At 52.5% G+C, this 277,877-nt stretch overlaps 28 protein-coding genes across 29 annotated transcripts in view; 15 read left to right on the top strand and 13 right to left on the bottom strand.

The window, feature by feature from the left end:
• Positions 1–1,703, bottom strand: part of LOC128271074 (protein turtle) — a 7,830-nt gene extending 6,127 nt beyond the window's left edge. Inside the window, exons 1-3 of the mRNA XM_053008509.1 lie at positions 1,247–1,703; positions 1,050–1,174; positions 1–3 (exon numbers count right to left, since the gene is read on the bottom strand). The exon at positions 1–3 is cut by the window's left edge and continues 280 nt beyond it. Coding sequence (XP_052864469.1) covers positions 1–3; positions 1,050–1,174; positions 1,247–1,703 — 585 coding nt within the window. The remainder of the gene's footprint in view (positions 4–1,049; positions 1,175–1,246) is intronic.
• Positions 1,704–7,461: 5,758 nt separating this feature from the next.
• On the bottom strand, positions 7,462–8,351 carry LOC128273969 (ubiquitin-60S ribosomal protein L40). Its single transcript, XM_053012043.1, has 3 exons — positions 8,313–8,351; positions 7,833–8,062; positions 7,462–7,757 (listed from the first exon to the last, which is right to left on the bottom strand). Exons 2-3 carry the CDS (start codon positions 8,056–8,058, stop codon positions 7,597–7,599), a joined length of 387 nt encoding a protein of 128 aa, XP_052868003.1. The 5' UTR covers positions 8,059–8,062; positions 8,313–8,351; the 3' UTR covers positions 7,462–7,596.
• A 367-nt stretch (positions 8,352–8,718) lies between these two features.
• Positions 8,719–11,536, top strand: LOC128271832 (putative lipid scramblase CLPTM1). The gene is made up of 3 exons (XM_053009486.1): positions 8,719–8,998; positions 9,064–10,705; positions 10,777–11,536. Exons 1-3 carry the CDS (start codon positions 8,918–8,920, stop codon positions 11,076–11,078), a joined length of 2,025 nt encoding a protein of 674 aa, XP_052865446.1. The 5' UTR covers positions 8,719–8,917; the 3' UTR covers positions 11,079–11,536.
• Positions 11,537–11,823: 287 nt separating this feature from the next.
• On the top strand, positions 11,824–18,842 carry LOC128275590 (ral GTPase-activating protein subunit beta). Its single transcript, XM_053014146.1, has 11 exons — positions 11,824–12,015; positions 12,102–12,321; positions 12,706–13,104; positions 13,164–13,424; positions 14,639–14,779; positions 14,845–15,382; positions 15,457–15,680; positions 16,231–16,371; positions 16,436–18,000; positions 18,049–18,500; positions 18,566–18,842. The coding sequence occupies exons 1-11, from the start codon at positions 11,824–11,826 to the stop codon at positions 18,678–18,680; spliced, it is 4,248 nt and encodes a 1,415-aa protein (XP_052870106.1). The 3' UTR covers positions 18,681–18,842.
• Positions 18,843–27,212: 8,370 nt separating this feature from the next.
• On the top strand, positions 27,213–58,405 carry LOC128274600 (cadherin-related tumor suppressor). Its single transcript, XM_053012838.1, has 9 exons — positions 27,213–32,570; positions 38,833–39,141; positions 42,058–42,291; positions 42,370–42,571; positions 45,267–45,454; positions 45,516–45,965; positions 46,618–47,134; positions 48,732–54,156; positions 55,327–58,405. Exons 1-9 carry the CDS (start codon positions 27,213–27,215, stop codon positions 58,403–58,405), a joined length of 15,762 nt encoding a protein of 5,253 aa, XP_052868798.1.
• Positions 58,406–59,789: 1,384 nt separating this feature from the next.
• Positions 59,790–72,161, top strand: LOC128271075 (uncharacterized). The gene is made up of 10 exons (XM_053008510.1): positions 59,790–62,801; positions 65,690–66,037; positions 66,104–66,232; positions 66,323–66,684; positions 66,761–66,860; positions 66,925–66,964; positions 67,042–67,231; positions 67,317–67,450; positions 67,892–68,012; positions 70,400–72,161. The coding sequence occupies exons 1-10, from the start codon at positions 59,790–59,792 to the stop codon at positions 72,159–72,161; spliced, it is 6,198 nt and encodes a 2,065-aa protein (XP_052864470.1).
• Positions 72,162–72,481: 320 nt separating this feature from the next.
• LOC128272818 (COX assembly mitochondrial protein homolog) lies at positions 72,482–73,233 on the top strand. Its single transcript, XM_053010699.1, has 2 exons — positions 72,482–72,635; positions 72,701–73,233. Exons 1-2 carry the CDS (start codon positions 72,548–72,550, stop codon positions 73,000–73,002), a joined length of 390 nt encoding a protein of 129 aa, XP_052866659.1. The 5' UTR covers positions 72,482–72,547; the 3' UTR covers positions 73,003–73,233.
• Positions 73,068–83,440, bottom strand: LOC128272817 (UDP-glycosyltransferase UGT5-like). The gene is made up of 4 exons (XM_053010698.1): positions 83,372–83,440; positions 74,506–74,775; positions 73,423–74,441; positions 73,068–73,357 (listed from the first exon to the last, which is right to left on the bottom strand). The coding sequence occupies exons 2-4, from the start codon at positions 74,773–74,775 to the stop codon at positions 73,099–73,101; spliced, it is 1,548 nt and encodes a 515-aa protein (XP_052866658.1). The 5' UTR covers positions 83,372–83,440; the 3' UTR covers positions 73,068–73,098.
• On the top strand, positions 75,516–82,468 carry LOC128271076 (uncharacterized). Its single transcript, XM_053008511.1, has 7 exons — positions 75,516–76,191; positions 77,268–77,336; positions 77,387–79,125; positions 79,191–79,331; positions 79,400–79,536; positions 79,609–79,748; positions 79,810–82,468. Exons 1-7 carry the CDS (start codon positions 75,516–75,518, stop codon positions 81,903–81,905), a joined length of 4,998 nt encoding a protein of 1,665 aa, XP_052864471.1. The 3' UTR covers positions 81,906–82,468.
• On the top strand, positions 83,036–86,173 carry LOC128272815 (sterol carrier protein 2). Its single transcript, XM_053010695.1, has 4 exons — positions 83,036–83,196; positions 84,256–84,770; positions 84,843–85,059; positions 85,140–86,173. Exons 1-4 carry the CDS (start codon positions 83,152–83,154, stop codon positions 85,995–85,997), a joined length of 1,635 nt encoding a protein of 544 aa, XP_052866655.1. The 5' UTR covers positions 83,036–83,151; the 3' UTR covers positions 85,998–86,173.
• LOC128272816 (UDP-glycosyltransferase UGT5-like) lies at positions 86,113–91,765 on the bottom strand. The gene is made up of 4 exons (XM_053010697.1): positions 91,695–91,765; positions 89,601–89,905; positions 88,053–88,848; positions 86,113–86,782 (listed from the first exon to the last, which is right to left on the bottom strand). The coding sequence occupies exons 2-4, from the start codon at positions 89,898–89,900 to the stop codon at positions 86,277–86,279; spliced, it is 1,602 nt and encodes a 533-aa protein (XP_052866657.1). The 5' UTR covers positions 89,901–89,905; positions 91,695–91,765; the 3' UTR covers positions 86,113–86,276.
• An 861-nt stretch (positions 91,766–92,626) lies between these two features.
• On the top strand, positions 92,627–99,068 carry LOC128275705 (transport and Golgi organization protein 1). Its single transcript, XM_053014295.1, has 8 exons — positions 92,627–92,750; positions 93,056–94,648; positions 95,123–96,306; positions 96,374–96,534; positions 96,607–96,708; positions 96,794–96,993; positions 97,075–97,701; positions 98,723–99,068. Exons 1-8 carry the CDS (start codon positions 92,645–92,647, stop codon positions 98,806–98,808), a joined length of 4,059 nt encoding a protein of 1,352 aa, XP_052870255.1. The 5' UTR covers positions 92,627–92,644; the 3' UTR covers positions 98,809–99,068.
• A 1,396-nt stretch (positions 99,069–100,464) lies between these two features.
• Positions 100,465–105,209, bottom strand: LOC128274700 (xanthine dehydrogenase). The gene is made up of 2 exons (XM_053012983.1): positions 105,013–105,209; positions 100,465–104,583 (listed from the first exon to the last, which is right to left on the bottom strand). The coding sequence occupies exons 1-2, from the start codon at positions 105,103–105,105 to the stop codon at positions 100,615–100,617; spliced, it is 4,062 nt and encodes a 1,353-aa protein (XP_052868943.1). The 5' UTR covers positions 105,106–105,209; the 3' UTR covers positions 100,465–100,614.
• A 916-nt stretch (positions 105,210–106,125) lies between these two features.
• On the top strand, positions 106,126–108,597 carry LOC128271077 (ribosome-releasing factor 2, mitochondrial). The gene is made up of 4 exons (XM_053008512.1): positions 106,126–106,753; positions 106,835–107,082; positions 107,147–107,268; positions 107,337–108,597. The coding sequence occupies exons 1-4, from the start codon at positions 106,126–106,128 to the stop codon at positions 108,595–108,597; spliced, it is 2,259 nt and encodes a 752-aa protein (XP_052864472.1).
• Positions 108,598–108,645: 48 nt separating this feature from the next.
• On the bottom strand, positions 108,646–109,307 carry LOC128273394 (cytochrome c oxidase assembly protein COX20, mitochondrial). The gene is made up of 2 exons (XM_053011340.1): positions 109,051–109,307; positions 108,646–108,984 (listed from the first exon to the last, which is right to left on the bottom strand). Exons 1-2 carry the CDS (start codon positions 109,108–109,110, stop codon positions 108,676–108,678), a joined length of 369 nt encoding a protein of 122 aa, XP_052867300.1. The 5' UTR covers positions 109,111–109,307; the 3' UTR covers positions 108,646–108,675.
• A 4,950-nt stretch (positions 109,308–114,257) lies between these two features.
• Positions 114,258–126,748, top strand: LOC128275509 (uncharacterized). The gene is made up of 10 exons (XM_053014034.1): positions 114,258–114,528; positions 114,623–117,963; positions 118,048–118,206; positions 118,464–118,710; positions 118,775–119,373; positions 119,457–119,786; positions 119,897–120,097; positions 120,166–120,510; positions 124,756–125,520; positions 125,603–126,748. The coding sequence occupies exons 1-10, from the start codon at positions 114,258–114,260 to the stop codon at positions 125,861–125,863; spliced, it is 6,519 nt and encodes a 2,172-aa protein (XP_052869994.1). The 3' UTR covers positions 125,864–126,748.
• Positions 126,749–127,040: 292 nt separating this feature from the next.
• LOC128275518 (UDP-N-acetylhexosamine pyrophosphorylase-like protein 1) lies at positions 127,041–129,246 on the bottom strand. The gene has a single exon (XM_053014051.1). The coding sequence runs from the start codon at positions 129,107–129,109 to the stop codon at positions 127,637–127,639; it is 1,473 nt and encodes a 490-aa protein (XP_052870011.1). The 5' UTR covers positions 129,110–129,246; the 3' UTR covers positions 127,041–127,636.
• A 563-nt stretch (positions 129,247–129,809) lies between these two features.
• On the bottom strand, positions 129,810–133,078 carry LOC128271434 (methionine--tRNA ligase, cytoplasmic). Its single transcript, XM_053008969.1, has 4 exons — positions 132,928–133,078; positions 130,724–132,862; positions 130,568–130,661; positions 129,810–130,507 (listed from the first exon to the last, which is right to left on the bottom strand). The coding sequence occupies exons 1-4, from the start codon at positions 133,028–133,030 to the stop codon at positions 129,886–129,888; spliced, it is 2,958 nt and encodes a 985-aa protein (XP_052864929.1). The 5' UTR covers positions 133,031–133,078; the 3' UTR covers positions 129,810–129,885.
• Positions 133,079–133,351: 273 nt separating this feature from the next.
• On the top strand, positions 133,352–134,540 carry LOC128271078 (coiled-coil domain-containing protein 130 homolog). The gene is made up of 2 exons (XM_053008513.1): positions 133,352–133,942; positions 134,016–134,540. Exons 1-2 carry the CDS (start codon positions 133,370–133,372, stop codon positions 134,538–134,540), a joined length of 1,098 nt encoding a protein of 365 aa, XP_052864473.1. The 5' UTR covers positions 133,352–133,369.
• A 1,111-nt stretch (positions 134,541–135,651) lies between these two features.
• Positions 135,652–144,096, top strand: LOC128271079 (uncharacterized). Its single transcript, XM_053008514.1, has 7 exons — positions 135,652–135,976; positions 137,639–138,853; positions 138,917–139,161; positions 139,546–141,116; positions 141,177–141,680; positions 141,744–142,066; positions 142,132–144,096. Exons 1-7 carry the CDS (start codon positions 135,652–135,654, stop codon positions 142,446–142,448), a joined length of 4,500 nt encoding a protein of 1,499 aa, XP_052864474.1. The 3' UTR covers positions 142,449–144,096.
• A 4,513-nt stretch (positions 144,097–148,609) lies between these two features.
• LOC128271568 (calmodulin-lysine N-methyltransferase) lies at positions 148,610–158,938 on the top strand. 2 transcript variants are annotated; one of them, XM_053009149.1, is made up of 2 exons: positions 148,610–149,154; positions 156,225–158,938. In XM_053009149.1, exon 2 carries the CDS (start codon positions 156,422–156,424, stop codon positions 157,730–157,732), a length of 1,311 nt encoding a protein of 436 aa, XP_052865109.1. In that variant the 5' UTR covers positions 148,610–149,154; positions 156,225–156,421; the 3' UTR covers positions 157,733–158,938. The 2 variants fall into 2 exon arrangements, with proteins under 2 accessions (XP_052865109.1, XP_052865110.1); XM_053009150.1 differs by having other exon boundaries at positions 156,230–158,938.
• Positions 158,939–159,020: 82 nt separating this feature from the next.
• LOC128273384 (zinc finger protein 583) lies at positions 159,021–160,443 on the bottom strand. Its single transcript, XM_053011330.1, has 4 exons — positions 160,275–160,443; positions 159,978–160,210; positions 159,772–159,918; positions 159,021–159,693 (listed from the first exon to the last, which is right to left on the bottom strand). The coding sequence occupies exons 1-4, from the start codon at positions 160,398–160,400 to the stop codon at positions 159,021–159,023; spliced, it is 1,179 nt and encodes a 392-aa protein (XP_052867290.1). The 5' UTR covers positions 160,401–160,443.
• A 279-nt stretch (positions 160,444–160,722) lies between these two features.
• Positions 160,723–163,588, top strand: LOC128273839 (coiled-coil domain-containing protein 40). The gene is made up of 4 exons (XM_053011895.1): positions 160,723–162,063; positions 162,147–162,459; positions 162,521–163,137; positions 163,208–163,588. Exons 1-4 carry the CDS (start codon positions 160,723–160,725, stop codon positions 163,586–163,588), a joined length of 2,652 nt encoding a protein of 883 aa, XP_052867855.1.
• A 70-nt stretch (positions 163,589–163,658) lies between these two features.
• Positions 163,659–167,195, bottom strand: LOC128271949 (mitochondrial basic amino acids transporter). The gene is made up of 4 exons (XM_053009640.1): positions 166,688–167,195; positions 165,484–165,711; positions 164,549–165,013; positions 163,659–164,475 (listed from the first exon to the last, which is right to left on the bottom strand). The coding sequence occupies exons 2-4, from the start codon at positions 165,515–165,517 to the stop codon at positions 163,778–163,780; spliced, it is 1,197 nt and encodes a 398-aa protein (XP_052865600.1). The 5' UTR covers positions 165,518–165,711; positions 166,688–167,195; the 3' UTR covers positions 163,659–163,777.
• A 2,415-nt stretch (positions 167,196–169,610) lies between these two features.
• Positions 169,611–172,312, top strand: LOC128274394 (neutral and basic amino acid transport protein rBAT-like). The gene is made up of 2 exons (XM_053012589.1): positions 169,611–170,182; positions 170,254–172,312. The coding sequence occupies exons 1-2, from the start codon at positions 169,635–169,637 to the stop codon at positions 171,629–171,631; spliced, it is 1,926 nt and encodes a 641-aa protein (XP_052868549.1). The 5' UTR covers positions 169,611–169,634; the 3' UTR covers positions 171,632–172,312.
• LOC128274393 (protein expanded) lies at positions 171,775–183,905 on the bottom strand. The gene is made up of 5 exons (XM_053012588.1): positions 183,814–183,905; positions 182,873–183,018; positions 177,595–177,674; positions 173,787–177,525; positions 171,775–173,712 (listed from the first exon to the last, which is right to left on the bottom strand). The coding sequence occupies exons 1-5, from the start codon at positions 183,903–183,905 to the stop codon at positions 173,111–173,113; spliced, it is 4,659 nt and encodes a 1,552-aa protein (XP_052868548.1). The 3' UTR covers positions 171,775–173,110.
• Positions 183,906–221,630: 37,725 nt separating this feature from the next.
• On the bottom strand, positions 221,631–225,236 carry LOC128274099 (tetratricopeptide repeat protein 8). The gene is made up of 4 exons (XM_053012185.1): positions 225,056–225,236; positions 222,874–223,025; positions 221,912–222,802; positions 221,631–221,843 (listed from the first exon to the last, which is right to left on the bottom strand). Exons 1-4 carry the CDS (start codon positions 225,234–225,236, stop codon positions 221,631–221,633), a joined length of 1,437 nt encoding a protein of 478 aa, XP_052868145.1.
• Positions 225,237–252,028: 26,792 nt separating this feature from the next.
• LOC128271271 (neuroserpin-like) lies at positions 252,029–253,551 on the bottom strand. Its single transcript, XM_053008728.1, has 2 exons — positions 253,260–253,551; positions 252,029–253,185 (listed from the first exon to the last, which is right to left on the bottom strand). The coding sequence occupies exons 1-2, from the start codon at positions 253,392–253,394 to the stop codon at positions 252,109–252,111; spliced, it is 1,212 nt and encodes a 403-aa protein (XP_052864688.1). The 5' UTR covers positions 253,395–253,551; the 3' UTR covers positions 252,029–252,108.
• Between the last annotated feature and the right edge of the window lie 24,326 nt (positions 253,552–277,877).

The following is a 277,877-nucleotide window of genomic DNA, read 5'->3' on the forward strand; positions in this document are numbered from 1 at the left end:
GCCCTAAGACAGACGCGGCATGGGATGGGAAAAGGGAAACGGCGGAACAAAGAAGGGAGAAAGAGGTTAGAGTTTGCGACATAATTTGCGTAACCATTTCTTAGACCCTTCAACACTGTGGATAACCGCGCAATTTACACAACAGCTGCGCTGCTGTTGCTGGTAAGTAATAGTTTGATTGATACTAAACAAATATCATGCAATCCGTGCAAAAGGCCCGGAATACTACTGTGGCCAAAAGATGCAATTTGACGACCACGACATTCGAAGAACTGGTTCCCGTTGCTGTTTGGCCACAGTAGTAAGCCGTAAGGGCGCCTGAAATATGCTCCTAATCCTTGGTTAAACGGTTAAACATCTTTCTGATCTCCTTGATAGCGCTTAACAAATACGACATTATCCGTTACAAACATTACTTTCATGCATCCCCAGGCATGCAAAAATGAGCAACGTAAAATGGACGAAAGCAATCAAAGTAACGCATGCCTAGTTCGGTGAAGCAACAATACACAGCCAGAGTGTACTGCTGTTGTTTCGTTAAGAACACTTTCACAGTTGCAAAGTTTGAACGTTGCGGTTTTGCCGATAACGATAACCACGTTCACTAGTTGCAACTAGAAAGTCGTTCCTTTAGTTGCCTTCATATGGTAGGTAAAAATATAATACTGTAAATGACATGCTTGCGAATAAATTAAAAACACGAACGATCAATAATTTAATTAAAGAAGTGTCAAACAAAGTTGCTACGCTCAAAGAAAGCACCTTCTAAATGGGTGGTTAATAAATGTTTGGCAATTTTTCACAGCCTTCGCCATATTGGTTATTATAGCAACAGAGCTTACTTCGGTACGGGAAAGCAATATGCAACGTTTGGTGTCTAGTATATACTTATGTGTTCGAGACCGTGTCGAAGAAGGAACCGCCGGCCCGGGGGGTTCCTTTTCGCGATCTACTTGGCTTTATCTTGGGTCTTTGCCTAGCTCTTTGTGGTTGTGATTGAAAAACTGAACAACAAGGATTAGAAGTTCCGGGATCGCTTGATGACGTACTTTTTCGCTCACCTTCTTTTCCCATTGCAAGACATAGGGAACGGGGTGGTCACCGGGGAAGTCAACATGGCAGTTAAACACGACACTTTCACCGAGAATGGCCGTAATGTGAACCGCATCTTGAGCTACGGATGTGCAAACGGGAGGAAGACGTTAAATCGAGTACACACCAAATGTTCCGCAATTCCGCAACTTACGGGGATTAATCGTGCAGCAGCCGAACGCAAAACATTGCACTAGCAGTAACAAACGCACGAAGCAGTGTCCAAACGATGGTGTGTAGTAGCCGCTACTACCGATGATCACGGTGCAATCGTCGATCGCTGTGGTTCGCCGTCTTACTCTAAAACCCACACCGGCGATGCCGGCAGCTAACAGCGATAATAACCACGACGATAATTGCGGACTGCGGCGTGGTTTGGCGGCGTGTTTCGTCTGTAGATCGCTTGCGCTAGCCGGGATTTGTTTAGAATTTGTTGCATTTATTGTATAGTTCTGGTTCCGACAGCGCTGGTGCTTCCTGTCGCGTGCGACGCTAGAGCGGTAGCCTGAATAGCCTTGCCGGGTTGACTCGGGTGTGGTTGTGGCACACGATCGCGACCGGCTTAATGCCTGACACCACCGGAAAACCCCAGGGTCCACGCACATGCCCATGCCTCTGATCCCATAGTCACTGCTAACGTACCGTCTTCATGGTGCTGGTCTCACCTGAAAAGAAAACAAAAACGCATGATAAAATCCTCTCGCCACGTAGCTACGGTTTATGCAACTCCGAAAATGCCCAGTTCAACTCTAATCATGAAACACGTCCATCGAAGGACCTGCTAGGTGGTCTCTCGCTGCTAAAATGCAACGCAATGCTGAATATTTAAACAGCAGAGCGCGACCGCGACATGCATGCCGCGGGTGTGGCCGAATTGAAATAAAAATCAACCCGAGGACCTCGAACGGACACACCACATTATCCTTGAATGCTTCCCCAGGTTTCAACAGTCCGTACACGGTGGTCAGTCAAACAGTCATTGGGCGTTCGGTACGGGCACGCCAAATTCGTACCGTACCATGGCACAAAACAATTGGCGAGCACAGAAAAGATATTGATTTTTGGCCATCGTGATTTGATTGATCAATTGATCGACAATTCAACCCGCGGTGCTGCTGTTCAGAGGGTTTTCTGTTAGTTTCGCGGTCTGAGGTGCTACCAATTTGGGCCCATTTCATAATTTCCGTCCCTCAAACTGAAACTGCACACCGTGTGGGGTTGTCGATGGCGAGTCGTTCGCTCTCCTCCAAGCCAAAGGTTACTGTGTGGTACTGCATCTGGTCCGCGGCAGCGTGACCAGCAGCAGTAATGAACCTGATCACATTATTACAACTTTTGTTCCAAGCATCCCCTGATTGCTACCTGATTCGTTGCTCACTGCTGTTGCCACCAGTCAATGTGACACTCCTTCTCATCCGCATCTAGTTTGCCAAGTTACTTGCTACTGAGCAAACACGCCAAACATTAACTACACACTGCGCAACATTTTACAATGAAAATTTCGATAGAACTGCGAATGTTTGTCGAGCCTGGGTGGAACTCGGGAAAAACTGGCCAGTGTATAGAATTTCACTCTCATCTGAGCCCTCTCTCTCTCTTCACAAGTCACACTCTCTTTCTCTCTCGTGTCTCTCAGCTGCTGTTTTTTGCTTTAATTTTTCCACCCATTCTCAGGACTCATTGTTTATCTGCTGAGGCTCGTTCCGCCTCTAGCACTCTCTGAGCATGTGGGTTGAACACTGTGTCAGAAAGTAAAATGTAGTTGTCCGTTCTCCGAGTCTGCCGCTCTCCGGGTCACGCAAATTCACTCCCCGGATTTTCCTAGTTACCTGCTCCGGACGGTGATCGGCAACGTCAGGGAAAGCGAACCTCGGGCGTGCTAATAATTTTAGCAATAACTTCAACATTAGGCCCCATTTAGACCTGCGAAAGCTGGACCGTGAGCTGATGGTATGAAAAAAACATAAGCTCATTATGGAAGAAAAAACACCTTCGCTGTTGTTGGATGCTTTTTGGGCAGTATCGTTCCCGTTCTCTGCCATCGGGCCCACATTCTGACACTAGAACACAACCTTTTCGAGCGGCAATCATGCGCTCTGGAGTCGTTCTCGTGTGTAAACTCATTTGTATCGCGCTGCGTTTCTCCCGAGCGCACCAGCATGCCCTGCGATTCTCTGACACATTTTGCGTGTGGACCACCCTCGTGTCTTGATATGCACCCTTAAAATTACCATTCCCAACTCAAGGTACTTTCCCAGTCATCTTGGCCGACGACGTCCCACCCGGCATTTGAGGAGATGACGACAACACAGTAACCCGAGAGCATTGTTGGTGAATAAATTCAATTGGGCGAAGCTGAAAATCACTCAAAACCACGACCACTGCAAAGCCTACCCAGATTGGTTTCACTTAACAAACCAGTTGACATTGCATCGGCAGTTGGCGGTGGTGGTGGGCAGTATTGATGGCCACGAGACGCCCCGTGGGCGAGGCATACATGGTCCAACATTAGACAAGCGCCCCGTAGGAAGGTACCGAAGGTACCTAGGTTTTGTGACATTTCGGCATTTAAAACTAGTTCTAATTTGATTGCCCATATTTGACCAAAGGAAGGACATCCTTGCGTGTACGTCGGTGTGTGTAGCTTTGCTGGATAGGATCCAAAGTACGCCTCGAAATAAGTCACAATCGTAGCCGATGCTTTTCATCTCCAAAAGCGCTTCGCTGTTCATTCTTCCCATTGCGGACCACCATCTGCGGTCGATCTTCCTGCTGCGGCTTTGAACTTTGACCGCTTCCTGTCCGCAATCTCCGGGATCGGTCAAAAATTAATAGTGGGTTCAGAGGAAATCGAATGAAAAAAGGCAGAACACCGATACCGTGGAGAACACAACGCCTCCTGGGTAGGCAGACAGGTTGTTGGTGCTGTATCGAATGGCTTCTCTTCTCGTAAACGTAAATTCCCACCCTATGCGGGCATACCACGGGCATCGGAATGGAAGCATACACAACACACGGCCGAAAAGAAATTCATTGAAAACATCCGGATTTTTCCCCTTGTTCCACACCACACACGGACAACAAATCCGATCATGGGTTCGATATCTGAAGAAAGGCCCCTTAAATTTTTTACGTTAAGTGCTGCTCACTCCGTCTTTCCTCTCGCTTTATCTCCCGGAGACTCGGCCACAACGGACTCAACGGAAAATGCGCTCCTGTGTGCCAAAGGGTCGCTTCTCGGGCCCCCGGGGAACGAAGGAGCGTGGAACACTACCGCAGCGGCGGCGGTGTGTACATAACGACGCAACGAAGAAAGGCAGACGAAACGAAAAACGATCGTTTCCTCCCGCCGCCGCTGTCCACCTTGGCCGCCTTCTGACGATCCCCCACGAACTCTTCGGCGTGGCATCTTGTTATTTTTCTTCGCCCTACACACCGATCGCGCGCGCGGCGTCTTCGAACTTCGGCGTGCGGTTGGGCGCGACCTGCTTTGCCTTCTTTCTTTTGACCACGTTTACGCGAGAGATTCTTCTCGAGGAGGAAACCCGCTTCTATGCTGCGTTACAGCAGAGGGCGTCGCGTGAACATTTCTTCTGCTGGTGTGTATTTGGGGTCCGGAAAACATTTAACCGTTCCAGCGTTCGATGGCGCGACCGGCGAACGCGCACTTGCTTATGCCCCTGTTTCCTTATTGATTTGACTTTGGGCAGCCATCTAGAACGCGCCGGCGACGAAAATGAGCGTAAATTGAGGGCGCGCAGAAAATGGATTCCTTTTTACGGCAGTTTTTTTGGCGATTCGATTCGCAGCTGGAGCTAGCGCCGAAGAAGCCCTCGAAGTTCTGCCCCAATATTGTGTAGCAGAGGTAGCAGTTACAACACACAGTAGGCGGCGTGCGTGTGACGCTTGTTTCGACACTGCATTAAGGAAGCGCGGGGATGCTTCTGCTATGTACAGGAAGCAGCATAATTTTCGATTGTGCTCACTGACGCACGATGACATTAAACATATTTACCTAGCGCCCCACTTGGTGGTTGGTTTTTGGCATGCAAAAACCCGCACGCTCAAGTTTACATATGGACGACCGCTTCGGCAGCCTGCTATGCTACGGAGCGAATCATCAGGACATGCCACCGCAAAGCGGGTCAGGGTTCGGTTGCGGTTCGAGCGAACCCACCGACAACAGGACGCAGGCAAATTGGGTAGATCATTTTTTATTAACTCACCGTTATAAAACATGGTTCATCAACTATCGCTTCGATCAATAATCCATCTTTTTTCCGTACTACTAGATTCGGTTATTCCAGGTGCCGAGGTGTGCAGCGTGACACATAAAATATGGAATCCTCTCACTCGTACTACTACTTTTTGACGTTGGGACGGCGGCAGTTGGGTAGCACTCACAGAGCTAGTGATTTCTTCAACAATATTTTTCGCACAATCGATCAACACCACATATGCTTCGGACCGATTGAATGAACCTAGCAACCATCGACCACCATCATTATCACGTCACCTTTGACATTTCAATCGGGCGCCGCAAGCTCCCGTTTTTCACGCACCCAAAACACTACTCGCTTGCATTGCAGGACACACCGCGCGTTCTTGGGTTTTTTTTCTTTTGCAACCGTTTATCTAGCAAACACAAACATATTCACACACACGCGCGCATCCGTGGACACGTGGATTACGGGGAATGCAGATATCGAGTTACACAGCACCAAGTATAGTGTCCCGAATGAACTCACAAAACCTTTTCCCAAGCCGCGCCGACTCCGCGTATTTGTCACCTGAAATAAAAAGGCGAAAAGTGTGAAAATTCCACGCTGGTCAAGCGGCGCGCTCGGTGCACACTCAGTCACACCTTGTTTTCCTCTTTGCACAATCGCCTTTTTTCGGGGTCCGACCACCTCCGCCACCGCTAAGCAGCGCAAAATTCCAGCTCCCTCACCGTGTGGCTTTTCCGCCAGTTTTTCCCAACCAGCGCAATGTCTCTGAGCGCAAACAGCAGGCGCCAAAGAGTGTGTGAGAATAACTGTGTGAGCATGGAATACACCGAAAAGCTGGTCTGGTCTGGCGGCCACACCACAAAGTAAGGACCACTAACACGCGTTACAAGAGTACTGCGGGATTATGTAAAAAAGAGAGCTTCGGAGAACCTCTTACAAACAATCACATCACAAACGCCAGAACCACCGTCTTATTAACTGCACGGCCTACTGCTTTGCCGCCGCCTTTTTGACGTTAGAAAAAGTTCTCTCCATGCCACTAACTTGTAGGTAATTTGACCACCTGCACACAGTACGCGTAGCACGGACACTCCACCGGAAACCCTTGCGCCACTGCAATATTCTCGGATGATGCGTGCTGCAGCAAACGTTCGCCCAGCGTTCCACAGCAACGCTCAAATGTATGTGCTGAAGTCACACGCCAGTGTATCGATTTTTTGTTCTCGCAACTCGAAGCGATTCAGTGAAAAGAGAGCATTCTGCGCGCGAGAGAGACACAGAGCGGGCCAAGAACCGAGAGTAACAGGCCGCAAAAATTCGGAACCATCCCCGGGGGCGCTCGACCACCTAGCGGGAGCGTGGCCAAACCTGCGAGAGTTCGAAAACACTGACCAACTGATGGCCACCACCACCAGAACGGTTTCTATGCTGCGCCTTGCTGTTTATGCTGGACCGCTCTCATTCTCCGCATCTCAAACGAGATGCGCACCTTTGCTCACACACACGCACACAGACACGCAGAGTAACAACCATCCGACGGTTCTCCGCTGGAATATGCACTTTCGAAAAGGACGATACACAGAGTTTGTGAACGTTGCATCCTCCGATGAATTAATTAACTTGATTCACACACCTAACGTACTTCCACCACCGGTGTCCGGATTATGTTCCAGGAATCCAGGCAGAATATGACCCCGCACACGAGAACACAGGTTCCCACAAACGCACTGGTCACAGCGACGACAACGATCGAATGCGATGCGAGCAGCATCGAAGAAAAACCAGAACTCGTACCAATGCTGCGGACGGGCCTATGCTGTAATTGCGGGGACAAGGAGCACGCACTCCAGCATACCACGCAGCACGCGTCTCGCTCTCGCATTCGCAGAGCGAGACAGGATTACTCGTTCTTTGCGCTCTCTGTCTCTGTCGCTTTTCTAATGCTTCTCCTGCTTGCACAAACACCATCGCAAGAAAGCAACATAGTTCATTGAAAGGGGTTTCTAGTGAACACTACGCTGATTGTGGAATTTTAACGAAATTCTTATAAAAAAAACTACCTTTCCGGAGACCGTTAGTTGAGCAAAACTTGTTTCTGTTATCTGCCTTCCCAATTAATCGCCCATTAAAGAAACACACATTATCTGAGCCCGTTATGTTACCAGTAATTTATTAAACGACTGACAACTCACAAGATTTGCAAGCATCCACAGATAAACGAGAACTGCGCGACTTCCGCCACACGGACCGGAGGTGAACCAGGCAAACGTACCGCTTACTTCAGCTTCTTCTTCGGGCGCAGGTTGTTGGTGTGGCCGCACTTCTTCTTACGGCAGTTGGTTGCCCTCGGGTGCAAACGAGCATAGCACTTGCGGCAAATCATCTTGTCGCAGTTGTACTTTTGTGCCAAAATGCGCAGAGATGGCTCAATAATACCTAAAAGTAGAAAAATATTTAGTTAAAACAGGCGCACCCGGGGCGTCGTTCCACTGGCCGAGGCTGAATACTAACCACCGCGAAGACGCAGCACAAGGTGAAGGGTCGACTCCTTCTGGATGTTGTAGTCCGACAGAGTACGGCCATCCTCGAGCTGCTTGCCGGCAAAGATCAGACGCTGTTGATCCGGAGGGATTCCTTCCTTGTCCTGGATCTTCGCCTTCACATTCTCGATCGTGTCCGAGGGCTCGACCTCGAGCGTGATGGTCTTGCCCGTGAGTGTTTTCACGAAGATTTGCATTTTGCTGCAAAAAGGAGACAACGAGGAAAATGGTCAAACAACTGCTTGAGATTGTAGGCCTGCCATCCAAAACAGAGGTTATGTTGCGTTCTGCAGTGGTTTTGTGCGGAATAAATTCGTATTTAATCATTGCTTAAAGTTATAAACTAACACAAGAACGGCACAAACAATAGTTCGAAGAAGCGAGAGGAACTAAAAGCATACTTTAAGCCCGCAGAACTACAGATATTTTTGGAAATTTTAACTAAACTCACCCAACGTGTCCGATGAGTCCAACTTCTCGATGAGAAAGGCCTGTTTGGATTGCGAATGTCAAATCAATGTTCAATGGCTCGATTTTAAACATCAAAATAACGAAGACGTTACGTGCGTTACGTGCGTTACGCATGCCTACAAACCTCAGATACCTATTTATTTTACCTGTGCAAATAATTCAGGAGTAGACACGCAAAAAGAAAACGATTTTCGTGAACCCTCCGCTTGATAGTCTTGATAATGGTTCTTTAAAATCCCACTTTCGAACAACTTTAAATTTTTGGCTCACTCACACGCACGCACTGCTCAAACGAAAGACACGTAATTCTGCTGTCAAGAGAGTGTGACAGCTGAGGTTTTTTTGGTCACACGAGCGGTTCTCTTGGTTTTCAACAGGCCATAGTTAAGCAGGTTAATATTTTTATATCCTAGCCTGGCTTCGTCTAAAAATCGTGCGGTGTCCGGTGTTCCGGGTCCAAGGCCGTCCTGCTTCTAAGAAATCGTCCCACCGTTATGCAAGCTTCGACGTTTCAGTGATTTTTTTTCTCCAAAATCGAGTGCTAGTGAAGTCAACCAAAGCCAGAGATCTGAGAGCGGAGCTAGAATGTCGGAAGAAGAAAATAATTCCACCGTAGCTGCCGACGAAGGCCAGCCCCTGGTGGACGGTGCAGCAGATAATGAAGAGGTACTGTTGTTCTATCTATTGGTCTGCAAGAAATTGACCCCATGTCGTTTTCTTTGCACATTTAGGGCACCGTACAGGCGGCGGCTCAACCGCAACAGCAACCATCGCGGACGGAATCATTTTTCGCCATCACCAAGTCGCTAATTATTCGCGCGCTCATCATTTACTTCATTTCATCGTTCTTCCGTCGACCGGCGCCGGATACCGGTGCGGCAAATCAAGCATCAAGTGCCCCCGGCAAGTCGAAGATAACGGCCTGGAACCTGTTCGAGAACGGGACCGTCTTTGATCTGCACGTGTACATCTCGGAAGACCTGTATGATGTAGATTTCAACGATCCGAACAGTTTAATCTGGCTACAAGAAGGCCTAGTGTACGGTGATTGGTATAGTGGCCGCGATGCGGATGGGATTTACACGATACGCACCCACATTAAGGCTTCGGAGCGACTGATGAACAATGGCTCCATTTACCTGCACACGTACGTCACGAAGACGGGCCTCAGTCCGAACCCGGCGGCGGGCGCAGAGTTTGCGGGCAAAAACGTGGGTCACGCGAAGGGCATGCTGAGCAAGTTCAAGCGGATCAAGCGCACCAAAACGCACAACTTGCTGGCGGGCGAAAAGGAAAAGTTTGAAAAGGAGCTCGAAGACGCCCTGGTCGATGACAAAATAATGGCTCACTGGCACCCGAACTTGACCATCAATCTGGTGACGGACCAGACCAACTGGGTGAAGGGATCCGTTCCGCCGCCGCTGGATGAGTACGTTAAATTCCTCCCCAGTGGCCAGACGTATCTTCCGATCGTCTTCTACAACGATTACTGGAACATGATGCGGGACTATCAGCCGATCAACAGCACTACGCCACTGCTGGAGCTGAATCTGTCCTACCAACCGCTGTCGCTGTTCAAGTGGCAACTGTATGCGGCGCAAACGATGCGCAACAAATGGGCCAACAATATGTTCACGGAGGCCCTGTCTGGAGGCAGCGAAACGGACGAGGATCAGGACTCCCTAAAGGAAGCGCTGCTGGACACTAACCCGTACCTTCTGGGCATCACGATCGCGGTCACGATCTTGCACAGCGTGTTTGAGCTGCTGGCGTTCAAGAATGATATACAGTTCTGGAACAACCGCAAATCGCTGGAGGGCCTATCGGTCCGGTCGGTGTTTTTCAGCGTGTTCCAGTCGATCATCGTGCTGCTGTACGTGCTGGACAACGAGACCAACTTCATGATCAAGGTGAGCTGCTTCATCGGGCTCGGGATCGAAGTGTGGAAGATCCAGAAAGTGGTCAACATCAACTTGAGCAAAGAGAATCGGCTCTTTGGGTTCTTGCCGCGGATCCAATTCTCCGATAAGGGCTCATACGTAGAGTCGAGCACGAAGCAGTACGATAAGCTGGCCTTCAAGTACCTAGGGTGGGTGTGCTTCCCGCTGCTCGTTGCGTACAGCGTGTACAGTGTGCTGTACCAGGAGCACAAGGGTTGGTACTCGTTCGTACTTAACATGCTGTACGGTTACCTGCTTACCTTCGGGTTCATCATGATGACACCGCAACTGTTCATCAACTATAAGCTGAAGTCGGTCGCCCATTTACCGTGGAGGATGCTGACCTACAAATTCCTAAACACCTTCATCGACGACATATTCGCATTCGTCATCAAAATGCCGATGATGTACCGCATCGGGTGCTTCCGTGATGGTAAGTTCCGCGATGCCAATCCGCATCAAAAGTGTCTGTCTCTAACGGCCTTCTTTTTCCCCTTTTCGCAGACATTGTGTTCTTCATTTTCCTCTACCAGCGTTGGATTTATAAGGTCGATTCGAAGCGTGTGAACGAGTTTGGCTTTTCGGCAGAAATGTTACAACCAACCGAGGGCACCGAAGGCACGGCAGGGGCGATAACTGCGCCCGCAGGAGATGCGATCGCTGGTGGTGCTGGTGACAAGCATTCACCAGATTCGTCTATGAACGGGTCGGCTCCGGCGTCGCCTAATGCACACAAGAAGAACAAAAAATCTTCCCCAAAACGTAAGGGCGCTAATAAGTCGGCCACCGAAAAGAAGGTAGACTAAAAGTATTGACCCGCGCGTGCGTGCATCCACTGAGAACTGTAGGACCTTACGATTCGCTTCCATTGCTTGGGGGCAACCAAACATAGTTATTCAATGAGACACACCGAGGGCTGCGCGCGCTGTGCTTTAGGCCGCTGTGTGTACACGGTGGTGGGTGTCGTGTGTCGCGTTGACTCCGGCACACTATCGAACTTTCGTTAACTATGCTTTAATTTAATATTGTTATCAACATTATGCTAAATGCTCATACACCAGCCATTATTTAACCAGTAAAGGCATACCGAGAAATAGAGAAACTGTTCCCTTACTGTAGCAATATCGCCTAATAATCCCCAATCCAAATAAATGAAGGCAGCTTTACCTAGGTTCCACTTATCGACAGAAAATAACTCATTGGAAAAAGAAGCTAGAAGGCGGAATGAAGGAAATGTGAATTATACTAAGTTTTACATTACGGAAGTACGTGTAAGTGTGAAAACTCAGAAACTGACGATTAAAAGACATGTTAAGAAGCTAGTGGGCATTCTATTTCAATCCGTTCTGATGACAAAATGAATTCCCGTTTTACGGTCAGTGGTTGCTGAGATCGGTGACGTCATCACGAAAATGCATCGAATACAAACGATCTGTCAAACGTCAAAACATACAAAAGCAGAGCAAGAGAAAGTTTCATGGCAAGGTGATGGTGTTTTGACTCGTAATTTCTTGCACGGAATCAATGGTAAAGTAGGCTAAGGGCTAAGAAATGTATTCCGAATGGGCTTCGCTCGTTCCGATTATATCGGACAACATCAACAATGCCCAAACGCAGAGCGTTTTGGGCAAGTTTAGCATCGTCGGTGGGCGTGATGTGGCAGCCGTGGTGATCAAGCAGCTGGCCAGCACGCTCGGCATCACCGCCAGTGCGGAACCGAGCAATCTTAAGACGGACCAGGAGGTAATCAGGGCGTCAGCGCTCTGCAAAATCTGTGACCGCCCCCCCCCCCGGACAAGTACAATATTTTGCTGTCCCTCTCTCGGCAGGTCCAATGGTGTATGGATGTGATTTGTCACGGGCTCTCGTTGCCGTTGACGGAACACGACATCATCAAGGACGGTGTGAATATCTACTGCGAGTGGATCAGTGCCGTGCTGCCGCAGTGCAAGATTAGCGTTCCCAAGCCCATCCTGGACGATCCGAACACGTATGTGCGGAAAATTATCAAACACCTGTACAACCTGTTCGTGCCCCGCCCGGGAGAAGGTACGATTGGCACAGCTGAGGGCCAACAAGGCTGACGCCAGTTTGTCCGTATCCGAGAGCTTGCACTGCACTTACCATTAATCTTTGCACCTCATCCTAGAAGGCTGCGGCTAATGCGTGCGTGCGTGTGTGTCGATTCTTGTCGGCTTCCCGGCTTCCTTTACCACCTTAATTGGCACCCTAACTAACCTTTCGCACCGATTTTTCAATCTTTCTTCGTTTCAAGTCTGGCCTTTCATTTACCAAGAGGAACTAGGTGAACGCTTTATTCTATTTTGATTCTTAGAAATCTTTACTTTTTCTGCCCCCGAATCCCGACCCGAATGCTTAATCGGAATGTTCTGTTTGCTTCCCCTTCTCCCAACCGGTTCCGGTTCCGCCCAGGCACGGATACGATCAACCGGCAAGCGGTGCTATGCCATCGCGTGCTCCGAACCCTGCAAGACACGGCTCAAAACTCACAAATTCTCACGGTCGAAACCTGGGAAGCGTTGCTACTGTTTCTGTTGGCCATCAACGAAATCCTGCTCGCACCACCGATTGTGAAGGATGACGTCGGAGATCAGCTGTGCGAGCGAGTACTGAGCGTGCTGTTTGAAGTGTGGCTACTGTCCTGCAGTCGCTGCTTTCCGTCCCCTTCGCTGTGGAAAACGTTCCAGGAGTCGTGCGCAGCCTGGCGGCACCGTATTGCACTGGTGGAGCAGTGGAACCGTGTGAACCTGGTGCTCACTGCCAAACTGCTCGAGTTCACCTACGGACCAGCGTTTCCCGAGATGAAGATAGGTAATCGAAGCGTTCCTTTTCCATATCATCGCTACAGCCACTTCGTGTTTAACCAACAGCCGACGAGGACGCGCACCTCGTGCCGGACGGTATGACCAACGATGGCATCGCCCAGGCATGGATTCGGTTTCTGAAGATACTGGGACCACCGATGGATCTGTGCTGCCCGCAGGTCATCAGCCGGACGCCCCAGTTCATCCAGGCGGTGCTGGTCAACGCGGACGGCATCGAGCCGCAGCATCATCCGTGTTTGCTGAATTTGCCACAAATCTTTCTCAAAACGATGAAAGGAATCGCCGGCCTGGTGGATGCTTTTCTCGGTAGGTGGTGCTCCGAACCGAAGAGGAAGTTGAGCTTGACATTGTCCCCCGTTTCATTATTGCCCCCAAAAAGGAATAGCCCAGTACCGATCGGTAGAGGGCACGCTGCTTGAGAATATCAATCAGCTGTACTTTCCCGTCAATGGGTCCGTCATAAATTTCAGGCACTCCGGAGGCGAACTTAGGCCCACAAACCTGGTCCGAGCCAGCGGTGGGCTGGGTGGGCTCGGTCTCGGTGCCGCACTCGGTGTGGTGGGCGGAACCGGAGCGACCGCCGGCGGTGGAAATGGAATGAATAACGGTGGCGGCGTTGGTAGTACTGGTAGTGGTGCTGGTGGTGGTCCTAATGTTTCTAACAGTCTGTCAAGCGGAAGCGGAAATGTCAGTGCAGGAAGCACCGGTTACGGGTTCTCGTTCGAGAACCACGGCTCCACGGCTCAGGGTAATTTGTCTTTCAGTGTCTTTCACTCATCTTCGTTAACTCTAACCACCATTGGCGCTTCACTCGCTCCCATTAAACGCATTCGCATACGCAACAACAACAGCGGCGGCGGCAGCTGATATCGCGGCTGTCTGTGGCAATGGGAGGGCATTGGCTCACCTCGTTCAGGATGGGTCAAGCGCGAACTCTCCTACGCCACCGTTGCAACGACGGTTAGCCAAGAGCTTCAGTGTCGCACCATCTCTGTCAGCGCATGCCGTCATATCAATGGCGCAGGCCAAGGGTGGGTTATTTGTGTACTCCCTACGGAACGGATTGCGCCCCGTCCCACCCCTTTTGTGATCCGCTTGTAGTTTGTAGTCGTTGTAGTCACTCTATCATTTTGTAGCTCATGTAGATCAGCGCCCCGATCACGTTTTGGTTCATTCATCTGACCACACAATAACACATACACACGTAACACAGGACGTAACAATTTCGCTCTTTGCAGTTAGGATTCGTTCGTTTTTTAGTGTAAATCCCATAAAATAACCGTTCGCATTGCATCGGAATTGCAACGAATTAGCTCTCTTTTTTTCTACCGACCCATTGCAGGATTTACAAAAAGCTCATTCAGCGGACTTACGAACAGTCGTAACACAGCCGGTGGCAGCTTCCAGACCCCCCAGTCACCATCCTTGGGATCGACGGGGCTATCGTGTAAGTGGACTGCGAGCTGTGTCGGCCACAGGATGGTGGCAGGATAATAACGTTTCGTTCGTTTCTTCACCAGCCATGCTCTCGCTGTGTCAGGAGAATCGATACGCGCTGGCCGCCAACCGGCCACGGTGTAACAGCATACTGCACCTTTTTGGCGAGTGGCTCTTCGATGCGGCCCACATCGGTGGCGAGACCTGGATCCACAACACCAAAAGTACCAATGCCAACAGTGTGTTTCAGACGTACGCACCATTTCTAATGCACGCGACCCCGTTTCAGAGCGTGCGGCCGAAGCGAAACGGCGCCCATCGTCGATGATCATGGACAACCGGAAGGGTAGCCTTTCGCAGCCCCCGTCACTGTCGGAGGTGAACGACGTGGCGCCGGGTCTTACGATCGATCGGTACGAGTCCGGCAAAGCGGAAGCCCTCGGGGCGCTGTGTCGGATATTTTGTGCGAAAAAAACGGGCGAAGAAATACTGCCCGTGTACCTGGCACGCTTCTACATGGCGCTGCACCAGGGCCTGAAGACGAACGAGAGTCGCGAATGCATGGAAACGCTGGCCAGCATACTGTACAACTCGTCCGACCTGTTCCGGATCGATCTGGAAGGCATACAGGTGCTGCTGCCGGCGTTCATCGCCGCCCTGGAGCTGATACTGCCCGAAAAGGAGCTAAAGCTTCGATCGCAGAACGTGATCATCAACAAGACCGAACTGAGGCGGGCCGGTGTCAACATTCTGCTATCTATTCTGGCCCTACCGTTGCACTTTCAAACACTCCCGATCCGTGACATCGGCGGTGGACCCAACGATCGGTAGGTCCCGAGCAGTTTGAATCCAGTGATCCGTGCAGCCTAATGTGCAGCCGCTTTCTTCTCCCCCCGGGTAGGACCGTGACCTTCATCCAGCTTAAGCCGAGACTGATGAACATTCTCATGAACGCACTGCAAGTCGAAACGGACCCACACAACACTCACATGCTGCTGGGCGGCTTGCACCTGTGCGTCCAGGACTCGGTCACGTTCGAAGCCTTCGAAGCCAATCCGGGCGCCATCGGCTCGATGCACCCGACGGCCCATGCCGGCGAAGCTCAGCCCAATTTGCTCAGCTCAGGTGCGTTGTTCGGGGTTCGGGCACCCTTTTCGCGAGTTCGCCGAGTGGCCGAGTAACTTCATTTCGTTGACTATCGTTTCGTTTTCGTTTCCATTTATTTTTCCTTTTGTCGCTTCTGTCGCCGCACCTGAACTGAACCGAATCATTTGCCCATCGAATCACCCCATGTTGCCTTGCTTCACGTCACACGCGTCATGCTATGCGCACCACAATCGCGCCACCCGCCGCTGGCCGCTATAGCCTGCTCCGAGAAGAGTGCGTACTCCATGAACAGCGCCAATTCCAGCATCGGTGGACACAGCACGGCCACGTTGAGCAATGAGCCTTCTAGTTTGCCAGCTTTCGATGATTTCCCATCCGATATTATTCATGAGTTAGAATTGAGTTCATCTGCAATTTATGGTAACTTTTGTGCTTTATTTGCTTGTCGATAAGAGCGTTGTAGTAGTGAGTCGCTAGAAAGTAAAGTAGATTGTAGTCATATCAACGTCTTCCATCACCGCGGCGATTATATGGCCCCTATTGTATTCGCCTGTTTCCCGTTCCTCAGACAGTGCGCATGCACTCTTCGTGCGAGCTACCTATCTGGTGTGTCACCGTCTGATATCGTCGTGGAAAACGGATTTAAATGTTTCGCTGGCTGCACTGGAGCTGCTGTCGGGTTTGGCCGCAATGCATGTTAAAGATTCGGGTAAATATTACATTTAACGTAGCATTTGTATGATTGTCTAACGAATTCCTTTCCATTGCACTAGACGCTCTGGAATGCAAACGTGCGGTGAAGTGGATTTGCGACTACATCTGCTACCAGTGCTCCCGGCCACCGCCCGCACACGTAAAGGATTTGCACAGCACCATCGTGGCCGCGTTCCAGTGTACGTCCGCGTGGCTGATGAATCACCCGTACCTGCTGCACGACAAAGAGTGCCTAACGATCGTGCTCGAGGTGGTAGAGTTGGGCATCTCGGGCTCGAAGAGTGTCGGTAAACCGGGCGAACCGGTTCGGTACAAGGATGAGAAAGAACTGAAGCCAGCCAGTATGCGAGTGCGGGATGCCGCCGAAAATATGCTCACCATGATACTGGAGCAGATCGACTACTTCCCGAACGAGTGCGGCAAACAGTCGCTTTCGTCGCTCCTGGATGAGGTCGTTCTGGCGAAGCACTCGAACAACGGCGCCGGGGAGACCACGGGCGGCGGCGTAGGAGAGTTGCCACCGGAGTTGGCCATTAAAAAATTTAAATATTTCGTTACCGAAAACTCGACCGTGCTGGCCCTGTTCGAGGAACCCCTAGGGAACGATCAGGATCCGCAGCCAACGGTTACGACACTGATCCGGGGACCGTTTGGACGGCACGCTTGGACGATGCAGCTGCGGCATCTGTCGCGGAGTAAGTCAGGCACCAAATACCACGCCCCGAACCCGGGCCGGCCCGTGCCGATGAACGACATTCTGATACGGCAGGAGATGGAGTACAAACACTTTCCCGATTCCGTCGAGCGGATCCCACCGTGCATCGTGGACCACTCCATTCCAACGTTGGACTCGGCGGAGCAGAAAATCGGTAACCAGTGCACCAAACAGTTGGCCCGTCTGCTGGAGGATCAGCTGGGGTACGAAAAATTGTCTTGGGCCGAAACGGAATGTTCCGTCGATGGCCTTGGGCATGCTCAGGAAGCTTCGCCACCGAACGTGTGCCACGAGTTTCAGGCCGCACGCCTCTTTTTGTCGCACTTTGGATTCCTTACCATCGGCCAGAGCAACACCGGTGGTGGCCAGAAGCTGGACGGTAGTACACCGCTGCTCACGACGCTCGACTCGTCGAAGCCGGAGTTTGGTCAGGATTTGAAAATGCTCGATAAAATGAGCCCTCGGTCGTGTGACACCATTCACGTGTTCTACGTGAAGGCAAGCCAAACGACGGAGGCCGAAATCATCGGCAACATGGACCCCGAGAATGTGCCGTCGATTGATGGACACTTTTGGCAGATGCTCTACATGATCGGGTGGCCAGTGAAGGTACAGGAGCACGCCGGGTGGACCGGTTTCATTGGCACCAGCTGGAAGATCCCGCGGGACTATAAAACCGTTGCGTCGAACCGCAACGAACCGCTCTCGGAGGCTGCCCAGTGGCAGCTGAACGGAGAACAGAAAGTGCTGTACTGGGCCGATGTGTCCTCGGAAATGGCAATCGTGGTGCCGAATCGGAACAATAAATTCGACGCAACAGGTTCCAGTGGTGGTGCCGCAGACGACGCGGTCGATGGGAACTGCTGTCCTACGACGACGGCCACGACGGCGACGATGTACGAGCGCAGTGTAAGCGAAATACAGCCCCGATCTGCTTCGGTTTCCACTTCGAATCAGCAACCGCGCCAGTTTTCGCTGGACAGCGAATCGACGCGCTTCGGATCGATGAGCAAATCCGCGGATCCCATTCCGCCCGTGCGCCGCCGGACGGGAGCATCCAAACCGAGCAGCCACTACACGGCACCGTCGGCGAAGATACTGCTCGTTTGGCTGGAAAGTTTCGAGGACTATCTGACGTTCCCGATCGAGGACTTGTTGCCGTACACCAGCGCCGGTCAGCCCGTTCCCGGCGGAGGTGTGTCCGGGGTGAACGCCAGCGAGTGTTTCATTATCTACCTGCACGCCCTATCGTCCGGATTGCTGAGAGTAAAGTTGCAGGGCCCGGTCGGGCGTATGAATTTCGCCATCCCGCTGGTCGACGGTATGGTGGTCAGCAAGCGTGTGATTGGATCGCTCATTCGGCAGACGGCGTGTAATATGGCCAAACGGAAACGATTAGACAATGATTCGTACGTGCACTGCCTGTGTTTGCCTCCATCCAAATAGTTTTATCACATTTCTTTTGGTTTTTTAGGTATCAACCGCCTCACGTTCGTCGGCGTATTAAAATCCAAGAGATAATGCAAAAGTACAAGAGAGATCTGACCGAGCCGGAGATGTTGGCCGAGCTGTTCAAGCAAGCTCTTTAAAACCCGAGTATTACAATGAATTACGCACCTGGCGACACAACAAATAATTCTTTCCACTCTTCTCTAGTGATTGTTTGGTTTAGTCTAATATTTTAATGATAAATTATCGTCCAATGCACCTGACCTATAACACTAGCAGTGTTGTTTTCACGAGTCCCGGCTTATCTGACCATTTGATACTAAATCTTTTAAACAATATATTGAATGATCCTGAAACATTGGGACATACCATTGCAGTTGATCGTTGATCATCTTTTCCTTCAATTCTTTTAATGACCAACAAATCCGAAATCTACGACGACCGCACAGTTTTGCACAATTTTAATCCTCGATCGCTGAGTTCAACGGAACAATCAAATGGTCAGTTTCGGGCGCTCCCGTTTGGGACCGGGACAGGTGTGTACCAATACTCACGCACTGCTCGATCGATCGATCGCGCGTTAAAGCTTTCGTGAAAGCTTTTATGCTCGACGTAAGTGTGTGCGTTCGCAGGACCATCGATCGCATCGCGACGCGATCGCTAGTTTGGTGCTTCAGTGTTGATTCGTTCGCGGAATAGTGCGGTTGGGTTCCACGACGACACCGGATCGTCCGTGCGGGAGGCTGATACTCGAGAAGAAGAGAGCTCTTAACGCGGAGGACCGGATGAGAGAAAGCATATCTGGGTTTGTGGCTGGCCGCTAGTGTGCTGAGAAAATTCCTTCTCTCTCAGCTATAAAAAAGGTGTGTTTGTGTTGAGAGCTGCCCGTAGCCTGTCCATTGTTACTACCGACACTTCAAATCTCGTGCCAATACCCCTCAACCATCCTACAGAGTGTACCTATTATCTCCAGTGTGCAGTGCGCAGTGATTACTACGATTTCAACCATCAGGATCAGGAAGCATGCTCCGATGCGGGGCATCGAAAGCTCGAAAGCATCAAAGTGTCGCAACGGGTACCTAAAACGAGAAGAAAAGCAAAAAATGCCATACTTTGCCTCTGCTGCACCGTCGTCTAAACTGCGCTGCCCAAGCACATCCTTACCGAAAAGGAATCTTTCTCGGTATCTGTTACTGGTGGCATTTTAAATCCCTGTCTCGCTCTCGCTGCAGCTCGCGCTCGCTCGCTCTCTCCCAGCTTTAAAAATTCCGTCTGACAGAATAACCCTTGCCACGAGTCGGGCGCGTCTTGCGTTTGTCCCACACGCTCAGTTCTCCCCCAACGCGGGAAGGTGGTACATAAATTCCGTTCCATGCCTGGGGAGGATGATGATGATGGTCGTCGCTGCTAGTGTGTGCTCTGTGCCCATGTACAAAAGCTTCGTGCGAAGAAGTGGCTGCTAGTGTGTGCGTGTGTGTGTGTGTGCATATGTGTGCGTGCTGTGCCGTGTGTTCGGGGAGCATAGAGGAATGAAAAGAAAGAAAGGAGAATAAAGCTTGTGGAGGAGAGAATTACAATACGGAAGAATTCGGTAAAATATTTTCACAACTTTGCCCGGTCAACCAAAGCTCAGCAGCAACAGCAGCAGCGGTGGCGGTGGGCCTCGAAACCGCGGCCAGACAACGCACGGAGCGCGCACGTGAATCGACGAATTAGACTGTGGCTGCGGCTTAGCATGCCCTGCCGCCTGTCTTAGGTAACGAAGACAAAACAAAAGACATTTAACTGTTGCTCTTTTACGTGACAATCTGTGGTACGCCGCGTCCCAGAAGGCGATCGAGATCACTGATCGATCCACAAGGGTCACGGGAACGGGCTTAGAACACAAAACACAACAATTGGTTAAGTTTAGCTATTTGCAATTGTCGTACAAGCAATGGCTACTGTGTGCGAAAAGGAATTCGACGTAGCAACAGAATGGGCTGCTGTGCTTGGTCGATGGGCTGCCGCGTTCATCGGCCATCCTATATACATAAAAGTTGTTAGTGGCCCCCTCACGCATGCGTGTGTCCGTGTACGTTTTCCTCTTGCGTTGGCCACGCTCACAGGAGGTTGAAGGAGTGAAGAAAAACGTTCAAAATTCGCTCAAACAACGCTCGACCTGGAGGTGGTACCGGAGTGTGGAGATGCTATGACAAACTTGATTCCTTGCCGGACCTGTTTTCCCCGGTGCGCTGTCCCCGGCGTCGGCCGTGGAGCGTACATAGAGCCAATGCTGTGTGCTTCACTTGCGTGCGTAACAATTCTATCCGAATTCTGCTTGCGGCCACGTTGCGTGCCATCGGATAGCGCGAAACCGAGAGCGCAACCGCAAGTTAATTGGGATGCTGCAAATCCGATCCGCATAGGTTCGATGCGCATCGGTTCTGATTATTCCGTACGGCAGTGCGGCAAATTCGGTAGCATTTTTCGGTTTTGCTCATATTTACTGCCTGCTGGACACTGGACCATTGCCGCCCGCTTGCCCGGTGTGGTCGGTCTGGTTGCCGCCGGCTCTCCCGCCGGATGATAATGATGTTGAAAACTTGAAACCTAATCCCAATTAACATCCTTCAACACAGTCCGGAGTAGTTATTTATGGAAAATTATATATAATTGTATAATTGAATTCTTGGGCTGCAAACAACCAGCCCGGTGCCAGGGCCAGCATGGGCTGTGTGTGTGTTTGTCTTCGGAGAGGAGAGAAAACTGAAAAATACCTCCGACCGGCAGCGGCGCAGTGATTGTATGGTTTCTTTTATGATTATTTCTGATCGTTACCCGTTTTCTGTGCTCGGCCCGAAATTGCCCGCGGGGAGAGCGGTGGGAGCGGAGAGTACTAGCTTCCCGCTTGGGCCATCCTTCATTCTTGTGCTTTGATCCAGCACACAATTGCTGATTGCTACCGAATTTTCTGTTTTTCCTAATCATGCTCGGCCGCCGCGCTTTTTTCCGGTTTGCTGTTTTGCCGGACCCTCGCTTTCGATCGGGACGATTTCTGGTCATTCTGTCTGGAGCCGAGTGGGCGATCGTCATTACAAGCCAAAATGGAGAACCATGTCCACGAGGTGGTGATCGCGTAGATCAAAACAGTGCTGAGCGTTTCGTTCGTGAATCCAAATTAATTTCCATCATTGCTTTTGGGCGGACGAGCGAGAATTGTGCACGCTTGAACTAAACGCGACACGCAACTGGGACACGGTGCTATTTCCGGACTTTTGTTAACCAGTCACAAACCCCCGTGTGTTATTTGCTTGCCGATCTTCCCACGTTTTGTTGTGTCCTATGTCGGGAGCCTGCCCAAAAAGAGGTCCAACATTTTCCAACCATGACTCACGATCACATGCCAGCAGCAGCGGAAACGGAACCCTCATCAAGCGTGGCGAATTTTTTTTGGACACGTCCCGCTAAAGGACAAGCACTTGACGAAAATAGCAAAAGCTGCGCCTGGGTAAAGGGGAGTCGAGAACCCAGATGTCCGACCACCATGGGAACACGCGGTCCAATCAGAAGAGGAAGAGAGAAAAAAAACAATCAATTGGTTCAGTTCATTGAGTTATTCTAAAATTGTAATTTCACGAAGTACCACCATCCGTTCCGTGCCTCCGGGAGTCAAAAACAGAAAAGCTTGAGTCATGCTACGGTGGCGCGCGCACTAACGAACATCGTTCTTTTGGACTCCTTTTTTTCGGGGTTTTGGAAGTGGCAAACGCCAAATTCTTTCCTTCGCAAGAAGAGAGTCTTTAGCCCACAGTCATCGAACAAAACGAACACACGATGGATGGTGGCGGCAGTATATATGTATCCAATTTGTTCCACATTAGACTAGCTTTCTAGCCACGCTGCCGGACGGTGTCTCGTCCGACTCGGGGACCAGTGAAAATTACCATTTTTGTTCTTGCAATGGGGCAGCCAAATGGGAGTGTGTTTGGTGATTGGGGTTTGGGTTCGGTCATTAAATCATCGCGGACAATCATCGTTCACTTGTGCCGCGTTCACATAAATACAGTGTTTCGATTGATAATTTTTAGTTATCCCGCAAAATTCCCGCACTTTCCATAGGCCACGACGGACGGAGAACACAAACTAAAATACCTGCCAAATGACCATTGTTTAATCAATAATTACGTGCTATTAACAAAAAAAACTATTTTTATGATGTTTTTTAACTAGGCGATGATTCTCCTCGGTCTTGAGCTAACCCCAAACAGGTCTAATATCGAACGTTTAGAAATGAAAAGAAATGATTGTAAAAAATAAGAAATGATATTGAAGGAAATATTCGAGTAATTAAAACGAATACTGTACAGGTGCAAGATCCTTTCCTTCAGGTGATACTATTTGCGGTCAAAGCCATGGTTTTTGAACCACAATCGAATCATTAACGGGCGTCCAATTCTGAGACAAAAGACTTCAACGCCAGGTGAATGCATTTGAAGCGACGAACCCGACGTCACTTCCATTTGTGATAGAATTAAATTGCTAAACTAACTGGGTAATGGAACATTTTTGACTTGCCAATCGCTTGCTCAAAATCGAAAATCAATAGTCAGTGAACCGCCGGACCCCATTGGTTCCACGAGAGAGAGAACGAGCTGCCTAAGCGCATATTTTGGCGCTTGCCGCGCGCTGGATTTGTCCGCTCACGACGACATTATGTACGCGGCGTGGCGTGGCGCGGCGCGGCGCGGCGCGGCGCGGCGCTGCTGGTCACTCTGGCGGGCGATGGAACTCGCGGTAGAAAGCAAAATAGAGACGATGTCGAGACCTAAACGGCGCGAGGGAAAGAATTTCGTATGAGGCCAACATACCTTCGTCTCGCAACGAGACAAGATTAGTGTCAGAGCTTCAGCAGCCGGCGGCGGCCCCCGGGAAAGATGGAACGGCGGAGCATAATGATAAAGAGAGGAGGAATGTCCGAAGGAAAAACCGAGAGGGACAACAGAACCCCCCGGACCCCTGGGCCCATCATGTGCGCCGATCACGCATGTGCGGCCGATGCGATGCTGCGGATCGCCGAGACAGAGGGAGAGAGTGAGAACGAAGCAGAGAAGAGCGCGAAACACTTGCCCGCCAGAAAGCGAAACAATGATTCCTCCGTGTGTGTGCCCAGCTTCGGTGTGCGTAGTGGTGAAAGGAAACAGTGGATAGGTGGCCACTACAGCATTCGGTTGGTGTGTAGTTGTGCCCGTTTGTTTAGCCCGTGGGTTTGTGAGGTTGGTCCCGAAAAGAGGGACCTATGTACAAACGAACGGGTCAAACTGCAACTGTTGAAAAACTCCAAACACTCCGACCGTCGCGATTTGATCGTCGATCTTCAAAGGTTGTCCTTTTTTCCACCATTTGTTAAGGATGATCTTGTTCACGAAAATTGGTTGCTATGACAACAGGGCCGCTCCGTGAAGGAAGCGCAAGCGAAACATTCCGAATGGTATGAATAATTAAGCTTAGGATGGAAAATGACGGCCCCGAGCAGTGTGTGGCCAGCGCACGTACGCGTGTGTGAGTGTGAACGATCCTCGCCGACCGATCACCGATCGGGAGAAAGAGACGACAAAGAAAGTGTTAGAATGAAAGGCGGCTAGAAGGGGATGAAAATACAGCTCAACAGAAACAATCACAGGAAGACGCACACATCGAAGAGTGCCAGGGCAAGAGAAAATCCCAAACCTGAAACCTGAAAGAATGATCTCCGCAGTGCAGAGCGCGCAGACCCAAGAATGTACCCACCACATTATGTGACCGACCAGCCTCTCTCTGTCGCCTCAGCCTCTCTTTCTCTGTCCATCCCTCTCTCTGTTGCGAAAGAGAGAGAGAGAGAGAGAGAGAGAGAGAGGCAGAGAGAGCTTACGCAAAGTAATGCGCCCTCCTTAATAGGCGCAAGCAAGATAGAGGCGCGCGCGCACCCTTGGGAGAGACATTGGCAAGAAAGAGGAAACGAAGATAATGTGCATCATAAAATCGAGTTTCGTGTTCCCGGGTTCCCTCCACGGGATGGATGGGGAGCGGGACGGAACCCTGGACACCTTCAGACGGGCGCGGGGCGCGCGCGCGCTCGCGGGATGCTGTGGCGTTAAAAAGTATTTATATATTAAAATATGATGATGAAGTAAATACCTGCATCTCTTAATATAGAAATTCTGGTCACCACCGGCATCATCACCCGTACCCGGAGTTTGGGCCCGGATCGGAACGGTCGGTCGGTCGGCCGCTCCAGGAGGGCGCGCGCGCGCGCAGGACGACTTAAAAGGCAAAAACGGGTTGGAACGAAACAAAACAAAACGAGCGCAGCGAAAACCGATCGCTACGCTGGATCGCTGTTCGGGGATCGTGCTCAAATTCGTTATGCTGTTTGTGTGTTGGCTCGCACGCAGTGTGATCACTGTATTTGTGCTTTGCGGTGATGGCGACAAACACCACGGCCGCGCCACAACCAGAGCGGACCAGAGGGGATGGCCAGGAGCCGGGCCCTCGCTTTCACGCGCTCCTTTCTGGCCCCCCCTCACAAAGAAGCACAACCCTCTAAAACCGAACCGAACCGAGCAGAGCAGCGACAAACTCTTTTCTGCGCCTATGCTGCGGGCTTTTTTGGGGATGCTGAAGCGGGGCCGCTCCACTTGTGGGGCATCCAAGAGGGACAGAGTGCGATGCACGAGAGAGAGAAAGAGGGGGACACAGAGAGAGAGTGAGCGAGAGGGAGAATAAAATTTCAGAAAAAAACCGATTCTCCTTTCTAGATATAATCATTCTTCTCGCTTCGCGCGTTGTTCGCGCTTCGGCCGGCCAACGATGGGGCGACCAACACGACCACGACGACGAAGGCGACGGCTTTTTGCTGCTGCTCCTGCTCCTGCCAGGGCTTGTGCTTGTCTAGCCGCAAGCGAAACAAGTTCCAGCGAGAGCTATTTCGAAATTATAATGCCTCCACCGGCGGCAGGGCAGAGCAGAGGGCTTCGCATAGGTCCGTGCATACCGCCGTTTCGCTGCGGCCGCCATCGCGGCCGTCCGATGTCTTTGGCCCGCCCGGTACCCCTCGCCGATGCCGAAGTGCTAGCCCAGCTTTTCACGAGCGCTACGGTTGGGCTTTGTATGACTTCGAACTTATGCACGGACGGGGTCCGTACTCTAATAATGAGAGTTAACTTTCATTGCCTTTCAATTTATGCACAAAAATCCTTTTTCTGCCGCCATCCGTACAGCTTTGTGACCAAAACCGAACGGGGGAAAAGGTTTTCTTTGATTATCATGGCGGGGCCCATCATGAATTCCTTCCAAACTGGTCAAACTGTCAAACAAAAAATATCATTTTGGGTGTTGGGAAAACAATCATTCATCATTTCGGATCATTTCGCAATCATATTAGGTGTTTGAATTAATTCATTCGGTTTTTATTCAATTTTTTCCCCATTCTGGTCCTTTTTTCACAAAGCTTGCTTCAAACGCATTAATTGTTGTCGATGGGATCGTCCATAAATAATTTCATTAGGTTTTAAAAGCTCACACTACACCACACCTTTCGTATCCCACCATATGCACAGCATAACCGTTGCACAATGAATATTTTGCTTTGGTTGCGGTGGATATGGTTCACCAGGCTGTACCCTGACGTTTTTGCGTTTAGGATTCTTGTAATAACTCTTCTTTTCATCACCATTGACGATTCGGTACAAGAACCTCTTTTTTCTACCGTGCAAGCAGTAATGAAGAAGTACTATTGTTTAACGACAAGAATTATGTGAAACACCTAATAGGTGGGATAGCAGCCGAAGGCCTAGTTCCTAAAAAGAACTTTTCGAACCGTTTCGAATATTGGAACAAATGTAGACATAGATGTATTGCATACCCTATGGACTATCTGCATGGTGATGACAAAGATTTAGAGGAATAAAGTAAAACTTTTCGACCTATAAGCGAATTTCAGATATTTTTTGGCCACAGTAGTAATGACAAAGTTCAAACGACATCGAACGCACTGTAAGGAGGCTTTGAAAAAATTCTTCTGAAGGAGACTCAGATCCCGTACTCGCGCGTCACATCATAGTACACTTTGCTTCAATGCCACACATCCGATTCAGTTGACAATCGCCTTCGCTTAGTCACTTCTCCAATCCATCTAATCTAATTTCTGTTTTCCGTTCTATTTCCAGATCCGGCAAATTGGTGAATGCAGCCGGCGTCCAAAAGTGTACATTTTGTGACGTAAATTTGTGAGTGAACGTCGGCGGAGTCCTCGGAGGAACTCGGATGGTGAATGCTGGAGCCGGTGCAGTTTCGAGGAGGCTAGCAGACACGCGCCACGTGTGTGTCACTATGAAATGTGTTTAATGTCGCCGATGTCGACGAGCGGCGTTTGTCGAGTTCGAAGTGGCACGTCCGCGACGGTTGCGATCACCCGGTGCCTGACGATATTATGACGCATCGGGTCGGCGGAGTGGCGTTAGTGTTCGTGGTGCAGCAGCAAGACGGGAAGCTTGCGCGGGCAGGGCCCCAGTATCTGTGAACCAGTGTTTTTTCGTTTCGTTTGTTTATTTCCGGTTTGGTTTCGAGCAAAATTGGGCAAAATTTTGAAAACACAAGAAGAGAGCGAGGGGGCCCCCAGAAGAAGAAGGAGAAGGAAAGGCCTATCGGGAAAAATGCGGTGCGTTAGTGTGGAAACAAATCTTCGCTGCTGGCTGCTGCTGGTGCTCGTCACGGTGGCGGCCAGCGGGATCGAGCAGATCGGAGCGCACAGTCCGGGCCCTGGGCCGGGGCCCGGATTCGGTGGCCCCGCCGGCGTAGTGATGATTGCTCGGCGCCGTTCGTCCAGCGGCGACGGGGCAATGCAATCGCGGGCGGTCGAGACGCGCGTCCAGTTTAACGTATTCGAGAACGAACCGAAGGGCACGGTGGTGGGCTACATTCCGACGAAGCCCGGTTTCACGTATCGTTTCAACGAGCCACCGCGCGAGTTCGTCCTGGACGCCAGCACGGGCGAAATCCGAACGAATGCCATCCTGGATCGGGAGGCGACCCGCAACGATCGGTACGATCTGGTGATCCTTTCCAGCCAGCCGACGTACCCGATCGAGGTGCGCATCACGGTGATCGACGTGAACGACAATGCGCCCGAGTTCCCGGAGCCGACGATCGCGGTGTCCTTCTCGGAGAGTGCCATCACCGGCACCCGGTTGCTGCTGGATGCGGCCACCGATCGGGATACGGGCGAGAACGATGTGACCGACGATTACCAGATCGTCGGAGGGAACCACGACGACAAGTTCCGGTTGGCCGTAACGACCAGTCCGAACGGGGACGTGTACTATCTGCACCTGGAGACGACGGGCAAGCTCGATCGGGAAACGCGCGGGTTCTACGCGCTCAACATCTCGGCCAAGGACGGTGGGGAACCGTCGCGCTACGGTTATCTGCAGGTCAACGTGACGATCCTGGACGTGAACGACAATCCTCCGATCTTCGACCACAGCGACTACATCGTGTCGCTGAACGAGAGTGTCCTGCCGGGGACGCCGGTCCTGCAGGTGATGGCCTCGGACAACGATCTGGGCGATAACAGCAAGATCACGTACTACCTCGCCGACAGCCAGACGCAGTTCACGGTCGATCCGGAAACGGGTGTGATCGCCACGACGGAGCAGCTCACCTGTCCGCACCAGAACTGTCAGTCGTTGTCTCGGCCGGACGGGACCTGCCCGAAGAGCTGCGTGTTTACGGTGTTTGCGCGCGATCACGGCACCCCGCGGCAAGACGGCCGGACGTACGTGACGGTGAACCTGGTGGACACGAACGATCACGATCCGGTGATCCGGTTCCAGTACTTCCCACCGACCGGGAGCTTTGCCACTGTCGATGAAAACGCCGCCAACAGCAGCGTAGTGGCGGCCGTGTCCGTGGTCGACATGGACGAGGGTGCGAACGGGGACACAAGCCTGAAGATCATTGCGGGGAACGATTTGCAGCACTTCCGGTTGGAGAAGTCACCCAGCTTCTACATTGTGCGCGTGAACGGGGTGCTCGATCGGGAGGAGATCGGCAAGTACAACCTGACGGTGGTGGCGATCGATCGGGGGACTCCGCCGCGAAGTGCCACGGCACACCTGATTATCCACGTGAACGATGTGAACGATCACGAGCCGGTGTTTGAGAAATCGGAGTACTCGGCGGTCCTGAGTGAGTTGGCGCCGGTCGGAACGTACGTCGCCAGTATCACGGCCAGCGACGAGGATACGGGCGTGAATGCGCAGATCTTCTACGACTTTGTGTCCGGCAACCAGGAGCAGTGGTTTCGGATTGACCCAACGTCGGGGTTGATCACAACGCAGGCCGCCCTAGACCGGGAGGTGCACGGTCACATCGAGCTGAGCATTTCGGCCCGAGATGGTGGCCCCAATCCGAAGTGGGCTCACACGCAGCTGAAGGTGACGATCCTGGACGAGAACGATGAAGCGCCCCGGTTCGTTCAGCCCCAGATCAACGTGACGCTGAACGAGAGCGCCAAGGCGGGCACGGTCGTCGTTTCGTTGACTGCGATCGACCACGATCAGGGCACGAACGGGAGCATAACGTACGCGCTGCACGCCAGCGTCGAGAAGAGCTACCCGGGAACGTTCACGATCGATCCGGTGTCCGGACAGATCAGCACCCGTGTGGCGCTGGATCGCGAAAGGGTCGCTTCCTACGACGTGCAGGTGGTGGCCCGGGACCACGGATCCCCTCCACAGTCCTCGACCGCTATCGTGCACCTCACGGTGGAGGATGCGAACGACAACAGTCCGGAACTGTACCCGAGGCACTACTTCGTCCCGATCGCCGACAGTACCCCGGTTGGGAGCGTGATCGCTCGGGTGACGGCAACCGATCGGGACGAGGGGGACAACGCGCGCGTTACGTACGACATCCTGGCCGGCACGGATCCCGATGGGTTGGTGGCGATCGATGCCGCCACCGGGACGATCACTCTACGGGGAAGTCTTCAGAAATCGCCCAAACCGATCCACAAAATCACGATCGGCTGCATGGACCGCGGAGGGCGCCGAGCTGAACGGACGGCGCTCGTGGAAATCATCAAGGAGTCGATCGTGGAGGAGATTGCGTTTGATGCGCCGGGCTATGAGTTCCGGTTGCTCGAAGACAATGGGTTCGAACGGCGTCAAACGAATCGGGAAGTGGGCCATGTGCGCACGAAAGGCGGTGGTGCTGGCCGGACGGTCGAATACTCGATCGTCCGGGGGGATCCGACGGATGCGTTCCGGATCCACGAGCGGACGGGGGTCCTGTCGACGGCACGGCACATCGACCGGGAACAGCGGGCGGCGTACAGTCTCGTGGTGGCGGGGCGAAACGGGTTCGCTTATGGGGAGGTGGTGGCCAACGTGACGATCGGCGATCTGAACGACAACGCACCGGTGTTCCTGTACGATCACGATGAGATCGCGTTGCTCGAAAACACGGCCGTCGGGCAGGAGATTTACGTGGCGCGGGCGAAGGATGCGGACACCGGCCCCAACAGCAACGTGGTGTTTGGGTTGGCCACCAACCCGGAGGGTCTGTTCCGGATTTCCGAGTCGACGGGTGTGCTGTACCTGAACCGGTCGATCTTCGTCGATCCGGGCACGGTGCTCTCGCTGGAGGTGAGTGCACGGGATGGCGGGAAGCCCCCGCTGACGACGCGCAGTACCGTGCAGATTGTGGTGGAGGATGTGAACGACCACACGCCCGTGTTTGACCACACCTCGTACGAAACGTCGCTCCTGGAGTCGATGCCGGTGAACTTCCGGTTTTTTGCGCTGGCCGCTTCGGACGCGGATACGGGCGCCAATGGGCGCATCACGTACGCCATCGTCGAGGGCAACGTGGATGGGAAGTTTGGGATCTTCCCGGATGGGTATCTGTTCGTGCGGAGTGCCCTCGATCGGGAGGAGCGTGACTACTACTCGCTCACGGTGAGCTGCGCCGACGAGGGTCAGCCGGTGCCACGGAGCTCGTCCGTGCCCGTGATCGTGCACGTGATCGACGAGAACGACAATGCGCCCCAGTTCACGAACAGCACGTTCGTGTTCAGTGTGGCCGAGAACGAACCACCGGAAACGTTCGTCGGTAAGCTGACGGCGCACGATCGGGATATCGGACGGAACGCGGAGCTCATCTACACGCTGGTGTACGGCGGTGGTGGCAGTCCGGGTGGGGTCAAGGCGCAAGATCACGAGGATTTCAGTATCGATTCGCGGAACGGGTTCATCAGGACGCGCCGACCTTTCGACCGGGAAGCGTTGGTGCAGGCGACCGGCCAGGACTTTCTGACGCTGGAGGCGACCGTCTCGGACAACGGGATGGTGCGGTTGCGTGATCGCGTCAAGATCAAGGTGACCATCACGGACGTGAACGACAACGCACCGCACTTTATCCGCGCTCCGTACCGCGTGCAGATATCGGAGGGTTCCACAATCGGCACGCAGTTGGTGCGCGTCTACACGAACGATGCCGACGTGGGGTTGAACGGGGACGTGTTCTACTACATCCAGGACGGGAACCAGGACGAGCGGTTCTCGATCGATGACTCGACCGGTCAGATCATGCTGACGCAGGCACTGGACCGCGAAACGACTCCGTTCTACAGGTTGACGGTGGTGGCGCACGATGCCTCGATGCAGAACCGACTGAGCGCTTCGACGACCGTTACGATCGAGGTGCTGGACGAGAACGATGATGCGCCGGAGTTTACGCAAACCCTCAGCCGGATCGCGATCATCGAAACGACCCCGGTCGGCACGGAGCTCATCCGGTTCCGGGCCACGGACAACGATCTGGGGGCGAATGCGCAGATTACGTTCTCGATTGCGGCCGGCAATCGGCGCGATACGTTTGCGATTGACCCACTGTCGGGTTTCCTGTACCTACACAAGCTGCTCGACTACGAGGACACGCAAAGCTACTCGCTCAACATCTCAGCGGCCGACGGTGGGAATCCGCGACTGGCCACCACCATCCTGTTCGTGGTGAACGTGATCGACTCGAACGATAATCCGCCCAGCTTTCCGAACACCGCGATCGTACGGCAGATCCGCGAGGGTATCCCACTGCACACGCCCATCGTAACGGTGTCCGCCGAGGATCCGGATTCGGGCGACAACGGCAAGGTGACGTACGAGATCGCTCACCAGGATCCGGACAATCGGGTGCGCCACTTTGGCATCAACCCGACGACCGGCGTGATCCACACGCTGCACGCGATCGACCGGGAAGCCATCGATACGTACCGGCTGACGGTGCTGGCCACCGACCAGCATCCGGTGCCGGCGCAGCGTCTCTCGGCCGAGAAGCTCGTAACCGTGATCGTGGAGGACGTGAACGACAATGCGCCTGTGTTTGTGTCGATGAACGCCGCCATCCTGTCGCTCAAGGACGTGCGGCTGGGGATCAGCGAGAGTGGCCCGGCGGCCACCATCATGCACGTGAACGCCGAGGACGCCGATTCGAGCTCGAACGGGCTCGTGACGTACGAAATGATCGGTGGCAACACGGGACTGTTTCAGCTGCATAGGACGACGGGCGCCATTACGCTCCGACGGCCGATCGCTAAACCGGATATCCGGTACCAGTTGTCGGTGCGTGCCACCGACGAGGCCGTGCAGAGTGAGCGGAAAAGCAGCGACGCGTATCTGACGATCCTCACGACCAGTGCGGTCGTCGGGGCACCCGGCAATGGCCCTGCGTTTGCCAAGAAGGATCTCTCGGGGAGCGTTTCAGAGAATGAACCGATCGGGACGAGCATTCTGACCGTGTCGGCGTACCTGAACTCGGTCAGTGACATCGAGTACTACGTGACCAATGTGACAGGCGGCGGGCGGCAGGTGAACCGACTGTTCGACATCGACACCAAGCTCGGCATCCTGTCGACGGCGGCCGAGCTGGACCGCGAGTCGGGCATCGAGCACTACGACGTGGAAGTGTACGCGATCGCTATCGGTGGCGTCCCGCGGACTACGAGCACGCGGGTGAGTAGCACGAAGGGAGGAAACACCGAAAACACGGCTCAAATGTGCCATAATTTAGGGGCGTAAAGTTGAAATGGCTCTGTCTGGAGCGGCTGCGTTTAGTAATTCAATGGCGAGGAGATTATGTTCTAATTAAATCCGCGATCCGTGATACATCCATCCCCGGACGTTTTACGATCTGGTGCATAAATTTTGGTCTTTGAAGGCACAACTTCCTCGTGGAGGTGTTCATTCCCACATCCATTGTTTTCAAGAAAAACCGATAAGCTCTCATTCGCGGGAAAAAAATGTGTTGCCCAATGAAGGCAGATAATGGAGAGGGATGAAGTTACCTAACCACAGGAAGGCCGGGAAACAGAATGTTCGGAACGATCATTCTCCAGAGGTTGACTCAACAAATTGCCACACAAATCGTGAGATCGCGCGACTCAGGACACCTTTTAAGCCCTTTAACTCTAGATAAGCCATGTATGATACACTTTTTTATTTGGTTATATAAAAACCGAACGGCTTAATATTTTTCGATGCTTGAACTTTTATTTGAAAGGTGCATTTAAGACATTTATGTATAACCTTTCAAATAAAAGTTCAAGCATCGAAAAATATTAAGCCGAAACGGTCAAAATGACCGCTGTTCTAGTGTTAAAGTAAACACGAGTCTAGTAATGAAAAAGCTACCAAATGCCTGTACGAACACGAGTTCCATCCATCCTTCCATCATCCAGGGTGGGTGAAAATCCGTTTGCCTTCTCCTAGCGAGCCGGAATCGGAAGAAAGCGTGTGCTTCCCACTCCGACCACCGCTTCGGCGTTGCCAATTATCCGATATTCGTTCGCTCAACTATCCGGTATGTTCAGTCCGGTACATAGATAGATTGGGCACCAATATGGGGCTTACCAGACAAAAGTTTGGTTCATCTCAAATCATTTCATGGCGCGCGCAAGACAGAGAGAAACGGAGGCCGAAAGAAAAAGAAGCGCCTTATCAAACGATCTCAATGCGTGTGCAAACAACGAACCCGTTTCGTGAGCCCATCGGCACACAACAACAGCCAGGTCCGGTGGAATCGGCCACGCACATGACGACGATGTTGGTCCTCGGCATGTTGGTCAATGCCAGCGCGTTGCTTGCTTCCCCACCGTGTGTGATAAATAATCGCAAACGGAACGAGCAGCAACCGCGGCAGCTCCGGCAGCAGCATAACTTGTTCAATCGCTTCTAGGCAAGTATTATGATACCAGATTATAGGTGTTTTGAGAAAAAGAGGAACGGGCGTATGCATTTTCCTTCGCGTTCGGGTTCAACGCCGCGTTTTCTGGCATGGCCGCCCGGCCGCCGCCGCCGCCGTCGGGCACAGAGTACTATTATAGCGCGCCTGTTCCTTCATCTTCTGCTTCGGCGGCCTTTCACGCATACGTGCGCACACGCATGACAGCGACGGGATCCGGTCCACTCCGTGGCCGGCGGTGGGACCGGTGGGACGTCACCACCACCACCACCGAGAGCGGGCCAAATCGCGGGCTGTACGACGAGAATGTGCTCCGGGCTGCTGCTCCGGCCACGACGAGCAGAGCGCGGCCGTTGGTGGTCGTTGTCGTCGTGTTGTGCCGACGGTTGTTATGCTGCTGCTGCTGATGCTGCGTCGGGAGAGTATTAAATTTGAGTCCATTTTCGAGGTTCGCGGGCGAAAGGAAGACAGACAGAGCACGCGCCCCGGGACCGAAGCAAATATGTATATCGCGCATGGGAAACGCACGCTTACGGGCCACAGTTTGGACAACAGTTTCTTTTTTTTGTAGGGAACGAAAAAGGGCTTTTGGCGCTTTCGAACGGGTCATGTTGGGTTACACTTTTCTCATTCAACTTTACTGGAAAGCAACGCATTGCTAATTTTCTAATGCCAGCCAGACTGAAAACAATTGGACTGAGAAACATTCGATTCCTGGTTGGAACCGAGTCTGCATCTGCTCGATTCGAGAACTAATTACGATCTTACGAGAAACAAAACAGAAACTAAGTCTAGCTCATAGAACTTCCCGCGGCCCCGAACGATGTTGGCCGTGTGGTCGACCGTTTCGTGGTTCGGGAGTCAGTCACCCTCCACACAAATTTTGCCCTCCTTCGGAATTGGGCATTTCTGTGAACCAATTGAGAACAGAATCGGCAGTAATTACGGTGTTGTATTTGTAAACGATTGTAAATTTGGATAATTGAACCACATTGGCTGTGCCTCATCGAAAGGAATGCGGAAGGTCCAGGGTGATTGAACGTAATGTGGTCCCTTCTCTGCAAGATTCTCTATTGCAAGACAGCACTTAGACAGAGCTTGAAAATGCTTAGGAAAGGACAATCGTGCCGTTCTCCGTTCTGTTCTTATATTTTATTCATCTTCATGAGATTTTCCCAAACAAAATGCGATAAATTTAAGCAGAACTCACGACAACAAACGCGTATACACGTACCATAAAATCGACCAATTGCTGCCGTTCGATTGGAATCTTCCGACGGTCTGGGACCGCCGCAAGCCGAGCCTTTTTCCGGCTCAACCGTCTTCGGCTTCGCCACATTGTTTTCCATCGGCTTTGGTTTTTAATGATAAAATAGTCCACTTAAATGATTTATGAGTCCTGAATACTAAGCAGGGCGATCTTGTCCCAACACGGGGCCACTTCTCACTGTCCCGGCCCGGACTGTGACGACACACACACACAGGCGCACACTTAATTAGACTGCATTTATCACGTTTGGGATTTTTTTCCTCGGCCGTAGATGGCTGGCCGCCGCCGTCGTGCGTCTGTCCCGTTTTGGCTTTTTTCGGACGCGGAATGCATGTTTTCAATGTAATTTTTGCCGTCTGCAGACTGATTCGGCGATCCTCTACGAAATTTTATCAGTCCAAGCGATGCGTTCTGGGTAGAGATAATCGAAAAAGGGAACTAGAGAGAGAAAGAGAGAGAGGGAGAGAACAGTAAGGCAGTTACAGCATAAACATGACAGCATAGAAGCGAAACAAAGTAAAATACCCACGACACGGAGGATAATAAATGGATTGCGTCATGTTGCAAAAGTGAGCCCACAGCCAGCCCAGCGCGCGGCCCGAATTCCGCGGCTTGATGACTGTATATTGGACTTACTTTCGTTCACTTCCGTTTCCGTTTTTCTGCCGCCGTCGCCGACGCCGCTTGATGAAAGTACCGGCAAATTAAATTACCTCCGAGTCCGCGGCCCTGTTTGCGCTCGATACCTCGGTGACGAGCGCTGTGGCCCTCGCCGCCTCCAATGCCGCCTACCTGCGCATTAGCGGGGGTTCGTTAAAACTTGCCAAATGTTTAATTTGGTGAATTGAGCATCAGATTAGAGACAAAATAGTAGTAGCAGAGGGCCGCGGTCTCTTTCTGCGGGCCTCGGCGACTGTCATTACTCTCGCTGAGGCCTCATGGCGTTATGGTGTAATTAGAGAAAAAGCGAAGCGAAGGAAGCTGATCCGACGGCTCCACTCCGACGGGGTGGACCGGCATGATTTCCCCCCCGGTTTTTCGATCGGCGACGGCGCGTTGTACGTTGGCTTAAAATTGAAAGTGTGTACCTTTAATTGAAATGTATGTATTTTCAAACGGACGTACCGGAGGAGTGGGGGCCACGAATCGATGAGTGAAAGTATCGGGCCCCGGACTTGGCGGTTCACGATCGGTCACGGCTATCATACCCCGGGCCTGGGCCCGGCCTGATACCGGCTTTCTTAGAGCTCCTTCCTATCTGCTTCGTTTCTCTTTTGGTTGCTAAAGCTTTTCAGTCACCCCGTTACGTGACGAGGTGGTCTCGCTCCTTTCGGAATTCCACGACCGCAGAAATGGTTTAGTTCAACGCTGATTTATGCGTTATAATATTTGGTGATTGAGTTACTCTATGAATAACTCGTCATCAGCTCTTGTCCAAATAAGATGAGCGTCCTAAACATAGAGTCTAACATCCGAGTCTGAGTCTGAACTGATCACGAGCTCAAAGACTTAAAATATCGGCAACCTTGTTTAAGAAGTGGCTGCATAAAACAAGCTTTAATTGTACCTTTTTCCGTCTTTCCGTGACTCTTCTTATCAACGTGCCTTCTCTCGCGAACTGCGAATCGCTGGTCTGCTCTTTCTGGCGCGCTGCGAAATTCCTTCTTGCACAATTCAAGCCATCCCGCGAGGTATTCTCTAAACGCGCGCGACAGCATTAACGACGATGAGTGATAGAGCCATGTCGACGGCTAGCGCTGGACACGACCCGGCCCGCCTTCCGCCCGCAGGCGCGTCATTGTGTGTTGAGCGAACTGCAAAACTCCCAGACTGGCCACTTGTCGGGACCGTCGAGAGTGTCCGTCGTCGTTTTAATTCCGAGAAAAAATAAACCACACAACGTGTGTGATAGCCATTTCTGATTCTGCAGCCAAAGTAGCACTTACGAATTCTTCTAAATTCCCTGTAAGTGTGTGCGTGTGTGCTGTTAAGATTTTATGCCGTCCCTTTTTGCGAACGTTTGCCGCGGCTAAGAATGGAGCGCTTTGCAAATCCTTTTTTTTCGTTTCATCGGTCCTGCGCATTCGAGCTGGCGCAGGTGACAGCTGAGAGGCATCGGGGCCTGTCATAAATGGCGTTCACTTTCTCACCACCTCACGTCGGAGAGGTCCCGGTCGGAAACGTTTTTCCATCATCCCCTTGTCTTGCTGTCCACCGTCGTCGTCGTCGTCGAGCAACGTTAGCCAAAACCTGCCGCTGCCGCTTTTTGTGCACGGTTCTAGAAACACTGGACACCGGTAGTAAAATTTGTCCGCTGCGTATTCATGCGTCCGCTCCGCAAGCAAGCGCAAATATAATGGGACTCGGCATCATCTTTCAGGCGAATCTTTGCGATCTTGGGAATTGCACACAACGCACCACAGCATAATTCGCCCCCAAGGATGCGGCACTCCGTCGGTCGCTCCGTCCGTCCGTCCGTTCGCCGGCCTTTTTAATGGTCCACAGCCGCCACCATTCGTTCGTCTGCTTTTCGCGCAGGCTCCGCGTGTCCATCATTCGCACACACACACGGGGATCAGCCCAACAACTCACGGACCGATCGCTTCCTTACGCGCCCGGCACACTTGAGCAAGGCTGTCTCGCGGGCACAGCTCCTTTTGTCCTCCTTCTCTAGACGCGCAGGCAAGTTGCGTCGTTTCGAGTGCCGGCTTTTCCGTGGTGTTCTCGGGTAGTTTGCTGTATCCTGCGCGTGACTCCTGCGTGCGCGTCGACGGCGGCAATGGATTTCAATTTTTCGTCTTTCGTCTTCTCGCGCACCCGGGCGCAGAAATAAATGATCCAGACTGCGCACGGCGCAGGTTGTCCTGCGTCCTGCTCAGACGCACACACGATCCGCCGGTGCGCCGGGTTATTGCGTTTCCCGCCCCGCTTTCGGCTTCCGTAATTCCAGAAGTTCTTATAATTTGTTTTTAATTTTCCCATTTTAACCTCACGATCATCACGGATCTGGCGGGGGCCAGCACCGGGCGAAGGGCCAACACATGAATGAAACATAGCGCAGGCGGGTTTTTTGTAATCGTTTTCCCAACACCACCGCCGTGTCCGATCACAGACAATTGACACATTCCACAGTATTCATATTAATACTATTTAGTGTAAACTTTTTACCTTTATTTTAGTTAAAGTGTTGGAAGAGTGTAAGAATCTTCGGTTTCCGTTTCCGTGCACGATCGCACGACATATCCGAAGCAAAGCAAAGCAACAGCATGGCCACACTCTCCACTCGCCGTGGCACTGATTGTTTCAGTATTAAAGTGGGGAGTTTTAAGTGTTACTTAATCGCTGCAGCAGCAACATTTACGAGCCCCCGCCACCTGAGCTCTGCCCTTCTTTCGCCCGGCCCGGCAGATCCTGGTCTTGGTGCATGAGATGAGCGAGTAATTTTAATTACCTTATCCCATCAACCGACATCACCGACGACGTTGACAGTCGTCGTACCGAACTGCGGAGAAGAGTGGAACCGGGTGGATGCCGGGCGTTCCCTTTTTTGTGTTTCTTTTCGTTCTTCGGAGTCACGCGTACATTGTAGCGAACGTCGGGGTCTCTGCGCAAAACTAACGCAAATCCGGGCTGGAGAATTGTTGTATCAACACGAGTGTGTGTGGAGTCAATCAAGAAATGATTATTGTTTCACTTTAGTGGAGCGTCTAAAACTGTAACTGCTGTGTTTACCTTTACCACCTCTCCTCTCCACCCCACCATAGATTCGAGTGAACGTGCTGGACAAAAACGACAGCCCGCCCAAGTTCCACAATCTGCCGATGGTGTTTAGCGTGTCGGAGGACCTGGCCATCGGGCAGACGGTGGCGCGAATCACCGCCACCGACCCGGACACGATCGGGAAACTGGAGTACACGCTGCTGAAGGGGGACACCGCCAAGTTCGCGCTGGAACGGGAAACCGGTTTGCTGAAGCTCCGCGACACGCTGGACCGCGAGACGGTCAGCTCCTACCGGCTGACCGTTAGTGTGACGGACGGTATTCAAAGTACCGAAACCACCATCACCGTGCAGGTAAGAAGACAGAGGGGGGCGCAGGAAAGACAATCTTTCCGCAAATTCCTCGCGGGCAACAAAAATGCGGGAGGCGCGCGCTCCGGCGCACTGACTTTCCTTCCTTCCTTCCTTCCTTTTTTCGGCCAGAATCCAGAATCTTGACACACGACGGACCCTTGAGTTTGATTGATTACTGAAAAATCATAAAAGCTTTTCCGGCCAATTCGCTCGATCGTTCGCACACAGCCGAATTGCCTTCCCGAATCCCTGATCCGTCATTTAAACGATCCTCTCGCCGGAGAGGATCATGGGGTTGTTAGCGAAACCTCGAATCTCGGTCACCTTTGTTACAGAGAACTTAAGTTGGGGAACCGTTTACTCAACCCGACCAACATATTTCCCGGCCCCGGTTTCCATATTGCGTCGGATCTGCGTACGCGCCCTGCTTGGTGTTCGACGATCACAAATTACTTTCAAATCGTCCAGCTTAACCCCGGGCCCCGGGACTGATTGGGCGGGTTCGGTCGAGAGAGTAGTGAGATTTCGATCTTTTCGGCAGGCTTTACGCGGATCCAATTTAACGTTCGTTTTGAAGCTCTTTCGACGCGCCATTTCTTGAATTCCAGTACCCCAGTACCTTGGGCCAGTCCGCAATTGTTGCTATTTATATTGTTCTCCCCTTATGCTCCTTCTGCTCCGTGTGTATGTTATCTTTTATTATTAAAGTTTGATTGACATCACGCAGCAGCAGCCGCCGCCCAGAGCGTATGTGAAGCATTCATTTGTAAATTTTGCCCTCCGCCATCCTCTGGAAAGCTCGGTGGGTCCCTCACGAGAACCGTTCAATCATCCCGGCGGCGGCGTTGCGGGCCGCCATCATTTCGGTTCCCGGTTGGGTTCGCCTTTCCTTCACTCCCAATCGGCTCCATCAGCGCTCCAGCGGCTTTAATGAAAAAGGCCAACATTTGAACGCGCGTTCCACGCGTTTTATCCGCTCTTTGGGGGAGCGAGCGATTTGTGTAGCCGTCCGGACCCTGCCCTATGACTCACTGCGGGGCCGCGGCCGCCCTTATTGGCGCTCGCGCGCGTACACATTTCTTCGGGTTTGGGCTCATTCCTAGCCATACCCGACCGTGATTTCATTCCAATTCCCCGAGTTCGTTTTGTCCACCGGGGCGAGCGCGCGATCAAGATCCAGAATAGATGGGAACCGTACGATTGCGGCCGCCGCCCTCGTGGCTCTGAGAGAGACCCCCATTCGTGGTGAGAACGACCGGGCCGGGCCGGGCGTTGGAAATGGAAGAAAGACAAAAGCATGACGGCGGAAGGACGGCGCGGTGGAGGACGGCGTGCGGCGTAAATTGTGGGAGTGAAAGCTTGAATTAAAAATTAAACAACATTCATACGCCCAACGTTCATCATAATCTCCGGTGCCACGATCTGACTGGAACGCATGTAAACACGTTTATTTGTAAACGGCAACATAAACGCCCACTTGTGCGCCATCGGTCTTCCTTCGGAGTTATTGTGCACTAATAATTTGACACGTCGTTGCGCCATTTGGCGAAGAAGCGGCGAAGATAAACAGGACACACTTCAGGGTTTCGCTTGTAAATAAGGATTAGTGAAGTATTTCGCTTCATCTAACATAAATTCGTTAAAATATCAAACGAAAATAGGAGATTCGGTCCATTTAAAGTCGAGAAAATCTTCATAATAATCGACGCTTTCCATAATTCCCGAGTGAACTTTCGTGTGCCACAACTCGATCCTTCCTTACGCTTCATAAAAAGTACTTTTTAGCACATTTATGACAGTATGGTCATTTGATAAACGGACGGAAAATCTGGTGTCCCCCACTCGAATGGATGAAATGAATATTCAAACCTTTTTTTTCGTTCATTTCACTAACGCTTCGTTGACAGTAATTCCTCCATCTTGTCAGGGTTCGGGTAGGCCGACAGCGTACCGGCGATCGTCTAGCGATCAAATCGAATCGAAACACCAATTCCAATGGCTACCCCGAGGCCTCATCAACGATTCTATCCACCATTTAGAAGAATAATCAAATCAAATGAATCATTTACCGCGCGCGCCCGATCGACGTTTTCTTTTCGCGGTTCCCTCGATTCTTCGGCAACGTTTGGATTTTTTTCCTGCACCGCAATTCCCTCGGTGGCCGCACCTCGCACATACGGGACCCTCACACACTGGACCTCACGAATGAAGGGGGAATGATTTAATAAAAATAATCATAATCATAAATAAACAGATGGAGATCAAAAGTGCTCAACTCAACCTATCTATCCGTGTGCCTTCAAATGGCTGTGTTCTGTCCCTGAGGCACACCCCTCGGGACGACGGGTTCGCCGTCGCCGTCGTGTGTTGAAACGACTCTGTCTCTCGAGAGGCATACCAGGCGATTCCATCCGTTGCTCCGATCCGTTCCATCACGCACAGGCACAGGCCATAATAGCGCTTAGCGCTATTAAGCCATTACAACGAGCCACGGCCACGATCCATACCCATCCATGCCGTTCGAATAAATGTGAAACATACTTTTCGGAACACGCTTCGGTGACGCCTCGGAGCGCTCTCGACTCTTCTCCAAAAAAGCCCCGAAAGAAAACATTCAGATTTGACACGACAGATAGAGAGTGGGCCGCAGCGCTTCGGCCCGGCTCCGGCTCGGCGCCACACGTTCGTGTCTCGTCCGCTGTCGAAAATGTCATAGAATGTTGCCTTCGCCATGCCCAAAGGGGCCCAGTGAAAGTTGACGGGAGGCCCATGAACTCACGCAGCCGACGAAACACTAGACTCTTGGGATCGCTGGCCAAGCGACGAACCCTTTTTTTGTGAAATCAAGTTCACTATTTTCGGTCCGCGAAAGTATTATTCGTTCTCTAAACCTTTTCTTTCATTACCATCCTTCAGGTTACCGATACCAACGACAACCCACCGGTGTTTGCCGAACCGGCGTACTCGTTCGATATTCCGGAGAACGCACAGCGTGGCTACCACGTCGGGGTCATCCAGGCAACGGATCCCGATATCGGCACCAACGCGGCCGTCACGTACACCGTCATCTCGGACTGGGCGAACGATGTGTTCTCGCTGAACCCCCAGACGGGTATTTTCACCCTCACGGCGCGGCTCGACTTCGAAGAGGTAATTCCTCGGTGACCTCGCGGACGTGCAAGGAGTCGCGACTCATAACTTATCTTTCTGGTTTGGCCCAAAACACAGGTGCAACACTACATTCTGGTGGTGCAGGCGCAGGACAACGGATACCCGAGCCTGTCGAGCACGCTGACCGTCTACTGCAACGTGGTCGACCTGAACGACAACGCGCCCATCTTCGATCCGATGAGCTACTCGAACGAAATCTTCGAAAATGCTCCCATCAACTCGGACGTCGTCACGGTCAGCGCAACGGACATCGATTCAGGCAAGTTCCTCGCAGTGTGCTGTGTCCCACTTTTTTAACATCTCGGCCACTGATAACACAGGGGTCGCGGAACCCTTGGCGTTAATCGCCAAGATCACCGCCGCCGCCGACGCCGCACGTCTTACGCCTTTGGGGTTGTAAAATTGTGTATAATCTCGATTAAAAGTGTCCCCCAAAGGGAGACGGGCGCGACTGTGAGGATTAAGCTGCCTCTTAATCCCACGGTAAACATATTTTTCCTTCACGGGGCGCGCGCTATTTTATGACGGCCACCGCAACTGGGGAAGGACCAAATGTTTTTGTGTCTCGTCTCGTCCCGTGCCCGTGAAATCTGATCAACTGATCGCAGAAGACGGCCGGAAGAAACTAAGACGGAGACGGTTCGAAGAGAAAATTCCAACCTCTATTACGTGTGTGTGTGTGTGTGTGTGTGTGTGTGTGTGTGTGTAGGCCGTGGCCGGGTTGATGGCACAGCACCAGCACCAAGGGGCCGGTTCAGGGACGGGACGCGAGAAGCAGAGTGTATTTTATTGACTTCAAAATTTATAGATATCGATAGAATATACATTTTTACTGTGCCGCCTCTGCGCGCCCTGCCCGTCCCGCCGGCTCTCCTGTCCCCCCCGGTGCCCCCAGTTCTCGATTTGGAAATCAAAGCCCCAGAAAGGCCGCGGAGCGCGAGGCACACCGCGGGCGGGCGGGCATCATTGTACGCGGGATTTTTGTATCTGTCATTTCGGTTTCTTGTTCGCTTTTTGACGGGCCACGGGATCGCTCTCTGTGGGACTGTCTGTTGTCTTTCGTCGTCTACATACTTGAGCGCCCAACTAGACTTTTGGTACGCGAACCTTGGCAACCTCACATATGACCCCTTGTGCTAACTACAAAGCAATGGCAAGATGGAGTTGAAATCTATATATATAAAAGAGTACCGCGTTATTGTTATTCCCTTTATAACTCAAGAACGGCTGAACCGATTTGGCTGAAAATTGGTGTGGAGGTAGCTTAGATCCAAGGGCCCCAGATAGGATACTTTTTATAATCCGATCGCGTCACAATGAAGCCACAATACGCACAATGTGTTTTTTTTTTCATATACTGCAAAGGGACAGACTGAGCGAGCAACAGAAAACAATTGTTGGCTTCTCTTTCTCACTAATGCAGCGTTCACTAGCTCACTAATGACGTATATAATCGAGATGTTTGGCGCATGTTGCGAGATGTTTTGGAGGGGCAATGATTTTACTGTCCTGAAATTTCCGCCAAACACTGCCAGTAATTCCAAGATCAGCTGACGAAATGAAGTTCTTCTCTTCTTATTGGACAATAACCGTTGAGCGGTCTTAGCCTGCACCAGAGACAATGTTAATCTCCGATACTCTTTCTAAACGTTCGTTTTTACGGGCCGAGTTGTTAGTCCCGCGCCAACCCCCCTGGAACGCCGGAATCGGGAATCGAACCCATGGCCAGCTGCGATACAGGGACGAGCGTTACCGACTGCTCCTATCACCGGGGGCCCATTGCCTCTGGGGCGAAACAGAGTTCGCCGGGCCTGCTAGTTATTACTAAATAATGTGTATCATCTGACGGAGAAAAGGAACTACAATTCACCACGCACACACGGCACACACACAAGTTTATGGTTTAGTATAACCGGTTTGAAGCGAACACGGCTCAAACCGGGCGCTCGCGGCCGCGCGCGCGCCCCCTGTTCTATACAATCCGGGACAATATTATTAATCAAATTGATGAAAACCGCGCTCCGCCGCGGCCTGGTCTGGCCTCGCCTCGGAAGGGTTGTTGTCCCGAAGTCACTGTGTGTTTGTGTTTGTTCCGCTTTTTTTTCCTTCCCTGCTCATTTCGGGGAAGGTGCCAGATAACATCATACATCGACGTTTTGACATACATTAGACCAGGGAGCAAAGGAACACACGGAACAAAGAAACGGTCGTGCGTAGGCCCAGGACAGTCGCAGTCCATCAACAATCCTCGATGGTTAATCCTCGCCGGACATGAATTTCTGTGTCCCGCGTCCCGCGATCTGACAGACCATTTGGATCTCCGGAACGCGGGACCACGAGACAGGCCACGAGACAGATCAGGCGACAAATAATTTTGTCGAACATCGATTGACACAATCGCTCTGGCATCTTGTCGCACTTTTTAACGATTTTGTCCCCCCCCGATCGTGTCGCAGGAGCAGCGACGACCGGGGTGGGTAACACCGGGGGCTGTGTTGGTTACCACCGATCCTTGCCGGGGGATGCCGGGAATCATTTGCCCAAAAAAGAGGTCAACCGTTTCATTCAATGCACACGATCGTCAAGAGGGACATGCAAATTAATAAACCTCCTTGTTGTCCGCGAGATCATTCGTAAATTGGGGAATCCGTATTTAACGAGACAGACAGAGGGAGAGACAGATTTCGAAGCACTTAATGAGCACGTTCCTAAATACAGGTTGCCACGCGTAATAAGATGCTTTCCCCCCCGAATGGTGTATTGATCCAAGCCCAATTCCAATTCTTAACGATTCTCGATCTCGACCTCGACCGGTTAAACACTTTGCTTTCCACCCCCGGAGCACCTTGGATTGGGCTCGTTATGGCTCGTCACGTCATTAGCGCGGTGGATTAATTGTTCCGCATTTCTGTGCCTTTCTGTGTTCTCTTCGTCCGAACCGCCCAAAAACGCAGGACCGAACGGGCGCATAGAGTACTCGATATCGGCGGGTGACGAGCAAGAAGACTTCCAGATCATGGCCAACGGGACCATCCGGACGCGCCGATCGCTCGACCGGGAAACGAAGAGTGTCTACAATCTGGTCATCACCGCGCAGGACTGTGCGCAGGAGCCCGAGAAGCGCCTTTCGTCGACCGTTCAGGTAAGGAACGCACGTAATTCCGTAATTGTAACGCGACGTAACGCGACGTTCTTTCTTACAGGTTTCGATCCTGCTAAAGGATATCAACGATCTGGCCCCGGAATTTGTCAGCCCGAACGAGACGAGCGTGGCGGAAAACATCCCGATCAACACGGTGATCATGGCCATCAAGGCGGTCGATCGGGACGAGGGCCGCAACGGGTACGTCGAGTACCAGCTGGACGACCACAAGCCGGATTCACCCGGATCGTCGGCGTCGTCCGGACCGGGGCCGTTTACCGTTGGGCAGGCCGACGGGTTGCTGCGCGTTTCCGGTCCGCTCGATCGCGAGGTCAAGTCGAGCTACGAGCTGCGGGTGATCGCCAAAGATCGGGGCGACCCGTCGCGGTCGACGCCGGCGCGCATCCGCATCAACGTGCTCGACGAGAACGACAACAGTCCCATCTTTGACCCCAAACAGTACAGTGCGGCGATCGCGGAAAATGCCAGCATCGGGGCCAGCGTCCTGCAGGTGAGTCACGCTGCGCTGCGCCGAGTGTGTTTGTTCCGTTTCTCTCTGCCGTCGCCGTCGCCGCGAAGCATTAAAAAGTTTTTGATCTTAAATCATCCCCGCGGTGATGGTGGTGTGTTTAAATATTTGCACGCAGCCGTGCAGAGGGTGGCCACCGCCAGTGGGTTTTGCATTTGCATGCGCTGCGCGCTGCGCTCTTCGCTGCAGCATCCGCTCGGCTTAAAACGTTTTTGCTGTTTATTTGAAAGCGTCACGAAATGCGCTTTATTCATAACATCATTTCTCTTTCGCCGCCGACGACGACGACGACGACAGCGAGCCGTGATCTTATCCTGGCCGCCCGCCGGCGGCCAGAAGGTTGCATTAAAAAGCAGCCCGGAGTGAGCCGCTCTCTTTCGCTCGCGCACTCGCGTCGCTCTGCGGTCTGCTCGCTGCGGGAGCGTTCGTCGTGATGTGACACAATCCGTGCGCTCCCTTCCTTCCGGGGGAGCCCGGATTTTTAATTACGCAAGACCATTCATTCAGAGGTGCAGCTTTTCCTGTGGCAACAATGGGGGATAAATTCGAGTCCTAGAGTCTAGGGAATTCGAAGGGACACATTTTGGTCCGTTCTTTAATTCGGTTCGCGTTGCACTTTTCATACCCGGTCCAGGTCTCTGCCACCGATATCGACGAGGGCGCTAATGGACGCGTCCGCTTCTCGATAGCGGCCGGCGACGACAACCGGGACTTTAGCATCAGCGAGGACAGCGGCGTGGTGCGGGTGGCGAAGAACCTCAACTTTGAGCGCAAAGCGCTCTACACCATCACGGTGCGGGCCGAGGACTGCGCCGGCGACATCGACGGGGGCGCGGAGGTGCGCTTCGACACGGCCCGCCTATCGATCACCATCACGGACATCAACGACAACCCGCCAACCTTTCTCGACTCGCCCTATCTCGCCTACATCATGGAGAACGTGATCCCACCGAACGGGGGCTACGTAATTACCGTGCGGGCGTACGACGCGGACACGCCGCCGTTCAACTCGCAGGTCCGGTACTTCCTGAAGGAGGGCGACACGGACTACTTCAAGATCAATGCTTCGACGGGCGAGATTTCGCTGCTCCGGGCGCTGGACCGAGAGCTGCAGGCCGAGTACATCCTGACGCTCGTGGCGATGGACACCGGTAAGTCTCGAGGGGGAACTGGGTGCGGAAAATACTGTCAAAATGTGCGGCCATTTGAAGATGAGCCCGTGAGTTTCCGGGGAAACCTTGAGGGTATCTCCTCAATTATCCCGCGCGCAGAGCAAGGCGCGGAACGGGAAAGCAAAAGGCGCACTTGATTGCCTCCCATTCCCCGGATCGAAGGCAAGGGGAAGGCAAGGCAAACGATAATCGGCGAACGGCCGCGCGGGTATTGATTCTTCGTGAAGTCGTGACGTCAAGTCCGCGTCCAGGCCCCGCAGGCTGATAAACTACCTCCAATAAATATTCAGCCAATTTCCTATAATTCGCGAGTCCGAGGGGTTTGCCTTCCCGGGTTTGCCCCTTCCCCAGAGCGCCCGGAATCGCCTGGCTCACTCTGACCCCACGCGATCCTGCGGTGAGAATCTGCGTTTGCGACAAAATAGGGTTGCGCCACATCAAAAACAAATCGTCTGCTAGTTCCTTTGCGACGAGAAACAATAACGTGGCCGCCTGGGACACACTCGCTCGCTGTTGGGCAACGTGGCGTCCAGAAGACGCGATCCAGCGCCAGGCCGGTGGAACACTTACACACGACCGCCGACCCGAGGGGGGCCCGGCCGCCCATACGCACACGCATGCGGCGGCGGCGAGGAAGATCGCCGTGCTGAAGGAGGCAGATGCTGGCTGGCCGAGGGTTGCCGCCGTGGAGGGTGCCGCGTCGGCCGCGGCCACGCCACAGTTATATGTGTATATAACTGGAAACATTTTATTACCTCGGGCTATAAATACTTCATCTGCATAAAGCTTAAAATTTGTAAAAAAGAAAGAAAAATTATATCAGCCCTCCGAGGTCTCTCTCCTTCTCTCCTGGGTCGCTTTCTGTTCGTACTCGGCTCAGAGAGCGTAGGGAGGGAGAAAGAGAAACAGGGAGAGATGCACATATATGTGTCGCACGCAAAATACCCGACCACCACCGAGAAGATATACAAGTGTTTATCACGCCGCTGCCACGGCCTGGCCGCGGATTGGCCGCGAAGCTCCGTTTGTGGTCCCCTTATTCATCTCTTCGTTCTCTCGCTCTCTCTCCCTCTATTTATTTCCCTCTTGCTCCCACACTTCTATTGCTCTCCACATACTTTGCCTTCCTTCAGGCTAACGAGCGCAGGCCACTCCAGCAGCTTGGCCCTCGCATTGGGGGCCAAGCGACGCATTTAATGTTTCAACGGGCAACGTTCGTCCCGGACCCGCCGAGCCGATGTTGCCGGAGAATGAAGAGAAAGATTAAGATAATCTCAATCACCGTAAGATCACCAATTGCGGTTCCCCGTTCCGTCCCCGACGGGGTCTGTGTGCGCGTGTGTTGGGATCGGTTTTGTATCGGGCCTCGCTCGGTGCTCGAAAATGTGAATATTGAACCGTGTGTGTCGTGACCAATGTGGGACGCTCTTTGGCCCGGGGCTCGAAAAACGGAGAACCTAACCGACTAACGACCGGCCAATGCTACTTCCGAATGAGTCCTGCTGGGAGTTTTAGGGAAGAATGTCAGGGAGGATTTTTGAACCAACTTGTGACGCTTTCGGTCTTTTCTTCACAGGCTCGCCACCGCTGACCGGGACCGGCACCGTGCGGGTGATCGTGCAGGACATAAACGACCACAGCCCGGAGTTCGAGCGGCAATCGTACGCGGCGACGGTGGCCGAGAACCAGCCGATCGGCACGAAGGTGCTGTGGCCGCGGGCCACCGATAAAGATGCGGGCCCGAACGCACGCATCGTGTACACACTGCTCGGCGAGCACTCGGACCGGTTCCGGCTGGACGCGGGCAGCGGCGAGATCGCCACCGGCGCCCTGCTCGACCGCGAGGACGTGCCCGTCTATCACTTCACGCTGATGGCCCAGGACAGTTCATCGACTGAGCCGCGGGCCAGCGTCGTTAATCTGACGATCGCGGTGCAGGACGTGAACGATAATAGCCCCAGCTTCAGTGCGCCCAGCTTCGCCGTCACGATCCCGGACCGCATCAAGCCGGGCCAGTTTGTGTTCGGCGCGAACGCGATCGACCGGGACGAGGGCGCCAACTCGCGCATCCTCTACGCGATCGTCGCCGGGCCCGACGCCGGCCGGTTCCGCGTCAACGAGCACACGGGCGTAATCGAAGCGGCCGTCGAGCTGTCGTCGCCGTCGGCGGTCGGTGGCCCGAATGCGGCCGACCTCGTCTACCGGCTGACGATCGTGGCGAAGGACCACGGTGCCGAGCCGCGCTCGGCAAGCTGCGAGCTGGTGATCTCGCTCAAGTCGGCCCACCTTTTCCCCGTGTTTTCCTACCCCTCCGAGACGCAGTTTGTGCTGCCAGAGGACATTGCGGACGGCAAAATGGTGACCCGGCTGGCGGCCACCTCGCCGAAGAAGGGAGCGCTCGGTAACATTCGGTACGCCATCGCCGGAGGAAACATCGGGGACGCGCTCCGGATCGATCCGAACACGGGCGAAGTGGCCGTAAACCGGGGAGGGCTAGACTACGAGCGGAACCGGCAGTACGAGGTGTGGATCGAGGCGGCCGATTCGGATCGGCCGAGCCTTCGGAGTGTGCTGCAGCTTACGGTAAACGTCACGGATGCGAACGACAATGCCCCTCTGATGGACCGCCAGGTGTACGTGGCGGAGGTGATGGAGGAGGAACCACCGTCGCAGCTGATCGCCAAAGTGTCCGCCACCGATGCCGACTCGGAGGAGAACGGCCAAATCACGTACCACCTGCGGGCCGACTACGAAGCGTTCGAAATCAACACCGATACGGGCGAAATCTTCACGACGATGCGGCTCGATCGGGAGGACACGGCCCACTACACGCTGATCGTGGATGCCGTCGACCAGGGTGTGCCCCAGCTGACGGGCAGTGCGGCCGTGCTGGTGAACGTGCTGGACAAGAACGACAATCCGCCCAAATTCACGCGCCTCTTCTCGGTGAACGTGACGGAGAACGCGGAAATCGGTCAGTTTGTGATCAAGATCACCTCGTCCGACTCGGACGTTGGGGTGAACGCGAACGCAAGCTACATCTTCACGGAAAACATTGGCCACAAGTTCTCGATCGATTCGACCACCGGCAACGTGACGGTTGCGGGGCACCTCGACCGGGAACTACAGGACGAGTACATTCTGAAGGTGGCCGCCGTCGATGGTGCGTGGCGTACGGAGACCCCGCTCACGATCACCATCCAGGATCAGAACGATAATGCGCCCGAGTTTGAGCACAGCTACTACAGCTTCAACTTTCCCGAGCTCCAGAAGCCGATCATGTTCGTGGGCCAGGTGATCGCGACCGATCGCGACAAGCAGGGCCCGAATTCGGTCATCTCATACTCGCTCCAGCAACCGTCCGACCTGTTCTCGATCGATCCGGCCACCGGGGAGCTGTTTAGCAAGCGCAAGATCCACTACAAACACACGCAGATCGAACCGTCGCCGGAGAACATGTTCAGCCTGACGGTGCTGGCCACCGACAACGGGAAGCCCCCGATGTACACCGAGTGTCTGGTGAACGTGAACATTGTTGACGCCAACAACAATCCGCCCGTGTTTGGGCAACCGTCGTACATGGCACCGGCACCGGAGGGTGCGACCGCTGGCCAGCGGATCGTGCAGCTTGCGGCAAAGGACGATCTGGACTACGGTGTGAACGCGGAGATTGAATACGCGGTGACCGGTGGCAATGGATCGGCTCGGTTCGCGATCAACAAACTGGATGGGTGGATCATCGTAAGCGGCGGCGCTTCTCTTAGCGATCCACCCGGCACGGTCTATTCGCTAACGGTGCGAGCCATCGATCGTGGTGTACCGCCGCAGCAGGACGAAGTAGCGGTGACGATCATCGTGACGGGCGTGAACAAGTTTTCACCCGTCTTCCAGAGCCCATCCTATCAGGTGATCGTGCCCGAAAACGAACCGGTCGGCTCGACCATCCTGACCGTGAGCGCTCCGGACAACGATGACGGCCCGAACGGGATGGTGCGCTACTCGATACTGGCCGGCAACGAGCGGAACGACTTCTCGGTGCACGCCGTCAGCGGAGCCGTGGTCATCCGGCAGCCACTCGACTACGATCTGGTGCAGGTCTATCAGTTGAACATAACGGCCGAAGATCTGGGCTATCGGTCGCGCCGATCCGTGGCCATGATCACGATCACACTGACCGACATCAACGACAACGCACCGTACTTCAACCAGTCCGTGTACGGTGCGTACGTGGCGGAGAATTCACCGCCCAACTCGTTCGTGTACCGCGCCGTTGCCCACGATCGGGACTCACCGAAGAACGCGGTCATCGTGTACGCCATCGTCGGCGGAACGGGTCGCGATCTGTTTGCGATCGAACCCGGCACCGGGGTGATAACTTCAACGGCCACGTTCGACTACGAGGAGCAGGATCGGTACGTGCTGCGGGTCGTGGGCTCCAACCCGGACTCGGCGATGCGCAACGAGACGAAGATCGTGGTGCACGTGACGGGAGTGAACGAGTACTACCCGAAGTTTGTCCAGCCGGTGTTCCACTTCGATGTGTCGGAATCGGCCGAAGTGGGATCGAGCGTAGGGATCATTCAGGCGACGGATAAGGACGCCGGTGAGGACGGCAAAGTGTACTACCTGTTGGTGGGGTCGAGCAATGACAAAGGCTTCAGCATTCACCCGGAGTCGGGTGTGATCGTGGTATCGCGCAATCTGGACCGTGAAACGCAGTCCCGGGTCGTGCTGACGGTGCTGGCGAAGAACTACGGAGGGATTCGGGGCAACGACACGGACGAAGCGCAGGTGATCATCTCCATCCAGGACGGGAACGATCCGCCCGAGTTTCTGCTCGACCTGTACGAGACCACCATCTCGGAGGGTGATCCGCTCGGCACGAAGGTGCCGGTGGCGGTGAAAGCGGTCGATAAGGACGTGCGCCCCCAGAACAACCAGTTCAGCTACTCGATCATCGGCGGTAACAATGATCACTCGTTCAAGATCGACCCCCAGTCGGGGCAGATCGAAACGACCCGGCTGCTGGACCGCGAGTCCGTCCCCGTCCACAAGCTGATCGTTGGGGCCATCGATGGGGGAGTTCCACCGCAAACGGGGACCACCGTCGTGCAGATAACGCTCTCGGACATCAACGACAATGGGCCGGTTTTTGACGCAAAGGACACGGTCGGTACGGTGCTCGAGAACGAACCACCCAACACGGTGGTCATGACACTGGCGGCTACCGATCCGGACCTTCCCCCCAACGGGGGCCCGTTCACGTACTACCTCGTCGGTGGGCGGCACAAGTCGTTCTTTACGCTCGAAAAACACTCCGGTGTCCTGCGGACGGTCCGGAGTATCGATCGGGAGACCACCGCCCAGCTGGAGCTGCTTGTGGAGGTGGAGGACAATGGGTCGCCAAGGATGCGGACCCAGCAAACGATCACGGTGAACGTGATCGACCAGAATGACAGTCCGTCGACGCCCCGGATCGTGCACGTGCTCGTGTACGTGTTCAACGGGGTCGTCCACGGAGATGTGGCCAACGTGCACCCGAACGACGCAGATCTGACCGGTGACTACCGGTGCAAGCTGCTGAGCGACCTCAACAAGCAACCGGTGACCGCGTTCTTCATCAGCAGCGGCTGTCTATTGCGCCCGACGGAACTGCCGCAAGGTGGCCATACCGGCTTCCTGGTGTCGGGCAACGATGGCAAACACCCGGACGTCATTTCGACGGTGTCGGTTGAGTTCCTGCACTTTGACAATGCCACGGTGGAGAACTCGATCACGGTCCGGTTGGCCAACGTGAGCAGCGGTACCTTCCTGGCCAACTACTACCGCAACTTTATGGACATTGCCAAGGGTGCGGTGGAGGGCGCGGACGAGCTGATCCTGTACAGCCTGCGGGATGTCGAGAAGTCGCTCCACCTGACCGTGGCCATCCGGAGTGGGGTCGCCACGAAGGGGTACCGCTCGGCGAAGTACGTCATCGAGCGGTTATCACGGAAACTGGAAGCCATCAATCAGCTACTGCCGGCGGCGTCAGCGACACGGTCTTCGACGGCCCTCATCGGGTACGCACCGTGTTTGGCCAGTACCTGCGACAATGGCGGAGTGTGCTCTGCCCACATCCAGGTGCACGATCAGAACTCGATCACCGACAGTCAGTCGCTCATCTTCACTTCGCCCCTCGTACGGCACGATTTCGCTTGCCGCTGTCCCGAGGGTTTCACGGGGCCGCGCTGCGAACGGCGGCAGGATCCGTGTTCACCGAATCCGTGCCATGCCGGAGGGCAGTGTCGGCGACAGGGTTACGATTTTCAGTGCAGTTGCCCACCGAACCGGGAGGGTAAGTACTGTCAGCTGGAACGCGGTGATATCTGCTCGAGTGGCCCCTGCCAGAATGGTGGTTCGTGTCGCGAGAGTTCGGACGGATCGAGCTTCTTCTGCCTGTGCCGACCCGGCTACCGGGGTAACCAGTGTGAGGCGGTGGCCGACTCGTGCCGCCCCAATCCGTGTCTGTACGGGGGGCTGTGCGTCAGCCTGAAGCCCGGCTACCGGTGCAGCTGCGTGGACGGGCGGTACGGGCGGTACTGCGAGAAGACCACGTTCGGGTTCCGGGAGCTCTCGTACATGGCATTTCCGGCGCTCGATTCGGCCACCAATGACATCTCGGTGATCTTCGCCACCACCAAGCCGGATGCGCTGCTCGTGTACAACTACGGCATCCAGAGCGGCGGCCGGTCGGACTTTGTGGCGATGGAGGTGGTCAATGGGCGGGCCGTGTTCTCGTTCGGGGGTGCCCGTACGGCCATAACGTCGCTCGTCGTGGGCCAGCCGGCCGCCGGTGACAGTGGGTCGATCTCGAACGGCGAGTGGCACAAGATCACGGCCACGCGCAACGGTCGCGTGATGTCGCTGAGCGTGAGCAAATGCACGGAGAACGGAGACTTTTGCGATGACTGCCGACCCGGTGATTCCGCCTGCTACGCCGACGACACCGGACCAACGGGGTGAGTAGGGGAGAAAAGGAGCAGCGGTCAAACAATTGCTTTTAAAGCCTGTCCTACTTAGAATCAAGGGAACAATTGAATTAGCTCGGGGTTGGTTTGACTTAGGGAACATGTCAAGGTGTCGAAATGAAGGTATTTTGATGTACTTTGAGAGAAGAATTTCAGAAAATTATTCTGTCTGCAGCATCCCGCATCATCTTTCCAGTCTTCTTCAACCTTGATATCCTTTCCGATGAAATCCACCTTATTGTCACGGTACCACTCTGAACTTCCTCCCTGCTGTAGCTTGCCAAATCAGGCCAAAAACCTAACCGAACCTTTGTGTGACTTAATAAATGATAGAACTTGCTTTTTGAGATACTCTTCCTTGTACTGTGTTGAGTTCATCGTCGTATTTGTTATGAAAATCTTGGTTTTCACAGTCCACAGGTGCAAATTTCTTGCCAGATCATTAGTTTCCGTGCAAATTTATTGGCGAATAAATATTTGAACTTGGAGAGGACATTTCCCCGTGCCGTGACGAGCTCAAATTTTGTTCCAGGAAGCTGTCCAAAGTCCATTTTCACGTATGTTTCGTCGTCCATAAGAAAGCATCGTCAGAACCTTCTCGTGCAACTTTCCAGCGGGTGTTTTAGCGGCCAAGTTTTGCTTAAGTGTCCTGTTTGGATGCTTACATGTGAGGAAACAACAGTAACCTCTTCGTAGACAGATCCTCTGGACAGTACTTCTGCTGGGACCATATTTTTTTGCAAGACCCCGAACCGAAAATCCAGTATTTGCCTTGATTGATCTCAAAACCTTCCAGTTCAGCTGCCGGTTGTATGTTCCACTCTGAATCTTTCGGTCTACGGTATTGCGCTCCCGGAAGCAGACCACGTGGTGTTTTCGACGGGAGTGTGCAGAATTATTTTTCTTATTTCGAGTTCCATTAAGCATAACTTTCTATAAACTCCGCGTAGCAAGATGAAACTTTCAGCACACTGAAAGACGAATGTTTACTAAAGACATAGCTGTCAAAACATTTGAAATCCGACCACCAGAGGCGCTGCTAGAAGACATACAACTTTTCACGATTCTAAGTGGGCCAGGCTTTAATAAAGTGAGGTGCCTGATAAAAACCATCCCATAACCCGCCTAACGTCGGCCTTTCTTCTCTCTCCCCGCGAACAGAACGCTCAACTTCAACAAGCACTACCTGCTGGTAGGCGGTCTGATAGCGGCCGATCCGGTCCTGGAGCGCCCAGGGCAGGTCCACTCGGACGATCTGGTGGGCTGTGTGCACAGCGTGTCGATCAACGGGCGGGCGCTGAACCTGAGCAACCCGATCAAGTCATTCGGCATCGAACGGACGTGCCAACGGCGCACCAATGGCCCTGGCGGTGGGCCGTGTAGCCTCGGACTGCCGGACGATCCGGCCCAACCGCTGTGCGGCCCGTTCGGGCAGTGTATGGACCGGTGGAACACGGCCCTTTGTCGCTGTGGTGGCTCGATCCTTTCGCCCGACTGTTACGGATCGCTCGAACCGTACTCGTTGCAGGAGGGCGCCTTCATCGAGTACGAGATTTCGGAGAAACACAAGCGGATGCAGCTGCTGGAGAACCTGTACAGCGGGCGCGGCAACATCTGGAGCTACGACGTGGCGCGCAACAAGCGGTACGGCGAGCCGGCGGCAGGGAGCGCCCGGACCGAGAACATGTCCACGCTAACGATCGGCGAGGATCCGCCCAAGTACATGAGCATCCTGTTCAAGACGAACAAGGAAACGGGGCTGCTGATCTACGCGGCCACCAACAAGCACTTTACGTCGCTGGAACTGAAGGGTGGCCGGCTGTACTACACCTCGCACCAGACGTCCTACGTGAACGTGTCATCCGGCGCGCCAGGAGCAGGAGCGTCTTCGGATGCCACCCCCGGAGGCAGTCTGGCCGATGGCCGGTGGCACAACGTAACGATTCACTCGCACAACCGCATCCTACAGGTGCTGGTGGACGGGCGGAACGTAGTGTCGGACCTGGATGCGACCGGAGTGCACGATTTCCTTGACCCGTACCTGACGGTGCTCTCGATCGGGAGCGTGCGGCGGGAGCACTTTGTGAACGAGGTGATGCCGGCCGGGTTTCAGGGATGCCTGGCGAACTTTACGATCAACGGCGAGGTGCAACCGTTCAACGGGTCCGGCAGCATCTTCCGGCACGTGGTGCACCGCGGGGCGGTGCTCCAGGGATGCGCCTGGGATGTGCTGGGGACGGCGCAGGTCACGAACCCGCTCAACATCGGCATCACGCTGGTGATCGTGTTCTTCGTGATGTTGCTCGTCGGGATCTTCATCTCGTTCCTGGTCGTGCGCTGCCGGAAGCAGCACAAGGAGAAGAGCGGCGCCCTGGTCGGCCACTCGGGCGCGACGGGGCCCGGGGGGTTGCACTCCGCAAAGCAGCACAACGGTGGCTCGACGATGCTTGGGCCCGGGGGGCTCGGGTCGGGCGGTGGCGTTGGTGGCCCCGGCGGCGGCGGACTGCACGGTGACGGTAATGGGCGCGGTCTGCACGTGGGTGACCTGTCGCTCGGTGTCGGTTATCACTCGGAAAACGGAGCGGATATGTTGCGCGGTGTCGGTGGCCACCATCTGGTGGGTCCGGAGCTGATCTCGAAGAAGTACAAGGAGCGGGACCTCGGGTCGGGCGAACCGCAGCGACCGCAGCGGCCGGACATTATCGAGCGGGAGGTGGTGAGCAAGAGTCCTCCGTTGCGCGAGGATCACCACCCGCCGTTACCGCCGCCAAGCCACGGCCACGACCACACAAACCCGTCGATGGACCTGGGCAGCGAGTATCCGGAGCACTACGATCTGGAGAACGCCAGTTCGATCGCGCCGTCCGACATCGACATCGTATACCACTACAAGGGCTACCGGGAGGCGGGCGGGGTGCGCAAGTACAAGGCGACGCCGCCGCCGGTGGCCACGTACAACACGCACCACAAGCACCAGACGTCGGCGGCGCAACAGCAGCAGCACCGCCACTCGCCGCACCACGCCGTCACGGGCGGTGGTCCGTACGGACCGCACCGTGGCGTCCCTCCGCAAGCTAGTCAACCGCCGCCATCGAACCCGGCACCCCGCCAGCACCAGTCCACGCCGCTCGCTCGGCTTTCCCCTAGCTCGGAACTAAGCTCACAGCAGCCTCGGATCCTCACGCTGCACGACATCTCGGGCAAGCCGCTACAGAGTGCACTGCTGGCCACGACGTCCAGTTCGGGCGGTGTCGGCAAGGACGCGCTCCACAGTAACAGCGAGCGGAGCCTAAACAGCCCGGTCATGAGCCAGCTGTCCGGGCAGAGTTCGAGCGCGAGTCGCAAGAACCCGGGCGGTGGCGGTGGCGTCGGCGGAGGCCCCTGCCCGTCCGGCCAGCCGGGGCCCAACGGGGTCGTCGTCGTGAGCTCCGGCGTCGTCGTCGTGCCGTCCGTCGTGGGCGGCGGTCCGATGGGCCTGACGGCCGAGGAGATCGAGCGGCTGAACGCGCGGCCCCGCACCTCGAGCCTCGTGTCCACGCTGGATGCCGTGTCGAGCAGCAGCGAAGCGCCCCGCGGGCCTGCCCCTCATCTCACGCACATGCATCACTCGCCGGCGGTCGATGCGCACAGTTCTACCTCAACCGATGAGAGCGGCAACGACAGCTTCACCTGCTCCGAGATCGAGTACGACAACAACAGCCTCGGTGGCGGTGTCGGTGGTGGTGGTGGCCAGGACACCGGTGCCAGCGCGGGCAACAGCCACCACAACAACAACAACAACGGCAGCAGCAGCAGCAAGTACGGCAAGGGCCTGCGGGATCGTGACCGCGACCGCGACGACCCGGTGAGCGGTGGAAAGTCTACCGCCGGCGGTGGTGTCCCCGGTGGTAAGGGTGGTCCACCGCACCTGCCGCCACCGGCTTCGTCGTACGATGGGTTCGACTCGTCGTTCCGCGGGTCACTCAGCACGCTCGTCGCCTCGGACGATGATCTGTCGAGCCACATGGTCGGCATGTACCGTGGTGGGCCCACCGGAGGGGGTGGCGTCGGCGGCACTACCTCACCGCAGTCGGCCACCGGTTGGGATTACCTGCTCAACTGGGGCCCCAACTTTGAGAGTCTGATGGGCGTGTTCAAGGACATCGCCGAGCTGCCGGACACCGTCGTGAACCATGGCCGGGTGCCGAGCGCACTCCGCATCCCGACGGGGGTTCAAAAACCGTCCGAAGAGTACGTGTAGACGTGTAGAAGGGCCAGCAGCATACCATCGGACCTAAATAGCTAAATGAAGCGAGCTGCCAGGGCGTGTAAATAAGTGCGAAGAGCGTCTAGAGCGGGACGCCTTGTATCAAGGAGCTCCCGATCCCCGCCGTCCCGAGATTCGAACGCTCTCTCTGTACCGGACATCCTGTCCGGTGACCGGACTTTCACTCTCAGCTGCCGCGGATCCGCGGGAACTAGTTAGCTAGCTAGATAAGATTATCCAATGAAGCCGGCGGTGGACGGCCGGTGGACTCCGGGGCGGATGTAAATATTGGTTCTAGAGACCCGTCAACCCGCTGATGCTAATCCCCGCCCCCCGAGCGTGTGTGCGTGATCAGCGTCACCCTCAATGTAAACTATTCTTGCCATATGCTTTTAAAAGAAACGATAGGATAATAGGATAACCGAGTGAGAGACAGAGAGAAAAAGAGGAGTAGTATCAGCCCAACCGGGGAGACCATGCCACAGCCTGCCAACCGCGAGCGGGCACTTTTAATAGAAAAAAACAACGTTATGAGACTGGTTTTATTTTTAATTCCGACCGACCGACGACCGTTTTAACACTCCGCGGCTCGTGCGGCGCTGAGGTCAACTCGCGCGCACCGTATTTTTAGTGAATAGCAACCGCGGCCGGCCCTACGGCCTTTTTAAATTCTGCGCATTTCAAACTTTTAAATAGACACAGGCAGCGGCAGCGGCCTTTTACGAGATTCCGACGACCGATAGGGCGACCGATAGGCCATAGGACATCATCGGGGAGAAAACCCGCCTCGATTCGATTGGCGCGACAGCCGGAACTGCTTTGTGTGAGCGCGAAGTGAGATAAAGCGAATAAAACAAACATTCTGTAGTAGACCCCTTAGACACGAGCGTTGTCCTGGCATCCGAAATTCCGATCCCAAGCTGGGCTGTCGTTAAAACGGCCACCAGATGGAGCTCCACGGAGCTCTCGTGCATCCGAAAACTCGCATCCTAGTAAACATGGCAGCTTCAAGCGCATCGAAGTAACCATCGCTGTGGCTCATTAGCGTGCTGCAACTGCACTGAACCGTGTACCGTGGCCATCGAAACGGCCACGCGACCGTCCCGAATGTAGGTCGCGCGCGCCCCGTTTCTATGGCGGCCGCAGTCGGTGGCGGTGACCAAAACAAACCCGGTCTCCCGGTGTAGCGCATGCCTTTGTGTGTCGGCACAGGACGCCCGAAACTCCGAGAGAACGGATCCGGTCGTTTAGTACCGAGTGACCGATGGAACCGTGCGGAACAAAGCGTCCGTTGTCGTGCCGTGTCCGCGTAACACGTGAGTGAACGCCTTGGCACGCCATATGTGCGTGTATCTGGCAAAAGGTTGCGACCGGAAAAATGTTCTTTCGACGCGTGTTTTCGAAGAATGGGTCGAGTTCGTCGTCGAGTGCCGGTGAAGGTGCTGGTGGTGGTGCGGGTGCCGGCCACGGGCACGGGCACGGAATGTCGGTGAGCGTCCCGACCGAGTCCCCGGCCCGGTACCGTCGGGCACTGAACGTGGAGAACAACCACCGGGTGCTGTCGGTGCTGCAGTTGACCCCGCTTTGGGAGTACATTATCCGCAACAACGAGCTTCCGGTGGGCCTCAACATGAACGAGCTGTTCCGGGAGTTCCTGGAGCGACTGCACGACCCCGAGTTCCAGGTACGCCAGCACGCGCTTCGCGTCCTGATCGACGTGATCATCGTGCTGCGCGATGAAACGGACGTGTACTTTGGGCCGCTCCTGCCACCGATCATCGACAATCTGGGCCACCCGTCACCGGCCGTCCGGAAGGGGGCGCTGGACGTGCTGAAGGTGTACATCGCTCAGACGAAGCTCCCCGAGACGGTCATGCTGGAGATCATGAACTACGGGATGGACCGCAATCCGAAGGATCCGCTCGCCAGCCGGTACATCGTCGGCGTGATGCTGGCCCTGCCGTCGCTCATCCAGCCGGCCATCCTGACGGCAAAACGCACGTTCATCCTGCGCGCCGTCATCAACGCACTTGGCGGCAAGATGGTGCAGATCACGTACCAGGAGATTGCGCTCAAGATCCTTCTGAAGATCAAGAACGCGATCGGATCGCGCGAGTTCTACGAGTGCATCTCCGTGGCGTACCGACGTGACTTTGACCTACTCTGCAACGTGTACGGCCTACCGAATCCACCCAAAAGCCCCCGGCGGGACGTAACGGCGGGAGTGCCGGATAGTGGCGGCCGGGAACTGGCCGCGGGTGGCAAAAGTTGGAAACCGCACCAGGTTCCGCTGTCCCCGAAAGCACAACGCTGGAAGTCCGGCAGCCAGGGAGACCTTCCGCGGGCCACCGGGTACGATCCGGCGAGGACACACGCGGACTACGCCCTGACCAGGAGCCCCAGCGGACAGGCGCTGCTGAGGCGCGTCAGCTTGGACCAGCTCGACGACTCGTCGAAGGTGATCCTGGAGACGGAGATTAAAATCAACAAGGAGTCGGTCACGATGCGCATCCTGGAGGCGGGTCGGGGGGACGGAACGACGGGGCCGGGAGGCCACTCGAGCGAGGAGAGTGACGAAGACAACGTCACGGGCAGCAAGCGGTTCGGGGTGGTCCGAGTGCTGACCGACAGCGAGCTCGAGGACAGTGTGACGGTGAAGTCGATCGCGGCCGCGGGAACCCCGTCGTCCTCGTCGTACTACCAGCCACAGGACCCGCTGTCGGCCTCCACCGACACGGACTACGTACGGCGGACGCCACGCCGGGTGCGCTTCGGTGGGGAGATCGTGAAAATGCGAACCCCGGACAGTGACACGTTCGATCAGAGCGATCAGGACCCGGGGTCGTCGATGGGCGGCTCACAATCGTCCACCAACAGCTCGAGCTTCCTCACCGCAAACCTCCCCTCGGAGAGCATCTCTTCTCCGGCACGGTCCACGTCTTCGATGCCTTCCCGGTCTTCCCTCAAATCCGCCTCGTCCGCTACGGACCGCAGTGCCGGTGCCGGAGCCCTGATGCGAAGGCAGTTCTCGCAGTCGGCCGACACGGAACGGTCGAGTGCCTCGATGGGCGCGATGACCTTCGAAAACGACACATCCTACGTGAGTTCCATACTCACGGCGGACGGTGGAACGTCCACCACCGAGCCGCCCGATACCGGACGACGGACGGAACCGGAAATGGGAAACGAGCATTCGGCACCAGCAAGTCGACCCAAATCATCCCTGGCCAGCCGGCCCAAGTCTGCCAGAACTCCGCCACCACATCCGGACCCGACCCCGGCTCCGGAAACGCCCGACAATCAGAGCCATCAGGTGAGCGAACCACCAGAACCACCGGCAACGGCCAACTCCGTGCTGGCCGATAAGATCGAGGAGGTCAAGCAGGCCATCCAGGGCATCGAGGATAAGATTAACAATGTGGTGTGCCTGAAAAAGGCGGACTCGGCCGACGCGGCCCAGCAGCCGGTGGCTGCGCCCAGGACCCCGAAGCTGGAACCGACGCTATCCCTGGAGGTGTTGCTGAAAACGACCGACCCACCGACGGACAATGCCGACAACTTCGAGCTGAGTCCCTCGCAGACGGACCCGGACCGGAAGGATTACACCAAGGAACTCAACATTGACATCCCGAGCGAGGAGAAGCTTCAGAACACACCGCCACCCGCCAAGACGGACCCACCGACGACGCCGCCCAGACTGGCCGTCCGGTCCGGGATTCCCCGGCTACACACGATGCCGTCACCGAAAACGATGCGCAAAGCACAGGAAGGTGCCACGGCGACGCCCAAGTTGCTAACCCCGGACGAGCCACGGGGTCGCTCTCGACTCCGGACCCGCTCGGCCACATCCACGGCCCTCAAGCCACCGCGCAGCGTCTACATCAGTCCGTCCTCGCTCAGCCCAGCCCCTCACAGTGGCATCGAGATTATGCACAACCTGCTCCGAAGCCCGTCCACCTCGCCGCACCGGACACGCCGGAAGAGCTCCGGCGGTGGCAAGTCGATCGATGCGCTCACGCTGAGTGATAACAACAACAACCAGCTCGCCCTCGAACTTGGCCCCGAAGGTCGGAACGACAAGTGCATCAGCGTGAACGAGGATGACATTTTCGATGTCTTCGGCAAAACCATTGCGACGCAAACGTCCGATGCCGATGAGCTGCCGCCGACCTTCGTGCCCTTTAGCCGGGCCCCGTCCTGGATGACGCTGAAGGCGGACGGGACTGGAGGAACCACGGAATCGCTGGACGTCCGCAACGGCAACCTAGGAAGCCCGGCCAGGAATGTGTCGTCGCCAAAGGGTTCCGCTGCCGAAAAGCAGCGGATCGTCAGTTCCTGGGAGGATCTGGAGATCGTCGACCGACTGTCGCTGTTTCAGCTGAAAAGTACCGTAAGTGCCGCCGCCGTTCAGGGAGAACTTGGCACCCTTTTTTTCGTTTGCCCCACTTACAATACTCCACTCTGGGTAGTAAAATCTAGATCAGGTCAGTGTAAATGGCAGTAGCAGCCGCAGCGCGGGAACCTATTAGGAAATCCAATTTTCTTGACACTCACTCACCCGCTTCGCTGATGACCCCCTTTTGGCAAATTACACCAAAATTTAAAAGCGGCCAGAAAGAGACCTCGGTGGACGTCGGCGCGCAGGGCCCCGGAGGGAAAAACAAAGCCGGAACACCCCGGAGAGCGAGCGAGAGAGAACCCCGGGAAAACACCTCCCGTGAGGAACGTACTCGCCTCTCTGCCAAACTGGACACTTCACGCCTTTCTTTCACAAAGGAAAACGTTCGTCGGCAGGGGGCACCAGTACTCGCCTCGCGGGTCTTGCAAACGTTGACAACTCCACTCCGAGAAAGGGCCTCTAGGGACCCGCTAGTAATGGGATTACAACCGGTACTTTCGATTTCGCTACACACTGGTTTTTCAACTGGTTCCGTGGCCGCAACCTTCTTTTTACAGAAGCTCAGGTCCTGGCCTGCAAAAGAAGCGAAATTATGATTAGATTGCTTAGATTATCTAAAATGTGTCTCAGGTTAACTGCTCGGTTCATGGCCTACTTTGTCCGCTGTTTTTTGAGTAAACCCATAACATGGTGGTTCAATAAATAGAGAAGCAAAGTGCTTCACTTTCGGGTTACGTATTATTTTGACGGTCGCCATTTTTTGCCAATTGTATTGTGTGGTCCATGCATTTTGATACATTGGTTTGATACACAAACTAAATTTGAAAAACAAATCAACAACATAAAAATCGGCAACAATTCGCTAGAACGAGACCTACATACGGCACCCAGCTTAACACCATGACATTAGCATTTACATTGTACGATTTTGTGTGCTTTCGGTGACTTACTACTGTGAGCCAAAAATGCCGAGAATATGTCGTTTCATACCTCCTCAAAGGGTTACGTCAAAGTAACCCCTTTGTGCCTATTGCCTTTCGAAATGTACTGCATCTTACTATGCATTGCATTTGCGCTCTTTAAACGAAAGTTGTCGAACAAAAGGAGCTTATAACAATTACTACTGCGGGCAAAAACTATCGGGAATTTGGTTATAAATCGAAAAATCTTTGCTTATTCTTGTGAATTCATTTCAAGACATGCCACAGTCTGCTTCTGGTATAGCTTTCAAATCCTTTTCCTGCTTCGGTTTCCATCTCTTCTATAGATTCGAAACGGTGTCGACTCGACGGAGCGTCCTCTTAAGATTACCAAATTACCAGAAGTCACATCACAATAATCCAAGAAAACTGTCAACATGACCTTGATTTTTGACTTAAGTTTTAACATGGTTTTAACAAGGCTTCGGTTTGAACCTTGAACACGGTATTCACGCGATTGATCGGCTTTTTCCGGGTCGTAGATCCCACTTTCATCTCCAGTTATGATTCCTCTTGTAGCTCTAGAGTTTGCTCACCGAAGACCCGTCTAACAGAATAATTTGAAACAGATGTTGGTGACAGTATTGTCAACTAAGAAATAAAAACTTTTATCCCGCCATTTGTTGACCACAGTTGCAGAATGCAATTTACATTAACCATTATTTGGCAAGCGAACGAACGAACGAACGAACGAACGAACACGTCGTCGAAACCTCATTTCACACCCAACCCAACGAAGAAAAAAATCGGGTCGACCGACCGGCCGCCAGGTCGAGCGGCCAGTGTCCTGATAAATTTTACAAGAAACTAATATATGTTCAGCATCTCTCCGGCAAGCAAAGGCGGCCCGCGTTGCGTGCGTTCCATTTGCGCCCTCTGGACGGGGCTGGCGGGGTCTGCCGGTCTGCCCCACTGCTGCCGGTTACCTACATCCATTTAATTTTCCTACTTTCCGTGTGACATTCTGTGTGCGGCACCACGCTCTTATATGATGGCTTATCAACAACGTCCGGCTTTCCCTTTACTACATATTACCGGCCGATCTACTTTCGGGCCAGTCGATTTTTGTGTGATATTTTTCTTGCGCCCTGCGCTCCTTAGAAGAGTCTGCGCACAGAGCGCAGCAGCATGAGGGGCACAGAAAAATGGGTGTTAAAAAAACCCGGACCACCTTATCTCCGCCGCCACAAGACCCACCCGCCCGGAGCCGAATGGTGTCAACGTACTAAATCAATTCCACAGCAACGTGCTGGTGACCGCACGAAAAACGGTGACCACAGCGCCGCGCCAGGACTTTCGTTTTCGTTCCTTCGGACGAGAATTCTTAATGACGAAGTTTCGTGCAAATGCGAGTTCCACCACCGCCCCGGGGGGGTGGGACTGTGATTACTGTGTGGCCCGTTACCATTTTCCGTTTGCCTTGCTTCGCTCGCTCGGGTGGTCAACTTCTTGCCCGTCCGGCGAGGAAGGTGCGTGTGGACCGTTTTCTAGGTTAGCGCAGGATCCCGACGACGACGACGACCCCCTCAAGGCAAGCAAGCAAGGGACGGCGGCCAAACTTTCGGCGATGGCTTTCGGCGGTCAGCCGGAGAACGTTTGCGAATCGAAGGTTCAGTAGCTCTCCTTGAACCGGCCGGATAAGGTTGCCGGCGGCGGATTGTGGTCTTGAGTCTCGAGTCTCAGTGCACTGAGTATTCCCAGAGTTTTTGTTTAGATTATTGCCACGCCTTCCTGAGTGCCACGTTTCAAGGATTTCGAGATAGGAAATGCGCAATGTAAGCCGCCTTCGGTCGAGAGCTCGGTGGAACTCGGTGAAACTTTAGTGACACTGCCGACAAACGTCTCGTCCTGATTCGAGCATTAATTCTCTCTGTTTGTGTGTGTGTTTGTGCATTGCAGGACTGGCGATTGCGGTCCCAAGGTTTCTGTCGGCTCGAGGAAGCTCTTAAATCTTCGGATAATCTAGCGAAAGTGCAACCATACCTGGAGTCGCTGCTTCGGACGCTGTTATCATCGGAACGGAATCACGATGTCATTGACGATAGGGTACGAATGCTGGTCAACCTGGTGTCACGGCTCCCGCTGGAGAACCTGGAGGATCGCGTAGGACAAATCATGACGGGCCTGTGCCGGACGGGTGGCGCCGGTAGCAATACCGTGGCCAAAGCGCTGATGCAACGGCTACCGACGGCCGCCATCGTGCAGCGGTTACTATCGGACGACTTCCTGCATGCCAAAAACTCCAAGGTTAGTGCGGCCGTGTTGTGTTCCCCCGGTGTTCCCGGCTCAAATCGGCTTTCGTTTCTTTTGCAGTTCCGCGAAAATGCATTGCAAATGGTGCTGTTTGCTCTAATGACATTTCCCAGTACGTACTTTGACATCAAAAGCCTCATCGGCCGGGCCACCGAAGCGGCGTTGGACAGGAAGAAGCGCGTTCGACATGTAAGTTGTAGCACCCGTGGGTTCGGCCACATCCCGTTCTCGGGTTCTTACTTTGAACGCCTTTTCTTCCGCCTTTTTCTGCCCACCCAGGCTGCCTTGGATGTGTTGGCCGTGCTGGGACAAATTAGCTCGCCTAAATTGGTCCTAGACGTTGTCTGCACCGCGGTCGGCATTCGCCCGGAAGGTAACCATCTGATCACGGCTGTCAAGGCAAGGCTGGCCCGGAAACAGCTTCCCTTTATCGGCCCGGACGGCAGCGTCGAATACGCCCTGAAGGTGCCGTCCAATCGGACAAACGCGGTCATCATGTTCGGTGCGGACGTGGACTGGATAGAGGCCGGCAGTGGGTCCGCTTCGCCGACCTTCGACCACCGGGCCCTTACGTCCGGTAGCAGGAGCAAGCAGTATCCTAGCTTTCAAATCGAAAACAGTTCCTCGGAAGAAATGAGGCCGTAAGACGAAGCCGCGCGTAACGCTCTTGCCGGGGTGGTCCGCGAATTTAACGGATGTTCGTCCTCTATTCGACAGGAAACCTAGCTTTCAAGTGTGCGATGAGATCAAGCAACCGATTGCGTCTTCGAAGGTGATCAGTTCCGGGTGGACGTCCAAAATACCGGTTTCATACTCGGTAAGATCGAATCGACCCGAAAAGAATCGGCGACCATTACTTCTGTTGCTTTCTCCATTTGCAGGACAATTTCCCCAGTGGGGCGCAGCCACCATCATCCAATGGTAAGCCAATGGAACCTCCCCAAAAAGGTGTCAAGATTCAGGCGCAACTAAATCGATTTACTTTCTTCTTTCCTCAGTTCCTCGTGCAATGATGTACGGCAACGGCAAATCTTCCCGCTCGTATCCGGAACTTCTCGATGCAGCGAACGATCGAAAGTACGGTGGCGCGGGCGGTGGACTCCGAAAGCCGGATTTTAGTCTATCCGGCATACCGCAATTTCCCCTGGGCGGAAAACCGGCTCGACACTCGACCATCGCACCATCAAAGTAGGCACTCGCATTTTGCTACTTTATACATTGCCCACTCAAATAAGCCCTTCGCTTGTACTTTCTTTTGCCCGGTTGAGTGTAGACTTCCTGAAATGGACCACCAAAGGATGGGTGTTAAAATCGGCAAACCCAGCAACCCGTACGAAGTGAGGACACCGCGAATGCGCGGCAAGCTGTACTCTCGCAATAGTGACGGCTTCATGAGCGACACTATCGGTAAGCAAGAGTTAGCATTTGTGCGCCTTATACTACTGTGGCCAAAAATAGCGGGAAACTCGAAAAATTACCTTTAAAGTAATCCCTAGTTGCAATGCTATCGAAATGGTCCGAAGAGTTCTTTTTAGGAAAAGCCTTCAACGCATTCTTCGTTTCGGTTCCTATCTCAACTGTAGAAGGTGTCCACGGAGTGGCGTCTGAAGTTAAGCGAATAGCCAGAATAGTGCAAACGACGCACAACACCCAACACGGCACTCTTTGTTAACATTTTGACCAGCTTGGAAGAAATTTATGATGCATCAATCCACAATAATCAATCCACAATAATCAAAGAAGGCTGTTTCCTGTTCCGTTTTTTGGTCACAGTAGTTGGTTCAACCACATTCCGCTAGGGTCGTCTAAGAACCCCGGGGTTTTTTGTTACTTTTTGTCCATTCACAGCCAGCGTTAATAAGCAAGTCCACACCGACATTCGTCCTTCGACCGATCCGGTAGTCGAACACGAAGGCTTACGTCAGTTAAAGTGCGGCATGCGGTTCTACAACCCAAATTTGGTGGGAAGGTAAGTTGTTCGAACCGAACCGAACCAAAAAGTAGATTATTTAAATATAACAACAGCACAGCGACTTTCTTTCCATTCACACGTTTAAGTAGTTCTTGACCCGTTGAAGATACAAGTGTCAGATACATTATTGACTGAAAATGGAAAAATGGGCCAACTGCGATGAACTGCGTAGCGCGCGCTCATCCCAGTTACTATGACCACCACCGCCACCACTCAGCGGGGATCCTTCGCTTGAATATCTCGTTCTTTTTCCATCAATCACGCAATATTCCAATCGACCTTGAGTTGATCGGTTTCGATTAACGCTCCCTTCTAAATGCATTTAAGTGTTTGAGACCATCCACAGCTGTCGAACCATACTGAACGGGGGCCGGGCACTTGAACAGTTGCATTTTATTGGATACTATAACCAACACACGCAGCCGGTAAAACCATCGACACATTCCACCACTCTTGCCGAAGTCTGCATCAAAGTAACCCTGGCTGGGCCCGAAAGGTGCTGAATAATGATTTTTTGTCGTAAATCACCACTTTTCTTTGAGACCCGTGGTTCCCGTGACGCACCAGGCGCCCTCACCAAACACGGTTGTTACAGAAGGCCCCGCAGTGTGTGCGTTGCGGGAAGCAATGGCCGTTGATATCGTTGCCAACGACGACACACAACTGCGTGCGCTAACTGGTAACTCGGTTCGGCTCGACATTGTTGTGTGTACGGAACGACCTACAGTTATTCGTTCGCCAAGCGCCGGAAAGAGGCCGTTTTCCCCCTGGACACCTGGAGTGGACTTTTCCCACCTGGCTTGTGTTCATATAGTGTTTAGTCGCGTTGATTAAAACAAACTCGCGCCACCAAAAAGGGCCGCTTCAAGGCGAAAACTCGATCCGAACACCTATACAGTGAAACGGGCCGGATACGGGGCCGCAGACGCGACGCCCTCGGCGGTTCCTTGTTCGTTACGACGGCTAGTGGTCGCGTTTTCCTTCTTCTTTTTCGCCGCCGTGTTATCAGTGGTCATTGGACACACGAGCGACCGCTCGGCTAGCTGACCACCGAAGCTCGGACCTCGGCCACTAATCGATGTAGTAATCGCTACGTCATTCGACACACATCACGCGAAGGAATCGCGAACGGTACGGGTCCACTCGAAAGTAGGACGCCAAAAAGCGTGCACAGAGAATGAGTCCGGTGTCCGGTGAAGGTGACATGGCGCTACCAGCAGCGCCAAGGCTGGTGCTGGCTGGTGATGACCACCAGCAGCGTGTGACCACCAGTTTTAGGATTCTCCAGTTCCATTCGATAAAGAATGCTTGCCCGTGGTGGTGATCGAGTTTTCGAGAAGGCAGGGAGTGAAGTTTAGGAACCGAATTCCGGTGGTATTATGTTTGTGAAGTACGTTTATCCCACCTATCAGGCGCTCTGCGGACACTGTTTCGGACACTGCCTTGCTAGCGTTCCCAGCGATGGACCGGTAGCCGCCGCTGGAGGCAACAATAACAATAATGGTGAAATGGACCCGAAAGCGCCATCCTGTAACGGCCGCCGGATGGTAACGGCCGTGGCGAGTGACGAAAGTGAAAGCCTGTTCCGCAAACTGGTTCGCCATCCGGTGGATCTGGTGGCGATGGGTCAGTGGTGTTTTTTCAAACGTCGGAAACAGGCCGACGATCCGGAACCACCACCAGCATGCGCCGTGCTGACGGAAATTACGAACGTGATGCCATTTGATGCCCCGGCCGGAATGTTCGAGACCCCGCTCAAGGAGTTTATTGGCCGTGACGCATCGCAGGATCACACCGACGAGCGGGTGCTGCCCCCGGCCAGTGCCAGTAGGGGCTCAACTTGCAGTGGACCCACCCCGGACGGCCACAGCTCACAGTCCACCGTGGGAAGCGACGTGTTAATTATGGTCGATTGCGACGAGGAAACGTAAATAGAGTTCCATTTCATTTACTCCGCGCTCCGTCTTCATCAGGATTGATGGATTTCCCATATACCTTTTGAACGTTACATAGCAGCCCCCCGTCCTCAATCCTTCATTACCATTTTGGCGCCGTTTCGTACACTACGGATCGGATCGATAGGCCGCCGAAAGGTGACGAGACGAGAGCGAGAAGCACAAGACCAAAGTAGGCTTCGTGATACCAAAGTAGGCGCCTACTTTTCTGGAGCCTACTGGGAGGTTAACTTTGAATGTGAGCCAAGGTGCTTATACCACCCAAGGTGTAGATATCCCGGGGGGGTAGACAAGGTCACTAGATTATCCTTCCCCAAATCGAAGTGGTTTCTTTACGCGTGACAATGTTCATGTTTCGTACGCGTTACACATTTTCCGGCGGCCACTAATCGCAGTCCGCATTCCCGTTTTCCTTTCGTTTCATTTCAGCGGCACAAACAGACAACAAATCACGGCGCATGAGCAGGACCAGGCGGCAGACCAGCGGTCCAATTGTACGCCGTGTAGGTACGGCGGCCGACACAGCCGAGGCAACAGTGCGAACGGTGGAAGGGCTACGCCACGCCGCACACGCTTCCTGGAGGAGGACCCCCAGCAACCGGCGGAGGCCAATCCGGCGGGCATCAATCAGGAGAGCTACACCATTCGGCGGGACGAAGAGTACGACAGCGAGCAGGACGAAAAGTCAAGCAACGATTCGACCTCCACGAGGATCATTTCGAACAGTGTGTTCAATTTCGGTTCCGGCCACGATCGCAGTCGACCACCGACGACCACCGCCTCGAGACCACCGTCCGGTGCCGGTTCGCTGAAGTCGCTCAGCTCGGGAAACCTTCGGAGCCAGCAGTACGCACCGGAAGGGCGCGGATCACGTTCCAGCAACCTTTTGTACGGTACGGGCACCGCGCCGATCATCAAACACCATTCCACGGACAATGTGTCACTCAGATCGACCCGATGCGAACTGGACGGCATCAGCTCGAACCAGGTACAGTACGAGTCCGACTACGACGACGACGACCAGGACGAGGACTACGACCACGCTGACCAGGAGCAGGAGCGTAGGAAAGCCAGCGCCGGTGGCACTCCGAAGCGCTACCCAACGCCCAGCCCACTGCCTTTGCGGGGGGCCACCGCCTGCTCCACCGACAATCTGCCGGACGCCGACAAGAGTGCGGACGAAGACTACGAAGAGGAGGAAGCGTTTGAAGAAATGGTCGCCCCGAAGAGCCGCGCCCAATCGGCTAGTATGGGAAACTTGGCCGTGGCGGTTCGTCGCGACCTGGATGACGACGCTGACGGGAGCGAAATGCTTGCGGAGCCACCACCACCACGCAGACCTGCGGCGGTGGCGCCGGTGGCACCGAGGAAAATCCTTAAAAAACCGTTCCTCGAGCGTCGCAGCAGCAAGGTGGCCCCGGCGGTCAAGGACGTGGTGTCGAGCGTGAAAGCGAAAAACAAACTGAACGAGGTGCTGTTCGAGAAATCGCTTCGTCGGTTCGATAAACCGAGGGACGCGCTCGCCAACTGCCTGACGCACCTCGAGAGCCCGAACTGGGAACAGAACATCAGCGGGTTGCAGTTCTTCGTGCGGCTCATCCGGCACCATCCGGAAGTGATCGACACTCAGATTCACCTGCTATCGGTGGCACTGTCCAAACAGGTGCGCAACCTGCGCTCGCAAGTGGCCCGCACCGCGTGCAAAGCCGCGTCCGAATTCTTCACCACCCATCGGCGCTGCATCGAGGGGGAAGCGGAGGATATTGCTACGCATTTGCTGCACCGGACGGCGGACACGAACAAGTTCCTGCGGGCCGACGCAACGCAGGCGCTCGAGTCGATGTGCGAGAACTTGTCCGTGGCCAGAGTGGTGCACATCGTGGCGTTCAAGGGTGCCACGCACCAGAACGCGGTCGTGCGGACGACGGCGGCCAAGCTGCTCGATAAGATTGTGACGCAAATTGGGGCCGAAAAAGTGTTCGGGCTGCCGAAGGAAACGCGCGACAAGCTGATACTGACTGGGGGTCACTTGCTGCTGGAGGGTTCGCTCGAGACGCGGAACTACACGAAGAACATGTTCAAGAAGCTGGCGGACCACCCGCACTACAGCAAAGTATTATTGGAGGTGATACCGCAGCGGACGTATCGGAACATAGAGAAAGCACTCAACAGCATCCGGCAAATGGCCTAATCGTGGCCTGGACGAATCGTGGTGTACAAAGCTCTAATTAGCTGCAGGTGACTCTGTAGACCAATTTAAATGCCGCCCAGTTATAGAAACAAGTCTTGTAATTAAAATAAATCAATAAAATCATTGCTCCAAATTGTGGGGTCCATCTTTCGATCGGTTCGATCCATCTTTAAGGTTACTTGGATTGGGAAAGAAAACTTTCAAAAAGCCAACGCTCACTTTGATAATTGCATCTAACTCAACCAGGCAGTATAAACTTGTTGCAGTCAGCTGTCAACAATGTTTTGGATCGGTTCTGCTGTGAATGCTTTTCACAAACAACTAATCCGCACACGGTGCCGTTTGTTCGGTGTTTCCGCAACCGAAAAGTCCTGTAATCCCGTGCCATGGTTCACGCCTACGGCAACGAACAGCAGCAGCAGCAAGTCCCAGCGGTTCCACTGGGATCCAACAAAGGGGGACCGCACGGACTTGGTAAGGCATTTGGTCAAACCAGATCGAAAGCGGCTTTGTTATGTAAACATTCTCCTACTCTCTAGGCGATCCCGAAGACCGGCGACTCCGGAAGGTGGAGCTCGAGGTGCTGATTCCGAAGATTATGCGCGAACGGGCCAAAACGGAAAAGTGCACGCCCGAGGTGCAGGCATTCGAAGCATGCTGCAAAGATGCGGGCCTGTTCATGGTGGCCAAATGTCAGCCGGCGAACGATGCGCTGAAGGCCTGCACCCTCCGATGGTACAGCGACGAGCAGTTCAAGCGGGAGTGCACCGAAATCTATCTGGAGGAGCGTCGAGAGTTCCGTATAACGGGAGTGCCGAAAAAATTCCGAAACGCCACTTAGTTCCGAGCGGTGATGAATGGTACATAAAGTTAAGTTTAAACTACTAACAGATTAGTTCAGTCGGTCCGTCCAGCAGTTAAAGCAGCGTTTATTTAGCTAAGAGATTGGTTGGGTTCTGAACGTCTTACAAACGCACCACACGGATGGCACAATGATGGCCAGAAGTGTGGTGACGAAAATGCCCATCACGTCCAGCGAATGATACACGAACCACGGCAGGTCGGCTCCGTACGATCGCTCCAGTTGCATGCCGCCGTGGGCGATAACGTTCTCCAGGGACCAAAGGGCCAGCGCTAGCGGTGTCTGAGGACGATGGCGATACGCCTTGGAAACGGCCCGGGCGCGCACTAGTTTCCTGTCGCACGAATGCACGAATATTAATCGACCCGCAGAACCGCCTTACTACTCCCCGTTACTTACTCCCCGTTTAAACCTTCGTCGATGCACCGCTTAACGTAGGAACTGTCGTCAATCCGTGCATACTCCATCCGTACTCCCAGGCCACGGTTGACCAGTGCAGCGGTGTTGAGAAACTGATCGCCGTAGATCGGCATCGCCACGATCGGGACGCCACAGTGTACCGCTTCCGATACGCCCAGCAGACCACCGTGGGACACGAACAGTCGTACGTTCCGGTGCGCCAGGACATCCCGTTGCGGGAGCCACGCTTGGGTGAACACATTCGCCGGCCCATCCTCCAGTTCCGTTTCCCATTTCCACAGCACACTCATGTTGGTCCCCTTGAACGCCTCTAGCATGGCCTGACGCTTGCGGGCCGGCAGGGTGGCTGCTTTCAGGACGGATCCGAACGATACCACTATCACGCCGCCCGTTGAGTCGTCCAGAAGCGTTTGCAGCCCGCTTGGCAGTGGCCGCGCGCTCCCGATGTGCACTCCGCCAACTTCGACCACCGCGGGCACCAGTGGCCGGGCACCGCTGAGCGTGTAGTGTTGATTGACCAAGATAAGGCTCACGTTGCGTACGATCTGCCGCACGTCCGGCAGGGCCGTGTGGGGGAACTTTTCGTTCAGTGCCCGGTTGTCGTTCGATTCCATGATTACACCGTACGCCAGCTGCGCCAGTTTGGTCACGAACCAGTTCTCTGTCCGTTCCGCCAGTGACATGGCTTCCGAGAAGCTACTGAACTCCGATGGAATGTACGCCGGTGTGTCCGGCAGACCGACATGATCGTAGTGCCACGGCATCAGAGCACAACTGCTCAGCCCTACGAAGGGCACACGCATCAGCCAGGCCATGCCCGCCAGGCAGTCGGTGGCGAACATTTCCATCACCACCAGATCGTACGGAGTGGCCCGGTGAATTCGAAGCACCTCATCGATCGCGCCCGAGCCGAGCGCCGCCTTACAACTGGCCGCACCCCAGGCGGCCAGTTCGGAAAACTCCTTAAAATTGTCCCACAACGTGCGCCCCGTGAAGTCCTGCGGGTGATCGGTGTACTTAAGAACCGGGAATTAAAGCGGAACGGGGACGACGATGGCGTACCTGCAGACTGAAGGCGTTCGTCAGTATGTCCTGTCCCTCGAATCGGAAGTCTTGATAGTTGGGGAGCGGATCGTGGTCCGGGAAGTAGCTCACGACCGTAACATGATGACCGGCTTCCGCTAGGCCTCGCATTATCGGGTGGAACACTTTGAAGTGGCTTAGCCCCGGGTGAGGGAACAGGCCCAGAACCTGGTACGCATCGGTTGGGCGCCACCACCCGAACGCTAGTAATGCTAAAAGAAGCGTGAACCACCTACGTTGGTGTTTCATCTTTAGAGAATAGAAAAATCCATTTAGTTTATTAGTTGGTCCATTTTTGAATTCTCAAAACGGCACGTCCGCCAACAGCACCGGCCTTTGGGCGACGTCAATACGAACCAATCTTATCTCTAACCGGAGCGCGTTGATAAAACAATGATTACGAAACAGCATTTTACCTCCCCTCTTTCGTCGTTTATTTCTAGCAAAGAGAGTAGAATAAATAAAAATAGACACATAACCTGATACGGACCGAGCGATGCACGCAATACTGCGATAACATACAATACCCGAAATTCTAGACAAACGAACTGGAATTGAATTCTCCAGACTATGAATCTTATCACCACAAGATTTTTAATCGATTGTCGCTTTTTTCCGATCATCTTTTCAATGCATAATGATCATCTTTTCAATGATCACACATAACGGTGGTAACTATTTTTTCAAAACCGGCCCCAACAACTGTTATACACATTCTGTTATACCGCGAAACGTCTTCGCGAACTGTCACACCACACGAACACGAAAGTCGACGGCAATCGCAGCAACCACCGCTAGGCACCCGGACGTCGGCGATTGGTCGCCATTTTTGTACAGTCGCGATTTCAAGAATGCAAAAAGTCAAACATCCTACCAGCGAGGAGTGTGTTTTGCGATTTAAAATGTGCTAACCAGGCGCTAGCAGCGTGTGTGCGTGTGCTTGTGAGGCAATAAGCGCGCCGTGAAGCGCCGTGAAAAGTGACAAAATAATGGCCGAGAGTGCCGAAGTGGACGTGCTGAAAGCAAATGATAAATATTGTACGCATCAGCAGCACCGTTCAAGTAGTGCAGCAGCGCCGACCGAGTCGACGGCGGCCGCCAGCAGCAGCAGTGCCGCGAATGCAAGCATTACCAGCAATACCACTAACAATAAAAGCAGTAACTGCATCCCGCAAACTACGACAACACAGCAGCAGCAGCGCCCACAACATAAGGCAATGTCCTCTGCTGGGCTAGGCGTGCATTCTGCCGTCGCTGCTGCTGCTGCTGGTGCTGGTGATGCAGCGGCGTGCAGTGGTGGCGGCCCGAGTGCTGACGAATCATCTTGTAACACTACGGTCGATCCGCCTACTGCGACAATACAAAAGACAGCATCAAAAGAACCATCATCATCGCCGCCGCCGCCGTCATCCACTTCGTCATCGGTGGTGGTGGTAGAGACGACGGCCACCGCCGCCAATGTTGTGGACAGCAGCAGTGGGCAGCGCCAGCAGGCTGCGAAAAATCACGTAGACCCGCCGCCGCAGCAGCAGCAGGCAGCAGCGGAAATGGTGGCTAAAAATAATGATAAAAGCTCAACCCCAGCTAAGGACAACAACAATGCTAGCGGTGGCGGTGGTGGTGGAGGCGTCGGTGGCGACGGTGCCATCCACAGTTCTGATAATGGTGAATAATTGCACAAAGAGCAGTGTTTTTTACTTTTACTGTTTACTTTCCATTTGGGTTGTTCTATCAATCTCATTTCGGCGCGCGTTCGATCGTGCGGTGCGGCGCTTCTGCAACGGCGGCCACCATCACGGCCGACGGCTCTGGCACGTACATCGTGCGCGTGGATTTTCCCACCAAACCCCCCTCTGAAGAGACCCATATTCCGCCTCCGAAGACGCCCATTTCTTCCGCTGCTCCGTGCATCTATTAAATGACGCGCATTAGTAGCGCTGTTATGTGTGTGTGTGTGCGTCTATGGTTGCTTTGTTTTATGAAGAGTGCGCCATCTTTGCATTTTCCCCGGGGTTTCCAAGGAATATACCGATGCATGCTTTATGCTTCGTACACGTACACGTGCTACCTCCTTTTTACGCGATTTACACCAAATTTGTTTGCATTTTTTGTGTGTGTTTTTCTAACAACATGTTTGTTGTTAACCTTGAACGGTTACCCCCTCCGCATCTGTAGAGCACACTGTTGTTGCGGTTCACGGAGATCACGGCGAAAATCTGCTCGATAGTCTCCTCCGGTGCGGTGACTTATTCTGTGTTCTGGGAAAAATTAAATGTTCTTTTTTCTGGTGTTCGGGGTGCTACGTGCAACCGTGTGCACTGCCGCGCCAAGATGTTGACCTTCAGATAAGGAGCTTTGTGTTTTTGACTCGCTCTAAACTCACTCTCGTTTTCCGTCAGCAGGCCATGGATTGTTTTTTTACTATTTCCCCCTTGGTGCGTAGTAAACTATGGAGCCGCATGCATTTCGTAGTGGTGCTCACCACACCTAGCAAGCCGGTGGAGACTGTTTGATCAATATATTGCTCGTAGTAGGCTTCTAGTGTGTTGCAACATTCGATTGAATTACTTGTTTTTCTCAATGTCACCGTGGCGGTGGCGGCCTTCGGTTGGTCGGTCCCCTGCCTGACTGACGAAAATCAGCCGGTTTGTGTGTTCCGCGCACACGGATCAACAGACGCGTGGCATTGTGTATTACGTTAAGCCCCACTAAAGTCGGCTTTCTTCTCCATTCGAACACAGGTTTGTCCAAAAGCCACAAGAAGAAGAGTAAGAGTAAGGATAAAGAACGCGAACGCGACCGCGATAAGGTGAGGCTCGAGTTATTGAACATTATGGGATATTTTTAATCATTTATGGTAATTCGAATTACAATCAGGATCGAAAACGACGCCGTACGGAGGACGAAACATCATCGAATCCGAAAATTGGCCCGAATAATCAACCGACTAGAGAAGGAGAAAGCAGCACTTCAAGCAACAATCTTTCCACCGCCAGCAGCAACCGGCCAACAGTTACTGCCACCGCTACGGTGACGGTGAATGGTGGTACCGTAACGATGGCCACCAATGGTTCCGCCGCCGCATCAACAGTGTCCGCAGTACAAAGTAAAGAAAATCATCACCAACATCAGCTGGCCGAATTTGCCGCAGCCAAGCAGGCCGTGAAACGGGAACTGTCGATCGAAACGAGCTCCTGTGTCGCACCGGTAGCGACCGCCATCCTGAAGGCCGCCGGTTCCCCTTCAGCAGCAGCAGCAGCGGCCGCCGCAGCCGCCGTTGCAGCCGCGGCCGGCACACCGATATCGCCCATCAATTTGCTCCTGAACCTGGAGCGCAGCAAAAACGAGCAGACACAGATGAAGAAGCAGGACGTGTTTATCAAAAAAGAGTATCTGCCGGCCAAGAGCAAGCTGATAAAGGTGGAGAAAACGCGCGAAGACGTAACGAGGGTGCTAAACTTTGCCGGTGGCGACCCAGCATCAGCACCGGCAGTGACAGCCGTGATCGGTGGTGACGAAATGGGGCAATACGCTCCACTGAATGGCGGCATCCCGAGCCAGATCATCGCGGCACCAGAGAACGTCACCACCGACATCAGCAGCAGCGCCAATGGCGGTAGCCTTATATGCCTTGCAAACAGTACAGCCAATAATGTGACTAGCAACAACAGCAACCACAGTACAACTGCATCCAACTGCAACCCACTAGCGAGTAAGACGAGTTCTAATATATTGATCAAAATAGAATCGCCGAAAAACAGCAACGACGACAAAGCAACCCTGCTCACCGTGAAGAAGGAAAAGACACATCAGCACCCAGCGAACGACGCTGGTCTTGCCTTACCGACGCTGGCTGCGCCTACTGCTGTTGGGATAGCTGAAGCTCCATTCAAAACGGTGGCCGTCCCTCCATCGGAGTGTGACACTCCGGGGAAGGTGAAAAATGGCGAACCAAATCCATCGAAGCAGGCTGAGCACAAACCGGCTGTCAGTAGTGGTGGTGCTCCAAATTCGATTCCTTCTCACAGCAGTGGCCAGCAGAAGAGCAGCAGCAGTAGTGGTGGCCGCGAATGCTCACGGTGCTACAAGCGGTCAAAAATCAAACGTGCCAACATTGGCATTCAATGTCGACGCGGCGGTGGCGGCAGTAGTGCTGGTGGTGCTGGGCCAACAACCACTGCACCACAGCCTGCTGCGACCGGCGTTTCGGCGTCCCGCATTGGATTGATCAATCGCAACGCCAACTGTGGTGGTTTGCGAACGAAACTGCTGGAAGGGCTAAAGTATGGACGCTTTATGCGGATCGAAGTACACCCGAACGGTGGCGCTTCGGTGGTGCACATGTACCAGGACGAGATCGGCGTCCTATCGGAGCCGGAAATGGAAGAGCTGGTGCAAGAGTTTTTTCAGGTGGTGTTTGCCGAAGATAAGGATGGATTCGCGCACCACGTCATGGGGATCGTGCACGATGCGGCGGCCTATCTGCCCGATCTGCTCGAGCACATGGCGGAGAACTACGCGAACCTGACGGTCAAGGCCGGTGTGCTGGGACGCAACTCGGACATTGAAACGTGCACCATGAGTCAGTACAATGAACAGGTAATGAAATTGGCAGAAGATCCGACGGCGAATCACTAACCGATCGCATGACCCCGATCTTTTAGGTAGTGAAAAACTACTCTCAAGGTACCGTACGGTATGGGCCGTTGCATCAGATCAGTCTGGTGGGAAAAGTGCACGAAGAAGTGGGCGGATATTTTCCCGATCTCTTGAAGCGACTGGAGGACAACCCGTTTCTCAATAAGGTGAGACTGCCCTAAACAACGCACAGACGCACAGAGGTTAAAAGAATGATCTTCCGTTCCCTCTCTAGGCCATGCCATGGGGTGAACTGTCTATAGTGCAAATGGATCCGCGACTTTCGAACGATGGGCCAATTTTGTGGATTCGGCCGGGCGAGCAGCTCGTGCCGACGGCGGACATCAACAAAACGCCCTTGAAGCGCCAAAGGTACGTGTCACATACCGCAGGGGACCGCGGGTGCTAATCGGATCGATTTCTGTTTCTTTCTGTTCCGCCAAGGACTCGGATAAATGAGCTCAGAAACTTGCAGTACCTGCCGCGGTTGTCGGAGGCACGCGAAACGATGATCGAAGATCGGACAAAGGCTCACGCGGATCACGTGGGTCACGGGCACGATCGAATGACGACGGCGGCAGTGGGTAAGTCTGCGAGAGGTGTCTTACGTGTTCAATCTGGCTAACTTCTGCTCGCTCCATTCAGGTGTTTTGAAAGCGGTGCGGTGCAACATTACGGATGAGCTGAATCGGATCACCAAAGATGTGGTCGCTTTCGATGCTCACTGCTTCCCGCATCTGGTGGAGAAGCTACAGCTGGACCTGCACGAGCCACCGATCTCGCAGTGTGTCCAGTGGGTGGAGGATGCCAAGCTGAACCAGCTGAGGCGCGAAGGAATCCGCTACTCGCGGATATCGCTGTACGACAACGACATCTACTTTCTGCCCCGCAACATCATCCACCAGTTTCGCACGGTGACGGCCGTAACGAGCATCGCGTGGCACCTGCGGCTGAAACAGTACTACCCCGATCAGGACATTGTGCAGGAGATCGCGCACGGGTACGAGGTGGATCCGCCGCACTACAAAGAAAAGCAAACGATCCTGCCGCACCCGATATCGGTGGCCGAAGCCGAAAAGAAGCACACCCCGATCAAGCGCACGCACGATGGCCGGCCAAAGCTGAAGCCGGAATCGGCCAAGAAGGACACACCACCACCGTTGGCGGCGACGGCGACGGCGGCACACTTTTCGTCGCCCAACTCGCGATCCTCGGCGTCGGTGATCGGCGACGATAAGGCGGGAGACAAATGCGGAGATTCGCCCGGTGCGGAAAAGCTCTCGGCACAGGAGGCCAAAATCGATATGCGAAAGCTGATCCGTGATGACAAAGCTTCCCCCGCTGGTCAACAGCCATCCCCGTCAAAGGCAGCCACCGGGCCCGTGGCCGGGAGCGGTAAAAGCGTTTCGAAAAGCGTAAGCTCCTCTTCATCCGACAAACAACATCATTCGGATCGGACGGGGGGCAGCTCGAGTTCGGCAAAAGGCAGTTCCAAAGCACGTCACTCGAACAGTGACGATCGTGACCGCAATCGAGACCGGGATCGGAATCGCGATCGGGACCGGAAAGATCGGGACAAAAAGGACCGCGATCACGATCGGTACCGAGAGCAGCGGGATCGTGATCGAGGGCGAGACAAAGACAGGCGCAGTAGCAGCAGCAGCAGCAGTAAGCATCAGTCATCGTCATCGTCCAGTCGAAAGCCGGCATCTGCTTCGTCGTCATCGTCCTCCTCTCGCCACAGGCATCGTCACGGAACGGTGGGTGCACCGGACGAAGAAGGCACCCGGGGGGCCAGTGGGGGCCAGAAATCGGCGTCGCACTCAGCATCATCTTCGCACAGTGGCAGTGCTAGTAGCAGCCGCCGAGAGTCTACCTCGAGTGTGACGCGCGACAAAGAACCGCAACCTTCGGAGGAACCACTGCCCATGGTACCACCGGCCGGACTTGGAGGAGACAGTGAACCAAGCGATGCCACATCCTGCCGGTCTGCCGGTGGTGCCGTGGCTAAGGAAGGCACCGAAACGAAGGATGAGGAACGCCTCGGGCACGAGAGCGATGGCTGCGTCAACAATTATAAGACTGTGATAAATCGAAACCACTCGGACACGACGACGACGACGGATCGGGGGAAGGAGTCGCTGGTCGCACCGCAGACCACCATCATCTCCACCACCACGACGGTCACCGAGGGCAGCAATAATGATGAGGCGAAAGATGTCCGTGTCGACGAGGGAATGCCTTCTAAGCCTCCGAAGGCTGCAGTGCAACTGGAACCACCACCGCCGCCGCCAACGCAACCACCCCCACCACCACCGCTTCCGACAGATTTACCTCAACCGCCGCCGCCGCTTTCTGCACCGCCTGGCTCAGTACCACCGCCGCCGCCGTCGCCACACCCGGCGGAACATCCGGTGCCACCACCACCACCAGCAGCATCGGTGGCCACCCGCAGCCAGCAGCGAGAAGCAGCAGAGGATGCCTTAGACATGAACTCAACACCAAAGTTGAAAGAAAGTATTCACAACACGCATAGCAAGATGCACGGCAATGGCGCAAAAACTAGCAATATCTGCGGGGCCGCCGTGGTCAAGAAAAGTGGTTCCGCTCCGGTTGCTGCTGCTGCTTCGGATCAGCCGGAACCAAGAAGCCACAAGAAATCGAGCGATCTGTTGAGCACGATAATGGCCAGCATGTCCGGCACAGTGCCCGCCCCGAGTAGAGGCGGTTCCAACATTTAATCATTTGTTGGAAGATTACTGCAAGCAAACAGAATGCTGGCTCGAACTGTCCCATTCGTTTTGGGTCTGTGATTGGTGTGTCCCTATCAATCACACACACACAGTATCAACCTTGTACAGTATCAGCCTGCGGGGAGCTTTGTTGTGTTGGCTATCCCCGAGTGACTGGAATGCTTAATATTTTAATTACCTACGGTACGGTGCAGTATTTATCGGTTTTACCATGTAAATTGTGTAAATCTCCCCAAAACTACACCCATGGTCAACACGCTGGAATTTGGATACAAATTGCATAGGCTTCGGTTTGTTGCTATTTAGCGGTTCTTATTACTGTATTATACGGATTCGTCGGAAGGATTGGCGAGAGTTTTACGGTTTTCAATCCGTACTACATGCTACCCCGCGGATTCTGCTTTATAATTTATGTAACTTATGCGCACACATCATTTCTTGCTCCGTCGCCGTGGTAAAACGCCCAGTGTGTGAGATTTTAACAATATATATATATACATATGGCTTTATTGCCCCTCCGGAGCAATGATGTTAGTAGGAAAAACGATTCAAAACAGTGTTAGTTAAGAGAGTATTCTTACTGGATATGAAATATAAAAACAAAAACACACGTCAATGTTTTTTTTTAAATAACTATAGTTAACTAGCTGATCCCGGCGCGCGTCACTGCGCCTCATTTCATCCTTATTTCTCGATTGGGCGGCGTTTCAGGGGACTTCTTGGTGACGTATCCGATCGGCTTTCCTTTTCGCTTCCCGTTGGATACATATCTAAACTCGCACCACCTGAGTTTGGCTCAAATTGCTTGAAAATTATCCGAGCTTTGCTGACATTAACCCAGATTTTGTATCGGAGCCCCCTTTGTAAAGAGCAGAGGGGTTTCAAACATTCACCAGAACATTTCCCCAAAACTTTCGTAAACCGTTTTTTCAAACCGCGGAAAGGGTTCACACAACACCATTAGGCCACCCAGGAATCACAAACCATTGGGCTCACGATTGTTGTTTTTTCTTTGTTCGCAAACGTCATTTGCTCAAAACGTCAGACGGGTACCCAACACAAAACCAGTTTGCTTCGATCGTTGGGGAGCGCTGCGAAAACGAGCTGCACAACAGAAACAGTCCGTTTTAGTCTGTTGCTTTGGTTGCACTCTGGTGTGATATTGCTTGAGCCGTGAATTGTAGTTGCATTTCTTTCGTCACTCGGAACAACTCGGAATCGGAACACAAACAAAATGGGTGTCCGAAAAGTGTACGTAGTTGGCGTGGGCATGACAAAGGTAAGAAAGTTCAGAGTCCAGCGTAAGTGCGTGAGTTGGCAATTCTCGCGAACGCAATTAAGGCGTTCACACGTCTAGAGGTGGTTGCTATGATCAGCCTGTTGTTACCTGATTAGCCTGTTTTGCTTGAATACTTAAAAATGATATGTGCCGATCGAGTATCGAATATTGATACCTTTTCGAAATCGTCCGACTCCTGGAAACACGGTTCAATGTAGGGGCGACGGCCCCAAAAGAGCACAACTATTTCACAACCCTGATCGAAACTAACTGGCTTACTTACGGGCCTCACAGGGAGCAGGTTTCATCTTCCCTCCGTTTGCTCTTCCCCCTTTTATCCAATCTCCATTCAAAGCGGTTCCATTGTGCACTTCAAGACCTCCGCACTTAAGCCGGGCATAAGTTGCGTGTTATGCAATTCGTTACTTTTGCTTTTGATGCCCACCGGTGGCGGGGGAAACAAACAGCGCCCCGACCTTTCAAGCAGCAAGCGGTGCGGTGCCGCTGGAGAAAGTCTACTGCGGCGAAAAACTCGAATATGCAACGTTGAAGCATCAATACGATTCCACATTTAGACACACACATTTCAAGGGTAATGATTTTTGAATATGCGTTTGTTGGACCCCCGCAGAAACCAGTTTTGCCAGTCATGAAAATGTAACAAGGTTTTGTAGAACTCACCAGAGAAGATTGCTTGTTCGAAGTTGGTGGGGGGGTTTTCTTATCTTATCGGGTCAACCCGGGACCGCTATTATTGCGCTTGCACTGCGCACTTTAGTGGAACAGCTGACCTTTAGACTTATCTCGTGTGGGTACAGATTATGGGCCAACAACTCTGACATGACTGGCAGAATTGGTAAAGAACACTAAACACTCTTTCGCTGCCAGAAAAGTAAGCACAATAAATGTAAAATTGGGGTTAAATTTTGTCCGGCACTTTCCACCGATCCAACTCGCAACCATCTTCCGATGGCTTTTGACTTTCGACTCGACTCTAACCATGCTCCATGCTTACTTTGATTGATCGCAAAACCATACCCGCCTCCTTTTGTATCGTAGTTTGAAAAACCGGGACGCCGAGATGACTTTGACTACCCGCAAATGGCCAAAGAGGCGGTCACGAAAGCGCTGGCCGACGCCCGTATCCAGTACGGGGACGTCCAGCAAGCGACGGTCGGTTACGTGTACGGCGATTCAACGTGCGGCCAACGGGCACTGTACGAAATCGGATTCACCGGCATCCCGATCTACAACGTGAACAACAACTGTTCGACCGGTTCCACGGCGCTGTTCCTGGCCAAACAACTGATCGAGACCGGCGCAAACGATTGCGTCCTGGCGCTGGGATTCGAAAAGATGGAGCGGGGCTCGCTAACCTCGAAGTACCTGGACCGTACCAACCCGGTCGAGCTGCTGGTAACGGCCATGGCCGAAAAGTTCGAAATCAGCGGAGCCCCCATCTCGGCGCAGCTGTTCGGTAACGCTGGCGTTGAGCACATGCAAAAGTATGGCACCAAACCCGAACACTTTGCGAAGATTGCGTACAAAAACCATAAACATTCCACCAACAATCCGTAAGCATCCAGAGGACGAAACTTTGCGAACAGTACACGCGTGAACGCTCCCCATTTGTTCCTTTTTTCCAGCTACTCTCAGTTTCAGGACGAGTACTCGCTGGAGCAGATTCAAAAGTCACCGGTCGTACACGAAATCCTGACCAAGCTGCAGTGCTGCCCGACGAGTGATGGCTCCGCGTGCTGCGTTCTGGCCTCCGAAAGTTTCGTTAAGCGCCACGGGCTGGAGTCGCAAGCGATCGAAATTGTGGCCATGGAAATGTCCACCGATGTGCCCAGTTCTTTTAGTGTATGTACACGGCACCCCGGCGTTGCCGCTGTCGGACGGCAATGAGTCATATTTTTTTTGTTCTGTCCTCGTCCATACAGGAAGGAAGCGCAATGAAGATCGTTGGCTACGACATGACTCGCAACGCGGTGGCCAAGGTATTTGCACACACAAACTACAAACCAAAGGACGTCGATGTGGTTGAACTGCACGATTGCTTCTCCGCTAACGAGCTGATCACGTACGAGGCACTCGGTCTCTGCGAACCGGGCAAGGCCGGTGAGTTCATTGACCGTGGCGACAACACGTACGGTGGCCGGGTGGTGGTCAATCCGAGCGGTGGGCTTATCTCGAAGGGCCACCCGCTGGGTGCGACCGGACTGGCCCAGTGTTCCGAGCTGTGCTGGCAGTTGCGAGGCGAGGCGGACAAGCGGCAGGTTAAGAACGCCCAGCTGGCCCTACAGCACAACATTGGGCTGGGTGGTGCCGTTGTCGTTGGCCTGTATCGCCACGGGTTCCCGTATGCGAAGCGACCCATCAACCCTAGTCTGACGGCGGCCGGCAAGCTGAAAGACACACCCGATGGGTTCCTCGTGGCACCGTACATGAGGGTGTTGGAGGAAGCGATGCAAGACGATAAGGATAATCTTATCGAAGGGGTGCGCGGAATTTATGGCTTCAAAGTCACCAACGGGCCAGATGGTGCGGAAGGCTACTGGGTGGTGAACGCAAAGACGGGCAAAGGCTCGGTGAAGTACCGGGGAGCCGATAAGCCGGACGTGACGTTCATCATGAACGACATCGACGTGGTCGATCTGATCTCGGGCAAGCTGAACCCCCAGAAAGCATTCTTCCAGGGCAAAGTGAAAGTGCAGGGCAACATGGGACTCGCGATGAAGCTGATGGACCTGCAGAAACGGGCCAACTCGCGCATCGAAGAGTTGCGCGCCAAGCTGTAGGAACCTCCTGGGTGGGATCTGGGATGTTGTACAATTGTAAGAAATTATTCTGTTTTTATTCCACACTTTGTTGTGTTTGACACAAAAACAAAACTATTGCTAAACCGGGAATTGGTACGTTGTCTTTTTACTGTATTTTTCATAATAAAACAAAAACGATGGTGACTGTATGAAAATGCCAACACGTGCGTCGCTTAACACAAAGAGAGAGAGAGAGTAACATTGAAAGAACTATGATGGACGGTGACGACGACGGATGGCTTCCGGACGGGGTCCAGATTAGCTGGTTTTCTTCTTCCCTTCGTCACTGAAGCCGGTCACGCCACGGCAGCACACGCGCTTGAACAGCCAGATCCAGCACGCGTGGTACAGCACCAGAAAAGTGAACGTCACGATGTACACGTCGAACTGATGGTACGCGTACCACGGCAGCTCTCGGGAGGCCGATTGCGCCAACGCCAGACCACTGGTGGCCGCCACATGCTCACACCACCAAACAGCCGTTTCGAGAGGGCTCATCGGTCGGTTGCGGTACGAAAATGCAACACGTTTGGCATTTTCCATGGCCACCGGTTCCAGCATCTTTCGCAGCGCGTCGTACACCGCTTCGGCGGTAATGTCTTCGTACGCCAACACTACACCCATACCGCGGTGGGCCAGCGCCGCAGCATTGTTGTACTGATCACCGTACATTGGGGTGGCCACTACCGGGACACCGCAGTAGGCAGCCTCCGACGATCCTAGCAGTCCACCATGGCTCATGAAGACGCGAACCTTGGGATGACCTAACGTGGGAAAGAAACAGAGTTTAGTAGAACCTTTTACCACGACACGGAAGTGGTGGCCGAAATTGGCCGAACAAGAAACATAACACCTCCTGTCCGCGAGATCATGTTAGGGATAACTAGCTGGGAGCTCAGCGGCCCCAAAAAGATATCGAATGACGTTAGTCTATCGCTAGAACCACCTACTTGGGGACTTCCTTTACATGCAAGCTTAACAACAAATGCGCTAGTTCGAAAGGTTTAAGCGTGTAATCTTGTGCGGAACATTTGTGCTCTACTCCATCAATCAATCAAACAGATATCTTTGGACAGTAGATCTCTCTTCCTGCCTGGGCATGTGGACCACAGCGCCTCGATTTAAGTCAAATATTAGATTTCATTTCAACCAATTGAACTGTAACATGACCGTTGCCAAAAACAGATTGACCAATTCGCGTTCCAAACCAAGTCGTGGCGTGTATGCGGTGACCGTTAAAGTAGCTGCGATCGGTTGATCGATTCCGATCAACAAGATCTCCGGATTCTTCCGGTACGAATGACGCTTCAAAAAATAACTATCCCCGTTACTGTGAAACAAAAATTGGACCACCAAAATCGGATAGCGGCACCCGACCTTGATAAAATGCACACCATGCGCTGGAATCGTTAGCATCGTATTTATAGATTCTCTCAGCGTATTGTTGGGCATTGCTTTCCGTTCGCGTTTTGTACCGAATCATCTCGCGGGAACGAAACCATTCTTCAAGGTCGCCAGGCAACCGGGGCCGTTTAAGGCATCCGTGACTGCCAAAATGAAGTCGAGCATCGGCTAGTTTAACCCTGCACGCTGCTGATAACCGGGGCCAATGGTATACTTTTTCTGTTAATTGGTTGAAATTTGAAACCGGGTCGGTAGCGGTTGGAATTGGTGCGTCTACGGGAGTCTGCTGATAAAGATGGATTCGTGTGATGTATCACGGTGCTTCTGATGATCGCTTATCGCTAGAAGACAATCGTAAACGGATGAGTAACCAAAGTTCTCGATTTCGTCATAATTACAGTCTGATGAGTACACAACTTTCGGTGTGTTGTTATTATAACAAACTACACGCAACGCGGTCCCCAATGATTGGGGTACCATCGGTTTATCTGTCGGCAAACGAACATCAACCACGACATGGGCCGGAAAAATAAATTATCGTAGCACGAGAAAAACACTCGCCCGGAGCCAAGGTCGCGGCACACGGATTTGCATACGAATTTACCAAGACGGTAGAACAAACGTACTCACATAGAATCTCTCGCTGCGGTAGCCACTTCCGGATGTACACGTTCGACGGTTGGTTGGGCAAGGTCTCGTTTTCCCACTTCCAGATGATGCGCTGCTTAAACCTTCCGAGGGCCTTCAGGATTGCGTCACGTTTGGCGGGCGGCAGCGTTTCGGCCCGGATCATTGATCCCCAGCTGATGTAGATCACACCGTGATCGGCACCGTCCAGCAGCTTTTGTAGTTCCTCGTCCACCGGCTTAAAGTCCTGAATGTGGATCCCACCTACCTCCAGCACGGCCGGACTTAGGGGTTTCGGCCCGCTCAGTGAGTAGTGCTGATTGACGAACATCATGGCCGTATGCTGCGCCAGATCCCGAACGTCGGGCACCGTGCCTTCCCCGAAACGCTCACGGAGCAACTTGTTGGCAGCAGCATCATTGAACCAGCTGTACAAAGCCTTGAACGACTGCACCGTGATCCAGTTGGCCAGCCGTTGCGTAAAGTCCATCCGCTCGGTATATCCCATGAACAGGGCCGGAACGTACGACGGAATCGGTGGGTTGCCAACGCGTTCGTAGTGCCAAGGCATCAATGGGCAACTGCTTAGACCGATGTACGGAGCGTTAAGTTGATAGGCGACGCCCAGCATGCAGTCACTGTTGAACTGCTCCACCAGCACGAGATCGTACTGAACCTTCGATTCCAGGACCGTCCGGATGGCGTTCGAATTCAGCGCGTTCGCGCAAGCCTCTTTGCCCCACGTGTACAGCATAAAGAACTCCATGAAGTGTCCAAAGCCGGGACGGTACTCGAAAAGCTACGGAATAACAACAAGTATGTTCCTCTGTACCACAACACTAAAACACGATGATCCACAATTTTCCCCAATGACCAGCCGATTACCACACAATTAGACCCTCAATTGGACCCAGTGATCGTGAGCGATCACTAGGATTAGCAACACCACGTTCAGCAATCAGTCTCATGGTCACTGGGGCGGCGAATTCGCAATTTTCCGGATGTAAGACTGGGCCCCAGGGGTGGATCAATCGATCGATTGTGCAAAAACACGGCGAGCACAAAACGATTGCAAGAGAAGCAAAGGTAAAACAAACGATCGATCGAGCCAGGAAACAATTATTATGTGGCAACAACACTAATCGATAACAGCCACAAACAGTGACTGTTTGTTTTATAAATTTCACTAGATAATTGTAGTGAAGCCTTATAAATTGTTTGAATTCGAACGCTGTTTATGATGATTATTGTTGGAAGGCTTATTAGAAATAGCTTGCGCAACGACTGCGTTATCAATTGGCGGCAGCAGCTATGATCAGCGATCCCGCAACGAACCGTGAAACATTCTGACAGATGTAATAGATAGGGCTATTAATCATCCATTTTTTTCGATCCGTCTTTTCGCGTCTTGGTAACAGCGCCAAACTATGTACCAGTACGGTTCAAAATTAATGATCGTTGACACGCGCTCCTGTTTTTTTGTTCTCCATCCTGATCTGTACGCCCGTCAAATGTTTGCGCTAAGGTTCTAATGATCCGGCGTTGACCTACCTCAAAGCTAACCGAATCCGACAGCGACGTCATGCCCTCGAGCGGAACGTCCACGTAATTCGGGGGCGGGCTTTTGTCGGGGAAATGGCTCACGACCGTCACCTCGTGCCCGGCGGCGGCCAACCCTTTCAGTATTGGCTCGAAGAAATGGAAATGGCTCTGGCCGGGGTGTGGAAATAAGCCGAGAACTTTGTACGCTTCGGCGGCATGCGGCCGATACCCGGAAACTACGACCAGCGCCGCCAATAGTGTCGCGAACCAACGCGACGTAGCCATCCTGGGACAACCGACGATGGACATCAATCCTGGAATGGGAAAGAAACGCACAAAGGAAACGAAACAGCCTTTAATGATATTTTATTCCATTCTTGATACGGTTTGCCGTAAGTGGTTTGCATTCATTATAGCCGTCATCAGAATTTTGGGTTCTGTATCGGATCTAAAGCGTGCAGAAATGGGAACTTGTTTTTGTTTAGGAAAACCGGTTGGGTGCGGAAAACAAAAAATGGTCGAAAATGGCCGTGCTGTTGGTTCAACTAAATCAACGTCCCTTAAAAGCACCGGCGGAAAGGTATACGCATATTTTTAATGATGCTGGAAGCCGGCATTAGAAGTTATTGGGAAAGATCATGGCACAAGCCCTGCGAGCCGAGTTTGAAACGGAACGGAACCTGCTTCAAGCTTTGTTGTTCTAACCAATCCAGAACCAAGTGAAGGTCAACGTAAAACCATGTTGAGTAAGACCATGGATTATTTGCTACGGTTAAACCCTTGCGGCCATGTTTGCTTAAAATCTTTTCAAATGTTGTTCATTATGATGGTTATTTTTAAACGTCCATCGGTCAATCGCACTTTTTTATTGATCATTGTCCACCTCACAAACCTATTTAGGGTACTTGATGCAAAAGCGGTTTGCACTGTATTTTACATTCTTCTAAGCACTGTTCGCCGTTGGCAGTGTCCCTAGTGTGTCGTGACCTTTCGTGACGTTCGAACATCAACGAGAGCGCGCGCGCGACTAAACTGAATCAGCATGGTGTTACCACGCTTCCGCACGTTTTGTCCATGCGCGGTAAATTGGTGCTATGCGCCACCATATGCACCGCCGGCAATGCATAATTGCAAACAACGAACGACCGTGGTACCGATGAGAACACGCCGAGCTTAGATTGATCCTTTCCTTCGTCTCGTTTCTACACTACCCGTACCCTTAATTCCGCACTTTCAATCTTTTAACCACCTCCAAACGATCGTTTGAGTGGTGGCCCAATCGTTTTGTCCAGATGTTACTCTGCGCCCCCCAAACTGGAATCCCTAGAACAGCGAAAGGCTCGCGCAAAGAAAATATTCCAAACCAATTCTCGGTGTTTCATTGTGATGTTACTCAATAGCACCAACGCACCAATGGACACGGGCCGTACCACAGCCGTTTTTTGCCACAACAGAGTGCAAAAATTTGGTCTTTGTTACTCTTTACGCAAGTAAACTAGCGCAACAGAATAGCGTGCTTGCGCGGCGTGTTTGCGCCAGAGCTTCATTTCGACGAAATGCTATTGTTTCATGCCGTAACACTACGCCACATCCGTTTCACTTCCTTTACACGGGCAGACAAACCTTTTCCGAACTGCAAGAAATGGGTAAAAGAGAAATACAGCTGACATGTTCTTTTTTGATATTGCACACCATTTCAACTCAAATTTGGAAGCCGACTTTTTTCTACGGTTTCCCACCGCCCACTTAGATATAGTTTCACATGATCCGTATCGGCACACGAGTCCAAAAATAAACACGTGCAAAAAAGTATAAAAAGAAAAGAAAAAATGGCAAAGTCGCAGTGATTAACGTTTGAAAGTTCGTTTATGTAATCGACCACTAGATTCAGATTGGTCGAGGGTCGCGTCGTGTCGCGTCGATAGTGTCCACGAAAAAACTCTACTTTATTGGCCGTTGGTATCAGAATGTAGAAACAGTCCGTTCGCCCGCGATAAGCGATAACAGTGGCGTGCAAGGTTTCATGTACTCTTCACTGTCGTTTCGAGTCAAACACAATTCCAACTTCGATCGGTTAACTGCTGACTAGATACTAATACGAACCGCGAGCTAAGAGGTGGCCAGTTCGTGAAGCACCCCGCTACACTGTTCCTAAATCACACGTCTAAACCGAGCGACACCTTTCGCGATACTGATTCGCGGTTTCTTCGCGCGCGTGCCGTCCCGCGGTAGTTCCGCGAACGGGTTGTTGCGATCCGCGGCCATGTGCGGCTCGATCGAAAGGGGGATCGGTCGGGTGGCTTTTTGTTTTTGTTGGTGGACCGTTAGCGTCACCCGAAGATGAAACAGCATTTCTCGAGGTCGATTTGTTTCGGTGGAGAGATTTGTTGGAGAGCATCTCTTTTTAAAAAATGCGCTTTCTCTCTTAGCTCTCTCTATCTCTCTCTTTCTTTCACTCTCTCTCTCTTGTTTCTTTGTTACCCTTTTTGCTCTTTCTATTCTTCGATTAATCGGTCGATCTGAAAACTGAATTCCAAGTTTTTGTGGTAAAAGTTCGTAAAATCGACGATTTTCTCTATGTTTGTTGAATGTTTTTTACCCTATAACGTTTCGCTCGTTCGCAGATCGGTTTCAAAACCATTATTTTCAAACTGGAATAATTAAAAAAATGTGCGTAGAAACGACAATAATTAGTTTCGACACTTACGTTCAAAATGTGTTCAACATTTATGAAAAATTCAAACTCTTCTAGTCTATTTCACCATTGTTGCACCCCCCGTTAGCTTTATCGTATCCTTTCATCACAGCCTACCTTTTCAGTGCTCTTTTCTACGCCAAGAAAACCAATGTTTTGAATTGTTCGATATCAAAGGACTCTGCGCTGACATACCGTCCGGTTGCTTTGATCACTAATTTCGCTCGGGCGAATTTCACCGTCATCCACGTAGGAACTGTCAGAAAGCCGAAAATATTGACAGTGCTGTCAATGGGACGTGATAGAAAAAGACTGCAAATCGTCGATGGAGTGATGTGGCTTAAGCATAGGGAAAATCATGAAACGATCGGCTAACATTTGTTTTGTACATATTCTTTGTTTGGGATTAGTGTTTACAGTGTTCGAAACTAGTGGTAAACTATGTGGTGATCCAGAATGCAGCAGTATGTTTCGTTCCTTCACGTATTGGGCCAAGTCCCGCGTCCACCGTCAATGGCTCACGATGTCCAATGTCCAACCAAATTGGTACCATTCAAAGCAGATCGCACTTTTGGGTTGACCAAAACGCTGCAAACGCGCTTTCTCGATCTCAGTATCGAAAAGTCTCGATGACCGTCTCTCATCCATTCATTTGCAATAAACTTTTTGATTTGTGTGGATCGTTGGATGGGCTTTGGATCTATGCTGTGTCCGCACGGTTCCACTTTAAAGCTAATTGAATTCATATGTTTCCCCTGCCTTTTTGCAGCTGCTATTTCAACTGCACAGGTCACGATTCGCTATCGGGGTGGCGCTGGCCAAAAAGTTAACGTTGAACAAAACGAACATCTGGAAATTTTAGCCAAGAACGTTGGAAAAGATGAGTCCTACTGGGTACGCAAATCGGACGGGAAAGAAGGACTCCTGGCCAAGTATTTCGTTAGGGAAACAAAGATTCTGGTAGGCACCGCCGATCTGATACAGGTTAGCGATAACGCGCCACAGGAACCCAGCGCCGTTCATCAAACGCCTCCGGTGGATACCGTTACGGCAACCACGCCCGGGCCAAGACCTACACTTCCGCTGGGTCAAAGTACACCGACAAACGATGGCAGTGCGGCGAATGTTCCTAAAGCGGCTAGTTTGTCGGAAAAAGTGGTACCCAATTTAGAAGTTATTCCCAATGCATCGACTGCAGACGCTTCCGTGACGGAATCGAACGACGATAACGCTTCCAACGCTGAGGATGATGAAGGTTTGGATGAAGAAGAAGCTGATGAGAGCGAAGAGGACGAGGACGAGGAGGAAGAGGAAGAAGGCGAAATTCCCGAAGTAGCTGCAAGCGAAACACCAAAGGACGAACCGGATGCCACAGCGAAAGAAAACGAACACACCGCCAAGGGTGAAGCAGGCAACTCGGTCACAGGCGGTCAGGCAACACTGGATACCGTTCCGGAGTTTGTGACCCAGAAAATAAGCGAGCAACAAGAAAGTGGTGAGGTGGAAACAAAAGAGAACGGTTCCGAAACGGAATCAACCACACTGCACCCTGTCGGTTCGGTGTCCGGAGAACCTATGAAGCCCATGGGGCAAAATCCTCCAGATGAGCCTCTCAACAAGGAGACGGTGAGCGAAATGAAACCGGCCAACGACACACTTGAAATTCCAAAGGTGGATGGAATAGAATTGGAACCGATACAAAACGCCACTGACTCTGGTGAAGCTGATGCGTCCACTGAAACTGCACCAGAATTAGAACTGGAGCAGGTTCAGCAAGCAAATACATTGCAATTGAATGATGAAACTGTTCAGCAAGCGCCATTCGACTCCGACAGTGAAAACCGAACATCAGAAGCCAACTCCAACGGCGAGGAGACAAAAGCCACGGTCAACGAAGAGATTGCTTCAACATCTACAGCCCCCGAGCTGGGTGACGCGGAAACGGTCAACATGTCAAGTGAGGAACTAACTACGCCTCTTCCCGCAGTTAGTAATGAAGCAGTAGAGCCACCACCTACCACAGTCGAACCAACGTCAGCTCAGCCTACTCATCCTACTCGCATCCTTAGCGGTGGATTGGGTAACTTACTCGCTAACAGCCATCATCATCATCACCATCATCATAACCATCTGCATCACAATCACAACCACAACGATCACGTGCCGCAGGGAGGCAATGAGCAACCGCCCTCTCGGGATAGTAACCCAAGAGACACCGTTACCATGGAAACGGTTGGCACTACACATCTTCATTTCCCGGGTCAGGGAGAGATGACGCCGCCGGAGACCACCGCACCACACGGCGGCCGGCTGGATTCTACAATTGACAATCCGACCGAAGGCGAACTACCAAACGAAGAAGGTAAAGGAAAAAGAGGACCGTTTAAGATGAAGGTTTAAATTTACCGATCGAAAACATAAACTTTTGGCTTGATCAATTTCTAACACGTTAAAAACGGTATTATCGCGCGTTTTAAAATAGTATTGTTTTGTTTTGTTTTCACTTTTTTATATCAAGTTACCGCCAGCGGGTATAATTCTTTATTTGATTTACAAATAAGTAAAGTTATTTTTCCGAACACTACACTGCACGCGAACTTGGTACCAATGTGCACTTGAGCTTATTAAATTTTCCGTTTTTTTCTCATTTGCCATTTTGCATTTTTTGCTGTGTCGTAGTTAATGAAGCACGCAGCATTTGCTTTGTACGTCTCGATTTTATTTTTAGAACCTGAGGTTAATGTCAGTCGAAAGATGGGACGTGTGTGTGGTACCACGGTACCAGCAAATCAGCATCGCATTATTTACTGTGTCTTCTCTTTAACATGTTTTGTAGCGAAAGGATATTGTGACAGTGAAATTGCAAGCTGTGATACGCAAAAACATCGCCATACGCCACCGTTCGCCGACTCGGTGCAGCGCTCGAACGGCGGAGAAGGATTTATGCAGCCTCTGGAAGAAACCGTTCAGGGCGAACCTAGTGAAGGCGCATTCAAGCAGTCCCCGGTCGAGGATGGCAGCAGCCCGGCACAAAGTAGCACCCAAGAGGCACAAGAGCCGATGGAAGATTATGTGGAAGCCTTTTTACGCGAGGCCATCAAGCTAAGCGATCTCATTCTGATGCTGGCGTTCACTTCCTTCACGCTGGTAGTGTTTTTGCTTGGGCACTATGTAATAAAGAAAAACCGACGGGAAAAGCCACTGATATACAAACTAAACATGGTTGAGCGCGATCTGATGACGGCGCACAAGGAAACGGCGCTGCTCCGGGCGGAACTGCACGACACAAAGTACAAGCTGACCAGCATCGAAAACAATTCGTTCGGTTCAAACGATATGGTGATTGCGCTGAAGGCCGACCTCGAGGCGGCCGAAGCGACCAAACAGGATCTGCAGGATCAGATTGCGGGGCTAGAGAAGGAGCTGGAAAATGCGGCCGAGGCGGGACTGGAGCTGAACAAGATGGTGGCCGAACTGTTGAATCAAAACGGTAGCGATTCGATTGCGCTCAGTGTGGAGGAGCTGCAGCGCCAGCTGAACGAACAGCAGCAAACGATACTGTCCATGAACGCGTCGCTGGCGGAGAAGAGCCGGGAAAACAGTGAACTGCAGATTGCGATTGCGCAGCAAACGGTGAAATCCACCGAGCGCATCGATGAGCTGGAGCGACAGGGAAAGGAACTGGCCGAGCGTCGCGGTCAACTGGAGGTGGAAGCTGGACAGCTAAAGTCTGAACTTCAGCACAAGCTGGACGGACTGCGGAAAGAAAACGGAGCAGAGCTCGAACGGTTAACAAAAGAACTGAAGTTCGCGCAGAGTAAGGCGGACGAGACCCGCAAGACGCTGGCAGCATCGGAAGCGAAGTGTGATGCTTTGGAGCAATGCCTAAAAGAAGTCAAATCGCCAGACGGGCATGTTGGTAACGCGGCGGGGTTAATCGACATGGTGGAACTGAAGGCTAAAATTGCTCTACTAACGAGTGAAAAGGCATCCTTACAAGACAAGCTGCAGGGCGAAACGGTTAGTGACCGAACGGGTGCTTTTTGGATTTTTCATTGAATCATAATTAAACTTTTGTTTCCCACAGATTGCGCGTCAGCTGGTGGAAGATCACATGAAAATGGTGAATGAGGAAATATCCAGTCTTAAGCGAGACTTCGGAAAGGCGGAAAAAGATAAACTAGAAGCAGAAACCAGGCTTGAGGTGCTGTCGTCGTACTTCAAGGAAAAGGAAACTCAGTTGCAAAAGTAAGTTCAGCAAAAGGTTTTCGTTTCATTCTAAAGAACTCCGAATCTTATCTGCCTCCCACTTTCGCACAGAGAGCTCAGCGTAAAGGAAGCGATGTGGATGAAACAGCAGGGCGAAACGACCAGTACGGTGGAAAAAATCCGTCACATGCAAGATGAAACGCAACAGCTCAAGCAAGTATCTGCAATGTTCAGTATCAGTGAACGAACATTGCAACGATGTACTAAACCCCACCGTTACCTCCTGTGTTCCGGATAGATCGCAGAACGACAAGCTCCGGGCAGAAATTGAGGCACAAGCAGCGGCTCATAAGGCACAATATACTACGCTTGAAACGCGTTCACACGATGCTTGGCTTGCCACACGCCAAGCGGAACGGAGAGCGGAAGAAGCGCGCAGTGAATCGAGTGCCCTCAGGCGTAAGCTGACCGCCTTGGGTGATGTTTCCGCTTCCAGTGGTACGGCACATGCGTATGGTTGTGGCGATCGATTAATTCATTCACGCTGATGCTTTTTTTTCTTGCTCTCGTCCCTTAAAGATGGTATGATAAGTTTGCCAAACGCATCCATCACGCAAACCGACCTCGGGTTGACGGCTCCCTCGCCGATAAGAGTCGAGTCGCCGAACGCACCGCCACCAATGATGGGTGTCTTACCGCCGCCTCCGTTTATGCCTCCGTTTATGCCTGGACCTCCGCCACCATTCATGCCACCGTTTATGCCGCCTCCTCACGGACCTGGCGAAATGCGGCCCCCACCACTGGGACGTCTGATGTCACCACCACCCAATCGGTACTCACCAAACAGCATAATCGATGCCCGGGATCGTTACAGTCCCGACCGGGGAAGATACTCGCCGGACAGTCGGTACGATTATTCGGTTATGTCGACGTACGAAACCGAAAACGACTTCAGTCCTCCACCGTCGCCGCCGCACCATTCGCGGCACTCGAACTACGATCGCGAGTGGGATCGCGACCGAGGCGGCCGTGATCGAGACCAAAGCTTCAAGGAACGCGATCGGGATCGGGGTAGCGATCGCGATCGGATCGATCGTGATCGAGATGGACGCGCTAGTGGAAATGGAGGCTACGCGAGAGGGTTCACACCGACCCGAATGCGCACTTCGCCTCCGATACAGGATCCTAGGAACAAAAAATATGCAGGTACCAATAGCAATCGTTACTCAGACGAGGAATTGGACGCTTGGTAGCAGCGCTCTGCAGAGTGGAATTTTTAATCTATCTCAAACGCTCATTGGGTGGTGTTGTTCGCCAGTTAATCATATCATAATTGTAACATGCTACGTCAAACTAGTATGAAGTTACTAAGCCGAAACAAGCAAAGTTTCGCCGAGATGTGCAGAGATTGCATAATAGGTCCACAATAATTCGTTAACTGCTCAATGTTGTAACACCCATTTTTGTTTTATTACACTTTCTCACGTTGTGATCATGCCTATCATCAAGATCGCAATAAGCGCCTTGCTTCACTAACCTGTATAACGCAACGTGTGTGTGTGTTATTGAAGTTGATTTGCACGCTTGGGGCGAGGACTGTTGCACCGATGCAACGAGGTACTTATGGCTGTTCTTTCAAACTTAAAAAAATGGGATTTTTTTTTCTAAAACCTCTTTCGTTCCTATGAAAGCAGCAATGGATTTATACTATTTGCCTAGATTAGGCTGCAACAGTTGAAAGCGTCGTCAGCGTTCTCTGGCAGGAGGTGTTGGATTACGGGAGCCTTTTTGTTGGCATAGCTTCGTTTATTTTATGCATTATTCAGTTGCTGTTTTCGAGATCGTGCTGATACTGAACCAAAGTTTTGTGTTCTGTGGTGTGGTCTTGCTTTAGCGAATTCATACACTGCATCATCGTTCATTCAAGCTTAATGTATCACTTTCCATGTTTTGCTCAATTCCTTACGATAATGTACGAAGACAAAATGCTTCCTTCGCCTGCGCGATCAGCACGTTGTTTGTTGAATCTTCTGATCATATTAATTTACACTTTTCTGTGCATTTTTGTTCTCTTTGCATATTTATTGGAATGTGGTACGTATTCTTGGTATTTATTAATTCCACGCCCCACAAAATCTCCGTCTTCTCTCTCCTACACACACTGGTGTCGGTTCCAACGTATTCGGTCGCAACGTTTACTTTAAACGAAAAATACTTCGATTACTAGGAGGTTTCAGTTCCGGGTCACAGGATTCGCTTGGAACACGCAAAAGTTCGGGCAAATATAAAGGAGGAACAAAGGCAAATGCGTAAAGGAGTGCCCCAGCATTGAAGGCCGTATCGTGAACGTCGCCACACCACGAGAGCATGGGTTGTAGTAACAAAACATAGTTTGTTTTACTATTGAAAGTTTTATTTAATTACATTACGTGCATTTGTACACTGACGCAACCCATAGATAGAACTTTCAGAATTTGTGTGTGATGAACCTGCAAACCATTCGCCGTTCTGGACAGTAAAGCACCGCAACCAACCTTTCAACAAGTCGGCGTGCAAAACAGTGTCAAAATGCTATCCGGAATACATAGAAAAAATGAAATTACATTTACTCTGTCTCATACATGCTCTTTTTGTTCTTTTTCTATTAAAACCCGAAAGAACTATTTATGTATTGTTTGTTCCCGATGTGAGAAACCTACCGATAGACCCAACTATTTTTACTGTGCTTGTACTATATTTTCGCTTGTTAGTTGCTGCTGGTTGCTAGCAGAGCTGGGGAGCCAGAGCATATGATCAAAGTGACCATTTACTTTTTGACGAATGCCGTTCTCGATGAAAGTTCGCTTGGAGTTCGAACAAGTTTTCGTGCGGTCCGTCGACTTTGTTCAGCAATGAGCTTAAATAGTAACACAAATTTGACCAAAAGAAGATCAAGTGTGGGGGTCAAACAAAAATCTACCGTATCACCACAAACTGCCACTACAGCATCATTGGCAGCATCCGAAAACTGCCTTCGTTCCCCAAAGACTTTGTCTCGAAACAACACGTTCAGTGTCCTGCGCCGCCCAACACAAGAGGTGCGAGAAAGGGCGAGTCTCGGCGTACGTAGTGTTGCAAGTGACCACTGGAATAGCGTAGAAAGTTTAGTCCCGAAACCAAAACGATGGGAATCAACGAAAAAACATCTCTTTGCCGGAAGTACGGAAGTGCCTGATTCGATCGTTTCTTCAGAAACTCACGCAACTCTGAAGAATGCCGGCGTGGGCGCACCCAACGTTAACAGCATGATTCCGGTTCACTCAAATATGGCAAGTTCGAAGATAGCTACTTTTGAAAAACTAAGATGTGATCCATTAAAGCCCAGAATGACCGTGTCCAGCCATTTCAACAAGCAACGAGAATATGGAACATTTCTGTGCAAAATTGACAGTTCGCCAGATGCTGTTAAAAGTAATGCAGACTTGGAGGCTACTCGTTCAAAAGTTAAAATTACTACGAAAGTATTAGAGCTCGAACAAAAGCTGAACAAAGTAATGCAAAAAATGGCGGATTTTGAAGAGCAAATGAAGAAAGAAAGAGAATCAGTACAACAAAGATTCACCATTCTGCAGGAGGAAATCAACTCGATAAAGTAAGGACAAGGACCAAAAATGTTCCCTGAACTCAATAAGTTCTCTCATTCGTCAGGTTGGTTTGTAGTGGGCATCACGACTCAAAGGATACTCGATCGCAAATGGCGTACTTCTCACGCATTTTTGAAAACAACGGAACGCTCAAACTTTGCCCGAACGACCAAACAGCAAAAGACGATTCTTTGTCATCAACAAATGAACAGCCCGTAACCGATAGCGACACAATCGAAGAGTTTCCATGTGAAGTCAAACCGAGAAAAAAATCTGCGAAAAACGGTAAGAACCGGTGATGTGATAAATCAAAATGCTCTGTGCAGCGAAGTTCGATTTTGTATGATTTATTTATTCTTTTATGGCCATCGTTAAACCATGCACTGGGTATAAAACTTACAAGTAAAATCTCGTCTAATGAAGATTATTCCGTGGACCAGAGACCATTAGACAGACGGTTTAAAATGCACATTTCGTGAACCAAGGTAACTAAGATCTAAGGCATTACATTCCACGGTACAACGTGCTCTGCTTCGGTTGCTTGCTCGTGGAAACATTCGGTGATTTTGTCTTGGCAGGCCATGCGAATGCGAGCCGATGTTGCCGGGGAAATCCATGTGAACTCTTGTCCCAAGTTTTCTTCTTTCCTCGCAGCAGTAACCGCGTCCCGGAGGGCAAAGAAAACGGAGGATGCAAGAAACAGTGGCGGCTCACCGACAGCCTTCGACGAATAGACCGCCCGCGGATTGGGTGCTCCCGTTAGCAGCGATACATTAAACTCGCCGGGAATATCGGCAAACCCGGGCAGCTTGTACATGCCGGGGCCACGCGAATACACTTGTCCCTTCGGCGAGTAAACCATCTCCTCGAGTGTAAATAAACCATATCCCTGCGTGAATCCGCCCTCAATTTGTCCGATATCGATGGCCGGGTTAAGACTGGACCCCAAGTCCATTACAATGTCCGTTCGCAGCACCTGATGGTCGCCGGTGAGACAATCGATTTCCACCTCGGAACAGGCCGCTGCGTACGTGTGGTAGTTGAATGCTTTTCCGCGATTCGTTCCGAAATCATACCCCAGCTCTGGGGTGGCATAGAATCCGGCGGCAGACAGCGACACGCGGCTAAAGTAAGCCTTACTGACCCAAAAGTTCCAGTCCTTGTCCGGGTACTGCTTACGGAACGGTGCCAACCGTTCAACTATTATTTGCGACGCATTCAGCACGGCCATCCCGTTCAGATCCGACCCAGCACTGGCGGCCGTGGCCGACGTGTTCGGTACCTTGTCGGTGGAAGTTTCCGAGATGTGGATGCGATCGAACGGGATTCCCAGGGTGGTTGCCGCCACCTGGATCATTTTCGTGTGCAACCCCTGACCCATCTCAGTGCCACCGTGCGTCAACAGGACCGTGCCGTCCTGATAGACGTGAATGAGTGCCCCACTCTGATTGAGATGCAGCACGGTGAACGCAATTCCAAACATGGTCGGAACGATGTGAATCCCTCGCTTACGCCAACGATGCTCCCGATTGTACTGTTCCACGGCTTCGCGCCGTTTGTGGAAGTCGGACGATTCGAGCAGCTCGCTCCAGCACCGTCGCACGTTGCAGCCCTCGATGACCTGGTTGTAATGCGTCGTATCGCCGTCGTTGAATAGATTCAGCTCGATCAGTTCAATGTAATCACGCTGCAGCGTGCGTGCTACATGCCGCAACATGGTTTCGGCCGCCAACATACCCTGAGGTCCACCGAAGCCACGGAAGGCCGTGTTGGACGGAAGGTTCGTTTTGCAAACCCATCCCTGAACCCGAAGATTCGGTATACGGTACGCGTTTGAGATGTGGAACAGCGATCGTTCCAGTACGGCAAACGACAGATCCATCGAATGGCCACCATTGTTATAGGCACGCACATCGGCAGCAACCAGTCGGCCGTTTCTGTTAACACCGACTTTGTAGCGGAAGTAGAATGGATGGCGAGTTCCCGAAATGCCCATGTCCTCATCCCGATCGAACATGCAGCGCACCGGTCTTCCGAGCCGATAGGCCGCCAAGGCTACCGGTATGGCCACGAGGGCCGCCCTCGATTCCTTTCCACCGAATCCACCGCCAAGCCGTTTGACACGCGACACCACCTTCGACGCCGGAATGCCCAGGGCGTGCGCGACGTGCATCTGAACCTCGGTCGGGTGCTGGGTACTGCTGATCACCTCTATCTCATCACAATCCTTCGGAATGGCCAGACATGCTTGTGTTTCTAAGTAGAAATGTTCCTGCCCTCCCAGGCGGCAGTCGCCCTTAACGACAATGTCGGCTTTGGCCAGCGCTTGATCGATATCTTCGCCCCTGGCGATTGATCGCTGAACGCCCGGGTAGAATGATTCGCGAGCGATCGCATCCTCGATCGTGATGATAACTGGCTGAAGCTCCTCGTACGCTACCTTCACTTTCCGAGCGGCCCGTTGCGCGATCGTCTGGTTGTCGGCCGCAATGGCCCCCAGTATTTGGCCCTGCGTCGTAACGGTGTGCTTCGCGAAAACGAACTCATCGTGGAATACCGGGCCCGTTTGGTTTTGTTCGTCGGTCAGATCATCTGCACAGAAAAACCCGTGCACCCCGGGTTCTCGCAGCGCTTCCGTGGGATCGATCGATAGAATGTTGGCGTGTGCCTTGCTGCTGTACACGAACGCCAGGTACAGTTCGTTCGCGAACCGCGGAATATCGTCACAGTAGATTGCTTCACCCGTGACCTGCTTGTACGCCGACGCGTGCACCTGTGGACGATGGATCGGATCGGTGGTCGGTTGATCGGACGAAACCTTCTCGAACAGCTGGGCGCTCTTTAGCACGGGCGTGTGGAACGTATCGGCACCGCTTCTTTCGCGCTCCGGAAGAGATGCACGCCCCATGATGGCACTGTTGTCCAGTGCGCGGGCGATGGCCAAGTATGCTTTAAAGAACAGGCTAAGCGTTAGCGATCGCCGGTAGAGGATCATTCCTCCCGGTGCGGTCAGACTGAGCGGAAGCTCCTTGACCAGCAGATCATTACAGCGCTCCACTAGCCGCCCATCCCAGCGAAGTCCCTTGAGAGCGGCCCCGGTCTGCGTGGCCAGCACCGCCGTTGGGGCCATGCCGCCGTAAGCAAGCCGAATTTCATCGACTACGTCGGTTCCCGGCAGGAAGCGAACATTGAAAGCACCGTTAACGATCGCAATATCATCGTCCCTCCGTTTGGCCTGCTTGTGGGCGATAAAGTGTTGGTTTTCGGTGGTGCGTGGAATAAACATCGAAACGAGCACTTCCTGCGGTTGGATCACGTTCTTCCGGTAGCCAACGAAGAAACCCTCTCCCATTCGAACCTTCCGAAAGCCTCCGTCGACGCTCGCCACTTCCAGTTCCACGGCGGCCGCACTGAATATGGGGATCAGGTCCGAGATGGGGCTGCCCGTCATAATGTTGCCACCGACCGACGCCACGTTGCGAATCTGCTTGCCCGCAAACCAATGCAGCATGTCCACGACGGCCGTAAACAGCCGAGTTGTCGGCTCGGGACCGGTTTCGATTTCCCTTTGCAGCGCAGCCTGCATTTCCATCAGCGTCACAGCGGACCCAACTCTTACGCCCCGTTCGCTGCTCTCTATTACCGTTAGCTCTTTGATTTGAATCGGATTGGCTAGAAAGGGATACTCAAAGTGTTTAAACTTGACCTCCACACCAACCTCCGTGTTGCCGACGATGATCTTCGTGTTCGGGTGCTGTTTCTTCAGTTCGAGCAGCTCATCGAGTTCCGTCGGACGATACCAGGCCGTCCGAGCCGTTCGGAAGACCAACGATTTTCGATCCAGCGTGTCCGATAGCTTCAGTTCCGGGGGGAAAATGGGTTCCTGAGACGGATCGTACGGCGTAAACTCGCTCGTCTCGAACAGCACATGATCCGTCCGATCTCCGCAGCCATTTCCATTGACCGCACCATTGTTGCGGCAACAGTTTTCCCCCATCGCGCACAAACCTTCCTTCGTGAACGTTTTGTATCCTTCCAAAATTGGCCGGTAGCCCGTGCAGCGGCACAGGTTTCCCTGGAAGGCCACCTCTAGCTGGTGCATAGTTGGAACCGGTGAACTGCGGAGCAACGCGTACATGGACATCACGATGCCGGGCGTGCAGAATCCACACTGCGAGCCGTGTGCCTTTGCAATCCGCTCCTGCACCGGATGCAGGCGCGTCCGGGTGCTTCCGATACCTTCCACCGTTGTAACGGCCATACCATGGACGGCACAAACTGGCGTCAGGCACGCATTTACCGCCAGGTGGAGCAGATTACCGGTACTACGGTCTATCTTCGATACCATCACCGTACAGGCTCCACATCCTCCTTCGGCACACCCGAGCTTCGTACCGCAGAGCCGTAGGTTCTCTCGCAAATATACCAACAGCGTGCAATCGGGATCGGGGTTGCTATCAACGACCTGGAACCATGGAAAGGGACAGTAGTGTTAGCAAGTGATAATTGAATCTCCTGCCCCCCGTCGAATCATCCTTCATCATCCGACAACGACGGCAAATTAGAGAGACGACATGGAAATGGATGGCCAATCACGGCGCGCACTCCGTGCCACATTCAAACGATGCCAAGGCGAAAAAGAGACAGAGATTTGGCGCAAACTAGTGTGCGATAAGAAACGGTAACCCGTGTATTCAATCTCGTGAGTGAAGATGTTTGCGATCCGCGTTGCGCGAAGCCACTGTTACTGTCCGCGGCACGCTCCTGTAAACAAACAACAATGTTGACTGGGGCTGAACACCGTGTTATCAGTGTGTCGTCCTTGATAGACTTTGTTACCAGGCTTTTGCCTGCAAAAAACCATCTAATCTAAATTTACAAGCTTGGGGTCTACCTTTTTGCCGTTTACGAAAAATGTAAGTGGTTCTTTCGAGTCGAACAAATCCGCCAGCTCCACCGTTTCCTTCTCCCCGCACGTAGTATCCATATTTGCAGCACTATCTTCGGATAGCTCACAGTTGAACTTGATTTTTGTTTTAATTGTGCCACTAAAAAAATCCAAGCTCACGTTCCGTTGTCACGGTCTATCAATCCCCCCCGCGGAAGAACCGAATTATTGTGCGCGCTTATAACTGACTGTTGAATATGATTGCACTATCTGATCGGATTGCGGCTCAGCAGCGCCGCAAGTGGTAGGTATTTGTCGACCACGAGTTGAGAGTGAACTGAAGGAACATCTGGTGTCTCTTGGCTCTTGGAACCTCCAGTGTTTTAGGGTTGACGCCACGACGGCGTAGATACGGCTCTCGCATTATCAGCCGATCGCTCATCTTTTTGCGCGTAGAGAGATAAGTGCTCTCCCATTTGATGAAAACACAACACCGCTCGCGTCTTCATATGGTTGAGGACGCAGATTGTTGACAATTTTTTCTCGTAATCTAATCAGCAATGTTACGTCGAAGTACCTGAATGTGATGCACATATTTTGCCGTATAGATAACGGATTGTGGCGCATGAACAGCCGATTAAATGCCAATAGTAAAGCTTACATTCGGATAAACCTTCTGTGCACATGTTTAGTACTGAAAGCAGACTTAAAAAGCTCGAGTAGTTATTTTGTTATAATAAACCGTCTGACACGTTTTTGTGACCATGGTTGTCCACCAACGGATCTGAGATATCCGTGGAAAAGAAATACAAATTTCTCGACGTTCCGCGAGATTTGTGGAACATTTCCATTGAAATATTTCACTCAACGAACTTACTCTACAAATAAAAAAATGTTTTTGTCTCCATAGTTTATTCGTAAAAACTGGTTAATTAACCAATACTGGTTAATACTGACTGCATTTATTGTGTACCATGAACCTTTTACAATAAATTTTCAATTTTAATTACGCTCAGGTATCGTTTGATTCAAGTAGAGTTTTCACCGGGCACACTGTCGCTCGAATAGTAAACAAACCGCTCAAGTAAATCGATTGCCGATCCGCGATCGACAGTAAAAATGTTGTGCAACCGGCTACCGGCGGTTCTTCTGCCGGAACTACGAACAGGTTGTCGTTTTCCGTGTCCACGACCCGCCCTTATCCATGCGAGATCTGCGCACGGTGCCGACGGTGGCACGATCAACGAAAGCCACCTCCGGAACATCGGCATTCTGGCGCACATCGATGCCGGTAAAACGACAACCACGGAACGCATGCTGTACTACTCCGGGCGAACCAACAGCCTCGGCGAAGTGCACCACGGAAATACCGTGACCGATTTTCTTCAGCAGGAACGCGAGCGTGGCATAACCATCTGCAGTGCGGCCGTTTGTTTTGACTGGAAAGAGCACCGCATAAATCTGCTCGACACCCCGGGGCACATAGACTTCACCATGGAGGTGGAACAATCGCTCGGTGCCGTCGACGGTACAGTGGTCATACTGGACGGTTCGGCGGGTGTGGAAGCACAAACCGTCACCGTTTGGGGTCAAGCGAATCGCCACCAGCTGCCTCGGTTGGTGTACGTAAATAAAATGGACAAGGCTAGTGCCGACTTTAACGGGTGCCTAGTTGAGATCAGGAACAAGCTGGGCGCTGTACCGGTGCCACTGCAAATGCCAATTAAAAAGGATGGCAAGCTGTTGGGTAAATTTTTCTTCAAACTTGTTTCGGAATATCCAACAGGAACGAGGAGTAATAGTTCATTCCGTTTCTTCCGATTTGCAGGTGTAATAGATGTACTTTCATCGTGTCAGGTTATTTGGGATTTAGAAAGCAAAGGACGGGCCTATCACACGGCACCAATAACCGATCCGGACGACAAAAGCCGTGTGCGACAGCAGCTTTACGAGCTGATAGACCTGCTGTCCGGCATGGATGACCATTTGGCGCAAGCAATAATCGAAGCGGAAAGTATGGAGAAAGTACCATTGAAACTACTTCTAGATGCATTGCGGAACTGCACCGTTAAGCAGGTGAGTACCACATGGCCACGGCTTCTTTCCGATCCGGTTCATAATTCATTGGGATATTTTTCAGCAAATCGTTCCCGTTCTGCTCGGTTCTTCGTACAAAAACGTCGGTGTACAGTTGCTGATGGACAGTGTTTTGAATTTTCTTCCAGCCTCCAACGAACGGAACCATGTTTACAATTGTTTCGGGTAAGCACCGGCCAAGCAGCCAAGCCTCCGTATGCATGTTACTCACTGCTGTATTGTCCATGTTGCAGGAACGATTTCGTGGGCAAAGTATTTAAGGTAACGCACGATAAACAGCGTGGCCCAATCACGATGATACGCGCTTTTCGCGGAGTTTTAAAGAAAAATTCAAAGTTCTTCACGGCCACTGGTAGCACGGAGACGGTGCAACGCATTTACGAACCACTTGCCGATGAGTACCGGGAAGTTGATTCGTTCAGTGCCGGTAACATTGGGTTATGTGCTGGTCCGAAGGCAACGACCACCGGTGATCTGGTCGTAGCGAGTTCGACCGTGCTGAAGAAGGCACTCAAAAAACTATCGACGGACGCCGTGGAAACAACGGAAGAGCACCACCTTTTGCTATCGCAAAAATTGGGTCTTCAAACGGCGGTACCGGATGCTGTATATTTTTGCTCCATCGAACCCCCCTCGTCGGGACAACAGACGGCGCTGGACAATGCGCTTCGCGAAATTCAACGCGAAGATCCGAGTCTGCGGGTGCGCTTTGATGAAGTCACTGGCCAGACCGTCCTCGGTGGTATGGGTCAGCTCCATTTAGAGATCGTAAAGTCACGCATTCTAACCGAGTATCGGATAGACGCGGACCTTGGCCCACTGCAAATTGCGTATAAGGAGGCACTACAGGAGCCTTGCCGTGGACAGTGGACGGCAGAGAAAGACATTGCCGGCAGCAAACAGTACGTTCAGGTTGACATGACAATCGCTCCCGGTACCGCCGTGGACACTGCGCACTGTGTCGTGCTTGATAACAGCAGCGAGGCGCAGGATAACCTCAAACTGGTGCGCCCTAGGCAGATGGCATACTTCCGAAAGGGAGCACTGGCAGCAATGCAGCGAGGACCGAAAGTGGGCGGGCAGATGGCGATTTGCACACTGAAATTGCACTCGCTAACGATCGGAAAAGGTACGGCCGATCCATTCATAATGGCAGCCGCTGCACAGTGCATCAAAAGTGTCCTTTCAGGCGCGAACTGTAGATTACTGGAGCCGGATATGTTCCTTGAAATCGTGACGCCGTGCCAGTATCTGGCTCCGATCATGGCCGATCTGAGTCGCCGCAGAGCGCAAATACAGGATGTTGCGCCCCGCGGAAAGGAGAGCAAAGTGTTGAAAGTTAATGCCCCGCTGGCGGAGTTGGCAGACTATTCGACGGTGCTGCGCACGATAAGCTCCGGTACGGCCAGCGTATCGATGGAACCGAACGGCCACTCACTGCTTAACGATTCCGAAGAGTCGATCGCACTGAGGCGCTCGTTTGGTTTGGAATAAAACGAGAAGATGTGAAAAAACACTGTGTTTCAGTAAAGATAGTACAATTATTCTAAAAAGCTTCTATTGTCTCAACTATCAAGCGTGCCCAAGTTTCACGTCTAATTCTCGCTCCTTTTCTGTGCCCTCGTAGAGCGCTTGTTGCTTAAGTGCCTCCTGGAGCTGGGCCATGTCAAACTTTTGCTTCGACCAAGCGTAGCGACACGGGAACCAGTAACCGATCGTCGTGGCCATGAACGTACCGAATCCGATATGCGTTGAGAGCTGTGGCCGGGACGTTTTTAGGAAGGCCAAGAAGCCGACACCGATGCCGAAGCTGATGCCATACAGGAAACTACTACGAAAGCAGGGTATCATGCTGATATCGCGCCCGAAAATTGTAGAGCTCTGAAAAGCAACGTCAGAGAAGTAATGTTGATTTCTGTTTTTGAAATGTAGGACGCTCTGGCTTACCCTCTTCGGCGGGTCGAATTCAGGGTCCACTTCCGCCGGTGGTAACTGGCTTTCAGCCATTGTCTATCTGCTTCGAACGGAACCGAACAACAATAACTGCGCAACGGCTAAATGTAGACTTTTTTGCTCGGAATGAAGATTGCAGACATTTCATCGATTCATTTACATTTGTTACATCCTCGCCAAACAGGAAACTTCCCGTAGAGTTCTCAATAAATAAACACCATGTGTTATGAAATCGTAGAGCGTTATAAAAAAGCGCTTTTGACACTCAGACACCGTTAAAATGGTCAGCTTTTTCAACGGGCTACAATGTACTGGCGGGATTCCAAACTTTGGCGCTGTTCTCGTTGTAATGTGCAACACACTATTGCGGGTGTACCTTCGGACGCCAGTCACAGCGTAAAGGATGTTCATTAAATGAATAGGCACTACAGTGACTCAATGGTGCAGAGGTGAATGAAAATTAGCCAAAGGTCAGTATCCTTTTTCAAGCCAAGCAAAGAGAATCAATGATATTTTTCGGTTAAACAGAACAGAAATTCATGCAAGTGTGTTCCACACTTGCATCCCACAGCGTGTTGCGACGCGGCATCCGTGACTTTTCAAGATCTCTTTCTGTTCCACCAGTCATCAGTTTGTCAATGCTTTGGAAGAGACGCGTTAGTCGTGAACGGCTTGTGAAATTTTGGTGAATATTATACTGAACAGACAGAGCAACGCAAATACACTCGTTTCGGAAGGTGCCTGAATGCTTCGTCGACCATTGTCGTCCCAATGAGATGGTAGATCGATTTGGTGTTTTAATTTTTCACTCAAACACATTCTGTGCGCTGTGTGCATAGTGTCAGTTTTTTTACGCTATCTCCCTGTCGATGTGTTATAACCGCTGAGCAAGTGCATTTTTGCATTTATTCGGTGCTACCGTGTGGCCCATAAGAGTCGTTTGCATTGGAGTTTGTGTAAAAATGCAGTATGTTTCGTCGTGGTTGATTTTCCTTGAATTTCGCATGAAAAACCTCCGCTGGAGTTGAGGACGTGCATCAGCAGCAGCAGCAGGTAGGCTAACGGCTGTGTGTAGTTAGTGAGGAAAACGATTACTGTTACTGAAGCGATTATCCCGTGCAGTAAGGTACACTCGGAATCGTTAGGATGAAACTATTTAAAGCCATCGGGGCCTACACGCGTAGGCAACCGTAGAGGAGCTGGCGCTGATGATTATCACAGCAACAGCAAGCGAATAATGTAGGTACTTTATACGCCATATCTATCTTGGCCTGCACACGCACACACCTTGAAACGCGTGCGCGCGCGCACACACACAAGCGACTGCACTTTGCTGGGTGGTAAGTTTTTGAACAACAGTGTCGCATATGAAAGAGGTGCCTTTGCTTCGTCTAAATACGACTAGCATCTTTTCTCACTGTGCGAACTTGCTGCCTCCTGGGCATAGTGATCGCTGTTCCGCCGTGTGTTATGCGGTCAAAGTTGTACAGCCCTTGTCACGGGGAGGTGCTAGATGATGGCTCAGTGTGTAGAGTGGTGGTGTGTCGTGACTGTACCGCGCGGCGTACGATTTTCTGAGAGGATGTTTCTATCGCAGAAGAGAGCAAGAGGGGTAGCGAGAGAAAGAGAAGCAGCATAGGGAAGTGCGACGGCGGCACTTCGAAGCGGTTTCACGCACATACTCACACCACAAAGCTAGCAAAAATATATCAGCACGCATACTACGCAAATACCGTAACTGTACGTACACGGATTCATCACCATCTGATGCAAGCAAAATAAAAGAACAAGAAAAGTGACTTTCACGCGCCATTTTGTTTTCCCGGTTTCGCGGCACACGGCAGAAGTGTAACCATGAAAGTACTTTTTTGGACTTGTACGTTATCATCGCGTCATGCAATCGCAGTAGACATGTGGCAAAAATAATCTGATCACGCCTGGGCCAATTATTTATTGCACTATGGCTCTGCAAATGCAGTAAGTGTTTAGATTTTTACCGGAAAATCACACTTCTTCATCGCGATGCATAACATTCTGTTGAACAACACAGATCCAGATGTGTGATCTCATGGGTATTGACGCTATTATAAAAATTTCAATGAGGAAAAGTGCACCAATTGGCAATGGTTGAAACTCAATAGTGTTTGAATAACTCTTTTTCGAACCGATTGGAAAGAACAAACAGTGAGCCCAATTTAAAAAGTAGCATATACATATTTTAATATGAGCCGAATGAATAGGAACACTTGAATTGAACTCCTATTTAGTATTTTTTTATGTTGTAACTCTCATATTAGAGTGATTACAACTCTTTAGAGTGATTTAATGTTACATCAGATAACCACTGGACGTTATTAAGAAGGCGGTATCCTGCGTGAGATCGATGCAAATTCGCGTGATTAGGTTGACCGATATCATGCTGAATTTTTGTTGTACGGCATGAATTCCCGCGAATCCTGTGAACTGGATACGGGGTTATGCTAGGTCCGCCAAACGGCGTTACTTGACAGTTCGCTCATTCACCGCCTCTCGCGCGCACAGCAACCTGAGCGAAGCTCTCCCCGGGTGGTGTACCCCGCTCTGTAACTCGTTTTTCATGCTCACCGCATCGTTGGCACAGCCGACACACGGCAGGCAGTCTGAAAAGGTGTACGTGACGAGTGCCGTTAGTATGCGTGCGGCTACTGCCATGTTGAGATGTGTTCCCATTCTTCAATGCTAAGCACGCTATTTTTCGTCTTGCTTGGTGGTGTCCACTCCTTTTACGCATAGAGTGAGGCTACAAGAGATTCAGCTTCGGCAGCGATCAGGCGGATTGGTGCGTGCGTGAAGACAACACAGTAGGCATCTTTTGTTGAGCTACATTAGCTGGTTTTCTCATTCATAGTAAAGTGCGTAGCTAGTTTTGCCAACAACTCTTAGTTAGAGTTGGCGGTGGGCATCATTTGCTTTCACGAACAACCAGACGTCGTCGTGTGCAGTGTGTTGTGTGTAGTAAGTGCTTTGTGCGTCATTTTTCTTGCGTAGGGTGGAATTAGGTGCTATAGTGGTGTAGAATAAAAAACGCACCTCAAGTTTATCAAGTTGTTGTAGCAAAAATGCGAATCAATAGTAATGTGTGTGAACAAGGCCAAGTTTTGATTTGATTCGATTAGTTTCGTTTTTGTTCCGATGGGAAGCAAACATTTTAAACTGCACCGCGAATATTATTGGGTCTGCTTCACGCGGGAAGTTGTAGTGCGTGCTACCTCCTCTTCCTGTTTCTCAAATCGGCCGCGCGCTGTTGAAGAAGAGAGCTACGTTTTCTCATTGATGATGGGGCTCTGTGCTTCTTGCGCGCTAGAATACATGTGTGTAGTTGTGCAATTGTGAAGGGCAACACACAGCGCGGGAGCGCGGAATTTTGAACAGCACCAACACAGCCAGCGTTTCGAGTGTACGTACACGGCCACTCTCACTACACCACCCTTGCGAGATGCTCGCTTGCACATTTTAAGGTCCTTTTGTAAACCGCGCACTCTTTGGTGTAGAGAGACAGAGAAATCGCCATTTCTGTTCAGTTTTTCTTCCAAAAACTCCTTCAAACCTGCAAGTTGGCTTTTGATATTTTTCAAATCCTGTTTCAAAAGTGCACCGGTGCCGGGGCGTTATAAGTGTTAGTTGCTGCCGTGCTGTGTAAACGACTTGTTACTGTGTGCGTCGATCCATTAGATACATAAAGGTGTACCAATACGCCTGGGGGGTGCAGTAATAAAAATACTTGTTATCGAAACGAATAGGAACCGGATCAACTTTATGCGTCGTGTTGTTACTGATGTGCTATGTTTCACCAGGATGCCTTATTCTAGGAAGCATTTCGACTGCATCAAAATGCTGCCCTCAGTGATGGTTTGTGCCTGATACACGCGATACATTCCCAACCTCGAATGGTGTTTGTGGGTGCATACATGTGTGTGTGTGTCTGGTAATATCTGTCTAATGCGCTGTTGATTGTTCTTTAGAGAATTTTTGATAATGGCGTAATACGCCGTGCGTGCATGAAGCGGCAAGAATGGGTTCTTGGAATTCTTTTCTCTCTAAAATGCAAACCACATAAAATCCAATGTCTTGTATAGGCGGTTAGAAAGGGAACCATTCGTTCGCATAGGATCGTGACTTTTTCGAATAGTTGTAATCCTGAAATCGTCTCTTGGGTTTTTTTCAATTGTGTATAAGACGCTGATGTAGTACGAAAAACCGGGCCAATCCAATAAGTGTAGTAAAGGAACTATTGATAAATCCTGTTTTGGTTTTATCTTCTGTCCTCTTTCTCTCCTTCTCTCTCTGTTGCTTAGCTCTGAAAATTCCTCTCATGAAGCTGCTTACTTTCTCATCACTGTTTCTCTCTGCATCGTCGGGAGAATGTATGATTTCTTTACCATTTCTCTCTACTCTAATCTGTGTTGCTCTCTGAAAGCATTGTGCCTAAGCGGAGAATGTGTTAAAATCGCATTCGCACGCATTTCCTCCAAATGGTTTGGGGTACCGAATTTGGGTAGCATGCAGTGGAAAAGTGTTACGCATGGAAAACAAAGACACACGGTCCGTAGCAGAGAGCAGTTTGGAATTTTTTTTGCTTCTTATCTTTACGATTCTCCTGCATTCTTCAGTGAACTTTTGCACACATAGCTATAGGGAAATAGATGTAATGGGCTTTAATAAAATGGTTTTTGTGACACAATCACGAAATATTGGCTCGAAGTTTCTTTTCGAAGTTCGTAGACGCTTGGGTGGCTTTGCTGAGTTGGGAGAAAATTTTCTTTCAACACTTTTCGTTTCGTGAGTGTCCCGAAAAATTCAACAAAGCAATCCGAGACCATCAACTGAATTGGGTTGTAGTTTTTGAAACATGAACAAAATGTAACTGACCTCTCTTTTCTATATTTTGTTAGTTTTCATCAGTAAACTTTCGACGTATCGTACGACAAGCGAGTGTATCGAGTGAGTGTCGCGCCATAGTGAAACTATGATCCAAAAATTTATGTATTGCTCCCGAAACCGTATATCAATCGAATACAAGACACGATCATAAACAGAACATTAAAGAGTGCTGTGTGTTGTGTGTGGAGTGGAGAATAAAAAACCACAAAGCAGCGGGGTGCACCAATTGAAACGCGTGTGTGAAGCGGTTATTGATATTGCGTGCGAAACATGGTTCCACGATGAAGCGAGGCAGAACGGACGAGATTCAGTTTGGGCAACCTAGGCCACAGCAAGCAACAGGGCAGCAGCGCATTATTACGACATCGCAGCCTCATAATGCCGGTACCGCCGGTGCTGGCTCGACGATACAGTATCAAATCACACCGAATGTTATCAAAACGTCTGCTGCGACTCCATCCGATTCGGCACCGTCCATAACTGGCATCGTCTCCTCGCAGCAACCGTCACAGCTTCCACCGCAACAAGCGACCAGTGTCCAGTACACGTCTTGTAAGTTTCCCACAAGAATCTCAACGACGTAGGCTATATTTGTTTTCCAAAAATGTCCCTCTTCCGTGTGCTGATTCTCCCGTTCCCGTTTCAGCTTATAACTCTCCGATTGGGGCAAATCTAATTAAAGGCCAGCAACAACAATCGGCAGTTGGTCAGCCAACTCAGCAGCAGCAGCAAGTTCACGTGGTGAATTCGACTAATCAAGTTCGAAGCACACCGGCGGCGGGTCATAAGGCGGCGCCTTCAGGCCCGAATTCCGGGTCAACCACAAGCACCGGTGGTACCGGACAAGTAATAGCAAACATGTCGCCCGGAGTGTTACCAGGTGGCGGTGGTGGCGGCGGTGGCCCTGGCCAGCAAACAACGCAACAGCAGCAGGGTGGGTCACCGACGGCACCGCAGGGACAGGCTCAGTTGCAGCGCCTGAAAGTGGAAGATGCGCTCAGCTATCTAGATCAAGTAAAGTACCGGTTCGGGAACCAGCCGCAGGTGTACAATGACTTCCTGGACATCATGAAAGAGTTCAAATCTCAAAGCATCGACACGCCGGGCGTTATCCAGCGGGTTTCGAATCTTTTCAAGGGCCACCCGGAGCTGATCGTGGGCTTCAATACGTTCCTTCCGCCCGGTTACAAAATCGAGGTGCAAGCCAACGATCAGGGCTACGCCTTCCAAGTGTCGGTGTCGGTGCCCTCGACCTCGGCGACCGGTACGTCGGTCGCTCCGACGCCATCGCCTCACAAGTACAATACCATTTTCCAGGGCGTTGGCCAGATTGTGCAAGCAACCGTCGGTGCCGGAGGAGGGGCTTCGAGCAATACCCCGAATCCGACGAGTGCGACAACGATGGGCGTGAATCTCATGTCCTACGGAACCGCCGCCGGTGGTGGTCACTCGGTTACAACTACCACCGCCGGTGGCACTGCAGCTACTGCCGCTATCGTTCCCGTGCTCGGTGGTGGAACCCTGCAGCAACCGTCGTCGGGTGCGTCGACGATCACGATTAATGCTGCCCCGGTGGTGGCACCTCAAAACGCGCAACCGATACCAACGATCGCGGCGGCCACCGTAGCACCGCAAATGGCGCAGAATTTCGCCACACGTGACCATCGCGGCGGCGGCGGCGGCGATCACCACCATCGGGAACGGACCATCTCGACGGGTGGCTCCACAAGCAATGCTAGCCTACCGACAACAGTTACCGCTGTAGTGGACACATCGACGGCGACGGTCGTTGCAGGCGGTGGTCAACCGGCGCAACCTCAGCAAAGCATCCACCGCCTGATCTCGCAGCAAGTCATTTCTCAGCAACCAACGACGGCCGGTTCCATCGTTCCTCCGCCGGCCATGGTGGCGGCCATACCGCCATCACAGCAGCAGCAACAGCAGCAGCACTACCACCCGCAGCCACAATTGCAATCGGCAGCAGCCCAGCTAGAGGGAGCCACGGGGGGTGGCCAGCAGATAGTGGTGCCGGGTGGCGTGGTCGTCCCAACGGCCGCGCCTCCGAACACGCCCACAGCGAACCAGCCGGTCGAATTCAATCATGCCATTACGTACGTGAACAAGATCAAGAATCGGTTCCACTCGCAGCCGGAAAAGTACAAACGATTTCTCGAGATTCTACACACCTACCAGCGGGAGCAGAAAACGCAGAAGGAAACGGCCCAAAGTGGCAGCTCGTCCAACGCCAAACAGCTGACCGAAGCGGAGGTGTACACGCAGGTGGCCAAGCTGTTCGATAATCAGGAAGATTTGCTGCGCGAATTCGGCCAGTTCCTGCCGGATGCTACGGGGAACCATCAGAATCAAGCGGGCGGCGTAATGACAGCGGCCGGAGTTTTGCACGGCACCAACAAAAACCATAGTCTGGCGACGGCCCACGATTCGCCGCTACAGCACCATGGCGCACATCAGCAGCAGTTGAGTGTTGGTGGCGGCACTGGAAACGTTTCGACCACTGGAGGAACACTCGGGTCGGGTGGAACGGCTGTGCACGGGAGTGGCAAAAAGCTATCAAACAGTGGCGGCGGCGGTGGTGCCGGTGCCGGCGGAATGGGAATCGTCCATATGAAGAACTACAGCAGCTTGCAGACAAATTTGATGCGTTTGCAGCAGGAGCGCGACTACGCCACGCTGGCTGCGGCCTGTGGCGACGGGAAAGACTATGCAATCGTGACACCAAGCGGAACCGGGACGGGGCTTCCGTCCGGAGGTGGTCTGCCCTCGCGAGGTGCAGGAGCGGTGCTGCTGGAGAAGGATCGAAACCATGTGGCCAGCAGTAGCGGCGGGAGCAACATGAACCAGAAGTACATCCATAACGCTTCGATGGGATCGCTCGGGGGAAGTATGTCGGGCGGAGCCAATGTGCTGCCACCGGGGATGTCCGGTGCTGGCGGCGGTGGCGGCGGTATGGGGCCGCATGTCATGTCCCACGGCGGCAGTGGTGGTGCCATTAAGCGTTCACCGTCGTACTCATCGCAAATGGTATCGATAGGCGGCGGGATGGCGGGCAATCTGTCGTCGCCTCGGGATCATCGGGGGGCCGGAGGCGGACTCGATGGCGGTGTTGGTGGTCCGCCCCCAATCAAGCGCCATAAGCCGATTTGCCGGGACGTGTCACTGGCGGAGGCGTCCAAGTACGGGACACTGAACGATTATGCATTTTTCGACAAGGTCCGCAAAGCGCTCCGGAGCCCCGATGTGTACGCCAACTTTCTGCGCTGTCTGACGCTGTTCAATCAGGAGATTGTCTCGAAATCGGATCTTCTGACGCTGATCACACCGTTCCTGAGCCGCTATCCGGACCTGCTAAAGTGGTTCCAAGATTTCGTGGGCTCTCCGAGCGGAGCGACCACCGAGTGTGTGCCACTGTCGGCGGCAGCGGCAGCCGCCCAGCGACAGGATCGCACCCAGAACGAGCTGGCGATGGATATTGATCTGTCGACGTGCAAACGGCTCGGTGCCAGCTACTGCGCCCTGCCGAAGTCGCACGAAAACGTCAAGTGCAGCGGCCGGACCAGTCTGTGCCGGGATGTGCTGAACGATACGTGGGTTTCGTTCCCGACCTGGTCGGAAGATTCTACGTTCGTGACGTCGCGCAAAACGCAGTACGAAGAGTTTATCTACCGCTGTGAGGACGAACGGTTCGAGCTGGACGTGGTGATCGAAACGAACAGTGCCACGATCCGGGTGCTCGAGGGGGTCCAGAAGCGGCTTACGCGCATGTCGCAGGACGAAATCAGTCGGTTTCGGTTGGACGACTGTTTGGGTGGAACGTCACCGACGATACACCAGCGGGCGCTGAGGCGAATCTATGGCGACAAGGCGGCCGACATTATTCAGGGGCTCAAGAAGAACCCATCGGTCGCGGTGCCGGTCGTGTTGCGGCGCATGAAGGCAAAGGAAGAGGAATGGCGCGAAGCGCAAAAGGTATGTTCTCCCGTCGTGTGCGTCTTAATCCCTTACCAGAAGCGTGTGCGTCTAAATCTGACCCCTTTTCGCCCTCCAATACAGAGTTTCAATAAGCAATGGCGTGAGCAGAACGAAAAGTACTACCTAAAATCGCTGGATCACCAGGGTATCAACTTCAAGCAGACGGACATCAAAGCTCTCCGTTCGAAAAGTTTGTTCAATGAAATTGAGACACTTTTTGATGAGGTGAGTTACATGAAGGTAAACACGATCGTCCCGTTCTTTTTTCAAACACCTTATCTCTACGAAATGTAATGTGCCCCGGTAGTTTTGGTTGTTGTTTTATCGTTGTTGTGAATCCGTCCGTTCCGCCCGCCGCGCTCGACGACGATCCCGCCCCCCACGACGTGTGTGTAGTAGTGAACGAAACGCGATTCCGTATTGGGGAACCTTCGAGTGGCTCTCGTGTGTACTAACGGCTGGCACGCTCCGTGCTTGTGTTTCTTGTCTTCTTATAGCGCCACGAGCAGATCGAAGATTCGGGCGTCTCGTCAACGCAAGCCGGTGGTGGGCCACACATGACGATACCGTACAAGGACAAGACAATACTGGAAGATGCAGCCAATTTGCTAATACACCACGTTAAGCGCCAGACTGGCATCCAGAAGCAGGAAAAGGCACGGATAAAGCACATGCTGCGCCAGTTTGTGCCGGATTTGTTCTTCGCCCCGCGGCAACAGCTGAGCGAAGACGAACGGGAAGAAGGTTAGTGTCGTGTCGTATGAGGAGAAGGTTATGTCATACTTAATCACTTGAATTGGCTTTCCAGACGACAAAGATATGGACGTCGACCAGGATGAAGATGATTGTAGTAGTAGTGGTGCCGGGACGAAACCGTCCTCTTCAAGTACGAAGAAAGCAACTGGTAGCAGTGGCTCAACAGGCAATGCAACCGGTTCTACCACTGCGTCCGCCGCGGAACTGTCATCATCCAAAGAGGAGTGCGGCAATAGCGGTTCCTCAGAAGGGGGCAGCACTAGCATCGGTTCAAAGGTTGTCGTCGGGTCCTACGAGTCGCCGGCGATGGTGGCACCGGCAGTTAATAGCAGTGCTGGTGCTGCGACAGGCGCCTCCGCTTCTTTCACCCCGCCAACCATCACTTCTTCGTCGTCGTCGGGAGCAGAAAGTACAAACAACTGCAGCAGTGTCATCCCCGGAGATGCAAGCAGCAGAAACAGTGCTTCCGGAACTGCTACTACTACGCCTGAAAGCGGTCCGACCGATAAGCAGCTATCGATAAAAACAGAAATTAAGGATGAAAACGATGTGGCAGCAGGTGCTGCTGCATCACAAGACCAAGGCACCGGTAGTGGCCGACAGCCCATGAGTCCGCCTCCGTTACCGGCGCACGCCCTTGGCAAACACATTGTAAGTGAACCGACAAACCGACGGTCGGTCCCTTGTGTCGGCGGGCATTCAAAAATCGATTCTTCCCTTTTTTCTACTGACAGGAAGAGGCGTACACACTGTTCTTTGCCAACAACAACTGGTACCTGTTTCTGCGGCTGCACGCGATCCTGTGCGAGCGTTTACGGACGATCTACGAGCGGGCCCAAATCATTGCCGCGGAGGAACGTGCCTACGAGAGCACGCGCAACAATAGCACCGCGACGGCGCTGCGCTTGAAGCCGAAAAGCGAAATCCGCATCGAAGAGTATTACAGCACGTTCCTGGAGATGCTAAAGAATCTGCTCGACGGGAACATGGAATCGAGCAGCTACGAGGACACGCTGCGCGAGATGTTTGGCATCCACGCGTACATTGTTTTCACACTGGACCGGGTACGGATTGTCGGTTATCGTCGTGTTGTGTGCCCGTGCGGGCCCGTGTTGATCGGGGGAACCTTTTGTAACGCGCCCCTTCCTCTTTAATCTTTCTCCTCGGCGTGAAGGTTGTGCAAAATGCGGTGCGCCAGTTGCAACACTGCGTCACGGAGCGGGGCGCCCTCGAGTGTGTGGATCTGTTCCAGAACCGTAAAGGCACCGTCGGTGGTTTGTGTAGGACCGCAAACCGGCGCATTGCTGCCGAGCTCGCTTACCAGCGAAAGGCGGAGACCTCGCTGCAGGATGAGAACTGCTACAAGATTTACATCGTAAGCTATCTCTATTACCGACCCCCTCCGGTACCCATTGAATCTAATTTATGTCTTTTTTTTTGCAGTATAAAATTGACTGTCGGGTCACGATCGAGCTGATCGATACCGATTCGGAAGATACGACAAACAACTTCGTTAACTCACAAGCGTACAGTTCGTACGTCGATCGGTTATCGAATCCGGCGGCCGGTGCCGGTACTGGTAGTGATAGTGGCGCCGGTGGAGACGGTGCCACTGGCAGCAGTGGCGGGGTCGGCAGCACTACGCTACTGGACAGTGGCAACGCAAGGAACAATCACAACGCGAGTGCAACAAACTCCATTGCGAAAAGCAAGGCCGAGGAAGCGGGAGGCGGAACTGCTGAAGGTGGAGAGCCCGAAATTAAAATCGAGAAACCGGACGACGAGCTGGTAAGTCAGTAGTGGCCGAGGTCGTGGTCGATGTTTTGTACGATTCTAGTCTTGTCCGGGGAAGAACATAGTCGGGAAAGCATTTGTTTTAGACGGTGCTCGACTTAGAAGCATCGCAACGGATAGCCCCTTTTTGTGCCCCTGGTTCCCTGGTAATTGACTGCTTGTGGGAACAACAACTAATGGAATGTTTTCTGTTCAGAGGCCATGCAGGATGATGTTATCACTCATTGAGCCAACCAGCTTTTGTTTCATTCGTTTTCGTTGTGAATTAATGTTGGGATTTTGTAATTAACTGTATAATTTTGATGGTTTTTTCTTTCTTCACATTAACACACAACACATCAGCACATATGTTTCAAACACGTTTGCCTTTAACATCTTGTACATTTATCTTTCACGTGTATTTCATAGTTTGCGGACCGTTAGCGCGAATTGTTGAGTGTTTGTATCATGTATTACTATCACCGTTCTTGTCCTACTTTCAATTTCGTGTTTTACACTGTCAAACGCGGGGTACATACATTTGTTTTGTCCTTTTTTATCTGTTTTAAATTAACCACATACGATTACAACTACAAGACTGAATATATGACGAGGGGCCAGACTTCTGTTGCCAAAGTAGCACCGCGGGTGCCGTTTGCGGGCCGCATTCCTTAATAATACTGTCTTAATAAAAAAACAAACATCACAATAGCATATTTCACTAATTTAAGCTTTTCTGTCTTCATACCATTTCTCTTTTAACCATTTTCCGTACCAGGTCAAATAAAAACTTGATTTTACGGACATATTATGTGCCGGAAAAATGCAATCCATAACAGAAACCCCGCGTAACCAATGTGTAAATGGGACGATTCATTGCAAAAAGAAAAGCAAAACGCATTCAAACATAACTTTGATCATCAATCTCTCTGATATATAGTGTCCAGCAAAGGGGAATCCCGAAAATAAATCCCGAACGGGCATGCGGCGAGGCACTACGCCGTCTCCGGCAGCGCGGTCAGAGGCAGGTCAAGAAGTTAGGCGATAGAAAAAATGAGAAAAAAATGGTTTGGTTTTGAGCATCTCTTAATTGTATTGTCCCTCCAGAGTTACGTTCCATGTGAATACGATTAATTGTCCTATTTTGTCTCTTGTGGGTCTTTGTTACCCCCGGTGTTTGCTTCTTTTATGCGACGCACGCCGTCGTGAACCGACGCGAATTGTTGCTTATTCTATGAGCTCTCTTCGCTTCAGCATAGGGTTAACTGGAGCTGGACGCAGGGCGCAAGTAATATTTAAATTTGTACATATTAACAGTAGAAAAATAGAGTAAACACGAGGCAGCGTATAGCGCAGAGCATCGTTTCTTTTGCAATCGGCCTGGCATTCCGGGATGCTGCTGCTGTTGTTGGACCCGTCTGATTATTGTACACCTTATAGGTTGTACACCACACATTGTCCGTTTATAGTTTAATCAGCTCCAGCGCAATAAATCAAATCCAACCGAAACAGTAGCGCAGATGAACCACCAGAATCTCTCGCCCTGTACAAAGAAGTAACATGTTTGATGGTAGAAACTGAACATAAACACTGGAGTAGCGCCTCTAAAGCATAAATTAAAAGTTATGGAGCAAAGGAAGATGTACTATTGAAACTAGAACTCCGGCCAAACGGCGAGCCACTACGATGTGGCCCCAAGTGATGTTCAAAACTAAACAGAAACTCTGAAGGGAAGCGCCAGTACACTTCCTCTTTCTCGGTGGCAACTAAGAATGGAAACACTAGTAGGAGCTTTACGCGTCAGTTGAACAGTTACTAAAATCCACATTCCATTTTTATGAGAAAGGAAGCATCATAATAAAACTGTGAGCATGTTTGTTCTTCGAAAGAAATCGAAAGAGAAATGTGTTTCTGATTCTTATCAGCTCTCGCGCGAGAGGTGGCATTTGAGGAACATTTATAAATACACATATTTTTTAACATGTTTTTGAGTAAGGAATTGGAAGATGATACGTTTTTCTCTAGTATTACAAGATTCTATTTGACTGCTCCCATCAGATATGAAACAATATGTGGCCATTGGGCGAGACTAATTCATTGGATAACACGTGCAAATGCAATGATAAAGTCCCCATCGTGCTTAATTGAGCACGAATTAGTGAAATAGTCTTCAAAATCAGTTTTACAATTTGTTGTAAATATTAAAGATAAATACGAAAAGGTTGTTGACTTGACCACAAAGTCTGGTTAGTCGTGGTGGGGGCGCAGGGGTTGTGTTAGGTGGTGCATTCAATGCCCCCTCAACAGCGATATTCTGCTCATGCTCCTACTGTGTCTGCTGGCCACACAAGAAGATGTACAGTATCCTTTGAGCAAAGCTTTTCCTTCTCTAAGTTCAACCGCAAACGAACGATATGTAGCGATAAACTAAACAATAAAAGGAAATACGATCACTTGGGGCACGACCACCATACTGGCGCGTCCCCTATGACTGACATTGCAAGCAATGTTTACAGATTACATGAAAACTGAATATTGTGTTACTTCTTTCTAACGAATAGTTTTGTTACTTCTCGGATGTGCGAGACTAGCTGTCAGAGTGTCGAGTCGTGAAGCTTTTTATGTCATGTAAAAAACACAATCCAAGAAACCGTTGCTTGTTTCTTATGTGTGGTTCAGGTGCTGTCAAAATCCTTCCTCTTTTACATTTTTCAGTGTTACAATTTTTGATGTCCCCCTCGAAAGCGTCCTATATTTTATTGAATAATTGAACCTTTTCGGTACACAGTCTTTCTCTAACACATTCATGTTTTGAAGTCCTGATAACGGCGGTGGTTATGGCGGGCGAACATTTGTTAGCTTATTTATCACACATCGAAAATAGGACGTGCGGGAAAATGATATCGGCGAGAGACGATCGCGCCCGGCGAGCGAGGCAAGAAGGCAAGAGGAGAAAAGCCGGTGATCCCACGCGCGGGAAGATAAACTAGAGGACACACGCACGCACCACCTACTACTACCCATCATTAAAGCCAAAAAAGTTGCGCGCGTGCCGCTTCTGCTGCTTGTCGCTTTCGTGAATGGCAAACTAGAGCCAGCCGCGTGCGACGTTTTGATATGTTGTGTGTATAGGACAGAGTAGGTAGGTTAAACAATTTCTCCAGTCCATCATTGTCACTCTCTACCAATATATGATTATTTCTGTCTTTAGCTTTTTTTTCTATTGCTATCATATATTATATTACTGTCGCGTTTATTGTGCTTTTTGGCCGCCATTACGGCGCTACTGTAGAGCGCCCCGTCGGGAAAACACGCCTTATTATAGTGAACTTGTTTGTCTTTTCTTTTTTTCTACTTTTGTTTTAAGTAGCCTAGTGTTCATCCGTTTGTTTGTTACGCAAATGAAATTGTTGAGATTTTTTATTAAGAAAAAAACATTGAATGTCTTCTCTCTCTACATAGATACAGTTGTCTATGCCAAGCTTTTTGTATGCACTTTTCTTCGATTCTTTTACGCGGAACCATTTCGATAACTTTGTAGAAAGGGACACTAATATACGATGTAATGATTACTTTCTCCAGCATTTTTTAAATACGGATGTTTTGCTCGTGTTTTTTTTTCGTAATCTTGTGTAAATTGTGGTAGCTTTCGTTAAGCAGAGGTTTTATTTTGTTTTAGTTGCTTAAAAAAAGCGGAATAGGCTTATATCTTACAATGTAGGCTAAGCTTCTGAATAACAACAGAAAGAGACAGAAGAGGGAAAGAGAAAAATTATGCTGTTAGGTGGGCTGCCATAGCAACGGAGCGGAAATAGAATAAGATTCTTTTCTTAATTTTATCATTATCTTCCTTAATTACCCCCATCATAGACTTAAGTTTGACCTGGTACACACTTAATTGTTATTTCGTTCTGTTTATAAAATGACATATTTTTGTCCCACAAAAGAAATTCATACATCCTTAATACCTGCCATTATCGTATATTCTTTTTGCTGCACCCTTGCATCATGCTGACATAGTAGACATTGGCTAACCATTTCTGTGGCATCTCGGGTTGTTCGGTTTCGTATGTGACGCCATTGGGAAAAGTAGTTGTTTCAGTTGAATTTGTGGTTCTTTTTTCGTTTTCCTAATGATGTGTAGCGTGTGTGGTGTGTATTTTATATATCAGTTATTATCAGTTTATTGTACGCCAAACAACTCATGGGTCTGATGTTGCTCTTTTCTTTCGGTTCGGTTTATGGCCACACACAACGCAGCGTCATCCCGTGAACGCCGTCACACAACGTCAACTGTTCTTAGGCCGAAACTTGCGCAATTTCAAGAAGAGCAATCGACACGATAAAAAACCCCAGCCAGTGACCATCGATGGTAAAAGCGCGACGGACGGTTCCACGACGTCGTGGCCGGTGGTACCTTCGGATTCGGAAGATACTGTTTCTGGTGAGGACACGACAGCCGGGGACCGAGCGAACCTACCGGTTGCAAAATGCACCACTGTAAAAGGGGGAACTCCCGTGGCCAATGATAGCGGCAGCTCTAAAGAAACGCTCGATTCAAAGCATACCTCCTGCAACGACGACGACGATGATAAAACGAAAACTGGAACAGTCGGGCCGCCGTACACGACCACTAATGCTACCACCGTTCCACCGAATGCCTTATCAGCAGCAGCAGCAGCGGCAGCAGGTAGCGCAGCTGGAAGTGGCGGTACCGCGGGAAAAGGAACTAGTAACATGAACAACAACAACAACATCAACAATATGAACAACAACAGCATCGGCAGTGGCGGTGGCAAAAAATCCGACAATCCACTGTGGTACGGCAGCAGCAGCACCAGCAACACTACTAGTAGTGGCAAGAAATCGTCCGCGCCGGAGCGATTATCGAGCATGAACGGAGATCACAGTCTGTACATCGACGATACGGAGCAGCTGAAGATGGACAATCATTTTAAAGCGTCCAAAGTTCGGAACAAAAAATATACAATGTATCGAGTCGGTTCGTTGTCGCGTGCATTCAAGGTAGGGGACGCGACGTGCACTTAAGAAACGTTCGTTCAGGGTTAGAATATTGATCGTGAAATGTGTACCTTCTTTTTTGCAGAGCCACCCGGCAGTTACGAAGCGAAAGCACAGGAAATTCAGTGCGTTCGTGAGCAGGTGGCTGGATCGGAACGTATCGTCCTCGCAGCGTGACGTATGCACCGACTGGTTGCTTGGTAGACAGACGACGACGGGGACGGGGACGACGACAACGACGACGCCAAGTTTAACCACCACCGTGGTCGTACAGAACAACGACCTTAACCGTACGCCGTACGTAACGTACAAACGCTACAAAGTTGAGAACGTAGAGTACAGTTGAGTCAACGTTATTTAAATGTCGTATTCAACAGCATTCGACTACACCAAACTTTTTGTGAAAGTACGAAGAGAAAAGCGTTTTCATGAGGGAGACAAAGGTCAGAGCATTTTCAAAACGATGACCATTGTTTGTGTCACCAACTTAACCACCTTCTACCCGGACACACACATAAGTTAACAATAACTGAATCGGAATTAGAATTTGTACCGCTGAGTCAGAGAGACCTCAGAATTTATATGGTTGAACAGGATTTGTTCATGCAATTTATTTGAAATTTAAATCAATGAACATGTATAGCAATTGTGTACAAAGTAAGTATGAGAAATATTTAATACGCTGAACTTGTTCAAGTTTAGATTAAGGTAAAAGTTACTGTGAGCTGGGGAGTGTATAGTGTAAATGAGCATATAAGATTCTTACTAACGTGCCGGGCGCCCTGCACCGCACGGAGAGACATTACATAAGTATATTTACTTCACAAAAACTTTCTACATTTGCTTCCAATACCGTTCCGGTAGAGTGTGCGCAAGTGGTCCCTCGGGATAATGAATTATTGTTTTAAATATAGGGATAAATCCGCCACAACGATGACCGAAACACGTGTGGTCGGATCCAACATGCCATATGCTTGGGGCATTTCAATCATGATATGACACAAAAATGAATGCAATAATGATGTGGTTAATGTAAAAAAAAAGTGTGCTATTTTGAAAGGAGTGAGTGAGAGACAATTTCGACTATCAAAGAGCGCATCATCGAGCAGCGCGCAGTGGTTGGGCATCATCATCATCATCATGTTATTAGTGACGGAAAGCGCATGACGAGAAAGAGGTTATTGTTTATAAAGATTTCGCAAAAAACAAGGTGCTTACACACTTTACAATAAAAACAAAACAAAAGTGAATCCTAAAAAGCAATTCTACAGCGTGAACATGCCTTCTTTTGGACGATGAAATGATCAGTGTACAGTGGTGTATCAACGAAAGAAAAGAGAAACCAGACGGAGATGTGTGTAGGAACACCGGAACAAACGTCCGCTACAACCCGGGGGCCCGAGGGTAAGTGAGTTTCAATTTATTCAATAACATTTATCGGTCAATCGGGGAATGGTGGATGATTTCGGATCGGATTACCATACTCTCGGTCTGTGAAAGAAAAAGTCATACTAGTTTATTGTTATCCAGCCGTCGAACAATACAAGTTGGAACAAATTGCCTAGAAAGCATAACGAGAAGCGTAGCGGCCCCTAAATATGGTAGAAACAAATTCAAATTAAAACTAAACTAACCAAATAAGGAATTGGGCGCAATATTATGGAGCACTACCAAAGATTCTTCGTATTCCCGCGAAGCTTCGTTATTGTATAATTTCTTGCGCAATTAACGTCGTAGGTTACTGTGATGTAGGCGTTCAAAAAGCAAAACAATCATGACATACATGCGTGCACCATGCACACTTGATGATTGTGATTGTCACGGAATGTTTGTGTTGCCATTCCCCCGTTCTGGAACAAAAATAATCGAGTTGTTTGTTCAATATTGAGATACGCGTGAATCGTTTTTAAAATGCTAATCTGAACAACTCACTGTTGTTTGAATTTAAAACAGATAATTAAAATAAGTAGCGTACGAAGATAGATTCATTATGTGGATGCAGATCAAGACGCACTTGTACACTTGAAAAGCGGCTTTAAAAGGTTGTTGAAGAACCACCTTACTGATTGGTGTTTTACTTATCGACCCCGTATCATCTAGTCGACCGTATTCTGAGGCTTTATGGCTCATCGACGGCGGTCAGATGCACGGGGCAGTGAAAGCTGTGGCCCCGAGCCATTTCCTCCAACCCTTCGCCGGCGTACGATAGAAGGGGTGCAATTTCGCAGACGGTTTCTTCGGGACCACCGCTCACTACTTCTAGTGCTCCGGCACTGATAAGCCACTTCCGGTGCAGTCGATAGATATCGCCCCGAACGCTCGATGGGCAATCGAAGCCCACCGAATCGCTGTTCTTAAGGGCACTGAACTCTTCCTCCCGCCGACCCTCCAGTGCGACGAACCGTTCCGCCAGCGGAAACACGTCGAATATAAACTTTTCCATCTTGATACCGTTCGGGGTGCTCGGCTTCAGGCGCTGCCCCCATGTTGCCGACCCCTCGACGGTGTCGACGTAAGGAATTTTCTTCTTTGCCACGTGCAGTGGCATCGTAGTGTCCGCGATTCGGCGTAGAAATTCGGTGGTGAAAAAGTGATTGCATATGTTGCCCGCATTGAACGTGAGCTTTCCATCGGACGACGAGTTCCTTCGATTGGCCGTCTCGTGCGATAGCTCGCTGTACTCGACCACCTGATACTTTCCCTTGACGTCGCACAAAACGCCGATCGCTTCGTTGGGCTCCACCTTCTCGATCACTTTCACTCCGCAGTCGGCTCGCTTGCGAACGCAGTAGCCCACGAAAACCGGATCCGCAACCTTGATCAGTATGTTATCGACGCTGTGGGCGTGCAGGAACCGCACCCCGTCCCGTTCCAGCCGGTCCAGTATGCCTTCGTCCTTTAGCGCACGGTAGATGCCCCCGTTGCCATCGGGTGCGGTGGCTACTTTCCATTTGTCGTCCAACAGAATGCGACCTGCCAGATCGACGCACGGCACACTGCGCTGGCGGAACAGGACCACTTGTTCTACCGGTAAGCCAAAGTAGTCGTTGGCCTGGAAGTATTCGATCGTTTCCCGGTGCGTATGTTCGCTGGTCATTATGAACCACGGGATACGTGCGCCCGGGCCGGCCAATTGTTCCAGCTTGCGGATGCGTTCGGCTTGCAGTTGAAACAACGATTTTCCCGACGGCAACCCCACATCGTACGTGCCCTTCGGTGCCGTTGAGCCGAGGCGTGTACCTTGGCCACCGGCTAACAATATTACACCCACCTCACCGGCCCGTATCCGCTCGAGGCCAACTTGCTGGAGTTCCTGCAGCTCCGCTTCGGAGGCGTCGTCGATCGACAGAAGCATTTCCTTTTCCAGTGGTTTGAGCAAATCGTTCAGATCTTCTTTTGCCGACGTGGCGGTTGCCATAGCGCGGCGGAATGCATCATCCAAGGAGGCACAGTCGACCGCATCCCGCAGCGATTCGAGGAGTTTGGCTCGCTCAACCACAGAAAGATCCGGCCAGAAGGTTAGCAAGTGTTGCTGGTTCCATTTGGAGAGCTCCTTTTTCTGCGCCTCATACTGTGGTTGTTGTTCCCCCATCGTGTTGTTCGCCTGCGAAGTGCACACACAAGAGCTCGCGAAACTTGCGTCCGTTCCACTCAAACACTAACCGCCTACAACTCGATGCTCGAGTTCTCTGGCGGCGCGGCCACTTTCGGTTATCAACTCTCTCTCTGTTTGCGTGACCACCACCACCGCACAATTCGAAGGTTTGTGCGCGAGGGGGGGCCGTCGTGTCGGTGAGCCGGTTCTTACTGTGTTACCACTGCTGCTGGCTCCGGTTCTAGGTCAACTAGTTTGAACTTCCGACATCCCTCCCACAAATTTCAATTGGCCAGTCCAACAGCAATTTGGAACGCGGAAGACTCAAGTCGCTACTTTCGATAAACCCGGTAGCCGCCTACTTTTCACAACCAGCCGAAAGCGTGGCTGGCTGTGACACGTTTACAAACAGTCGTGTAAGGGAGTCGTCTACTGAAACCATTTTGACAGATTGCATCACATCGACGTACACTGGTTGCAATACTATTAGGGGTGCGCCCGGGAAACCTGGCAGACTCGGTGGAAGGCGGCCAATAGCATTAATAGGCAATTTAGTACCAACATAGTAAAATCGAGAAATCGACCATTTTATCAGCCAGTTGAAATGTTGAAATTATATAGGACCACGTTGGCAACAGAGAAGAAAATAAATGATAGGAGAAATAATGTATTGGCCAAAATAAGGAGTGCAGAATCGTAAAGTAATGTTTATTTCCATTGTTGGCCGGAACTGAGCTATTATTCCAGCTGACAGCTGCCATTATTCTTGTGGCTTACTTTTTAACTCCCTGTTTTCTGCCTCCCGACGGCTTTTTCGCCGCAGCAGCAGCAGCCGGGGTCGATCCGGTAAGGCTGTTCAGCTTCTTTCTCAGGGACAGTAGCACCGAAAGTTCCGGCTGCCAGACAGTCTTATCCGAACTGCTGGACTTGAGCTGGCGCACCTTGTCGCCCTGCAGGGCAATCTCTTTCTCGAGGTCCTGAACTGCCAGAGGATCGCAGGCCGTCTCAACGGCTGGCTGCGGTTCTTTTGGCACCTTCGTGCCGCTTTCCGAAGTACGTGGTTGGCTCAGTGCCTTGAGCTGTTCCTTGAGCTCCTCCAGGAGGTTTACTTCCGGCTGCCAGGCGGACCGATCGGCACCGCTGGATTTGATCTTGTGCACCTTTGCCCCTTGCTCGTCCACCGCTTTTTGAGCGTCTTTTAAAGAAAGGCTTCCTGCCTGCTTCTGCTGCTGCCGTGGCGGGTTTTTGGTTCCTGTGGCGGGTTCTTTCGTCGGCTGCTGTCCGCCATACTTTGTCTTCAGCTCGGCGAGACGAGAATCTTCGATTTTGGAAAACAACACGACCGGTTTCCCGATACGATGGCCACTTGGTAGGCTCGTGCGAAGCAGTGGTTTGCTGGAAGTGAAGAAGTGAACACTAAAGCATCACCCGCATCAAGGGGAGGGAACTACGTACTCGGAATTGATGTGTCCTCCACGCACGTTCAGCTGGCCATACAGATTGCGGGCCGTCGAGGGCATGAACGGAAAGATTAGCGTTGCCAGTAAGCCTGAAAGACATAATCTTATAGTAACTTCTTCTTGTGGCGGATGGCGGAGTGTTTTCTCTTACAAACAAAATTGCAGCAAAGTCCAATCACGGTTCCGGCCCGTGCCTTCTGATCGTCCGTACCCTTCACCTTTACCCATGGTTCTTCGTTTTGCATGAACTGGTTGCCGTAGCGAGAAATTTGGAGCATATGCCGAATGCCGTCCCGCATTCGGGCCTTCTCCATCTGCTGCACGTAGCCCTTCAGTTCGCGGTTAGCCAGCGCCAGGAGCGTGTAGTCCTCCTCGGTGAGATTCATCGTCGGGATGACGGAATCGAAGAACTTTTCGCAGAACACCAGCGCCCGATTGGCAAAGTTGCCCAGATTTTTCAACAGTTCGTTATTGTTCCGTGCCTGCAGATCGTTCCAACTGAACGACGAATCTTGGCCCTCGGGTCGGCACGCCGCCAGGTAGAAGCGCCAGACGTCGGCCGGGATGCCCGTGTCCTGCGCGTCGTTGCCGAACACGCCGATGCCACGGCTCTTGCTAAACTTGCCGTCCTCGTAGTTGAGGTACTCCGTGGCCATGATGTGCGACACGAGCGTGTGTCCCTGGTTCACGCCCAGCAGCGAAGCGGGAAACATGACCGAATGGAACGGCACATTGTCCTTCGCCATGAACTGATACAGGTCCACCTTAACGCCCGTGTCCGGTTGCCACCACCGTTGCCACTCCTTGCAGTACCGGCTCGTGATCGAAATGTATCCGATCGGTGCGTCGAACCACACGTAAAACACCTTGCTTTCGTACCCTTCGAGGGGCACCGGAATGCCCCACTTGAGGTCGCGCGTAATGCACCGCGATCGGAGACCCTCCTTCAGCCAGGCACGCGTAATGACCCGCGCATTGTGCGTCCAGCCCGATTCGACTTTGTCAACCCATTCGCGCAGCGACGGCTCAATCTTCGGCAGGTCGAGGAAGAACTGACTCGACTCGCGAATGATCGGCGAAGAGTTGCACATTTTGCATCGTGGCCGCAGCAGGTCGATTGCGTTCACCAATTTACCGCACTTGTCGCACTGGTCGCCGCGTGCGTCTTCGTAACCGCACCCGGGATGCGGGCAAGTTCCTTCGACGAACCGGTCGGCCAGATAGCGATCACACTTTTGACACAGCAGCTGGTCGACCGACCGCGTTTCGATGAACCCTTTGGCGTACAGTTCCTTGAAGAGGCCCTGTACGATCTGCGTCTGCTCGGTGGTCGTGGTGCGGCCAAAGTAATCGAATCCGATCCCGAACCAGCGGTAGATGGAGTTGTGCACGTCAAAGTACTTGTCGCAGACCTGCCGTGGCGTTAGCTTCTCGGCCAGTGCCTTCGTCTCGGTGGCCGTTCCGTACTCATCCGTACCGCCGATGTACAGCGTGTTGTAGCCGCAGAGCCGCGAGTAGCGCGCGAACATATCCGCCGACAGCACGCAGCCGACGATGTTGCCCAGGTGCGGCACATTGTTGACGTACGGCAGGGCGGACGTAACGAGATTATTTTTCTGACCCGCCTTCGGTAACACAATGCGTGGCTCATCGCGAATGGCCCGTTCGTCGACGTCGGCAAAGGCCGCCCGGGCGGCCTCAATCTCGTCGCGCTGGACCGTTTCGGCAATGTTGGCGCCCGTCTCCGCCAGTAGCTCACCTTCGAAGTCGGCTATCTCCGGGTTCAGCACGATATGGTGCAATCCGCCGAACCGATTGCTGCCCTGCAGCGAGCCAAAGCTTGCCTCTTTCAGGGACAGAACAGCGAGGGCCGCCTGCACTTCGGGCATAGCCGCTATTTGGTGGTACCAGCGGAGCAGATTGTCAATGTTGACCGCACCCTTAAGGGTGCCATCCGGCGCTAGAAGGCTCCAGACGGCCACATCGGCGCTGGTAATTTGGTCGCCCGTTAGAAAAGCGCTTCGGCTCAGACAGTCATCCAGCATCTTAACCAGTGTGTTGAGAATCGGTTTCGTGTTCGGATCCGCCCGTGTACCGACGTCCATATTGTGGGTTAAGGCCGGCGCCAGTCGTTTCGAGGACCATTCTAGCCACTCGTCTCGCTGCACCACGGTGGCCGACGCCTCCTCGTTCGAAAGAATGTACTTGACGGCGACATCGGTCGAAAACAACTTAACACCGCTGTCCAGCTCCAGGAGCGGTAGATGCTTCATGTCACCCAGGGCGGGATCTGTGAATGGTGCCGGGAAAACCCGAATGTTGGTATTTCCCACACATCCTGGTCGGAATACATACCATTAAGCGTAACCTGTTTGACCTGCACCTCAAGTTTTGCCAAATTGGCACATATCAGCAGCTTCAACACGAGTGGATTGCCGGTGTTGGTGTAGATGATCATGGTTTGACGCGTTAACAATGCGCAAAATTCTCCTTTTTGCGGCTGATGAAACTCTGGCGAAACTTACGGTGAGAAGCAAACAATTCCGGAAACTCAATTAATGCTGAAAAGAGCAAAATTTACGTCCAATGTCAGACCGGTACGATCCGCAGAATGGAGCATGCGCGCGTGTGTATGTATCATATCAGAGTACAATTTTCATCGGGGTGCAAAGTGTCAACCGAGCTGTCAACAGAGACCAAAACAAACACGGCCGTGTGTGCATCGCAGTGCCCGTAGGAATCGTTCTATTCCGGACCAGAGTGTAACCACAACCAGCGGCCAACCCACGGGCACAAAATGGGTGAGAGGAAAGGCCAGAACCTGTACTATCCGCCGGACTACGACCCGAGGGCGGGTGGTCTGAACAAATGGCAAGGTACGCACGCACTGCGGGAGCGGGCCCGCAAAATCCACCTCGGCATCCTGATCATCCGGTTCGAGATGCCGTACAATATTTGGTGCGATGGCTGCAAGAACCACATCGGCATGGGGGTCCGCTACAATGCGGAAAAGAAGAAGGTCGGAATGTACTACTCCACACCGGTCTACCAGTTCCGGATGAAGTGTCACCTCTGCGACAATCACTTCGAGATCAAGACGGATCCACAAAACTTGGACTACGTCATCGTGTCCGGGGCACGGAGGCAGGAAAACCGGTGGGATCCGACGCAGAATGAGCAGATTGTGCCGGAAACGAAGGAAACCCAGCGGAAACTGTTCGATGATGCCATGTACAAGCTGGAGCACGGGGCCAAAGACCAACAGACGGCCGATGAAGCGAAGCCAGTGTTGGGGCGCCTTTTTCAGCGAAACGACAGTGTTTGGAGGGACGACTTTGAAGCAAACAGTCGGCTGCGGGCACAGTTTCGGGTACGCAAGCGCCACCGTTCGCCCTAGAGGGTCAATTGACTTATATTCTGCATGTTTTTTCTTGCCTTCGTAGACACGCAAAAAAGAGCTCAAGTTGCAGGAAGAAAAAGACAACGCACTATTGACCAAATCGAGCCTTGCGGTCGCGCTACTGCCGGAATGTGATAGCGATCGTCGTATGGCTCACCTAATGCGGTTACATTCATCGAAAACGATTCACGAACGGGACAAAGAACGCCGGAGTGCTATTCTGAATCGCCCTGCGTTACCGTCGACTTCCGTTAACGGCAGAAAAGTGGCCGTCAAGTCGCCCGATAACATCATTAGGTTAGAGAGAAATAGTTTAGGTATTGTAAAACGTTCGACCAAAGGTGGCCGAAAACATGTAGGTAGTGTTGCTAATGACGCTGCAACGGCAGAATCGAGCAACGGGCATCGAGCAGAACTGGAGTCCCAAACGGTTGGTGGCACGAGCTCCCCAGCCCCATGCAGCTCATTTGGTAGTGAGCCGACGAAAACAAAAGAAATGAATCAAATCGATCCAATGCCCAGTCTGTTACTGTGCAATTATGGATCAGGGTCTAGTGATAGCGACTAAAATAAAAACCGAGCACAAACTTACGGTCGGAATCGGATCATATGTTTTCATTCATGGCCAACCTAGAAGCAAAGTACCTACGAACGAAAGCGAATGAAAACAAACTGACGTTTCTCAATGCAACTGTCAAAATTGCTACACGGATTGAATGGGTGAGCATGTGTTGGTGGACGGCCGTCACTGTGTCGCACGATCCCACGGGGACCACCACCCCACAGAGAGGACAACGATCACAGCCAAGCGCATTAACAAAAAGGGTGAAAATCAACAAAGATTGCGCTGTCGCCTCTGCAACTACTGTGGGGGGGTAAAATCAATAGCAAAACGATGCAGTGAAAAGTGTTACACTGTCGTGCGCTTTATGGCGAGGCCCCTCTTTCGGGAACGAACTCGCCAAGTCTACTAGATGTGAGGGCTAGTCTTACTTTACATAATTTAAAGTATCACCCTTACGACCCCGGATCGACCTTTTTTCGTGTGTGTGTCGCGTGATGTGCCACTATCTGGGACGAATCGAAGGAGGTGTGTTGATTTTACGTTCCTAGCAAAAAACGAGCCACGAGAAAGCTCGACGGAGCCAAAGCCAAACGAAAACAATTGCGGCCAAGATCGTGACGGTCGGCAAAAGTGATTGTTAGTGTCGCGGTTCTGGATGATTCGATCCCGTTTCGCAGAGTGCAACAAAAATGGTGTGTGGACGCCATTCTAAAAGCAAGTGCCGTCTTTATGGATGTGTTTGGATCGGGTGGCCATAAATCAGCTTCTCTGTTGTCCGTGGTTGATGCACGTCGTCGTCAATCGAGGCGTGCTTTCTCGGTGCTCTTGATGCAACGTCGTCGTCGTCGCGGTTGCCAAGGGTTGTCCGGCAATCTGAGCTAGCTTCGATCGCGCGAAGAGAACGAAAGAAAAAAGCTAATTAACGTGTGTGAGAAAGTTACTGTTACACGGTGTACCCGCCGCCGAGAGGCACCGAGTGGCGTGTGTTTGTTGTTGGAAAGTGTTGGAGCTAGTTCCCGTTTAAGCACCCGTGGTTAAGTGTGGCGTCTTGCCCTCATTGTTGATGCGTCTACGAAGTCTGTTCATCTCCCCACTTTAACGCGCTATAACCATTATGGCGCTCTCGTCCGATCCGTACGAGCAAAAGTTGTATCATATGTTCCAGTCCCACGGAACCGGCGACGGATCGAGTGGTCTCGATAGGGAAGCCCTACTGAAACTGTGCCTCACACTGGAGCTAAAAGAGCGGGGTCATCTGTTGGTAAAGTGCCTTCTGTCGGGTTCCAAAACTCACGTCAGCTTCCGAGAGTTTCGCGAAGGGTTGCTAAATATTCTTGGAGGGTTTGATGAACCGTCGGCCCTAACTGGAACCGGTGACGCCAGAGAATGCTTCTCATCGCTGCCTTCCGATCGGAAGGAATCTTACATTTACAGTGAAGGTAAGAAGCTTAGTTGTGCTGTATCGATTTCAATATGGATGTAGCCTCCTTAGACTATGAAGGATGATTGTAAAGGTTCAGAAAATTTGGCTGCCAATGCATGGCGGATACGAATGATTCTGTAATGTATTTTTTCAATTAATTGATCGACATGCAAGAAACTGTTTAGCGATAGGAAAGAAAACTCGATAAGATAAGGTGTCTGAGCTGCTTCGATGGAGAGGAGTCTGATGTAATTGTTCAAAAATGGACGAAACCTAATGCGCAATGAATACCTCACCCAGCCCAAGCGCTAGGATCATCGGACAATTTCGCACTTTACAATCCTTTTGCATTTGTTTTCGTGGTTATTTTATTGCGATACTGGCCCGTTTGTCGAACTATGCGAACTAATTGCGCCAAGCATTGGTGTACCTGTTTCCGCATTCTTTGACTCCCAAGCAATTATTCTCTATACGGACGTTCTCTTCTGAGAGCAGCCTACTTTGTTGTTTTGTGCAATTTTTATTTAAAGAGCTTCTTTAAGGCGTGATACGTTGAGATGCCTTATGACATTGTACGGTATTCATATTTTGAAAATCGACAAATTAACCATCGGTGCTAAGTACTAAGTACAGCAACAAATGTTGCACTTTTTAAGCAAACAAATAAAACACCTCATTAATGCACGGTGTGGACTGGCTGGTTGCGTGGTGGGGCATACCTAGGTGTGTTGTTTTGCTGTTGTAATCATGCCCCATACTTTTTTCCTTCCATTGCTCAAAATTCCTTACACCGCAGGCGAAAATTATTGCACCAACCGTTGGGCAACACCGTTTTAATGATTTTATCTCCAAAAGCAAAAGTTTGTGCCCAGTATGCGCGTTGGTTCTAAAATAATACAAAATATGTTAATATTTAAAAAAAGTAAACTTCTTTCTCGCTTCCCGTTTGTTTTTGGCCACAGTAGTATGTTATGCACACTAACGAGGAGCGACCCATTGTGTATCAACATGCTCATTAGTGTGCAGCTGTATATTAATAAAATGATTTTTTTCTAATTCCGTACCATCTAGTACGTTTGGTCAGTTATGTGTTATGTTTTGAGTTGATATTCCTCAAACAGATTTTTAGTTTCGAACAAGAAACCAGTATCGCGGAGTCTAATCGAAGGCTTTGGCGCTGCCCCACCAACACGGGCGCAGCGATTTGTTGAGCAATCGTATGACGCATCTGGAATATGACGCATATTTTACTATCACTACTACCACTACTACTGCGCGCACAAACAACAATGGCGCGGTAGGAAACGCGTGTAGCACCTGTTAACGGGTTAGTAGCAGTTCACTTTCGAACCTGTATCGCACGCCGTCGAAGCACGGCACCTCGCGGAGCAGCGGAGCAGCGTAGCACCGAGGGAGAGAGTCCCTCGCGGATAAGTGTGCCGTGTCGACGATTAACGCGCGTGACCTTCCGACCACCGATTCCGAAAAAAGCGAAAACGATGTGTTGCGAGTGCGAGCAAAGTTGTTAGTTCCGAAAGCGAAGTAAAACCCAATTTTTCCCAAGCGATCCGCGAGCTTATATCATGATTATTATACTATGTAACGAATCACAAATTGACCCTCCCCGGTAGTGTGCACATTTGGCCAATGGGTAAACGGTATTTGTTTATGTTTTTAGACTCGGACCAGGAACAGCAGCAACAGCAACAGCAGCACCACAACCAGAAGCACATCGTAATTCAAACTAACTCCGCAGTTCCTTCGATCGACACGACATCGAGTGGTGGCAATGGTGCCGTTAACAGCAGTAGCACTTCCGGCTTTTCGTCGAAATCGGGTTCTCCCTTGTTCCAGCAACCCGCCGTCGTGGTGCGAAGGAAGGATCGTGGTCGTGATCGTTCCCAGCAACCTTTCGATGGTGGCCTGGCTGACGATGGCAAGCAGCAAAAAGAAACGGCGGCGCAGGACCACGCCTACAGTGACGAGGACGGCAGTGTCGTTCCAGTGACTGACCATGGTCTGGCGGAGCGTGAACATCAAAAGAAAGACGCGCCGGAAGAAGTGTCGGACCGAGAGGTGTCACCGCGGTTCGTGGTCGGTAAGAAAAAGTACGGCCGCCGGTCAAGGCCAAGGCGGCCCGAAGAAGATGTGAATGGTTTCGATACATCGTCGATGTCTTCGAACTCGGACAATGAATCGATCAATCTGGGCTCGTCATCTGCCACCGCGCCCCGCACCCGGGCCAGTAACAGTCCTCCCGGGCCGCTAGGGGCCGGTTGTAAAGTGATCACTGGAACGGGCGCAGTGTCATCGCGTGTACACCGATCGGCGTCCCAGAGTGATATTCACGGCTCGAAGCGTCGACGCCAGCCGATGCTGGTTGGCGGAACGGGTGCTGGCGGTCGTTTGAAGCGGTGCGCATCGTTACCGACCCATCGGCAACGGCCATCGCATCTGATCGACAGCAGCAACGGCACGCACCGCGAGCACCAGTTGCACATGGACGATGAGCGGATCGACCAAAAAATTTACTTCATGAATTTGTCGGAAAATTTGCGTGAAATTTGGAACTCGCTCCTGGCTACGACCGAAGACGCCGATGGGCACTTAAATCAGGCGCAACTCGAGCAAGTTTGCGAGCGCGTCGGATTACAGAAGACACCGGCCCGGTTGGCGGCCCAGGAAGTGTTCTCAAAGCTGGTGCTTCAACCACACGAGGGCATCCGGTTTGGGGAGTTCATTGGTCTGCTGGAACGCAACACCGATCTGTTACCGATCAGCGAGGGTACCGATCAGCAGCAGCAGCAGCTACCTTCCGCCGCCGCCGATTGTAGCGTCGTTCTGTCCAACAACCGTCCGGTCGGTACACTCGTCGGTCATGCCATCATGCCTGGTAAGCGCCCCCCATAAATTAACGTTTGTCAAAACAGAACATCAGCACTCTTTCACGACGCAGATTGGACGTCCGAAATCGGTTCACTGGCTGCTTCGATCATAATCGATATGTGGGAATCGGCGGGAATTCCTTCACCGGGCGCCCTACTGGACGAGCTGGGGTTCGATAAAGACATCATACAGGTCGCGGATCTGGTGCAGGCGTTGGAAGAGGAACACCAACGGTTGATCAGTGACCGTCACCACCACCTAACAGCGGCGGCCGTCAATTGCAGCAGCATTGACGATACGTCGCACATCGTTCGGGTAAGCTCTCGGAGATCCGGTTCGACCCACGCGTCACGCGTTGTTTCAAGTGTAAACAAAAATCCCACACTACACTCAAACTAAGACCCTCGCCAGGTACACCAAGGCCAAACGCCTACCGTTTGACATTAAAATGCACATTATTCACTATCGACGAAACACGGCTGGTGGTAAACTTGACGTAACATGTCGGCGACCAATTTCTAACTCGGTGCGCTAGGGTTGCTTTGATAAGTTACGCATTTTGGCGATAACATTGGGCAGCGATTCCAATGGTTGCTGCAACTCACGATGATGATAGCGCATCGGTGCTCCGTGATTTTTTTCGGTTCTGGTTCCCCTTGCGTCTCATGCTTATCCGTTTCGTTTCTACCTGGCTTTTAGGCATCACTGGCACTGCATAAGGCCGAAGTGAACGCACTGCGCCAAGCGTTCCATCAACTCGTGGAGGAAAACAAAAAGCTTTACGCCGACAACAAAGAGGTGAACCAACGTGCGATTCTGTTGGCACAGGAAGTGGACGAGCGGCACAATTCTTTGGAAACGGCCACGCGCAACAAGATTCGCCACCTGAAGCAGCGCCACCACGAGAGTATGAAGGAACTGTCCTCTCAGCTGACGTTCGAGCGAGAGCAGCTTTCGCACGCGAATGCCGCCCTAGAGCAGCGGATCGCTTCCCTCGAGACGGAGGAGTGCAAGCTGCGCACGACCGTGGCGCGGCTGTCGGAGGAAAACGAAGACCTGCGGCAGGATCAGGAGAACCTGACGAGGGAAATTACCGAGGTGCTAGAGAAAAACATTAAACTCAACCGCGACATTGCGGAGCTGGAGGAGAACAATCGCACCGATTACATGCTGGTGGCGGACGAGGACGACGTCGCCGGGGCGACGGTTGTGGCCGCGCGAAAGGACAGCGAAGCGGACGTGCTGGATCTGATCGATCGCATATCGCTACTGCAGCGCGATAATACGGGTCTGCGCGACAAAAACGATGAACTGAATGCCGAGATCGAGCTTCTTACGTCGGAGTTGAGTAAATTTAAGCTACGGCGTAACAAGACGAGCCCATCGTCGGTGGGCTCCGATGAACCCGATGGCCTCACGGTGCTGGCGAGCGTGGATGCAGGGGACGGGCCCGGGTTTACGTCGGCCACCAAGCGTCGGGGGGATTCCCCGAGCAAGGCACGGTTTGCGGATGACAGTCCACGGTTGGGAAAGCTGCGCAAGTGTAGCAGCGATAATGAAAACGAATCCGATTCGTCGTCCGGTGATTGGATGGCACTGCACTCCGAGTTGAATGCCCACAGCAGCATTCACGGCAGCGGTGGTGGCGGCGGCGGCGGCGCCGCTACCGCTGTGCTTTCCTCGGGCATATCGAGCTTAAACGAAGAACCAGTGGCCGCGCGAGCTGATGAAGAGCTGAGGGCACTACGGGCCAAAGTAGAGGACCTCGAAGCGCAGCTGCTGGTGGCGAGAACGAACGGCGAAGCGCAGGAAACCGTTTCCGCGGAAGCGGTGCCATCGACCAGTGGTCAGTCGGCGCCGGAACTGAAAGCCCGCTGTGATGAGCTCGAGCAAAGCTTGGAGCAGATGCGGAAAGAGTACGAAGACTGCGAAGATTACTGGCAGACGAAGGTGAACGAAGAGCGGCAGCTGTACGAGGAAGAGCAACGGGTAAGCGATGACAAGTTCGCCGAGTTGCTCAAGAAAATGGCCGAGTACGAGGAACAGTTTGCGGTGCAATCCGGGACTACAACGTCCACCGGCGGCCGCAACGGTCGTCTGTCGCCGATTGACGAAAAAGATGGCCTGGAGCAACAGTACCTCGATCTGGAGGCCGATTTCGAGCAAACGCAGCTAGCACTGGAAGAGAAGACACACGAGGCGGAAAAACTACGCCAGCGGGTGCTCGAGATGGAACAGATGGCGAACCAATGTCCTTCGGAGATGCTTCGGTGAGTGGTGCGATCACTATTTAGGTTTAAGACAACTAATTTCTCCCTTCCCCTCGGCAGCTCACCTTCGACGCGTACCGATTCGCCGGAAGCTGAAGATCGTCCAGCCAGCTCTCCGATCAGTTACCTATGGAATCAAAGCACGATCCAACGACCGGTGCGGGACTATCAGAACCCCAACTGGAAACAGCACCATCACACGGCGGCCACCACCAGCAGCAGCGTGGTGATGGTGGAGGAACAATGTGTCAGCATGCCGTCCGCTTGCGCGGATGAGCTGTCACGACCCGTCGTACCGTTCGATCGGATCATTTCCCCCTTACAGAAGCCCGCGATAGTTACCGTTGTTGGGGACAGTGGCAGTAGTAGTAGTAGTAGTAGTAGCAGTAGTAGTGGTAGTAATAACTTTAGTAATAGTAGAGCCGCGGTTCCTGAAGCGGTTGGCGTTGTGGTATTACCGTGCAACCAGCAGCAGCAGCAGGAAACGCAGTCGTACTCCGAAGTGGATGGTGAGATCCTGGCCGATACGTGTATGGCAGAACCGTTTCCGTGCATGCACAATAGGTAAGTTTGCCGCTCCGCCGGCCGCCCATCAGAGGCAATAATGATCAAACTGTTCTCCCCTAGTCAAAATCAATACCAAACTCCGGCCGGAAACGTGGAAGCGGCCAGCGTTGCTTTACAGCAGCAGCTGCAACAGTTCCGTTTGGTGCAGCTGCAGCTGCAGGATGAAATCAAGGAGCTGACCCACGAACGCGATGGCCTCATGATGGAGGTACAGCAGTTGAAGGAAGCGAAACCCATCCTTGCCCGGGCGGCGTACACGAAAAATGGTGGCCCGGGGGCGCATCCGAACTACGCGCAAAAGATTCAGCATCTGGAGCAAAAGAACCGCCACCTGCAGTCGATGGTAAAGCAGCAGCAGCAGTACACCGAATCCATCCTGCACCGTAAGTTGGCGCGTGCGGAGGCCACGATGCGATGCGATGCACTAACTTCCATTTCTTCGCAACAGAAATCTGGCATCAGCAGCGCAGCGAAATCAGCGACCTGCGCAATCGGCTCGAGGCACAGTGCATAGTAATATCGGATCAAGCGGCACGGCTCACCAGCAACGATCTGCTAGTCAAAGATATGTACGAAGAGAACACGCGGCTCCTGGCGCAAGTGCAGCGGCTCGAGCATCAGCGTGTCCGGGCCAAATGGTTGCAGAGCCAGTGGCCACCGGTAGTCGGCGCCAACCATCAGCCGGCCACCGCCACCGCTGGCAGCTCTTCATCTTCGTCCTCGCCGGGCGCGTGCGGTAGCTTCATGCACGGAGGGCTACCGTAGCAAAGCGCCCGCTCCCACCACATCCCGCTGGGTGTTACCAGTTGGTAAAAAGGCTTGATGTGCGTTGAGGGATCGTAAGTTTTTTTTTTAAATTTTAGTTTAAGAGTAAATTCGTTTCAGTGTAAACGTTTCTTTGAGCTCGTTTTAAAATGGTTTAAAATTCAGAAAAATTGTGAATTTCGTACGAGAGCGAACCAAAAAGGCTACAGAATGTAATGAAATATGATTTGAAAGTTTGTTTGAAAGTGAGAGAAGCCCTGCCCTGTTCCATTTTCGTAGAAGTGTTCGCTTCAACCAGTCAGTCCGTCCCCATCGGTCGGTCTCCATAACGTTCGTGCGACCCCTTAAGGCCGAAGACATGTTATTTATTGAACCGATCGAAAGTATACTATTGTTCTAACAAAATGAACTGCTGCTAACCCCCTATATACAGTGCACTGTAGTGACGCAGTTTTAATTTACGAACAATATCTGTGATTAGTAGTGAGACACCTGAGCTACGTTCTAGCTCTTGCACGTCGAAAATGCATGGAAAAGATCACACTGCTTATCTTGCGTTACTGGAAGCCATTGTGTCTGGGTTAGAATGTTCACCGCTCTGCCTTGTCAGATTTGCACAGAAAGGTACTGCTAGAGAGCAGAAGGTTCCTGTTCTTACAGGAATGGTTATGTATCCCAGTGTCCGGGTAGCATTTGCACCGAACCCCCGGCGGAACGCCATTAGATATTCGCCAGGAGTCTCCAGGGGTATTTAGTGGAGAATTAACATGTTTAAAATGTTCTTTTTAATTCACATTCATCGATCGCACCGCAAACCGCATCAACCGCTGTGTTTGATTAGTTTTCGGGCTCTCTACCTCAACTGAAATGGAACCGCACATTCCTATCGCAGCATGCTCTACTGCGCTGTGCCTACTGTGCGCTAGCAACCGAAAAGACAGGCACCCGTGTAACAGCTTGTTCTGGCGGAGCGCTCAACTGTAGAGAACCACCCGTTTATGATATTTTTCCTCTCACACCGACAGCTGTGTTTTCATAAAGACATGTTTTTAGATTAACGTTAACGGTGGTTGGACGGTGGAAACTACTCTATTCGAGTCATTAAATAAGAAAGATTGTACACACAAAGTATGCATATATTTTTTAACTTATTTTACCACACTCTTTAAGCACTGAAAGACGTTTAGGCTTACTCTCACCCTATTATGTTACTGTAACTTATGTACATGTGTTTAGCCGAGCCGAGCAAAGGATAGATTGTTGTGCGCTTTAGGATGAACATTGGCGGCTTTACACGGAAAGAAGCATCGGTAGTGAAAATCATAGACATCCTAGAGGTGGTAATGGAGCATAGATGGAGTCGCCGTTTCGTCAGCAAACACCCAAATAACGCGGTGCACCAGCTGTGTCGTCTGATGTTACCTACTAAAAACTAAACCATGTTTGCGAGAGATTTGAAAAGAAAAGTTAAACATAGAACGTTGCGGCCTAGTGACTGACAACTACCAGGAGAGAATGTTGTCGATAGAGAGAAGAATGAATGGGGTGAATCTGCGACGGTACAAAGTGTGGAAAAAACTTATATGAGGGGTGTATAAGTCCAACTATCCTGTGTAACATTTGCTTTCAGGGTAAAACAAATTTGAATAAAAATTACATAAAACTAAAAACTGCAAAGAAATGTGTCCTTCTTATCCCCGTACGCGTCTTGTCAATTCCTTATTTATATCGAATCCATTTTATTCGCCGATACTGGTTACTCTGGCAGATGAGCTCTCAGAGAAGATCGCTCGCACCAATTAGCGATCAGCATCTGAACACTAATCTCCACGCGGAAGCAAAGAGGACAGTATCTTTATCTAATCCGTGGAAATTGGGCTACCTCTGCGGTACTACATGGGGCCCTATTGCGAATGTCGCTATAGTTTCGAGAGAATTCGCGGACGAAACGCACCATTTCAACGAAATAGCTTCCGGCAACCGACTGCGTGTTTGATCGATTGTTTCTGTCCTCTGTTTTGATCGATTTTGTCGTACTCGATTTTTCGCTGGGCCACTACGGGGACTTTGAAAGTTAACGTTATACGTTATTTGAAAAGTGAACTTTGTTCCCTTTATTATTTGTAAAAGCTCACGCAAAAAGGTTAAAACTGTAATGGAATTTTCGTCCATTTACCATGGACAATCATTTTGCCATTTTGTGGCAGCGATTTGTGACCAACTTACCATTATTCAATTTGCCATCAACATCAATTTGTGTGAACCTCAACCGACGTCATTGCTCAATAGCAGCCTCGCCGTGTTGGCGGCAATCATTGGGTAAACAATAGAAATCGCAAGGATCTTCCCGCCTTCATCATCAGTCCGCGGTGTGCCACGGGAAGCCAACGTCCCATTCGTCGCGTCCCGGAGCCGGAGAGATTGATTACTACAACTACCACCAGCATCACCGACATCCTGGTGCTCCAACAAATTTGCATACCGAACCAATCACGCGGCCCCACGCGATCATAAATTGGTTGATTCGATGGGCGCCCCTCACCCTCACAGTGGCCGCCCACTAGTAGTTTGGGTGGATGAGCAGTTGAGCCGTACACGACTTCGACAGTCGGCAATAATAATGTTTGATTGTTTTGCATTCGGATCACTCTCATCCGCTCCGTTGTCGTCTTCGCCGGGCTGGTTGAATTCGGGTCGGGTTTGTTTGTTTATTTGGACTGCCGCTGTGTGCTGGCGCTGGCGTCAACCTCTGTCTACGGCTCTGTCGCTGCTATTTAGCCACGAGCTAGTGGGTTTTCCAGGGAAAACCCACTTCACCGAAGGAGTTTCAGGGCCACCGGATTGGGGCCTCGGGATGGGACGGTTATTTATTTGTCTTAGCGTCGTGCATGGGACAAGAAAAAAGCCGCCATCCTCCACGACGCGAATCATAATTCCCCTTGGTCGGTGCCGTTGGCCGTCTCGAAGTGAAGGGTACCGGTCGAATCCGATCGTTGGCGGTGCTCGGTGCCAAAAGATCGTGAAGACTCGCGCTCGCCGGCGGCGGCGGCAGCGGTCGGCGGTTAGTCATCCTGGCGGCCGTTCGGCGGGTGGTCTAGGGCGGGCGCTGCCATGTGTGCGCGTGTATGTGTGTGCCGTTTGGCACGTGAGGAATCACATCCTGGTCTGGCCTGGCCCACCCATACGCTAAACTGTGCGCTGCTGCTGTGCCGTTGGCTCTGTTTATTTTCACGGCCGGTCCGCGGTTGGCCGCGGTCGTACATGTGTTCGGGAGCGGCCCCCAGCGCGCTGCTCCGGATGATCTATCGGGTTGTGAAGTGCAAGCAAACAAGTAATTTCTTATACTAAATGTCAAAGCCGCATCCTCCGACCGTCCCGCGCGCCATTGTGCGCCATTATTAAACGCTGCGCTGCGGGGACGAAACGGATGGGTGACGAAATTGGTGCCAAAGTGCCGTGCTGTGCTTTCTGTGATGGCCGTTCTACCCTTTAAAATTGATGTTGGCCACTCCCGATTGATGTGGACCCGAGTTATGTAGAGGTTCTGCGTACGTTTATTGGCATTCCGGCTTCAAGTCCGATTGTTTCACCTTTAGTACGCCAGCAGATGGGCGCGTGTTTACATTAGCGTCAAATGTTTTTGCGCCCATTTCTTTGAAGTTTTTCTTTTGCTCCAAAACGAAAACGGCTGAGCGGCGCGAGAGCGAGCATGAATTGTGGCCACGTGTGCCGCAAACCCATCGCCAGCTGGAGCATAGCTCCACATATCACTCCACACGAGCGCGACGGAACCTTGAAGCCGCGGATACCTCGGCACGGATTGTGTTTGGTCTGTCATTTTCGTTAGCCGCGGGTCGGCATGTTGGTCGGCAGCAGATCGAATAGAATGTAAAAAACAAATTGATCGACGTGATCGTGTGCGTAGAGCACGGTTTTCATCACCGCACAACGTCGGCGGGCTGTCGGCTGACGGCTCTGTGCGAATTGCTCATTTTGACCGAGTGTTGTGCGGGTTGTTTTCATTTCGGTCTCCGCCCCGAAGCCCTGAAGTAGAATATATATTTATCACCAAATAAACTTACTGTCAGTGGCGTGATTTTAATTAACGGACGAATCCGGACACCGACGCAAGGTTCGGTCTGTCGTATTCGGAACAGCTTTCACCACCTGGAGCCTGGAGCAAATTGATTGTGTAATGTTTGTGCTTCGTAAAACGGGAAATTTGATTCATTGCCCAACCGGTTTACCCGTCAGGGTGTCCTTCGCTACGAACGGCCACATTCAACGCCCTCTCCACGGTTGTGTCCAGTCGTGGCGGGTGTGCTGTTTTGACATTAATGTCACATCCAATGCCCCGCCATTGGACACTCCAAGGAAAGCCCATTTTATTACACATTGTCGGCGCTAGGCGTGGTATCTGGGCGGGACAGGTATCTGACCTGAATGGACCCCGAATGGGGTGGCATTAGGATGTCTGGCGGAGAGTGAGTTATAAATCAGTGGACAGTGAGGCAAGGAAATGGCACGGTCGAGTCCTCATCGGGCGTCACTAGCGAAAGGTTCCAGATTGTGCGCCAAAGTCCGAACGGGGAGTGTCATAAAGCCGTAACTGTCGGTTGCCGAATTTCCGAAGGAAACTGTATATACTAGGGTGTTCAATAAGTTTTGCGGTTCAGTATCACAGGGCGCTGCTACGAGTCTAATTTTTTAAATATTTTGGTACACTCTTCATATGAACATATGTGAAGTTTCATTTCAGTCGGTCACATAATTTTTGTTTTACAAAGATTTAGTAACGGTTGTTTTAGTTTTATACGTGTCATAATGGAAAAATCAAGATTCGTGCAGTGATTGAATTTTTAGTTTTCGAAGGTTTAAAGTAAAGAAAATTTATGAACGAATGTTGAAAGTGTATAAGGACTCATCGACTTCAATTAGTACATTAAAAGGGGGGTTTCTGAGTTTAAACATGGTCGTACAAGCCTTCAAGACGATCCACGTCAAGGGCGTCCGAAAACAGCAGCAACACCTGAAATCGTAGAAAAAATACAGGATATCGTATTGGAAAATCGTCGAATGACTCAAATAGATTTAGTACAAGGGATGAGACTTCAGGGATGGAATTTATAGAGTAGAATCTCCTTGGAACATGTGTATTGATGTTCAGGGAGGCCATACTGAATAATAAAGTATATTTGAAACCATAAAAATGTGGTTTTCTTATCGAGCCGCAAAACTTATTGAACAGCCTAGTAAACGCATAATTATGTGGAGAGCAATAAATGGAATCATATTGGGAAAAAGATGCTTGAGAACCATGTTTGGGGAGTTCAACCTCTGGATGGTTGTTACACCGTTTCGGTTCGGCCATTGGCATGCGGACCGAATAACCCCGGTGCAATGGGCACCGCACGGAACCATCTCGATTCGGTGAGGTTAATTTCCCCACGTCTCATATATCAACCCTGATCGGCAGTGCCGCGCTACAAGCGTAGCCCCTCTAACGGCATGATAAGATTTAAATCCACTACCACCGCCACCTAGTTTATCTAGTTGCTGCGCTTCTGACCGTAAAATTTAGGACCACACACACTGATCGCCGTGCCATCGCCTGATCGTAAATCATTTAGCCCGAAATCCCCCGTAACGGTGCACCTGCCCGTGTTGAGAGCAATTTATTCGAGCACCTAGCACGGCGTAGACAACGGCAGACTCGCCGGTTGAGTCATTTTTAGCTGGCATTTCCCGAAAAACGGGCCCCACCAGAGCAGAGCTTTGGCACGCTGACGGTGAGTTTCGCGCCAAAACGAGCGCTAAAGGACGCTCGATGCAGACGTCGTCGTCGTCGTTGGGAAACGAGAGCATAAAGCGCGCGTCACAGCCTGTCTCTCACTCCGGTGGTCCCGGGCCATCGCGGGTACGGTACGCCGAGACGAGAGGAAGACAGAGCCGTGATGGGTTAAAGATTGCATTCTTTAGCTCGGCTCGCTCTCCGAGATTCGGATCGGGTGCCGGCTCAAGCCGAGGCGATGGTGGCCAACTTCGCTCGCTTGCTAGGGTCGAAGGGTTGTCGTGGGGCCGACCGCGTGCCAAATCAAAGCGGATGGTCCGACTCTCGGTCGGTCGGTTCAGCTTCAGTTCGATCTGGTGCTCCGGCACGGCAGCATCACCGGTTGGGGCGCGCGAACCACGAACGGTGGCCGACGCTTCAATCGAACGAAACTCGAACACGGAACATCTTGGTGCTGTGGATCTTGGGCCGAATTCTTTTTTAGATAACCAGTGAAGTAGTGTCTCGACCACTAACCCCCGGTGTGATTTGGTGGCATTCGGTGTGTGTGTGGCCATCAATCAGTATTATGTTAAATTAGTGCGAGGACAGCTGTTTGTGTGAACCGAAGTTGAACCGACGGACGGACGGACAAGACGGACGATGATCTCGCGCTGTCCTTCGTCGCAAAGGGACCACGCCGGCGGACGGCGACACAACTGATCGGCAACACAACAAATCCCGGTGCTGCTGCTGCTGCGTGAAACGAGTGCCAAACGGACCAAAACATCAACTTTGCTCTTGCTGGTGGCGATTAATTTGGTTGTTTTTTGTGTAAGCCAAAGAGACACAAGAGATGGTGGCGAGCGCGTGTCTTATGCTGTGTGGAGCTTTTTGAGCAGCCTAGAACCGACCGTAGCACCGTAGCATCCGAAGGTAAGGTGGCATGGCCCCAGCAATACGGCACGTGGAACGTGCGTCGGAATATCTGCAACGAGTGCCTCATCATCTGTTGCTCCTGCGGATATCACTGCGGGCCAATCGATAGCTCGGCCGGCCGCATTTGGCTGGTGCACACGGATGATTTATCTCGGGTCGGACTCCCCATTAACATGCGCTTCTTGCGCTCCGAGGCCAAAACCCTCCCCTCTAAACGTGGTGGTCTTATAAATCTCTGAATCCGATGCGTCAGCATCGCCAAAATCTTCGGATTACTGGGAGATGCGCATCGTGAGACACAGCCACACAGGAAATGGAAAGGAAATTTGGCTTTGCCGTTGCGGTGGAACTGTGTTTGACTCGTGTTTCGGAGCGTCTGTCGAATGGAGACGCCTGGTTAGTTTGTGGTTTCATCAACCACTAGGCGCCTCCACGGCCGGTTGAAAACTATTGCGAATGCGAAAAAGTATTTCAATTATTTATAATGAAATTCGATTTCGGTAGAGCTCGAAACACGAACCCGTTTAACGGGCAACTCGTTAACTCGTTACCCAAGACGTTTCCTCCCGATAATTTGGCGAGCGAGGGCCAGGCTGTGGGCCGTGGCGCTTCGTCGTGTACTGTTTCGAATGTTTATGTTTGCGCCAGAGGATTGCTTATAATAAGTAAACCCCCGGCACCGCGGCACCGCAAGCTCCAGCAACCGGTTCGGGGGTCTGTGTACGCTATTCATGTTTTAAAAAATTAAAACAGATGGATACAATATTCTTTTATTGACAATAGTTGTTTATGGCGCACAGCTAGGCAGGCTTCCTTTCCGAGATTTTATGTTTCTATTTCACTCATCCAGAGTTCCACCGAGGTCGGGAATGTTTATGACAATCAGCCCGGAAAACTCGGTTCGCCGCACCGACCAACCACCTGCTACAGTAAAGTTCGTCCGTAACCAAACCAAATGCCAAACCAAAATCAAGTTCGCCCGGAAGCAGCCCGGAATAGAGCACCGCAAAACTTGAACGCCTTTCGCCAGATGTGCTGGACGGCTGGACGGGAGAAATCAAAAATGTGTTTAGCATTTGCGTTTGTTTGGCAAACGCTGGCCAGCCGGCAAACAAATCATCGGCTGGCACCGTGTGACACGAATGCAAACGCCAACCTCGTGCTGATGCTTGATGCACCGATCGAAAGATAAACAGGCGGGTGGGGAGGAAAAGGCAACCGACACTAGAATTAGCAGGCCCTCTAATTAGCCAGCAGCCATTTTATCTTCCGCCGGTGAAAAAGGTTGGAAAAAGGGATCCAACTTTGCGGACGACCGACCGAGCGACGACATTTGATTTACCTTCTAAGTATAGAAATCGAAATGTTTCGTCGTAAAAGACGCAGAACAAGAAATATCAGCCGCGATCGCCGATTGTGATCGCTGCCCGAGGGCCCGCGCGCGCGTGTGTGGCCTAAGAATAGGAAGTTAATCTTCTTCTTGATCGGCTTCAATAATGTGTCTTTCGTATCGCTTTCGCTTTCTCTCACTCTCGGGCCCCTCTGAGCACGATCAAGAAATGACCCCCACACCACGCGTCCGCCGCGAGACGCCACAGTCTGGGCGGGTCTGAAAATAAGTTTCATTCATAAATTTTGTCGCCGATTTGACGCGCTACAGGGACACGCGGGGTGTGTGTGTGTGTGCAGGTGAAGGCCGTTACGGCCGTGCCAGGTCCAGCAACGCCAACGGGTGCCACGAATGTTTACGCGATTCCTTTTTTTTCGCCGGCCGGAACGCCGGAAACTCGGAAGCACACCCACGAAACACGAAACACCTTGACACGATCGATCGCGGGCCGTGGAACATAATCTGCTCGGTGGCGATCTGGAACATAGCACATCACACTTCCCAGTGCCGCCCAGCTGCGCTGTCGGCATCCGGCGCGCAAGGAAAAAAACCGGTGAAACAGATTGAAATATGAACTAAAACATGTGTTTTGGATATCTATCTGTTTGACCTCTTGGATCGCGGACGATCCTTGTGGTCGGTGCGGTCGGTGCGGTAAGTACATAACTAATCGTTTGTTTGCACTGCGAGAGCGACCGAGATGAGTTATTTGTTGCAGGCGGATGTTGTTTTGTTATTCCGCTTCCGGTAGGGCTCCGCTACTCCGCTTCACGTGCAACAGATGGTTTCGAGTCCGGTCCGCGCCGTGGCCGGAATCATTATGCAACCCAACCCAATCAGTGCCAGAGGCCTCTGGCCCGCATCCGCCTGCGGAGCGCATCTTCGAGCACTTTATTTATAGGATAATTGGTTTGAATGCATTCCTGGCCCAGGCCTGGCCCAGGCAGGCCCTGGGCCCCCTGTGAATGACCACAGCAGCTGGGTTTGCAATAAAGCGAACGATTAATGGTTGTTGGGACCGTTTTGCGCGGTGCTTGCTCGGTGTTGACAGTTCACGCCGGTGGTCCTTTTAAGCGGTGGCCCTTTGTGTCCATTTCCAGTTTTTTTCCATTTGGTCCGCTCCAGACGTTAATGAATATTTTAAACGATCATGAAACGATCAAATGATCGTGATTTCTTAATGCTTTCAAGATGCCCCGTCAGATTCCCAGTACTAGCAGGCGGTGCACTTTGGACCTGAGATGAAGTTACAATGGCAACTGGGTGCACTGGCGTTCAACTTCAAGTGTTCACGTCAAGCGTTATTGAGCGTTCGTCGTATTTTCAACAACTTAAACGACTTAATGCACTGTCAAGGTTTTAATCAGAATGTCCTCCAAACCGGAACCGACGCGCAGGATGACAGCCAAACAGTACAAGCCTTACTCTGCTCGAATGTATATCTTAACCTCTACCTTAACCTCAACTGCATCTTTCTGCAGATTGCACTTCAATTAGGGTTTTGGATTTTCGAAAGGACACTTCGGCGTTACTTTCCATTCTTTGCAATCAATACGGAAGGCCGAATATAGTGACGGGGCAGGATGACTGATAGTTCTCGAGAGGCCGGCGCAGCGTTTTACTCTCACATTACCCGCTCAAAGACCCCGACGAAGAAATATTAAACTCCGCGCTCTAACCGCGTTTCTGCCACTCGCGATTACGTTTGAAGACCCACCCGCTCTCACGGAAGCGAGGAGGTCCCCTGCGGTGGCGGCAGCGGCGGCGTATCCAGCGTGTTTGCAATTATCCCAAAACCCGACGTAGACTTCGCGTGGCCAGTGACGCCAAGCCGCCGCAAGCCCGGGGGAATTCGGTGCTGAATTACTGTACACGGAAATGCCGCCTTCGAGAGATAAATCTTACCGCGCGGCGGGAGTTCTGTTGGGGTTCCGGTGGTCCGGTGCTGACCCATCCTTGACACGATTGAATTAGACGTCCGTCGGCTGATGCTGATCGTCAACCCGTCTTGCGTGTGTGTGTTTGCAGCGGCACTTTATTTGCGATCTCCACCTGTGCGCGGGGCTACACCCCAGCACCTCCGCCATTATCCGCCGTCTTCGACCGTCAGCCGGGCGGGCGGGGCCTATTCTTAGAACCAAATAAACGATATTAGATTTGCTCGACCATTTGTTGGCGATATTTTCTTCTTCTTTCGGCTTCTGGCCGGCTTCGAGCAGTCTTCATGTGTGGCACTTCGTTCGAAGGACCGGACGACACCCATGTTGACATTTACTGTTCATCACACGGATGCTGGGCCAGCGAACGGGGTGCGGGGTGGCCGTGAAGGACCGTGATGATCGAGCGGCGATCATTTCGAATTGTGACGGACGAAAATGATTTACCGTTCGGCAAGTGATGGGAATTCGGTTTTAAGCAACTGTAATCCCGGGGAGGAGTACTTGAAGGCACGATTCACTAGCTTTGCTTCCCAAGGGGCTGCTTGTAACAATCGACGCGTGTGGCGACAGACGCGCCAACACGTGCTGCCAGAACCGAACGCTGGCAACGTCACTCGGAACCGCAGCATCATGTTGGGGGGCGGTCAGAGAGCTGAGACAAAATGGAAAAATGATTGAAAGCTATCGGACGCCGTTGGGTGGGACAACGTTTGTGATACATCAGAAACAACAGGGCCTGGCAAGGGCAAGTTTGCATTACGCTCGGTCGCTGCCAAAAGTTCTGCAAGACGGGTGAACTTTGTGAGGCGAGCCCCACAGTCAAGTGGAGGCACCGAAGGAACCTTGTATCGCTGCCAAATCGACCAAATTTATTCGAGTCTGACCGACGTCAGTAAACTCTGCGAGACTAATGCGTATCGTTCTCGGACACTAGGAGGGTCTCGGAGGATATCGTTGGGTGTAATTTGTGGAACATTTGCCCCAATTGTTAACCCAATAACAGTGGGTACAAGTAAGTGGTCTCATTAGTATATCGGTTATTTGGAAAATGAATAGGAATATTATATTTGCTTGCTGCATTTTTAAAGGGCAATAATACAACTTTTTATCGAATTTCTATTGTTCTTTATACGAAGTGATTCTCCTTAAGAATAAGAATTAAAATGATAACAAGCTCATGAAACCTCTAGGTACACAGCTGGTCAATGAAATAGGTAATTGTGTGAAGCTGATACAATTTGAACTGTACTCAAGCCATTACTAAACCAATGATCACCAAACTGCTACTGTACTTAGATATACTAGTTTATGTCATTTTTTAGCTATGTTGGTGATACTTATGTCAAAAGTGACAGGTGTGTTACAACTTATTTTGACAGCGATCTGATTTGGCCTGGTCAATAAAATAGGTAATTCGTTGTATACGCTGCGATTTCACCAGACTTTTTGAAAGGAATTGGTTTATTTGATCTTGCTGCAATCAATGTTCAATTGTGAATCTAAAAAACATCGTTTTTTGCAGGTAGGACATCCAGAATGGGCAGATGCACTCATTGCAACCCTGGGCAAAGAAAGATTGTGAAAAATATGCGTAAGGAAGGCGCAACGTACGAAAGCATCACCAAAGTACTAGGAAAATCACTAAGTTTTGTGAGAAATGCTTTGTTGTGGATAAAAACAAAAGAAACGCGAGATAGACCAAGAAAAATCAAGCCAACGAGACATCATCGCATAACATTTTTGGCCAAAGCGGATCCGTTTGGTGCATCCAGAGCGATTTGCTCAGTAATAAATAACAATATTAGCCCAAAACCTGTCCACAGGCGGTTACAAGAAGCTAATCTACCAGGGCTAATTGCAAGAAAAGTGCCACTATTGATTAAAAAAAAATACAGATGAGGTAACAGTTTTCTGCTTAATATGGTCCATGGCAAGGTACCGAGGGTTACGAAAAATTGGCAAAATATTTTATGGAGCGACGAAACCAAAATAAATTTGTTTCGTTCGGACTCTCAGTGTTATGTTTGACGACCTGCTAGCAAAAAATTCCATCGTAGGTTTACAAAAAATTTTTTTAAACGTGTAGCTGAAAGTATCATGATTTGGGGATATTTTTCATGATCTGGTATAGGTCCCTATTTCAGAGTAAAGAGCACCATGCATGCTCTCGAGTATAAAACAATTATGGAAGACGTTTATGCTGCCTTACGTAGAAGAAATCATGCCACTGAGATGGATATTTCAACCAGAAAACGATCGCAAGCATACGCCATAGCTTATGAAATCGTGGTTTGATGGCAATAATGTGTCAGTTTCGCCTTGGCCAAGTCAGTCTCTTGACTTAAACCATTTTCAAAACTTGTGGAATACCTTGAAGCAAAAGTTAGCTGGACAATAGTTTTCAAACAAAGATGAATTGAGGCAAAAATTGCGGCAGGACTGATATTCCATTCCAGTAAAAACTTGTCAGGGTTTGGTTGATTCACTGCCAAGAAGAATGCATGAAGTGCTCCAAAACAATGGTGGATATACGTGGTACTGACTAATTTTGAAATAAAATATTGACTTTTGATAATATAAAAAGAGTAAACCGTGTAAATTCATTAAAATTTGCCCTATAGGCAGAATTACCTATTTTATTGACCAGGCCAAATCAGACCGCTGTCAAAATAAGTGGTAACACACCTGTCACTTTTGACATAAGTATCACCAACATAGCAAAAAAATGACATAAACTAGTATATCTAAGTACAGTAGTAGTTTGGTGATCATTGGTTTAGTAATGGCTTGAGTACAGTTCAAATTGTACCAGCTTTACACAATTACCTATTTCATTGACCAGCTGTGTATGTCTCGGAGTTTTAAATCCTAGTGAACCCTAGATCCTCGGTAATGTCCACCTTTTATTAAGCACTTTCGTTGCATGATTTATCACGTGGAGTTTGTGGGGACAAATGCATTAGTGGAGACATTAGTGGTTAATTTTACGATCGGATTACCTTCGAAAAGCATAATCATTGATTAATTAAAAGATGGCTGACTGACAAGACTCCAAGCATATCATATCAATCTCGTATTCATTGGAATCACGCAATGCGGGATTGACAAGTCGATAACATACTGCCCAAATATGCTTTAAAGTTTGACAATCTACCGTTTGAAAAACCATCATTTACTTAAGCCCTGTCTTATCTTCTCTTTTCGCCTTCGCTCGTGTCTCGAACAGCCATTTCGTCATGCATAAACAGCACATAATTACGATCGGAACAAATCAGAGCCATTGATAAGATAAACTTCCCATACGATCCGATTTCAGAGTGAGCGTTGACATGATAATTGATAGTCATTCCACCCCCCGGGAAGAAGCCGTATCGTTGGCCGTTTGTGGACTTGATGTAAATTTTGGACGCTCGCAACTCGTGCTACGTTTCGCATCGACTGCATTTCACGACGGAACGGAAGTGCGCGGGTTCGTATTTATTATTGGTTCCATTTGAATCGGCCCAAAAACCGGTTACGCTAGACTGCCACGATGGGATCGGATTCAGGAAAAGCATCTCAAGTGGAGGGCATCTTAGGCCGCACTGTGTCCAGAGAGCGGGAATTGATTGTTATAAATAAACCGACGAAACCGATGGACCGATCGGATGACTGCAGAAGGAGAGAGAGAGAGAGAGAGCAAGCGAGAGAGTGTAATTGTCTTATTTATTATTTTTCATTTCACTTACCTTTTGCAGTTTAGACGCCGCAGACGCTGGCGGTTGCCACCGTTGGATGTAACAAATTAACCGCTCAACCGGAACGTTGAGCTTGCTGTCTCCTGCTTGCTTGAGCTATCAGGGTCGGCCGTTTCCTTGCCGGCACCCCCCGCCCCCCAAACCCGACGGCCGATGGACGGGCCGGCGCACGTTTGCTGACACTCTGCGGGCCAAGCATGCGTTCGTTGGCGACCGAAGATGGCGCCGAGGCCGAGCCGGAGGACCCGCGTGCCGCCGCCAACCGCGAGGATGACATAAATTGGAAAATGTCAAGCCAGCAACAGGTGACACCGACGACGACGACGACAGCAGGCACCGAAGCGCCAACCGCTACCGAACGCCGCCGGTGGCCAACGCCGCCGGTGGATGGGGAGAATAATCCAATTAAATCGTTGCGACGGCAACAACACTGTGATATTACCGTGGACCCCACCGACGCCCCGGACGGCTCCGTGGCCCCGGAAACGGATCGTCCCCGCGGTGGCTTGCGACGGATGCCGGCGATCGGGTATGACGACGATGGCGACACCGATGGCGTCGAGGATCCCCGGAATGGCGAGCGAGAAAGCGCCAATAATAACCACGTTACGGTGGACGCCCAGGACGAACCAGCCCTGGAGCGGAACCAGCACAAAACGATCAATGCTCGGCGTCGCTGGAAGTTGTTGGCCAAGGCGTTGCGACACGATTCCAGCGAGGAAGATCAGTTTTCCAAGTTCAATCTGATCGAAGCGGATCGCGTTGGGGACGAAAAGTACGAGAACGTGTACGTGTACCGGTTGTACGATCGGTACCGGGTCAAGATCCGGCTGATCGGCCCCGAGCGTCCGTGGACGGCTACGGAGCTGATTGGGTTCAACAATACGGGCAACATCTGCGTGTGGCCCTCGGAGGAAGCGCTCGCGTACTACGTCCTGGCGCGGCTGGCGCAGTTCGACGGCACCAGGGTGCTGGAGCTGGGCGGTGGAATGACGTGCCTGGCAGGGCTGGTACTGGCCAAGTACGGGCAGCCGGCGTTCGTGCACGTGTCCGACGGAAACGAGCTGTCGGTCGAGAACGTGCGCAAATCGTTGGTGTTGAACAAGTTCAACTGTACGATCAAGTCGTCCGTTTTGAAGTGGGACCGTTCGGCGGTCGGGTCGGCCGTTGGGCCGGCCGAGCCGAAGTACCAGTTTATCCTGTCGGCCGACTGCCTGTTCTTCGACGAGTCACGATCGCAGCTGATCGACACGGTGTGGCTGCTGCTGGCGGAGGAGGGAGTTGCCCTCGTTACGGCCCCGAGACGAGGCAACACGTTGGGGTTGTTTTTGAACGAATGCGTCGCCCGCGGGTTCCACTATGAGCTGCTCCAGTGCTACAATGAGGCCATCTGGGCGCGCCATCTTGAGCTGAAACTGATGGAGGGCTACGACGAAAACATTCACTACCCGCTGCTGGTGAAACTGTACAAATACGCTCACGGATCGGTGCTGCATCGGTTGTTGTGACACGCCACGCCATTGCGTGACCATTTGGCGTTTCGGCCTTAGTATCTGTAGGTTAGGTTAGTACCAAACATTTCCAGAACTTGAAAAAGCAACAAAACACATCCAAACAAACCCCAAATGCCGCCAGCTTGGTCCCAGTCCGTGTGTGTGTGTCGAGAGTGGCCGTTCCGGTGCAGCTTCTGTGACGGCGTGGCCTTTGCCTGGGCCGGATTCAGAAGCATCGCGTGTTTGATTGATACATTCACTTAATTAGTGCTCGTCGTAATTTCATTTAAAGTCCATCCTGTTGCACCTCGATGCCATTAGCTTACGGTTCACTAGCGCGCTGTCGCTCTCTGGCTCTCTGGCGCTGTCCTGCTGCTGCTCGCCGCCGGGGGGCGGAATGGGGACCAGAAACTTTGCGTTATTTTAGACCCCACTGCTGATGCCAGACCGTAGCGTAGAGAGCGGGCCCTTTCCAAGTGGCCCCTTTGTTACTCGTGTATGAAATTAATTAGAACTAGTTTACGGAACGGGTGCAAAGAATGGGAACAGTATTGAGACACCGCTTTGGACATTCTGGGGCCGCCAGCCGTGGCTACAGTTTAGTAGAATTAAATCTCCTTATCGTGTACTCTGTAAATGAACAAGACCAAACGGACCCAACACGTGGTCCGTGGATAGACAATTACATTTTGTGATACGTTTGAACGGGAGGTGGCGCACCCATTCAAGGCCAACTGACCGTTTGACTAGTTAGTTGAGGCAACACATTTGAGCCTCATTCGCTCTGTTACGCTTGTGGAATTTCTGTGTTTAGTCTAGAAACATGTGCCGTCACGGCAAAATGAAATGCTACGGACCGTGCGGGGTCGCGCTCCAGCTCAGCGGTAGACAGAGCCGTGCGTGCGTTGGCCATAGATTGTGCTGTCTGGAGCCGATGCACCAATTAAATCAACGGCCGCATGCTGAAGTATTTGACAAAACATTGGTGCGATCCGGGTTCCCGTGGAGAGGCCTTGACCAACCGTGCAGTTTGTTATTGTTTCTCGGAGTAAAACAATCATACACAATGTACAAAACAAAGCACCAAGTGTAACATAAACAGGATTCCCGTCTCGGAATAAAGATCGGTGTGCCAGGGACCGGGTGTGTGTGATCGTAAAACTCAAGGCGCGCACGCTCCCCGATATCTTTCCGTTTTGCCAACGTAACATAATGTTTATTAGTAGCTCAATAAATAAATGGCGCTATCCGAAATGTGATGTGTTTGATAATACCGACGGATGATCCGATCCGATTATGATGCCTAGTAGTGATGTAACCGTTGCACCGAGTGCATCTGGCTGTGATGGTAGGAAGGTTGTGGTTGCTGCGGGTGTGGCGGATGGGCCGCCGGATGGGGCACCATTCCCAGACCGACGCCCAGCGTACTCGTCGATCCGAGCCCGTGTACTGCGAGAGCGATCGGCGTCTGTATCTGGGGCTGCTGCGGTGGCATCAGGGAGCCGGGTGGACCAACCGGGCCCGAACTGGTAGGGACGTGAGTTCGCATGTGCCCGTTCAGGCTGTCGACGGTTGCGAACACCTTGTGGCACTCGTGGCACTTGTAGCTCTCGTTCGATCGATCGTTCAGGTGGATCTTGCGCTTGTGCGCCACCATGTCCCGGTTTCGGCTGAAACTCTTGGCACAAATGTCGCAATGGTAATTCTTGATGCCCGAGTGCGAAATCATGTGCCGCGTCAGATCGCCGGACGTGATGAAGCCCTTGTTGCACGACGGACACACGTGGTCCCGCTCGTTGGTGTGTATCTTTTTGTGTGCCTGAAAGTTGCCCAACGCCGAGAACTGCTTGCTGCAGATCTCGCACTGATACGGCCGCTCGCCCGTGTGCGTGCGGATGTGGATCGCGAGGTTGTGCTTCTGGGCGAACCGGCGCGTACAGTAACTGCAGGCGAACGGTTTCTCTCCCGAGTGGGTCCTTCAGAAAGATAGAAAAACCACGTGCGTGTTGAGTGTGGTGCCATTGATCGGTTTCGGCTGGGTCCGGTTCCGTTACCTGAGGTGCATCTGCAGCTGTGCGGCACACTTGAACGTTTTATGACACTGGTAGCAGGTTTGTGGAATTTTTGGCATGGGTTTTGGGCCCCGTTTCTTGCGCTCCTCGGGCAGCTTTGGTTTGTACCGTTTGCGGCTGCTCGACCTCCTGAAAAAGGTTCAAATTGGTAGGTAGCTTGGCCGGTTGGCGGGTTAGTGATCACATACTTTTTGCTTGGTTTGTGCTCGTCGGATTTCGGGTCCGGTCCGGCCAGTAACCACGACTCGTCGGTCATCGTTTCTTTGTCCAGCACGTTACTGTATACGCCCGTCATCAAACCAATGTACTGGCGTAACCGCATGTCCGAGTTTTCGCACTGCTGCTTAAGGTGAAACGCGACCCCCAACCGGTACATACAATTGTTGCAGATCGTAGTCGGAAGTCCATCGTTTTTGGACACCTAAAACAGAGCGGCCACGGAATTAACCACGGTGTCGTCCCGGCCTTCGGCCTGCTCCGCTTACCTTGATATTAGCACACATTCCCAGCATGTCGGCCGGAGCCATCGCTACCAGGTCGGTGCTGAAGATGGACGTAAATACGCCCTCCTCCAGGCACACCCGACACAACCGGCTTATATTGTAGTCCATCGCGATGGGGGTCGCGAAAAATTCCGCGCTCTGATCCGCAAAATAATTCAATAACTTATGGAGCGCGTTTGTTTACAAATCGCGCTGCGATGACACTCACGCGACGACGCGAATCAGCTGTCAAAACGCAGCTGCTGAGTGCTCGCCGAATCAGGGGAAGCCGCCACTCAGTGGTGAAATATTTCGCGTGATGTATTTCACCGGCGGTGCACGCGTAACCGTTGGCAACGGTTTCTACGTAGTGAGCTGCTGTTTATTGGTGACGCTTTGCGACGCAATTCAGTGCCCTTCGGAGCCATCGACGAAAACGGACCCGCCGAAAATGAATCCGGATGAAGATCCCAATACCAGCATTAGTGTGCAGGCGGATGCTTTTAACGATTCCGTCACCGATCGGATCGGTGTGCTGGAGACGGACCACCCGCTGCTGGAACGGTTCCAGGCGGCACTGAAGGCACACCTTCTACGGGTAAAGGGCCAGCTCGAGGAGGAGGTGGCCGAACTGAACCATCGGTTGGAGGTGAACGAAAAGGAATCGGAAGAGGTCGGCGCCCAGCTGTACGATCTGCAGGAGGAAATCGACAACCAGAAGGAGCTGCTCGAAATCTATGGCAAGGAAATTCTGGAACTGGCCGCCCAGCGGCAGCAGGAGGAAAGTCAGGCCACCCGGTACCGGCAGGAGTACGAGGAACAGCGGGCGTCTCTGAAGGAGTTCCGGAAGATCCACAAAGAGCACTTGATGGAGCTGGAAAACCTGACCGTGCTGGAGTGTGAGTTTGCCAAGTGGGCCCAGGAGATCAAGGACGAAATTGCGGTGGCCAAGCGGGTCGCCAGTAAGGACGCGAAGGATCGGCACGTGGCGGCCGAAGAGAAGCGGCAGGTCGATCTGCTCGTGTTAAATCTGGGCGCGGAGGTGAAGCGCAAGGAGCACGAACTGAAGGCGATCGAGGATCAGATTCAAGAGCAGGACGGTGATCGCGAGACGATCGGACGCAGCCTGGCGGACGCCAACTCCGATCTGGAGGGGCTGCAGCACGAGCACAAGCGCCTGTTTCAGGCGTGGGGTGAGGTGATCGTGGCCATCCAGCAGCGCGATCGCGTGCTGGCCAAGACAAAGGATGAGCTGGAGGCGGTGTACGAGGAGCACAAAGTGATCAGAAGCAAAACGGAGATCACGAAGAAGTCGGCCGCGCGGGAAATGGAGCGGAACGAGAAGCTGGCGGGCTTCAAGAACCGCATCCAGGGGGACATCTACTCGCTGGAGAGGCAGGTGCACAAGGAGCAGGAGGACGAGGATAAGCTGCGACGCGATCTGGACCACTACGCGTCGATTCTGGAGCAAACCGAGGCGGACATTCTGAAGGCCCAACAGGAGGGGCTGCTTATCGAGAACCATCTGAAGTCACTGCGCCAAACGCTGGAGAAGCAGAACCGCAAAAAGTTCGAGCTCGAGGAGCAGATCCTGGAGCTGCTGCAAGATCAGCTGACCACCGATAAGGCGGGCGAGTCGCAGGGCAAGCTGCTGCTTGAGACGCGCCAGAAGCGGCTCGGCCTAGAGATAAGCATGTCGGGCACGGAGAACCAGCTTTCGGTGGTGCTGCTGGACCTGGAAAAATGGCGCACGATCGTCGAGGGCTCCAAAGATGCGCTCCAGCGGGCTAAGGTGCGATAGAACCTATCGGTTCGGGAGATTAGACTGACTGACCACGCTCTTTCTGTCTCTCTCTCTCTCCTTCTCTCCCGTAGCACGAGCACGACAAAAAGAACGCGAAGGCCAACAAGTACAACGAGGACATAAAGCTGTTGAAGGAATCGATCGCGGTGAAGCTGCGCGAAATGGACTCACTGAACCGCGAACTGGAGCAGCTGATCAGCAAAGCGGGCGGGCAGGAGATGAATCCGGACGAGCTGAAACTGCTGGACGTACGTCAGGACATCGTGGAGATCGAAGCGAAGCTAAAGGACACGCAACACTCGTGGCTGAAGCTCCAGTCGAGCGTCGCGACACTGTCCGAAAAACGGTCCCAACAGTTGAACGAGATAAACTACTCCCGAAAAAGTAAGCGGTCAGTGTCAAGCTGGGAGACCTCTTAATCTCTTCTCTCGTTCGTTCTTTCCAGAACTGCTGCTCGCGGAACAGAAGGCGATCAAGATCGAGGCCCAGCTCGAGGAGGTGATGAGCGAGAACCGCGAAATAGTGCGTTCGCTATCGACCCTCAACACCCGGCTCGATGCCGCCAGTCTGGAGCTGTTCCGGACCCGCCGGGTGCACGAGAAGGAAGAGCAAGAGTGCGAAGTGGCCCACCACCAGGCGACGGAGCGCTTGCGGGAAGCCGAAATGGCCGTGCTGACCTTGGAGCAGGAGCTCCGGGAGCTGGGCAAAGAGATCGAAGACTGCAAGCAGGAGGTGCTGGAGAAGCACCGCGAGGCACTGTCGTGGGAAACGAAGTGCAAAATGTCTGCGGAAGCGAAAAAGTTCAAGGACGAGGAGACGACCCAGAACAGCGAGATCGGCATCATGAAGGCCGAGATCCATCGCATGCAGGTGCGCTACGGGCAGCTGAAGCGGGCCCAGGAGCGGCTGGTCCACGAGCTGGACAACACGGTCCAGCACCGGGAGAACATCTACGAGTCGGTGACGGCGCGCGAGAAAGTGTTTGGCGGAAAGTTCAAGACGCGCTCCACGATGCAACACAAGATCAACGAATTGAAGAACAAACTGAAGGTCGTCTTTACGGTCAGTCCTGGGGGGGGGGGCACGGTTCCGGGTGGCGAGTGCTTCTTACTTCTGCTCTCCCTTGTTTTAGGAAATATCTCAAGCCGAAAAAAGTTTGATTGAGATCGACACCGCCCAGAAGTTGCTGCAGGCGGAGATCGAAAACAAGAAGCATCAGATCGAGGACGAGAAGCTACAGACCAATCTGATCCGGGCCGAAACCGAGCAGGCATCGCTGCTGAAGCAGGACAACCTGGACTACATCGTGCGCCACCAGTACCGGGCGCGGCGCTTCCGTGGCCTGGCCAACGCCCAGCAGTTGCCCAAGTTTCGCAACGAAATCCTCATCCAGGCCGATCTGCAGCGGCAGCGCGAGGTCAACGAGAACATTGTGGCGGTCGTCGAAACGCTCGCCCAGGACTTTCCCTCGCAGACGTACAATTTGAGCAAAATTTTGCAAACCCTCAAGTAGAGCATGGTGGCCGCGTTGGCTTTGGCGCATTAAATTCCCCGAGTGTCTGTGTGTGTGTTTGGGTGCCGTTTTGGAATTTAAATAAAAATATATTTCTTCTATCTATACAACACTTCCGAGCGGTGATCGTCTATCGTCTACAAGGGAAGGGAGGTTGTCTTTGTACACAAGTGTCTTTGGTGGCCGCAATCAGTCGCCCAGAAACGGATACCGATTGCTGTTGTCCTCGTCAGCCGTGCTGAGCAAGAACTCGTTCAGGGACTGCACTGGGGTTTGCCGCGTTGTGTCCCGCTCGAGCCGATCGCTGCTGTCGTACAGGTCGTCGGTTAGTTCGCTGATTTCCGCACAGCAAACGGCTTCACTGAAGGCTCCGAGCGATCGCAAGAATCGGTACGTGTTCTGCTTGATGTTTAGTACGTGATGGTAGTCTGGTTGCTGGTTGTCGTGGGCTCTCCAGCCGGCCGGATGGGATGGCACAATCACTGGCTGCTGCTGCGTGGCCATCAGGAGCGGTGTTTCGACCACGTTGGCCAACTGCTCGACCGTAAAGTTGCGGTTGTCGAACAGTTTCATCGTGTACGAGACGACCAGGAAGCAGACGGCATTCATCGGGAAGGCACGCAGCAGGGTCGAGGCTAGGCCGCGGGACAGAAAGCCAAGTCCCTCGGAGGCGTAGCTTTTCCGAACACAATCCACCAGCCCCCGGTACTGTCGGCCGCCGCTCGAGATCCCGTCCGCTTGCAGGCGCGACTTAATGACGTCCATCGGGAAGGTCAGCAGCCAGGAGAACGTCCCCGCCAGTCCTCCGGCCATCAGAATGACGAACGGGGACGGGTTGGCCACGTACCGAACCATGTACTCGTACGCCACGAAGTAGCTGGAGAACCCTGTGGATCCGGGAGAGAGCAGGGGGGATTAAGAAGGTTGCCGGGTTGACACGGCGGTGCGCGCCACACATACCAGGCATATCGCGGACGGCCGTTATGCCGAACCCACGGAAGATACCCCGGACGCCCTCCCGCCGCCAGATGTGCCGGCTGCAGTCCAGAGGGCCACTGAACCGTTCGGCCGTCTTCGGTAGGTTATCCTGCAGCTGGAGGCGCGTCTTGATCAGCTCCATCGGCGAACAGACCACGCTCTGGGCGAGACCGGCCGCCGTACCGGCCAGAAAGTGCGAGTACAGCGCATCCGGTTGCTCCGTCCGTCGCTGAATGTTACCGTAGACGCCGAACACGATCGCGTTCACCACGGCCACCCCGGCCATCGGACTGGACATCCCGCGGTACAGCCCATGGACGCCTTCGCGGGCCACGATCTTCCGGAAGCAGTCGACGGTGCCACGGTACAGCGGCCGCCGATGGTCCTGTGTTTGCAGGTGTACCTTCACCGTGTCGAACGGAAAACCGACGAGAACGCCAGCACATCCTGCGGGGAAGGCGGGGTTGCGTAAAGGTTATCAGTCAGCGCGGATCGCGATCAGCGTGGACAGTGTTTTCGCCTTCGCCTATCAGTGTAACAAAAGTCGATCGATCGATGATTGTGCAAAACCATCGGACCATCGGCCCGAGTTACGTGTTATGATCCGGTTCGGTTCGGGACGGGAGAAAGTGTGATAACGTACAAAGCGGGGGCTTGAGCGATCAAGAAACCGTGGAACTCTGGTACCATCGAGGCTCCACGGAGAATGAGAGAGATGGTGCCTTATCATCGGGCCGGACTGATAACACACCAGCTTTTTGGGCTGGTAACGTTCGTTCTAAGGCCGTGCTGGCCGCGGAAACTGCCCAAAAATCGGCGCGGAGTGTGGCGGTTATCAGTGGCCGGTCGGCGGAAACGTGAACATCACGCGCACCGAGGATGCGCACGGACGCGTCGCACGTGCCACTGGGACTTACCTCCTAAGCATCCGGCAGCAAAGTCCAGAGCCATCAACCCGGTGGCCTGATCGGGATGGCAGGCTAGGCTTTCTAACGTATCGGGCTAACGGTAACGGCGAGGAGCAGGTAGAGTTGTTACAGAATTTACACCTTCGGCGGGGTAAATCTGGCTTTGGTTTGTTGACCGGGTGAAAAGTGCCGGCGGCAGCAGCAGCCGGTCGAGATGTCGGGTATTCGCGGCGCGATCTGCAAGAAAACCGTGAAACAGAGAGAGAGAGAGATAACACCGCTAGCGTCGTAAACGAGATCAAGCATTTTGCTGACCGAGGTAGGATCGGTTGGGATGCGTGTGTGCGCATTTTTTGCGCCCATAAACAGGGACCTGCTATCAGATCAGGGACCTGCTGCGGAGGTCTAGATGCTGCGTAGCACTCTCTTGCGACAGACCGACAGAGAGAGAGAGAGGCTTGGGCTGATAACCTTAAGCGCTTCTCTTCGTAATCTATTACCTCCGCTTTCGCTATTGGCCTACCATTGTGTGGACTTCCTGCCTGTGGACAGGACTGGTTGGAACGCACATGCGGTGCGTCATGCTCGTGCCCACTTGTGTTTTCGTGTTGTTTCCATCTCGACTCCTATCGCCCTGGCCGTTTGTTAGTTTATTGATTCGGTGGCACACGGGACCTGCGCAAGACGAGCCGGCGGGGGGAATTTTTCGGTTTGCGCATGACCTCAGCTACTCGGCGGGGTCAGAGGTCAGGCGAGCAAATATTTGTAGATAGGAATGGCAACAAAAACAACCAAAGCTCTCAATCACTGACCGTACAGGCCGGACTAGGAAGGAATTGCGCATGTGAACATGCCCTTTTTGGTTCGATGATCATTACCTCAAGCTATACTAGTTATTCACTTCCTGGCCACGTGGCATTGCGTGGGTCCCGGGAACGGAACACTACGGACGGCTGCGCACACTGTTTAAGCATAACATTCTACACGTCCGACGGGCTACCTAGTGGCTTGTTTACGGAGCACGTCGAGCCTTTCTATCGACCGAGTTCTGCCGCGAGACGGTCAGATTAAGATTCGGTCGGTGCTTATGCGCGGGATAACCTCCGCCACCCCCGGGGCCTGCTGCAGAACTGATAAGGGCACAAATGGCGATTCAACAATCAGTTCGTTTACAGGAACCGCGGGCGGACCGAGAAGGATGTGTGGTACTTACAGGATTCTAACTGTTTCTTGGCCGCTTGGCTGGATGCTGGTTGAGCTACACAATGTGGTGATGCTGCTCAAGGGCTGCTCTGTGTCATGAACTGTCTATAAACGGTATCGGATCGAAGGGGTCGTATTTGAGCAACAGCATTCTTGAGCAGCTTCCTCAGCAGGCCGTCCTTTCGGGCGCGTTGTCGCACCGCTGCCAAGGCACGTACACTTTCACGGGGCCAAACACTGCGCGGCAGACACTTTTCTTCACACTCCACTCTACGCGGAGCCTTTCGGTGGGTCTTTGGGAGAGTTCTGGGTTTCCAGTCTTTACAGTGGCCAGTGGGCAACTGAGTCTCTTTTCACGCCGTTTGGTCAAGTTTTGCGAATGATCCTCAGGAGGTGCCAGACTATACAGTGGACCGGAATCCTCCCTTCGGGCTGCTCACTGGAGGGTGGAAAACACACAATCGACACTGTAAACTTCCAGCACAACGGTTAAGGAAGAGTGCGCGCGTGCTGACGGACTGAAGTGAACGTAACCGCACGGATCACTCTCCAGGTTTGGACTGACCGTTCCGTTGGCTTGCGGGCAAAAATCAATATCAGCCTGAAGCTCCTGCGCGGGCCTGAAAGGCGAACAGCCAATAGCCAGTAAGCCAGATCGCTGACGCGCTACCTGATAAGCCTTCGGGAGTCTGTGGCGTGCCCGCCGTCGTCGTCGTTGTCGGGGCTTGAGATCGGCACGCGTCGCTGCGCACCCGGACCATACCGCAGGACACTGGGTAGATTGGCCACACGGTGGACGCACCGAAAACCACCGGTGAACCGGTAACGGTCAGTATGGGTTTGTCAGTTAGAATAAACCGAAACAGCCGCCTCATCCATCCCGAGGTTATCAACGCGACATCCGAAGAAGCCCCCCGGCTCGAGCGCTCTTGTGCGACTCGTCCTAAAATTTGTTCCGAACGTCCAGGAACGAGATAGAACAGCATCGGGAACAGGATGTCGGGAACAAAAAATCACTTCGCTGTAGTAAATACCGTTATCGGCACTCCATTTGGCGGCCGCCATTTTCGTCACAAAGCGGTTGTCTGCGGCAAAGGAAACTACGTTGTAAAACATTTTACAGACACTAAATTTAGCTCCCATTTGGCGTGTGGGATAGTTATCAACCATTATGACGCGAGTCCAGCGTTACGCAACATTATGGACATTTTATTTGGTGCTTCGATAGGCCGCACTTTCAAAATGGTCACTCGCAGAACAGCTCGGCAGACTATTAGAAACAGTGTTAACATTTTTAAAGATATGGTTATTGGACTGGAGTCAGATTTTGCTTTTTTAATGTTGCTCCCGATACGGGAGAACTTCCTGGTGTCCTTATTCGTCACTGGTCTCCGTGGTTGTAGTGGTAGTGGTGTGGTCTCGATGATCCGGCGTTTTCCAGACGATCGAGCTTCCCGGTGACGTATCCGATTGGCTTCCCTTCTCGTTCTGCTTGATCGACTTGTTTGAAAACAACCCGAATTATACTGAATTTTACGTTACGTTTGTATAGGAGCACCACTCCCCGGAGGTGTGGGAGGGTCAATGTCACTGTTCGGTGTCACAAAACATCGCTGTGCAAAATTTTACGCGGATTGGTTCAGGAGTTTTGGAGCAAGATGCAAAAAAATCCGAAAATATGAGCAATTTTTTAAAAAATCTGAAAAAATGCGAAACCCGAAAAATCCGAAATTCGACTAAGGGAGCAGGAGCGACTAGTAGGTAGCACCAGTGACTTTTATGCAACGTTGCATGCAACATTGTACGCAAGTTGTATTTCCAAAACTTGTATGCAATATTGCACTCAAGATTTGCTTTCCAAAACTTGTACACAATGTTGCGTGCAAGGTTGTTGCGAAGCTTTCATAGAAAAATTGCGTAATAAAATTGCATGAAACGGCCAAACGATATTTTAGGCAATATTTCAAAAATATTGCTTGTGAAATATTTTGGTGCAATTTTCCGGTGCATGATTGATGTACAAGTCCTACATAAGTTCTGGTGCTATCAACCAGTACCATGACACTTGCCCAAAAGAATCAAAGAGCTCATTGGGAAAAATCGGCTGCTGGAAAATGGCAGCCGCAAACCAGATTCAAAGCGAACCTAACCTTCAAGTTCGTGCTGATGTGATAACTTTTCCCAGAAAAGATTGTTTTCCCGGCGTTAAGAATCGTTATTTGGTGCCTTTTCGAAACGACTGTGAAAAAGAACTTTCTGGCATCCCTCGCACGGTGGGGAAATAAAATTTCCCAAATATTTTTCGCGCCTGCGTATCCGCGACCGGCACGCACTCACGGCACACGCCGTGAGCAACTTCTGTCAATCCGTTGGTGACCGTGGCCTGCGTATGGAAATTGCTTTCCCACCTCTCGACAGCTCATCGGTAGCATCTCGTGACACTCGCGCGGAAAAGGTCACATGCCTCGCAGTGCACATCCCGTAACATCGAGTCTAAATCGGGATTGAATCCCAATATTCGTGAATCGGCCAGTGCGCGGGTTCAGTAGAGTGTGTGTCTGTAGCGGTTGTATCCGCGGGCCGCTTCTTGATTGGCGCTAATAGAAGCTAATTGTGGTGCGGTAATTGATTTGCGTATCTGTATCTCCGAGACGCACACACACACACGAACGTGCCCCGTGCGAGAAGAACAACCCGCTCCTCCGTCAGAGTCAGTTGGAACCAGCAGCTGCAAGCTGCGTATTACGTCGTAGCAGGAAAAAAACAGATCCCACGGAACGGCGCGATCGGTTCGAAGTCACCTTCGCAAAGGTGTGTGTTGGTGTGCGGCTTCTTGGATGTTGACAATAGTTTTCGTCAAAGCGTCAACAGAGAGCGAAAGAGAGAGAGGGAGGGAGGGAGAGAGAAAGTGATTGGTGAAATCGTGGCCAACATTGATCGTTTCGCTTCGCGGCATCATGAATCATTTGCAAATATCAACCGATCCGACGCTGCTCGGAGCGGATCTGTTACCGGAGTCGCTGACCACGTCCCCATCGGTGTCGACGTTTCTGCCCGAGGAGGACGCCTCAACGTGTTTGTTGCTGCCCGAGACACCGAGTCCTCCGTTGGATTTTTCGCATCCCCTAACACCCAGCATGGGGAACGCCGCGGATAACCGGGGCGTCACCGGGGACGACGATCCGACCGGGGAAACGAGCAGTTCTTCGGGAAGTTCGGGTATCGGTATGGTCGGAACGGTCGGAGCCGGGGCCGGCAATCTGTTCAGCCACAACACGTACCAGCATCTGCGCAAGAAGAGTGACGTCGCGAAGGTGCCGGACGGATCGATGCATCACGCGGCCAGTCTGGGGATCGCCGTCACGAAGGATATGCCCGGGTTCGTGCACTGGAATTGGCCGCTCATCCGGAAGTGCACCTTTTTCGGGTTCCTCACCGTGATCGTGGCGATGGTCGGCATTGTGGTGGCCATGATTGCCACCCTACCGAAGACCTGCAATCCTCCGTAAGTAGATGGCCGCCGTGGTTCGTCGCTTTTCCTCTCCTGGTAACGCACTATCTCTCTATCTTCTCCAGGGCGGCATGGTACAAGGGCTCGGTGTTTTACGAAGTGTTCCCGGCCAGCTTCCAGGACACGAACGATGACGGGTTGGGCGATATCCGGGGGCTGATTGCGCGCGTCGAGTACTTCCAAACGCTCGGCATCGCTGCGGTCCGGCTGAACTCCATCTTTCCCTCGAAGCACTACCCGGACCACTTCCAGGAGGTGACCTCGCTCGTGGATGTTGACGGTGTGCTGGGCAAACTGGAGGACGTCCAGAAGCTGACGGCCGCGCTGCACGAGCGCAACATTTCACTCATCCTCGATCTGCCGATCTATCCGTTCCTCGGCCGACTCAGTCCACCGACGCTCGACGTGGACCATTTACCGAACCGTACCGACGGTGGTGTGACCGCCAGCGAGTTCCTGCGCCTGTCCCGCTCGGTCACGGCCGGCCATCCGGCGGAGGGTAACGCAATATCGGACGTGCTCCGTTTCTGGCTTACCCGGGCCGGCGTGGACGGGTTCTACGTGAAGGGCCTGGAACACTTTGCCGACGATCCGCTGTTGGTGGAGAACGTCAAGGAGTGGAAGTATCTGCTCGGCCCCGATCGGGTGCTGATGGTGAGCCAGAAGCTGGTGGAGCTGCTACCGGAGCGGTCCGTGCGGGACGTCCTTTCGCAGGTCGATCTGGTCGATACGTACCTGGACGTGGCCAATGGCACGGATGCGATTGCCAAAGTGGTACGCGAAGCGATCGGTGGCAAGTTGCTGCGCGGTGTCGACGACCATCCGTGGATTCACTGGAGCCTGGGAAGTGTCTCCGAGCGGCGCCTCTCGTCGGGGCTTAGTCCAAACGCTACGCTGGCGGCCACCCTACTGGAACTGACGCTTCCCGGCACGGTCAGCATCTTCTACGGGGATGAGATTGCGCTCGAGGAAGCACACGATCCGACCGACGAGCACGGTGACACCCGGCACCTGCACCATCTGGCCGGGATGGTGTGGGACAACGCACAGAACCAGTTCACCAGCCGGGGAACGTTGCCCTGGTTGCCGCGCAGTGCTTCCGCTTCGCTGCACCACCTGGACTACGTGATCGAAGCGATCGCTCTGCGTCGCCGATCGCCCTCGATCTACCTGAATGCGGTCGTCAAAGAACAGAAGGTGCTACCGAACGCGGACGTGAAATCGAACCAGAACGACATCCTTATCGTGCAGCGATGGTACCCACGGCGGAACTCGTTCGCTGCCATCGCCAACCTGGGCCCGAAACGGATCTCGCTCGATCTGACCGCCATGTTCTACAGTGGGGAGATCATCGCCGGTTCGTCGCTCAAACACGAACGAGTCTACTTTGATCGGTTCGAAATCAGCCCGCTGGAAACGATCATTGTGAAGCTGCACAAGTAGACTGGAGGCTGTGCGACGTACGAGCTACTTGGATGCCAAAACAGTATCCAACACCATCGTCCCACCTCGTCGCTAGGGGGCGATAGGCTTGCTTTGATACGCGACAAAAGAATAGACACCGCCGACACCGTGTTGAATTGTGTATTGTTTTATTAGATCTCTAGATTTTATTTTCATTTGCTGGTTGCCTACCTAAACATAGAAAAAGATATTAATCGTAGGTGTCTGTAATTGTAAATGTTGGAAGTTTGTTAATCCGAAACAAACGAATAAATTTGAATTATCAATAAAAAAAATTACACCACAAGTCCTAATCTCGCGCGCCGTCGTCTAGAATTACAAGAGTACTAACTAACTTCTGATGCGCAACGCTGGGCCGATCCTATTATACGCCTTTCTTCTCTTAACGCCTGCCTTCCTTAGGAATGGATGAAGAATGGGAACCGTTCCCCGTTTTCATAGAGAGAAAAAATAAGAGTTGCGCCTTACGAAGCCTAAAACGAATCCTATTCCACTAAAACCCACGCCACCGCGCGTACGGCGGACCCATTAAATAAGAGCTTTACAAACTAATAGTACCTCTCTCCTCTCTAACGCCTAAATCGCTCGCTGCGCCTGTCTGCGATTGTTCCTTCCTTATTCTCTCTCTGTTTCCCCGTAAAACCCAAAAAAATGAAGCGACCAAAGGACAAGAAATAATAATAATAATTTCAGTAACACTTGGGATTTTCTCTTAAGTTATGTGATTTTTCTGTACGATCGCGCCCGAAATGTGGGTTAGTTGGCATCCGAACGCAAAATAGAGCCCGACACACGAAAGACAGACGAAATAATTACCAATTTTTGTTAACTTTAGCGGGATATTTACAACGAAAGAAACGAAAAAAACGAACCAGAACCGAAAATCCCGAACTACTAAAACCAAACGGCCGGCCGGCCGGGTGGGCTCGATGGCCACCGGCGGCGAGAGTGTCCCCGTCTGCTGTGCTATCATCAGTGCTATATCGTACGTATCGTTCCTAAGGCGAATTAGTCTTGTTCTCCTTTGTTTTGTGTTATATGTATGTCACTTAACCGCCGCTGCTCATCGATTGGCACGTCGTTTGGCTCCTGCCAGTTCCGTCCGGCCTTACACAACACTTAAATCAACTTGGGGTGGTGGTGGTTCCGGGGTGGTGGCCCCCACTGTCCGCTTATATATACAAGAGCGCCCAGAGTATATAGTTAAAATACTATCCGATCGCGCAGTAGTTTTATAAAAACCGACACGACACGCTTCTCTTGCGTTCCTTTCCCAAACACGCGTTACGAGCGCAAAACGAGATTAGTGATCCTGAGTAATGTGTCCCCGTTCCCCGTCAGGCAGAAAGAGAGAGAGAGAGTGGGACAGTGGGGCACGAGAGAGCATACCGGGGGGAGTACGGGGCTGGAAAGGGAGAGGGTTTTCGGTGGGATTCGTGGCGCACGCGCGACCACTCATCAGGCGCTGGGCTGGGATGAGCTGAAGCTCTTCTGCTTGACCGGGGTCGGTGTTGGGTCCATGACGTAGTTGTTGCCCTCGGCCGTCTGGCCGGGCAGCGGTGGCAGCTTGTCGTTCGGGTGCCGGTGGCTGGCGGCCGTTTTCCGCGGTTTGGCCAGCTGCGTCGTCGAGAGCCCGGACACCGGGTACTTTGCTTTCGGTGACCCGCAGGAGGCGTTGTTGGTGGTCGCACCGCTTTCGTTGCCGATCGGGACGTTAGCGGCGGTGGTGCCGCTACCGGTGCCCGAGGGGGCCCCGTTGGCCAGGCCAGGTCCACCGGTCGCCGACTTTGGGTGCTTCGGCATGACGAAGGCACGGGTTTGCTTGAGCAGCGACCGATCGTGCATCAGGGCGGATATGAGCGGGAGGTCGAGGTGTTTGCTCTTCTCGCGCAGCGTCTTGATGTCGATCGAGGTGCGATCGTCACGGGCCGCTGTTGCCGTCGCCGGGCCATGTGTCGCCGTCAGGCTGCTCATGTCAAAGTCCGGGTACTGCTTCTTGATCTGTGCCTGTAGCTTCGCACTCGGACCACTCGGTTTCGGTGGCGTCGGTTTTGCTGGCACTGGATCGGAGAGAGAGGGATTGGAATGAGCATTCAGAACCTCTGCGGGGGGGACGCTTCTGTCTGTCACTTACCTTCCGGGGGTCGTTCTGGGGCACAGGACAGCTGGGGCGATGGCGATGTGGGTATGGCAGCCGGCGGCTTCGGCAGCGTCGTCATGGCGACGACCGCACTCGGTAGCGGCAACGGAGGCTTCCGGATGGCTTTCTTGCTTTCGTACGGTGGCGGTGGCGGAGGTGGCGGCTGGCGTCGGATTTTCGGCGTGCTCTCGATCGAGTTAAGGATGTTGTCGTCGGAGCGAGACCGGGCAAAGAGGGCCGCCGCCGGTGAAGGACCGCCACCTGGTGGACCCGCATTGGTCTTGGTTAGGGGAGGTCGTGGCCGGAGCGGTGGTGGTGGTGGTGCCGGATCGTACGACGACGAACACAGGCTGGTCACCGAGGGGCTGTAGAGCGGGGAGTAGGCCCCCGGGAGCTGCACGTAGGTGTCGGACAGGTTCTGGGTCGACGCGTACCGCGAGTTGGACGACAGGGCCATCGACAGGTACGGGGTGCTCCGGTAGATGGCATGGTTTTTGCACGCATCCCAGCTGCGGTTGTGAGCCCGGACCGTGTGGTACGCCAGATAGGGTGGCGGTGGTGGACTTTGGGCGGCCATGGCCGCCAGAATCGAGCCCTGCTTCGCGTCCAGGTACTCCTGCTGGCTGATCGAAGGGTCCTGGATCGGGTAGATGACGTAGTCGACGTCACTGTACAGCTGCTGCTGGTACAGCTCGATCTGGGACCGGGCCATCTGGCTCGTGTACACGGTGGCCAGCGGCGGCGGTGGTGGTGGCTGCCGCGGGATGCTGGGCGGCGGAGGCGGATGGTACTGATGGCGGGGCTTGATGACCGGCAGCAGGACGCACGCCGTCCGGTGCTGGGGCGGTGGCTTCGGCATTTCCGGGTACGGTGGCGGTGGCGAGGTGATGGCTTTGTGGTGCTGCGGTGGCATTCCGTAGCCCCCTCCGAGGGGCGGTGGAGGCGGTGTGGCAGCGGCCTGTGCCGCTGCCGCAGCCGCCGCTGCTGCGGCCTGTGCCGCCGCCAGGTTGCCGATATTGTTGACGGTCGGCGCGGCGTAGCTCGGTTTGGGCGTTTCGCCCACAACGCTGGCGTGCGCCTTCAGGATGTTGATCTGCGGACGCGTGGTAATGAACCGGGCCGGAACTTCCTCCGTCACCACCGGCGGCTGCGGCGGAGCAGGAACTGGCGTGACCGCGGGGCTGCTGCGCCGTGTCGTGCCGGTGGTCTGGCTGGCCGCGGTCGGCTTCTGAGGGTATGGTGGAGGATCCTGGCGCAGCGGGATGGCGGGCGCTTCGGGATCCACCGGTGGCCCGCGAATGTCCGGCCCACGGAGGCCGGTCGTTTCGTGGTGCGCATTGTATGGTGGCGGCGGTGGTGGTGGAGCCGAATCCGTTGGTGGTACCGGCCCTAGTACCGGGCCAGACTGACCCAGGTTGCTGTCGATCCGCTTGGGAGGGGCCGGTGGCAACACGTCGTCGTCATACTCGTCCTCCGTCGGGGCCGTATCTTCGCTGCCCTGCAGATAGCTTTCGCCCTCGAGCGGCAACGGGAGCGTCACGTAGTCACAGTCCGAATCGAGCGTGTGGCTGACCGTTTTCCGCGAGGGGTACGTACCGCGGCCAACGATCAGCTCCGTAAGCTCTTCGGCGCTAAGCAGCGAGTGCTTGTTGTCCGTCGGATCGCTCCCATCGCCCCGGAACGAGCCGGCTGCGCTGACGTTCGAGTCCGAGCGGAGCCGGAACTCGCTCGAATCGAGCCGAGGCCGATAGCAGCCGCCGCCGCCGCCGCCGTCGTCACCGTCGACCGAGTCCACCGGTTCGAGGCCGGCCAGCTCGCTCCGGCACGGCTGGAAACTGCCGTAGTGCGAGCTGCTCTCGTGCGACTCCGATTCGGCCATCTCCGACGCCTGGCTGGCCGTCATCTCGCTGCTGTTCATCGTGTACACGCCGCTCGTTTCCGTCGGCGGGACGTGCGCGATCGTGTACACGCCCGAGTGCGTCTCTTCCTCCTCCTCGTTGATGTCGTGCTCCAGGCAGGTGCTGGCCGCCACACTCAGCGTGCTGTTCTGGGCCGTGTGGCTAAAGCCCAGGATCAGGCTACTGCAGGTGGACGTCTGCCGCCGATCGGCCGGAATGGGGACGGCCCCTGATGGCGCTGAGGCCGTTGTCGGCGCCGCCGCCGCCGTGAGGGTGCCACTGCTGCTGCTGCTGGTGGTGGTCGTGGCTCCGCTCGAGCTAGTGGTAGTTCCGCCGATCGAACCGGGCGGTGCCGGACAGTCACCGGGCGCCATCACGACCACCGTGCTGCAGGTGGACGATGCGGCATCGCTGCACTCTTTGCCCGGGTGTGGGTCTACGACACACGGCGGTGGCGGCGGCGGCAGTGCCACACTGAGTTCCTGCAGGGACACCTGACCGACGGAGGACGTCTGGCGTGAAACACTGGGACAGTCGAGCAGGTGAGCCAGGGCTAGGCTTTCGGTCGACGGGGCGGCCAGAGCGCCACTCGGCGGTGTGTTGATCATGATCTCCAGCTCGTCCTCCGAGTGCACCCGATCGCTCACGATGCCGGACGTGGTGTTGCTGCTCGTGCTCGAGATCACCGAGATGCGCTGATCGGACTTGCTCTTGTACGGCAGGTTGAGGGCGCGCGAGTACAGATACGGGTACCCGTCGTGGATGCAGCTGCTCTCCTCCTCCTCCCGCTTGATCGCCTCGGTCAGGCGCGGTGCGATCTTCATCGAGAACTGGTGCGTCTCGCGGCACAACGCCAGGATCATCTTGTTCTTGTCGTCGTTCGTCGAGTAGAGCGTGATCTTCGCGTCGCCCGAACGGATCTCGAACTTTTTACGATCGAAGCTCAGCTTTCCGATCGTCGGCCAGTGGAAGGTGGTCCCGGCCGCTGACGCTGACGCCCCCCCGCCCGGGTCCGTGATGCGTATACCCTTGGCGTAGATACTGAGCACGGCCGAACCCGGGCCGGTTTCGCTCTTCGCTTGTCGCATGCGGAAAATGTGTGCGTTGATGGCTTCGTTCAGATTACACGCCTCGCGGATGTAATGCGTTTCGGCGTCGGCCCGCGACAGCCCACGGTTCTCGCGGTGGCACGCAGTCACCGCAGCCACTCCCCAGGCCGTGCGCAGGATCGGGTTGAGGTACTCCTCCGCCCGGAAGTACTCCCCGCCGGGTCCGGGGGCGCTTGGGGTAGACGACACCGTGGCGGCTGTTTCGGGGCCGACGGCCACGGCATTGGTAGGTGAGGGGGAACCGGTGGCGAACGTCGCGGTGGAAGCGGACGACGAGCCAGATGAGGATGCCGAGGCCGAGCTGACCGAGGTGGGGCCACCATTGTTGTTGTTGTTGTTGATGCAGGACGAGGACGAAGAGCTGCTGCTGCTGCTTGAGCAGAGGGAAGTGGCCACGGGACTCGATGATACTACAGAGGGTACTGCAGTGGATGGTGTCGTGGCTGACGCTGAAGACGATGCGGCCGATGGGCCCGATTCTTGATCTCCGCCTGCGGCGGCGGCGGTCACCGAGTCACCGAGGTCGGCCTGCAGCGAGAGGGCACTGAGCAGGAGCAGACTCTGCTCCGAGCACTCCTTGGGCAGCTCCCGCGTGACCGCATTGTACTTCAGCTGCAGATAGTAGTTGTGGCGCGACACTTCATCACGCAGCATCAGCGGACTCTCGATGTAGAACTGCACCCGGAAGTGTAGCTCCAGGAGAGGCTTCCCGTTGGCGTCCAGGCCCTAAAAAATACACGGTGTTGAATTAGCTGTTAGTTCCTCGAAGCAAACGGCGCATTCATTGGGACTTACATGAGTGTGCGAGGAACGCCAGCTTTTGGGCCCGTACTTGGACAGTTTGCTCTCGGGGTCGGCAAACAGGTACTCGCCATCTGTTCCGGGGCGGAGAGAAGAAGACAAGAATGGAAACGGTTAGAGCTCTCCACGAATGCAAATGGCGCCAGGTCTCGCGTGCCAAGGGGTCGGTCACTTCTCGGTTTCCGGTTTCAAGTATTTCAAGGTCTGGGCCAATTATTGTCCGCCCCCCGTGTCCCATTACGCGTGCTCTGCTGCACTGCGGCACAACAATTGCAACAATGCACTAATTGTCCCTGCAAACCGGCCGGCGCCACAGACGTCGCCTGGCTCATTAAATCCCTCTCAGAATCGTCGCCACCGGTTCCTGGCGCGATCCAACAGATGGCGGCCACGGTGCGATGAACGGACGTGAAGCTGTGCGATCCGATGAAGTCATCGATCGATCGAGGCCCGGACATTCCACACCCCCGGAAGGTGGAAAAAGATCGGGATCGGATGCGGGATGGGGCACAATTTTCGGGGCAGCATTGTCAGGGGTCACGGCGTCGGCAGAGAGCGGCCTAACAAAAATGAACCGTCAACCGGAAAGGTGTCGCGATATTTAAATGATCCGTTTTTTTGCTGCTGATCGAACGCGATGATCGCCGCGCCGTGAAATAAATGTGCGCTTTTTGATCACCACCCCACACACACCGACACGGACATGGACAGCTTTCTGTTGGGGACGGCGTGTGTCTATGTGATGGGGAGAAGCGAATTGGCTAAGGAATTCGGATCAACGCGCGGTGGACTCTCTCAATGAATAGTGCGCGCCAGCCGCGAGTCGCGACCAACGGACCCCTCCACAAACTCTCGCCCATGTGCCCGGGAATGCGTCACACACACACACACACACGCAGGCACAAGGGAGCGCGGGCGCCCCGGGAGGGAATTCCAGTTTTCGAGCGGCTCGACGGCTCCGGCTCCGGCTCGGTGGCGAAGTTATGCGATCGCGGATAGAAAGCTGCAGCTTTGCTGGGGGGACCGAACGTTTTGTGGAGCGGATGTCGCGCGGGAGGTGAGTGTCGAGCAGAAATTAGGGGGCAAAAATCGAACGGTGGACCGCGGTGGATAAAGTGGTGCACAATCATAACAACCGTCGCGCGCCTGGGGAAGGGATATGGCCGGCTTTGGAGCTCTTGCCGGTGGTGCCGCCACTCTCAAAATGGAACCCAACCCAACCCTAAGAGATGGTGGCAGCCATTTTGCTCGTTGCGAACTTTCGTTCGTTTCGTACGTTGGACCCTGCCGACGCTCTGTCGGCGAGTCACGTGGTCCCTCCCTTGGTGGTGGAATCAATTGGGAGAAGTATTTCTTTACTTTCATCAAATCCCGCGCCATCTAAACGTAGGTGACATTTCAAAGTCCGAAGACGCACACCCGCGGAGATTTGGAGTCCTCAAAGCGGTGGACACGAAACGACGCCTCACCGACATTCAAAAGACCGCGACGCAAAGACAAACGACGAACGAGAACGCAACGCGAAGAAGAACCGCCAGACCGCGAGACAGAGATAGTGAGCGAGAGATGGGAATGAAAAAATCAATGTCCAAAAGCAAAATTGATGATGACAAATACAAATCGATTATGTAAATCGACGATCGGGGGTTTCTGCGTTCTGCGCGGACGAGCTTCGCTCGAGAGCGCGCGCGCGCCATTCCGCAATCCAGTTTGTCAGTTGTTTTTTTTGGGTTCTGTATCCTTCCTGTTTTCGGGCTTTCTTTTGGCAACGCGACGACCAACGTGTGTATTGTGTTTCGCCAGCCATCCCCGAGAGGGGCCCATAAAGGGGGACATAAAAATGCATAAGCAATTTGGCGAAGAATTCCACTCAGGCAACCATCCTCAGTTGGCTGGCTGGTTGGCTGGCTGAATGCGTTCGGTTGCTCCACGGGCCATGGCCGACTATGTACGAAAAGCGTGCGAAGGATTTTAGAAGGCTTTGCTGCAAATCAAAGCAGCGCCTCCAGCGGGCGTTTGTAGTACTCAAATGTGATTTGCTGTCGTCAGGAAATGCTGCCACCGCGGACATCAATCAACTAAAAAGCAAAGCCACCAAAAGTGGGACGCATTCCGAAAGGATTCGGATCTGTCACTCAGAATTCCTTGATTTCTCTAAGAGACTACTTGCAAGAGGAAAATTGTTTCAGCCTTAGGATTTGGCCGATGTAAACAAACGCTTCCTTCATCATCAATACTAGAGCCGTGGCTGCCTAAATTTTGATTCCCGTGCTTTGGAGTAGATTGAAATCTATCGTAAATAATAATCATTTAATATGTCCTAATGTAAACGGAGAATTCGTGATAAGAAATGCACATATCATGCTTTTAGAAGGTGAACCAAAACAAAAGATAGCAAAAATTGGAAGCAAATTTAAGTACCAAACTTAATGTTCCAAATCACGTAGTTACTTTTCAACATAGTCACGTTGCAAGATTATTGTCCAATAATGATGAACATGTTCGTTAGATATTCCAATATGGGTTGCGACTCTTCTGCAAGCATTAGTTATCAGTATGCCCAGATCCTTAGCCTGCAGACATTGTTCCCTCTCCAAGTATTCTCAATTCGTGAACCAATTTGTGAGCTATGCGAGTGGCGGCACCAGCCACTCTGTGGCCGAGAGGTCCTGCTACGCGTAGAAGTGATCCGCAGCAACACGTAAATCGCAGTTCTCAACAAGAATATCAGTTGGGTCCAAATTCGTTAAATCACTAGATTGAAGAGACCGCTGACCGTGGACAACCGTCGATCGGTTGAGCGGAGCAAAGTCGCAAAAGAAGTTGAGGGCCACCCCAAAGGAGGAGTGTCGCGGAAAGTTTCGAGTGCCTGAAAGATGCGCCGGACTTTGGTGACACCCTTGGTAGAGGATAGAGACTTCCAAGAGACTTCCATTAGAGGCACAGCTGGCAGACGTCGAAGGGTAGAGTGTTTCACCGAAAGTCCTCGCTGGACTCGCGGGAAATAGTTTCGATTGAGAACGAAGCGAGTTTCGGTCGAGAATAATCGACACCAGAGACCGAGATCGAGAGAGAACACGCAAAGGAGCTTTAAAAAAAGGTGGTAAGAAGGCCGCAGAGGAGGCTCAAAATAAGATCGCCCCAGCAGCAGCAGCCGGAGCGGGGTGGTGATCGGTGGCAAGTGAGCACGAAAGAGAAACCGACTCCCTCTCGCGGGCGCTCGTGATGCCGCCCCGCCGGGATCCTCTCTCCCTGATCGTCGTCGTCGTCTTCTTCATGAGCAGCAGCAGCAGGAAACCTGCCTCGGGACATTAGTGCTAGAGGAACATCACGGTCCGGGCTGGTGGTGGTGGTGGTGGCCGGCAGATTACGATGTTATTGTGCGCGATACACACACACACACACACACAGAGTCACGGGGCCGCGCGCTGGGCATCGTTTTTTCCTTCTCCTCTTCGTCGTCGTCGTCGTCGTCATTGGTTGGAAGAAAGGTATGCAGATGACGACGCGCTCCGACGCTGGCTCTGACGCGATGATGCCCCGTTGTTGTTGATGGATGCGGGGCAGAGCACAGCAGATGCTGCGGCTGCTGCTGCTGCTGGGGTCGTCCGTCCCATGCCACGGGGTCCCCGAGGCCACGCCGCCGCCGCCGCCGTCGTCGTGGTGGTGGCGGCGACGACGGCGGAGGATTGACCCGGCGTGTGCGCGCGCGCGCAGGGAATGATTTTCTTCGCGTCGTCTTCACCCTTCTCTTGGACCGCGGGATAGTCCTCCTCCTCAGCCACCGTCGCTGCCTCCGTCGATCGGATCTCGACGGGGCGCAGCGAACGGGCGCAAGGGAATGGAACACACGAAAAAAAAAAAAAAATACGGAACACAACATGGCCGAAGGATGATGATGATGATGATGATGGGTGCTGGGGATGAAGGGCTTGCGGAAGGGAGAGGGGTGGAAAAAAGCGCGCGCGTCGTTCCGGCGGCCCCGGCAACGATAACAGGCGACGTGATCGAGAGTGGCCGGCCGGTGGGGGCCAACGGAGCAGCAACCCTTGATTGGCGTTGCGCACGGGAGCGAACGAGACAGACACCCGGACCCCCGGTGTGTGTGAGGGAGAGCGAGAGGGAGCGGCGAAGAGACGGGAAGAGGGCGAATGGAACGACGAAAGGAATTTCATTTTAGTAGGCTGCACGGCGAAAGACATAGGACGCGTGTTTCAGTAATTCAGGTAGCTGTTTGGCGTTCTCTGGGGCTCGGGATGGCGGCGCGGCGGCGGCAGCGGTCGTCGGGTGTGTGTTTTCGCCTCTTCTTCTCCGCGGGTTGCCCTGCCCTCTCCACCGCGTTTGTGTCTGTTTCCTTCCTTCTTTTCTTGCTTTTTCCCCCTGCCGTAGCAGTCCCGGCGTAGTCCGAAAGATCCGATTCTGCGCGGGAGATTCTTGGCCTTTTTCTTGCTTCTCCTCCTGATGCTGATGCTGGACCCCTCGGGTGGTTTGAGGCGGTTCCTCCCCGTGTTGTGTTCGTTGTTTTGTTTGGTAAATTTGCATTTTGTGGATGGATGTTGGAAAAATCTTCTAGATAATTTCCCGAACATCGTGGAATTGGAGGCAGCACGTGGCAGGCGTGTCACAAATCCCGGTCGCCGACGATGAAGAAGTTTTCGGAATCGATCGGAGCGATTCCCGGAGGTAGCCAAGGGGTCCTTACTTACTGCGGTCAGCTCTTCGACCGCAATACCCCGAAAACAATGATTTCGTGGTTAGAAACAGACCCATAGAGAGAAAAAGAGAGAGAGAGAGAGAGAAAACGAAGTGACGGAGGAAGCGGGCAGCCGGCCACGGATCTCGGTATTCGCGTATGTGTGTGTGTGTGTGTGTGCGGGGAGTCGTAAAGCGCCCGGGGAGATGATCGCCCAGCATCGCCCAGCGCGCGCCGTGGAATGTCTGTGGTCGGGCCCGGCCTGGCGGCACGGTAACGGTGGCCCGGACGGACGGTAGTGTCCCGTTGATGGCCACCCTCCTTCCCTCCTAGCAGCCTGCGATAGTGTTGGCATGGAATGTGCCGATGGCCGAAAAAATAGCAGCCCCACACCGTCGGGCCCAGCCCAGCCCAGATCAGGCTCATTTTCTGCCCCTTCGCTGGACCCTGGGGGACGACTTCATCTTTTCCCTCCCCATTTCCCACCCGGGGTTGATGCGCGGTCCGACGCCCCCGATGTTGGGCTCACGGGGGGAAATAAAACGATTAATTATCCCCCGGCGTGTCCCCGAAACTCACCTATTAGGACGGCCAGGCCGAACAGCTCCGTGTCCAGCATGCCTTGCTTGGAGAAGTGGTGGCATGTCTGTGCGTATACTTCGCGTACGCGACTTTTTGCTTCGACTAGGAAGTAGAGTGTGCGTGGCTGCGGCGTTCCCAATAACCTGGAATGGATGGACAAAGGTGAGAGAGAGTGAGCGAAAGAGTCTCAGGTGAGCTAGGAATCTGGAAACTAAACTAGGGCCGCCGGGCAAGGGAGGCCGCCCCGAAGAGAGTTAGAGAGACGGTTAATTTTGGGGAGGGTGATTTATGATGGTCATAGGTTCCGATTTAATGGGGTCATTGAGATGGAATTTTAATTGATTCGATTATACCGAGAACATCTCGCGTGACGTCGTCGTCGTCGCCGGTCGTGAAATGAGATCGTGTCGGGTCGGGTCTCACAGAGGAAAGGAGGACACAGCGCTCCTCGACCCCGATGGCCACGACCGACAGAGAGAGAGAGCGAGAGAGAGGGAAGGAGAAAGCTGCCTCGCACGGTACATCATTAAGGCTTCTCTCCTTGAGCGGCCAAAGGACCGCACGGACCGCTCTTCCGGTTCCCAAAATCGGCGCCTAAAAAAGCCAAGGAGCGGCCGGAATTTCGACTCTTGATGGCGACGGCGACGACGGCTGCGGGTTTAATCGGATTAGACGAACACAAATCGCGTGTACAAGGTCGCAATCGGAGACTCGGGGAGCTCTCAAAAACAACATTCCTCCGGTGGCTACCGAAAGCAGGTGCGCCCTCGGCCGCCGATGCGAAGGCCGCCCCGTCGTACACGTTCTTAAGGCGAACTCTTAACGACGACCGTTTACGATTTCCGGTCGGCGTCGGCCGCCATCGGTGCAGATGTCTTAAAACTTAGATGGAAAAATCAAATTGGGGGTTCCCCGGGTGTCGGGGGGACGCAACTTACTTTAAAGCTAGAAATCTGGTACCCGGAGGCAGAGGTCGGGAAGGTGGTGCGCAAACCTCTAAGGGTGCGCTGACGGTGCAAAAAGCTCGCATGCTGCATCGTTACCATCTGCAGTAACCTTTACGAAATATTTCCTGCAAAGAGAGAGAGAGAGAGAGACCCAGAATTAGTCAACAATGTGTGATTAACGTGTGATTAAATTAGAATTTAGAGCTGCAGAGACGCGGCTGCTGACGTGACGTGGCGTGTGTGTGTAATGAAGGGCGACCCGACCTGAGAGACACACGGCGAGAGAGAGATCGAGTCTTAGCATTTGTGCTGTACAATGTTGCTACAATGTAGCCGGGGCCAGTTGATGGTAGGCTTGCGTGTCGGCCCGGGACACCGAAGTGGTCATTAAAAACCCTTCATCAGCCACAGCAGCCACGAAAACCGTCGGTGGGCGTCTCCCCGCATTCTGTTCTGTGTTCTGGGCCATCCCCTGCCCTGTCGGTGGATTGACTCCGAGGATCGCGGCCTCGCAGCTCGTTTTCTCGTTTTGCGAATCATCCGTAATATTGTGGTTAAAAAATATCGGGAATTCGCTTGTAACTCGAAAAAATATCTAAAATAATTGAAACGGTCCCCAAAGTCCTTTTTCGGAAAAGTTTTCCCCAAAACCGGTCTTTTTTGAGGCCCAAATTACGCAAACGACGCAATAAGTATCCTTTGTCGACAGCCCCTCTTTGGAAGGATTTTATGATGCACCAATCTACAATAATCGAAGAAAGCTGATTCCCGTTTGGTTTTGGTCACGGTACTACTAGGTTGTTTACTAAGTTTTGCAGGTAGATAAAAAGGACACATTTTTTTGGTTTGAAACACACTTTATTATTCAGTATGGCCTTCCAGAACATCGATACACTTGTTCCAACGAGATTCCAATCTATAAATTCCATCCCTGAGGTGAGAATCTGGAAGGCTTTACAAAATACGCTGCCACAGCTGTTATGACGCCATCATTTGATGAAAAACGCATTCCACGCATGATTTTTTTGGGGTCTGAAAACAGATGGAAGTCGCTAGTGGCCAAATCTGGTGAATAGGGTGGTGGACACTCCAACAATTCGAACTTGAATTCATGGATTTTTGCCATTTTCAAAATGCTGGAAAGAGGATGTTTTTCTTCTTCAAACTTTCAAACAAAATTTCATTCCCATCCCATAAAACTGATGCTAACACCTTTTTGGGCGATTTCTGGACACGAATTCGTTCCGGAGTCGAGGATAATAGTGATTGACCCAAGTCTCATCCACAGTGATGATTCCATGCACAAAGTCGACTTCATCCTTTCGAAAAAGCTCTAAATGTTGCCGAGAAAGTTGCAGAAAGTTTTTGTTCCATTTTTAGCGAACGCGGCACCCATTTTGCAAACAGCTTTCCGAAACCCAATACTTCAGTCAAAATATTCCTTACACTGCCCAATGTACTAAACAGGCCTTGTACTAAATCTCTTTCAGTGATTCGATGATTTTCCAATGCGATGTCCTGTATTTTGTATTGTAGAAACCCCCCCCTTTAACCCCCCAATTAAAGGGGAAGAGTCCTTATACACTTTCAACATTCGTTCATACATTTCCTTTGCTTTTAAACCTTCCAAAAATAAAAATTCAATCACTCAACGATACTTGATTTTTTCCATTGAAAAAAATACTGTGACACGTCGATACTAAATGGATTGTAAAAAAAACTAAGCGACCGATTGAAATGAAACTTCACATACAACCTTAGTAAACCTAGTACTATTGGTTTTCAGAGGGTTTAAATGTGCTTGAAGGAGAAAGAGAGAGAAAACGGAGTTCCAAGGACGAAGAAGCGCGCAAGGGACTCGCACCCGCGCTCATTGATTCACGACCCATCTCAATATCCCATCTTCGCATCCTGCCCCTAGGTCCGATCGGTAATCCTCGTGGGGCACCCAACCCCAACTGTCATAATCCTGTCTGGTCTGAACTGGGGGAATTTGGGCGAAATTTCGGGAAAGCTCACGATCGCTTCACGAGGCGATCGCAGCAGCCCAAACCGCCGCCCCTAGCGGGGTCGGCGCGGGCTTGAAATGCTTGGAACGACCAAAAAGCTGACCGGCGAGGCAAGGTGAGGGTGCTTCCCGGGTACGCAGCCAAAACACGACCACATCAACCAAGACCCCCGCACACACGCACACACACATACACAGGCGCGCCCGGAGTCGCGAGCTCCGCATCTCATCTCGATCAACATCGCGCATCGCCGCCGTGTATATACTTATTTTATCCCTTCGGGTTATAAAACCGGTGATGGAATGTGGATCCGTTTCGTTCCGTTTTGTTCAGACGTTTCTCTTTTCCTCCTCGCGACTCTGGCCCGCGTCCCGCGCCTTCCTATTTCCCCCCCCCCCGGCGGGTTCGGCGCGCGCTCGGGAGTTTCTTTTTGCGTCAGCGTGAGCGCGCATTTCAACGTCGCCGTCCACGTCCCGGGACCGTGGGGTCCACGCGCGGGGTTGGCGGTGATCGAGAAGTAATGGCCCACCACCAGCACCGTCACTAGAAAGCCACGACGAGCGATGGACACACGATGGGGCTCCGGCCGGCTGGCCGTTTGTGCGCGGTTGGCGATTGAATGGTTTTGGGGAGGGTTGCGCGGGGACGTGGAGAAACGTGCGGTGCGCGCCTCCGCACGGGAATTTCGATCCACTCCGTCCCCGTCCCCCACGGTAGTGTGCCTTCCTCCTTTGGCATAGGGACAAAGAGAGAGATAGAGGGAATTGCGCCAAAAACCGAACCAGGACCTGGGGGCGCGCGCGTTCGCAGCTCGCGAGGAGCAAAATATGGCCCTCCATAAACATAAATAATTCTGTCCCCTCTGCACTGCACTCCCGCTTCCCTCTCCAGCAGCATGCAGCTCTGCCGGACCACGGCCGAGACTTAAATTCCTCGCTTAAGCCATCGCCCAAATCTTTCGTTCCGCTCCGGCTGATGGGGGTTCGCAACGCTTTCTTCCACCAAACAGGCGGTCGCTCCGGGTCGTTGGCGGATTTCGGGGGCTGGGCACGATAGGGGAAAAAAAATGCTTTGCAACTCGCGGGGCGGATGGCAACGCGATTGGCTTCCAGTCTTTCGCGCCCGCGATCCGGTGCGGCTTCCGTCCCGGGCGTCGTGTATGGATTCAATTTCAATCCGTGTCCCGCGTACGCTCTCGGAAGGAAGGCTCGGCGAGCGCGTGGCGTAGCGAAGCCGTTTAGTGGATCGCCGTCTTGGAAGGCTCTACCGATTCTGGTGATTCCTGCGGCCCCACTTCGACGCTGGGCTCCAAATACAGGGTGCTTCATCATGATCCATACTATTGAAATGTTAAATAACTCCGCCATTTTTCAGTCGATTTTGACAAATCAATCAAATTCTAAAACTTCAATCTATACCGTCTTGGGCACCGTCTAGTCATGGATCAATTTACGGTAAACCGAAGCCAACCGAAGACCATTGAAGAACTGAAGCTAACATCACAGAGGATATTGCTGCTAATATAACCGAAACGTTGTCAAATACAATGAAAAATGCTCGCTTTTTTGTGTCTAACGGAGGTGGTCATTTAAACGATATTCGGTATTCTGAGTGAATTGTTAATAAACGGCCTTCTATACCCCCAAATAAATCTTGTTCATTTGTCAAAATCGACTGACAAATAGCGGAATTATTCAACATCTAAATGGGGTTGGGTTGTATGGGTTGTGATGGAACACCCTGTACCTCGAAACAGATTGCGGAAATAAAAGCACGAGCGGAACGGAGCCACCAACTGCCAACTTCACTTCTACGACAACGCGATTCGCGCGATGTGCACTTGGATTAGACGCGAAACATCGACTCATCCCGTGTGTTGAAGTGTCAAATGTAGAACTTTTAGATTTTATAGCAAACATTGCCAAGAGCATTTCTGCTGGTTCTCTAGTTTTTTTTGTTCTTCGGGCCGAGCCTTTCCGCGTAACACCGGCAGGGCTGCGCGCGGCAAGAACGCTCCTTCGCGAAGGACCGCGCACGCCATCGATCGAGAAGAAAGATGGCTGCGAAAGACGCGCGTCTCCCGCGGGGAGACCAAGCATTGCCGAAATAACAACCCATCCCCCCGACCCGACCCGACCGACCGACCGCGTCTTGCAGATCGCGTCGTTTGGCGTGGCGACGGGGCACACTTTCAGGAAAGAGAGAGAGAGCGAGAGAGACACACCGTCCCACTCCTTTCGTCGTGCAGCACCACCACAAAAAGATGAAGAAGAAGAACCAGAAAAACCAGCTTCTCCCTCGACGACGGCCCACAAGGGGGAAGCCGTGCCGAATTTCGTCGTGCCGGATTTGTCCCGTCTACGGTGGTGTCCCGGTATACGAGAGTCTGTGTGTTTGTGCCGAACTCCACCAAAACTCCAAACATTTCGCTCCTCGCCGAAGAAGAGGACCAACAGTCGCCAAGAAGAGTCCACCCGACCGACCCAACGACTTCTTCCCCCCGCCGGCAGGCGTGAAGGAGGCGAGTTCTCCCGAGATCTCCCGAGAGGAGTGTTGTGTTTGCGTCGTCGTCGTCGTCGTCGTGGAAGGACAGCGAGTGAAAGAGAAGGAAAGCGAAAGCAGAGAGAGACCCTCTGCTGCTAATGGCAGCTCACAATGGCACAGAGCTCAGCCCAGCCCAGCCCAACGTGTAGCCCGGTAGCCCGCGCGATGCCGACGTCGATCTGGCGGCCCTCTACCGGCGACACCGGGTACTGTGGGGCGCGACCGCCAAGCCAAGGGTTGTCCCTCGCAGCCGCCGAATCCCGGGCCGAGTCGGGCAGGGAGATGGCCGGGGGCCGATTGACTTAATGCTAATAACAACCTGTTATACGCGTCGTCGTCGTCATCGGAGGCCGAGGTGGGACCGAGGGCGAGGCGGAGCGCAGCAACTGGGGCGGAAGCCGTGAGGCTGTCTGCGTGTAGCTGATTGTATTATACGCAGCAGCCAACGACGCCAGCCAGTGATTATAGCCACGCAACGCGAGGTCCACCGATCTTCGAGGCCATGTTCCGCGCCGCGCCAGCACCAGCAGGAATGCAGCTATGGGGTCCCACAAGGGGAGTTCAGGGGGGGCCAGCCACCGGTTTTTGGGGTACACAAAACAGGGACAGACAATATAATTTTCAAATTCCAGTAGCCCAAATGTAATTACACGTGCGCGCGGCGCGCAACGGACGGTGGTAGGGTATGTAAACGAATCCCCCGCGGGGCTGGCCGATCGCTGGGCTGTGGTTTTTTTTATGGTGCGTGTTGTGAAGCCCATCCTGAAGCTGAAGCTTTGACAGTGACTTTGACAGTGAACCCGGGAACAGAAGCCGGGTCGTCCCTCGCTTCGTCTTTTTTCGGCGCAACCGGTCCGTTGAAGGTTGCAATGTGGTCGTTGCGCGTTGTGGCAAACAATTGGTTCCGCAACCATTGGTTACCACCAACTTACCCACACACACACAGACTCAGTCGTCGAAACAGCGAAACATTGGGGGGGTGCGAACGTGCAATGCGGCGTACGTGTGAGAATGCACTTGCGATTGTTGCAACGCCACCCAAGGCAAAAACGATCCGATCCGCCAAGGCGATCCGACTGCGTCGAGCGCCGATGGTACCGATCTCTTACTTGGTACGGAATTCATTTATAAAATGTACGATATATTTATTCATGTTCAAAATCGATGCTGTCTCATCGATTTTGGATATATCCATCAGGGCCATCTTCGATTTTTCCATAATTTTCTCTCGGTTCCTCCAGGTGATCCTGAGATCAGCTCAACTCGGGAGTTTGGTGGATGGTAATCATGTTGTTTTTAGCCACAAACTCGCGGATAATGCGGTGTGACACGGTGCGTTATCGTAATCCTAGCGTTTTTGACGGATTAATTCACGCAAACATTAGCCTCGAGTTCGTAGCTACATATTCGACCATAGCCGAACAGAGGGCGCTGCTACGAGTCCCATTTTCTTACTTATGTTGGTACACTCTTCATATGTACGTATGTGAAGTCTCATTTTAATCGGTAACCCATTTTTTTTTTACAACCATCAGTCTTTTGTGATGAGAGTGGAATTTCGTTAGAGGATTATTTGCAAAAAGGTAAAACAAAACATGTTAATTATTGTTGTAATCTTTTAGACCAACTAAAAGAGAAAATTCGTGAAAAAAGATCTCAGACCAGCATTTTGGAAATGGCAAAAATCCATGAATTGAAGTTCGTATTGTTGGAGTATCCACCGTATTTTTACCAGATTTGGCCCCTGGCGACTTCCATCTGTTTTCAGACCCAAAAAATCATGCGTGGAATGCGTTTTTCATCAAACGATGGCGTCATAACAGCTGCGGAAGCGTATTTTGAATTCCTTCCAGTTTTTCACTTCAGGGATGGAATTTATAAACGGGAGTCTCGTTGAAATAAGTTGATAGATGTTCTGGGCGACCAGACTGAATAATAAAGTGCATTTCAAATCATAAAATTGTGTTTTCCTTATCGAGCTTCCGAATTTATTGAACACCCCCTACAAAGCCAAAGTTTGGTGGGACTATCAGGTGACAGTTGACAGCTGACAGGGGCGAGTGCTATGAGCGCCACACGGCGGTCGTTCCGGGAACTTTTTGTACAATGAGGTAGCGCTTGGGGGCCCTCGCCCACACGCCTTGGTCCGGGTTTTTTTTCTTCTTCCTCGATCGATTATAACATTCCATTGGCTCGTCCCGCATACCAATAATACACCGTTGCACCTCCATTATCTGCTGATAGTGCCGAGTTACGGTAAACACAAACAGCGCGGGCCACGCGGTTATATCACGGGAGGCCTCAACAATCACTGCATCCCCCCTGCATGCGTTTTTGTTGCATCGCCACCTCCCCCGGAGCGGGTGGAAAACAATGCTCGCGAAGCCGCGCAAGAAATAGCTCCGAGACCCGGCGGGGGGAGGTGGTTCTTAACACACAAAGCCACCCCACGCAACGCGCGCATGGTTTACGCAATCCCCGTGCGCATCAACAATCGAGAGGCCACAGTAACGCGCCACGGAGAGCGAAGGTTTCGCCCACAAGTGGGACATACTCGAGGTCCATCTCTATGACGCACAGCACATACGCCGAAAACGATGACGCACGACGCGACGGGATTTGTGAGATTGATAAGATTTGGGTTCCCGTCAGGGTTGCACTGTCACCCAAGGGCCCCATCATCGAGGTCCCCAATTGTTGTGCACAATTTCTTGCCGACTGAGAGATGCCCTCGATGACGTCCGGTCACTCCGTGAACGCTTTTTCCGCCTCAAATCATTGTTCTGGGCCGGCGGCGGTTTCACTAATGGCCTCGCTCTCCTTTGGCCTCCGACCCAAACGAAGGGACGCACGCGCGCGCCCTCTGGTGGAGTGTTTTGAGCAACAACTGAAAGATTAATTGTTTCGACTGCTTCTTCGCCCGCCCGAGGCCATCGAAGGGAAGAGAGCCCAGTCCAGCCCGGCCCGGCCCGGCCGGGCAAGGTCGACGCGTCGACGACCTGTTCTTTTCCTGTTTCCTCCCACCGCCGGGACGCATTCCAGGGCCGCGGCTGGGTTCCACTGGGCGTGCGCTTGGTTCATAAATCAAAATCAATCGAATATGATTTTCAATAAATATAAATATCCACACAGACAACACCTTTTTTCGAATTAACGGACTTTTCTCTGCGCTGCTGCTCCATGGGTCCCTCCCGTCCTTCTTTCCATCTACCCCGCGCGCACCCCTAGCCTGGTCGGGTGGTGGGTAGCAAACACGACGATGATGATGAGGCACAGGGAGGAACCGAGGGCCGCCACCAGAGCCAAGCCAAGAGAATTCTCGGTCTGTCTGTTGGAAAAAAGGTTTGTGGCTCTGTGGCGTGGAACTAAATCTTCCCAATCTGTGGCCCCTTTCTTTAGGCGTTTTTTCCTTCCCATTTCAAGCTGTTTTTCCGAGTCTTGATTGCCCACGAAAGGGCCCATTCTGAGAGGCCTTTCGAAAGAGGCACACAAACACACACACAGACAGACAAGCAAGATGCCAGGTGTGCAGCCCGTTGTTTGAAGAGGATCTATGGGAACACCACCACCTTCGCTTCCCGCAGCCCGCAGCGAAAGGCTCACTTCTTTCGGGACTCTCGGTTCTCGGTTCGGCGGCGGCACGAACATTCTTCGGACGCGGCCGCTCGAGGAAAGGGACGGACGGAAGAAGAACGTCCTTAGCACGAACATAAATATTACAGGCCGGACCGAGCCCGGCCCGGGCGGAATTCGTGCGGAGAAAACGAGGATCAAATAAATTTCAAATAATTCTAGGGTGCGGTGCTCACTGTGGCGGGCGGCCGGGATTGGGGGGTGGTGGCGTGTCCCAAGAGTCCAAGAGTTCCCCCCGCTCAACCCGATCGTCGATCGATGACAGTAATTTTCGTGGCGCGGAGAGTTGATAAATTCTCATCCGAGCAGGATGAAGCGCTGCCCTCGATCCTTGAGTATTGAGAATCTCTGGGACCAAAGGTCCGGGAATCCGGCGAGCGAAAGGTCGTCGACAACCGAAGAATGTACCGCTGGCTGGGGCCCGGCCCAATGATAAATGGTAGAATGGTGAAGTGTTTAAATCCCATTCCGTGGCCCGCGGGCGAACACGCAATGAAACGGCCTCCGGAGGCCTCCTCTCGGAGGATAGAGAACGTAGATTGGTTCCGTGTACGATTGCAGAGACCCCGAAAACGACGAGCGCGCGAGAGAGAGGGAGAGGAACACAGCACTCGAACCGAGGCACTCGGCGGCCGCATACCTTTGCCCTTTTCTATGTCGGGTTCTTCCACAGCGGGGCGAGAGGCACGCCATCTGCAGGCAGCATGCCGCGCGTGGTTTCACTTGAGTTCAGTGTTGTTGGTCCCTTTTTTCCCTCGGTGGCCTTGAGCAGATTTTGGTTTTGGTTCAGGAGGTTGCCGGGCGTGTTTCACACATCACTCTCATCTCCGCCGCGCTGAGAAGGCCATTTCCGGAACGAAAGCGTCACGAGAAGGACACCACCAACAGCAAGCCAGCCGCTGCCAACAATGAACGGAGAGCGCATAATCGCCATCATCGTCATCGTCAGCGTCATTCGCCGCATTCCATTCTCGAAGATCGTAAGAAAGGACGAACTTGAAAATGGCTGAGGTTGAGGCTGAGGTTGAGACCGAGGCCGTGCGTGCGTGTGGGAAGGAAGCTTGCGTTTCAGCTCCCCGCTAGTTCCGCGCTTCGAGAGACCCACGAAAGAAAGGCGTACGGAATTATTTTCGCTTCCACCCCACCGAAAAAGAGTCGACCGATGGGACAAGCGACGAACCGACCCGCGCCGCGACGTCATTATCTGGCTTCGGGGTCTCCGAAAATGACTTACTTCTCCCGTGTGTGTGGCCATTTGGAAAGCGAGGGCTGCTGGGCTTGGGGCTTGGCCGGAGCTGGGCCACCCGTCAGAGAGAGCCTAGTTTTGTGTTTGCGCGAGTTGAGCGCGCCCAGCCCAAGCCGCGTGTACTAAAGGCGTGTGTGGCTCGCTCCTCTACAGGTACGTAGAAAGGCACCCAACCCCCCCAATGGCCGACCCCGTTTGCACACACACAGAGAGCGAGAAGAACCGCGGCGCAATACCAGCGCACGTACCAGCCCCGGTGGTGGTTGTGGTTCGCACAAACAAAACGCCACCAACCATTTGAAGGCCAGCCGCATTCCAGAGCGTGATCATTCGCCTGAGCTCCCGCGCACTGCGCTCTTTTGTCCCGCTTCTCGTTCTCTCTCTCTCTCTCTCTGTCCACCACCAGCAACTGGATGATGTTGATTCCCGTCGTCGCGAGTGCTCGCGGTTCCCCCTTTCAACCCTTCGTTTCGTTTGCGCACTTGTCCCCGCGGTGGCGGTGGCCACTCTTCGAGGCTCTCTTCGAATCGATGATTGGAACAGTTACACACCAGGGTCCGCAGGGTGTCTCCGGTTTGGGCGCGCGGGATTCGCGGTCATGTCACACAAATGTGTCGCCGATTCATCACACACATCAGGTCGGACATAAGTATGCTAAACACAGCGCTCCGTGGTGTGGCCCCCACATGCACGCGCACAAGGTCCCCCGCGGTCCGGACAGGATCCGATAGGGCGCGCACAGAGCACAGCGATTAATTGCCACAGCGAGCCACCAGGCCAATTGGCAACATTCGGTCAATTCGACCCACCTTCAGCAGGCGCGGCCACGGTAAAGTTCTCGCGCGCGATTCGCCGGTGGAATATTAAACGCTTCACAAGCATGGGGATCCCTTTTATCATCCCCGCCAGCGGCAAATTATTGACGTGACCCCGCACGGCCGGCAGGGAGCATGGCGTGTTTTTGAGAATCGTCAGCATTCTGGCGCCATACACACCGACAATTGCACGCCCTGCTCCCCACCCTGGGGTCGGAGCGATTACGCAATTGTTGCCCCGATGAGTGAAGGAGATAAAGATCGACCACAAAAAGCTGAAAAAATGGGTCATCGACGACAATACTGGTGGTGAAGCAGCTCAAACGGTGGCCAAAGCAGGGCCAGGACGGCCAGGAAGGTCCGGCTGTGTATTTGGGGTGGGACGCGAAAGAAGTCATCTACTATGAGTTGCTTCCGTATGGCCAAACACTGAATTCAGATCTCTACTGTCACCAACTGGACCGTTTGACGCCAGAAGCCATCGATTACTAGAGCTTTTCGCCAATAAGAAGCAAGACTTCTATGAGGGAGGCATTATGAAGCTACCTTTCTGGCCATCGGATCATCGGAAACATCTAAAATAAAGTGGGAAAATTGACGTGAGAATAATGGATCCCTGTATCCCCAACCTGATCGGTGGTTTTGGGTGGCACACCGGGGTTTTGCCTCACGTTTCGTCACTAAATCGCTGTCCGTTCCATAAGCATGGCAAGTCGCAGTTAGAACACGCCTCGGCTACATAGTTCCATCGTTACTCACCTACAAAAAGACAGAGAGAGAGAGAGAGAGAGAGCTCATGAATATTCTGAGGCAACACAGTGACAAACGAACAGTGGTGATCTACTCCGGATCAAGACACCCCGGAGCCCGCGGTGAACGAACCAAAGAGACCCGCTTAGGCTTAGTAACTTAGTAGCAACTAATAATTCCCCCTCCTGGACCTGGAAGCCGTTCCGACATTCACTTTTGAGCTCGTAGAGCACGAAAGCACTTTGAAAAGGTGGGCAAGGCCTGCGGTTCTTGGCGCAGGTCACGAAGTAGCGTTTTTTCGGGCGGGATTCAGGGTTTCGATTGGCACCGGTGGTGTCTAGAACCCCGCGATCGAAAGGCGTTTGTGGATCGAAATGGCGTTCGTTCGCCACTCGCAACATTTTGAGGGATTTTGCTGCGATGGTTGCTGCGATGCTGCTGCGCCTTGGTAACTGATCCAAACGCAGATGGCAGCATTCTCACACCCAAGGGGTTGTCAGAAACCAAAACCAAAACACAACAAGTTCTGAAACTCCAAGCACGGGGCGGACTTGTTTTGGCTCGGCGGAACCGGTAATGCTCTCGCCTACGATCTAAGGCAGGCCTGTTAATGAACTTGAGTATGTTAATGATGTTTCTATGGCCAGCCGCGCGCGTGTGAGTGTTGACTTATGCCTCTTCCTCTGCGTCTTATGGCGCATCGGCCACAAAGCCTCCAGAATGTGTACGGCACACGACGTTGCTGCTCCAAGGCGAATGTTGCGTTCACTCACAAGAGGGAGAAAGATAGAGCATGCTGTCGAGTGTTGTTTGTTGTGGATTGTTGTGTACCCCGCGTACTTGGGCATCGCACGCGAGCCCGTTGCGTGCCGCGGCCGCACTTTCTTTCCGTTTTGTCGCCTGTCGAGCGAAGCCCGAAGAAAACCACCGTTTATTTACAAACCGTGCCAGTGTGTTCCGGTTGCCATTTGCTGGCTGGCTGCACCCGGCCCGGCCCGAGGGGGGGTTTATTTGGTGGTTGGGCATGAAAGTGAATTTACTGTGCCAAGCGCGGCGGCGGGCCGGGGCCGCCGCTTTCAGTCAAGGTTTGGATCGGAGTTTGCGAGCCCCCAACGTTTTAATTTGCGCCTCACAATAATTGGCGGATCCGCCGTTCTCCCGCTTCCGATTGTGGCAACCCTCTTCCCCGGCAAACTGTCACCGTACGCCACGTCGATGACGCACTTTCCACCAGGAGGAGACCCCAGCAGAACCGAGAAAGTCGAGCCGATATGCCTGGCGGAAAAACGAGGGCCACTGAAAAGAAAATCCTTCCGCCGTCTCGGCCGCCGGTGCCGTCAATGATTTTTCTATCGCACATTCAAATCAAATTATTCTCAAAACATTCGTCCGTGGTCCGCGCGCGCGCGCTCCGCTTTCGTTCCCGTTTCGCTTCGCCGCGATGGCCGCTGATTGCGCCGCAGGGCTCCTGACGCCGCGAAGGAGGAGCAGCAGCAGCGCTCGGCGGAACTGATTTCATTCGTCACCAACGCCGTGCGCGCGCTCGCGCCCGAGAAATGAGGTCCCCGGCCCGGCCCGGCCAGTGAAAGGGTGTGCCGGGTGTGTGTGCGTGTGTGTGTGTGCGGCGGCTACCGGGCAGCGCCCAGGAGGCGCGCTGAGGCCCTTGACAACCCCGGTAGTCCCGCTTTTCTAAACACTTTTTATCCTAATCTGCTCAATGATTAATGGTGCTACCGGTAACGGTTGATTGTCTGGACGATAGGGGAGCAGCGCAGCCGGTGGAGAAGATCGGGATCGGCGGGATTGACCGGTAGCACCGCCCCGTACGCCGCAGAGAGGGGCCGTTTCGGCCTGTTTTCGTTCCGCGGCAGCCACCGCGCAGCAACAAGTGTGCCTTCCCCCGAAGGTGTCGTCTGCGTGTCGCGCCCGGGACAGCAACGCGAAGCTTTCGAATTTCTCCGCTCGGCCTTACCCCTCGGGAACGGGGCGCAACCGGCACAGAGATTAGGGGAGTAGTAGACGGATCCGACCGACGGTTATTTTTTCTTTTTTTCCTACCGACTGCTGGCGCTCCGGACCTCTCGATTCACGATTACTTTCACACACAACCACAAACCGATTTGCGTCTGCATTGCTGCCCCCCCCACCCGCGGGGGGTGGACCGCCGCCACGCTTTGAATCTGTTGGAATTTGAGCAAGTGTTTCGCGCTGCCGTTTTGGAACCTTGGCGCGCGTAAACAAATCCGCACAATCCAATCCAAAGACCTAGAGAGGAAATCTAAACTCCCGACGCCGACGACGACGACGACGACGTGGGTCCAAAAACAGATTCCCGCGCGCCGGTGGTGTGCGCAAACCTTTTGCGTAAACATTGCACCTTTGTGCGTAACGACGTAGCGGCAGGCAGATGGGTTGTGGTGTCGAGCTCCGCCAGAGCCCGTCATTAAAATATTTTTGCGCTGGAATGCGAAGCATTCACACACCGTCCTGATCGTCTCGCGCACAAGGAGTGGAGCTTGCGAGTTTATTATTGTTGCGCGCTCTCTCAACACCCGGAGAGGTGTGGGAGTGATAATTACGTGAATGCAGATGCGCAACGCGCGGGCGCTGCCGATCGATCGGAATGTCTGGGAATTTTTGGTTTCGGCTCCGAATTCACTCCCCACGTGTGTTTCACGCAACACTCCGCCTGCAGAACACTCCACGTTATGCAAAATGGGCGCAGAAAATGGGCCGCTCCCTCCGTGTCCACCTTAGAGAGCGCCTCTCCCCGGCAGGGGATCCCCACCCGCCCGTCGCCAATTAATACGTTAATGGTCGGCAATCAATTGGAAATTGTCGATAAGCGGGACCCGACCCGGCGGACCGAGAGAGCCCGGCCCGACGCTATAATTCCAATTAATGCAACTGCACCACCCCGCCCGCCCCGCACGGTGCCGGGGGGGTAATTTTACCACTTTTATGACAGCTTCTCTAACGTCTCAATGGCCGGCCGGCGACGACGGCGACAGCGACGATGGCTGCAAACCAGTGGCTTAATTACGTTTCGAAACGTGACGCAGCCGGCTGGCCAGGCGGGTTTTAGGACACGCGCAGCACTGAGATGCGGGGCCGGTTTTTCTGGAGCGTCCCCCCCCCAGACCGATCGATCGTGTGCGTGCGTGTGTCGGGTGCAATTAGCCTGGGCACCGTCGTGTGCACACCGTTTAGTCGATTTAATTTGTTCCAGCGACTGGCGACAAATTCCAGGGAATTACACCGCGCCGCGCGGACCGTGGCAGGCAAATGGCGGGTCGAGAAGAAGAAGCTCGCGTTGCTGATGCAGAATTAGCGACTCAATGTGAAAAACCACGGGATTTCCAAGTCCCCGAAAGCGCACCCGAAAATGGACCACAATTAGTCCGACTTCTCAACCCACGGCACTAAACGAGAGGTGACAGGGGCTAGGATGGCGAGCATTAAGGGTGAAAAGAACAAAGCATGCCACCCCACTCCCCGAAATTGTGGCTTTCGCGTCGTGCGAAAGCCAATGCAAAAAAAAACAAACAAACACAGCAACCTCAGCGCGGCCGTAAATCTTCTGATTAGCATTTCTAATTACTACGGGTTACTCTTTCTGGTTCTGTTTCTGTGGTTAATTATCGCGCCCATAAAAGTGGCATAATCCGCACCCAACAACCCGGACACGGACCCGGTTCGGGTTGTGGAAATGATGTCGATTCTTCGGACCCCGAGAAGTTTTGGATTTTCGCCGTTTTTTTTTTTGTTTTGTTTGATGAAATAAATTCTCCATTCCCCCGGGGCGGCGGCGGCGGACATCGACCCCGATCTAGGCCCCGACGGCCCCGGCGAGCATCTCTATTCCCCGGGGGGGGGCATCTTGTCGGTGAGGCCTCTCCTCGCGAATGCCACATAAATCCTGCCACAGCCACAAAAGCCCACACGCCCACGTCGTCGGCCGGCAATTAACGCTCATTACAGGGGAGGGTGGGTTACGGCGGGGCGCGGCTCAGAGTCGTCGTTTTGTTTCTCCGATTTCTATACGTATTTTCATCATCCCAACCTTCATCTTTGAGCCATTTTTGGAGCTGTGCGTTGGCGTAGCGTGGGCCGCACGAGGAATTAGTGGTCGGTCCGTGGGCGGGTCGCCGGTGAATGTGGTTGGAATTTAGCGTCGGGTGGCCATGGAGCCACCCGGATTCACCACCCCGTCCCGTTCGCAGGTGTTTCTCTGCTCCGAGAGCCGAGACACACTAAAAAGGCGAACGCAATTTGCGTTGGCGTGCGCGGTTCAAGGATGGCTTTTGCAACTCTGCTGTAATTGGAAAACCATCTTGTCGTCCGTTCGTCCGTCAGTCAGCCGACGCGGACGTGGGATACCCGTCCTCGGTCGGTCGTCTTCGATCGGTCATCGTTGAAATCTCGGACCGCACCGGACCCCAAACCGATGGCCGATGATTAATTGAATACCCTCGCGCGTGGCCAGCGTCGTGAGAGATTGATTACACGCGCGGTCCGTGGCCACGCAGCAACTGGCGTCACGGAAGCCGTGGCTGGCTGCCCGCGCGAAACGGAATGCAGGGGGCCGCCCCGTGGGTTTAGATAATTAAAGAACGACGAGTTGGTGGGCACGAGAAGATGGGACGATCGACGGAATCGCTGTGTCCGTTTTTGTTTCGTTTGGTTTCTGCCCAGTCTAAACCCCCAGGTTGGCCGAGAGTGGCGGCCTCCACATTCGTCACGAGCTTTCTTTCCGATGGCCACGCCGCGTGAGTTGTCGTGAGTCGGCCGCACACGACTCTGTGGCCGTCTCATCATGCTCGTTTGTCATCGGGAAATCCCTGCAAACGCGGCGCGTGAGGCACCCCCCTTCGACGGCATGTTCCTACTTCCCGTTACTTCCACTCCGGAACGCACGCGGCTCACGAACGCGCAACGAGTTAATTAATTAATTTATGCATGTTTTGCTCGATGTTCGCCAAACATAATTAGCAACGGGGCGGCGCACAAAAACTGAGACAGGCAAACGTTATGGACGCAGCCAGTGCGTGAGAAAGTCACTCACGCGCGGCTTCGCGTTTTTGCTCCAAGAAATTTCTGACCCACTTGGGGTCCTGTGCTCGAGGCGTGAGAATTTCCACGGCGTGACAACGCTGACATTAATAGGCCGAAACCCGGACGGACGCTGGCCGCAACATGAGCTAATCTCGCGAAATCTCACCCGACCTCGGGGATCCTCGGATCCTCGGATAATCCGGATATCTAACGCCGGCCCGATTACGACAGGAAGCGGCGCGATGTCGAATCCGACCGCGGCGCGCTGTGTGTCGCAATTCTGGAAACGAAACGCGTTGACCGCGTAGCGTTGCCCTCTTATGCAGGCAAACCCCGGGTGCCGCTTTCTTAATCCTGCGCTTCGCGGAACGCGCAGCCGTGCATGGATTCCGTTCCGTTCCGTTTCGAGTTTATGATGATTACGGCGACGCGACTTCCTGTGGCCGCCCCTCCAGTGTATTTACAGCACCGATGGGTTGGGTTGGGTAGCAGCGCTTGGAATCCGGTTCCACCCGTCCGCGTTAAAAGGCCCCAAACTGGCGACGGGGCAACGGAGAGATGTCATCGATCGCATACCGCCGCGGTCACCGCACACATTCCACGGGGAATAGGAAATGATAGCGATAAAAATCGAAAGCCAACGACTTCGACCGAGCGCGCGCACCGGGCTCGCTCTGAAACAGGAAGGAGGCAGGGTGCAGGGCGGCCGGCCCTCACGCGCCGACCCCGGGACACAAACACCGTATCGTTTCCACGAGTAAACGCGCGCGGCTTCGTCAACTTCCCATCGTGGTCTTCGCGTTTTGGTCTTCGCCGGGGGGTGGCCCGCGTGAAGAGCATACCTTTCCGGTCGCTCACATTTCTGGTTTCTGGGGTTCGCTTTCGCGTTTTCGCGCTTGGCCGCGGCTGTCGTGGGTCTTGTGGGGAGGGGTTGCAGCTGACGACGACGACGACGGTGCAGCCCTTGAGAGGGGCTCCCGGGGTCCCATGTGACATCGGGCGACTCTCGGAGCGCGCGCTTCCAATCACAAGTCGTGGCGCCTTCTTATTACCGCCTGCCACAGCTCTCTCGATACGCACTCTCTTGCCCTTGGCTCTCGGCATCAATCGTCCTCGCGCTAAGTGCGCCACACACATTAATGGGCCAAGCACAACGACCCTCCGTCCCGAACGCTTCTACTACGGTGACCGAAACCGAATGGGAAAAAGGAAAGGAATTCCATCCAAGCTCTGGGGTTAAGTTCTTGGCAAAGAAAATCCTTTTTAGGGGTGTTGGGAAAACAAGACCAGATTTGTGAAGTGGACAATTGCAATGTACAATTTTTGCGCGAATTGTTGGATAAAATAACTCTCTTATGATGCCAAAGCCCGATATTTTTTAGTCACAGCAGTATTTGGCGTCCCTCTGGAATGTGCCCCCAACCACGGCCAGATGGCGACCGTACTTCTACCACACACGCCCCGTTAAGATAAGCCAGATGAACTCTACCCGGACGGCGGCGGCGTAGTATGGACTGCGCCCCTTCCGAGTGACATTCCTCGAGCGGGCGGGTGGGGGGAGGTTCGCTATCGGGCGCTTAACATTCTTAGCGCCAGCAGCAGCAGCAGGGAGTGACCACCTTCAGCGATCGCTATTTAGGCTAATCACACCCTTCTTATCAGCTCACCAATAAATAGGGGACTCAATTTCGCCATTGGCGGCGAGCGCGAATTGAAGTTGTTTGCATAGCGCGGCCACAGCCGAGAGCCGCCTATCGGATGACGAATTCGTGGCCATTGCATTCCTGGGCCTATGCACGCGCGCGCCCGATCCGTACCGAGAGAGTCCGTCCGGCCGACGATCGTCGTTTCGTAATGTCAAATGCCCGAGCGGCCGTTGTGCGGAGTTTGCGTCGTGCCACGGTTCGCGCGGCGCAAAAGGGCAAAACCATTGCGCAAATACTGTGGGGTCGGAGTGGAGTGGTGGCCGCCACAGCGGGAATGGCTTGAATAAATAAGGTGGTGGGCAAACAGCCGAACCCCGAGCGACGAGGTGGTCGCTGGTCGCCGGTCGCTGGATTCGAAGAGTCCGTCCAGCAGAAAAAACGGTGGTGGTGTTGGGTTGGGAGAAAGAATTTTTATGGCCCAATCACGCCGACCACACCACCGGGGCGGCCGCCACCGCCGTCGCCGCTGAGATGCAGTTGAATGGGTGATTAAGTCCAGATGCTCTTCGAACTAAGAAACGCTCGAACGCGGAAAAGTGGATCGCGTCCCGAAAGCTAGCGGTACCCCCGCGGGGGGAGAATTTATCACCACCCGCTCCCACCCGTTCCGCGGCGAAAGGTCACCACCATCCCCCCCGCTGGAGCTGGAGGCTGGAATTCTTCAAATATTTGGCCCGATGCTGCGGCGGCGCCAAGGAACGGGGGCCCTAATCGAACCGCAGCCAATTTAAGCCACACTCGGCGGGGCTCATTTATGGCCGCGCCAAGAGCACACGCCAGAAGTAGTGGAATGCGAACGGCGCCTAATACCGGGGCCAGACTAATGATTTCCAAGCTTTCCCAGTGGCGCTTTGCATAATTTAGCACACTTCTCTCGAAAGTGATCGCTAAAAGGTTAGGTCTGTGAGCCGGTTATCTGGCAGCAGCCCGACCCGGGGACTCATTTTGAAACAGTTTTCTCCCGTTGGGCCCACCCCCCGCACACACAGTCCTCGCACTCCGCGCGTCCACGTCACATTCCGTCGTCGGCGACGACGGCGCATAAGCACCGATCATTAATTTAGCTCTCTCGTGCGCGCGCCCAAGTCACCTGCTCGCCGGCCACGCAGATGCAATGAGCGATCGAAAGCGCCGGACCGGACGCGTCACCGAAGGACCTCTTCGCTCGCGCGGCGCCGGAATCATTTATTTATCATTCGTTCGTTCGTTCGTCCGTTCGCTTGTGCGTCGCACCGCTCCGCGTAAACGCCATCTGTCGCGCGCTAATTTATCGTTGGCGCCACGGCCACGCTGCTGGTGACGCCGCTGAAACGCGAGCGCGCGCGGGGAACGGACAGATATTTTAATTAAAAATTTTCATACAGATAAACCGACGGACCGGCGCAAATCGGATTTCACTATCTCTCAACGCCGAGCGCGCCCCAATCGGCAGAGTTCGATCGGAACCGGGCCGGGCCGGGCCGTGTTTCGTTTGTTTTATTTTATTGGCCAGTTTGTTTGTTTAGCGCGCGCCCCGTCAGGAGCGGAGTAATAAAAATGACCGCGCGCGCTGCTGATGGCGACGCGAGCTTTTGAGAAATACCAATCCAGTTTTTTGATTCGCCCTGCTCCGATCATAATTGGCCAGCCAGCCAACCTGCCAGCGCCACGGGCAGGTTTGAAAAACGAAAACAATTCCGCGCTTTAATTAACGGAAACGTAATTTGTTTGGATTCTCTCGTTCTCTCTCTGTCGCCCACTCGGGGTCTGTCCTTCGGTCCGATTTCCCCGATTAATGGCCCCTGGGAGAGCCTGCGTCGTGCGCACAAAAAGCACATGTCAAAAGGACGTACACGTATCCCGAAAACTTTGCTTAATTTAATGAGAAACCTTCGCTTAATCGCTCCGTCCGCGGTCCGCACTCGAATTTGAATGCACTCCTTACGCAAACCTGCCTCCGACAAGGCAATAAAACTGACCAACACACACATCCGCCTTATCGCATCGGCTCGAGGCCACGGAATAGAATTAATTAAAATTTTATCATCGAAATATGTGTCCACGATCGCCGTCCCCGTCGTCGTACCTAATTAGGCTTCCACGGGAAAGTTTGGCGCAATCGACGACTGCTTCGGTGTGAAGCTCACTGAGAAACACCCAAGTCCTCGCGGTGACTTTGGCGTCTTCATAATTGAAAAACGAACTACTTGAGAACTTGAGTTCAGCTCAAGAGCGTCCACCTATTGACCGAAACCCCACTCGATGGACTGATTAAGTATTTCACGCGGGTCGCGATTGCAACATCGTGCCGATCGCGACTCGAATATTGGCGACCGCGACCAATCGATGCCTGGTAGTCGGGAAGGAGGGGGTCCAAAGTGTCACGCGAACAATGGCACTCCCCGCAGGCGGAATTCCCTGCACGCGATCTCGTGGCGTGGCATGAGCCGGAACATGGCCATAGTGCAAACAAAACGGTGTCACATCGAACACGAATGCGCAGCGCAGTCCTCGGTAGGCGATAAATCTGTGCGCGGGAAATTCCAGCTCCGAATTCTATGAAAATTTATGATTCCGACGGCCAGCGTCAGCGCTCGGTAAATAATCATTTTCGCAGAAAAACGACAGCTTTGCTGCAAGCTGGTCAGTCCTCTCGGCGTCTAGGCCCGGGCCCGGGGACTCACACAGATTTGATGGCTGATGTTCGGAGGAAATGGCCCGAGCAGCCCGCAAACCGCAACCGGAGCCGAAGAGATACCGGAGGAGAATGGATAACTAATGAACGGAGACCAACCGAAAAAAAAGAACGAAAACTTATCAGACAACCTCCCGGGACCGGGGTCCCGGGTGTTGCGGTTTTCGGAACCCACAGCGGAAAGCGGCCTTCCTTCGGGCGCGTATCGTTTACTCCTTGTCTTCTTTTTGATCATTTCGCTGCTGCTTTCCCTCGGCTTCACGGTTTTTTTCCTGCTGCCGGCCAGCGGCCAGTTTTGGGGAATCCAGAACCGGCCGGCCGGCCAACGTTCATTATTCATTCCGCTTCGGACAAACCAAACATCGGCTGCGGCGGCGAACGACTTCTGGTTAATTCTAGGATTCGGGAGAATCAAAACCGACTCCCGGGCGCAACTCAACTCGGGAAGCTGCTCCCCCCGGGGGGCACCGGCGCGCACTTCACCTTCTTCATTTCGCAAGGCCGAAGGGTAAATTTTATTAATTTCACCACACACACGGGAGACGAGGGTTGCGTGTGGAAGCTCCGGCGAGAACCCTAAAACGAATGGAAAGGGACCTTAAAAACATATTCTGACAGTTTCCGGCGGCCAGTTCTCTCGATTACACCACTTCTCTGCTTCTGCTAGGTCGTCCCACTGTTCCAAGTTTTTTTTTGCTGTCCATGCCCGGAGGGGACATCAAATATTAGGAGCCAACCGGTATTAGGACCAGAAGCCACCAAAACAACACGTCGTCTTGGCGCGCTTCGTGCGCTCCACAAGGGTTGCTTCGATGCCTGGGGCCGAGCACAAGAATGTTTCGATAATGACAGCTTCGAAGGAGGTGTAATTTTCGAACCGGTACAAATTAGTGTCAAACGTCAAAGATGAAGGATTCGAAAACGGTTTCTTCTCGATTTAGTTTAGTTTTGTGATCTAATCGAGAGGGGAAGATGTAATTAAAAGCACGTCAGAAAGCTCACATCCATCAATCGGCCAGCAGCAGCCTAATGCTGCATCAGAAGTGCCTACTCAACGATTTCCGACATTCCAATGGCGGCGGTAATTAAATCGTTCGATAGTTTTTATAACGCCATCGGGCACAATAGACGAAAGCATTCCTCGATAGCGGGAGAGTGACGTACGACCTGTGGATCATAAATCGCACTGTACGTGTGTTTCGTAATCCTCTCGATGGGCGCACAATCTTGATGATAGGATTTCCTGGTCGCAAAATCCCCAGCCATTCGATTCACCTACTCATCAGCGATTGTTGGTCTCGAAAGAACCCTCATTGGACGATAATCTGATTTCAGATTAGGGAACAAAACCAAGCCACTTGGGACTAGAGATCTAGTGAAAAAGGCAGATAGTTAGGTGGTTCAATCCCGGAAAGCTCAGGATGTTTTCGCCGGTAGTTGTTCATCGTTTCCCATGCTTTGAATCGTTTCCCATGCGCGTGCTGGCATCTTTCATGTTGAGGTGCCAACCGGCGCAACTTAGTTGCCAAAAGAAGGCCGCGTTGTGGTTGCTGATTGGACCTAAACCTGGCCGAAGAGGCAAACAATTTAACCAAAAATTTAAACTGCAAACTGCATCCGGGGTTCACCATGACCTGAGATGACGAGAGGGACGAGTAGAAGCCGGTTTTGGCCCCGATGTCCCCCTAGTCCGGGGTCCGGATCGTTGCCACAGAGAGATGACAATTATAATAATTTTATTTTCTTTCATTCGCCAGCATCATTAGTGGGCCGGGTCGCAGGACAAGGTTTGGCCATGCCCCATGCTAATGCTGGGCCGGTCCGAAAGGTGCTTAAACTGCAAACTGTGTGTCTCGATTACGAAACTGGTGCCCCCGAGAGCTGCATATGCAGTCTGCGCTGGTGACCGCTGCTGCGGTGCCACCGGTTTGCGGTGCAGGGTGTTGTGGTCAGGTCAGACCGCTCTCTGTCCACTACTGCTGGTTCACCGTGCGCCCCGCCCCACCATCACCACCAGCGGGATGACATTTAAACTCTCCACTGCCACCACCGGACAGACGTTGCGCGGCGTTGCGTCATGTGAGTCACATACAACAAAGCGGCCATGGGGCGGCCGCCCCTCCGGCTGTAAACTTGTCGAACTGTGGACAAGCTGCACACACACACACACACATCTAACATGTGGCTGTCACCGCCGTGTTTATAGAGCTTTATTGCGCGCGCCCCTATCTCGGACAGACTTGGCTATTTTGGGGCTTACGCCGCATTATCTTGGGCGCGCCACAACATTTCGCGCCGTCTTAATCTTAATCGGCATGGTGGGCACCGAAAAATGGCGCACGCACACACACAAACGAACTGCCAGCCGCCACCAGGAGGAGCATCGAGAGCAAAATTATGTGACATTGGAATTCCACCATTCCGAGCGTGCCATACGCCGTCGTCCAGCCCAGCGCATGGCCCCCACCACGGACTACCGCGCCACATACCAACACACACACACACAGCACAAACGGCGACGACGGCGACGAGGATCGTGAATGCGGAATCGATCCATCGTGTCTGTGTCACCACCAGAGCCAGAGCAGGGTGCGGCCAGCGGCGGACTGGCGGAGGTCACCGGAGGTCGGGATGCTCTGTCCCACCGCAACCCTCGGATCCCAAAAACGAGCCATGGCCGCCGCCGGTGGTTATGTTACGATCCTCGTCGCGGCCTCGGCCCCACTAGCCCCCTCCCCACCGCCGGCGGTGGTTCGGCTTTCCGGCATTGGGTTCGCGGTGCCGATTCCCCTCCCCCTGCCGGCCCCCTTCTCGTGTGCCCCGCGGCAGCCGTCACCTTCCACGAACCAGTCCGGCTGGTTTTCGATATTCGAGAGAGGTTCGATGATATCCAGTTTTCTCACCATCTCCGCCGTCCGCCGTCCGTCGTGTTTTTCCTTTTTTAGACGTTTTATTTTGTCGTCCTTTCTCTCTCCCTCCTCCGTCCGTCTCTCTTGCACGAGCGCGATCTCGGTTTTTTTCTTCTGAAAACTTGTCGACGGCTGGCTGGGGCTAGTCATCGGGCGCGTGAGTCAATTTCGAGTCGAGTTTGAGCAAGGCTTGAGAAGGGGCCCCGCGCTGGTGACGCGGCCAAAACTTTGTCTGCACCTTGAAGCCCTCTGGAGGTTCGAATTCCGCCAAATTCCGGATAGACGCTAATTGTGCCCCCGGTGGGGGGAGGTTTGCGGCCGATCCCGCACTCTGATTTCCGATTGTATGCAAAAGCATCACTGCACACAACGATCCGCATTCCGCAGTTCACCACCACCGGCGGAATGCGGACAGCGGCGGCTAACGAGAGCGAAATCAGCCACGAAACCAGCTGACCATCGCCCCGATCAATCGATCGATCGATCGGCTACGCTTTGGTTCGCTTTGGACCATGTTTCGCCCAGCCCGGCCGCCGCAGGAAAGAGTGAAAAACCGCGCAAAATTGCGCTGAAATACGCCTAATTCGGTAATGAGGGGCGTGTGCCCCCAACTGGCACAGCGCGATCCTCCAGCTCCCGGAGCGCGCAAACAAAAACAAATATGCTAATTGCCCCGATTGATTGCCTGCCCGTTATTAACCAGGCTCCCGATCGCTCGCCTCTCGTTAGCCAGACTCCGACGGATTATTGGCGAGCCGTGCTTCGCGGTGTTTGCATCACTTGCGCTTTTGCCGCGGGGCGGGTCGGGGCTTCGGAACGGGTCGGAATGGGTAACCCCAAAGTGCCAACACACACTGGACGGACTGGAGACTAAACCGTCGTCTCTGGTATTTGAAAGTCAAAGTAGGGCACCCACCCGGTGGTGGCCGCTTTCCCCGGCCGGACAGATAACGTCGGCCCGGCCCGGCTCGGCGGCTGGCTGGGGCTTAAAAATGACAAAAATGTGACCGAAATCGATTCGGTTCGCCGCTCGCGTAACGCGTTTTGCGCAACCCCAAAGCCGTGTTCGTGTGGCGGCGTGTGTGTGTGTGGTGGGTGTGCCACCATGTGAATCACGCCGCGCTTTGTCGGGTTCGCTCCCTCGGACGCGCTGCCAGCCTGTGGTGGTGGTTCCATTTCGCCCTTTTTTTGTCGACTGTGGAATGCGGAACGCAATGCGGGCGCAGTTCCGCAGTGGGCTGGCTGCTGTCCGGCGTGTTATCTGGGACGCCCCGTTTTGTGTGGCCACGCACGGGCTTTCCAGCAATTTACGTCGGTGAAAAAGCGAAGCCTTCGTTGATAGAGTAGTCGGTAACGCTCGTCGTTGTCACGCAGCAGCAGGCCATGGGTTCGATTCCCGATATTGGGGTAATAACTCCGCCCGCTAAAACACACCGTTACAGAAAACAACAGACATTAACACCAGGTCCCTGGTGCAGGCCAAGACCGCTCAACGGTTGTAGCCGGATAAGAAGCGAAGCCATCGCGGAAGCATCCATCGATTTGTTCGCTCTCAGCATGCTCTGCGATCGGAACCTCAAACCTCTGGAGGATAAATCTTCGATTTCGATCCGGATTTCTTGTCTATAAAGAAGCACGTGAGGAGAGACAGAGAAATGAGAGCAGAGTTTGGAAGGGTTCCCTCCCCCAGACCCCAAGCATGTTCGACCTTTTCTCCAGCTGGTTCCCGCGGACGGCGAGCGACACCGACACGAACGCGCGCTCTTCACAAGCTATGCTGCACCAATACACCGTCGTTCGTGCCGCTGGCCACCATCACCACCGGTCGGCCCCGTGCGGGGGTCAAGCCCTCGTTGGAATGTGGTGGCGCGCGCTGTTATGAAACGCTCGCTGCTGCAGCAGCGTAGCCTCCGCGCAAGACTTATTCGAAAATGGCGCGCCTACTGCGTCGCGCGTCTCAGGGTTTCTGTTGGGGTTGTGAAAGGAATCACTCACCATTGATGCTGAATAAATGGTAACACTCGTGAGGGAAAACAATCAACGGATTGACGCTCGCGCTCGGGTTGTGGCCACGGGATGTGGAGTTCCGGCCGTTTTCCGGATGAACCGTCGCCTTGGGCTTGGGTAGTTTGACTTGGGCGCACTCCTTGGAGGTTTTCTCCTCTTTTGTTGCAAGATGGCGGCAATTTTCACCACCGTTTCACTGGTACGCGAGGCACGACCGATCACTTTCCCGAAACGCCACTTCCGGGCGTAGTTACAACACTTGACACACACGGGCGCACTGATGACGAGACTACGGAAACCAGCACAATCAACAAGCACAAGGCAAGGCACCGAACCAAATAACTTCCCAATTACTTCACCACAAAATCACACTCGACGCGACGGCAAAGCCTTCTACGACCGGCGGTAACTGTTTTGTTGTTTTGTTTCAGATCCTCTCCGGATCCAGGATCGCAGATGTGCGCACACGTGCGCGCGCGGCCTCTATCTGTTTCTATCACACACGTCGGCGACACTTTCACTCACTCACTTGGAGAGCCGCCTGGAGCGAATCACTGCACACACTCTGACTCGGGTTAGAACGTTCGGAATGTTAGCCGCTCGGGCTCGCTGTTCTCCGGATGTTTGGTTTGTGCCCTTTCAGACAGACGCAGAGCTTGTCGAGCTTCCGAATTCCAAGCCGCGCGGGGGGCACGCGCGTTGCGTGGTTCAATTGCTTTGCTCACTCACACACACTGTCACCATCGCCGCTGCCGTCGAAGATCGTGTCTCGTGGCCACCACCGGGAGAGATTTGGAGACGTATGTTGGGGGGTACCGAAGAGTGTGTTGTTGTTGAACGCTGCTCACTCGTTGCCACTCGACAAAAACAATAGCCAGCAATAGGCGAAGCACGCACACACGGAGAGAGAACAGAACGCGTCTCGACGGAACGTCAACGAAACGTCAACGGATTAGCGCACAAACAGCAACAGAGACACCGTGAACCTTCGTTTCAATCTATATTTACTGTACTTTGACAGTACTTACGGACTTTACTGTATTTGTACGTCGAAAGTAAATATGAGCCCGAACGAAACGCAACACACAACCGTTCCGCTTGAACTTTTTTTGAAATTTGAAAAAACTCTTTCGCCCCAGTACTTGCTGAACCAAACTTTTCGACCAACCTGACTTTTGAACCTTACCTTTCTTAACCGAAACTGACCATGTGCCGAACGGGAAACGGACAGCATGACGCTAGAGCGAGATAGTTGATGTTTTCTCTTTTCTCTCTGTATTCTCTATTCTCTTCCCTACGCCACCGCATGCCTTTCCCCGGTCCCCGCCACCTCCGCCACCCATCGTACGATGGAATGCCCGCATGGTTGACGGGCGTGTGACGCGACCGGCAACACGACTCAAGCCGTCTCGGTCGCTCACGGCCGCACGGCGCGCGCTCACGCACACCAACTGGCGTTCGCTGGAATGAAATGGCTCGCGGCACAGTGCGGCACGGGTGTTTGGCTTGCCTTCGGCTCAAACTGGAGCCGGTGCTACCGGTTCGGTGGTCACTGTAGTTCGCACACACACAAAGGACGCGCGATACGCACGCGTTTTGGAATCCGACGGTGGCGGTGGTGGTGTGCGTACGCACAAAAGGGTGACGTTGGAACGGTTGAAAAATGTATGTTGAATCCCAAAAGCAATAAACACGCTCTCCCGCCGCGCGCCGCCCCTCTGCGCTTGGAATGTTGCCCCGTCATGTGCGCTCGGGTCGCGATCGTCCGACCGACCGATCGTCCCGTCTCTTTCCCGCCCTCTCACGCGATGCCGATCGATCCCCGTTCCTTTTTGTTCCATCGTTCGTTCCAGCTTCTTCGACGGCGAAGTCGCTAAATGATCAGTTCAGCGTGCTCGGTGGTATTGGTGATCCCCGCGAGATCGCGCGCGCGCGAAGTATGCAACATCAGCGGTTTGAACTTCGCTTGGGCTTCGCGGCTGTGGACCCCCCCGGTTCCCCCATCACGTCGCGTCGCACACTCACACCAGCGGGCTCTCAGTGCCATTTAAAGAGCTCCCCCGACGGCGATCGACAGATGTCAAACTGGCCGGTCGCCATTGCGCGTTGGCGGCATCGTGGTTTTTGGTAAACATTCCGAGCTACCGGAGTTCAAACGTTTCTGGACATTTCTTCCACTTCCCAGTTCCAAAATGGAGGCGCCTGGTTTCGTGGGGCCAAAGGAAGCCAAAGCATCAGAACGGAAGCCAGCGGAAGCCGCGGCCGTCCCAGGGACAGGTTTGCCCGGGGGGATAGGCGGGTTCCAGAGAAGCTCTTGAATTCTTCACATTTTTTCTCTTCCAGCTCTACGTGTGCTGTGAGATGGTGTGAGTGTGACGTGCGGGCAATGTGTGTGTGCGTTTCGAGGCAGAGAGCACACGGGGACCGCGAGAGAAATCGCGATGGCCGTCGCCGCACCGCACGCTGGCGATCGTGAGCCCGCGCGAGGAGTGACGCGTTTTCCAGCGCGGCGACGAATTCGTATCAACAATCGCGCGCTACGAGGAAGTGGCCGCACCACCTTCGCCTTCGATCCGAAGAAAACTCGCCACTCGCCGAGCCTAATAAAGAGGGAGAGAGAGAGAGCATACTCGAGAGCATAAAAACAGCGTGCACCGAGTCCGGAGCATGTTCCGGAACCCGACCGACCGATCGTTTGAAAAAGAGTTGAATTCGACTCGCGCTCGCCGTGGAATTCCGGACGCTGGGAGTGGGGTGCCAGAGTGGGACAGCGACACGATCGGACGGGTCCGCAGCGGAGACAAGCAGAGTGGAAGCTGGCGAGATGGCGCGAGGCTTATGTTGCCGTCTAAATTATTCGGTATTCTTTTTCCCCCGGATGGTCCCGGATTTTATCTTTCCCCACACGGGAGGGGTCCACCTGGCCACCCTTCCACCCAGCCAACCAGCCAGCCTACCAGCCGGACCGATCTCCGATCGCGTCGTTTCCTTATCATCATGCCAACCTCGGGGGTGCGTCTGTGTTGGTGTGCCGTACGTCCCGCTCCGACACTCGGCGCATTCTCCGCTCCGGCCGGATTGCTTTCTTCGTGCTCTTCGTGCTGCCATTTGGTATTTCCAATTTTATGTTTTCCTGCCCTCCGCTTCTTCTTCTTCGTCGGGTTCGGGTTCCTTTTTAACATCGATTTTTGCCCTTTTCTTCGCTTCGCCTTCGCCGTGTTCCTCGAGATCGAATGTTTCGTTTTCGGGCCGCGGGTCGCGGGTTGGCGCGCGCGCCCCCGTACACAACCGCTCCTAAAGGTTGCTGCCTCGCGTTTGTATTGCCATTTCTCCTTCTCTGTCTCTCTCTTTCGCGCCCGTTCAGCGCGGTGTGTTTATGTTGGGTTATGTTTCCTGAATCTTGGGCGCAGCGCGCTTTCGCAGCTGCTGCTGCTGCCGTCAGGACCGTCAGGCCAAGCGGACAGGATTTTGGATGAAATTTTTGTCCGCTCTCTCGTTCACTCGCCCCGGGACCCAGCAAAAGGGGGATTTCCTTACGGCGTTCGATTATCACGATCCACGCCGGAACTCACGGCGCGATGGAATCTATGGTTAGGAAATTGCGTTGGTTGGAATTTTATCGCTTTTCCCGCGTCCCGCGCGATCCCTTTTTCGACATCTCCATCCGCTGTCCGCCGTCGCAGAATCAATCTGCCGGACAGGCCGGGCCTGACCCAGTCGCCGGACGGTCCGAGATTCCTAACAGGATTCCTGCAAATCGATTTCCTTCGCTACTGCGGGCCCGGAATGTTACACGCAGCATAGGGATCGTGTTAATGGACATAACCTCGTTTTTTGCCTTTCTTCGCCGTCGAGCCTATTCTGAGGTAATTCTGAGGCACGATTTGAGTGCTTATTGTTTTCCGTCCGTCCGTCCGTCCGTTCCCGGCTTGACCGAGATCCCCGGTGGACCGCGATCCCCGGTGGCCGGCCCAGGCTCGGCGATAGAAATTGATTTTCGCTCGCCCGGCCACCCGCCCGCTCGGGATGACCTTCTTCGCTGATGTTCGATTTGATCGACATTGAAAGAAGCTCCCCGCTGTGCCCGGCCCCACGAGAAAGCGCTCCACCCCCCTCCGACATCCTGGCATCCCGGACACTGAAGGAACTGATGGCGCGCAAGACAGGAACGGCCCGATCACTTTGGTGGGTCGCTCCCCGCTTGATGGATCGCTAAGTTCACACTTTCTGGCGCAACCGCGTTTGGCCTTCGCAACCGCGGTACGGGTTCGAGGTCACCGAGGCCTCTCGGCCGGACAGCTCCACCTGCTGACCACCGGCACCTCGGAACAAAAACCCATCATCATTCGTCTGCATTCCACGCGGCGCGGCTAACGCATGACGTGACGTTGGCGTGACAGCCTCAAGACGACGCACGGAGGGTATGCGGTACCCGGACGGACCGATGGAAGGCTTTGTTGCCGGCGGCCGCAATTTCGGCGGATTATCGCCGGCGGCCGCGGGCTTTCATTCCAGGGTGGGTATCAACCGTGGCGCGTTTATGATGATGATGACAACGGCCCCCGGTTGGTAGAAAGTGCAACCCGTGGAGAGCAGTGCTTCGGGAAACCCTCGATCCGGGGCCTTCAATCAAATCGTCTTCGTCGTCGTGGATTCGTCGTTCAATATTGTTTCCAGATTGTCGCTTGCACGGCCCGTCTTGGAGGTGACGGGGCCACCCGTTCCCGTTTAACGATGAGCACTCACTCACTTTTACTGCTAAAAGCCCAACAGCCCACCGGGCTGGGTGGTGATAAAACTTCTTGCTGAGGATGAACGAGGCCATCGAACCCGGCGTGGTGGTCACATAAAATGATGATCGTTTCATAAAATTTCCCTCCACGAGATCCGTGGCCGGGGCCCCATCTCACGGAAAGAATTTTGTTTTATGTGTCTTCCCCGGGTTTTACGAAGGCCAATTTCGGAGTGTCTTCTCTGGCCCGCGACGACAACAATGTTGCAATACGATCATGATCGACGACACGAGCCGCCCGGGACCCGGGGCGTCCGGGTTCTTTCACCCATCGCCGGACCGGGCCGGGGGATTATTGGCTCAGCTTAGCGAGGTGCTGAAGGACGAGCATTTATGGGATGGCCACGCCACACGGTCCGGTAGCGCCGAGTCACACGAATAAACACCATTTTATACTCACACCCCGAGCGAGCGAGAGAGAAAGAGAGATAGCGTGGTATTTTAATGGCCCACGGGCGGGCCCACGCTGGCTCCTTATTAAATTTCATATCATTAACGGGCCAGGCCCCAGGAACCAGGAACGTCGCCTGACGTCGGGAGAACATTGTAGCCCGGCTCCGGCGACATTGATCGTAATCGTGAGCGATCGCTGTGGAATGTGCGTTTTGAGTGGCGAGTGACCCAAAAGAGGTCGCCCGTAAAGGACCCTGCAGTCGAGGAGGGACGCTTCCGCGTAAGTTCGGTCCCGGGCGATGGCCGGGATCATTAGCACGGAAATCAATTAAAATCCAATCACCATACGATCGGCTCGCACCCGGGCCGTACAATGTTTGCGCGGCGATTCTGGTGCGTGCGATCCGATTGCCGGCATTCTACCGGGCCACCGGCTCGAATTAGTGTCACTCGAGCGTCCGTGATGCCGTGGCTCGCGTTAGATCGCTCCAATCATGCCATATACCGTTTTAAGCCATCCCGGGGCGTCGATTGGGCGCGCCTTCGGGCCCATTTTAGGCATCTCGTTTCGCTGCCGCTTCCCGGTGCCGGGGTGCCAGGGCGCTGCAACAATGTCGTCGGCCTGTGTCGTCGGCGCGTCACCATCGGAATGTCTGTCTGTGGCCCGCGGGTCCCGGGACCGGGTGGAATGCAGAATTATCACGAAACATTTATGCTTTCCAGCCCGCCAGCCAGCCGGCCGGCCGGCCGGGGACGGGCGGCGTTGAATTAACGCCCATCTCGCAGCAGCAGCAGCCCGCGGTATGCGACTTAATGCGTCCCTCCGCGGGAAGAAGGAATGCGCGCGCGAGCCACAAAATGGCCACGCAGCAACCTCGTTTGTGACGCAAGAGGCTCTCGGAACCGGGCGGAGCAAGCGGAGATCGTGACACACACACACACACACTGATCAAGGGGCAGAGAAATCCTTCCAGCCCCCCGAGGGAGGACCTGGAAACCAGCCTGACACGTATGCAAATTTGGCGGCCACTACGGCGGCGGACACGAAGCGCGAGACGCAGGACTGTTTGCACGCCACGCCACGCCACGCCAGCGGGAAGATGGTTGACTGACGGGCGCGCTGGGGCTGGGCTGGGGATTTGCTTTCGGGTTTCGGGACTCAGACTGTGATCATACTTTTTTCCAGTTCCGTGGCTGCGTGTCGGGTTTTTAAAAATCGTCTCCAAGTTCCAGCCAGCGCTCGGTAAGCGGCTTTACGGCCCCCCGCGCCGTCCGCGCTCGAACTGCCGAAGATGCCAAAATAATGCCAACGAAAACGGCTGCAACATTGTTGAATGGGGGACCCTCTGGACCAAATGGGAATGGGAAACGCAGCGAGCAACAAGCCAAGACAAAAAAACGAAACAAAATGTAGGATAAGGCTAAAAATACGAATAAAATACGATACGAGCGCACGGAAAACATGGGCCCGCCACGCTCGAATGTGGGCTCCGGGTCGCGACGGGCCACGGAAAAAGGAATGCGATCGGGTGGCTGGCTGGCGGGGGGATTTAAAGTGTTGTTGGCCCAGAAATCCCGTGGCGCGACACAAAAATAGGGGCAAAAAGAAGTGGGCTTTTTCGGGGCTTGAGCCACCATTGAACGTTGGCCATTTTGGCCGGACCACGCATCGCTCCGGAGAGGTGAATGAAGACCGTACCTGGAGTGGTCCTGGGGCATTAGACATCCCCAGTTTTTGCGACGCCTGGAGGTTCTGAGGATCGGTCCACGAGCTCCGTGTAGATGGGATTACGAAATCAGCGTCGGATTAGAAGCATAATTCCGTCGCAAAAACGCGGCTAAATGTTGAAAATGGTCGCCGCGCAGAAATCGAAGCCACAGAGCGAACCACTTCCACTGGCCACTATTTGATTTATAATGGTCGCTAATGGGCACGACAGATTGGCCCTCGAGATAAGCGAGCGATCCAAAAAAAAAAACCAAAACGGGAACTCCAAACCTGAACACGACGCGAAACACGGCTTCCGCTGGGTCGGGTCGGTGGCGATAGGAATCTACTAGCATCGAGGGGCCGGGGCGTTAGTCGCGATTTCGTCGCGCCGGACGACATCTGGGTCAGCTCCGGGAGACCGGGAAGATACCGATGCCGATCACACACAGAAGATTTCAATGATTCATGGAGCGAGGAACCCAGGTGTCGTGGCGTGAAAGCATACGTGGCAGGCAGCACCGTGATTGGCAGCACCGCCGTCGTCGGGTCGTGTTGGCCATCAGATTTCAAATGGAATGCCAATGCCCCGACCGACATTTTCGACATTAAACCGAAATTACCAACAATGCCAATCCATTTGGGGTGCAATCCTGTGGAGGCTGTGGCCCCGGACCCCGGTGTGGAATGTGGTGAAGAGTGTGAAGTTTGAATTTTATGGCGGGAGCTGGCAACACTGAAACGATCTTACCGCGCGCGATGATTGCGATCGCGTCCCGCTTGATCGGTCGGTCGGAAATCGAGACCGTTAAATGCTTTTCACACCAGAGGCCCTTTCCCGGGCCGGGTTTGGGTCTGGCTTTTAAGGGTGCCTCGTTCTTCTCGTTCGGTTTTTAGTGGCATTGTTCCGCCGTGCAGGTCGGAGGAGCACGCGCGCTTCCCGGACTGGCTCCAGTGGGTCTACAAAGAGCATTTCAATGTTAATCCGGGATAAAGCGGGTGCAGCTCGACCGTCCTCCGCACCGCCGCCCCGCCGGGAAAGTCTTTCTGCCGGCGTACGGAACGCCACCGTAAACCAACAAAGGGGCCAAAATTATTGCACCATTAATAGGGTTAAAATATTGATTACATTATTTCGCGCAGTAACGATGCTTTTATCGAACGCCCTTTACGACAATGCGACGCACACACGCGAGCGAGATGCGCGCTGCAGAGCTGACCTAATTGACACTGCACCCCTGTGGGGATTCGCAGTTTAATAACTGTGATTACCGGGCAGCCGCAGTAACTCCCGAGCGCAATAACTCTTCCTTGCGCCGTCAAACGGTAGCACGGCACACCTTTTATTGGTGCACTAAAAATTGCGAGAACATCTGCACCGGCCTCGGGATTCCTTTCCCGGGGACCGGCGGGGGGGGAGTCGACCCAACATCCTTGTCCTCGTTTGGCATCCGGCTTCGCGGACGCGAAATTACAGCACTCCGCCGCGCGCGCAGTCGCATTCACGCGGAGGATGGACTTTCTTTCGAATTTAAATATCGAATTACGGGGTCCGGGAAATCGGTGCATTCACGCAATTCCGCACAACCGGCGAAGAGATGGACAGGCCAGGGCGCATCCACGACGATGAAGGGGGGCGCTTTTGACGACAGGAAATCGATCTCCATTAGTGCGCGTCCTCCTTGCCTGGGGTCCAACGGGGTCGTGGCCGAACCCGAAAACAACAGACGCAATAAATAGCAATTACATTACTGCCCGTTTTGTGGCCTGGCAATCTGGTGAAACGATGTGAAAAGTCTTGGTTGCCGATTTTTTCCGATCCGGTTGCATCAAATAGCTTCATTTATTTGGGGTCAACGGATTCCCCAATTTTTCCTGTCCAGAAACCGAACCAGGAACAAGGACCAATAGATTAGAATTGAACTTGTACCTATAAACGCATTTCTTTAGTGCAAATGCAAACCCTAACCTCGAAGACGATCGGAAATGCTGAAAGGTTCTCGTTTGAAGGGCGATTAAAAGTCGTACAGCACCCGAAACATGGATCCTGGCTCCCTCGGCATTGACTCCAAATGGGCCAGAAAAAGTAGCGAAGCGTACTGAAGCCACATGGCCGCGGTGCTGTGATTTCCCAGCTCACCCTGCCTCGTGGCGTGGAGTGACGACGGCCCGGGGTGGTGTAAAACAGGCGTTTTAACAGCAACAGGGAGAGCGGCGGCGACGGCGGTAGGAAAGCAGCGATGCATCGCGCAATTAAACATTTCCTTAATAAATTAAACAACACGAGTAATGGTCGGTTTCCGTTGTCAGTCGCGTTGCATTTGACGCGGTGCAACGCCGCCCCGCTTATCAGCTCAGCTTTTGCGCTCCGCTGCTCCTCCGTTTGGTTCCGAGGCCTGTTTTACATGAGCCCCCCGCACCCTTCGACTCGATCAACCGAAGCATGACCGACGACGGCGACGACGACGACGTGTGTGTGTTGTGTTATGCTTTCGCTGGTGTCCAGTGGTTGTTTTCGGAGAGTTTCTTCTTAAATCGTCAAATGGCATCCTGGCTCATATAACCCATCATTTCGAGCTCGGCCGGCAGCTTCTGCCACGGCTCGGTCCACGGCAAGATGTGCGAAATTAAAATGCAAAACCCTCCCAACAACAACAACAACAAAAAGAGAGAAGATATGCAAATAACTGGTTGACATCGAAACTCAGCGCGCTCGATCGTATTACGATCGCCACCTTTCGTTCGCTACGCATAGTTTTATTTTTTTGACCGAGCCGAACAGAGCCTGTTTTTGGCCCGGTGTAACTGAGGCGAAGATCACAAAATGTGTCACATTTGAAAACAGGCTCCGAGTCGGACCGGAGAATTTGGTAGCCGTCCTGCCTTAGCTCGATCGATCACACACGCTGACCGTTTGTGAATGTCGCGCGAGTTTTGTAATAAATTGAGCAGTCTTTTGCAGTTCGCCCCGAAACAATCCTGCGCACGGCGATAAAGGCCAGCGGCGATTGCTACAGACCAGCGCACACGTGGGTACACGGGACACACACAAAAAATGGTGCACTTTTGGCGCGCGCAGCATAGATCCTAGTAGACTGAGCGCCCCGAAACGTGTGCGCCCCGAAGCGTTGCGAGATTGCCGGTTACGGCGCAAGGCGCAAAAACCGGCGAGGAAGCGCGTCCGTCCGTTGTTGTTTCGACCGGCCGTTTTTATTGTTAACTCCCCATCACGCTCTCTCTCTCTCTCTCTCGCTCTCGCACTCTGTCTCGCTTCAGCATAACGTGACGATCCACTCGAGAGACGCGCGTTGTGTTTGTTGTTTCGCCAGCTCCTTTTCGCCACCATTTTTTTCTCGGTCTCTCGGTTTCAAGGCTTATTTATTTCGGGATGCTGCGAGCGGGGCACCAAATTTGAGTGCGAAAGGGGAGCCGAAGAGAGGGCGGGGAGGGACCCGTTTGGCGCGACGCGCGCAAAAGGCGCGCGCAAACCCGGCGCGCAGCTTTCGTCCTCTTTCACCGTCCGTCCGTGGCGACGCGGCGCGAGTGGCTGCCGCGGGGTCTTTGACCTCGATGCGATGCTCCCCGCGGCAGGCACACGGACGCCCGGCACACGTACACCTGGCCGGGCTCCACCCTATCAGGCCAGAGGTACGCACCGAGCGTCAGCCACCCAGTGTGAGCGCGCGCGCGCGCGCGAGACGCAAGATTCTTTCTGGGGAGGCCGGAGGGCGTCCCCCTCAGCCCCTCCAGCCTCTTGCCTTGCTGCCGCTGCCCGGATGCCGGGTGGACACCTCGCCTGGGCCTGGGCTGGTCGTTGCTTTCTCGCGGAGATGGAGACTGAAAAAATAAATAAAATTTGATAAATTCCGCCTCGACGCAGTTGATAACATTATACACATTACGGGTTGGGGTGTGCGCTGGGTCGACGAGGGGGCCGATGTGGGGGGATAAATTCCTTTTGCGCCGGCTGCCCCGGCTTGCTGACGGCGACGACGACGACGACGACGACGATGTCGATCGCGATCTTTATTCGATGCCGGAGTTGCTGGCGGAGTTTAAAGTGCGAGGTGATCGGTGAAATTATCATCCACCCTGCCACCCCAGTTGGCCCCATTCCACCACCGAGGGGGGCGGGTTTGGGGATCATCTCGTGGGCATCATCATCATTATGGTTATCCGCGCGCGCAAAGGCTTCGATATGATCGATCGGAACTGTCGCCGTCGATCGTCGCGTCAGTTTTCACCGAAACACGGTTCGCTCGAAGGTTCGCGGTTCGTTGACAAAAATGCGTCAATGATCTGTTTGTGACCCTCATTTACCCGAGGGGGCCCTCGGTAGAGGTAACCAGAAACCCAGCGGTCCGGGTTGGGTTACGCTAATCGATCGTGGGTTGTGGGATCGTCCCGAAAACGGGATGCCTGCCATAACCTTGAGCCGTTGACCCCCGGAGTGGACTGGGAGTTTGGAATTTGGTACTCAACGCGCGATGCGTAGCGGAGGTATTCGAAGAATGTCTGCCCATTTTCTCACCACCAACTTTTATAGGGGCCCTGGGCCCTCCGTACGCGAGTTCGTTAGAATTCTAATCTCCTTGCCAGCTTATCCGCGACTAGAAGTCGAATCCTTTCTGCCCGTCCGTGGAATATTACGCAACCCAAGATCTCGAGGGAAGATCTCGCAGGTTCGCGCAGGGATACGCCGCCGAGTCCGGGACGGGTTGTCGCGTTTTGCTCCTGGGCCCGACCGAATCTGGAATATCGATCTTCTGTTCTTCGCTTCGTTCTGAGTCCGATTATATCCACCGATACGAGAGAGAGAGAGAGAGGGGGAGAAGGATCGGAACAAGAAGAACACGGCGAGATGGAAATAGATTCCCAAAAATGCCAACTCGGTCTTGTCGGGGGCCGGGAGATCGAGAACCCTCATCATCATCATCATCGTCACGGACGTGGTGTCCGCCTGCCGTCCGGGGCATATTATATGAATCGAGTGTCAGTCGAAAGCTGTCAGACGAATATTTGCTATCGGAACACATTAATAAATTATCTTTGCCGATTTGCCTTTCGTTCGGTTGGTTCTTCGGATTGCTTCCTTCCCTCGTTCGTTCGTCGATTTTCCAACTTCTTCGCCGTTGCGTGTTCGGGGATTCGATTTCGTGGCGAATGCTTCGCTTTATTACCGATCGGCCGATTCGATTGGGGTCGAAGAAAAATTACCAATAACAACGCGTGGATCCTTATCGAACGAAGTGGGCGACGATGATTTAGACCACAAGAGCCACAAATTCATTCTGCTTTCGGTGCGGTACTGACACCGGTAGATCGTAGATCCAATTCCAAGCCGGTTTTTGTGGCCGATCGCACCGAACTAATGAGCAGCCAAATCGGAATCCACGGGTCTGAAACTGGTCCCAACCATTAGTCGTCGCCGGGTCGCACACACACACACAACCTGAGGAACCATTAGCATCGTGTAGTCTCTAAAAATAAAAAGCCCAAACTTTACTGGCAGCGATCGGATTTTTTTCGTTTGGCTCCCCGGATGGACCACGGACCCCGCGAAGGTGTTATTGGAAGTTTTCGATAAACTTCAGGTTGTGTCCGATTTCGTCGCTAGCCGGGAGTGCGGTTCGGGCCGCCTGAAGGTAGGACTTCGCTTTCGGGTACTGCTTCTGGCGGGCCACTAGGACGGCCATGTTGTTGAGGGCGGCCCCGTGCGTTCCGTTGGCCGCGATGCAGAGCCGCAGACAGCGGCGCGCCAGATGGATATCGCCGGTGGTCTGTACGGAGGATACGGGACGGGGTGAGATTTCTCTAGATGCCAACTCTGGTCCACCAAACAGCTTACCAGCGCCACGAAGCTGAGATTGTACCAGAGGTCGGCCCGCAACTCGGTGCCGGTGGCCATGCGCAGGGCACGCTGAAAGCACGGAAACACCAGATCGAGCTGACCACCGTACAGGCAGCACAGGCCAATGTTGCAGTACAGCTCGGCACTGTGACCTCCGAGGGCCAGGATGCGGCGGTAGTACAGTAGCGCCGTTTCCGGTTGGTTGGCGTAAAAATAGCTGACCGCGATGCAGGCCAGCGCCTCGGTGTTCATCGGATCCAGGGCCGAGATCTGGCGGTAGCGGCGCACCGACACGTTCAGGTTGCCGACCAGCTCCTGGATGCGGGCCTGCTGCGTCAGCAGGGTGATCTCGTTCGGCAACCGCTCCAGACCCTGGCGACACACTTCGAGGGCCGCCGTCGGTTGGTCAATCTTGAGGTAAATACGGGCCATCAGGAGCACCACGTCCGGGTGCTGCAGATCCTGCAGAGCCGCCCGGAGGTACGGTTCCGCTTCCCGCGGACTTCCGGTGGCGATCAGACAGCGGCCCTTCTGGGTATTCCACCACCAGTCACTGACCATATCGGCACTGGCTTCGTCGACACCCCGCCTATTCAGCACCGCATCGCACAGGGCCATCGCCTTCGGGATGTCGCCCTCGTGGTAGTAGAGATACTGGAACAGCGGCTTCGACAGGGCGTCCTTGCTGGCGTACTTGTCCGGGTGGAGCCGGGAGATGTGGAACAGCGGGCCGGTGGGATCGCCGGCCGCAAACATCGACGCCGACCCGAGCCGCATCTGGCGAGCGGATCCACCGGCGGTTCCGGCGGTACGGGATGCGGTCCGAGGTGCCGTCCGATTGCCGAGCGTCGATCCGGGACGCTGCAGGGAAAGGGTCCCTGGGCGTGACTGCCGAAGAGAGAGAGAGAGAGGATGAGTGAGCCGTGGCAGGCAGTAGTTATTAATATGATTTTGATTACAATGCCCGTAATTGGCCGGCCGGTTCCGGTGCGTGGCCGGTTGGTGGTGGCGGTGCCGGTGGCCGCTCCGCTCCCGGTTGTCGGTTTGGCCGTGCGGAGCGAGGTGCCAGGCCGGGGGGCGGTGGCGATCGTCTGCGTGTCCAAAATATCCTCTGGAATGGCGAAAGGCGAGCGAGCGTCGCACGTTAAGACCTCGCGAACGCGATGGATATAATTTGGGCAAAATTTTATTCTTCTTCCTCCGCTTCCACGCTCCTCTTCGGGGTCTTCGGCAAAGGGATTTTCGGGAGAGAGGGGTTTCGCCGAGGTTGATCTTCAGGAAACCATTAGCAACAATCCTGCTAACGAACGAACGAAGCCGGGGCCGGGTAAAAGGATATTGGGCGGTGGAGCATAAAATTAGCCCAAAAGTAATCGTTTGGTCGTTGGGGAGGCAACTTAGAAAAGTATCGAAACGATAGAGCGATATAATTATTAAATTCTTCTCCCGGGGTCTTTTGTGAAATTGGACATTCTTATGGGTAGTTATGAGGTGCTGGAGATGGCTTCTCGTCAGTTTGTGAGTAGATTTTGTAGTTCCATTTAAATACAGTTTTGGCGGGACTCGACGCGAATCTATACCAAGCTAACCCTTGTGGTTGTGACCGAATGTTTTCCAAAAAAAAGGTATTGTTTTTTTTATTGGAAAACTTGCACTCTGAAACCTTCTTTTTGACAAGTTTTTAATCAAACTGTAATATGATAAAAGCTAAACCAGAATTCTGGTTGCATTATGATGGCCGTTGAAGTTGTGGAAAGCGATAACAGATAAGAAAGTCCAGTTCAATTAAACAGTCCGTCACCCTTAACTGTTGGCCGTAAAAAGCAAATTAAAAATAAAATAAAACATTTAAACAAAGTTAATACGACTCGGCATCGTTGGCGTACGTCAGTTGGGCAGATTATGGAAATGACACGGAATTACATGGCAAAGGGCCAACCCAGAGAAACATCAGAAGCCAAACCAAACGATCGAAGCATGCTGAGCGGCGAATTCCAAAACGCCACACGAACCGGCGGTTGCTGCGATGAAAAGAAAAATACGAGCTGTTTTTCAGCCAGAATGATGTTGCTACTGTACTGCTGCTGCCGGTCTCGGGAGCCGCCGGCTGGCCAAGGACTGGCTGTCCCGGGGTTTCGAGGCTCGAGTGGCAGTCCTGACCGCAGGCCAAAGCACAATAGGAGCAACAAAAAGATATGTGTGCCAACAGCGCACCCGCGTGTGTGTGTGTAGGCAAATGTGCGGGGCCGATTTGGGGCTCCCGAAAAGGGGCAAAAAAGAGCAGAATGTGAAAACTGAAAACGGGAGGAGGCTGCCACTTCGCGTAACAAAAATGAGAAGCACCGAAAAATATGTATAATAATAATCAAGATAAAGGATGTGCATGTGCATAAATAAATGTAAAGATACGAGCGGAGCGCGGAAAGAATGGACAGCAAAAAGGGACGGCCAAAACCGAGGGAGAGAAGCAAAAAACAAACGGGAAGAAATCCGAGGAACACGGGCCCTCGAAAAAATGCTGGAAGGTGAAAAAAAGCTGGAGAGCGAAACTGGAAGAAAAACGAAAAGAAAACGGCAAAATAAACCCTCCAACCTGGGGTTCCCGGGAGAAAGGAATTCCGGGGCTCCGGGGAGGCTGCTCCGGGCCGGGGGTCGGACGAGAGAGAGAGAGACGGAGAGTGCCGGATAATTCATACATTGGCTACGTTACACCCCTTTGTGGCCGGCGGGCATCGAAATACCACGGATCGGGACCAAGACCGGGGCTGCCTGTTGTCCGGTCCGGTCCTGGAGCCGAGAAGATTTCGGACTTCGGACTTCTCATTCTTGCCCCACGCTCCGGCCAATGCAGCAAGGCAAGGATCCAACGAGTAGACAATGATGCAAGCAACGCAACAGCGGCAGCAACGGTGAGGTAATGCCACCTTTCTGGACGCTGGAAATCGGTTTTCGGGCGTCCTTCTTGGCCCGCTTTTCACTGGGCCCCGTTTTTGGCGCAACGGAATGCAGCAGAAAGTGCGGAAGGAAACGAAAGGAAAAAGGTGAGCAAAGAGAACGAGAGAGAGAGAGAGAGAGAGCGAGAGGGGGAGAACGAAAGGAATCCGAACCCTGCACAGGTCGCGCCACGGCAAGCCGAAATACCTGCAACATCATCGTCTGCCTCGAAATCGTCGATGTAAACTCGCTGGGTCATAGATCTCATTTTCAGCTCCCAAGGACCTTGATGAAGGGCATCACGCTGCAGCAGGACGTTGCACACCTCGATGCACTCATCATATTTCCGTCGACGGAATAATGATATGGCAGCGAAAAAATTGTCCATTATATAATTTGCTCGTCGTCTCGTTCGCCTTCGTTCGCAGGCGTTGGGTTTGGCGTTCTCTCGGTTCGGCTGCAGGCCTTAATGCCTCAGCTTCGGCACGTCCTTGTTTTGGCGTTGCTTCCGTTTTGCGCTGTTTTTGAAGGTTTTTGGGGCTTGACGCGGTTTTTTTTGGTCTCCTGCGGTCGCCGCTTCGTTTTTGGGTCGAACCCCTTTTCGCTTGGCGTGTTTTCACTGCCGGCAGATGATGCTCCTCCGATCGGTTGCTGGAGCAGGCGGTCCACCGGTTTGAATGCCTTCTTTGTGCCGCGTTGATTAGACAGTGGTTTGGGGTTGTGATTCGCGTTACACGCGTGTTTTCTTTTCGTTTGACGATCCGACGTTTTCTTCGAGCTTAGTTTTACCTGCGCTTTTCAAGATGTGTTTTGACAGCTTTGGAATAAGTTAATTAAAATAAAATCAAAATACTGCGCGCCCAAGAGGCGACGGATTCGAATACGGTCAGCACTTGGACTACTTCGTTTTCCTTCGCACGCTTTTGACAGTTTCTTGTTGTTAATGTTGTTTTCGTCTCCATAGCAACTGCCGGGTGGACCATTTTGAACGCCGGTTCCGATGGTGGCGCTGCCTAAAGAACCACAAAACATACATTTCCTGTTTTTATGTACATGCTGAAGTGGATTTGTTGCCAATGTTTCGCATATTTCGGTCAATTTTCCGTTTTTTGCGTTTTTCAAATGCGCACTTGACGCATTCAAACAAGCGATTGGCGCGTCACCTAGCGGGCAGTCGCGGCGGCTACATGAGCTTTCGACCGGATGAAAGCTTTTGAACGCACGCTTTGCTAGGGTGGCTCTAACATATTTTCTTGTGCAAGAATTCGAATTCGATTCATTATTTCAAATTGAATATTTTGAGCTCAAAAAAAGAAAAAAACAAATCGAATGATAGTGGCTTTTAGTCCTTTCCTTTCATCCTTCTACGTTGAATGAGCGCAGAAGCAGGAGTAGAGGGTCAACCGCGAATATCCGTGTAATGGGTTTGGTCTAAATTATTGCTCAATTTAACAAGCAGAAGTTTTAAATGTGTTTGCCGCCGGTTTTTGTCGCGTTCCTAAACTGTTTAAGTTTGATGAAAAATTTGCAGCTCTTTCTGTTTCCACAAAAACGTCCTCTAACCACCGCTCAGCCATGACAATGGCTAGCCTTGTGCCGTGGACCATCCCTTCGATGGATTTTTATCTATTCACAATCGTCCGTCCGCGAGGTTTTTCGTCCTCTCATTTCGTAGAAAATGTAGCAGCGCTGTCCGCTAGGGCCATCTTGCTGGATGTGACGTGGATTTTCCTCGCGCCGTAGTTGTCGCTCGTCAAATATTTTACGCCTCGTTTAACGGGAAAACTTTGATGAAACGGGACCGGTCCGGGTCCGTGTGGGAAGGATTTTCTGGTACTTTTTTCGTGCCACTCATCGTGCGGTCGGTCGGTTTCACTTTCGCTAGGACCATATTTGGAGCTTTTGTCGTGTTTCATTCCGGTTGATCATTGTTGACGTGATGGCAAATGAAATCCGGCGGTCATGATAAGCACATTTGTCGTGCCTGAAAGGATTTGCTTTCGCCGGAAAAAAGGTGTAAAGCAAATCAAGTCACTCCAAATCAAGTTGTAGTGCCCAAAGTTTGTCTTCCGATGCTGGGGACTGTCTTGAGGGCGATGGTCCGTTTTGGCGGGAAACTTTCCGCAACGTTTGGTGGTTTTTTTGTGGCCCACAATGGTGGCGTCTGAAATGACGAAAGAACGAAATAAATCTGGCGCGCAAACGAAATAAGCAAACTGAAGACGGTTACAGAGAGAGTGAGAGCCAGAGAGACCGCAAAAAGCCGTGCTAAACAATGCTGCTGACAAGATTGATCGAAATCGCCTACCACTTACGGCTGGGTTTTGCAGATTTATTTCTGGGCGGGCTCGGTTATTCACTGTCCCGAGATCGATGTAGTTTTAGCGTCTTCATCGCTCAAAGCTTTCAGGCCTCTGGCCGAAGGCCGCACGACGATGGCGACCGAAATTAAGAGCTCCATCAATAAGCAATCAAGTGTATACGAGGCACTCCGGCGGTGTGGCGGCGAGTCCTTCAGTGTTTCGACTTTTTTCGGCCCCAATATTTATCAGCTCCTTTTGACCACCAATCGCCACCGACGGCGAGACATCGTCTAGCGGCATGGACGATCCTCAAGGGCAAGGGCGCGCGAACGGTGGCCATTTTCTCCGGAACACTAGGAGGACTCGAGACGGGGTTTGCACAGCGTTTTAGTTTTTCTTTCGTCAACAGCGAACAGGAAGAGCTTTCTCGGAAGTGCGCCGAAATCGAAGCTGATCAGCGGCCCACCATCGGTTTGAGTAATGAATGGGGCGAATGAGAAATATGCTTCGGTGAAGACGGGCGAGACCAGTCTGTCGAACTTAATCGGAACGATTGTGTTTAATCAGCGTTACGGGTGAAAGAAGCGCTTTGTAAGAGAGCGTGTGTGTGGGGAAATTACCGGGAATCGATGGGAAACTGTGAACGGTGGAAATTGGTGCTGTAAGTAAATGTTTGATTCGCTTTGCTCATAGATTGAATTTCGCCGGATTTTAAACAGATTTACGAAAGTAGCAAAGTAAATATTGGTTCAAAATGGTGTTCAAGAAAAACTGCTCAAAAGATGGTTTGGTTTGATGTGACGAAAATGGCCCGAGGTTGTTGCTTTCTCCGAAGCAAACATGCTCACGCCTTGAGTTTCCTCATGCAAACAGCAGAAAATGGCCAAAATCGAGGTGCTTCTTGCGAACGTAAGAAGCATTTGTGTCCCGTGTCCCGATGCAACGTCGTTCACTTTGGCGCCAGATCCGCCAGACAGCAATCGAAGTTTTGTTTCGGGTGCGGGTCCTTTATCTCGCAGGACTCTTCTGCCAATTTGGGCACTAGACTATTAATAGTTCACGGTGTATCATGTGCAAAAATTGGTCTTTTGTTCAAAACATCTGCGGCTCTGCGGCACACTATCAACCCTCTCGGTGCTCTTGTTGCCACGGTCGGTCGCATGTTAGTCCTGATGCTGTCGTGTGCGCTTGCCTTTCTTCATGCAAAACACCATCCGATGGGTCCGAGGAGTTGCATTTCAAGAGTGCTTCTAGACGGGTCTTTTCGGGGTGACCACCATAATTTTCCATTGTTTCTCTGGCTTTGGGTCAGCGTTTTCAGTTCAAACCGTAACACCTGGGGCCAGTGTATCGCCTGGGGGAACGTGGTGAAGAAAATTGTTTTATTCTATTGTCTCATACGGTGCTACGGTGCTCAGTTCCAGGCTGCTCCTTAGTGCTTCCGACATCAAGCAAAGTGACAACAGGATAAGGAAAGAAAATCAGCTGAACAATAAAACTGTTGTGTCCTTTTCACGGTGAGTAAATTTGTTAGCATTTTCTTGAGACATTCCCGAAACATCCGGCTACTAGGCCCGGCTGGGAAAGAGGAACACACCGACGTTTATTATTCGGTACAATGAAACCAAGTCCAAAAGCATAACCATTGTGAATTAAGCATTTGGATGGTTTAAATACAATTCTGAAACATTCGAAGGCAAGATTTTAAGCAATTTTCCTTCAACTCCATGGGACAATAGTTGTTTTTATGCAATCTTAAAACTTTCGCATCCAAACAGTAGTCCTTTCCCGAGGTTGGTGGTAACCTGTGGGCCCTTATTTGACCCGTTGGTGGGTTTCGTAACAAGTGCTCGAGAAACCCTACGCGAACCTCTGCACAGAACTTTCTCCCTGAGTGCACTTTGCGCTGATGAACTCGAGTGATTTATGCAGATCTGTGCTCAGTCGTGGGTCTGTTCGTTGTTGTCGTTGACTCGACGGCAATAACCAACGTTGGGAGACCCTCTTTTACTGTGTCAACCTTTGTGCGATCCGTTAGGGGAACAAAATTTTTCGGTGTATTTGGTGCCCGAAGCAGCGACGCGATGCATACGCGACGTTGGAAACATGAATATTAATGCTGAGACAGCCGGAGAGGAGGCACAATCCTTGATCCGCTCGCAAAGGGTCGAGGGTGCATGCAAAATTGCTCCAAAGTAGGTGGCCACTGCAACAGGGCTTTCACACATCAAGGTGTTCAGGTTCCGGTGGCCAACTTCACGCGATGGACGGACGCCAAAGGGTCATCGTCTAACCAGATAAGCTGTTGCTCGTGTGGTTGCGGCGGATTCGAAGAAGACGCTCTACCGAAGACATTCCTGGGAACCGTTTGTGAAGGACCTGAATTAACATTCATCCCAGATTGAGGACGTCGGTGGCGATGCATACACTGCAAACGAAGTAAATGTTACTGTGGAACCAGCGCACGGGGTGTTTGAGATAAAATGCTTCTGCGCTGATAAGCTTCGGTTTCGGGCGTTTGTTGACGTTATGTCCAGCCCTTACCTTATCCGATTGAAACTTGTCGCTGAGGTTCGTTCGGGGCACAATGTTCAACTGTTTGCGTTTACGTTCAGCGTTGGAAGTAACTTTCAATGCTCAGGTTGCTAAGATGATTGTGATAATCCAATCCAATAAACTTCCTTCTAAGTAATTGAGGTTTACTTGGATGCAAATGCAAGAGACTGGTTGTTACATAGCAACCATGGCGAAAAATGTCTTACTCAACGCAAATTTGTTGTGCGCACGGAACGCTGCATAGAATAAAATGTAAGGACTCACACAGGACACAGTGCTCTAGTTACGGTTCGGCGAGCAAATATAATTCGCTACAATAAGTATCAACTTCCGGCTCAAGTACCGAAACTGGGTTAAACAGGAAGAAGCGCGGATTCCGCTTACAACCACCGGCGTCCTATTAGGAAATCCGAACGATATTTACACGATGACAGCAGCCGGATATTGCGCTCTTTTGAGAGCAGTTCCTGCTCAAGACATACCGAAGACTCCGCTGTGCTCGGTTGTTGATGTAAATATAACTTCCTGAAGTGCATCCATGCAGGGACAACCAAGGCGGCCGAGACACAGCCGGTGATGGGTTGAAGGCTGGCGTTCGCTCGGATGAGTGATTTGAATGGAGCTTCGGTTGACAGACGACGGACGGCACTTCGGGGCAAATCCCCGGATCCAAAGCGTCCGTCCCTTCGTTCGTCCTAGTCAACCACGTGACGGGAGACATTCAACACGTGTGCCAGCTTGTCCCCAGGAGCGCAGGAAGGATTGTTGCCGCAGCGGTGAGGAAAGATAAATTGTTAACCGCCTGGGGGTCCGGTTCCGGTCGGATGGTTAAGGTAATCACGAACCGTGACGAGCATTTCGACGGCTATTATTCATCGGTGAATTCATTAAATTTTGCACCGAGTCCACCGATGGGACCGATGTATGGAGGGAACCCTCGTCAGCCGGTAAACAAGGATCAGGTTGTCATTTTGATAGGGCCACGGAATTCAAATGCGCAACGTACGCGTCCAGGACTTCTAATCCAGTGGCACGGAAGAAGTGTCGAAGCAATTACGCTCCGATGGTATCCGATGAAAATGGCAAGGTGGTCGTCGATCCTCATTGTACATGATTTATTAGAGATTTAATTTTTTGAAATGACCCATCAAAGGCTTTATAGCAATAGAATTCTATCGTTTATCATTTTTATCATCCTTTCATCCAATGCCTATCGCTTTTCATACATGTTGGCCACTTAGTTGGCACATTTTCTGCGCCAAGGATGTCAATAGCAAGAGCTACTTTGAAAGAACTCACTTTCCCGAAGCCCGCAGCGTCTTGGGTCGGATCGCCGAGTCGAGTTGAAGGGTTCTCGGTCGGAGATTAAAAGGAACCGCCGAGAGCAGAGTCGGTGCGACAAGAATTGTTGCACGAAAAGTTTGTTTTGCCATTTATCAGCCCATAAAGACATCTCAGTAGCTGCAGCAGCTTCTCGGTGTTCCGGTGCTCTTGGAATTTCGATTTTTGGACCTTTGGGCTTCCGGTTCCCGTTGCGAACGTGAAACTTTACTTACCCCCTTTCGAAGCGTTGGCTGTTCGCTTTTCGAGCAGCTTTTACTCCGTTCGAAAGGCGATGTGGTTCGAATTTACCGAACTTTATGTCGCCCGTGCGAACGTGCGGAGTGCACGAGTGCAAAAGTCGATAAATAATACCCGACATTGTGAAATATCTTGAGGAAAAGTTTCACTTGCGATAAGGAAGATAAGAAAATTAGTGCCAGGCAGTGCACATGCTCACCCTTCAGGCGGTCGGGCCGGGAAATGTGAACAAGGAATTTCCATTTCTCTCGCTCGCGATTACTTATCCGGTGATGGTGAAGTACGAAGTTTGAGCGATTTTTCGGCAAGACATTTGATTCAGCCACCGGGGGCCATTTGTGTGGGACCCCTTTAAGTGGCTTGAACAGCTTCTTTGGCGCCGTAGAGCGATAATCGTCCACTTCCAGCCGAGGTAGGTATTTATGATTGCTTTCAAAAGGCGATGGCTAATCCCTGTCTTCCTCGGGGCTGATGGAGGCTACACATGGCACATAAATAGTTCCGATAGTTTACCCTTTCGGGCCGTTACGGAGGCGAGAGCGAAACAGGCCGAACAGCAGGCAGCACAAGTGGTAGCACTGGGCCCATAAATCAACATCCCATCAGGGGAGTTCAATGGGAAAATACTTTAGGCCGTTCCATTTAGGGATTCCTCTGGAATACGGGGGCCTAGACGCTCTAGTCGCCGGTTATCGTTAATAGATATTCGAAACCATTAAGCTACCGGTCGTTGGGCCGCGACGCCGTTCACTCTGTTTGAGGTTTTTGTTTTCATCTTTCAATGGGCGAATGGCGACGTCTGCCAAGGCAAGGCGACCACCGCCGCCGCCAAGGGGAAGACGGTTCTGGGCATCTGTGCGATTTCTTTATTAAAAGACGAACCACTGATTGCTTCACCCCGTTGGCCATTTTTATTATGACAGTTTCAATCTGGCGCAACTCCCGCCGATCCCGGGATGCGCCCACAAGGACGCATGTCCAAAAGGGCGGCATCGCAATTAAAGACATTCATATCTCCATTCATGCAGTCTCAGCCTCACCAGCGGCGGTCGTTGTGGCCAGCGAATGGCGGCATCATAAATTTTATCCTCCAGCATCCCCGACGAGACCACCGGTCCCGTCCCGGGGAGTATTGTTTCCCGACCGTCCGTCCGAACGGTTCATAAATGGATCGGTTCCGTTTTGGCATTCCACCCCGGCCACTCCGGCAGTAGTTGTAAATCTAAATCGGCGTAATAAAGCGTCCCCAGTCCCCCGACGACCCAACCCGGCCCGGCCACCAGTTGGACACACAGCAGATTGTGGTGCCATAATCTTGCCCAGCTAAAGTGTATGTGTTTGGGCTTCTTGCTCGTGAAGTGCTGGGAAGCTGAGCACACTATCTCGGCTACTTAACCCGGCCCCTCTTAAATGCCGCACACCTCGTAAAGATGCTTCCCGGGGGAAGGATCAAAGAACGTACGTGCCAGCTCTGCAATTAGCCCGGGGTTCTGGGCTCTGGGCCGGATTCGGTGGGAGTTAACCTTTGCTAGAGCGGCCTGCGAATAGTAACTTCTGGGCGACGGGTTTTGCAAAAAGCTTTTTGATAGCACGCGCGTCTTCGCTGGTCGCGCCCCGCACACGTTGAAGGTGTTGAAGTGTCCCATAAATCATCGCTCCAATCACGGGGCACTTTTGATCGTTGCATTCTGCGGCTACCGTAGAGACAGGACTGCAAGCTGCCGGGTGCATTGCGGAGTAACCATCATGCCGGCAAACGGCCGATCGTGCCGATTGGCGGTGATTTGTGGGTCATATTGCAGCTGTTGTGACTTCAATTAAATTCGCTTCTGCAACGCGCGCGCCGCTGTGCGGTCCGGTTGTTTGATGGCTAATTGTGTTTTGAATTGGTTTTTTGTCACAAACGGCATCTATATTTTCAGGCGCGATCGGCATCACGTTATTTGCCATTCATTTGCCTTTGCGTGAAGCAAACAGCGTGATGATTAAATTAAATGTGTGGTGCTCTTGTTCGGGATGCCCACGGGGAGCTTTAGAATGTTCCGAAAAGTTGTAAAGGTTCGTTATCAAAACATTCAATTTGAGTGTGCCAATGAACGATGCGTTCCAGTATGGGTTCGGAAAGTGCATTGTTAGTTTTCAATTATGCTTTCATAAACATACGGTGTTCTCTGTGTAGCATGGGGTCCCGTTTTCCGCAAAACATAGCTTCGTGAAAACAAAATTAAATTTTGGTTCAAATTTAGTGCCACATAACAGGAGAGCATAACCAGTTGGCGTGATGGTTTTGGCCGCTTTAGTTGTACCCTTTTGCAATAGAAGCATAGAAATCAGCAGGAGAGCCAACTTCATGTCGAACTTTAAGCGCAGTTTGTCACGGTTTTCCATCTAAAATAAATAGTACTAAATATGTGGTTGTCGTTTTCTCGTTTGGTTCATTTCCTTTTTTCACGATCTGTCATTTGTTAACAGCACGATGAAAAATATCCCACCATTCCTACTTATACATATACTTTTGATCTGCAGACTTCCTAGTGGCAGTTACCTTTGTTGGTCGTTTAGTGTCCGTAAACGTGTTGGCCGAATGCATCTGTGGTGTCTGTTCGAAAATTCGCTATAGCTCCCAACAGCGTTCAATTTCCATATCAAATTCCTATGCTAATTTGCCCGCGCGCTCCTGGGAGTGCATTGTGTGTATCTGTGTGTGAGCCGCGAAAGATACCGTTTCCTGCTTCCTGTCGGCCAGAGCTCGATGTGCTCGATCGACAGAATCTTATCCGCGCGCGAGGACGTGATTTTGCCCGCTTAACGGGAGTAACGGAGTCCTTGGGGAACTCATTTCCATTTTATTAATCAATTTCGTGCAGCACAACATCGCCGCCACGTTGAGGTCCTAGTGTTGTCCCGGAAAAGCGAGATTGCTGGCGCTCTGTTTGATTATGGTTTCCCTTTGTCTTCGCCAGCCCGGAGGGTGTTTTCCGGTTTATTAGAAGCTGCAGGTGGGCGCACACAATGATCCGAAGGCTTAAAGTTTTCGCCAAGATGCTAATGCAGTCGGGGAGCTGCTTCGTTGCCGCGTCGATTCTTTTCTGCACTTATTGGACATTGAAACAACTTTATCAACGTCTCTGCACACTTATCAGGCAACGGCACCCGACGGTGACATTATTAACCGGGTTTCCGGGCAGAAAATTCCGACTAAGTGTTTTATTCGGTCCACTTCGCAGCAATATAGCTCTGTTATTGACATTCCTTAACGCATGGCACGCCCGGCAGAAGGGTTGGAATTTCAATTTTCAATACATTTTGCCCGTAACCTTCGACGGATACTTTATTTCGACCCCCCAAAATCCGATCGTATTGATTTAGATTCAACCACAGCGTGATGGAGAGGGGACCGTGGCGGTGCAGAGTGTGTCCCCATTTCTTTACCGGTCACCGCTTACATTAACCTTCCAGCGGAGGGTGAAACAACGGTAGTTGGTCACAGCCGAGACAACCCGTAGCCCGACCCAGTAACCGTAACCAACTGGCCCAGGAAATCGAGCAAAACCTGACCTATGAAAACTGACCAATGACCGCCCCAAAAGGCTGCAGGATAAGGGTGCAGAAAGGGTCCACTTCCGGAGCAATGGAGGCAACACGGGACGCCTTTGGGTCTAATCCTAAGCCAACAAAAGTCGCTACGCCGCTTCCGTACGTCGGTGGTTTAGTAAATTGAAAACGTGCCCAAAAGGAAGCAGCCGTTTGGTTTTTCCACGAAACTGAGGGCCCAACCCGTGGGGACACGGCACCTCTAGCAGCCAACGCCCCCCGGGGCTTTAGTCTTTGCTTTGCGTAGGGGTTTTCTTTTTGTCCGCTTCTCGTGATTCGGATTCAGAAATGGTTCCGATGGTCCGATGTGGAAAGTGAGTGGAACCGCAGCTCTCGGGCCGTAAAGCGAAGCCGTACTATTGTGGAGAACCGCAGCGGTCCCTAGGATTTGAAGCAATAGAAATTTTTTGTCCTCCTCGGCACATTCGCCCATCACGGCCATCTGATACTCGTTATCACTTTCATCGAGTGACAAAATGAATCGAGCCAGAAGGCCCCATATTGGTGGTCTGTCATTTTCTTATCATCGTTCCGATGTGAAGAAGCACCAACATCGTGCACCATCAATCACGATCACACCAACCAGACAGTGCCTCGGAATGGAAGCCCCAGAAGGTTCACAGCGCCAAGCCGAACATATCGATGTGTCCTGCGGTGCCTCTGCGACCGTTCAGATTTAGTCAGAGATTTCCGTTCCGTGTTTTTGTGTGTCTCTCCGCTTTTAATCGGAACCTTTGATGGGCACCGATAGGCGACCGATGGTGTGTGACCACCGGACTGCCATTCCCATACTTTTCATGGCCCCCGAGCAGCACGAAATCCTGTGGCCTGAGGCGGATCAAAACCGCTACCAGAGCAGTTTCTTTAAATTAGCTGTACGTGCTTTTGTGGAACTTGGATGAATTCATCACATTCCGTGTGAAGAAAGAGTGGTCCATATTGTTCATCATTCTAAATTACGTGGCTTTGTGGCCCATAACTGGAAAGCCATCGATCGACCCGACTACGCTACAGTAAATGGTGATTGGAACCGTTCCGGTTTGGCTCGGATGTGAATGTGTTCCATTTGCATACAAGGGATCACTAGGGACGGAGAAAATTCATTCACAGCGAGTGGAACACATCCATTCTGCAATTGCAATCCGGTGAGTGAGTAAATAGAGACGCAAAGGCAATGGATGGGTAGGAAGGCAAAATGGAAAAATGCCTCCGCCTGTATCGGGGCCATCATGAATCACCGATATTATTCACGCTTACTTACTCGGTTATGTACCTCTTGGACTATAAACCTTCCCAGTTCATCCTACGAGAAACAATACGTTACGATGCGCGTGACGTGATGTTGCATTACGCACCGATAGAAACATTTGTAGTGTCTTCCAGTACGTTGGCTTTCAGTAATGGAATGGTGTTGCATCCATTTATTAACAGCCTCTGTATTCGAACTCCTCTATGCAGGTTTATGATCTTAGGTTCCACGAAGCCACAGAACCCGCCTGGTTGTGGTGAGAATTGCCAAACATCCGTTCCCTGTGGAATGTGGTCCACGGAAAACGATAGCATGCTTCGTTATGGTTATGAAACTTGGTCGAAGCACACTCGATTGTATGACTATTTGAGCTCGACCTAATTATTATCTGACAGCTGATGGTTAATGTGCCTGACGTCAATCGAATCGCGAGTATCAAAAATTCGCATCGAAGTTGACATATAAATATGTAAAGTCCAAAAGCACATTCTAATTGCATAACATTGAAACCGTTACCTCAGTTTTGACCACTGACCATGGGCTATAGTTGGAATTCTTTGCACAGCACATTCCATCCCTTGGCCACCAAATTCGCCAACCGACCTGGCTGGCTGGCGTTGGTGTTTTATTCTGAAAATTCTTAAATGCAACCCTGCAGTGCAACCCACAAAACAACAGCTCAGCATGTGGCCAGCACCACAACAACAAAGGGACCGTCCAAAGGGTGGTGCGTGGGATATTGGCTGGAAGCCATCGAAGGGCGGTGGTTTCGGTGAGTTAGGGTTGCAAATAAACTCCCAGCGTTACTCGGTTTCGGTCACACAGTAAATCCGGGCAACTACCACGAAGCAACACCAGAGCTCCGAGCTGAATGCCGAGTGGAACCATTTTCTCTACGCAAATGGTCAAGGTGTTCTGCACCAAACAGATGGCCAGAGATGTTGAATTACACTTTGGCATGAACATGTAGGGCAGGGAGGCAGTAGAAAATCCGTAGCAATAGCAACGAGCGTGTGTGTTGAAGGGGATCCCTTTTTGATAAATTAATTAATTAAAACAGCAAAAAAATGTGTCACAGACCTCGGGAGCCAAGGGCCCGGGGTTCTCACATCTTTCCTGACGTGACTATATCGGTATGCGAAAATGGCCACATCCTTGCCACGCTTGCAATGTGGCTCACGTTCCATTCGTTCCGCTTTCCAGGCCCGGCTCCCAGGGCCGGAACGAGGGCGCACAACCATCGTCCAGTCTCTGGGACTGGTTTTGTGTGGGGACCCACCCAACACACCCATCGGAGATGCTGATTCTCGATGCGGCGGATGCTGTTTAAGGAATTAAAACTAAATGGTTTAATTGCTTAGAAATACGTGAAATGTTTCCGTTCCACGTTTCGATTGGCGCAAAGATGGTATTGTCGATGTCTCGGTCCTATTATTAAGGAGATGGAGTGGCTTGCATAAATTTCGAGCGTTTGATGCATAAACATGATGCTGCCATGGGCAGGTGTGCTGAATCACTTATCTGGCTCGTCGTGTGTGGCAGGACTTTGATGGCAGGCGATGTTTGGAAGCATAAATTACCTGTGAGCGCCTGTGAGAAACATTTAAAGCGGGTCAGTTCAGCTAGTGCTTCACACGATCACCGATCCGAGGGGTAGAAAGAACTGTTCGCTGTTCGATGCAAGTGCTGCTTCTTCTCCGACATGCTCGTGCGTCAAATTAAATTAAGGAATTGAGCCGTGGCCAGAGTACATCCATCACCGCACCGCCATCAGCATCATCATCGCTGTCAGTTTCCGACAAAGCGTGATGACAACTTGCACAACCGAACTACATCTCCGGTTATGTATCGGTCTAGTTTCCGGACTCGACGGGCAGCACCCTCGACGCCGGTCGGTGTCGGGTGTTTATTATTGATTTATAATTGTTTCTTTTCGTTCGCCACCGGACCCGATGCATAATTCATGATGTCAATGATACGGTTGCGGTCTGTTGCGTCTGGCTGTGGAGAGCCACGGCCCTGACACACGATGCTGCTACTCCGTATGAATGGGAGCTAATTTCTCAACACCCGAACGGGGGATAACGCGGAACGGAACAGCGACAGCCACAAGCAGCACAGTGGCAACGTTGTCCTGCGTTGCGGTAGATTTTATGTTTCATTAGCGCCCGATCGGTCTGATGGATGTTAGTGTAATTTGTTTCATGCTGCGCCATCCAGGCGTGGTCGGGCCGGGGTCCAGGCGATCGAATGACACACATGCTCTCCGGTCGGACCGCTGACAACCGGTCCACACCCGGCTGATGATGGTGATCGATCGCTCGGCATCGGCACAAACGCGCCTGGATACCCGGATAAGGGAAAACCTCGATGAAAATGCCGCGGTCTGTCGACAGAAACCGGAAACCTGGCAACCGGGCATGGCGCTTCGGTGCTGTGTGAAGAAAACATGCGGGACCGCAGTGAAAAACAATGAAAAATGTGGAATTTACAGTGGCACAAAAAACCTGGAGAGCGAGAAGCGAATACGAAACGTCAATCTCGTAACGAGCCCCGTCGGGAAAGGAAATTTGTTATTGATTAAGTTTTTCCATACCCACCTGACGGCTGGAGCGGCTTTCCGGAGAGGTTATGCAGGTTCTGATGCTGTGGCCAGCAGCTGGGCGGTTCCGTTGCTGGCCGCACAGCTTGGGACGACGTAATGGGGCTGATAAAGATCTGGATGTGATAATAGATCGATTGAACTCTACCGCACCACGGCTATGCTTCTGACCCTTAAAGGAAACGGTTGGTGCGCTGGCCTTAAAGCGTGCATTGGTGAAGAATAAATTGTTGGTGCATTGGCTTCATTTAGAAAATAAAATATTTTAGCTTGAATGTGTTTAGCATTTTTCTAATCTTTGTTTTGTACAGCTTTTCGCTTTTAATGATTTCTGGAAAGATATTCCAAATTGCATTTCTATCAAACTTTCAATCGAAGCAATCATTGCATTGAATTGTCAAACATTTGTCAACTGTTTTAAAACGTCGATGCAGGCTTTGCAGAAAAGTACAGAAAATGGCGAAATAAACCAGGTATTTAATATGTAAATCATATGACGAAAATTTTGTATTAGCTGTATTATTTGATGTAATTGTAGCTGTGGAGGCGTGCCATGCACGGGGCAACGACGTTCTACATTCAAATGCACCAACTGTAAGTAATGCGAGCAGTAGGGCACTTAATTAAAAATAATGGTGTGAACACAGCTCTGCTCTGCCGTCAGGTTATTGTGCCGACAACGACGTTGAACCTTGCCACGGCACCGTTTGGAGGATTCCATTCGAAATTTTATTTATACATGCACCGCACCGCCTGGCGGGTGTCTCGACAGCTTCCATCTTGAGCGCGTCGTCGCCGCGCGAGAAGAATGCAATCGAATTTCGCGAGGAGCCCCAAATCAGTCCATCGGGCGACAGACGACTAAGGACACTTGGTCCTCGACTGCTGGCTGGCTGGCGCGGAATGCATCCGCGAACTGTCTCTCGGCAACTTTTCACGTTCCGTGACCGACCCACTCGGGTGACGGCGTTTGTTGTTCAAAGCGGGCCACTCTCCGGTCACTGATGGACTCCGGTTGCACACGGCTTGTTGCACGTTTGGTGAGCAAACTACACACGAACTTCGCCTTGGCCTGCCATCTTCGACGAGGGGCCATTTTACATTTTACACGTCCTTTTTAGTCGGTCGGACCAGCGTTTGGAACTTGTTGATCGCGTGGAAAATCGCCTTGTCCCTGTACTGTATAATCAAATTTGGTTCAGCAAACTCGCCATTCCCGCCGGCCACTGGGTTACGCTGTATGCAAATCGACGACAGAACGGGCCGACAAGTAGAGAGACAGAGAGAGAGAGAGAAGGGGAGAAGGGGAGAAGTACTTTTTTGTCGATGCTCAAGCGAGGCATATAGTAGTTCGACAGGATCGTACATTGTTGGAGATTTGTTTCCATATTCGTGAAGTGCACTGGATGTTGCACCAAAGAGTTGCAAATTTGCGGCGGTGCAACTTTTGGTGCAGTTTCCGAACCGCTTCAACGGGTTTCAATGGGTATTCGCGAATTTTCTGCAGTTGCATTAATGGGAACTCCGAGCAGCGCCAATTGTGTCATTCGAGAGCAATTTGAGGTTATGAATGTATTCTCTTTTCGCTTCTCGGTTTGGTTTTTGGAATAAATCTTCTAACTATGTGGTTTGCTAGCTTTGGTGGAACATGTCCGCCAATCAATTACGAAAGTCGTACCGTTGTACCGTACATTCGATCGGAATCAATCGAGCTACGAAATGCAAATGATCGGCTTGGACCTCCCGCTGGTCAGTGGATTAGAAATTTAAATTATGCTACGGTAAAAGAGTAGTGACCCATGGCCGTGGGTTTGGCCGTGCCGTGATTTTTCCATTTGCACGAGTCCTTGACACACACGGGTCGCCCATTGTTTCCTGTGTCCGTGTGCGTGTGTGGGGGTCATCGGCATCGTCAGAACAGAAAACGGAATTTACAGTAACCGGCCTGCCGGATTACGTGAGCATTACGTTCTACCGTTTCGTCCGCTTTGCACGTTCACTAAACCTTCCGAACCCTGCGCTGCGGTGGCCGGGCATAAATCAGAGCATTACTTCCGCCCAATTTGTCCGGGCCGGGTAGGCTAGTGCCAGGCGGCGCCGCGAGTTTTGTGTTTTTACGGGATCGCATTTGGGTTAGGTCGTGAATGCCGTCGCCACCGACGCCACCAACACGCCAATGGTTCAAGTTTGGTCGTAAAAAACCGCTCACAGCCCGCGTTTGTCGACTTGGGCAAACACTTTTCCGACCCTGCCCCGGTTCCGTGTTTTTTTTCGGGTTTCAATCTCCGGGGTTTCTGGGCCGACGCTGAAACCGGAATAAAGAGAACTCATTTCGCTTTATGCTTGAAGACAGTGCCGGAGTTTACGGGTCGGAGCGGTAAATGCTAAATATTTATCCACGAAAGGAATTTCCACCGGCGTCCTAGGGTGCTGATTGACGAATCCCACACACACTCGGCGACCGGAACCGCAGTAGTGAAGAGCTGTTGCCGAAAAAGGGATCCTTTCCAATCAGGATCCTTCTCGCCTCTGCAGTGGTTGGTAGTGCATGAGTTTGCGCAAAATTCGACTTAAACGCTTAATCACATCACATCCCGCTCATGAAAAGAACGGCCTCGGCCTTCGAGGGTTTGATGCCGGTCGGCCGACCGGCCGGGTGCCGCAACCATTACTTAAGGTTTCCACGCAGACAAACCGACATCATCGGGGGCCCTCTAGTCACCGGTTGCCGGTTCTTCAGCGGGGCTCATTATCATCTTAAGAGATTACGTTACAAAAACCCGGCCACTCCGACGACGCTGCTGATTGGGTTTGAGCTACACGGGGCTACAGTTACAGAGGTGACATAGGTCAGGCTCACGGAAGGGCTCACGGTGTTGTGGTTTATGTTAAACACCAGCGGCACCACGGAGGCGTTCGGAAGGCACGATAAGGGCTCATCCCACCGGAAGTATGGGCCCCACACACTGGCTGGCTGGCTGGCTGGCCGGCTGCCGTTCGCTAATGAGATAGTTGAGAGTTTGCTACTTGCCCCATAGGGCGGCGAGCGCCATAAATCATCGATATGGTTCCCCCCTGTGTGTTACGCATCATTTAAATACTAGGAATGCCTACGACGTGGGCCTTTTTACCTTTAATCGTTCGGTGTGTGTGTGTCACCGAAGGGCTGAAAATTGCACCAGACTCACCTCTCTGGCGAAAAGTGGCGCTGACCGGATCGGAATGCTCGAGACAAGCCGAGGCGGGTGCCAAGAATCTGTCACACACCGATGCGTGGCGTAAACATCGCGCGGCGCGTGGTGCAGCACAAATATGCCGCCGCGGTCTCCCAGTCTCCTGGTGCGTAGAATAAACATAAATAATTGCTTTGCAAAACATCATGTTTTATTTATCTAGCGCCGCGCTCCGTGAAGACCCCGCGTTAGTGTGGTGACGGTGGCCCGCCCCAAAAGGGTGCGGTTGGCAGGGCCGTCCACAAACAGGCCGTGTGACATGGACACATGGCGTGAGAGAGAACCGTTTCCTATCGCCCCGGCAACCGGGAAACTAATTCCGATCGCAATCGAACCGTTCCAATATGACGCTGATGATGGGGCGATAGCACATTAACATGAGCATGAGCATAAGCTCATGTGGCGACGCGCCCTGCGGGGGGGCTCGGTGGTCGATTGGACCCAATTGAATTTAACCATTAATTCAACCGAAATAACGATCATCACGACGGCCCAGAAGCGACCACAAACCGGACACCCGCGACCGATTCGGCTAGTTTTTCCCGACCGGCGAGTGAATCGGTTTTCCTGCGAGAGTGAGAGCGCGCGTCGAATGAGAAAAGCTCTGAAAAGCTGAGAAAAAAGTGAGTGATTTTCTCACTTTCTCTCTGTCTCTCTCGCTGAGCAATCGCCTTCTCGGATGAACTCTCGTCGGTTAGTACGCCAAATGAAGCGACACTTTCAATTTCTAAAACGTTATAATTTTGCAACACGATTCCGGGAACAGGCGGCCGGAACTACGACAGTGGGGCGTTCGATTCGACGACAGCGGGCGTTCGATTGTTTTCCCTTTCTTTTCCGCGACCCACAAATATTCTCGTTTCACGTCCTTTACGCTTTATGAGCCCCGATTAATTCGACGGCGCGAAATGTAATCTTTGCGAGCCCTCTTGACGCGCCTCCTTTGCGATAATCAGCAATCGGGGCTTCCGTCCTGCTCACCGTCACCCCAGCCAGCCAGCCAACCAGTCACCACTAGCGGCCCTAGTGATTTAGGTGTAATTTAGGCGAGCAAAAAGTAAAAAGAAATACCACGGAATCAGCATAATCGCTCCAGAATAAATTGGGGGAAGCAATTGTCAGCGTGCGAGCTTTGAGAAATGTATCCCTCGCTTACCGCTTAGGGCCCAGAAGTTGGCGACTGTCGTGCGGTTTGGCTCTTTGCGAATCAATTTTGGCGTAGGTCACGGGCGGGAAAATTCATCACGAACAATGGTGCGGTAGATGAGATTCGTCGGAAGAGATCCGTCCGCTCCGAGCATTCCGTCATTGCTTGGCAGGATAATGAAGGCTGTCGCGATACCGCCTTTCTAATAGGATTCCCTGCCGTTTTGACGCCTCTTTTCTTGCTCCTCGTTAGTTGCGAATTTAGTTAATCAAGTCCATTGCTACAATGCCTCCATTTTATGAAGCCTTTGTGGTAAACTCAATTCTTCTATGTAGCAAAATGTTGTTAGGTAAGCGCAATGATTCAAATAATGATCCGCCATTGTTTTTACTCCATTATGGGCGCCTTTGCCAGGATGATGGTTAAGCGACTCATTTTTACAGCGTCTTCAACGCAGGATTATAGCGGCAGACGGCATGACTTGCAGGGAGCACATGCAACCTAGGTCCTCCTAATGGCTTCGCCGGCACAGTGTTAGCAGCTGTGTTGCGCCCCGGATCATCGGATCCGAGTCGTAACACACGTTTTGAGTATGATGAGCGAGAACATCCAGTACGCTCGTCAGCATCAGCGGCAGCATGAGACTAGGCACCCGGCAACAGGCGCAGCATAATAATCCTTAAAATTTATGCTACTAATTTGTACCGCAAAATCTTTAAAGAGAACACACCGCCGTGACGTGTGCGGGCCGAGCATTGTTTATGACCGAGAATGCTTACGCCAAAATATTGGCACGTGTGGCAAGGAGGCGGTCCTTTGCCTTCGGAAGGTAATAAGCTACTGTGAGTTGGGTCACACGGAGCCTCCTTCGGGCTCGAATGCCACAAACATTCAGCGTACCAATGTTTACATAAATTACGGCCGCTCTTTTATTCGATGTCGTTTACGACGTTTCGGTAATAATAAGGGAAACGTGAAAATCTCGCTGTTCGAAAGGGGAGCTCGGTTCCATATCCTTTTGCCAATTGAATTCTTGGTTTTAAATTATGGGGCCTCTGGGCGTCTTTGAGGCGTAGCCATAAAGTCACTGCAAAGCGACACTCCTGAAACGATACTAGAGAAATAATGCAGTGGTGAGTGTCTTCGGAGGATGAAACAAACAATAAGAGGATTTGGTTGCATTTAATAAACATAATCACACCTACCATAAACTGCTAAGTTTTAGTGCAACGACCTTAACAAAGGAGCGGTAATCGAGACAAAAGTACCACGATGGCTTTGTGAGGGAGCACCTTTGGCCACGGTGGCACCCTGTTTCAATGCCGATTGTTTCGTGGAGGAGCCAATGTGTCGAGAGGCTATTCCGAGGCGAGCAGTACACAGCCAACTGTAATCTGCACCTCCTCGCGGTAGCAGGGTCATCCCGTGTCTCTCCCTTTGAGGCCAGCTGGGTTGGCGCTTCATAAATGTTCCAACCAGCCGCGCTCTTGATCGTGCCCGGGGCTTTAGCTTCAAAGAAATGAAAGGGTTTCGGCAAACGGTGGCGGCGTGGCTTTCGCCTTGTTTGTTCGCCTCGGCTACCCGTGGCCGGAAACTCTTAACCCCGACAGGATATAAAATAAAATTTTTATTGCTCCCCAGACTCCGATCCGTTCGCTTCGCTATCGATCCGAGGGTCGTCCCGAAATCCCGTCGATATTTTTTGGCCACAACTAGCTACGAACGAGTCGAGTCGAGTCGAGCCGAGAACCCGGGCCATGCCGTTCCGAGACGGGCAATAAGGTTTGGGTTAATGGAAAATTAAAAAAGTACACGCTACGTGAGGGAACCACGGCCAACACGACAATATTGCTGCCCGGGTTTTGTCCGGTGGCTCGGCAGTCTGTTGAGCTCGATTAAATAAATCGTTCCGATAATAGGCCACGCGAGGTCTGCAGGGAGGAGGAGGTTCACAGGAGGTTCCTCGGAGCGTGTTATGAATTTGCTGCTGCCCGTACGATAGAAACTATATCGACGATAACAACTTTATAATTTTTTCTCTGGTGATTTGTTTTTCGGAATTATTTTCCTGTTACCCGGTGCCGTGCCGGTTCGTGTAGACACAAGGCGTGAAGTGGCTTTCCAATCTGCTGAACAGCGCGTAACGTTCGGGATGGGCCTATTCGTTGGGTGATTCATAAATCGACACCCCCGGCGGGCGGACTCAACGGCCACCGAAGCCATCGTATTAAATCACCGCGAAAATGTTTATCGAAACCGGAGCCAGATTTAATGCGATAGCATAAATCGGCCCCATCTCATCGATCGGTCGGTGGCCGATTGCACTGCAAATGTTTTTGTTGAGCAAACACAATCGCGCTCCCTTCCGTGCAATTGCATCCCGGTGCCCTGCCCCAGGACCTATGGCGATTTATTTGTAACTACCGGCAACAACTGCCGACCAGCGAGCGCCTGAAGGATGTGGAGTACGGTTGGCGTCAAGCTTGTTACACCGCGGGCCGGAAGCGCCGATTGGTGCCAGGATTATGAATCTCTGATGTGGACCGAACCGCCCGTCGGCTATCGGTCGGTCGGTCGGTCTGGGGCGACTCATTGATCAGGGGGCGCATCAAGGATTCGGTCGGCGAAACTGATACTCGCCTAGGGTCATTTATGCATGGTGCCTGTTTGCCTTGCATTTCCATATGGATGGATAACTGCCTCCAGGTGGAACGTGATGGACTCGTACGCTAAGTAGTTCCAGGGATAATGCGAGCATTGCAAATGGGTTACCAGGGTTCGGGTAAATCGGGGTTACCTTTTAATAATCAAATCATGAAAACTAAACCAAGCGCAACGCTGCAACGGAAGGTAATTTGTTCAAGGGTTGCTATTGATTTAAGTGGTTTGATTTCTATATTTTGTGCCACTTACCTCTCTATTCGTCGTTAAAATGGTGCTAGATGGCGTGGTCCAACCATCGAGCGTCAAACTAGTTTTGAAATTGAAATAGATCACTCAGTTCCGACCCAAACGTACCAGTGCCGGGAGTCATGGTCTGTCGGAAACTCGTAAAATTTGATTAATGTACACAACTTCAATCAACTGCGGCGAAAATATGCTAAGGCAATGTTTGCTTTGATGCCTTCAAACTCACAGGCTGCTTGCTGCCACCGTATAAAGCAGTTTCAAAACACTGCCCGAAAACACCATCGGCGTTGGCAGTTGGAGCGCTATGCAGCCGGCGCTGACCACTGGGTTTTGAGACTGTGGCGAAAGGAGCAACTTATAAATGATGATGATTTACGAATTCACACTCCCGGCACTACCTTTTTTTTGTACGATTTTTGTTTGGCTCTTGGTCCAAAGTTTACTCCTTCCGGCTCCGGTTTCCGGCCGTTTCTGTGCTGAAATGAGGAATGAGCAATGAGATTTTTCAATTCCAACCCAAGGAAACCGACATTCTGCGGTTGCAGACGCTTTGGCAAACTGAGGCCAGATTTTTTTCCCGGTTCCCGCCTACTGTTTGGTTGGTGCTAAAATTTAAAAATAACTTCGTTTTCAGCCTTTGGAGGGGTTGTACTCGACTTGTCTGCTAATGCATTTATGGACACGTATCCATCCTTTTCTATTCATTCAGCTCAGTATTGATCCTTCAGGCGGAACCAGCAAGCCAACGTAGGCAGGGAACGTGCTCCGAATCGGAACGCTTTAAATCCCGTGCGGTCGGTAGTTGACCTAGTTTGCAACTTTAAATGTGATTAACATTCTCTTCGTCATCGCGCGCATCATCCAGCGAAGGTGGATGCGATCCTGTAATTAAGGGCATCTTTTTTCGCGTTGGCCACACTTACTTCACGATTTATGACGGCTGACGGAGATGGGCATAGTTGAATGCACGCCGAGTGGTGCAATTTTCCGATGTCGCAAGCTAAATTTATGGCTGATTACTCGCTGCGCTCCAAAGTTTTACGTCCTTTCAGTTTTTACCGCTCATGATGCTCGTGAAGGATAAAGCGACTGGAGTGTGAAAAATGACGTGCTGTACGGGGCAAATTTTTGATTTCCGCGTTTTTGCCGGTGGAGGCACAATGTGGCAACGTTCTCATTCGGCGCAAACCAGCAAACGCATTGCATTGCGAGGATCCGGGTGCTCCGGCTGCTCATCACCTCAGCGTTAGCTTTATGACTTATTTTGACCGTCTTCGCTTGTTCCGCCCCACTTTTGATTAACTGATAACGATGCCCAGGGGCCGACGGAACCGGAGACCGTTGATTTACGGCGGAAACGATGCGGAAACGGAAGTGAAAGAATGAATCTTTTTCTCGTTCCGGGTTCCTGGGGATTTATCGGTGGGAGCCCACGGATAAAGCCTCAGGGCTGGGGTGTCTTGAGCCAGTCAACGTTGCATCATCAAAATGGTTGCCCGAATAACACGGGGAGCTTTACTATTGTTCCCGGGTACTTTGGTTTAAGTGCCCTCTTGCTGCGTGTTACAATCCAGAGCGGTTTGCTACACACGGGAGACAATCAAAAACCGACGAAGAAAGCTCTCGATTAGGATAAGAGAATTTATTGCCCCACAGCTGGTGGATGGCCCTCGGATGCTCGGTAGAAGCACCAAGCGAAGTTTATCAGCGGGGAAAAAAAGTTGTTTAAATTGATTTGAAAAATAATTTATTCTTCACCGAAAAAGAACGCTGGTGACGATCAACACGCACCCCGAAGAAGACATAATCATAAAAGGTTCCATTTTCACGCTAATTTCACGCAGCCCCCAAAAACCCCCGAACGCCCAGGAAATTGATGATAATTGAAGGTGACACTGGTACGGCCCGGGTACGGTGCCACGGCGCCGTCGCCACAATTATAATAATTCTCTCAATCAGACTGTAAGGATGCGGGACCAGCAGTTATCATCAAAATCGCCATTTCCTTAAAAGGTAAATCCATATTATGTCCCCCCGCCGTGGCCACAATCCCGAGCACAACCCGTGCCCAGGGCAGACACCGATGGGGCTGACAGAAACACTATAATCAAAGCCGGGCTTCCTTGAATTGGCCCGTTTCGTTGGCGTTTTTGTTGCTTGCCATTCCAAAACAAATGGTCTTGAGCTCCCGAAATAAAAAGCAACCGCTCGGAGATTGGCCAACGCCACGAGAAGGCCGTAAAACGGAACGCTCCGGGCGCCCGGAAGGAGCTTAAGGACACAACATCGAGGGCGGACCGGTTGTCCGGCTCAGGTGAGCCCCTCAGGAGAATATGATCGGTCGGTTTGATCGGTCAAATTTATGACCACCGCCGGGTGCGGCAAGCGGGACTGCGAGCGTCACCGGCCGGACCCGGGCAAGGTGCGTCATTAAATCGGAATGCGTTACGGTGCTCATTAAATCATCCGGGATAATTATTGTTGAAAATAAAATTTTCAATTACTTTCTACATAAATATTTGATGTAGGCCACGCGGTACGCGGCCGGTCGTTCGCTAACTGGCCCCGCTGACCACTTATGGAAGGCGGTGCTGATCACTCCGGTTTACACTCCCTACAGGAGCCGGCCGGTCCGGTTCGAAGGCATTCTGCCCGTGGCACCCGCAGGTCCGTGGAGTGAATTTTCGTACATTATAGAGCAGTTTACGGCCATGGTGCCCGTGTCCCGTTTGCGCCGAGATTGATACGGTGGACGGGGACGAGCCTGAGCATCAGGTTTCGTGCTGGTTAGCAGCGAGCTAGGCCGACCGGCAGCCGGGCCGGAATCGCTTCACCTGTCCGTTAACCGGCGACATGTGGGCATCAAGCCTGTGTCTTCTGCTGGCCGCCGCTAAGGTGTCGTTTGGATCGATCGCATGAATTTCCCTTCACCGGCCCGGCCGGCCGTGAGGATGGACACGGTCGGTGCTATCTCTTTCGAACGAACGCGAGGGACTGATTTATTTTGATTAAATCTTAATTCAATCATTCCATCCCTGTTGTTAGATCGGCCGGTCCGGGGGTTGTGATGAAAATTGTGACATCAGGGAGAGCCAAGAGGTCCTCTCGAGTGCACTCTGAGCGACGGCCATAAGATGGTCATAAATTTTCCATTTTACGATTGATCAGATAACGAACAGGACAAATAAAACTGCCATTCGGTGCAATAAGAAAGGATTAGGCCATGAGGAGCGAAAAATGCAAATGGGAAGGATCGAGGACTGTCCGATAACTGCGAACGGTTGCAATTAAACTAATTGCCGAAGTATCGAGTTTACCGTAAGCAGACGATAAAACGGCAAAGAGAATGTCTTCATTAACTTTCAAACTAAAATGTTTCTCTTGACGCGATACCAGTTGTCGTAACATAACCACATAACATTGATTTTTCATACGATGATTACACCTTACGAATCGACATTTAAACTAAAGTTTGGAAATCTTTCAAAGTTGCAGTTGAAAACCTTACTGACAGCTCCAGAACAACAACACTAGCCTAGAATATTCTGGATGAGCCGACCAAACGCTCTCCAACGCCAGCTATAAAAACGATGATTAAACCAAATTGTGGACCAAAATTCGCGTATTGTGTAATTGAACAGCGACACGTCATAAACTGCCAAAACATTACGTCCGTCTAATCAAAGTAACCCTTGCCCACTGTGCAGCGTCCAATAAATCGAATCCGTTCTGGAAAATCGATCACAGCAAGCGTCGTCCGGATGATCGACGCTGCGGATGTTGCGCAGATCACCCTCGGGCACAGTAGCGACAGGTTAGCGATCATCGTCCTGACCATCGTTGCTCCCGATTTCCCGTTCCAACCCGTACGGGCTCGGTCGGGGAGATTCGCCCGTCTCTAGAAAGCTCATCATTAGGAAATTAAATAATTACCATTCGAGCAACCCCACACACCCGGGCTACCCGGGACACCTCACATCTGTGCGCCGAGAGGGTGATGATGATGAACTGTTTCGCCGGTGTGACGGTGCCGGGACTTTGTTATCATAAGTATGCAGCCGGCCAGCGGGAAAAGGAAATTACAATATGCAAATTAGCAATGCTGATGCTCGAAAGGGGCGTAGAGGCCGTCCTTCAGGCTGGCCAGGCATTTTCTAGTTCCCGTTTCTCGTCAGTCAGCCGCCGGTCAGTGTAATGTTTTCCATTCCCTTTTTTACATCGTCTAGGCCGTGGTCCGATCATTGTTGCGAAGCCGCCGCCGCCGTCGCACGTTGCATTATTGAATAGAGAGCGGTCCCCGTGCAGGTCTCCGTTTATTAACGGGAGATTGATGTTCTACGATAGACATCAATCAATGGGCCTCGATGGGTGGATCCTTCGACCACGCAGCACGAGCGTTTCATTAACAATGCAACAGCCGTGGCCGGGTGAATCGAGCTGATCAACAAGCGGAATAGACGCCCTTTGGCGATCGTGTAGCGGCCGTTTCCGCGAGCCGACCGGTAAACGTTAGCTCCATAAAACGGTGTCCCGTTGACAAGCCGCGGGGCAAAAGCAGAAGATGAAGTGCCGCGACCAGTTTTCCTTCACTTCGATGCGCGTTCATTTCTCAACGACCCGGCGAAGACGCTCACCGGAGCAACGCTTCTTCTGTACATTGTCAAAACTGTTTAGTTGATCGTTTCATCGTTTGTGTCATTTCATCATCGAGCGCACTGGAATCCGTGACATTGATTATGTTGTCGCCGTTGCTAGTTCGTTTATTAATTCTTTAAATTATAGCATTCGGGAGCGCCACAGTGGAACACAGAAGGTAGGTTCCATTCATTCTTTAGGGAATTCTTCCCGCAATGTTTCGAGTGGCGAACATGTACCGAGACGTTCTTCTCTGTTGAAGATGAAAACTTTACCTTTCTTTCTACGTCGAAAGGCGCGGAAAATGTTAAACTTTTATACGGAGAATGGAATGCGTTTTTGCTTTCAGTGAGATGGGCGCCGGATTTCGGTTGTGAGCCATGTTTTAATGCGCGTTGATGTTATTTAACTTTCGCCAGGTTTGAACATTACTCACGCTGCATTAGCAAAACAGAACTTCTGTTTTGCTTATAGCATTAATAGGTCACCTGCAAATCAGTTTATTTTACCCAAATCCGTGTCCTTGGGTCCAAGGCCCTCCAAAGGTCTCGTACCGTTCTTTTGGAGCCGATGAGAAACGGTCATTCCAAGAAGGACCGCGAACCGAGGGCAAATCAAATCAGTGCGCCACGCCATTTGTAGGCATCAATATTCATCATCACCGTCTCTTTTTTTCCACCGAAGGGCCCCATTTAAACGCCAATCACGAAGGGATAATAGTTTTCCGTCGAAATTCGTCTCCATTTGTGTGTTGCGGAATTGAATTTCCCGGTCGCGTTTCAGAAAACCCTTCGAACTGCATCGCATCGCTCGAAACCGTTCAATCTGTGCACGGATTTACATTTCATAACGCCAACGAAAATGGCCTTTCGGGGCGCCCGGAGGGCCCGGAACATGGCTGCACTACAAAATCGATTTCGTTCGCCGAATCTGACTGGTTCTGACAAATAAGGGCGTTTTGATTGTGCAGCCACGCGTGGTCGCGTGTGCATTTTTCCGATTCCGACTGCATGATGGCAGCAGCAGGAATGTAGATAAGACGTGGCAAACTTTTGCGCTGGAGTCGTAATCCTGGATTTAGTTGAAATGGCAGACACAGATCCAACGTGATGCACCGACGTTCACCTTTTCTTTGCCCGCGACGCTAGAAACAGAAAATATGGTCCCTCGGGCTCGGGCAGGAACAAAGTTCGATAGCTATCAACCAACGAGCTATGAGAAGGAAAGAGAGATTTGGAAAGTATTTGGAAGTGATTGCACCGAAATTTACTCCTGAAACGATAGCATCTGATGGTGAAGTCAGTTCGCGGGCGAACGAACTGGCGCGAACTTCTCGGAAAACTTCCGATCCGCGCTTCTAAAATGTTTTATTTCGCACCGTCCAAATTCGGTTCCTTAAATTCACCGTTGGCAGGCACATCAGCGAATGACACACAGAGGGCACTACGCTTCACACTTCGACCAAATCGTGTGGCCGGTATAGGTGGCCAATGAACAGAATCTGCTTCGAGGAGCGCTTCAGGATGGCGAACAGAAACGACCGTCCGACGTAGAACTGGTAGCTGGCGGTGCTGCGTTTGCTGAAGCTGTGAACGGCCGCCACACCACCGGCCTCGGCCGTACGCTCGTGAACACTGATCGCGGCCCGGTGCATCACACTGTCCAGCCCGGAGTCCTGGTCGCTGAAGAACCGCAGCTCCCGTAACCGAAATAACGGCTCGAGCCCGATCGTGTCGCGCAGAAAGTCTGTCGCATTAAACTCCGTCTTGATCGAGAACACCGGCACCACGATGCTGGCCCGCTTGCTGCTGAAATGGGCGTGGATCGCGTCAAAGTGTTCCGGCTCCAGCACCTTCACGATCCGCTCCAGCCCAGCGTCCCGGTCCGGGAGCATGATCCACATGCTCGAATCGCTGCGCGCCTGGAACGGCAACTCCAGCACTTCGATCTCCAGCTCCGGGATGCGCGCGAACCGAAAGTCACCCTCCTTGTACATGGTGGTCGTTTGGTACAGCTTTTCGATCCACCCGGACCGAAAGTCGCGCGCGAAGGTATCCCGGGCGTCGAACCCACTGGCAAACGGAGGTCGGCATAGCCCCGCGCTCAGCTGTATCAACTGCAGGTGCTTCGGAACGTCCCCCAGGAACAGCGTGTCCCGGATGAGGCCGTTCGTGCGCACGTTCAGAAAGTGGTTCGCCCTCCGCATCACACTCTCGCGTTGCGAAAAGTCCAGGTACATGAGCAGCGTGTTTAGGTCCTCGGCCATAATGTCCCGCATTTGGGAGTCCACCTCGCGGAACCCGTTCACGATGATGCGGTTCTTCATCCGGAAGCCCTCCGATCCTTCGCTGAGCGTGTAGTGCAGTTCCTTCTGCTCTGCCAGGAACTCGCTGAAGTTGGCCGGCAGCGCAAACACTTCCCGCAGCCGTTCGCGCGATGCACCGCTCGCGATCGAGTACAGCATCGCGATCGAGTTCTGGAGCGTAAACGGTGCCACGATCACATTCTGCTCCGGTTTGAAGGCTGCCTGACAGGGGGGAGGTGGAAGGAATCGCAGGTGAACTTGCGGGTGGGACACCTTCCGGCACCGTCGACACTCACCTTGTACAGACTGAGACTGAAGTTGGTGTGGCTGAACGGGAAGCGGAGCTGCATCATCGGGGCAACATTTTGGGACCCGCAAATCAACAACAGTGGCACCAGGCATGACAGAAGTTGACGACGTCCTGACGCCATCACACACACACACCGGGAAGGGGAGCCTTTCACATTCGGGGAGGAGGCACCTCCGAATCGGCCCGGAATCGACGCACCACTGACGTGTCCACGCGGACGCCAAGGAAGTGTTGAAAATAGAAACAATTTCACTCAATTGTCGGGCGTCGGGCGACGAGTGTGGCGCTGATCAGCGCATTGTCCGGCCAGCCGAGACCGAGGTCGGTCACACTTCGTCAGTGCGCACACCCCACACAATCAGTGATCGTCAGTGATCATTACCTTAAGTTGTTGACCAAGTGCGCGCGCGTGTTGACACCGTTACGTCTGGTGGTGGTCGTGATGGGGCCGCGCCTGCCGCTTTGTTTTGGGTGGCCACCTGATAAGACCACGAGGCCATCGCAACGTGATTGAGACTGCTCTGCCAACCGGGAGGTGGTGCGCGCTGCTAATAAGATTACACTCAAAAATCATCTCAACAAGACGTCGTACCGTCGAGAGTCGAGAGAGTCCGTCCCATCTCTTTCGGTGCTGTGTTCTTTTAATTAAGAAATTTAGCATCGAATCTAGCGCCAAGAGGGCCAAATTTTCCTTTTCGATTTTCGTTTCAGACGTTCTCCTAGTTCTGAGCGCCTTTCTAGGACCGACGGCGGTGGGCCGTCGAATGAATTTAATTTGGAGCTTAAATTAACGGGGAGCAGCATCCCGGCATCCCGATTGGGCGGGAAATGGTGATGCAAAATTGGGAAACATAATCACCTGCCATCGCCATCAAAAGCCCCGCCCCCCAGAGTCCAATCAGGTTCTCAGGGCGAGGGAGAAAAGTTCTGTTTAAAGATTTCAACATTGGATGCCGAAGAGAGTAGTGATTTGGAGCGTCTTCTTTTGAACATCTGTCAGTGAAGAGACCCACAACAGACAACGGCACTGCATCAGGTCCGCAGAGAGACGGAACTGTGTGTCACTCGAATCGATTGTTCCCGGTCCGGAGATAGGGGAATTTACGGAAGTAATGTAATTAGTTCCGGCATTATGTTTTAATTTGTTCGTCGGAAGTAGCCCGCCTCCGGAGCACTCACGCCGAGTGTGTGTAGAGTGTTCGCAAAACTTTCCAATGGTGAATTTAAACGAGTGGTCGCATGTCCTCCGGGTTCCGAGTGACGGTCCATCGACGACACGGGAGTCGCTCCCGGGGACTCTGCTGTTCCGGCAGACGCGCTCGAAAGTGTTGCACACGAGTAGTGTAATTACAAAGTTCTACAGAAAGCGCCCGGAAATGGAACGTGGTCTTCTCCGAGAAGCTACTGCTGCCAGGACACTGCTGCTGCTTAAGGTAAATGAAATGAGCAAATTAGCCTGGGTTGCGCTTGTCCTCGGGCACCGGATCTGGTTACGCCCGTTTGAGTGTTCCAGGTCAGCGAGCGGCCAATCGGTACTTTGTGGGTTAGATCGGCACGTCGGCTGAATAAAGTTTTTGGTCGTAGTTGAGAGTATTTATTGCCATCAACGGTCCTAACCGACGTAAAGAGCATCGTTCTAGGTCAAGTACTGTTTCTCAAGTGTCTCAGTGTCTTGGAGCAGCTTATCAGATTGTACGCGGATGGGTGCATTATTTTTAACAAATGGGAATGAAGCGTTCATAAATTCAACATAAAGTGACACAAACATTTGACAGTTGCCTGGAACCCGGTTAAAAATGTATGACCATGGCCATCGGTTGATTAAAGATTACTTCTTCCGTGCTCAGCATATAAAAAGGGGTACTTTAAGATGAAAATTAGCCGGTTCCGTGAGCCGTTCTCGCTGTTCCAGGAACCGTTCAAAGAGTCGGCGCCTCGGTTGGATAGATTTATTTACGAATTTTAAAACAGGCCTTCCACGAACAAAGCCGGGTCGAAGCCACGCAAACATTTTGCTTTTCATACTTTATCGCTCGTTGTTCCAGATTGAAATTTACATTACCTGGAACCAGGAACTGTAATAAGCGCCCACCGAAAGGTACGCGAGAACCTCAATCGGGCAAGCGAAAGGGTTCGTGAATTGATTCAATTTGGATTAAAGTCAAGCACCGGACAAAATAATGGGTCTTAACGAAACGGAACAACACGCAAAAACCTCGGACTCGTACTTGCGGTGCGGACGGAAAGAGGAAACGAACATGCAGCACCGTCCCGAGTGCCAAGAACCGTGCTCTAATAATGGCGCAAAACATTATGTGGACCGTGAAGCAAAAAAGAAACCTCTTCCGGAAAACCCGGAAAACGCAAAACCCCTTGCTGTGGTTGTTAATGTCCGAAGCCGGGTTTTTTGTTTGGCGTTTGCTCAACTGAACCGGAAAATATAAACGCCAACTAGCCTAGTTAATTGCCGATCGGCTGCGTAAATAGGAGCGGCACAAAAAAAAAATAATAGAAAATACGGCCTACTCAAAACCTCAAGAATCTTTTCGTGGCATCTCTTTGACAAAGGTCCCAAGACGCCGGATGCCAATTTCGGTGACGGCACCGATCGCACGAATGGCGCTGATTATAATGATTTCTTCTTCGGTCTTCGGATCAATCCTTTGTCGTCGTCTGGTGCGTCTTTGACGTCTTGTGCGAACGCAGTCAGCTGGCCTGAAATCCTTTAAGCCGATTTTATGTCAATTTAACGGCTCGATTAGGCTTAAGGCAGAAAAGGCCTGCTGGGCGCCGGAATCGAAAAGTCACTGCTAATCCCAGACCCCGTAAGAAGCGTGGTGCGTAAAGAGTGTCAAAAATGGTACATTTTATAATGCGAAGTAGGCGTGCAATGTGGTTGCTCCGTGACACGCTCACTCGTCTTAATTGAAATTTCAATATGTTCGCTTTGATTTCATATTCCACCTCAGCAAGGGATCAGGTTCAACACACCGACCCGAAACGACCCAGAGGGACGACTGATAAAAAACTTAATTTAACAACCCGTTCGTCAAGCAGCGCCGAGTCAAGTCAACTTTTGGCATCGTACGGTATTGTTTTCCCGTTTAATATCCGCCCGTTTTCACGCTTTATGACACGGCTTACGTGAATCTTCTCTCGTTTCCAGTGGACAAAGGAAGGACGATTGCCGCCACGGGACGTGAACTGGCGTGTGAAATACATATATTTTCGCCATTGAGCGGATCCCCGTGCCGGCGCCGGCATCGCCATCACCACTTGGCGTTTCTTTTGACGCGTAAGCATTCGATCCCTGTCCTTTTAGTGTCACCTTCGACGCCGACGAAATAAAGCGGGTCAGGGACTTGGATTGGGTCCTTCCGAGAAAAACCAACGTATCGATTAGTGTGAACTTCGAATCCGTTGCGGCTGGACCCGGAGTTTACACGAGGGTGTGTGTGTGTCCGACACACACACACATTTCTTGGTTTTTCGGCCATGAAAGCAATTTGTTGAGATGTTCTAAACTATTGCTTGTCACAGACGTCTTTTGGGCGATTCGATGGATCACCGAGAGGGCGAAAGGTGTAACTACGAGTGTGTGTGTGTGTGCGGCCGGTCTGGGTCCGCGTGGTCCGGGACGTGACTTGTTCTATGCTCCATTGAACTTGAAGCTGAATGGCTATCAATTCACTCTCTAGTGCTGCTCTCTGTCCGACCGCAGCCGGATTTTCCCCCGCATCAGCGGCACCGTTGAAGTGGGAAACGGCTTTCCGGTGTGAAAAGAAACGTTTAGAAATGGGATCCCACACCACTCGGGGATGCCGGCCGGCCGGCCACTTCGCCGCTGATGACGGGGACGCGTGGCGTAAGTGGCGATTTTCCTCGGCTCATTTTCCATTTTGCCACGGTTATGAAAATAGTTCAACCGACGACGAGTACGCCGCAAGTGCCCGGGACCGGGTTATTTTGGGGATCGATCGATTTTTGTGCGACTCGAGAAGTCATTTCACGCTGAGTCAGGAAGTGGAAAACCAAAGCCTGAAAACACAGGATCTTGAAACTTGTGGCCGAACCCCCCAATTCAGATTGTGTATTTTACAAACTTTGGGAACTCAAACAGGACCTGCCAGCAAATTGTTTTATTTTCCACGCCGAAACGGGGGCCAACTGACTGCTAATAGAGTTTCAAGAAGATAATCATCGTTACGACTTTCGGTGCCGTGCACCGTTTGCAAGAGACGTCCTGGCGTCGAAACGGAGCCCCGGATAGATGGCGTCGATAGTCGCGGGTCGAAGGCGAGAAACAAAACCTTCTTCAATATCGAATCGATTTTCTCCGAGACCTCGAAGCTCGGATGCTCGGAACGGATTTCGTTGATTTGATTAACATTTACTCGATCGTGTTTGGCACAACTTGGCCCTGCCAAGGGTATTTGGCACGTTCGCTTTACACTAGCATTCTTCAAAGGCCAACGGGCAAAATGAGGCCACCGAATGCTGCAGATGATTTAAGCGGACCAACCACTCCCGAAACACCTGGAACTACGGAGAACACGTTCGCGCTGCGGGCGTCGGATTTCGTCGGGCCAACTTTGTGGGCCAGCCCGAAGAAGCATTGCCAACTATACCGAGCTCGGTTGTCCCCGATTTTCAGCGGAACTTTGCGAGGTTGAGTAATGAATTTCTGAGCTTCTGTGTGTTTGATTATTTTCCGTGACTACCGATTCCGATTTGCATCTGACGTCCCGAGTGCGCGGACGTGACGACGAGTTGAGTTGGCCGGTAATTAATTCGCTTAACGTTCGCTGCTGAATTATGACACGTTATTATCCCGTTCGTGTAATCGCATCAACAGTATGTCAACAAACGGATCACGTGGTTAATGATTGGTAATCTCGAGCACGTAAATGGGGATACGCCATGTTCGCGAACCAATGTTTATCGGTTGACCTATTGTTGCACACCATTCAGTTCATTAGCGATCCGGTTATTTATTGTGCGGCGGGCTTTTCGCGCAATCCGCGTTCGAAATAAATAATTAACGAGGCACAGCAGTACACACAAATTGAACTCATTAAATCACTTTTTATGAAAGAAAGCCCCCTAGAGTTTGGCGTTTGGCAACAACCGATACGATCTTACGAATGCGCGTCAATTACGGAATTAAATAAGTTTCGAGTCTGCGTCGTTCTGAGTCGTTCCGCCAGCACTTGCCGACAACTTTCTTCCAGAAGTTTTCCACCGAAGAAGGATAACTTCAACTCCTGCGCTGACGCTGATGGCCAAGTCAAAGTGCATTCTGTAGACACGTGTGCCGTCAACGCCAAACGCCGGCGGTCCTTGCCGGGAAGATTAATGCGCCATCATGCAACATAAATTACTCCCAGAAACTAGCGTAAGCCAAGTTAATTAACACCTCGGCTCAGGCGCTCGGGTTCCTTTCCAAAGGAATCAATTCGTCAGCCGTTTGAATCCGCCACCGGCATCATAGATGGCCGGAAGTTTGGCCGGAAGTTTGACTCCGAACGGTGCATAGTATTCCCGGCACTGTAATTTGTTTGTAGCCGTTCCCTGATGCCCTGGATCGTGTCCCAACCGGGACCGCAGCAACCGCAACTCCGAAAGAACCTCCGGTGGCTGCTGTACGACCGCCACCGAAAAGAATCGTGATTCGGGAGCCGCAGCCGCCGGGCAACCGAGGTGAAACCCGGGCCCGCAGGCGCAGCCACGAGCTTGAATATGCTAATTGAAATGCAAATTACAATCCACCCATGCAACGAACCCGACTCGGCACGGCAGAATGCATCGTTACACCGCAAACCTCCTACCCGGCTGTCTCGGGCAGACTCCGGGCAACTTTCTGAATGATGCTTCCGGTTGCCCGTTGGAAACCCGCGGGGGGAAACCAGGTCAAAACCAAAGATTTGCCGCCTGAATGCGCAAGTTGACAAAATTAATTTAAGGGCCCCTCTGCTCAGGCTTCTTAGAGAGGCTTTTGAGGGGCGTGTGTGTGTGTTTGTGTGTGTAGGTTTGATGCCGGAAATGATTTATGAGCCCCACGGCGACGTTTCGTTCGGCGGCGCGACGCTTCCGGAAGGACTTTAAAGTTTGCTCTCGCCGTTTAACGTTCTCCCAACAAGCTACCTTTTGCAGAGTAAACAATGTTCTAAACATACTACACAAACGTTGGCCAAACAATGGGCGCTTTTTGGGGTCGTTTTTGATACACCGAAACCTCGCCGGTTGGAACAATGCCATTACGTTTAAAGTCACGCCACCGGGCACGCTCCTAAATGCCACGTGTTGTGGCCCCAGTTTAATAGCGTGGCCGCTTATCAAGTGGCTTCAATCACGGTTCGCTCAACAGGATGCTAATGGTCGTGTTTTGTCGAATGTTTGGTAGCTTTGGATGAATAATTAAGAGTTGCCATAGTAAAATAAATTATTGAAATATGTTCATTACTTGACTGTAAGATATGTTAACAGCATTCTCGACTGTAAGCTGTGTACAAGATTGAAAACATTATTGTGTATGTGCCGTGTGCTCAATTCCATCGGGAACCCAAAACGGCGCTTGACGACATCGTTAAGATAATTATCAATTATATGGCGTCCCGGATTTGCTGATGGTCCTTTTATGGCAACAAAACGGTAGCGCACCGCCGACGACGACACGGCCAGCTTTAAGACGTTGCGTCCCGAAAGTGGCACACCGTGGCGGGGGACACGATGCATGTTCGATGATAAATTTTTGCATATCTCTGATCCGCAATCTGGCAATCCCCGGCATAATGTATTCATAATGGCGGGCGAGGGCAAGAGACACTCTCGAAAAGGGTCCGCCGCCGGAGTGCGGAAATGGATGCAAGCGGGCGCGATCCCGACGGGAACGGCGAATGGCCACATGCCCCGACATCAGCATAATGCAGTCGCTCGATATTTGCATGAAGTGAAGTGTACTCCATTGTGTGGCCCGCTGCTCTGTGGGTGCTCCGAGGATCCCGGATCGGGCTGCTGATGGACTTCTCAATCTGTGGCCCGGTGACAGCGCGAGGGCGTAAACTATGGCCTGCAGACATTCGGTTTTTAAAGTTGTGCTCGATTTACGCTCGAGGGCAGATCGGTGCAGGATCCACAGGTGAGGCGGTAACAAACGGTAACGGATTCTGCGTTTCCGTTTCATTATTTTTAATTACCCACTACTGAAGCGCGCGCCCCACTGAGCACATTTCCGCCCAGGAGCTCTCATTGGCCAATTCGGAGCTGAAAATCGGATGACCCCCCCGTGGGACACTCCGGCCCCGGATCGCGAAGCGTTGTTTGTTTAAGGGAAAATGTGTTACATTCGTCCGACTCCGGGGACGTTGGGTCCTCTGTCCATTCGAGAGCGCGTCTGTCAGTAAGTGGCCACTGTGTGTGCACAGTTCGGACAAGAAAGAACCCGTGTGAAGGACGCGCTCCGTAAAGTCGGAGGGACTTTTGAACACAACACACCTGTTTCGCGCGTGTTGAAAGGCGATATAATGAGCCGACGACTGACATCCGTCGGCGGCGGCCGCAAGGTGTTGTTGGTTCAATGTGCCCATTCAGCTGACACTCGCGGTCGCGGTCGCGGAATCGTCAGGGCGTATTATTGCCACCGAATGGCCGGGGACCTATCCACCCGGAGCCAACAGTCGAACGAAGGACGCAAGGAAAGCAACAGAATCGAGTTGGCTGCGCTTCGTTGTCCATTGCCGCTTAACCAGGGCGGTTTTGCAGTATGTTAATCTGCGGCTCTCCACGTCAGGAGGCGATGATGGCAATCCGTTAATGATCCCAAATCCACCGTGAAGCCGAGATGTAACCAGGGACTGGCGACCGACCAAGTACCACTCCAAATGGACCGCCGAGCGCCAAGCTGGCAAAAGTGGTCTGCCCCACCTGCGCCGGGCCGGGACGGGACAAACTATAAATAAGTTCTATGTAAACACACTCGACTCGGGCGGACGGGCGGACGGACGAGACATAAAACTCACGCTCATAAACTTATGAACCAGTTATGGCGCGCGAAGTGCGAGATGCGCCTCTCGGATGGCCAGACAGCACCGGTGACGTGGTGACGACGACGGTTTTCTGTTTCCTCTTGTCCGTTGATTTACATTAATTTGTCGTGTAAATGGCCACCGGCCCTGCCACTGTGGCCAATGTGGCTGATTATTGGGGGCTAATTGTGATCTGAGTGTCGCGATAAGCGCGTAATTTCCCGTTGGCCACTCACAATCAACGGCAGAACGTCGGATAAAAATAGATAAAAATGTGTCAACAACAAGCGCTCGCGCTGGAACGGCGGTCTCGTCCCGATGCGTCGTCCTCGGTTCCTTGGTGCGACATCCTTTCAGATGCCTTCTCGTTAATGTTGCTGTTAATCTTATTAACAGCGAAGTTTTTTTTTGTTGTCGCCTCTCTACAATGTCACCAGGTTGTTGGTTTTCCCGTCCTGGTCGGTCCTGGTCGGAATTTTGATTCCGAAGACGCCGGTATCGTCTCGGGCCCCCGATGTCTCGTATAATTAGCATTTTTATTTTAACGCGCTCTGTCGTACTATATTAAACGCTTGGGAAGGCGCGCGTCCCGTGATGTCCGGACCAATTTGTATGCTCGTTTATGTCCGGCTTTTATGTTGACTTTTTGCTGGCGCTGGCGCGGGCAAGGAAGCACCAACCACGAAGCAGAACGGCTTGATTCGTGTCGTGAAATCTGGCGTTCTGGAAAATGGCGCAGGCGATAATGGTGTTTCGAGACCATTTCGGGCTTTTGGGCCATTGAAAGGAGGCCAGGGTTTTCATTCCCGTGACCGAACGGAGACATACGGCTTCTGTGGCGCGTGTGGGACGAGAAAACACCTGGCACTCCGTGGTCGTAATCTCATAAATTTCATCTCATGGTCCCCGCGCACATTCCGTATTGTGGCATTCCGTTATTCCTTCCCGGCACACAGTATTCTAAGCATTCCGAAGGGCGATCAGTTTGCACGAAAATTCTTCACTCCAAAGTAGGCACCGTGGTTGTGGCCATCCATCCGTTCGTCGTTGCCATGGCAGCCACCGCAGGAGCAAGACCTCGCTCGTACGAGGTTGTAAATGAGCAACGGTTCCGACGCAGCCGTCGTCGCATGTTTGACTAGAAATGCGCGGCCAATTATCTGATAATCGGTATCGGGAGTGCAGCGTGTGTAACACCAGTTGCACCGTGGCCACCGTCATGGCACGTGATTGGTGACCATCGACGGCGGTGGCGATAGTCGCGTGGACACGATACGGTGTTGCGCGCGACATGGGTGAAAGTAACGACATGTGGAACCGCGTGTCCATCGGGCACGGAGGGCGACCGTGCGATGGCGGCAATGGACAAAATTGTTTAAATAAATTCGTTTTCATGAGCAGCGCTGGGAATGGACTTTCGTATTCTGTAACTCGAAGTAAACAACTTCTTTCAATTTATCCTTTATTTTGGTCGAACGATAACTCCCATAGTGCAAGCGCGAGTTCTTCGAGCGTAGCTCTTCCGTTGCTTCCGCTGAAAGTAAGACAGAGCAGTGCGATGGGGCCGCTTTTTCACGGGGTTGTGGTCATGTTTGTGGCGCCGGGCGCAACACTGCGGCTCCGGCTCCCAGCGAGGGATGCTGTGGCCGGCGCACGAGCGAGAGGAAACGGAAGAGATGCCGGAGCCGGGCGTAATTGGCCGCTATTTGCCACCGCACGCCGTCCTGCAAAGTGGCCACGACATGCCATGACAGCCGGCGCAGGGTGCGGGGCGCAATTGGAGCGCCGTTCCGGTCGTGTGCAGTGTTGCAGTATCGTTAGCGGCGTTATTTGTGTATGGGAAGTTTTAAAAGCAGGGATTTATGAAGATATTATGCTTATCGACGGCACGACAGGCGCCCAGTTAGCGAGTGACACACGCGAACCCGCCTAACACGCGATCGGCCACCGGGCTACGGCAGTGCACTTGCACCGCACCGCGAAGAAGGTCGCTTCGAGCACCCCTCCCGAGGCCCAAAAAAAAAGGACTGCAAAAAGCTCCAAGACACAAGCCGAGATGCGAAATTCCCTTTACGGAGTCCAGGCGCACGCGTGGCCAGTAATGATGTGTGGGGCCGGCCGTCTACGTAACGCCGGCTCCGTCAATCACGCACGCAAAGATCGTTCGCGTAGCGTGAGTAGAGCAAATAAAGGCACACAAAATATCTTCATTTCTCTACTTGTTCTTCATTACGTGAGAAACTGCGCGGTATCGCGGGGTGAGCTGATTTCTTGATTCCAACTTCATCCTTGTCCAATATTGGTTTTCGTTTACGGTAAAATTAGCGCAAAACGAAAAGAGACTCCTTTTAATGATCGCATCAAGATTTGCCTATTTCAAACTGAGCAACGGATTGAGCTAATTGAGCAACGTGCTCGTCTTTTTAAGCGTACCGGTTTTCAATACGATATCGTGTATTTTTTCAGGTGTTGTTGCTATTTTTGGACGTCCCTGACTTGGATGGTCTTCAAGGCTTGTAGGCCACATTGCAACCCACCTTTCTACTGCAGGCGAACAGTCCTTATACTCTTTCAATGTTCGATCATAAATTTCCTTTTTATAAATCCTCCAAAAATAAAAGTTCAATTACTGCTCGATACTTGATTTTTTTTTTCATTGTGACACTCATATGAAGAGTTTAACCACCTATCAAAATAAATTTAATCTAGTAGCAGCGCCCTCTCTTATTGAACCGCAAAACTTATTGAACAACCCAGTAAGTAGGCTCTGCTCATGGGATCGAGTGACGCAGAAGAGAACTTTTGGCTGCTGCAAATTTGTGTCAAACATTGTGTCAGCTCATCGCCCGTTCGTTAGATGCTCAAGAAAAGCATCCACATCTTGTCATTCAATTTGTCTCCAGATTTTCGTGTTTACTCCGCCTCAACTCGTTCGTACCGCTTGCCATTCGGCCCGGGGGTTTAGCGACACATTAGCGAACCGAACCGCGGGCCTTGAAACGGCAAGAACTTTCATCCCATTTTCCAGCGATACGAATTTGTTTCGAAAGTATGTTATCTTCGTCCGTTGATCCTCGTGCAGCCCGAAATAGTTTGCCCGGCCGGGTCGGGTCGTTAGAAACGGGATAAGCAAAAGTTTTTTCATAAATTATGTTCACGTCTCCATTCAACCGCCCGGCCGCGTAGTTTTGCCTTCATGGAGTCTTGGCGTTGGCTTGCAGATCATCCTGAGGCAAGGCAAGGCCGCAGAAGATATTATATAGTGCCAGGGCGGGGGATGGTGGTGGGCCTGTACCATAATCTTGATGGTGAGTTAGCAGACGCGTTTGCGGTGGCTGTCGGCGACCAGTTGATGTTGGCCGGAAATATGCGGTGCAAGGCACCAGTTCCTGTCTCATGTTACCAATTCTCATTATGATCGCTGGTAATGGAATCTACTGACGTTGCCGGAAGGCGTCACACGGAGATTCTCACGCAAATGAGCGATGGATGTTGACTTTACGACTTCGACTAGACTTTGGCTGAACGATGCATTCAGTAGGGCAAGACCCCCCCGAGAGCCAGACAGATGGTAATTGAATATCAATACGACGTCTGATCCAGGCTAATCGTTTGACTTTGTGCTGATTGTTGATTAATGGAAGGGTAACGGTTGTATAAAGGATAATAGCCGTAATGTGCATTTTGCTTGCCAAGCTGCAGGGTTACTTTCTTACCAAACAAAGAAGGTTCTTCTCGAATTCCTCTCTCGCACTGACTCGGACAAAAGAACGGGCCAAATATCGACCTGACTGCATTACAATGCCGAGACAGACAACTTAATCAGTCGGATTGGTCACGAAAAGGTCTTTATTAAAATGCTGAATCGAACCGTCCGAAAGCTTGCCGCTCCACGGAGCGCAAGTGAGGTTAGAATGGCCACACCGGATCACCGTCTTCACCGATTCACCGACGTCGGACGTGTAATTTACACTCCGTTGCTAGGCGACCGGGATCGCGCTCAGGGTGAATGTCAGCCATCGGCCGTATTGAAAGTGGCCGTGTGACGCTGATTAAAATTTAATTGAATTATTTGCTTTCTCGCTCTTCCAGACGTTGCGAGGAATTTCCGGCAGCACCTTCTAAACACGAGCACCGGAGAGCCGTGTTCTGGTGAGTCCTAATTGTCGCCCACCGATCGCCTGAAGGATTAGACTCGGGTGCCCGGGGCCGTAGTAATTTGAATAATCCAATTAAGCGACAGATTTATGCCCAGGACCGATCGTGGGACGCCCGTTTAACGCCAAGGTGAGCCGCGCGACACGAAAAGCGCGATGCCGAAAGTGCGTACCATCGTAACCTTGGGGACCGACGGGAAGCTCGAGAAGCTTTGCGAGTAATCCGACTACCAGATTGGACGTCGGCCCCGACGACGACGGCATGCAGTCGTCGACTGGTGTGCAAATGGTGCAGAAAATTGAATCCCATTCCGCCCAGCTTAGCGGTCAGGCCGAAGGACGAATGAAGGAGACTGGGGTAAAGTTGACCTAGAATACTATAGTTTCCGGATCGTCGGTACATCGCGAAGTGCTAAGCGCTTTGAAAACTGTTCAAAACTGTTTGACGTGCTCGGAAGTCGGCGAAGCTGAGTTCACTCACGGACCCGAACATCACTTTCCTTCTGTCCGCGGCTGCGTGCCCAGCGGCGAGGACACACTCGTTAACCCGTCCCGTCTGCCCTCCCCGCACGGTCTCGGCCTGATTTAGATCTTAATCAGAGGCACGGCCCCTGGGTCCGTGCGCGAACGCCAGTGGAATACATAATCAAAGGCACGGGCTGATGCATTTAATTTACGATCCTCCTCCGTGGGTTTCGCACCGCATTATGCTCCGCTTCCTCTGGTTCCAATCCGCCGTTCCACGCAGACATGAAAGGAAAGGAACAGGGAAAGAAAAATCGAAAATCCGGCTGCCGTTGGACAAACAGAAAGCGAGTGGCGTCCCACCGTCGGTTTTACATGCCACTTATCTCGCGTCACGCGTAACGTACATGTTTTGATCCCTAAAAAGGAAAAGGTTGTTGTGGTTTTGTTCGGTGCCCGCGCCAGACAGGAGTCCTGTTCCAGCGAAGATTAAGGACAATCTTTAAATCAATTTCCATTTAATGAACTAGTTCAATTAAACTCAATCAATCGATCGATCGGCTTGGGATGGGGCCGTCCGTAAATGGGGGCCCACCGTCCTGGCCACAATGTAATTGCATCGATTTGCGATGCACTCCCTTCAGGTCCCTTCATTTCGGTTGATCCACTGTCGTTTGGCCCGTTGCCAGCAGGGCGACCGTTCGCGCGCCGTCGGCCGACCGTTGTGTCAGCTGGAAGGACCTGGAACCGGGCCGGAGTTTTCGTCGCAAATGCAAATGCAAACTCAGCTTCCCCGAGGCTGGGGGTCCGCGGTCCCCGCTTCCGCTTCTAATCAATCGCGCTGAAGTTTTCGATCATCAATCAGCGGCGGATGCTTTTAATTACGCCATCAGAACTGTTTATGGCCACTGCTGCTGCCTCAGCTACCGGGGCGAGTAATTAATGATTTATTTATGCAACACAGGCTGCCCCGGAGAGGGCAGGAAATTTATTAAAGAAAGAGGTTGCCGGACCTGGTGGAGTTTTCCAAACGAAAAATCGGACCAAAATCGAACCCCAATCCGTGTTCCGTACTCTGGCGTTTTCCTGGCCCCGTGTGACAGACCAATTTATCCGCGACCGCGTCGTGACACCGCCCGCCGGGATGTGTAAACAAATTAACGTAACTGTGGTCGTGCCTTGCCGGCGGAGCGTGAAACGGCTTCCTGTCGCGGGCGTCAGCGACAGAGACGCGGATGATTTGTGGACGGCAGGTTTGGCAGGACAGATCGGTCGCGCTAAGACGATTAGCGGGCGGCAGCCGGATTAGGCAATCCTAATTGGCTCGAGACCGTGACCGTGACGCGGACGAAATCATAACAGTCATGCTGGCGGCGGCATGTTTATGCGTCCCCCCCACCCGGGATTGATGTTACCGTTTTTCCGCCTCAACGGTGCCGTTTTCTGTTTTTTTCTTTTTCGAACCACAAATCGGTCGACCGATGACGCAGGACAGGGTTCTATTTAAAGCGCGGATTGACTCGATCGTGCTGGAAAGTTGTGGGTCGTTGTTTGTGTGTTTTTAAGGAGACGCTTAGAAGGCATGTTTTATCCACCGCACCGGGGTCTACAAGCATGTTGTGACATCCGAAACCAGCAACAAATTCGTATTAGGTTGCGCGAAAAGAAATCCATCATTTTTGTGGAGTTTCGGGTGAGTCACTACAGACGTGTGAGGCCTTGCGTTATCCTGATGGAACTCAACATCTCTTCTGGTCAATTCTGGCCGTTTCTGGTCAACCTCTGGCTTCAAACGGTCCAATTGTTGGCAGAAGAAGCAACTCATAATAAATGACACCTTTTAAGTCCCACCATATACCCAGTAGATCCGCTCTAGCCGTTAGTTTTTCGATCGTTTTCACACAATATTGTCGTAAGTGATCCATTCCTCATCCCCAGTCACCATCCGTTAAAGAAATGGGTCGATTTAATTCCGTTTGATTAACACCCTGTAACTCACAGCTAAATGAAACAAACAAAACGCAATGAAAGCATTTCTTTAAGTGTGATGTGTCACCTTTTCAACGAGCATAAACTTGCAACTGTATGATCGATGCTTCACGAGATCGATCGATCACTCCAGCCATCTACCAATAAATTAATGGATTTCTTTTTAGCCAACCTAATAAGTGTGCGTGAGCCTCTTCGGATAATGTTCTTTCGGTGTCAGCGGGAACGGAACACATTTTTTGGTAGAGGACAAAGCCAAGCAAATACGCTTGTCACTACGCCGGGGCCGCCAAACGTTGATTGAGTGCAGCACCTCCTTGCGCTACGCTTTCGGCGGCAACGGCAACGACAACAGTAAACACCACATCGCTGAATATTCAAATTCCTCCGATTCTGGCACGCACGTTCCCGCACGTAACGATTTCGGACACGCGGGACAATTGTCTCGGAAAATAAAAAATAAACCCCGAATTGATCGCCCCACCGTGAGTCAGCACACGTACGGGCGGGCGTGGGCAGTCTGTGGCCGGTGTCCGGTCCGGGCCGGTGTACGGTGTCACCCGCGGTGCTTGTCAGTTAAATTTCGGACCCAAAGTGGCATCATCTGGGTGGCGTTAATTGAAGCATTCCACGGACCAGTGGGTTACGTCCTTTTTTTGGGGGGGGCTGCAGGATTACGGTCCCGCGACAGGTGAGCGTGGGAATTCGGGTAACTGGCACGGACAACACCATTCGTCGCCCGGCGGGATTCAACACAAAAAACGCACGACCACGAGTCAGGTGAAGCTAATTGCGATCGCGATCGCGCGTACTTTAACAGACCGGAGCTCATCCTGACACAATTTTAAACCCAGAAACTCGAACACGGTTTTGCTTTTAGCTGCCCTTGCGGTCATCCTGTCGGCCTGTTGGCTGATCAATTTCAGGGTGACATTTATGCATCATTAATTCGCGAATAACCGCGAATTGTGCACATTCGGCGCTTATGCATTCGTGCCGTAGGTCAATGCGCCAGCCGGACACACTTGATGCACGTTTGGAAAGCGATAGGCCGATGTCCGGACCGGATGCTGGGCTGTCAAACACACAAATTCCGCGTACTCAAAGCAGGTGGCTCCACGTGCCACGGAACACGTGCACGTGCCATCGAAATTCGCGGATGAACGCGTGGATTCACCCGGACACTCAGCATTCGGATCGCAGAGAGGCGAACCGTGGTTCACCCGAGAGAGAGAGCAAAATCACCGCAAAGTCAGGTTCGAAAGCCAGGTTGGAAAATGAGAGTCAGAGTCAGAAGCTCCAAGGGGGCACGAAGGCGAAGAAAATGGCCACGGTTCGGCAGTCCTTTCGGAATTGTCGACCAGTCGAGCAGCAGCATTCGGGGAGCAGATTCGGCGCACGGAAATTCGCACGTTTCGGTCCGCTCCAGAGTGTCCCGGATTCGAATCCGCTCGTCCGTGGCGTGCCATAAATCATCGCCCCCACAATCGCCCGGCCAGAGGACGTGGCGCGTCCGTCGTTGGGTCGTGAAAGTGAATCCAAAAGTCCGATTATTTATGGTGGTCCGGTGGTGCATATGGTGGCCGCATAGATCTGTGTGAGCCTGGCGTCGGTGCGTCGATAGAGACCGAGTTGCGCCCCCGAAATGATGCGCCCCGGAAACGCATCCCCGCCGCCTGCGGCCACTCGGTGGCGTTTACAGCCGCGAGGGAAATGATTTTTTCTGAGTCCAAGCTTCCCAGTCGCCGGGGGCTTCCTGTGTGTGGCCGAGTGTGACATACCGTCCGCGTGTTCCGTGTCCGAGTTTGAAACACGATCCGTTGCCTCCTCGAAGGGCCTGCCCGCTCGAGTGGTTCCCATTTTACGACCAAATAAATCGAATCGTTCGCTGTGTGTGCTTGTGTTCGTGTGTGTGTGTGCGTCCCCAAAAATATAGGCCAGAAATATTGAATCAAAACGAGACGCCACCAAGTGAGTGTTCAGTTCTGTGTTGGTGCCCGATTGGTCGTAAAGTTGCTTCCAGTAAATATTTGCCAAGAAATTAAGTTTACTAGCCACGGGCAGCATCCGGCCCGGGGCCTCGGATAGGTGGCCAAAAATTGTGGATCGGAGGTGGGAGTTCCGGAGTTTCCGGCCAGCAGTCGCAGCACGCAGGCGAAAAGGCAAATTCCGGCCGGCAACCGGATGGACCCTCACGTATCGGCCTCGTTTGTTGACCACTTGTGCCGGCGTGTTAAAACTTGAGGACCCCCCGTGACCTCGAACCAGGTAAGGAAGATGTGGGGTGTGGGAGGCTTTTGGGTGAACGGAATATTAATGGCCAGGGCCGATTTGGCGTTGCACCGGCGTCGTTAGCAGCGTTAGCGGACGTGCTTGACCGTCCAATTCTAAATTTACTTCAAGTATTCGTCTGATCATCCCCCGGATGATTATCGACAAGAATGCTGGTGGCCATTCTGGAGTGAGGGACCATAAAATCGAGCAATCAACAGTCGACTCAGTCAGGACGGGGGGGGCAACAGTTAAATGGGTCCCACCCAAATTCGCACGTGATGTTAATGGACAAACGGAGTCAGAAGCCAGACCACGGTCCCCGGCTTATTGTTTTTTCGAACGGTTTTATGGGATCGGCACCACTGTCCGCAGCCATTAAGATCGCAGGTTAGAGCGGGTTAGAGAACGAATAAAACGGTCCCCGATTCCTACGGCCAGGTCGACGAGTTTGCCCATAAACACTTTGCCCATTTAGAGGGGCATCTAATTGAATGGCGTAAGGTAGACAGCTCGAAAGACTAGTTCCAATCAAAGTTGGGCGAAGTTTCCTACAAGTTTCGTATTCAAATCCTGGTCATTACTAAGGTAAATATTCTGGCATTCGAGTGGCCTCGAACTCTCGTGTGTGGCCTCTCGTGGGTGTGGCACGAATTCGCTTAATACTACTCAAACAACCGTCTCCGGCCCCCCCGTTGTGGTTCTTTTCGTCGATCTGTTCCACTTATGAATCCATCACTTCCGACGGCAGCCTGTGTCAACAAGCTTACCACCTGAACTGTCTGCGGCCTGCGGGAATCTCGTCTGCCCGTGTCGACATGGCGCCGCTTTCTTTTGGCACACGATTCTCGGAGTCGGAACACACTTCATCAATATTTAAAGGCCATGCATTCGTCTTCAAACACCTGCCGGGCGCGCCGAGTGCTTCGTCCTTTTTTTGGCCGTTTTTCACACGACAGCGCCATCACTTCCGCTTTAAGTGCTCGCTTCCGGCGGGTGGGTTTTATCGTTCATCCGTGAACCGCCCCACGTGTGGGGTTAATTTAAGGAGCCCCTACTCGGTTTGTTTTAAAATATACGGAACGGAAGCGAACGGGCGAGAACCCGTGAAGCCTGCGCCGGGTCCCAAGTCGGGGATGCAAACAAAGTACGTCCATGTTTGATTAATAGATTTGCCCAGGCTCGCCAGCTCACGACGACAAACGATGGGCTGGGGCCACCGGTGTCCTTCCTGTGCGCACTGGAACGTGAAATGATCGCCGGAGGTTGGAGGTGGTTGATGCGGTTTAAGGTGCGGACGAAAAAAAGGACCTCCTCGTCGTCGTCGAGGATGAGCCCGTTCCGCTCGTCGGTCGGACTCGGTTCTCGGTTCTTCTGTTGACCTTCCTTCAGCTGAGTTATGGGCCACCTAAAAACAAGGCACCAAAGGGGGAGGGATGGCAGGGCCGAGATTGGCGAGAGGTTTGTGGCCCCGCAAAGCTTTAGCGTAGTGATCACGTGTTTTTACGGCCATATGTTTGAACAAGCCCCCTTTTTATGACCGCGCATCGGAGACATGGTCCGCTCTTTAATTTCGCAATTAAGTTTTGAATGGTTTCATTCGGCCGGGGACCACCCTGAGGGGGGGCACACCATGCGCCATTTCACGCACTAATCAAGGCGCACATTTCACAGTCACTAAAACTGTCGCAAGTCGCTGCGTCTGGGCGCATCAATCACTGACCCTCGCTCCTTCGCCGGATGGTCGGGCTGTCGGTCGGGGCATTGACAAATCCATTACACTTGGAAGCAGGCAGGCGGGAGGGGGAATGTCGGGACCAGGCGCGCGGGTGCGCGCGTGCGATGCCATTTTCAAATAATTAATTATCATCGCACTCGGTGGCGGTGGCGTACTAGCGCCCAAGTCGCGGCGTGAAGTCACAAACCTAAAAATTAATTATCCGCAGCACGGGAGATGCGGGAGCGGCGCGCCGGATCGTAAGCCGGAATTTATGAAACGATCCAGCGGCAGCGGCGTAAGGATTCGCGAAGAAGGGGTTTCCGCGAATACATTCTACTCGATTAACGCGGAGAATTTCAATTTCGAATGCTACTAAGCGCTCCTGCTGTGAGTGTCACGTAATCACGCCGGAGCACGCCATAAATTGGAGGTCCCATTTTGGCAGTGGCAGTGGCACCTGCGGGCAGAAAAAAAGGATACCTTTTTACTGCGAGGTTAATGAGATTCGGGGCTCGTGGCAGAGCAAACAATCGGCTCGGAACCAACCGCCGGAAAGCATTTGAATCCTTACAGAAATTGGCCCGCTTCCCTAGAAGGTCCCGTAGGGGAGCGGGGGCGTGGTGGGTGCGCAGTGTCCTCGCCGTCCAGTAGCTTTATGAACCACTAATGCAGCGAGGCATCCTGGTGTGTTGTAGGCGAGTGCACTGGTCCGCAGAGATGAAGAGAGGGAGAGAGAGGGACCTTAACGGATGTCAGCAGCAGCGCATAAAATTCGATCGCATTGCGGAACATTCGCAGGCCCCTGGTGTTGCTGCGGGTGCGTTTTTCGATTTTCTCCCTTCCCGAGGCGCGCTAGTGCGCGAAAAGTAAACTTTGCGGAGGGTTGGATGTAACACGGAGGTCAAAAAGTAATGGAAATTTTTATTTTGAGGACCATCATCTGTGTCAGATTATTCTGTTTGGAAGCCTTCGGTAAGCAAGGTCCGTCCAAAACAGGAGTTTATCAGTAGTTCGAAATGTTCAGAGAGGGACGGGAAAGAATTTAAGGCGAGGTACGATGGCCAGGACGCCCATCAATATCAACTGAAGCTACAAGTCAATAAAAACAAAGAATCGGTGCTCAAAAATCTTATAGTAACCTTGTTGGAATATCGGATGGATCAGAACCAAACCATTTTGAGTGAAAGATTTTTCGAGTTATAAGCGAATTCCCGATATTTCCTGACCACAGTAGCATGTATTTACCGTGCACTACTTGTTGGTTGTTGGCCCCCACTGGGGGGAGTTCATGTTTTCGCGCAAATTCGACAAACTTTGGCGACGACGCTCTGGCCGGGGCGGTTTCGATTCATTACAACTCCCAGGACGACCGTCAAACCGGACAGAGAGAGAGACAGAGAGAAAGAGAGAGAGTGTCACCAACTGAACCGAAAGTTGTGCGCCGTGAGCCGAACATCGAAGGAGCTTATGCGACAGGCGCTTCTGCTAGGCGTCTGTATCGTCCGGGAAGGATAAAGTTTTTTAGAAGGACCTTTCAAAAAAGGGCGCAACATTCCGGGTGTCACGAGCTCCGCGATATTACCTATGCCGGCAGATTCGGAAGTGTTGGAAGCACGGAACCGTCTCAATGAGCGCTCAAAACAAGGCGCATTCCTCGCCCGGATCGTCGTGGGCATTGTTCGCGTCGCACCGGAGGGTACGAAATTGTGGCATTTATGATGTGCCGCTATGCCACAGCTGATGATGATGATGATGATGATGATGGTAATGATGGAGTCGAGCAGGGTATGTAATTGCACGGTTCTTACCCACACGGTGCGCGCTTTGGCCGGGCCGGGTATCGATCGACACGATCGAGCGGTGAGCGGTGACCGATCACGATAAGGTCGTGTCGCGTGAGGTCCTAAAGAGGGGCGGGGACCAGCAATCGGGAACAGCGTCGTGTCCCTAAGCTAACGCCCCAACGAAGCAACGGGTTGCGGTTCGTATGATACGAGCAGGAAATAAATAATATCGATTCGAGGTAAGTTTGGCCACGACGGGATCATAAAAACACCCACCCAGCGATCGTGACCCAAAATGGACCCGGAACAGGTGGTCTTTGGTTTTGGGCCACACACTTGGGCTGGCGATGCCGGAGAGGAGCGTTGTTTCAATCATTAAACACGCCAACGCTGGGACGCTGCAGGATCCCCGGTCCCGGGCGTCATTACGCGGACGATCGTATCGCGCCCCACCATCGCGCGGGGCTAATAAAATTTATAATCGTGAAACGTGTTTTTTGCTGCGCTTTTTATGCGCTCGCGGCCATCCGCGGTGTGCAGCCTCGGTGCGCCGCCCCCTCCGGGGGCCGGTTAGGGATTTACTTTGCCGTGTCCCCTTCTGCGCGCGCGCACGCGAGCGCGTGCAGCGGGCTGTGTGGCTTCCCCAAATTGCGTTTATTATTGCACCTCACCACATCCGTTCGGGTTGATTGCTCGGACCCGGCCCGGGCCATTATGGGAAGCGAATGGGAAGAATGGTTAATGGACCGGGGCCATCATCGGGGCCGCGGGACCGTTGCTTTCACTCGGGCCACTTCACTCGGCAGTGAATCAGCGCACGGAGCGCACGGAGCACGGTACGAAGAATGCTTAGCTCGTTGGGAACCGATTACCGAAAGCCGATACGGGCCACAATCGACGGGAATGTTGATGATTTTTAAACAAAATGTATGTTTAACTTTATGTGAACATCATTCCGCAACTCCCGTCCCGGGACGAAGACGCTTTCCGGGTGAAGCAGGCCGGACGAGCAATCCAGATTGCCACCGGAACGCCCGCGGCCCGGAGGCCGTGGGGAATTTTTCGTCCAAAAGTCGAAACACGCATTCAAACAAACGGCCCCGGGTCCGGAGGGGAGTGGGTCCTCATAAAGTGTCCACTTTATGATTGGACCGTGGATCTGTGTGCGCCGAAATGTGGCTCAAATTTCGCGTAAAAGTAAAGCAAACCATGTTTGGTATGTAAATTTGATTTCCGTTCATTAGCCGCGTTCGCTTGATCCGTCCCCCCGTCCCCCCACGGTGGTAATTGCAATCTCGGACCGCAAAAAAGGTCCATGACCCAGCCCGGTGGCGGTGGCAAAACTTTTCACATTTACCAATGTATTTATTTGATTGGCCTTTCGGAAACGATCAAAGCGGACACGAACGCGGGTTTGTTTGACAACAACGGCGAAGGCATCTTCGGTGCTAGGGGTTCGGAATTTTTCATAATAGAATTTCTTGGCACGGCACGGAGAGTGCAGGAGAAATTAATTTCCTGTCCCAACGCTCTCCGGTGGCAACGTCAACAACATCGCTGTCGCCGTCGTCGGAGGCTAACAAAGGACGATCAAATTTGATTATGGCCGACGACTAAAGTAGCCAGAGCATCGATGGCGTCTATCGATAGCTCGAGGCGGCCCGCGGCTTATCTCGTGACGACGACAGGAACACAGGAAGGATCCTCCTTTTGACAGCAACTTTATGATGACTAAGTAGCGCGCTGTGGCCCCCACGGGAACGGTGCATAAATTAATGACAATCCCTCGGGCTGGGATACGGACCTTGTTTACGCGATAATAAGTGGGCCCAACATTACGAAGAACCGTTGATACCCGGGAATCACCGTCAGTACATTTTAAACTTGCTGAAAATATTATGTAGCCCACCCCCTGGCGGTGCACTGATGAATGATGTCCGCTGGAAGCCCGGACCAAACGATCGTGGTGGGTGGTTTGGTGGTTGGCTTTCTCCCGCCAGGACCGCCAATCTGAAATCCATCGCCGGACCGGCGGAAGCGTGTGCCCGAGGTGCTCCGGAAATTCAAAGTTCACAGCACCGGCAACTCTGACGGCGCGCCAGGGTCAAGCGGGTGTTTCATTTTATGAAAAGGTTTGGTTTGAACCACCCCCCCCCACACACACACACGCGTGGTTCACGGTCGGCCCATTCGATGTTGGCGAGCTTGTGATGAAGCCCTTTCCGGCTTCGCAGCGATTACCGGGAGTCAGCGTTTCGCAAAACCGGACTGCGTTTGACAGGTATGTTGCGGGTTCTGGATGTTTGCATGTTGTTGACCCAGGGCAGGCCAACCGCCAACCATCCCCGGTTTCGCACCGGTGCTATTCATCAACACGTCCGTTCATCAAAGGACCGGGAGTGGCCAACAACGCACCGTTCAGAATCGAACAGGTTTGCAAGCTGTGATCCTCATTTCTCTTGTGCAGGAATCGGATTCTAGGTTGAGTTTACTGTCGCCTGACGCCTGATCTGAGCCTTCAAAACAACGCTCTAACGTTGCTCCAGGCGGGCCAGGCGGAACTACGAAAATGAAAGACCTCTACACTTGGGCCTTCCTTTCAGCAGTTAGCCTTAAGTTTAGTTTCCAAAGTCCATTTATCGACCTGCTCGACGCCTTTAAATCCGAGCCGAAGCTTCAGGATTAAACAAACACTCCGACGGAAGCTTCATCGAACAAATCCGAACCCTACACAATCGCATCCAGAATCGACTCTGTCCTCCGGTGTGGTTGGCTATCTTCATTTGCAAGTCAGCAAAAGTTCGGCCCGAGAGTGGACGGTTATTGCGACGATAAAAGTTCCGGCCAGCCACGCGTTGATCCGTGCACTGCAATTTGTTCATTAAACGAATAATTTCTCCTGCTTCTGCCCCAGTATCTAGCATTTCTCCTGCTCTTAGTGCCTAGTTCTAAGATTCTCGATAGCCGCCGTCACGGTCGAACGGATTTCTACTTTCAACCTGTTGCGGACGGACGGACGAAGGCGGTCGTCCAGCCTCATTTCCCACATGCTCGCGTCAATCGGGGTCACGGAGTGGCTCGTTCCGTGCTGCTCCGTTTAATCGAAGAAATAATTTAATCATACGTTTTGCCAACGTTTACTGACATTCCGACTCTGACCGCCAGGAGCGTTGGCACTTTAACCGAGCACAATACTGCTCCGTGCTTTGTCGGACCTGGAACCCCGGGACCCCCACGGAGAGTTGCACAGTGCCTGCGGCACCGCCGCGGAACATTCCGACTTTCGAGCGGAAAAATGCAATAACAGTGACCTTGCTATCGTTCGCACTGCCAACTCTCCGGAGTCCGGACTGCTGCCGGTGCACTCTCGCCAGAAGTGCTGGGCGATAAAGTGGTACCGAGCGACGGAAACATCGAAGTGCCGAGCAATTTGCACCTTGCATTGTGTTCGGATTCGGAGGTTGCCGCGCCGGGATGAAACTGTTTCCCTCGTTTTTGGCAACTGTTTTTTTTTGCTTGTTGAGAAATGAAAGGCTCCCGGATGACGGAAGCACTTTAACGTCAAAAGATCCGAAGCAAGGTTCGCAGACGAAAACATTTGCGCGAGTGCGTTCCTCGGCAGCATGTTTTATGCATGCAAATAAAACATACTGGCCAACAACGCTCTTCGGGCCGGTCGAGGATGGGGAACACCACCCGATAATGGTCGTTATTCTTCACTCGGTTCTGTCGATGCGACTAATTTTGTTTGCTTTTCTCACGTACCCGCTTCAGCGTCGAGGATTCGCTTCTGCATTGTGCACTCGGTGCCAGGGGACGCAAGGTCCTGGGCCATTATGCTGCGCTGAAATGGAGATAGATTTTAGTGCCATCGTCCACCTTTGATTAAATCATACGAAATTAGTTCAATTTTACGCTCGTTAAGCGTTGCAGTCTTAACGATTCCGATGCCGGTTGATTGCTTGCAGGTCTTAAAACTCCATTTTGAAGCCAGTCCGTTGCAGTCCGACGGGGCAATCTACCAAAGAAAAGCATTTACCAAATTAGCGAATGTGCTCCTTGAGGCATTGCCAACCATTGCCAGGGCCTTTGATCATTTGGTCAGTTTTTTTTCCAACAACATCAGTCATGTTTTTCAATCAACGCCCATCCTTGATGATTGAGTGGTCAGGTGAAACAAAAACGCGATGCCAT

This window comes from Anopheles cruzii, chromosome 3 (assembly GCF_943734635.1).
Source record: "Anopheles cruzii chromosome 3, idAnoCruzAS_RS32_06, whole genome shotgun sequence".
In the NCBI taxonomy this organism is placed as follows: domain Eukaryota; kingdom Metazoa; phylum Arthropoda; class Insecta; order Diptera; family Culicidae; genus Anopheles; species Anopheles cruzii.

Coding starts and splice junctions, on each gene's coding strand:
- LOC128271568 (XM_053009149.1), top strand. CDS start 156,422: ATGCGTTCGTTGGCGACCGAAGATGGCGCCGAGGCCGAGCCGGAGGAC.
- LOC128271949 (XM_053009640.1), bottom strand. CDS start 165,517: ATGGCTCTGGACTTTGCTGCCGGATGCTTAGGAG. Junction 165,014..165,483: donor TGCTGCCGGATGCTTAGGAG/GTAAGTCCCAGT, acceptor CCTTCCCCGCAG/GATGTGCTGGCGTTCTCGTC. Junction 164,476..164,548: donor GGCCGTCCGCGATATGCCTG/GTATGTGTGGCG, acceptor CCGGATCCACAG/GGTTCTCCAGCTACTTCGTG.
- LOC128271076 (XM_053008511.1), top strand. CDS start 75,516: ATGGCCGAGAGTGCCGAAGTGGACGTGCTGAAAGCAAATGATAAATAT. Junction 76,192..77,267: donor CATCCACAGTTCTGATAATG/GTGAATAATTGC, acceptor ATTCGAACACAG/GTTTGTCCAAAAGCCACAAG. Junction 79,749..79,809: donor AATGACGACGGCGGCAGTGG/GTAAGTCTGCGA, acceptor CGCTCCATTCAG/GTGTTTTGAAAGCGGTGCGG.
- LOC128271075 (XM_053008510.1), top strand. CDS start 59,790: ATGTTCTTTCGACGCGTGTTTTCGAAGAATGGGTCGAGTTCGTCGTCG. Junction 66,861..66,924: donor AAATACCGGTTTCATACTCG/GTAAGATCGAAT, acceptor CTCCATTTGCAG/GACAATTTCCCCAGTGGGGC. Junction 67,232..67,316: donor TCGACCATCGCACCATCAAA/GTAGGCACTCGC, acceptor GGTTGAGTGTAG/ACTTCCTGAAATGGACCACC.
- LOC128275509 (XM_053014034.1), top strand. CDS start 114,258: ATGAAGCGAGGCAGAACGGACGAGATTCAGTTTGGGCAACCTAGGCCA. Junction 118,711..118,774: donor CGAAGACGAACGGGAAGAAG/GTTAGTGTCGTG, acceptor TTGGCTTTCCAG/ACGACAAAGATATGGACGTC. Junction 125,521..125,602: donor CGTTGTCGCGTGCATTCAAG/GTAGGGGACGCG, acceptor TCTTTTTTGCAG/AGCCACCCGGCAGTTACGAA.
- LOC128273969 (XM_053012043.1), bottom strand. CDS start 8,058: ATGCAAATCTTCGTGAAAACACTCACGGGCAAGACCATCACGCTCGAG. Junction 7,758..7,832: donor TGTGCTGCGTCTTCGCGGTG/GTTAGTATTCAG, acceptor TTCTACTTTTAG/GTATTATTGAGCCATCTCTG.
- LOC128275705 (XM_053014295.1), top strand. CDS start 92,645: ATGAAACGATCGGCTAACATTTGTTTTGTACATATTCTTTGTTTGGGA. Junction 92,751..93,055: donor TGGTGATCCAGAATGCAGCA/GTATGTTTCGTT, acceptor GCCTTTTTGCAG/CTGCTATTTCAACTGCACAG. Junction 96,994..97,074: donor TGATGTTTCCGCTTCCAGTG/GTACGGCACATG, acceptor CGTCCCTTAAAG/ATGGTATGATAAGTTTGCCA.
- LOC128272817 (XM_053010698.1), bottom strand. CDS start 74,775: ATGAAACACCAACGTAGGTGGTTCACGCTTCTTTTAGCATTACTAGCG. Junction 74,442..74,505: donor CGAACGCCTTCAGTCTGCAG/GTACGCCATCGT, acceptor GATCACCCGCAG/GACTTCACGGGGCGCACGTT. Junction 73,358..73,422: donor GACGAAGGTTTAAACGGGGA/GTAAGTAACGGG, acceptor TTCGTGCGACAG/GAAACTAGTGCGCGCCCGGG.
- LOC128271271 (XM_053008728.1), bottom strand. CDS start 253,394: ATGGCGTCAGGACGTCGTCAACTTCTGTCATGCCTGGTGCCACTGTTG. Junction 253,186..253,259: donor TCAGTCTCAGTCTGTACAAG/GTGAGTGTCGAC, acceptor CCCCCCTGTCAG/GCAGCCTTCAAACCGGAGCA.
- LOC128274600 (XM_053012838.1), top strand. CDS start 27,213: ATGCGGTGCGTTAGTGTGGAAACAAATCTTCGCTGCTGGCTGCTGCTG. Junction 39,142..42,057: donor AAACCACCATCACCGTGCAG/GTAAGAAGACAG, acceptor ACCATCCTTCAG/GTTACCGATACCAACGACAA. Junction 42,292..42,369: donor CGCGGCTCGACTTCGAAGAG/GTAATTCCTCGG, acceptor CCCAAAACACAG/GTGCAACACTACATTCTGGT.
- LOC128271077 (XM_053008512.1), top strand. CDS start 106,126: ATGTTGTGCAACCGGCTACCGGCGGTTCTTCTGCCGGAACTACGAACA. Junction 107,083..107,146: donor GGAACTGCACCGTTAAGCAG/GTGAGTACCACA, acceptor GATATTTTTCAG/CAAATCGTTCCCGTTCTGCT. Junction 107,269..107,336: donor CATGTTTACAATTGTTTCGG/GTAAGCACCGGC, acceptor TCCATGTTGCAG/GAACGATTTCGTGGGCAAAG.
- LOC128272816 (XM_053010697.1), bottom strand. CDS start 89,900: ATGTCCATCGTCGGTTGTCCCAGGATGGCTACGTCGCGTTGGTTCGCG. Junction 88,849..89,600: donor CGGATTCGGTTAGCTTTGAG/GTAGGTCAACGC, acceptor GTTATTCCGTAG/CTTTTCGAGTACCGTCCCGG. Junction 86,783..88,052: donor ACCGCAGCGAGAGATTCTAT/GTGAGTACGTTT, acceptor TTCCCACGTTAG/GTCATCCCAAGGTTCGCGTC.
- LOC128271078 (XM_053008513.1), top strand. CDS start 133,370: ATGGGTGAGAGGAAAGGCCAGAACCTGTACTATCCGCCGGACTACGAC. Junction 133,943..134,015: donor GGCTGCGGGCACAGTTTCGG/GTACGCAAGCGC, acceptor TTGCCTTCGTAG/ACACGCAAAAAAGAGCTCAA.
- LOC128274394 (XM_053012589.1), top strand. CDS start 169,635: ATGAATCATTTGCAAATATCAACCGATCCGACGCTGCTCGGAGCGGAT. Junction 170,183..170,253: donor CCGAAGACCTGCAATCCTCC/GTAAGTAGATGG, acceptor TATCTTCTCCAG/GGCGGCATGGTACAAGGGCT.
- LOC128273839 (XM_053011895.1), top strand. CDS start 160,723: ATGAATCCGGATGAAGATCCCAATACCAGCATTAGTGTGCAGGCGGAT. Junction 162,460..162,520: donor GATAAACTACTCCCGAAAAA/GTAAGCGGTCAG, acceptor CGTTCTTTCCAG/AACTGCTGCTCGCGGAACAG. Junction 163,138..163,207: donor AACTGAAGGTCGTCTTTACG/GTCAGTCCTGGG, acceptor CCCTTGTTTTAG/GAAATATCTCAAGCCGAAAA.
- LOC128272818 (XM_053010699.1), top strand. CDS start 72,548: ATGGTTCACGCCTACGGCAACGAACAGCAGCAGCAGCAAGTCCCAGCG. Junction 72,636..72,700: donor AGGGGGACCGCACGGACTTG/GTAAGGCATTTG, acceptor CCTACTCTCTAG/GCGATCCCGAAGACCGGCGA.
- LOC128274700 (XM_053012983.1), bottom strand. CDS start 105,105: ATGGATACTACGTGCGGGGAGAAGGAAACGGTGGAGCTGGCGGATTTG. Junction 104,584..105,012: donor TTTTCGTAAACGGCAAAAAG/GTAGACCCCAAG, acceptor CCATGGTTCCAG/GTCGTTGATAGCAACCCCGA.
- LOC128271079 (XM_053008514.1), top strand. CDS start 135,652: ATGGCGCTCTCGTCCGATCCGTACGAGCAAAAGTTGTATCATATGTTC. Junction 138,854..138,916: donor CGGTCATGCCATCATGCCTG/GTAAGCGCCCCC, acceptor TTCACGACGCAG/ATTGGACGTCCGAAATCGGT. Junction 139,162..139,545: donor ATACGTCGCACATCGTTCGG/GTAAGCTCTCGG, acceptor CCTGGCTTTTAG/GCATCACTGGCACTGCATAA.
- LOC128274393 (XM_053012588.1), bottom strand. CDS start 183,905: ATGCGAGCTTTTTGCACCGTCAGCGCACCCTTAGAGGTTTGCGCACCA. Junction 177,675..182,872: donor CGGCCTGGCCGTCCTAATAG/GTGAGTTTCGGG, acceptor GCCCCGGAACAG/ATGGCGAGTACCTGTTTGCC. Junction 177,526..177,594: donor GGCGTTCCTCGCACACTCAT/GTAAGTCCCAAT, acceptor TGTATTTTTTAG/GGCCTGGACGCCAACGGGAA.
- LOC128273384 (XM_053011330.1), bottom strand. CDS start 160,400: ATGGACTACAATATAAGCCGGTTGTGTCGGGTGTGCCTGGAGGAGGGC. Junction 159,919..159,977: donor GAGCACAAACCAAGCAAAAA/GTATGTGATCAC, acceptor AACCTTTTTCAG/GAGGTCGAGCAGCCGCAAAC. Junction 159,694..159,771: donor CAGCTGCAGATGCACCTCAG/GTAACGGAACCG, acceptor ATCTTTCTGAAG/GACCCACTCGGGAGAGAAAC.
- LOC128273394 (XM_053011340.1), bottom strand. CDS start 109,110: ATGGCTGAAAGCCAGTTACCACCGGCGGAAGTGGACCCTGAATTCGAC. Junction 108,985..109,050: donor AATTCGACCCGCCGAAGAGG/GTAAGCCAGAGC, acceptor GTTGCTTTTCAG/AGCTCTACAATTTTCGGGCG.
- LOC128271832 (XM_053009486.1), top strand. CDS start 8,918: ATGTCGGAAGAAGAAAATAATTCCACCGTAGCTGCCGACGAAGGCCAG. Junction 8,999..9,063: donor GTGCAGCAGATAATGAAGAG/GTACTGTTGTTC, acceptor TTGCACATTTAG/GGCACCGTACAGGCGGCGGC. Junction 10,706..10,776: donor CATCGGGTGCTTCCGTGATG/GTAAGTTCCGCG, acceptor CCCTTTTCGCAG/ACATTGTGTTCTTCATTTTC.
- LOC128275518 (XM_053014051.1), bottom strand. CDS start 129,109: ATGGGGGAACAACAACCACAGTATGAGGCGCAGAAAAAGGAGCTCTCC.
- LOC128271434 (XM_053008969.1), bottom strand. CDS start 133,030: ATGATCATCTACACCAACACCGGCAATCCACTCGTGTTGAAGCTGCTG. Junction 130,662..130,723: donor ACTTTGCTGCAATTTTGTTT/GTAAGAGAAAAC, acceptor TATGTCTTTCAG/GCTTACTGGCAACGCTAATC. Junction 130,508..130,567: donor GGAGGACACATCAATTCCGA/GTACGTAGTTCC, acceptor CTTCACTTCCAG/CAAACCACTGCTTCGCACGA.
- LOC128272815 (XM_053010695.1), top strand. CDS start 83,152: ATGGGTGTCCGAAAAGTGTACGTAGTTGGCGTGGGCATGACAAAG. Junction 83,197..84,255: donor TTGGCGTGGGCATGACAAAG/GTAAGAAAGTTC, acceptor TTTGTATCGTAG/TTTGAAAAACCGGGACGCCG. Junction 84,771..84,842: donor AAACATTCCACCAACAATCC/GTAAGCATCCAG, acceptor CCTTTTTTCCAG/CTACTCTCAGTTTCAGGACG.
- LOC128275590 (XM_053014146.1), top strand. CDS start 11,824: ATGTATTCCGAATGGGCTTCGCTCGTTCCGATTATATCGGACAACATC. Junction 15,383..15,456: donor GGCGGTGGACCCAACGATCG/GTAGGTCCCGAG, acceptor CCCCCCGGGTAG/GACCGTGACCTTCATCCAGC. Junction 16,372..16,435: donor AATGCATGTTAAAGATTCGG/GTAAATATTACA, acceptor CCATTGCACTAG/ACGCTCTGGAATGCAAACGT.
- LOC128274099 (XM_053012185.1), bottom strand. CDS start 225,236: ATGGACAATTTTTTCGCTGCCATATCATTATTCCGTCGACGGAAATAT. Junction 223,026..225,055: donor GGCAGACGATGATGTTGCAG/GTATTTCGGCTT, acceptor TCGCCATTCCAG/AGGATATTTTGGACACGCAG. Junction 221,844..221,911: donor ATCTCAGCTTCGTGGCGCTG/GTAAGCTGTTTG, acceptor TCCTCCGTACAG/ACCACCGGCGATATCCATCT.